The 288,358-nt window shown below is 48.2% G+C and overlaps 1 protein-coding gene and 1 pseudogene across 1 annotated transcript; both read left to right on the forward strand.

Moving 5' to 3' along the window:
- Positions 1 to 19,824: 19,824 nt before the first annotated feature.
- On the forward strand, positions 19,825 to 241,873 carry LOC147667567 (uncharacterized). The gene is given in 10 exon segments (XM_086948814.1): positions 19,825 to 19,943; positions 32,161 to 32,225; positions 60,818 to 62,610; positions 158,963 to 159,243; positions 197,102 to 197,166; positions 214,226 to 215,064; positions 216,429 to 217,548; positions 239,273 to 241,184; positions 241,270 to 241,336; positions 241,339 to 241,873. Coding segments are annotated over 8 exon segments (5,676 nt in total). The 5' UTR covers positions 19,825 to 19,943; positions 32,161 to 32,225; positions 60,818 to 61,487; the 3' UTR covers positions 241,608 to 241,873.
- On the forward strand, positions 63,026 to 157,577 carry LOC147667568 (uncharacterized; annotated as a pseudogene).
- Positions 241,874 to 288,358: the final 46,485 nt, after the last annotated feature.

Consider the following 288,358-nt stretch of genomic DNA (forward strand, 5'->3'; position numbering starts at 1 on the left):
TCCAGGCCCCCGACTACAGTCGGGAATTCATCGTCCAAACGGATGCCTCCGACCATGGCATTGGGGCAGTCCTCTCCCAGTTGAACCCCGATGGACTTGACCAACCAGTGGCCTTCATCAGCAGACGTCTCCTGGCCCGAGAACAACGCTGGAGCACCATCGAGAGGGAGGCCTTCGCAGTGGTGTGGGCCCTCAAAAAGCTCCGGCCTTATCTCTTCGGTACCCACTTCCGGGTACAGACAGATCATCGGCCCCTGCAGTGGCTAATGCAGATGCGGGGGGAAAACCCAAAGCTATTGCGTTGGTCCATCTCCCTGCAGGGGATGGACTTCACTGTGGAACATCGACCTGGGCAAGACCACGCCAACGCAGATGGCCTGTCACGCTTTTTCCGCCTCGACGAGGAGAGTCCCCAAGAGGATGGGTGACTCTCCCCGCCTTCAGCTGGGGGGGACGCATGTTGGACAGGCCACGTGAAGGGCTTGCTTCCTCCCCGCATGACAGGGCCCGAGCCCCGACCCTCCAGGTGTTACCCACAGAAGCGACCCGCACCCCGTCTCATACGGGACTCCTGCCCCCGGACATCTCTGTATCGTGGGGCCGAATCACTACCGGCTCCCTCGGCCGGCCCGGCCGCCATCTTGGACACTGCACCACGAGGCCGCGTGGCCTCAGATCGACCCTAACCCTGGGCCTGGCCAGGCCCCGACATCCCGGCAACACCATCCACCCAGGAGGTGAACGGACCACTTGGCAGGTCAATAGGAGAAAGAAGTGTTGATGGCTCTCCCCCGCCAGGTGCCGATCGCCCCCAGCTCCACCGGGCGCTGGCTCCACCCCCCTGCTGGGTGTCTGGACTCCCTCATCCCGGACCTCCCGACCTCCAAGTGCGAGGGTCCGGACATCAAAGGGCGCCAGACCTATAACTGGGGCAGCTCCAGAGCAGGAAGGCAGTTGTATCCTGGAGTCGAGAGACACCGCGACGAACTCATCCTTGACGGACTACTGGCGCTGCCGTAGTCCTACCTTGCGAACTATTGTCTTGCCTGCTGGCGCTGCCGCAACCTTCTGAAACCTTCATCCTCGTCGTGACCTGCTGGCGCTGCCGCGGACCGTTGTAACTACCACCTTCACCGGGACCTGCTGGCGCCGCCGCGGACCGTCGTCACCTTCGATCATCTCGGGACCTGCTGGCTCCGCCGCGGCCCGACCATCTAGAACGCCGAGCTCGAGGATTGTGAGCTATCCATCTTATCATCGCATCTACCAGATTGGTAAAAAGACTGTCCCGCTACCCCCTTCCCATCCAAGAGACTAGAATCGAGGGGACCCCTGAGTCCAGACCTCCTTGTACCATTCTACCGTACTTAAAGATTGCTTATAAAGAACGTTAAATCTTATCATTGTGTGGTGTACATCTGTGGGGGGGAAGTTACTCGTCTGTACGATCGCTGGAGACGGCTCTCCCCGGAGACCTCTCCCCTTGTCCTCGGCCGACCCTCCCGGTCCGTCTAACAGTGAGTAACATTGTTATGGCATCAGTGATAGGGCAGGAAGCGAGTGTCAGTGCAGGGAGTGAGTGACAGTACAGGGAGTGAGTGTCAGTGCAGGGAGTGAGTGAGTGACAGTGCAGGAAGGGAGTGAGTGACAGGGCAGGGAGTGAGTGTCAGGGAGTGAGTGTCAGTGCAGGGAGTGAGTGACAGTGCAGGGAGTGAGCGACAGTGCAGGGAGTGAGCGACAGTGCAGGGAGTGAGTAACATTGTTAGGGCGTCAGTGATAGGGCAGGGAGTGAGTGTCAGTGCAGGGAGTGAGTGACAGTGCAGGGAGTGAGTGTCAGTGGAGAAAAGGAGTGAGTGACAGGGCAGGGAGTGAGTGTCAGTGCAGGGAGTGAGTGTCAGTGCATGATCATGAGAGGGGATGTGGAATCAGACCAAGCAATATTCCACTAGGGGACCAAACCAGCCTAGCCCACTATTCTATGATCTACCACTCTAATAGATTTGATTCAGTGGAACATGGATTACCCGCATGTATGAGGCTACCATATGGGAACTCCGTCCTTCAAGGGGAATCCATGAGGGGTTTATTTTGTCACTGGCTGATGTCACAGGTGTACCCCAAACAGATAGGGGGAAGAGCTTGTGGCTCAGGTGGAGTGAGAGAGTGAAGTAGAAAATAGAGGATGGAAGGTGGTTGCTAGGGGGGTGACTTGGAAGCCGATGGGACAAGCGGCGTGAGTGACGAGCTCCGCACCCGATCCCCGCTTTTATCCTGATTCCGGCTTCTCTCGGACCCCCAAGTAGAGCCAATGAAGCATGGGGCGATATGGAGTAGCTGGGTGCTGAGAACTGCCCGACTCTAGGCACGAGACGGTTACCGGAGCGATTGGCTTGAGCTGGGGTGCCGACCATCGGACGATTTAAAATGGCGTTGATCCCCGTCACCCACTCAGGATGCAGAAACCAGTGCTGACGGAGGCGCCTGAGAACAGGGATCTGTGGCAGGGAGTTCGCAGACTACAACAGCGCTGGGCCCTGGAGTGTCCTGGCGACACTGCGGTGGGGTTACGGAGTACTGAAGTGCCCTGAAGGGAGGTGGGCAGGTACCCAGAGCGCTGCGGACACGTGAAGGCTGGGACCGGAAGCTATGCCTCTCGAGTTTGCGAAAGGCCCAGAGCGGTGTTAGGGCTGGGCCGGGCCGGCGGAGCACATAGACTGTGGATTGTAAGGCGATTCCGACTGCTGTTGGCGATCTGACTTCACATCGCTGGGCGAGACCCACCCCGGAGCGGAGGCACAGGGGGAGATGCAACGGTGCCATTAATTTGATTTGGGCGATAGCGTGGGCACTGCGACAAAGGCCGGGGGTGTGCTGCCGTCTGCAGCCATGGGTAAGCCACGAGCGCGAAAGGAAGAAGAGCAGCCACCATCTGATGCTGACCCCCGCCTCCAGAGAATAGGGGTGAGCGGGAACTGCCACAAGACCAGGGGATTCAGCTCCAACTGGATAAAATACTGGTGGCTATTGCGGACTCTCGAGAGGCCCTCCAGCAAGATATGGCGCAGGTTGCAACTGGTCTGGGTTTGCTACGAGCGGATCACTCGAAACTTGCTGATCGGGTGAAACAGAACGAAATTACTCTCCAGGAGATTGGCCCAGAGCAGACCGCGCTTTCGGCGACAATGGTGGGAGTCCTGGACTGCCTAACGATGTTGGAACGGAGGGCAGAGGACGCGGAAGGCAGGAATAGACGCAATAACATCCGCGTGGTTGGCCTACCGGAGAAAATTGCGGGTTCAGACATGTGGGCCTACTTGGAGAATTGGCTTCAAACTGCTGTGGCACCCAAGGGGCTGTCGAGATTCTATAGCTTGGAGCGGGCGCACCGAGTACCGGCTAGGCCGCCGCGACTTGCTCCTTCGGAGGGCCCGCAGCGATGGTCCCTATCAGGTGGACAACAGCAATGTTACACTCTTCCCGGACTATTCTTTTGATACCCAGCGGCGCCGTATGTCATTCCAGGCCGTCAAGAAGGAGTTGCAAGCGGAAGGGATTCAGTACTGTCTGTTTTTCCCGGCCAAACTATGTATAATCCTCGACGGGAAGACCCACTTTCATGAGACGCCGGAGGATGCCTGGGAATGGTTTGAAGCTTATAGGGCAGGCAAAGACGGCCAAGATGGCGAAGGGCAGAAACTGACTAAAGACTCTCAGCCTCTGAGGTCGCGGAGGTTGCGACGATGCGGGCACGGCCTACAGAAACCATCCACATTGCAGACGGCCATGGAATGCAGGGCGGCCCTAGACGCGGTGACTGCACTCTCCGGGGACCTACTGGGGGCCACGCCGGAGGCATCGGCCATTGGTAGCTACAAGGGGCAGTCGGAGGCAGAGACATCTGGGACGGACGATCCCCATTTACCGACTGTCACGTCTTGAACTGCGGATGGGCTGCTGGATGAGTAGACTCTGTACTGTTTGCAGGACTGGGTGTTAGCCCTAGAACGATGCACTGCAATGCTTGATTATCGGGGGTGGGTGATGGAGGGTTGGAGAGTGGGAGGCTGGGAACCGGGGACAGGAATGATCATGATCGAAGCTGGAATGGGGATGATGGTTGCGGGGGGTTCCAGGGGGACTGGGAAGTTTTGCACTTTTAGGGGATGCCGGGGCGGACGTTGGATGGGTTTTGGTTTACTGCAGACCATCTCTAGGCTCTATCCTACCCCCACCAGATGGTCTCAGTTAGTTAGTTGGCCTTAGCTTTGTGCGAGGCTTATAGTTGGGATAGTTTGGATGGGATTCACTATGTTGGTGCCTGTTCTGGGGGGGGGAGGGTGATGAACGGGGAGGGGGGGTGTTGGACCCGGCCTCGTGGCGTGGCCCTCGCTAACCCCCATAACCCCAGCACGACGGGCAGAACTGATTCCCGTCCAACCAGGACTAAACACAAGACGCCTACATCGGACCTGAGACGACCTCCAAACCGCGTGCCTGTGCCCGTGCACGTGACCATCAGACTCCATGTTTGGCCACCCCACCAGCCGGCCTCCTTCTTCCCTTTCAGCAGCCTCTGGCCGCTCCCGGCTGCAGCTGGGCGTGCGCGTCCGGCACGCCCGACCTGCCCGGGGGGTGAACGACTCACCAAGTACCCGAAACCAAGGCTTCCATCACACCTCCGGCCCCCTCTAGAGAGACTGGTTGGCCTCACACCTCCGAACCATCCCTGGGGGCTGGTTTTGATCGCACCCTTTGGCTTCCTAGCGAGCTGGCTCCAGGCCTTGATGAGCATCTGGGATTCCCTGGACGCATGGTCCAAAAGCATCAAAGACCCAGCCGCCCAGACAATCGGGCGCCTGGCCCTCGGACCTCCGGCCTCCTGCCTCTGAGGGTCCGGACATCAAAGAGCTCCTGGACTATAAGACAGCCTGCCTTCCATCTAGCCGGCAGTTGTATCTTGGACAAGAAAGCCCTGCTGATCTGATCGCGGCTGACCTTGAGGAGAACAGACTCTGACCCACCAAGCCCTGCTGACGTTGTCGCGGCTCATCCTCGAACCGACGGAACTGAACCACCGGAGCCCTGCTGACGCTGTCGCAGCTCCCTCTCGAAGAATAAGACCTGAACCATCGGAGCCCTGCTGACGCTGTCGCGGCTCCCTCTCGAAGAATAAGACCTGAACCACCGGAGCCCTGCTGACGCTGTCGCGGCTCCCTCTCGAAGAATAAGACCTGAACCCCGGAGCCCTGCTGACGCTGTCGCGGCTCCCTCTCGAGAGTAAGATCTGAACCACCGGAGCCCTGCTGACCTCGTCGCGGCCCACTCTTAAGAATACGAGACACTTGTTACCATCCAGAGCCCTGCGGACGCTGTCGCGGCTCCACCTGCCTACGAGTACGACGAAGTACTCCTGACCAAGCCCTGCTGACCTCGTTGCGGCTTGAAGAACTCTCTGGTCCGGCTGGATCAGCAACGCTACCCACAGACCACCTGAACTTGAAGTGAGTAGGACAGCAAGACCCATCGCCAGTCCCCGTACCCCCCAGTTTGAGGATTGAGAACTGTGCACAGGGTGCGTGGTGTGCCAGCTGGCCCTCTAAGACTGTCCCGCCTCCCCGTTCCCCTTACTACAAGACTTTCGCGATCCCTCGATCGCTGTCTATTGCTCCTTACTTTTATCTTGATAATGTTCATACTGATAAAGAATCACGGTGTGGTGTCCGTTCGTAAGTGTGGTGTGTCATCCGTGTGTACGATCAGTCCTCCCTGGCGGTAACTCCCCCCTCGATAAGACTCGGCAGTAATTGTGGGAGAGGAGGTAAAGGGTGGTTAGGAGAGTCATCTTGACCCCTGGGGTCACCGCCTTCCAACAGGGGGTGTTAGGGGATGGGTATGTTTTGTTTTGGGGATGTTGCCTGCTGCTGAGCTTTACCGGGAAACTGGCGCTGCCGGGCGTTATGTGCGGGTGTTCTGTAGATATCCCCTGGTGGCCGGAGGGAGAGGGCCGCTCTGTGTGGCTTTTGACTTGCAGCTATGGGTTTGTTACCTGATGTGAAATGTGTAACCTTGAATGTTTGAGGATTGCACTCCATACAGCGCAGATACAAGGTCCACTCATACCTAGTCCGCAGGGGTGCACAGGTGGCTTTTCTCCAGGAGACACATTTGAATAGGACTGAGGGGCTTGCATTGCAGCGTAGATGGCGAGGGCAGCTATTTTACATCTCTTATTCAGCCTTTGCATGAGGGGTCCTGATCTGGGTTAGGGCTGGGGTTCCATTCCAAGTATTAGGCCAATTAATAGACCCTGAGGGCCGGTATGTCGCCGTTAGAGGCCGCCTGTATGGGCGAGAGGTGATCCTTTGCAGTATTTATGCTCCTAATGTGGAACAAGCACCCTTTCTAGAGACTCTTTCGACTGCGCTTGCGGACTATTTTACGACGCCGGTGTTGATGGGGGGACTTTCATTCGGTAACTGACGTAGTTATGGATAGATCCCATCCTCTGCTGCCCACGGCCCCGATTAATAAGTTGGCTAGAGCTCGGGCCTGCTGGCAAGACAACTGGGGACTAATTGACCTTTGGCGAGCGCAACATCCGGTGGATCGGGATTACTCATATTATTCGGCCTTGCACGATCTGCACGTACGGCTGGACGCCATTTTGTGTAGTACTGGGCTGGCGCAGCTGGCGGCTAGCAGCGAATATCTAACACGCACCATTTCCGATCACAATCTGCTCTTGATAAACTTCTGTTGGGTGGCGGAGCGCCCCAGAATCCTTACTTGGAGATTGCGCCTGGAGATGCTTGAAGATCAGGTCTTCCGAGCGGAACTGGGAGATGGGGTAGAACACTATTTTGCGGAGAATGAGGGCTCCGCCACGACGGTGGCTCTGGAATGGGATGCCTTTATGGTGGTGGTCCGTGGGATCTGTATTGCCAAATGGGTGGGAGTTAGGAAGCTATTGTTGCAGGCCATTGAGGTGGGCGAGAGGGCCCTGCGCGATGCTGAGAGGGCCCATTCGGGCGGTTCCGGAGCGCGCGTGGAGGTCCTTATTCGGAAGAAGGCGGTAGCGGTGAATGTGGAGTGCCTATGGTGTCTTGATCATAGAGACTATTTGGCTCGCGCGCACACGGAGCGAGACAAGGTGGGCACCTTATTGGCCTGGTTGACTGACCCTACTCCTCCCTGCGTACCCATTTTGGCGCTGGCTTCCCCCTCGGGTAGGTTGGATTATAAACAGCACCTCATAGGCGACCACTTTCGCTCCTTCTACGCGGCTCTCTACACCAGCCAACTGCAGACTGGTGCGGTGGATGCCCAGGAGTTTCTGGAGGGCCTGGAGCTCCGTACCATTGAGGAGGAGGAGGCGGAAGCGCTTGGCCAGGATATCACACTGTCTGAAATTCGCTGCGCCATTAAACAATTGGCACGCAACAAGACGCCGGGCAGTGATGGATTGCCTATTGAATTTTATCTGACCTATATGGATCTCCTAGCTCCAAGATTACTGGCGATGTACCAGGAGGCCCGACAGACGGGATTGCTGCCGGCTTCCACTAGGGAGGCCATAATCGTTCCGCTTCTTAAGCCAGGAAAACCGTCAACTGATCCGGCAGCGTACAGGCCCCTATCTATGCTCACCACTGATTATAAAATCCTGAGCCGGGTGCCAGCCACTAGACTCCTTCCTTTTATGACACGATTGGTGCATCCTTTTATGACACGATTGGTGCATCCAGATCAAGAAGGCTTTATTCATGTAATACGGCTGACAGCATGCGCCGGCTGGGGGGCACCCTGAGGCATTGTTGGAAACGGTTCCACAATAGAATTGGAGTGTAGCGCCCTTAAGCGCCTGAGATACCGCTGGGTATGTGCGCGGCGCTACCTCATGGTGGAGATTGGTCTGGACTTGCGGAATGGGAGGACCTGGGCCTGCAGATGGTGGGTGACCTCTATGCGGACGGTGTGCTGCTGCCCTATGGCACGTTGCAGGAGACTTTTGGGCTCCACCGTGGCCACTTTCTGATGCATGCGGCCTTGATAGGTGCTACACAGAAGTATTGGGGCGCAGGCCTCTTGGAGCCACCGACGAGCAGAGGGTGCCAGTATGTGGTGATGGCGGCGGGCACGTATAAAGCGGTTGCTTGCCTTTATCGCTGGATGCTGGGGGAGGGACTCGGCCCGTTACAGAGGCTACGTGAGCAATGGGTAACAGACCTAGGCAGGGACATTCCGGACGCGGCTTGGTTGCAGATTCTTAAAAGAGCATGGAAGGGTACCAGAAACGCTAGGTTCCAACTTAATCGTTTTTTTATACTGCATAGGGCATACCTCACACCGGCTAAAATTAATCAGTACTTCCGGACAGATACTACGGCCTGTCCCCGCTGCCGGTTGGGGGATGCGGACCTAAGCCATATGCTGTGGGACTGCCCGCAGTTGGGTACGTTCTTGGAGGAGATAACCGGGTTGCTCTGTGAGGTGACTGAGCGGCAGATTGCTATAGATAAAGGTGCCCGCCTCCTACATTGGTTCCCGCACACTAGTAAGAACAAACTGACTAGTAAATTTATAGATCTGGGATCTATCTTGGCCAAGAGGGAAATTTCTTCACATTGGAAGGCAGCGGCTGGCCCTAGTTTTGATAGATGGAAAGCAGCGATGCTAATGTGGAGTGGAGGAGTGTGGCTCACTGATTAGAGCGGCAGACCCTGATGCAGAGGTCTGGCCAGGGACCAGGGTTCAATTCCCGACGCGGCAGGGTCCTGAGCCCAAAAATGTCCACAGACTTGATAATTCTCCCCTCGGTGCCTACTCTAATCATGGGATCCCACGCTGCAACTCTGGGCAATAGCTTGCTTAATCTCCACTACGGCGGCCCACCCGCTACCGGATGCCTGGCTTTCAATTTGGGGATGCCCAGTAGGGGTTATCTCACAGGGAAAAAGCCAGGACGGGTTCCCAAGGCAAGCGCCTTGATGCCTTCGGGTGATACGTGCGCTATATGAGTCGCAATACATTTACATTTACATGTGGGCGGGTAGCGAGAGCTCTGTTAGGTTGCAGCAGGCCCATAGATCCCACAGTGATAGGGCGCTGGAAGCGGCGCGGGCGTGGGAGACCTTGGTGATGGAGCTCCGGACGCCGGACGTAAATGCTGGTTCGGACTCCGACTCATTAGTGGAGGAGGGGCAGTCTAGGGCAGCTTCCACTGAACCTGGGGAGACTAGTGTGGAGGGTGGCCCCTGATCTCCAGGGGGGTTCAACTGATTGATATCTGCCATGAGTGAGAGCACCTGTGCACACACACTATAAGAGAGCGGTGTTACAACGACATTCATTGCATAGGTATTAGCGTCTGCAGCAGGGTTGGGGATTGGGGGATAGACAGATAATGAAGGTGGTTGCATATGGGGTATTGAATAAAGAGCCTGAGTCCTGAGTTCGTTATGTTATCCTGTTGACTGATGGGGATGCATCTTGCAGTGCCGACATGGCACGGGGGTACACGCCTTGCTGTAATGCTGGATTACTGTTGACATTTCGTTCCCTGCGAAGTGACTCTGGTTCTAATGATGATTCCTCCGATGTATCATGTCTTGTTTGTTTGTCTGTAAAATAAAAAATAAAATTTTTTTTAAAAAGGATGGTGGTTGCTAACACTCAAACCGCCCCCGACCACCCACTGGAGACCACACAGCCATCTATAGACCAACAGTGGTGAGTGAAAACACCACAGATAATACCGTTGGCCCCCTCGCCGTAAATAAAAGCACACAGTTAGCTAGGTTGAAGGCGATAAGCTCACTGTCTCAAAGCCTCATAGTGAAGCAAACCCAGAAGCATGTAAGGGTCCTCACAGGTTGAAGTGCCATTCTTGGAACATAGCAGGTCTCGCCTCTAAAAGGGATAATCCAGAATTGGGGTCATTTATTGGTCAACACGAACTCTGCATGTACCAGGAAACCTGGGCTAGGACGGACATTCACAGAGTGGGCTTTGCCACGTTCAGTATAACATCCTCCACCGTGGGCAGGGGAAGGCTATCTGGGGGATTATGTACTTGGGTTGGTGTGCACTTGGGATGTGTCGCTAAACAGATAGAGACATCATCGCATGACATTATCTGCATTTTTCTGACCTTCCCCACGAAGACCAGAATTACGTGATAAATGTCTATTCACGTCCGGTCTGCAATGGCCTAGAGTCACCAAACCTTGACCAACTGACAGCCTTTCTTCCATCAATTCCTGACAACCCTTGGGTTATAATTGGCAGGGATTTTAACTGTCGGTACGAACCACTGAATGGCTGAGTCACTGGTAACCCAAGTGATGAGGACCTCCACTGGTCTATCCCGGAGCAGGACAACCCCCCACCCCCCTACCCCCAGCAGGTGCATGGTCCCCACTAGTGTTGCAGATAAACACCCTCACACTCAACCACTCTTTGAGAGCATGTAATGGACGCTCTAAATCTTATACACCAGGGAATCACACATTAAATAGACTGGGCAAGCATCTATCATAGATTATATCTTGGTAGACACTAAATCATGGCATAGGGTGATAGACTTTAATATCATGCCCCGCCTTGACAGTGCCCACAATGCTCTCACATTCTCCTCCATCTTGGGAGTTGCAGCCTCCCTGTGCCCCAGATTGCAGAGAGAAGAGCCCATGAAGTGGTAAGGAGACAGACTAGTGCTGTCTCTTCCCAAGACAAAACGTTGTTTAAAAAACGATTTTCACTTTCTGGGTTTACGCTCTATGCCTGTGGTAGTTACAGTTACAAATTGTAGTTTTAGCCTGCCTGTAATTGCATATTTTATCACCTGGGTTGTGTTTTAAACTTGTAGTTTTCCCTGCCCATGATAGCCTCCATTTAGCGTATTGAATTGTGGGATTTGCATTCCAACCTCTGTAGTTTGTCCTCTCATTCCTTGGTGACAATTCTGTTTTCCCTCCAAATTTCTCCTTTGCTCGGTGCTAAGACCTGTATGTTAAAACAGTGCACCCCCAGCCACCATTTTGTGTTCACAAGCCAGTGAACCCCCCCCCCCCCCCTTCCCCCAGCAACAGGGATTTTCTACATCAGAGGGTGCTTCTGTGAGCTGTTCAAACTGTGTTTTACTAGGGCCTGTGCACTTCGTTTTTTGGCCAGCAGGGGGAGTAAAGTTTTATTCAAACAGTATTGTTCGATTTTCAAGTTTGTGAGGCCCTTACCTGCTGAAGTCCAAAGTGTGGATTGAGCATCTCTGTCTCCTAGGAGATTTTGAACAGGAGAAGCAGCTTCCAACTCCCTGACCAGCAAACCTTGTCTGAGGCCGCTGGGACCTTATATGGTCTGCTAGTGGTTGGTACATGTCTTGAGGTTAATGTCCTCATTGGTTGGGTATTTGAGGGTTCTGGTTGGTTTCTGGGCCTGTCATTCAATCATTGTAGGGTTGGGACTAGGGCTTGGGTTAGGATTTCTATTGGAAGTAGGGACTAGGGCTTCCTATGTTATTGGTTGTTCGGAGTAGGGTGGGACTAGAGCTAGGGTTAGACCTTTAATTGGAAGTAGCGTTTAGGGTTTCTGGTGTGATTTGTTGCTGGACTAGGTGTGGGACTTTGAGTAGGGTTAGGCTTTCTATTGGAAGTAGGGACTAGGGCTACCTTTGCCATTGGTTGCATGGACTTGTTTTGGGGCTACTGGTAGAGCTAGGGCCTTTATTGGACGTAGAGATCATGGTTTTTGAACTGATTGGGTGCTTGGACTAGGGCTAAGATTGGCTGTAAGGTCCTGGTCTCCTATTGGCTCTAGATTTTAGGGCTAGTGTTGTGATTGGATAGTGTTAGGGCTAGGGTTCCCATTGGCTGAAGGGGTCACCTGATTACTAGGGCTATAAAAAAGGCCAGGCTTAGGGCGTCTCAGCCGGGGCGTCGGGGCTAAGGACAGGAAGGACAAGGGCAGTTTCCTCTTTGAGCCTGTTAAGCGCAGAGAGGACAAGGGCAGTTTCCTGTTTGAGCCTGTTAAGGGCTGAGAGGACAAGGGCAGTTTCCTGTTTGAGACTGTTCGAGACTGGTTGGGACTAGGGCCAGAAATGCTGCCCTTTTTCTCATTTAGCAATACCCAGCCCACACCATCCACAAACAGAGCAGCACACTCACACCAAATGTACACCACGCACAACACTATGCACAAATTAATGTACCAGCCTGCACTACAAACCCAACCAAACCACATCTACACACCCTACTATCCCAACTACCACACATATCCACCATCACCTACAAACAGTACACCACTGTATCCTATACCACTAACCAATACACTCATCATTAACACAACGCCAATCAACACCATACATAGTTACAACCCATTCAGACACACTCTCCCTGCTGTAATTACACCTAACAGACCACCTTTTATCTCCTACTCTACCTCTCCTTGCATCATCTGAGACCTCTTTTACTATACCGATCCCCTAAAACAAACCTTTCTAAACTCTTTTCCTCTGAGTCATCCCCTCCAAAACTCTTTTACTCATCCAAAAGCCTCCTCCTACTGCTAAGATATAAAAAAATAATAATAAAAAATCTTTCACTCTTTTATCCCTCCACTATCCTTTTCAATCGAAATTAACAGACTAACACGCTCACTTCTCAAATTCCATATTAAACTATACTAATGTACTACCCAAATAACTGAATAACATATCCACTACTCAAATTACTTCATATTTTTTTTTACCATACTAATTTTCAACAGTAATCCTTTATGGGTTCCGGAGTGGCGTGCTACTCGCCAGAAAAGCGATTCAACACCCGTTAGGGGTAACAAGTGCTACATGAATGCAAATCTTTCTTCCCCTTTTATCCCTCCGCTATTCTTCTCACTCCAAGTAACTGACTAATATCCACCACTAAAATTACTTTATTTCACCATATTAATTCACCACTAATCCTTTGTAGGCTTCCTGAATAGCGTGCGTCAACAGGCGCTATATAAATACAATCCTTTGTCCTCCTCTATCCTTCTGCTATAATTCCAAATCCAAATAACTGACTAACCTATCCACCACTTAAAATGTACTTGCATGTTTCACTATACTAATTCAACACTAATCCTCTATGGGTCCAGAGTAGCGTGCTACTCGTCGAAAAAGCGATTCGACGCCTCGTCAGGGGTAGTAAGCGCCATATAAATGCAAATACAATACAATACAGTGCAGGGAGTGAGTGACAGTGCAGGAAGGGAGTGAGTGATAGTGCAGGGAGTGAGTGACGGTGCAGGGAGTGAGTGACAGGGCAGAGAGTGAGTGACAGTGCAGGGAGTGAGTGTCAGTGCAGGGGGGAGTGAGTGTCAGTGTAGGGAGTGAGTGACACTGCAGGGAGTGAGTGTCAGTGCAGGGAGTGAGTGTCAGTGCAGTGAGTGACAGTGCAGGGGGTGAGTGACAGTGCAGGGGGTGAGTGTCAGTGCTGTCCAGGGAGTGAGTCGCCATGCAGTAGGCAGGGCTCTGCTTTCCTCTGGGATTGTTCAATCAATCAATCAATCAATCAATCAATCAAAGACATTTGTAGAGCGCACTACTTACCCGGAGGGTCTCAAGGCGCTTGGGGGGGGGGTGCTGCTACAGCTCGAACAGCCAGGTCTTGAGCTTCTTCCTGAAGGAGAGGTGGTCTTGGGTCAGGCGCAGGTCGGGAGGGAGGGAGTTCCAGGTCTTGGCGGCCAGGTAGGAGAAGGGCCTTCCTCCTGTTGTCGTTCTTCGGATGCGGGGGACGGCGGCGAGGGCGTGACTGGCTGATCGAAGATGGCGCTTGGGAGCGTAGAAGTTGATGCGGTTGTTGAGGTAGCTCGGGCCTTGATCGTGTAGGGCTTTGTGTGCGTGGGTGAGGAGACGGAAGGTGATTCTTTTGTTGACGGGGAGCCAATGCAGGTCTCTCAGATGTCCGGAGATGTGGCTGTGTCGTGGGATGTCGAGGATGAGTCTGGCTGAGTCTGGCTGAGGTGTTCTGGATCCGCTGGAGTCTCTTCTGGAGCTTGGCGGTGGTTCCGGCGTAGAGGGCGTTGCCGTAGTCCAGTCGGCTGGTGACGAGGGCCTGGGTGACCGTCTTCCTGGTCTCGGTGGGGATCCACCGGAAGATCTTCCGTAGCATGCGCAGGATGTTGAAGCACGACGAGGAGACGGCGTTGACTTGTCTGGTCATGGAGAGGGAGGAGTCCAGGATGAAGCCCAGGTTGCGTGCGTGGTCTGTCGGTTTGGGTGCGGTGCCCAGGGCGGGGGGCCACAAGGAGTCGTCCCAGGCGGAGGGCGAGGAGCCCAGGATGAGGACTTCCGTCTTGTCTGAGTTCAGTTTCAGGCAGCTGGTCGTCATCCACTCGGCTACATCTTTCATCCCTTCGTGAAGGTCGGCTCTGGCGGCGGCGGGGTCGTTGGTCAGGGAGAGGATCAGCTGGGTGTCGTCAGCGTAGGAGATGATGTTGAGGTTGTGTTGGCGTCCGATGGCCGCGAGGGGGCTCATGTAGACATTGAAGAGGGTGGGGCTCAGCGAGGATCCTTGAGGGACGCCGCAGATGACTTCGGTGGCCTCTGACTTGTACGGTGGTAGACGGACTCTCTGTGTTCTTCCGTCGAGGAAGGAGATGATCCATTCCAGTGCCTTCTCCTGGATTCCGACGTTGCTGAGGCGCTGCACTAGGGTGCGGTGGCAGACAGTGTTGAATGCCGCGGAGAGGTCTAGGAGGATGAGGGCCGCTGTTTCTCCGTTGTCCATCAGGGCTCGGATGTCATCGGTGGCAGCGATGAAGGAGGTCTCGGTGCTGTGGTTGGCTCGGAAGCCAGACTGTGAGCGGTCGAGGGATCCATTCGTCTCGAGGAAGGCGGCCAGCTGTTTGTTGACGGTCTTCTCGATGACTTTGGCTGGAACGGGAGGAGCGAGATGGGGCGGTAATTCTTGAGTTCGGTGGGGTCCGCTGTAGGTTTCTTGAGTAGGGCGCTGAGTTCGGCGTGCTTCTAGCTCTCCGGGAAGTTGGCGGTGTCAAAGGAGGTGTTGATGATGTCCCGCAGGTGGGGTGCGATGACAGCGTCGGCCTTGTTGAAGACGTGGTGAGGGCAGGGGTCGGTTGGAGATCCGGAGTGGATGGAGTTCATCATGCGGACGGTGTCTTCGGTGCTGATCGGAGTCCAGGCGCGGAGGGTGGTGGTGGGGGGCGGTGGTTCGGTCGTGGCGTTCGTCGGTTGAGTGCTGAAGCTGTTGTGTATGTCCGCGATCTTGTTGTGGAAGTAGGAGGCGAGGGAGTTGCAGAGGTCTTGCGATGGGGTGATGTCGTTGTTTCCGGCGTTGTGGTTGGAGAGCTCTTTCACGATGTTGAAGAGTTCCTTGTAGTTGTGTGCGTTGTTGTCCAGCCGGTCCTTGAATGCAGTTTTCTTGGTGGCGCGGATCAGTTGGTGGTGCTTCCGGGTGGCAAGCTTGAGGGTGGTCATGTTGTCCGGTGTTGGTTCCCTTCTCCAGGCTTTCTCGAGGGCTCGGCAGTTCTTCTTGGAGCTCTTGAGTTTGTCGGTGAACCATGGGGCCTTCTTGCTGCCGGGTCTGCTGGGCGGGGTCCTCAGTGGGGCGAGTTCATCCGCACAGTTGCTGATCCACTTCGTGAGGTTGTCGGCGGCCTGGCTGGGGTTTGCTGAGCTGGCGGGAGGGTGCTGGCTCAGGGAAGCGGCGAGCTGGTCGGCTGTGATCTTGTTCCAGCTTCTTCGAGCAACCTGTTGTTGGTGGTAGTGGATCGTCGTTCTTTTGAAGGTGAAGTGGACGCAGCTGTGGTCCGCCCAGTGGAGTCCGGTGGCGTGGCTGAAGGCGATGTCTTTGCTGGATGAGAAGACGGCGTCGAGTGTGTGTCCGGCGAGGTGGGTGGGGGTGGACACCAGCTGCTTGAGACCGAGGTTGGCGAGGTTGTCGAGCAGGGTGATGGTGTTGCGGTCGTTGTTGTTCTCCAGGTGGAAGTTGATGTCCCCCAGGAGGATGTAGTCAGCGGAGGGGAGGGCATGCGGGCTGATGAAGTCGCCGATGTCCTCGCTGAATTGTGTGCGTGGTCCCGGGGGTCGGTAGATCAGGGTGCCTCGGAGGGTGGTTTTGGGGTCCGTGTGGATCTGGAGGTGCAGGTGTTCGGCGGTTGTCAGGGTGTCGTCGGTGTTGGTCTTGATGCGGATGGTGTCCCTGTAGATGATGGCGATGCCTCCTCCAGTCTGGTTGTCGCGGTCTCTTCGGGTGATCTTGTAGCCCTCTGGGAAGGCGATGTCGGGCGCTGAGGAGTCGTTCATCCAGGTTTCTGTGAGGAAGGCGACGTCAGGAGCTGTGGTGTCGAGGAGGTTCCAGAGTTCGATGGCGTGTCTGTGGATGGAGCGGGTGTTGAGGAGGATGCACTTCAGGTGGTTGCTGCTGGTGTTCGGCTTGGCGGGTGTTGGTGCGGGACAGGTCCGGATGCAGGTGAACTTGCAGGCGTGGCAGCTGAAGGGTCCATGGGTTCGTCTCGGGGTGGCTCGGTAGCAACCCGGGATACGGCCGGTGTTGAGTGCGTTGAGGGTGGCGGCGTCGTAGGTCCGGCGGGTGGGCTGGTGTCTGCGGGGCCCAGGGGTCCTGGCACTGGGCGCGGTCCAGGCGCGGACGGGCGCAGACGGGCTTACCTTTGGCGCGCTTTGGGCGCGCCCGCTGCACGTTGGCCACTCTGCCATAAGAGGAGAGTGGAGGGGGCAGAGCGAGGGAGGGGCAGCTGGGAGGCGGGAGCGGGGTGGCGAATGGGAAGGCTCCTGGTGGAGGGGGGCGGGGCCGCAGGGGATCAGAGGCAGGGAGCGGGGAGGTGGCGGGGGCACAGCGGGAAAAAAACGGCGGGAAAACGGCGGACTGGGCAAGAGACTGGCAGGAAGATAAAAAGGCTGGGCAAAGCGGGGGAAAGCAGCCCCAACACAGGGGGGACAGACGAAAGTGCAGAGGCAGAGGCAGGAACAAAAGGTCACGCAGGCAGCAGAAGCGGCGCTGCGCTCCAGAAGCAGAGACCACGCCTCGTGGTCAGGGGCACAGCTGCGAGCAGCGGCGGGAACGGGGCAGCAAGGGTACACCCACGGGGAGTGTGCGCAGTGCGTGGAGGAGGGACCGGCCCAGAGGCACAGAGGTCTCTCTCCCTTGGATTCTGGGCCCTCCTCCTCCTCCAGATTCTCTGTTTATTTGCTGTTATCTAAGGAACTTGTATAAAACCAGGATGAAATGATGAGACCCTTCTCTCTTTCTTTTTGTAATGACTGTCAGGACTATTGTCCCCCTTTTAACTCTGTCAAGAGACTGAAGAGTTGTCCGTATAATGCAACATTTGTTCTTGTGCTTGGTCCTGGTGAAGGTGCTGCTGACTTTGCAGTTCAGCCACTGAAACAACCTCCTTGAATGTGCTCACTACTGTTGGTCAAAGAAGGAGGAAGGAATGAATGGGGTTTCCTTGACGTGTGGGCTGTGGGTCTACAGTGGAGGCCCTGCTTTTAACCAGGGGACGTGATTGTTGGTTTGAGTAACTCTGGGAGGTTTGGGGGCCATACAGTACACTTCTCTTAATTTACACATGACTTTATTCATTCACGGTCTGACTGTGTTAGATCTTTTTCTTTAGGATTTTCATTTTTGGTTGATTAATATATGTTTGATTTTGTGTTCGATTGATGACTACAAATGCTTTTTTAAACATCGAGGTATTGGTGTATCAATTAAATTTGAATTAATAAAGTCATGTGTAAATTAAGATAAGTGCTCCTGATAGATAATGTTCTGTTTGCCCTTAGAAGAGTTGTGGATCCATGCTCTTTGGGTACGAACCCTTGCGCTGCTCCCTTCATTCGCCCCCCCCTGCAGCCCTGATGTTCGGGAAGGGCATTCCCATCCACCCCTGGCTGTATTCATCAATTGCCCTGGTTTACTAGTTATAGAAAAGGGGTATAGCTGTAGGGCCAAAAAACATTGCGATACCCAATGGTTATTGTCCCTGTTCTGGGACAACCAAGTCGAGAGGCATGAGTTATTATCGCCTAAAGGTGATGCCCTAGCGGATCATGTTGAAACTCTTCCATCGTCTATGGTATAGCCAACACTCCTCTTCAGTGGGTGCATCTGCGTATCATGAACCAATTGTTTTCGATTAACATATAACACTGGGTGTTCCTCATCCCCAAACTCATACAGAAGGCTGCTCCAGCCCAGTCCAGATTAATTTGTTTTAAAAACAAAAGTTGTTCTTACAGTAGATCTGCTGCTGATGCTGCCTTTAAGGTGACTGATCCCTGCTCCTGCCCTAGAAAACCTTACAGGGAGGGCTTTTAAAGGAAGCTGTAAGTGGATCCAAGATGGTTGAAAACTGTAGGACAAACCTATAGTATCCCATCAAGCACAGGAAGCTGCAGAACGATTTCATGTTAAACTCGAGGTTGGAGCTTTGCTTCCATCTGTTTGGATCCGAGCTCTGCCTAGAGGGGGGGGGGCTCTGCCTGGGGGGGGGCTCTACCTGGGGGGGGCTCTGCCTGAGGAGGGGGGGAGCTCTGCCTCGGGGGGGGGGGGGCTCTGCCTCGGGGTGGGAGGGGGGTCTCTGCCGCGGGGGGGGCTCTGCCTCCTTTCCTGGGGGGAGGGGGGCTCTGCCTCGGGGGCGGGGGGGCTCTGCCTCGTTTCCTGAGGGGGCTCTGCCTTGGTTGGGGAGGGGCTCTGCCTCGTTTCCTGAGGGGGCTCTGCCTGGCGGGGGGAGCTCTGCCTCGTTTGGGGGGGCGGGCTCCGCCTCGGGGGGGGGGGGGGGGGGCGGGGCGGGGGGGGCTCTGCCTGGGGGGGTGGGCTCTGGTTGTTGGTCGAACTCGAGCACAATATATTGGGGCGCTTTTCATGAGGCCCAGTCACTTCTCACCCGGTCACCTTCACTCGTTCCAGCCCCGGGCGAGGGAGTGATTCGCCCAGAGTCACGACGGCAGCTCGGGCCGCTACGCCACATCGTGCTGGGTTTGTGTCTCTCACGTGAAGTGCAGGGTGTGGATTTCTGGTGAGAAAGTCTTTCTACCTTTTGAGTGTTTTATGCTCATTTAAGTGAAAATACTCGGTTTTATCGTCCGGCGACCAGGACAGTCTGCGCATGTGGGGAGGAGCGGTGTCCCCCCACTTCCGGTCTCTTAGCAGTCTGGACATGTGCGGAGCAGCCGTGTCTACCAACTTCCGGTCTCTTAGCAGTCTGCGCATGTGCAGAAGAGCGGTGTCCAGCCGCTTCCGGTCTCTTAGCAGTCTGCGCATGTGCGGAAGTGCTGTCCCTAGCCACTTCCGGTATCTTTGGCGTCTGCGCATGTGCGGAGGAGCCGAGTCCAACAATGCATTGCGAATTTACTTTGTGAGATTAAGAAGGGCGTCAGGGTCAGCAACGGCAGAGTCAGCATCAGATGTTCCGGACTTCACTTCCAGTCAATTGTTGTGCACGGCCCAGTCAAGGTAAAACTTGTGTTCCGGGTCAGGGGAGACAGAGTCAGTACAAGCAGCAGATGCTGATACCTTCCGGCTTCTTTCTGTGTTCAGCTGACTGCAGAGGCGGAAGGACCCTCCCAGTGTCTGTGCAGCTAGCTTCAGCCCCCGCTCAGACTCCAAACCTGCCCCCCTCAGACCCAGATCTGCCCCTGTCCCCCCCCAAGACTCCGACCTGCCCCCTCAGACCCCTGATTTGCCCCTGCCCCCAGATTTCCCCAGCTTCTGCCCCCCCTCAGACTCGAAACCTGCCCCCCTCAGACCCAGATCTGCCCCTGCCCCCTCTCCTCCTCAGACCCCAGATCTATCCCTGCCCCCCCCCCACCTCCAGGAGGAGAGAGCCTGCTATATAAAAATCTGTGTACACTGTGCTTCTTTTTACTGCTCTCTGGGGAATCCTGCATGTTACTTTGCATTTCACTGCACACGAAGGTATTTAACGCTTAATCTTTAAATTTAAGGGATATTTACAGCTTAAAGAGGCAATCTGTGCACAGGGCACTGCTTTTACCACACTATAAGAAACCTCTGTGCAATGTACTGCTTTCTACCACACTATGAGAAATCTTTGCACACTGTACAACTTTTACTACACTATGAGGACTATGTTCACAATGGACTGCTTTGTACTGCACTACAGGGGGGCATGCACAGTGAAAATGTGTACACTGCACTGTTGTTTACTGCACTAGGAGAGATGCATTATCACTGCACTGCTTTATACTGCACTGTGAAAAATCTTTGCCACCACACTTCTTTACCTGCACATTTGAGGTAAATTTACATTCTCATTGTTGCTGATTTTTTTCTACCATGGGAGGTTAGACTCACACACCCATCGACTCACAGGTCGCGCCAGGGTCTGGCCAGAAAGAGGCACTTCCGCCTTCTACTCTGACAAGGAGAGGGTCCACTTCTCCTGCTTTGCCGCGGTCAGCAGGTCCTTTCTTCCTCTTCTTCCCTCTCTCTGTCTCTGTCTCGCTCTTCCTCACTTGCTGAATGAAAGTGTGACTTCATGACATGGCTCTTACCCTCTCCTCTCTTTTCCTTAATTTGTTCCCCTGTGAAAGGGATCCAAAAGAGAAAGAAACACTTTTGCTGGAATTGTCGTCTAGTTCTCAAATTTTTCTATTCCAAAGTGCAGCCTCGCGATGAAGAGAAAAAAATGTTCAAAATAAGAAAAAAATCAAAGTAAAGCAAAACAGAGGGGTCGCAAAGTGGCAAGATTGGTTTTATTCACACCTAAACACATTAGCGCCACTTCACGGAGTTTGATAGTGAAACAGTACTTTCGTTTTCTCGTCTTTCTGTTGTTGCGTGGAGTGGAAACGTTCAAAGCAATCCTTATCGGCTGTTTTCCTTATTTTTGTTTATGAAATGTGTACCGCAGCTCTGTGTACAGGGATGTGGTCTTTTTAAATCATACTGCTTACGTTTTATAAGGATATATGCAATGACCACTGAACGGGTCTCTTCCGGGCCCTGTAGTCATGTCCTTTGCTTTTCTGGCAACGCACTCTTTGATTTCTAAATAGCGAGTGTAAAAGTGTTGAGGCAACCATGTTTTACTGTTTATATTTCACATACGTTACTTAATCTTGCATTCCCTATAAGTGTTTGCTTTTCTAGGATGTTATTACTTGTTTTTCTTTCAGGTAGCATATTACTCTTGTCTGTTGCATAATTTGAAATGTGTCACATCCAGGTGTTTATAGCGGGGCACAATTGGGTTGTAGCTGAAGGCACTGCAAGTTTTTCTCAGTGGGGCAGTGTGGTGTTCAGTGGGGGTGAGGGTTTGGCTCTATGGCCAGAGATGCTGAATTTGGAACTGGGGAACCAGGTTCAGCTTTCATTCCCAGACAACCAGACCATTCTCCTGAGGGAGCATATTCCCATGCTAGACCTTAGGAGGCCCAGCTGGACCTTTGAAGCCCTGGTGTCTTGGCACCAGGAGGTGGACCTTATCAGTGGCAGGTGTGGGTTAACCATAAAGGTTACCACAATCCATTCTGAAGTTCACCTCCAGTCTTGCAGGCAGGCCTACGAAGTAGCACACCCTATAGCGACAGTAACTTTGGCACTGAGGTCTAAGGACCCTTGACGCCAGTACACCTCACCCATTGGTGCCTCCATGGGCCTTGTTTCAGCAGTAGTAGTGCAACACGTCAAAAATGGACATTGCAGGATTTGCTCCAACACCAAGCTAAGTTCGCAAACTTCACGGTCCATCTGCTGGGTACATCAAATGCTCTCTTTTCTACTTAGTTCAAGGAGACCCCGGAAACCAGGGCCTGTATTCAGCACAGCTGTGTGGCAATAAAGCCTATAACTCTTTCTAGATCATTAATTCATTTATTCTATTGTTTTAACTATTTCAATTCATCATCAAAACATCATAATGTAAAGTGCATTAAAATAAAATTATATCTAATATTTCATAATGTGCAAAACATACGTATTTCATAACAGTGTTAAAACTATATGCAGATATATTCAATAAACAAAAGTAAAAAGAGAAACCCAATGCATTTCGGGTTCACACTGAACCCTTCATCAGGGGTTATAAGAAATTGGAGATGTTTTGCAAGTCTTCAAGGGAGTGTGGTTCTGGCATCTACAACAAAATTCACAATGTATACAAATTAGAAATTTAGAAATTGTAAATCACGTCATCTACATGCAATCACCTTTTAAAAGCGGTCTCAAGGTTTGCATTCTCCGTAATATCAAATCTATAGATATCCAAAAGTTGTAAAAGCCTTATGTGTGATAAGAAAACCACTAGAGAGTATATTCCCAATTAAAAGAACAAGAATGTTTACTGTATACCAAGGAGGGCTCGGCAGACTTGGTAGGGTGTGAGAGAATATAGGAAAGCGAACAGTGGAGGGATTGAGAAAAGAATGGGTTGGTAAGGGAGTGCGAGAGGTAGGCGGAGTTGCCTGAGGAAGGAGGAGGGAAAGTAGTCAGAAAGGAGAGCAGGGAATTAATTTCCCCAATATTTAGTGAGAAAGTGTATTTTAAGGTCTCTTTTGAATCTGGTGAGACCTAATAGCTATGCCAGTACCTGTTAATACATGTAAGTTACCCCTAAGGTAGGCCCTGGATAGCCCCAAGAGCATGGTGCAGTATTAAAAAAGTTGGGCATGTACTTTTATGTTTTACGTGTCTTGGTAGTGAAACGCACTTACATTTGTTTTTTACTACAGCGCAGCCTGTCATCCCATAGGATAACATTGGAGTTGCCGTGTTACATTTTAGAAGTGTAATTTCCTAATGGTAAGAGATGTTTGGTTTAAGTTTGGTGTCCCTGGAATCCTGAATTAAAATCTTAACTCATGTTGATGTCGAATTTTAAATTACAATTCTGAAAATGCCACTTATAGAAAGTTACCTTACAAAATAATGGGGTTGCCCCATGTCCATCAGAACCAGGTTATTTAATTATATTGGCTACAATGTGTTCAGTTGGGTGTTGCAATTGCTTTGTGTGAAAAGTTAGTTCTAGAATATGTCACCAATGTATGCAGATCTATATGTGGCCTGGAAAATTAAGGAAACAAAATGCACAACGCAGATAGAGTGTGACCCTATCTGGGATGTGGAAATATTTTACAAATCTAGTTGTCCAAGGGACAATAAGCTACAGAAATCTACTAGCACTGCACATAAATCAATTTGCTTGGCCTACTTCATAAATCAATTATACGGTCTTCCAAACAAATGTACCCCTTATGTGTAGTGCAGACTATTACAATATTGACTTTACACAGTGAAGCTTTCGCTTGAGGAAAAAAATTCTATAAAATGACATGGTGTCCACTGTACTGGAAAATCAGTATCATATATTTACACAGTGTACATTTTGCATAAGGTATTGCAAAGCAATAAAATACAGTAACAAGCATTTCAAACCCAAGCTGGTATTTACAAAACATCTGTGATCCAGCCGTAAGTCAGAAATGGACATACATGTTTGCGTGTATCTCAAGTACAGCTCTGTTTTCTCCGGCAATGTGAAGGTTAGCTTTTCTAATAGATCAGGCAAGAGCAGGGGTGTGAGGAATCCTTTCTTAGGAGACAGTTCTAAAGATTTCATTTCAACTTACAGCAAAGTATCATCTCACAAGGTGTAAAGGATTCTCATTTGAATGACTGTGACATTGCAACACATAATGGCCATATAGAAAACTCATTGGTGTACCCCAGCTTGACCTTACTGTGAGGCAAGCGGCGGGGTAGACAGGTTTATGACTGAGGTATCGCAGTCTTACCAGCAGTCCCAAACAGAACTTACAGTGATACTTGGTGATGAGTTTATAGGATCGTCAACAAACAAGTCCTAATTTTTATTACAGAGGCACAAAAAGGGCGATAAAACTACCCAAAGGAGAGTGCTACGTGAGAGCCGTGGAAGGCTTGATTAGATCCCAGAGCCATTTCCATTGCCTGTGCTAGCGAGGCACAACTGACCCGAGAACAAGCTGTGTAGCAATGCTCAAATATGAAATGGCAATACTCGTGATTAGCTGGTATCAGGGCTAAGGAAGGGAAACTCTTATCAATCTTGTCTCTTCCAGCGGCTTTTGTTGTTCCTTGGTACAAACTGTAAGGAATTCTGTGTATGGAAATGTGTTTATATGGTTATGACTTCGTCAGAAGCGGTCGCTCCCTACTGCCTCTGCTCACTCTACCTACTCTACCTTGGGTATCGTTAGCGCTGCTCTGCTGACATCAATAGCGCTTTACTGTGCCTGCATTAACTGATTTGATTTCATTACTTCAAAGCGCCTATATTGTTTGCCTGCACTGTTTCTTCGACTTTAATTGCCTGTGCTCGCTCGCATTGCCGATCGCTTTGTTTTCTTATTACCTGCTGCTGTGACCCTTTGCATAGTGTGCTCCGCTCCTCAGGCGCCTCGACCAACTCATTACATTTAAGCAATTCCCCCAACCCGGTCGGCGCTTCAGTTCCAGCCGCCATTATTGTTGTTGTTGTGCCCGGAGCCCGCCCCCTCCACCACGCACCCGCCTCCCAGCTGCTCCTCCCTCCCATTAAGAGGCTAGGCTTCCCCCCTGCCCTCCGAAGCACTGTGACCGTCCTGACTTCGTCAGAAGCGGTCGCTCCCTACTGCCTCTGCTCACTCTACCTACTCTACCTTGGGTATCGTTAGCGCTGCTCTGCTGACATCAATAGCGCTTTACTGTGCCTGCATTAACTGATTTGATTTCATTACTTCAAAGCGCCTATATTGTTTGCCTGCACTGTTTCTACGACTTTAATTGCCTGTGCTCGCTCGCATTGCCGATCGCTTTGTTTTCTTATTACCTGCTGCTGTGACCCTTTGCATAGTGTGCTCCACTCCTCAGGCGCCTCGACCAACTCATTACATTTAGGCAATTCCCCCAACACGGTCGGCGCTTCAGTTCCAGCCGCCATTATTGTTGTTGTTGTGCCCGGAGCCCGCCCCCTCCACCACGCACCCGCCTCCCAGCTGCTCCTCCCTCGCCCCTCCCCACCCACTTATGACAGATGCTTTTGCGCGCAGCGTTCACGTGCAGCGGTCGTGCCCCATTGGTGCCAAAGGTAAGCCCGTCTGCGCCTGGACCGCACCCAGCGCCAGACCCCCTGGCCCCCGTACCACCCACCCCACCCGCTTTACATACGAAGCCTCCACCCTCTTAGCCCTAAACCCCGGTCGACTTCCCAACTGCGCCCAAGCCGCTCCTGGACACACCCATGGACCCTTCACATGCAACTCCTGCAAGTATGACGGCACCAAGACCAACTCCTCATCCACTAACACCAAACAGAGATCTGACACCAACCACCTAAAATGCATCCTGCTCAACGCGGGCTCGGTCCACAGACACGCCATTGACCTTTGGAATCTACTAGACACCATCTCTCCGGACGTCGCCTTCCTAACAGAAACATGGATGAACGCCTCCTCAGCCCCAGACATCACCATTGCCATCCCGGAAGGCTACAAGATCATCCGAAAAGACCGCACCCACCAAACTGGAGGAGGCATCGCTATCGTCCATAAGAATTCCATCCGCATCTCAACCAGCTCAGACGTCAACCTCGTTAGCGCCGAAAACCTTCACTTCCAGATCCACACCGACCCCAAGACCACACTCAGAGGGGAAACATCACTTACAACGCAACTTTTACAACGACATACCTTTACAACGCAACTTTTACAACGCAAAAACTTTTACAACGCATGTATTTACAACAAATGTTTTTACAACGCAGGTACCTTTACAACGCATACCATTACAACGTAAGTATTGGTAAGTATATAATTATATTTTAAATGTTATATGTTTGGGGTAAAGGGGTATTTTTAGGGTTCAGGGTCAGTTTTGGGTTTTTGGGTAAAGGGGTATTTTTGGAGTTCAGGGTCAGTTTTTAGTTTTTGGGTAAAGGGGTATTTTTAGGGTTCAGGGTCAGTTTTTAGTTTTTGGGTAAAGGGGTATTTTTGGGGTTCAGGGTCAGTTTTTAGTTTTTGGGTAAAGGGTTATTTTTAGGGTTCAGGGTCAGTTTTTAGTTTTTGGGTAAAGGTATTTTTGGGGTTCAGGGTCAGTTTTTAGTTTTTGGGTAAAGGGGTATTTTTGGGGTTCAGGGTCAGTTTTTAGTTTTTGGGTAAAGGGGTATTTTTGGGGTTCAGGGTCAGTTTTTAGTTTTTGGGTAAAGGGGTATTTTTGGGGTTCAGGGTCAGTTTTGGGTTTTGGGGGTACAGGGTAAAAATAAATTAAAATTAAATTTAAATTAAATTATATTAAATTATATTTTTTTAAATTAATTTACGATTATAAAATTAATATATATTTACCAATACTTACGTTGTAATGGTATGCGTTGTAAAGGTACCTGCGTTGTAAAAACATTCGTTGTAAATACATGCGTTGTAAAAGTTTTTGCGTTGTAAAAAATGCGTTGTAAAAGCATGCGTTGTAATAACATGCGTTGTATCAACATAGATCCCACTCAGAGGCACCCTCCTCTACAGGCCACCAGGACCCCGTGCACAATTCAGTGAAGACATCACTGACTTTATCACCCCACACGCCCTCCCCTCCGAGGACTACATTCTATTGGGAGACCTCAATTTTCACCTGGAAAAGAACAACGACAACAACACCACCACTCTTCTGGACAATCTCGCCAACCTCGGACTCAAACAACTTGTCAATACCCCCACTCACTACGCAGGTCACACACTCAACCCTATCTTCACCTCCAGCAAACATATCTCCTTCAGTCACACCACAGTTCTCCATTGGACGGACCACAGCTGCATTCACTTTATCTACAAAAAGACCACAACCCACAACCATCCTCAATCTACTCTGCAAAAAAACTGGAACAAAATCACCATCAACCAGATCTCCTCATCGCTTCTTCAAAACCCCCCTGCCCACTCATCGAACCCCAACCAAGCAGCCATTAACCTCACTCAATGGCTAACCAACAGCGCCGACAACCTAGCACCATTGAAAAAACGTCAAATCAAACTAGGCAGCAAAAACGCCCCCTGGTTCAATGATGATCTTAAGAAATCCAAGAAACTCTGTCGCTCCCATGAGAAGGCCTGGAAAAAAGACCCAAATACCAGCACCAGGGACGCCTTCAAAAACGCCACCCGCATACACCACCAACTTATCCGGACCGCCAAGAAAGCCACATTCAAAGACCGACTAGACAACAACGTCCACAACAGCAAGGAATTATTCAACATCGTCAAAGAGTTCACCAACCCCACTGCCAACTCCAACGACATCACTCCCTCTCAAACCCTTTGCGACTCCCTAGCTTCGTTCTTCCACGACAAAATCGCAGACATCCACAAGCTTCGACAACCTACCCGGAGACCAACCCACCCAACCTTCTGCCGTACCTTCACCCCCCTTGAACATCCTTAATAACTGGAACCCAATCTCCACCGAGGATACCATCCGCCTGATGAACTCCATCCACTCAGGATCCCCCACAGACCCATGCACTCACCACATCTTCAACAAAGCAGATTCCATCATAGCACCACACCTCCGAGACGTCATCAACAGCTCCCTCAACTCCGCCACCTTCCCGGAAAGCTGGAAACACGCCAAACTCAACGCCCTTCTGAAAAAACCCACAGCTGACCCCACCGAACTCAAAAACTACCGCCCCATCTCGCTCCTTCCATTCCCGGCCAAAGTCATCGAGAAAGCTGTCAACAACCAGCTTGCCGCCTTCCTCGAAACCAACAAATCCCTCGACTCCTCACAATCCGGCTTCCGAGCCAAACACAGTACTGAGACCGCACTCATCGCAGCAACAGACGACATTCGAACTCTACTGGACAATGGAGACACAGTCGCCCTCATCCTCCTCGACCTCTCCGCAGCCTTCGACAGTCTGTCATAGCACCCTGTTACAACGCCTCAAAAACATCGGAATCCACGCCAACACAACTTCAACATCATCTCCTACGCTGATGACACTCAACTGATCCTCTCATTCACCAAAGACCCTAACTCCACCAAAACCAACCTACATGAAGGAATGAAAGAAGTAGCCGAGTGGATGAAGCACAGCCGTCTGAAACTGAATTCAGACAAAACAGAAGTCCTTATCTTAGGTACCTCCCCCTCCGCCTGGGACGACTCTTGGTGGCCAGAGGCCCTTGGAAAAGCACCCATCCCGACGGACCAAGCACGGAACCTGGGCGTCATCCTGGACTCCTCACTCTCGATGACCAGACAAGTCAACGCCGTCTCATCATCTTGCTTCAATATTCTTCGCATGCTCAAAAAAACATTTCGCTGGATCCCCACCGAAACTAGAAAAACGGTCACCCACGCACTAGTTACAAGCCGCCTGGACTACGGAAACACCCTATACGCCGGTACCACCACAAAACTTCAGAAAAAACTCCAACGCATCCAGAACGCATCAGCCAGACTCATCCTAGACATCCCGCGTAAAGACCACATTTCTGATCACCTGAAAAACCTCCACTGGCTCCCCGTCAATAAGAGGGTAACATTCCGCCTCCTAACCCACGCACACAAAGCACTTTACGAACTTGGACCCGAATGCCTCAACACACGACTTTCCTTCTACACCCCCTCCCGCCAGCTACGCTCTTCCAACCAAGCCCATGCCGCTGTACCTCGCATCAACAAAACCACCATGGGAGGAAGATCCTTCTCCTACCTGGCGCCTAAAACCTGGAACTCACTTCCCATTCACCTTCGCCTCACTGAGAACCACCTAGCATTCAGAAAGCAACTTAAAACCTGGATATGCTACAAGTAATTCCCCACCCTTCTTCAAGCGCCTTGAGACCCTCTGGGTATGTAGCGCGCTATATAAATTATTTGACTTGACTTGACATGATACACCGCTGGATGAATCCTGTGTTATCAGTATGAACAAGGTATGAGAAACGAAGGCAGTGCCATCAAAACGGCTGTGGTTGGAGCCGCGAGGTTTCACCGCTAATACTTACCGCAGAGCTGTGATAGAATTAGACTACGGCCGCAGCTTTACCACAAAGGGCCATATGGATGAACACATGTTCCCATAGACACAGAATGGGCAAAACCCTTTGATGCATCTGGCCTGATTCCATCTTGAGAGGCCAGTATTTGTCATAATAGTCGTCCTTCAGTGAGGGCCGTCTGCTTTGCAAGAAAATACAGATCACTGCCCAGAGTGTGTCCAGAACCATACATGTCAGACAAAAATCAAAGATTCCTCGCCATCAGAACATCAAATGTTTACCTATTACGGTTTAGAGTATGGTTTGGCCCAATTACTGCTCACTTACGGTGCAGAGGAGGAGAGGCCTGTCCAGGGTGCAGAGGCGGTGAGGCCTGTCCAGGGGTGCAGGGGAGGTGAGGCCTGTCCAGGGTGCAGAGGCGGTGAGGCCTGTCCAGGGGTGCAGGGGAGGTGAGGCCTGTCCAGGGGAGGGGCAGAGGAGGACAGGCCTGTACAGGGGTGCAGAGGAGGTGAGGCCTGTCCAGAGGAGGGGCAGAGGAGGAGAGGCCTGTCCTTCTGGCTCTTCCACTCTACTTCTTCCTTTCTGCCGTACTCCATTTTATACCGTTCTTACTCCCTCTCTATCTTCAAGCATGAGTGGAAATCGCTGTACCAGAAAAGCACACCATTACTAATTTGATTTCTGGACTGTGTACCCCCCTGGACTTCTTCTTGCACTTTGATTCATACTAACTGGGTCACTCTCATGGACTTCTTTACTTTTGTCCTGCCCGCCATTTTGCTGCTGTTCTCGGCCGCTTTTCTCTGGACCCTGACCGGCCATCTTGTCCATTCCCTCGTCCTTTAACCCTTTGTCCCTCGTTTCCTCTTTGACGATCCTCTGATTTGCCTTTTCTCCATTTCCTTGTATCCCTCCCACCCTCCCTTGGTGCTGTGACTACGTCCCACCTCCTTAATGGAACTCTGCTCTCCTGGTTTTTTGGGTCTTGACCAGAGAAAATCTACTATTTGTATATTTATGTATATAGAGAACTCTAACTACTAGTATATGTAGTAGGCCTGTACTCTCTACCATTCCTATGTGACTCTTAGAGTATATCCATTCGTATCCCTTCCCTATGTATATAGAGATAACTCTAACCTCTAGTATATGCAGTAGACCTCTGTACTCTCTACCATTCCTATGTGACTCTTAGAGTATATCCATTCGTATCCCTTCCCTATGTATATAGAGATAACTCTAATCACTAGTATATGCTGTCGACCTTTGTACTCTCTACCATTCCTATGTGACTCTTAGAGTATATCCATTCGTATCCCTTCCCTATGTATATAGAGATAACACTAATCACTAGTATATGCGTAGACCTTTGTACTCTCTACCATTCCTATGTGACTCTTAGAGTATATCCATTCGTATCCCATCCCTATGTATATAGAGGTAACTCTAATCACTAGTATATGCAGTAGACCTTTGTACTCTCTACCATTCCTATGTGACTCTTAGAGTATATCCATTCGTATCCCATCCCTATGTATATAGAGGTAACTCTAATCACTAGTATATGCAGTAGACCTTTGTACTCTCTACCATTCCTATGTGACTCTTAGAGTATATCCATTCGTATCCCTTCCCTATGTATATAGAGATAACTCTAATCACTAGTATATGCAGTAGACCTTTGTACTCTCTACCATTCCTATGTGACTCTTAGAGTATATCCATTTGTATCCCTTCCCTATGTATATAGAGATAACTCTAATCACTAGTATATGCAGTAGACCTTTGTACTCTCTACCATTCCTATGTGACTCTTAGAGTATATCCATTCGTATCCCTTCCCTATGTATATAGAGATAACACTAATCACTAGTATATGCGTAGACCTTTGTACTCTCTACCATTCCTATGTGACTCTTAGAGTATATCCATTCGTATCCCATCCCTATGTATATAGAGGTAACTCTAATCACTAGTATATGCAGTAGACCTTTGTACTCTCTACCATTCCTATGTGACTCTTAGAGTATATCCATTCGTATCCCTTCCCTATGTATATAGAGATAACTCTAATCACTAGTATATGCAGTAGACCTTTGTACTCTCTACCATTCCTATGTGACTCTTGGAGTATATCCATTCGTATCCCATCCCTATGTATATAGAGGTAACTCTAACCACTAGTATATGTAGTAGACCTGTACACTCCACCATTCCTGTGTGACTCTTAGAGTTTATCCATTTGTATCCCTTCCCTATGTATATAGAGATAACTCTACTCACTAGTGTGTGCAGTAGACCTTTGTACTCTCTACCATTCCTAGGTGACTCTTAGAGTTTATCCATTTGTATCCCTTCCCTATGTATATAGAGATAACTCTAATCACTAGTATATGCAGTAGACCTTTGTACTCTCTACCATTCCTATGTGACTCTTGGAGTATATCCATTTGTATCTCTTCCTTGAGTGACTTGCAACTTGTACGTTTGCAGCTTTTTCTGTGTTCATCTCTTCCGTGTGTGACTCTACATCTTGCACAGTTGCAATTTTTTTCTATGTGTATCTTTTACGTACCTCATGTAATTGCAAGTCCTTATGTATCGCTACTGGTTCTTATGTAAAGCGCTTTGACACCTTCGGGTATATAAAATCGCATTAAATAAATAAATATATATATATATATATATGTGCTTACCCAGAGTGCCTATGGCATTTGCTCTTCTTCTATTCTTTAACCCCTCCCATGCTCGTGACGGAACAGTTCCGTCACGAGCCTCGGGTGGGCTGTGCTGGTGACGGAGCAGTTCCGTCACGGCCCGCTCGCCGCGCCTGCACTGACGTTCTAAAGAGCGGGCGGGACCGTGATGGAACCGTTCCGTCACAAGCACAGCTCACCCGAGGGCCGTGACGGAGCGGTTCCGTCACGAGTACCGGAGCGCCGCGCGGCCCCGCCTCCCCCATAGCGCTGCGGCGGAATAGCCGCCGCAGCGAAGGGGCTAATATAAGTACTTTATTCTTTGGTAACCTGCATTATAAACAACATTTTAGCACCCTTTAACTCTGTGAGTTAATTTATTCTTTTTCACTCATTCGTTCATTCACTCTCTGCCTTACTTTCTTATCTGAATTCTTCTTACTTCTCCCTTAGGAACCTTCTGGAGCCTCCGCTGTCAACCAAGCAACGAAGAAATCAGGAACTGAAGTATTCAATGGGTAAGTATTAATTCTTCTCTTTATATTTCTTTTTTCCTATTTACTTTAAATTGGTATTTCTCTCTAGTTCTAAATTACCGGACTAACTAACCGACGCACTCGAATCTGTGCCTAAGCCTGGCATAAAACTGCACTATTTCTATCAGACTAGACTACAGAAAGAACATGACTAATCTCTGAAAATCAGTTGGTGAAGTGCCTCGGTTCTAAAATCAACCGACGCACTTCACAGCTAGTCTAGACCTCGCGCCTGTGCCCAGGAGCTCACGACTCGACCGGCAACTTGCACCACGGACCTCCCTGTTGGTAGTACAGGGGAGAATGCCCGTTTCCACGCTATAATCACCCGCGACCTTTAGCGAGTGGGTTATCCTTATAATGCCGGTTTAATGGCAGATACTGCGGAACAAAGAAGAGCTTTGATTCCTTTTTCCTGCACCCTGACACCTGTCCAGGGGGTGCAGAAGAGGTGAGGCCTGTACTGTGCTTAGGAGGTGAGACCTGTTCAGGGGGTGCAGAGGAGTTAAGGCCTGTCCTGGGCTGGAGGTGCAGTGGCGGTGCAGCCTATCCAGGAGGGGTGCAGAGGAGGTGAGGTCTGTCCAGGGGGTGCAGAGGAGGTGAGGCCTGCCCAAGGGGGTGCAGAGGAGGTGAGTCCTGTCTAAGGGGGTGCAGAGGAGGTGAGGTCTTGCAAGAGAGGAAGGACCGGGTGTTTAGTCTGACCTCACAAAGGGAGCGAGAGCTGACTCAGTATCCTGGTCCACTAGGCCCCCAGCTCAGCATCCTGGTCCACCAGCCCCCCGGCTCAGCATCCTGGTCATCAACATACTTCGGCTAATGTCCTGGTCCTCACCAGGCTCCGGGTCACATCCTGGTCCTCACCAGGCTCCGGGTCACATCCTGGTCCACCAGGCGCCGGCTCACGTCCTGGTCCTCACAAGGCTCTGGCTCGCATCCTGGTCTACCAGGCCCTGGCTCACATCCTGGTCCCAACCAGGCCAAGTCAGAGAGGGAGATCAACTGGTTTTTGGCCACAATGCCACCTCAAACAGGAAGCAGACATCTGCAAATCAGCTTTAGACTCCTTCCAATAGGAGCATTCCAGCCTGAAGAGCCAATCCAGATCCTTTCTGAACCGGAACAGAAGCAACCCAAGACTGGTTTCAGCCTATCTGGGCCTCGAGTGTAGGGTGCAACTTTATTCCAGAGGTGTAGCGAGCACGGGACCCATATCTGGGCCCTGACTGCTGGCTGCAGCTTGATTCCAGCGGTGCAGCAAGCACGGGACCACGTCTGAGCCCTGACTGTAGGGTGTGGCTTGATTCCAGCGGTGCAGCGAGCAAGGGACCCGCATCTGGGCCCTGACTCTAGGGTGCAGCTTGGTTTCAGCGCTGCAGCGAGCACGGTACCCGCATCTGGGCCCTGACTCTAGGGTGCAGCTTGGTTTCAGCGCTGCAGCGAGCACGGTACCCACATCTATGCACACCTGCCGTATTTAGGAATAAGGGAAATGATGGGTGGAATGTTTGAGTTCATCGCAGGCTCTGGTAATTACTCTGCGACACATCCTTGCCCAACCTTCTTGTTCTTGCTGTCCGTCGCACCTCAACGTGCAGCCATTCATAGCGTTTCACCCAACATTACTTCCAGACGTCTGCTCCAGTAGTCACAGCAGTTCTAACTCTAAGGATCGGCCTGTCTCTCTTCTCCTGATGTTCACCAAAGTAACTGAGGCCAGGGTGAACAAGCAGCTCACCAAATACCTTGAGTCCCACCCACTTCTGCACAAAGTCCATCCAGGGCTCCCACAGAGCTCTCTGCAGAGACCGTGCTGGCTAAAGCCACGTGGGATATTGGAGACTGTAGCAGGGATCCTGTTCTCCCACAGAGCTCTCTGCAGAGACCGTGCTGGCTGAAGCCACGTGGGATATTGGAGACATTATGTAAGGGGGTGGGGAGGTGGGGCTCTGATCTGATTAGATCTGGCTGCAGCCTTTGACACCATCCCCCACTCCACTTTACTACAGATATTGGGGATGGTTGGTCTTAGGGGAAAGTGCCTGCTTGGTTATTATCCTCTTTGTAAGATCTGACCCAAGGGTGGCATCAGCTAACTTCAGCTCCTGAGACGATCACCACAGGAGCCACCCTGGGACTTGTTTTGAGCCACAATCTTTTCAATCTTTACTTGGCCCGCCTGATCAAGTCATTCGACATCACCTCTACTCGAATATACACAAAGCATTAGATTAGAATTAAATACAGATAAAATGCCCAGTAATTTTAGGAGCTGCCGCCAGGAAGTTGATGATTGGATGAGCTCAAATCCCTGACGCTGAAGAGTGAAAAAAACGGAAATAGTGGTATTTGGGTCCGGAGCCTCACGGCACAAGGGTGGTGGCCAGTGTTGTTGGGATCTCTGTCCACCCATTCCATCTGGTCATTAACCTGGGAGTTTGGGTGGATTCGCATCTGTCCTTAAAAGGATACTTTAAAATCACCTGCTCTATAGGCTTCTGACTGCTGAAAGTTATCAGAAAAATACTTCCGTTCATCCCTGCTTCATCTAGGAAGGACCTGGTTCTGATTCTATCGAGAAGAAATTTCTGCATCTCTTTATACGTATCGCCTTCATAGATTGCTGCTGCTACAAAAACAGCAGCCGGGTTGGTTCTGAGGATAAAAAAATCAACGTTGATCTCCAACAAACTGGTCAAATTGCACCGGCTTCCTGTCCTGAAAAGATGTCAATTTAAAGCACTTTATGTCATAAACACTCTACAATCAGGGGTTCATTCTTATTTGTCCTTTCTTTTTCCCTGGCATCAGCTTGCCGAGTGGTGAGATCCCACCATGCTTTTCTGCGTAAAGTCTCTAAGTTTAGGAAAATCAGAATAGATGGCTGCTCTCTGCCTGTGGTGCTCCGTCCATCACCACCCCTTTTTGTACCATTTCTAACATGGCATCTCTGATACACTGTGCAACCTTGAGCGTGCGTGCGCCTGTTGGGTTAGATTTGTCCACTCACAGATTAAGATGGGTATTCAGATCTCCTCCCCAGAGGATCGCCGAATCAGGCCATACGCGCATCACATTAAACATTTGTAAAAAAAGCGTTGGGTTGTCCACTACAGGATCATACACATTCACCACAGTCACTAGTGCCATCCCCAGCTTGCCCTGCGCCATGGCCCAGAGGCCCTCAGTGTCTGTACAAGTGAGTATAGGCTGAAAAGGCACTCCCTTTTTAATTAGAATAAGAACAAGAATAAGAACGCCTCTAGAATAAGTAGAGTATGATGAGGCCAAACAAAAAGCCGCCCATTGGCCTCAGCTTGTTTGCTCAAGTGAGTCTCCTGCAAGAGAGCGATCTTCACAGTCTGTCTATCCAACTGTGCCAACACCTGCCTAATCTTCATGGGTGTGTTCAGTCCGTGAATATTCTAAGTTATGCATTTGTACCTTTCACCCATTATTTTTAAAGCGTTGAATTGTATGTAACGCACACTCACAGTGACATACATCCTAAATACAGTTGTGTAGTGTAGTTCCTATATTCCCAATAGGCTCTGCGCATTGGAATAATATAAACAGCAGTGTAGACGTAGGACTGAGTTCAATTAGGTCTCTACTGACTATATTAGACTTAATTAGTTTTGCCAGCTAGCTCAGAGGTCACTAGAAACTTTCTCGAATGAATAGGGAGGGGTTAACTTCCCTGGTACAGACAAGAAGGGATTCGCTTCTGACAACCGCATAAAAATTACAACTTTGCTCCCTCAGAATAAGAGTGTATCTCTAGAGTTGTGTGAAACAATAGATAGGTATTTTACTCAGTCAATCGTGAATACTTAGTTTCACCAGAGTGCAGAGAAATAGAGAGATGGGCGTTTTCAATAAAAGGTGTTATTTATTGAGCAGTCTTCTTTCTCATGCAAGAGAAGTGAGTTGCCACAATTGCAATACTTATCATTAAGTAAAGTGCGTACAGTAAAAGTAGTATTATGAAATAATACTGTAAAAGCATTGATATGGTTTCTTAGCCATATGATGCTTTAAAATAGATAAAATATATACATACATAAAAATATTGACTAACGTACTCAACTGGTGCTTCTAAATACACCCATCCCGGTGTACCTGACCTAAGCCTAATACGTGGGAAGGAGTAAGTAAGAAGCAGTTTAAGTTAAGTTGGTTTTTGCCAAGAATCTGAATCAAGAATTCTCTCAAGGGTTTAGTCAGCTCCGTACCTGGGTAATAGAATGTAGGAGGTCTTGTATCTCTCTCTCAGGACTCGATATCCCAGCAACCCGCAAGGGTGACTGGAAACACCGGAGCTGGATTTTTTGGCAGGAGAAAAGACAGCGTCTTTCTCAGTGCGTCAAATGGGAGGATCAGCTTCCTTCGGCTTAGCACCAGCTGGGCTTCCGGGCAAGTAGATAGCCGCTCTGCTCCAAACCACTATGTGTTTGCTTAAGGCAACGTTGGTATATTTATACCTGAAAGGTGCCGGGTTTAACAAGGTTGGACTAGAACTAACAGTTCTTTCTGGACTCCAGGAGTTCTTGTTCAAATCAAAACAAAAGCAGGGGGATTTTCCGGGCTGTTGGAGGCTTGGTTTGTTTAAAGAACGCGTTGTACTTTCTAGGAGTCTAGGGTAGTAGCCTTGCCGTATTTGGACTGCATGGACTATTACTAAATATGGATATGATTCTTATGCCTTTTTAAGGATATTGTTTGTTATAACCACATAAGGGCATAAATCGGGAATATCGAATTAGGGTCCTAGATAGAAACACAACACGCACTCCACGTACTAATGTCCATCATTACTAAAAACGAAGCAATAGTAAACATATAACGATGCATGTGTGTTTTCCAACCCACCCCAAAATACATATTTCGCATTTGAAATGGTATATGGTAAATGCACGAAAAATGAGTATTGTTACTGTACGCTTTTCAAGCAGTGTTATCATTCAGTTAAAATGCATATATATATCAGTTGAATGAATTGCGAGAATTACACATGAAATGACTCTGTATACAGAAAAGAAGGTCAAGACCATTCCCTCACATATTTATACAAAATGCTCTACATGTGCTAGAGGCTGAGGTAAAATATTGTCTCTAGTATCCTAAAAATAGAAGCTCTGTTCTCTAAGAATAGTTCTACTTTAAGCAGAGTACCATGTGCCAGAAAAAGGGTAATATTTTGGAAGTGAAAAAAAATAATTTCGCTTTCAGGGGAAAAAATAGTTCCAAATGTTTTCAGTAGCTTTGTTTATCAAAACTGAAGGCCGAATTCAGAGTTCAGGGAACGCTGTGTGCTCATTGTTTTTAAAAGTTATTCTCGTTGTTCATGGGAGAACATCCTATCAGACAGGCTCGCAAAAAATTGGTCTACAGCATCAGGTGAAAGTTTGACCAAGTTCGAAAATGCTGAAATTGTGCATATGTGAGAATGATTGCTATCATCAATGTTTGGATCAGCAATGCTCACAGAAGGTTGTACCTGTTTGGTGCTGCTTTCCTCTCGTACTTCACCGCCACCTACTCGTAGTGGTGAAGTCTCAACGAATGCCGTCATCAGAATAGGTAGCCGCTGGGGACAACACGTTGCATGAGTCGTTACCGGACCTAGCAAAGTATCGATATCCATTGGTACTGCTGATGGTAGTGTAAGACAGACGTCCAAAACGCATTCTTCTCCGCATAGCAGACATCGAAGCACAGGTAAGATGCAATCTTGCCAGATTGGTCTGAATGAAAGAAACCATGTTGCACTCAGATGTCTTAGCCGGGCTATTCCGAGGACTTTAGTGATTTGGTCTCTGTAGCTTATTGCTAGGATCGTTTCTTCCATCGTTGCTAGAGTCTTGTCTATGGCTTGGCTTGCCATATCAGAGCAGAAGGATCAAAAATAAAATTCCTGCTACGAGTCCCAAAATAAGAGGCAGGCCGCCAAATATCAAATGGACAAAATTCGGGAAAATGCCCAGAACTGTTTCAAAGGGTGCTAACAGTCCTGAAAAAATTGTCTTAAATACATGTGCGATGCCACTGGTATAAGATATGTTTAAGATTTGACTTAACATTTCTACGAAATGCACGGGGCAATTTGTTGATAATAGGGAATGTATCTCTGCCGCTGTCCTTTGAACTTGCAGATCATACGTTTCTTTGGATGATGTTAAAGGCACATTTGTCTGTAAAAGAATAGATTTCATTCTGCTTGAAGTATCAATTTGAATAGAAGAGATATTCAAAGAAGGCCATAACGCAGCCTCCATGTCTGGATTGCTGTGTGGATACAATACTTGCATACAGCAAATGACCCTGGAAGTAACGCTTACGAGATGGGGTTTTCCTGGCACCATTCCACAACACTGTGGTCACTTATTAGAACGTAGCTGCCGTTGGATAGCTGTCTGAAAAATGGCTCTATCTGTTTTGCAGGAGTGCCATGCAGGTGACATGAAAGGTTATTTGAAGACCCTTCGCAGGCTCCATGCAAGTTAATACCTTGACACAGAAGTGTACCGCTTAGTGATTTTCTTACAATTGTTACCACTAAGGAATACCTCCTTTTTCCCTTCACTATAACATTTGTGTGTATAAGGTAAATCCCAGGTTGATTTGATGTATCCTTTACCCAACCTTTCATACAGGCCTGCTGGTATATACTCTTGGCAATATTTAAACTGGAAAGTTGTTATCGGAATTGTAATTATTCTGTGTATTATCCATTCAATAACAGGTCTCTCTGACATTGTCAATGGTAATCTCTCAAGTTTTTCAATGCTCAGAATCGTATAGTCTGCTCCTTTTTGTGCCAAACTGATTTGTTTATCAGTAAGGTTAAAGATACCGAATAATGACGTTATATTGATTAGACGCCATGGTACGTAGCCTGAACGCAGGTTTTGCAACGTCCAGCCAAGCTGTACAATAGAACACATTTGGGACTGACCATGTTGTAACATTAGCAAGTCCTGCTGTATTATATCAATAGCAGATGATACAATGCTGTCTAGTGAACATATTCTGGAGGACAGAGTCGTTAACCCATTGTCCACTACAGAAAGTGATTTTTGCAAATGTATACGATCAATTTCTCGTATTTTGTCTGCTGTTTCAATTTGCATTACTTTCCAAGCTTCGTTGTATGCAGCGTATATACCGGCCGCTATGAAACGTTTTTGACGCTGTTTGCGAGGTCTCTGTATGAAATCTAGCAAGTCAGCACCGTCTTTAAGTAAAGTCAAGTGTTGCTTAATTTCAGCCAGTGTGGATTTCTGTAGCCATTCAAGGCATAGTTTCCCTACAGTGTATGTTGTAACTATCCCTGGATGTTGTCTCTGGGAGTATCTTGGGTCTGGCCTGGTCAGTTTGAACCCCTGTGTTTTGTTCAGGAATCTATCTTGACAGTTATTTGTGTCTGTGGGGCAGATCAACCATTTTTTCCAATCAGGATTTGTTCTGTTTTGGTGTAAAATATGGGATACGTCTATCTCTACATCTGTAGTGCTATTACTATCAGGTATGGGCTTCGGAATAGACGGTTTATTTAAGTCTTTTATCTTAGCTAGGCCAAGACAAGTAGTCTGTTGAATGGTGTCATTCAAAAATAATATTTGCTCTGGGATCATGCAGGCTCTAAATAATGCTTCTAAACCTTGTACCTGCCAGTCTTTTGAACCCCCGATGGTTTTTGTTTTAATGTTATTTTTCCAAAATTCAAAACCAAATGTAGACATTTTGACATAAAATTTTTCTGAGTAAACCAATTTAGTATTTGTCAACATTGTTTTCATTCCTGTCTTATTTAACATTTTAAAATAAAACGTTTCTAGATCACTGTTGTTAAACCCTGAGAAGTATGGAAATTTCTCATAAAATGTTTTCGAGCTGCCTTTTGGCAGAGTTGGACAATGTTCCCATTGGTTATAAGTTAAAACTTTTCTAGGCTGAGCAGTTTTATGCAAATAGTGATCACCAAAATGGTTATAACAATATAACTCTTCATAATTCGATGAACCCTGCAAATAATCATGTTCTGTGAATTTAGCTGACATTACTAAATCTGACATCATAGTATTAATATTTTCAAAGTCCCAATCATCAGAGAAAGTACTTGGTGTCACAAAGTCACTTAATGAAACCTTAAACTGGTGTGGATATTTCAAGAGCTCAATCGGGCCATAGATTTCATAATCCGTTCTGTCCCATGCTACCCCACCGGGTATTGGATTGGCTGTGATGTTCACTGATGACAGTTCTCTTTTCACTGATGACAGTTCTCTTTTCTCGATGTGAGAGGATGTGTGAGGCTTTAGGACCAAGTTGATGTTCTGACTTGCTGTGTCCATTGTACTATATTTTCCATCAATGAATTTTCCCAAACATAGAACCATGATGAGCCAAAGCAGGAGGAAAAGTACACCTAGCACAATCCAAAATTCAATCCATGGTGAAATCAGATATGTTTCTTTTAGTTGGTGAAAAAGTTCAATTACTTTGTCTTTGAAAGTTTTTGTTGCTGGCGTTTCTTCATGCTCGCTTGGATCTTCAGAAAAGTCATTGAAATTGATGAAGTAGCCAGATGCAGTTCTGTCAATTGTTGGAATTGCTTCCGGATTTTCATTTGCTTTTGCATTTTTCTTTGTTTCATTACCATAGTCTGAGGCTACATTGTTATAGACAGGTGTTTCTTGACGAACTGTTGCAATTTGGGTTTCAAGAGGCACAAGTTCCATGGCTTTGTTGCATAGTCCTTTTTTATTCACTGCAGGTTTATCAAATGTGATTAGTCTCTCAGTTTGAACCTCTTGGATTGTAGCAGATTTTGGTATTCTGCTACTTCTTGGGAGTCCACTGGGCCTACTACTTATTATTGGCCACATGATTGTGGTTTTACCAGGTCGATGGGTACAACTCGGTTCTCCTTTTTACCAGCAAGGGGCGGTAGTACTACTGATCTTGTTCCGCTGACAGCTAAGACAGGCACTGCTTTTCTGTAAGAAGGCCCACTATAGTGTTTATCACGGAAACATGGGCCAAGGATTCTTCTGACCCTGATCAAAAACAAACTCACGAGCAGGGAAAACCCAGATAGATCCCACAGATAGGCAGCTACATAACAACAGGTCTGAGGAAACTGACCCCAATAAAACACGTTTGACCAAAGGTGCGCGCTCCCCAAATATCAAAAAGTCAAATATCGCATGTAGCCAGGAGCACTCAGCTAATCAGAACACAGCATGCACACTACACAGTGATCACGTGCTCCCCATGCGGCCATCTGGCCCACATCGAGTCACCAAAGTCGAGAGCCACCTGTGGCCCCATTATTGGACTGGTTCCAGAATGCTTAATCGATTTATTGTACCTCAAGAAATGTATAATGCGGAGCCAAACCCTCTGTACATTGAGACAGTCTTCAAACACGCCTCAGTTGAGGCTCTCCCGGCTGCTGCATTTAATGAAACCAGCTTATTCCTGTTTTGCCAAACGTCTCTTGTCTTTTTATTTTTTCAAGGTAAATTCACATCGGAGCTACACTTTTGACCATCAAAGCTGTGTTGTTGGGGGCATGGCCAAGATGGCGACGGAGTAAGACGTGCCTGCGAACTCCTCCGGCCCCCCGAGCCCTTCATCGCCTTGAGTAGCTGTACTGGGGCGATCCTTGCTCCGGAATCGACTTTCTTGGGGTTACTGAGGTGCCCTGAATGCTTTTGAGCCTTTTCCCGACGAGCTACGACCAAGAACGGCGGACTTAGCCGAGGTGTCAAGGCGGTGACGCACGTGCGCTGGTGCGGCCTACATTGCATCGCCTGGAGTGCATCGGCTCATAGCCTGGGGGACCCTGGGTCACAGCGAGTTGCAGTGAGGAACGATCGCACTGCAGGACCCCCCGCTTGGGGCCGTCACGAACTTAATCTGCACCCCTGTGGTTCATCTTGGCTAACGTCGCCCGGGCGGAGGTGGCGAGGAGGCGCCGACTTGTCTGGCGGCTGCTGGACAGCCCGGAGGAACGAGAGGAGAAGAGGGGAGAAGAGGTGCTGATCCGTCCCTACCCCTTATAACCCGGGGGCGACCTAGCGGACATTGAGTGTGCACGGCGATTGCTATCTTCTGATTGCCCCGGCCGCCCGGTGACGGCGGAGCGAAGATCTCGGGGGTGCGAGGGAGCGCGGCCTGACATCCCGGGACGCTCCTAGTGATCGCGGAGTGCGCGGGGGCTAGCCGGGGCCCCTCATCATGACGACGAGAAACCGCATGAACAGGACTGGGAACGACGGCCCTGGGAAGGGTCCATCCGGATCACCTCCGGCTCTAGCAAGTCCCCTGCAAAGGACGACGGGGATGGCCCAGTCACAAAGGCCTTCCTGATTCAACTTTTTGCGTCCATCAAGGACGACATCACGGAGCTGAAGTCACAGCTGGCCTCCGATCTGCGCGAGGTCCGCGGAGATGTGGATGGCATCGGAGAACGGGTGGCGACCCTGGAGGAGCACGATCTAGGCCTCACTGGTGACGTCCACCAGTTACAGCAGGACATGCTCAGGCTTCGAGAGCAAAATTTAGACCTTCAGACCCACTGCGAAGATTTGGAAAACCGGTCCCACCGCAATAATATTCGAATCCGAGCTGTACCCTGGGAGGTGGAAGGTGAAAACTTGCGGGAATATGTGGAGGCCCTGTTCCTGCAGGTTCTGGCAGAGGCGGACCTCTCGGAGATCCGCATGGACAGAGTGCATCGAGTTGGGCTGCCACGTGGCGCGCGCTCGCCACCGCCGGACATTTTAGTCTGTGTCCACGACTTTCAATTGAAAGAGAGGATCCTACGAAAAGCCAGGGATACCAACACCCTACAATTTCGGGGACACAGCTCCCAGCTCTTTCAAGACTTGGCGGCCTCCACATTGCAGAAGCGGCGGGACTTCCGCCCGGTCACAGCTTTCGGCTCATCTTTAGGTGGCAGAACAGGCTGGTGCAAGTGAGATCTCTGGCGGCTGCCAGGGAACTTCTGGGCATGGAGGAGGAGGCCGCGTCGGCTGGCTCCCCAAGAAGACGACGCCGTTCCCGCTCCCCGGCTTGGCAGAGAGTGGGCCGGGATGGTATGGCGGAGGGCCCGACTCCCTCGGCGAGCCAAAGTGAGAGGGGAGATGTTCTGGCTTCGGTGGCCTTGGTGACTGATTCGGGCCGGATGGACAGCTCTTCGGCAGCCTAGGCTCCCCAAACAGCGGCCCGTGGGGCCGGGGGGGCTCTACCACCTCAGGTACATTGAGGGACTGTGCTCCATTGGAGGGTTACCCCAACCCTGAACTCGAGGGGGGCATTACCCGGGTCTTCTACCCCCGACCCTTATGGTCATGTCCAGCTGTATTTGTTCTCTTTCTGGTTCTGGAACTGTTCTCTCTGTATGTTGTTTTGGGGCTCCTTTGGACTGGGGGAGGGTTGCTTTGGAACGGGCTCAGTGGTGGTAGCAGTGATCCTGGTATGATTGCGGGTGTGGTCGGTTTGTTTATGGCACTACGGGGGGCACTATGTGGAGCGGGGTGGGGGAGGGTAACATCTAAATGATGCCTGTTACAATAGGTTCATGGAATGTTAAAGGCCTTAATTCCCCTCAAAAGCGTCAGAAGGTGTGGAAATACATTATAGATCATCATCTGGATGTGGTGGGACTGCAGGAAACTCATTTGGCCCGTAGGGACGAAACCAGGCTTAAGAATAGGCAATACCCACTGATTTATAAATCCTCTGCCACTACTAAGCACCGGGGTGTGGCACTCCTGCTCCGCCCTACACTTCAATTTCAACCCATGGGGGTGCGAAGCGACAAGGAGGGTAGATGGCTGATGGTGAAGGGGATGCTCCTTGGCAAGCTCTGCACGTGGGTGGATCTCTATGCGCCGAACACGGGCCAAAATGGGTTCCTTGAGGCTTTCATGAGGGAGGTGGGGGATTTTGGGGAGGGTGCATTGATAGTAATGGGGGATTTCAATTTGGTTTGGGAAAAAGGCCTTGATTGCTCGCACCAACAGAGGACAGAGGCAGGCCTCTTCTCCCCTGAGTTGCGTGATGCTATAGACAGTCTGGGTCTCATTGATAGCTGGCGCGCCCTCCACCCCCACGCTAGGGAGTACACGTTCTTTTCCCATGTTCACCACATGTATTCGCGTCTCGATCACATCTTTCTAAATCAGTCGTTACAGGGGGACTTGCGGGAAAGTAGGATATTTCCGCTCTCTGTATCAGATCACAGTCTTTTGGCAGTATGCCTGACTTGGGCCCCGGGGACGTCCCCCCACCGCAAATGGTATTTCCCTATCTCCCTTACACGTGATCAGGAGTCGTGCAAGAAACTCAGGACGGCCATTGGTGAATTCTTAGAGTTTAACAAAGAAGGGGACACCTCGGTTTTCACCCAATGGGACGCCTTTAAGGCGACGACACGGGGCCCGTGCATCGCGTTGAACTCCGCCCTGAACAAACTTAGGCGCGAGGAAAGGGAGGCGTTGGAGGCGGAGCTGGCGACACTTGAAACTGCGCATAAGCAGAATCCTTCTCGAAGGACGCTCCGTCCACTTGCAGCAGTGCGGGGTAAACTCAGGGCCCACTATAATAATCGGGCGGAGTATACCCTCCTGCGCTTACGGCGTCTTTCTTACACGCAAGGCAACAAAGTGGGGAAACATCTGGCTCGACAGCTTCGCGATAAGCATGAGAGGGAATATGTAGGCGGCATCCGGACGCCCTCGGGCGCCTTGGAGCATAAAGACGCGGCCAAGGCGGAGCTTTTCAGCAAATTCTATGCCGCCCTGTACTCTGCGGATAACCTGGAGCCGGAAGATCAGCGGGAATACCTGGGGGCTCATCCACTTCCGCAGGTTTCCAAGGAATGGAACGACCTTCTGGAAGCCCCCTTTACTAGGGAGGAGGTGTTGACCGCAATCAAGTCCCTTAAACCGCTTAAGGCGCCTGGCCCAGACAGCTTCACAGCATCCTTCTATCAGACCTTTGCCTCTGAACTGGGGGACTTTCTGGTGACACTTTTCAATGGCATGAGGGAGGCGGGCCAGACTACGGGCACTATGGCAAAAGCGATGATTTCGATTATCCCCAAAGCCGGGAAGGACCCCTCGAAGTGTGAGTCATACCGGCCCATAGCTCTACTGAATGTAGATGCTAAATTATACTCCTCTATCTTGGCTGCACGGCTCCAGGACCTTATGCCTGCCCTTATCCATCCCGACCAATCGGGATTCATAAAAGGTCGCCAGACCCACGACAACACCAGAAGGCTGATTCATCTGATCGAGAAGGCTAATCGCTTTAAGATCCCGACGGTCTTGGTGGGCCTTGACGCTGAAAAGGCGTTCGATCGGGTGGACTGGAACTTTCTCTTTGGTACATTGGAGGCCTTTGGTTTTCCCCCCAAATTCATAGATATGCTTCGGGCCAACTACCATAGTCCTCGATCGAGGGTCATGGTTAATGGCCATGTTTAACCCTTCTTTGCACACTCCAGGGGTACGCGGCAGGGCTGTCCCCTATCTCCCCTACTCTTTGCGCTCAGCATTGAACCTCTAGCCCTTCGGGTGCGGGAGGACCCGGACATTGTTGGTCTCCCCTTTTTGGGAGAGCAACATAAAATTTCCCTTTTTGCTGATGACGTTCTATTGTCACTAGCGGACCCGGGAAGCTCCCTTCCACGGGTGCAGGAGGTACTCTCTCAGTTTGAAGCAGTGGCGGGTTTCAGGGTTAACCCCGGCAAGTCATACATCCTTAACCTCACGCTACCATCTGCTGAGGTGGATTGCATCCGGCCGCTCACGCCCCTGTCGTGGGCCAGCTCCTCTATACAGTACCTTGGGGTCCGGCTGACCTCATCTGTTACCACCTTATATGCGGCCAACTTCCCACCTCTGCTGGCCCAGATACAGACCGAGCTTAATCGGTGGAAGCCCATGTTCATTTCTTGGCTGGGCCGCGTCCATGCTGTCAAAATGACGATGCTCCCCAAGCTCCTGTACCTGTTTCAAGCACGCCCTATTGCTTTGGAGGGGGGCTTTTTCAGGCGTGTTAAGACCATGATCCTACGCTATATTTGGCAAGGGGGCCGCGCTAGACTCTCCTTTCTCACGCTGCGACGGCCTTTGAAGAAGGGTGGGATCGGCCTCCCAGATATGCACCTCTATTATAAGGCGGCGCAACTCCGAGTGCTGGTCGAGTGGACCCAGATGGAATCGGAGAAGCACTGGTTGCATATGGACAGGAGTGTGGCGGGGAGATCGATATGGGACCTGGTCTGGAAGGCGAAGGGGGATCGCCCTCGTACCGCCTATATTAGCACCCCTATGAGTACCACCCTGAGGGTCTGGGACTCGGTTTCTGGCGATGAGAGGTGGACTTCCTTCCCATCCCCCTTCACCCTTATACATTTTAACCTAGCCTTTCCACCGGCTCTCACGGAGGGCCCATTTGATGGGTGGAGAGCGGGGGGGTGTTACGCGCTCACGCACCTGTTTCATGGTTATGAGCCACTTACCTTCCACAACTGCATGCGTGATTATGCTGTGTTACCATCCAAGCGTTACCGACATGCTCAAATGCTACACTGGGCATTGTCTCCGGAGGTGCGAGATGCAGCGACAAGGCCTCCCATAGACTTCGAATCCTTTATCACCCGCGCAACGTCCATGAGGGGGGTGATCTCATTCCTCTATGGCCTTCTACTTACCACGGCTATCTCGCCTCGCCCTAGATACATGAGTTTGTGGGAGGAGCACCTGGGACGAGATATCTCTGACGAGGAGTGGACTCACCTTTGGCGTGACTTACACAGATTTAACTATTCCATTGATCTCAGGGAGGCCCATATGAAAACGATGCTGGACTGGTATCTTTACCCAGCCCGGTTGAAAAAGATTTTCCCCTCTGCGTCGGATAGATGTTGGCAGGATGTGGTCTCTAGGGGGATTTTCGCCATATTTGGTGGGACTGCCCTGTCATTCGCCCCTACTGGGAGGAGATACTGTCCCAGATCAAGGAAGTGCTGCGCTACCCGATTCCTGACTCGATAGGCTTCGTTCTCTTAGGTCTCCGTGATCCGCTCCTGGAACATCAGACTAAAGCGGATAAACAAATCCTTTGGCTCTGCATGGGTGCGGCCAAGTTGACCTTGGCTGCGGCTTGGAAAAAGGAGGCCCCTGCACTTTCCCTTTGGTATGCTAGGTTGTGGAAGCTGCTGAGTATGGAGCGTATGGCGGATGTTTTCAGAGGAGATTTCAAAAACTTCGTCTTTAGGTGGGGCCCACTAGTCCGCTTCCTTTCTCGAGGCTTACCGTCGGCGGTCTGCCCGCCCACTTTACGTGCACTCCATTTGTTTCAAGTGTGAGAGAATGTTTGGATGTGTACCTGTTACTTGGCTGCCACCACTGGGGGGAGGGGGGTTGGAGGGTTGAAGGAGTTTGGGGGGAGGGAGTTTTGTTCTGTCTATCTCTAGGGTGGTGGGTCTTTATGTTTCACCTCGCTGCATTGCTCTTTCTATGGCCGAGAAACGAGGAGGCGCAAATTAGACTGGTCGAATGAGCCCCTGGCTTGGATGGCTTTTGACTGGTGCCACTGTGAACCGAAGCCTCTCTAAGGACTTCCCGTTGGGGACACCGTTGTTGGCTGGCGAACTTTGAGAATCATCCTTGCTAGGGTGGCCGCATTGTACAATCTTGAGCAATGTTACTGCTTCTTGGCCAAGCAGTGTGAGCTCCTGCGAGGGCTCTTGTCGCACTTATTGTGTTTCTATCTTTCTCTTAATGTAAATATGTAATGATGATACTTGTAAAGCGCACTGTTACCCCATCTCGGGGTGTCCTGGCGCTGAAGACCGCTGGGGAACCCGTCCTGGCTTTCCCTGTGAGATGGTCCCTTCTGGGTATCTCCAAGGTGAAACCAGGCATCCCCGGCGTCTGTGGGGGGCCGTTGTAGAGATGAGGCAAGCTTAATGCCCAGAGTTGCCGAGTGTGATCCCTGGTTAGAGTAGGCACCGAGGCGAGAATTATCAAGTCTGTTGACCCAGGTCGACGACCCTGCCGCGTCGGGAATTGAACCCTGGTCCCAGGCCGTTCTCTGCTTCCGGGTCTGCCGCCTCTAACCAGTGAGCCACATCACTCCACTTTCCTTTCCTTTTCCTTCTTGTACTTTCAATAAAAATATCTTCAACAAAAGCTGTGTTGTTGTGACATTGATTCAGCACTGCACATCAGGGAGCTGCAAACAATGTGCGTTCAATCTTCACAGGTTTTTACCTCGGCAAACTGATTCTCAGGACCAAAGCAGCTTTTCCACCAGTGGTGGTTCCCTCTTTTCATCTGGGTCAGGCCATTGCACTTTATACTTTTTTCCTCCACTGCATCCCACCAAAAGGAGGAGAGTTTATATTGACTGGTCCCTTGTAGGTCTGTCACTTTTTATATCAACTGGACATGGAAGTATCAGAAGATTGGTCATTCTTTGATATGTGGGCAAGGAAAATGGCAAGGAGGTAAATGTAAATGTAAATGTACAGGAATTTATATAGCGCAAATCACCAAGCGGTTTCTAAGCGCTTGCTTAGGGAACCCGTCCTGGTATTCCCCTGTGAGATAACCCCGGCAGAGTATCGGCAAGGTGAAAGCCAGGCATCCCACCACGAGGGGCCATTGTGGAGATTAAGCAAGCTATTGCCCAGAGTCGCAGAGTGTGAACCCGTGAATCGAGTAGGCACCGGAGCGAGAATTGTCGAGTCCATGGACATTTTTTTTTTTGGACTCAAGACCCCGCCGAGCCGGGAATTGAACCCTTGTCCCGGGCTGACCTCTGCTTTCAGGTCAGGTTTTCCTCCCATTCCTTTTTTCTCTTTTCCACTTCTATCCACCATCTGACTATGTTCTCATTCCTGTAGGCACTTCTCATGATATGTTGTATATATGTTCTGAATTTAGATTCTCCTAAGTGTCAGAAAGTCTCAGATGTTATGCATTACTTTCTTGACTCAGGAGCACTTGCTTTATCTATACACTAGTTACCTTTAAAATTAATTACAAAAAGACTACAGTTCCCGGAACCCATTGGAGAGCATTGTAGGAGAGTAGGGTCTGCAATCCTATGATCACCCAGATTTTTGCTTTTGTTTCACTGGTTTACGACTTTCTCTGGCTGTGGGCCTGCCAATCAGACCCACAGCCTGGCTGTTCTCTCTCTAAATTACAACATGTACCCTGGGTGCATTTACCAATTGGTACTGGGCCACCTTATCAGACCCTGTAACTCAGGGCATAGGTGTACCCAGGGCCTACCAGGGGCTGCAGCATGTATTATGCCAGCCCTGGCTGGCCTCCTAAATTTGACACAACTGGCTGCATGACAGCTGGGGCAACGTCGTGTAATCACCCTTTGCTGTAGATATAGTATACCTATATCTAACCCTAAAATGGACACACAGATTCCTATCAGTCACTCCTATGGCAGGCCTTAACAATCCTGAAGGCAGAGTGCTTGGAATCGTGTGAGATGGTGCCCTGGCATGAGCTGGGCCTGTCTACAGCTTGCGGAACCAAGTCCTAATAGCTGTTCCATGATAACGCATACCATATACTCTTAAGTGCATTATAATCCTCGCGGTTAAATGCTATCTTTGGTATTGCTTTATCAAAACATGTCGAGTAAGGGGTCATACGAATTGGAATACTAACCCCTCGCCAATTCTGGCGACGGGGTTAGCATTCCACCCTTCTAGAGGGACACGACATGTATGTAACTGTGAACCCCGGTTAAAGTTAAACGAAGCCTCAGCTCCACAAAATGGATGCTGCCACCACAGACACGAGTCTGACCCCCTGCAGCTGGAAGTCCTTCCAGCGAGGGGAGCCTGGACAAAGGGTTTCCTGTCCGGGGCGGTGCTAGCACCATCCCAGACAGGGTTTTGTCTATCCTGGGTAGGCAGGGCTTTACAGGAAGGTGACTGCTGAGTGGCACCCCGGTGCTCACTACGCATAGGCCGGTCAGAACCAGTTCCAGGGCACACCAGCCCCTGGCCTGGGGGAAGTCCGGCATGGGAGAGGGGTGTAACCACCCCCCTCCTAGTCCCACCCATAGGCAGGACCTAGTCACCGGGTCAGCACCTTTTCTTAGTATAAAGATAGGAGCGGGCCCCCTGTTCAAATTAGATCATCTTTGGAATCAAGACACGACTTTCTGCGAAAGGACATCAAGATTTCTTCTTCAAGATTCTCCCTTGTGGCTAAGGAGTAGTCACCCTGCATCCGCAGGCACCATCTTAAGAACACTGCGGTCTGCTGCAAGTCCTTCCTCAGGAATCTGATGACACAGCTCGACGAGACCCGGCTTCCCTGGTACCTCTGACCTCTACTCACCTCTACAGCCAAGCTGAGACCCGTGAGTGCGACGAGACCTCGAGGGACCGACGATCGCCAAGACTGCACGACTTCTTTACAGCAAGCCCGCCGAGTGTTCCACTGGTGAGTGCTTTGGGGTCCGAGAAGCCCCGACCCTGAGCAGCTCCAGCACCAAAGATCAGCCTCCCAGCATCTCCACGATCTGCGTGGGGCCCTTCTGCTTTTTGCTGCTCACCGCGTTGTTTGGCTACTAGCCGGCTGGCTTGTGGCCTTCTTAACGACGCCCGACGACATCACTGCTGCTGGTCTGGTTGCTCCAGACTGGCCCTTGCTTCCTCCCAGAAGAGAAGCACCCCGGACCCTCCTGGTCCACTCCAGACGCCATTTTAGGTCCACCGCGTGGGCTTGAATTTGCCAAGGCTTTGTTGGCCAATCCTGGGTCCAGCAACGCCGACAGCTTCATCCGTCGTGGGACAGCTCGCTCCTCCATCCTGGTCGCCGACAACGCCTCCTGGTCCGTGAGATCTGCAGAGCACAGCGTCACCCACTCACCTAGTCGAGGTGACTACCATCCGGTGCCCTCCTGGTGCCACCTGACTACTGGCTAGTAGTCACGAACTTGGTCCCCTCTGCTTTCAGGTGTCATCTCTCTTCAAGATCCAGGCTTGGATCACTTCGAACTCTCTTCACTGGTCGCCTGCCAGCATCTTTCTTCCAGGCTCCTGGTCCGTCTACGAGGATTCCCGACGTCTTTTGAGACATATGCAGCTGCAGCCCCTGGGCTAGGTAACTTCGGCATTTCGGTGCCCCAGCATAGCCTCACTATCCAAGGGTCAGAATCCACTTTCGTTTTCCTCCTACCAGGTCGGGTTCGCCCGAGAACACTAACTATGCCTTTACTAGCTACCATAGACTTTGTCCCGCATCACGCGTGAGAGTGTACACTCTGCACCCGAGTCCCCTGGGTCTCCTAGAAGTAATCTGAAGATTCTATAGTCAAGTCCTAGCGATTCCAAAGCCTATTAGTACTGTACTTACCTGCTAGTAATTTCGCATTCCACTTTCAGAGTATATGGTTTTCCGTGCCCCTCAGGCATTTGTATATACTGTGCTAACTTGTTATGTTATGTTATGTTATTTATTCTTTTCTATAGCGCTCGGCTACTCAAAAAGAGTGTCCCGGCGCTTTATTGGAGAAAGAGAAAAAACTGCGACATACTAACATAACACCAGATAAAAGAATAAAAGAAGTGTCAGCCAGAAACTCACAAGAGACAGGCTACTGAGTGAACAGCCAAGTTTTAAAGCCTTTCCTAAAAGCCAGCAAGCTAGTGGCTCCCCGCAGAGCAAGCGGCAAAGAGTTCCACAGCTGTGGTGCCAGCAATCCAAAAGAGCGGCCTCCGAGGCGCGCTTTCTTTACCCGTGGGACAACTGCCAGGTACAGGGATTCCGACCTCAGAGACCTGGTCGGTTGATAAAAGACCAGTCTCTTTTGGACTTAAGTATTTTCGTAAGAGTTTTGTGTTGTGCTTAGTACCCTGTCCTCATAAAGAGTACAGGGCTGTTGTGATCTTAATAAATACACTGTTTATTTTCATAACACTTGTGTGGTGTCCTTTCACTTGGTGTTCAAGGGGTATATGTGTGGTATAACAGCTGGCTTAACACGCCCTCTCGAGTCTTTAGCCTTAGACTGCTCGTATCCATGCTACTAGGATAGCTGGTCTATAAGGTTGACTCACAACCAATCATCAATAAGGGTTGCTGGACTGATACATAGTGTTCACTAGAATAGTGAGCACTGCATATCAGGCCACCTTCTCACATTGGTGAGCAGCGGTTGGGATTTGAGCTTGCTGTTGTTTTACCACACGTATCCTAAGAATATCTTGTGAAAGATCACATAAGTACTCCAGGTACATATAACTTAGCTTAGAATACTCTGAGTTCTACTGAACCAGCTGTTGTAGCTCCTCAAGGCTTAGCACACCTTGGCTACAACTCTTAGCAAGGGATCAGTAGGCAAACACATAGTGTAGGTAGGTGCATCACTTACACCACACTAGAAGCATGTCTAACCTCGGAGAGTCTGCTGAGACCCCTCTGATGGTTGAGGACCCTCCACAGGCCTCTTCTAGATATGCAGCCCTTAGCTTCCAGGAGATGAGACAAGTGTGTACCTCCAGGAAGCTAAAACAGGGGTCTAACCCCACAATCCCATTTCTGATTGGTCTCTTAGAGACTTACGATGCCAGAAAAGCTGAGAAACTTCTTAGCTCTTCTCATCCAGAAGGGGACATGCCAGCCCTAGAAGGAACCAGGGGTGACCCAGATCTCATCCATCTCTCTGGTGAGGAGGATGATGATCAGGAGACATCTGGGGATGAGGCAGACAAAGGTCCAGAAATAGTTAGTCAGCTAACTAGGGACAACTTAAGCAGGCATGAGAATGGTACTAGGAGATCCCTGGGGCCCCTCTCAGGCCAGCTTAACATTGGGAATGGACGAGTTAGGTCTCTATCAAGAGGCTCTAACAGATCCATTCAAACCAATGGCTCTCAGGCCTCTGCTCTGAGGAGGATGACCTCCCCTCAGAGGAGAATCTATGAAGCCAAGGAAAGGGAAGTCAATCTGAGGATTGCAAGGGAAGAACTTGCCCTGGCCAAAGAAAGACTTGCCTTTGCTAGAGAGCAAGAATTGAGTGGGTCAAAACCCACTGGTGGCAGCATTGTACCTAGCAATAGGGAAAGGAGTTTTGATACAAAGCACCTGAATAAGATAGTGCCCCCCTTTAAACAAGGGGATGACATCCACAAATGGATTACTGCTTTGGAGAGGGCCTGCACTGTGCAGGGTGTTCCCCAGAGTCAGTGGGCAGCTATCTTGTGGCTCTCCTTTGAAGGTAAAGGTAGAGATAAGCTCCTCACTACTAGAGTAGAGGATGCTAACAATTACCAAGTCCTGAAGAACACACTGGTTGATGGGTTTGGCCTAACCACTGAGCAGTACAGGGTGCTGTTCAGGGATATCCAGAAAACTCAGTCTCAGGATTGGTCTGATTTTGTAGATTGTGCCACTAAGGCTTTGGAGGGCTGGTTGCTGGGCATTAAGATTACTGATTACACAGGATTGTATCATTTGATCATGAGAGAACACATTTTAAACAATTGTCAGAACCAGTTGTTGCATCAGCATCTTGTTGACTCAGATCTGACCTCTCCCCAAGAATTGGGAAAGAAGGCAGACAGATGGGTCAGAACAAGAGTTAAACAGAACCAGGGCCAGAATCAAGGTGGTCAGAAGAAAGCAGACCAGAAGGGTAAAGATTCTAAGGGGGAACAAAATGACCAGAAGTCTTCGACAGGCCCCCAACAACCCAAAGAGGGTGGGGGTCAGGCTCCCCAGAAAAAGAAGAATCAAGAAGGCCAATCTAAAAGGTGGTGCCAATACTGCAAAAGTAAAACTCACTGGTTTAGTGAGTGCACCAAGAAAGGAGGAGGGCGACTCCTGCCACTGCAGCCCCTAAGGCACCTGTGCCCCCTAGTACAGTCAGCAGTGGTAGTGCACCTCCCAAGGGTTTAGTTGGGTTAACCTTGGGTTCTGAGGGGTATGACAACTTAGTTGGCACACTCACTCAGGCTGTCCTTGTCTGTACAGGGGATGTGGATATATCCCCTGATATAAGTCCCAATACTTTGGGCAAATACAGGCAGACACCTTTGATAAATGGAAAAATGGCTCAGGCCTATAGGGACACTTGTGCCAGAGTCACAATGGTGACACCTAACTTTGTGGACCCTGGACAGATCATGCCAGGTACAGATTTCCTGGTGACCAATGCAAGCAATGTCACTACCAGTCATAGTATGGCAATTGTTGCTTTCTCCTGGGGAGGGGTAAATGGCCAAAAGAAGGTTGTTGTTAGCTCAGACCTCCCAGTAGATTGTTTGTTGGGCAATGATTTGGAGTCATCTCAGTGGTCAGAAGTGGAGCAGAGGACTCACATGGAAATGTTAGGCTTGCCAGCACATGTGTTTGCTGTGACTAGGTCACAGGCCAGAAGATGCCCCACTGAACAGGTGCTGGATCCTGGAACAATGGACCAGCCACCTACCAAGAAGAAGAGCAGTAGGGTTAAGGCATCGCCTTCCCCCTTGCCCCAGGTTGAGGATCAAGTCTCAGAGGAGGTTTACCTACAGGAATTGAGGGAAACTGAGCCTAAAGAATTTGAACTTGATCAAGTTGAATTTCTGGGCTCAGGGGGACCCTCAAGAGAAGACCTGGGGAAGGAACAGTTAGACTGCCCTTCCCTTGAACCCCTCAGACCGCAGGCTGCTGCTGAGGCTGCTGGGAACGCCACAGGTACCCACAAGGTATACTGGGAAGATGGACTCCTGTACACTGAGGCAAGAGACCCCAAGCCTGGCATGGCCAGGAGGCTGGTTATCCCCTTGTCTCAGAGAGGTTTCCTCCTTACCTTGGCCCATGAGATTCCCTTAGCAGGTCACTTAGGCTAGACAAAGACTTGGGACAGGCTTGTCTCACACTTTCACTGGCCTCACATGAATGAGGATACCAAGGAGTTTTGTCGCTCCTGTGTCACTTGCCAAGCCAGTGGTAAGTCAGGTGGCACAACAAAGGCCCCCCTTATACCAATGCCTGTGGTGGGGGTGCCCTTTGAAAGAGTGGGGATTGACATTGTTGGTCCAATGGAACCCCAGACAGCATCAGGGCACAAGTTTATACTGGTGGTAGTGGATCATGCCACCAGGTATCCTGAAGCTATTCCACTTAGGACCACTACAGCACCTGTAGTGGCAAGAGCCCTAGTTGGAGTGTTCTCCAGAGTGGGCTTCCCTAAGGAGGTTGTCTCTGACAGAGGTGCAAACTTCATGTCAAGCTACTTAACTGCTATGTGGAAGGAATGTGGTGTCAACTACAAGTTCACCACACCCTATCACCCACAATACAATGGGCTTGTTGAAAGGTTCAACAGGACCCTAAAAGGGATGATTCATGGACTACCTGAAAAGCTCAGGCGTAGATGGGATGTCCTGATTCCCTGCCTTCTGTTTGCTTACAGAGAGGTCCCACAGAAGGGGGTTGGCTACAGCCCTTTTGAACTTTTGTATGGGCATCCTGTAAGAGGACCCCTGTGCTTGGTGAAGGAAGGATGGGAGAGACCTCTCAAAAAGCCTGCAACCAGCATAGTGGACTATGTACTTGGTCTCCGCTCCAGGATGGCTGAGTATATGGAGAAGGCATCTGAAAACCTTAAGGCCAGTCAAGAACTTCAAAAAGCTTGGCATGACCAAAGGGCTGTCCTGACTGTCTATCAGCCTGGACAGAAGGTGTGGGTGTTGGAGCCAGTGGCCCCAGCAGCACTCAAAGACAAATGGTCTGGGCCCTACACCATTCTTGAGCAAAAGGGAGAGGTCACCTACCTGGTGGACCTTGGAACTCCCAGGAGCCCCCACAGGGTGCTCCATGTCAACAGGCTCAAAGCATATGTCGACAGGAAGGACATGAGCTTGCTCATGGCCATAGATGAGGGACAGGAGGAAGAGAGTGACCCTCTCCCAGACCTGCTCACTCAGAATCCTGATGATGGGTCAGTAGATGGTGTTGTCTTTTGTGGCAGCCTCTCTGAGCATCAACAGAAAGACTGTAAACAGGTTCTTCAGTCTTTCAGACATATGTTCTCTCTGACACCCAGTCAGACCAATTGGTGCACCCATGAGGTTGACACTGGTGACAGCCTGCCAGTCAAGAGTAAAATCTACAGGCAGCCTGATCATGTTAGAGACTGCATCAAAACTGAAGTGCAGAAAATGTTGGAGTTGGGAGTCATTGAACCCTCAGATAGCCCTTGGGCTAGTCCAGTAGTTCTAGTGCCAAAACCTCACACCCAGGGTGGTAAGAAAGAGATGAGGTTCTGCGTAGACTACAGGGGTCTCAATGCAGTCACTAAGACTGATGCCCACCCAATACCAAGGGCAGATGAGCTTATAGATAGATTGGCTTCTGCCAACTACTTAAGCACATTTGACCTGACAGCTGGGTATTGGCAAATCAGGTTAGCTGAGGATGCCAAGCCCAAGACAGCATTTTCAACCCCTGGTGGGCATTATCAATTTGTGGTAATGCCCTTTGGTCTGAAAAATGCACCTGCCACCTTCCAAAGGTTGGTGAATCATGTTCTCACTGGGCTGGATGACTTCTGTGCAGCATATCTTGATGATATTGCTGTCTTTAGCTCCACCTGGGAGGATCACCTGGTCCACCTGAGGAAAGTGTTAGAGGCTCTGCAAGCAGCAGGCCTCACTATCACGGCCACCAAGTGCCAGATAGGGCAGACACAGGTTGTATACCTGGGCCACCTTGTAGGTGGAGGCCAGGTTCAGCCACTGGAGAGCAAAATACAGTCAATCAGGGACTGGGCTCCTCCAACCACCCAGACTCAGGTTCGAGCTTTCATGGGCCTGACTGGTTACTACAGAAAGTTTGTCAGGAACTATGGATCAATTGTGACTCCATTAAATGAACGGACAAGTAAGAAAATGCCAAAAAAGGTTCAGTGGACAGCAGGCTGTCAAAAGGCATTCGATGACCTAAAGCAGGCCATGTGCACAGCACCTATCCTCAAGAGTCCAGACTACTCCAAACCATTCATTGTCCAAAAAGATGCTTCTGAGTTGGGTGTGGGAGCTGTTCTATCTCAACTGAATTTTGATGGTCAAGACCAGCCCATTGCTTTTATAAGCAGAAGGCTGACCCCCAGAGAGAAGAATTGGTCAGCTATTGAGAGGGAGGCCTTTGCTGTGGTTTGGGCCCTGAAGAAGCTGAGGCCATACTTGTTTGGCACTCACTTCAAGATTCAGACCGACCATAAGCCCCTCTTGTGGCTAAATCAGATGAAGGGTGAAAACCCCAAACTGCTTAGGTGGTCCATTTCCCTACAGGGGATGGACTTTACAGTGGAACATAGACCTAGTACTGATCATGGCAATGCCGATGGGCTCTCCAGATATTTCCACTTATAACAAGAAGACTCACCTGGTCAAGGTTAGCTTATTGTCCCAAAGTTTGGGGGGGCGGTCATGTAGGAGAGTAGGGTCTTCAATCCTATGATCACCCAGATTTTTTGCTTTTGTTTCACTGGTTTACGACTTTCTCTGGCTGTGGGCCTGTCAATCAGACCCACAGCCTGGCTGTTCTCTCTCTAAATTACAACATGTACCCTAGGTGCATTTACCAATTGGTACTGGGCCACCTTATCAGACCCTGTAACTCAGGGCATAGGTCTACCCAGGGCCTACCAGGGGCTGAAGCATGTATTATGCCACCCCTTGCTGGCCTCCTAAATTTGACACAACTGGCTGCATGACAGCTGGGGCAAAGTCGTGTAATCACCCTTTTCTGTAGATATAGTATACCTATATCTAACCCTAAAAATGGACACACAGATTCCTATCAGTCACTCCTATGGCAGGCCTTGACAATCCTGAAGGCAGAGTGCTTGGAATCGTGTGAGATGGTGCCCTGGCATGAGCTGGGCCTGTCTGCAGCTTGCGGAACCAAGTCCTAATAGCTGTTCCATGATAACGCATACCATATACTCTTAAGTGCATTATAATCCTCGCGGTTAAATGCTATCTTTGGTATTGCTTCATCAAAACATGTCGAGTAAGGTGTCATACGAATTGGAATACTAACCCCTCGCCAATTCTGGCGACGGGGTTAGCATTCCACCCTTCTAGAGGGACACGACATGTATGTAACTGTGAACCCCGGTTAAAGTTAAACGAAGCCTCAGCTCCACAAAATGGATTCTGCCACCACAGACACGAGTCTGACCCCCTGCAGCTGGAAGTCCTTGCAGCGAGGGGAGCCTGGACAAAGGGTTTCCTGTCTGGGGCGGTGCTAGCACCACCCCAGACAGGGTTTTGTGTATCCTGGGTAGGCAGGGCTTTACAGGAAGGTGACTGCTGAGTGGCACCCCGGTGCTCACTACGCATAGGCCGGTCAGAACCAGTTCCAGGGGCACACCAGCCCCTGGCCTGGGGGAAGTCCGGCATGGGAGAGGGGTGTAACCACCCCCCTCCTAGTCCCACCCATAGGCAGGACCTAGTCACCGGGTCAGCCCCTTTTCTTAGTATAAAGATAGGAGCGGGCCCCCTGTTCAAATTAGATCATCTTTGGAATCAAGACACGACTTTCTGCGAAAGGACATCAAGATTTCTTCTTCAAGATTCTCCCTTGTGGCTAAGGAGTAGTCACCCTGCATCCGCAGGCACCATCTTAAGAACACTGCGCTCTGCTGCAAGTCCTTCCTCAGGAATCCGACGACACAGCTCGACGAGACCCGGCTTCCCTGGCACCTCTGACCTCTACTCACCTCTACAGCCAAGCTGAGACCCGTGAGTGCGACGAGACCTCGAGGGACCGACGATCGCCAAGACTGCACGACTTCTTTACAGCAAGCCCGCCGAGTGTTCCACTGGTGAGTGCTTTGGGGTCCGAGAAGCCCCGACCCTGAGCAGCTCCAGCACCGAAGATCAGCCTCCCAGCATCTCCACGATCTGCGTGGGGCCCTTCTGCTTTTTGCTGCTCACTGCGTTGTTTGGCTACTAGCCGGCTGGCTTGTGGCCTTCTTAACGACGCCCGACGACATCACTGCTGCTGGTCTGGTTGCTCCAGACTGGCCCTTGCTTCCTCCCAGAAGAGAAGCACCCCGGACCCTCCTGGTCCACTCCAGACGCCATTTTAGGTCCACCGCGTGGGCTTGAATTTGCCAAGGCTTTGTTACCCAATCCTGGGTCCAGCGACGCCGACAGCTTCATCCATCGTGGGACAGCTCGCTCCTCCATCCTGGTCGCCGACAACGCCTCCTGGTCCGTGAGATCTGCAGAGCACAGCGTCACCCACTCACCTAGTCGAGGTGACTACCATCCGGTGCCCTCCTGGTGCCACCTGACTACTGGCTAGTAGTCACGAACTTGTTCCCCTGTTTTCAGGTGTCATCTCTCTTCAAGATCCAGGCTTGGATCACTTCGAACTCTCTTCACTGGTCGCCTGCCAGCATCTTTCTTCCAGGCTCCTGGTCCGTCTACGAGGATTCCCGACATCTTTTGAGACATATGCAGCTGCAGCCCCTGGGCTAGGTAACTTCGGCATTTCGGTGCCCCAGCATAGCCTCACTATCCAAGGGTCAGAATCCACTTTCGTTTTCCTCCTACCAGGTCGGGTTCGCCCGAGAACACTAACTTTGCCTTTACTAGCTACCATAGACTTTGTCCCGCATCACGCGTGAGAGTGCACACTCTGCACCGAGTCCCCTGGGTCTTCTAGAAGTAATCTGAAGATTCTATAGTCAAGTCCTAGCGATTCCAAAGCCTATTAGTACTGTACTTACCTGCTAGTAATTTCGCATTCCACTTTCAGAGTATATGGTTTTCCGTGCCCCTCGGGCATTTGTATATACTGTGCTAACTTAAGTATTTTCGTAAGAGTTTTGTGTTGTGCTTAGTACCCTGTCCTCATAAAGAGTACAGGGCTGTTGTGATCTTAATAAATACACTGTTTATTTTCATAACACTTGTGTGGTGTCCTTTCACTTGGTGTTCAAGGGGTATATGTGTGGTATAACAGCTGGCTTAACACGCCCTCTTGAGTCTTTAGCCTTAGACTGCTCGTATCCATGCTACTAGGATAGCTCGTCTATAAGGTTGACTTACAACCAATCATCAATAAGGGTTGCTGGGCTGATACATAGTGTTCACTAGAATAGTGAGCACTGCATATCAGGCCACCTTCTCACAAGCATGACTACAGAAGACTGAACCAGCTGCTGCCTGATGGCACACTAGATCAGTTACTCCTCCCATGCATTTATTCAGTCCTCTTCTCTGATGGTGCACATTGAAAACAAAAATGACGCTATGAGAGTGCTGTTTTTTTTACTAAGTTGTTGTATGAACACTTGTGACTCCTCAAGTTTTCTGGAAAAAATAAGATGTGACGTGTTCAGCTAAACAATTTTATTTCAATATCCGTGTGTGATGAAATATCCCTTGTTAGGTTTCAATGATAGTAAAGGAAAGATGTTTTTACAACCAGTTAAATATTGTGTATTCATATTCCAGTATGTTTGCAGGCAGTAATTTTAAGTTTCTTTGCATCCAACAGAAAACAAGCCTTGAATGCACAAAATGTTTTTGAATAAAGAACACAATACTTTAAATCTTCAAGAAACAGTCCGAAATAATGAGCTCCAGTATTCAAGAAAACTTAAGTGCAGTTGGAGTCCGAGGAACCTGAACATAAACTGAGAGACCCTGGAAGAAGCAGTCAAGGGCAATTCAGTGAGTGTAAGAGCCTGAGCTGTGCGCCTCCACACCAGAAGACGAAGAAATGACTTCTAGAAAATTATGGCAACGACTCTGACAAACTACCTTATGTATAAACACGTGTGCAATACCAGTTTTGATCATGGGATCCGTATGATGTGGTTACAGTAGTGTTTTGCAGACTACAATTACATCAGACCATCATTCAGTGCTCTAAGTGCATTTTAAACTCTTTCTAGCACTATACAGAGCAACCAGAGAAAGGCACCACGGAGTGGAGCCAGACAACGGAAGGGTAAAGGAAAGAGGAGCTCTGCTGCCTAAACTACAGAGTACTATCTTGATTTGCACCACCCGAAGTATGATGAATCTTCACCCGTAAGTTTGCAAAATCATTCTCCAATCTAAAGGCAAGATCACCCTCAAAGAAGAACTACATATGTTATGAGTGTGGCAAGTATTTAGTGACCATTGTACTTAATTGTTAAATCAGAAAACAAACATTCAAAATGCCACACAGATACAGAAAATTTGAAAATAATACAAGTGCTTTATCAGCCATGTTGGCCCATCACAGAACAGTGTCATGGGATGTTGACAAATGTATACCTGACCCAGAGACTCTAACCAAGAGAGAAAAATCAAACACCCGCAGCAAGAGCTTTAGTTTGTCATCGCTATTAAAGCACCATCAGCAAACCCACAGTGGTGAAAAACCATTCAAATGCACTGAATGTGTGAGGAGCTTTAGTCAATTATCAATACTACAAAGACACCTGCGAACACACACAGGGGAAAGACCATACCATTGCAATGTTTGTGGACGTAGTTTTTGTGAATCGTCAACATTAAGGATGCACCATCGAATACACACAGGAGAACAGCTATTTCAATGTAATGAATGTGGGAAGAGCTTTGCACATTTATTAAGCCTAAAAAAGCATTACCGAACACACACGGGGGAAAAACCATTCAAATGCAGTGAATGTGTAAAGAGCTTTGGTCTGTTATCAACCCTACTGATACATCAGCATACACACACTGGGGAAAAGCCATATCATTGCAGTGAATGTGGAAGTAGTTTTAGTCATATGTCAACGTTAAGGAAACATGAGCGAACACACACTGGGGAAAAACCATTCAAGTGTAGTGAATGTACAAAATGTTTTTGTCAGTTATCAACCCTAAAACGGCATAAGCGAACACACACAGGGGAAAAACCATATCATTGCAGTGAATGTGGAAGTAGTTTTAGTCGCATGTCAATGTTAAGGACTCATCAGCATTTACACACTGGGGAAAAACCATATAATTGCAGTGAATGTGGAAGTAGTTTTAGTGACTCTTCAGCATTAAAGAGACATCAGCGAACACACACAGGGGAAAAACCATTCAGGTGCAGTGAATGTGCAAAGTGCTTTTTTCGATTATCACACTTAAGCCGTCATCAGCGAACACACACAGGGGAAAAACCATTCAGGTGCAGTGAATGTGCAAAGTGCTTTTGTCTATTATCACACTTAAGCCGTCATCAGCGAACACACACAGGGGAAAAACCATTCAGGTGCAGTGAATGTGCAAAGTGCTTTAGTCGATTATCACACTTAAGCCGTCATCAGCGAACACACAAGGGAAAAACTATTCAAGTGCAGTGAATGTGGAAGGAGGTTTTAGCGATTATCAACCCTACCCCTGTACACACACTGGAGAAAAACTGTATCATTGCAGTGAATGTGGAAGTAGTTTTAATGACTTCAGCCTAAAAGAATCATCATCGAACAAACACAGGGGAAACACCATACAATTGCAGTGAATGCGGGAGGAGCTTTTGCAATATTTTAACCCTATGGACACATCAATGTACACACATTGGAGGAAAACCATATCATTGCAGTGGATGTGGTAGGAGTTTTAGTAAATGATCAATCCTACAACTACATAAGCAGAAACACACCGTGGTGTAACACACATAAAAATAATCCTAGAAATGCAGCGATTTTGAGAAGATTTTAGGTGCATCAACAATAATACTGACCTCTCTGTTGACATGGACAAGAGCAATAAAGGACAGTTATTGGAGGTAAACCTCTCCAAGATCCCCATACAGGTCTGGATGCCTTGCTCAGCGTGAGTGGTGTGCACATTGTCTTCCACAATGCCCAGAGTTCTCATAGCCCAGCCTTGTATAGAGGAAGGATTTCACCAATAAAATACACGTCAGAAGGCAGAAAAGGAGTCCTCTTCATTAGCCAAAGATGGTAAAAACAAATGCTTTCCACTCAGATAATTTTAACTAAATGCTGAGTGCAGGAAGTTCCTTCAGCCGCCGACCACCATCAGCAACACCCAGCCAGCGAGTAACCGCAACAAGACTGCTCTTCAGCACACCCATCCTTATACGTAACAAACAAATGGGTTCTGTAGCAGGATCAAACTAATCTTACTTTCACATTAACAGGCCCCATTTTTTAAATAAACACTTTATATTAATGAATATATGGTTTGTTTGGTCATTAGTGGCATAGTACATTTGAAATTAGACACTTTATACATCTTTAATAAACATACCACAATGAAACACCTGAACACAGCCCATTCTTGTGCTGATAACATAACAAATAACAAGTTAAGATTGAGCAGGTCATGGGTGCCGTCAATATATGCATAGCACTGAAAGATGCACAATCGGATCAGGAGTGATATGACTGCGATCGGCCATCCAGGAAGAGGCAGGAACAATCCACGACAGCACCGTGGTGCCTCCTGAGGCAAGAAGATAATCAGAACCGCGTGTTCAGTAGTGACGATATAATAGAGCATACTGTGCAGATCTATTTTAACATCATGTTATTTATCTTTTATAAAAGGGTGCCCATTTATGTTAAGTATCTTTACAGTTTAAGGGAAAATAAAGGTAATTATTTCCCCACAGTCATTTGATTGGTTAATTATCGAGGCTATGGTTAGAGGTCTTCATGTTTACAAGTTCAAACTTTAAGGTTCTAGAGGACATATCCATTTTGTAACCTATCATCAAGAACATTATCCTAGTGCTCGACCTGACCACACTATCATATAATGTGCTTTGCTTTCGAAACAAAGTCAGAAACAAAATTTGTGTTTATATGACTTTCACACAGGTAGATCAGTAGCTGCCTATTCTTTTTAAGGTACACACTATAAGGTAGCCAGGCTGAGCACAAGGCTTCTCTTCAGCAGAGGCCAGGATTATTATTGGAAATCACAGAGCTGGATGCTGTGGGTTAGAAGGCCGAGCAAGACAGACGGCTAATTATAAAATGATTGTTCAACATAGGAAATGAGAAAAAGAGATTGGTTCTATTGGTATCATATTTTATTGCAATCAATTATTCTATAAAAGGTGCGCAGTCATGACTAAAATTTACATGTTTATAAATGAATGTTTTTTTTATATGAAATCAAACAAAATAATCTATGAGACTTAACCCCTTGCATGCTGATGACGGAGCCGTTCCGTCATGACTCCGCCCGCGCAAGGCGGAGTCAGCATGGGCGGGGAATTCCCGCCGCACGCAAGGGGTTAATGGAATTCAGCTGGAGATTGTATAGAAAGAGATGTTAAATGAGATTGCTCCCCAAAATTATCAAGATCATTTGTGTTCTCAGCAGGGATCCTGGCATAGGTGGCATTACAAGCATCTGGTCTCGACAGCGTGGCTGCTCTCAGAAGGGAGCCTGGCATAGGTGGCATTACAGGGCTCCAGTCGCGACAGCGTGACCGCTCTCAGAAGGGAGTCTGACATAGGTGTCATTACAGGGTCTGGTCTCGACGGCGTGACTGCTCTCAGAAGGGAGCCTGGCATAGGTGGCATTACAGGGGTCCAGTCTCAACAGCATGACTGCTCTCAGAAGGGAGCCTGGCATAGGTGGCATTACAGGGGTCCAGTCTCGACAGTGACTGCTCTCAGAAGGGAGCCTGGCATAGGTGGCATTACCGGTGTCTGGTCTCGACAGCGTGACTGCTCTCAGAAGGGAGCCTGGCATAGGTGGCATTACCGGTGTCTGGTCTCGACAGCGTGACTGCTCTCAGAAGGGAGCCTGGCATATGTGGCATTACAGGGGTCCAGTCTCGACAGCATGACTGCTCTCAGAAGGGAGCCTGGCATATGTGGCATTACAGGGGTCCAGTCTCGACAGCATGACTGCTTTCAGAAGGGAGCCTGGCATAGGTGGCATTACCGGCGTCTGGTCTCGACAGCGTGACTGCTCTCAGAAGGGAGCCTGGCATAGGTGGCATTACAGGGGTCCAGTCTCGACAGCGTGACTGCTCTCAGAAGGGAGCCTGGCATAGGTGGCATTACCGGCGTGTGGTCTCAACAGCGTGACTGCTCTCAGAAGGGAGCCTGGCATAGGTGGCATTACCGGTGTCTGGTCTCGACAGCGTGACTGCTCTCAGAAGGGAGCCTGGCATAGGTGGCATTACAGGGGTCCAGTCTCAACAGCATCAGACAGAACCATCATTTCCATATAACGTATTACCCAGGTTCTGAGGGTCACTGGGTTACCCCATTATAATTAATGGATGTGGTATCCTATGCAAAGGGCATATGTTGGATTAGAGCCCTACTTCGATGTACTGCTTTAAGTGCTTGGAGGTCTGTTTGGCACCACCTTTCTATGGAAACCAGGGTCTAGCGGGCTGCTCTGAGCTGAGCGTTTGCGGGCGTTCTAACATGCATCTGTCACTAATTTACTCCGATAACTGGGACAAGAAGTAGGCGGGCTGGATAATTTCCTTCTACCTGCATTGGCACATCATGTTCCCTTTTTCTTGTCTGCTCCCTGGTATACTAGCAGAAGTTTTTGCAGGGCATGACCTCACTAGGGGGGTGACTGGCTTTCTGTATTGGACAAATCCAATATGTTTCACATTTACTAACGTGTGAAAGTTTCCAGCTGCTGGTGCATAGTTTAGTCATAGGCACAGTATTATTAATTTAATTAATCGCTCTACGTAATAGTGCAACTACCAGGCGTTTACTCACTAAGGCATAGTGCAGTGGTGTAAGTTGCCATGCCGTAGGATATAAAGTTTTACTACGACTGCCAGGTCCCGCGAGTGGGTCAGCGATTTAGCCACTTTCGTGTTTTAAACAAACCTTCCTTCCTCTGTGAGTGGTAAAAGGTAGATCAGTAGCAGAGTAAGAAAGATACCTGATCGAGCTGCAACACACCTGCGGGAGCACTCGCTCTTCAAAAATACACAAGCTTCATGCCCCAACATGCGCTATACACAGAAAGCTGGGAAAGGAAGTAAGGCGGGCTGGATCATTTTTCTCCTCTCCCAGTGGCACATCTTGACAGGAGTCAAAGGTACTGCACTTCAGCCAGGCAATGTTAACACCCAGCCACCCCAAGCTGAATATTTAAGGCCATCTTGGCCTCATATACGCAGCCCAGTATTAGGCCCCTGGGTTGGTCAGCATCACTAATCACTCAATTCAACTGAACAAGAGGCGTGAACGTGAGCAGTCGGTCACACTGGCAGCAACAAAGCTGACTGGGAGGTCTGGGTGCAGCCACCACAGATTCAACTGACCAGGTAACAGCTTGGTTATAAGGACCAGTGCGGTTTATGGTATCTTTTCAAAAGGGAGGAGATATGTTAGGCACTTTATTGCCCACAACGTAGCACATTTATGCGGACGTTGTTTTATTGCAACAGGTGTTTCCCTTATTATGCCAGCAGATGCTCACGTGGCCAGCAGTACGCAGCCTTGGAAGTCTGGAGGCGAATACCACAGGATAAGCTATAATGGCAAGAGGTGTAGAGCGGGACGTCCTGCACCAGGGTGCAGTCATCGCACGGGCATCACAGCAGATAGGCTGCGGTCAGACGAGGGTGCTTGCGGGCCAGGAGGCCAGGCAATGTAGCAGTACCAATGCTAAGGACACCCCCCTCCACCACTGGACTGCCCGAGTATGCGAGTGTAGTGTGATTTGCAGTGTTACAGGTATTTTCCCGCCCACACATGGGCAGAAGTGTTCATTGCAGGAATCTGGATAATTAGAGTGGGGGGCTAGACCTATAGAGCATCAAGGGTCACAGCTGGTTAGCGGGTATGTTGGTACCTGTGATCGATCTTTAGTTAAGCAAGCCTGGCAGTTGGCGTAAGTTGGCTGGTCAATCCTAACAAAGTAGGTGCACTCTGCTCCCAGGGCAGGTTACGGGTGGCTTCAGTGAGGCATGACATGATTGGTCCGCACAGCCAGAGTATACAGGTCGGTTGTGGAAGCAGTCTTTCCAGCAAGTGTGCTGCTGTTCCATAATTGGGATGCAAGCGTTAGGGAGCTCAAAATGATAGAAGAGCTGCAACTACAGGTTACAGGAGGTGGGAGCCACATCAGCTTGCAGGGCGACATTGCGATGTTTAAGAGAGCTCCCTCCTGGGAATCAATCACAGTCTGGCTGGGCATGTGAGGCACTGGTACATTCCCAGAGACAGATAAACCGCTCCATGCGCGAAATCGCTGAGCATGGGGCTTTGGCCTCAGCAGGAATGGGCCACGTCGTCTTAGCACGGAGCAAAGTCCATGAAGCAGTGGAGCATTCCCGCAAAGGGTGAATAGTGCTATGTGCAAGTTCAGACCAAAGTGGTTTGGGGTTTTATCAGACATGAGCCGATCCAAAGGAAGGTGAGGCTATTTTGATGCTGATGAGGTTCACTTGTCTCAGGTTGGAAGGGACCTGATCCTCTTGGACATGCAAGAGAGACTGGAAGGAGCCGGTTGCAAGTGAGTTAGATGTTGTTTGGTCAGTGGGGTGCTCAGTAGGTGACGGGGGCCGCCTCCAGAGCTGTGGCGGAGTTACAGGGCGATCTAGAAGCAGTCTGGGTACAGAAGGATACCTCTGCAAGAGCACAATAGGGGTGCCAGAGCCAAATCCCAGGAGCCTCAGGGGAGGGTTCTGGAACAATGACGTCGGCGCCCCGTTAGACCTTCGGGCGGTTGTAGGCCTGAACAACCGGGGGCTTGCCTTGCTGCGCTCCGCCCTGAAAGGGGCGCGAGTTATAAGGGACCAATGTGTCGCGTGATCCAGTAAGGGGATCACCCCTTAAGGGTAGCACTGATTGGTTTTCCACAGTGCTTGACTCATCAGGCGGGCAGGGTAGCATAGGTTAGTACGGCTACCTGCCCTTGGATTGCCCGTAAAATAACCCACCATAATTTGCATACTGTTGTATGAAATAAACCTGCAGCCATAATTTTCTCCAAACAAAGAGTTGTGTGGTGTATTTATTTATGCATGCCGTTTCTACTTTGGTGCGGGTGGGGATCATCCTGCGCCGATATTGGAACTAGGCCTTGATTCATGGTGACAGCAGCATTTCGGCTCTTTCATCCACTACATGTATCTCAGGCAGCCTGCAGCTCACTTGCTGCTCAGTTATATATGTATAATCTGGGCACGCATTGGAGAAGCATTATCCAAATCTCTATGCAGTAAGTAGAAATGCAGCAGGCAAGATTGTTTATCCGGCAGCTCTAGTGTTAGTGGAACATGTACAAATGTAATTTTAACCCTCGTGGTTGTGATTAATAGCCATCATATAGCCTTATAGCCCTTTGTAGCTGGGCTATACCAGCTTTTAAAGGCCCTCTCCAGTGTTAACAAGGGAGCCGGACTTTAATAGCCGGTATAATCCAGCTTCGAAGAGCTATAAGGCTATTACAACATTCTGCCACTAGAGGGCAGAATGTTCTAACAAAAAAAACCAAAGCCTTTATGAGTGCGACGGGATTGGGCTCCCTGAAGCCTTTGTTCAGAGCCAGAGCTGTGAACAAAGAAACATTGGAATGTTGGCGCTCCAGGCTTATACCATGCTGCACTGTTGCTTCTGTGAAGGTTAAATATACTGGGAAGCAAAGCCCGGCCTCGTTTTGCCTGGGCTCCAAGTTATTGTTCACTGCTCCTCACTCTGGGTATGTCCCAGCCTTCTTCGAGCAGGGCAGGGGGCTCTGAGCGATTCTACGTTGGTGATTAGGCCACAAGGGGGCACTGCGCGACTGTTCCTCGTATTAGGCAAGCTGCAGCAAGGAGCCCTGTAATAATTTACACCTTAATTTTATCCTGACCGCTTGAAGCTTTACCACACTTAAATAGCTAATTGTGACATAGTCGTGATGAGTATGAGCGTGTCACACTACATCACATTTGTATGCCCTATCAAGTTGGCCAGCAGAAGGCAAGCCCTGTCACAGCTCACGGGATCAAAGCCATTGGCAGCTTTTCATTCCTTCCAACTCACTAGCTTCCCTTTCCTGGGGGCGGGGGTCAACTTTCCGCAACCAACGTCAATGGTGTCGATTACATTCGCTGGTGCAAGGCCGATCACTTGCAGACTCACTCTGCTCAAAAACACATAATATCAAGGTAATGCTGAAGAAAGCTCAATAGTATGTAGCATTATATGATAGACCGCTACGAGGCCAGAGGCAGCTGTTAAAAGGTAATTAACAGGCATGATACTGGCTTCATAAATTGCATTTCGCTCATGCTCTTACTGCCTTTTCTGTCAATTTAAGGTGATTAGCGCGGTCCTTCTGTCCACCCAGTTGAAGTAAAGTGTAGTGTCACCCTATGCTGAGGGCAAGGACGAGCAGCCATGGATGAGGGGTGAGAAGAGACGTGTGTATCCTGCCGTTGATTCTCACTGAGCATTAGTAGGTCTGGGCCGCGACCCCAATAGCGGCCAGATGCCCGATGGATCCGGCGCAGGTACGAGGGGTGCGCGGTCATGATGTGCTTGCCCCCTGCATGCACTGTCATTGTGGGTGTGGACGCATGGGGGCCGGAAGGGGCTCAGATATAGGGCCCTCTTTCCGGTTGTTGCAGGTCCTTCATGGTTTTGGTTTGGGGTTCTGCTTTGCCCTGTGGGTCGCGTCGCCGCTGTGGGTTGTCCCCACGTGCTCCTTCAAGCCTTTGCCTATTGTGCAGTGAGTTTGTCCTCAAAATATTTCACTGTTCCTTTGTGCTGTGGGTAGTGTTGCCTGTGTGGGCTGCCCCATGGGCTCATTTCAGGCCTGAGTCTTATTGTGCAAGGCATATGAAAAGGATGTGCGGCAATGCCCGTGCATTTGCATGTTGTCATTGTTTCAGCTGGGATGGCATTTACCCTGAACGTAGCGGTTGCCTTTGGGGTTTGTTGTTGTGGCTGCCCTTGAACAGTCCTCTCAATGTACCAGGCCCTTCACAGGCGAATGTAAATGTAAATGTCAAGGTATTTGTAGAGCGCACTGCCACCAAGCGGTTTCTTGGCGCTATTACTCATACCGCTGTGGAACCCTTCCTGGCTTTCCCTGTGAAGTGTCCACTCCTAGGCACCCCTAGGGTGAAGCCAGGCATCCTAGCGCTGTTGGGGCCGGTGTGGAGGTTAAGGAAGCTATTGCCCAGAGTTGCAGCGTGGGGCCCATGATTAGAATAGGCACCGAGGCGAGAATTGTCAGGTCCGAGGAAATTGAGCCCAAGACCCTGCCGCGTCGGGAATTGAACCCTGGTCCCGGGCCAGAACTCTGCATCAGGGTCTGCCGCTCTAACCATTGATCCACACTCCTCGAATGCCTAGGTGAGGGCCCGGGGACACAGGGGAGGCTGGAGTCACCCGCTGCTGCAGGACAGGGATGCACGCACATGTTTCACAAAAGCAATCAGCATGGCTCGGGCAAGTTGCACCGCTATGGGGTGTTAGGAATTAGGGCCAGTCTGTCCTCCATGGCCATGCTCCACCATCACATGATCAGCCCTGGGGGGAATATAAGCCCCGCCCTCCTCTCTCTCAGCGCTTGGTATCTTTAATTTTGGGTTCCAGGTGCTGGGTTGTTGTTCCTGAGCTATAGCTTGTCTGGGGTTCACGGGCTCGTGTTCCCTGGGTTATTGGATCCTGTTTTGGTTAGCCTCATTTCCTTACCCTTCCCCTCCCTCCCCTCGTTACGTTAATCAGCCTTACTTCCTTTCCCTTTTGTTGGCACCTTGCTCCTTGGAGCTCGTGATTTGTATACTTTGGTCTGGAATAGCCGAGGTACACCGGGGCTCCGGTTTACTCGGCTACAAGCAGAAGAAGAAGCGTGTGTTCGCGCTAAGAAGTAACTCTTACCGGTGCCTTCGGTTTAAACACGGAAGCAGCGCACTCGGCGTCCGTATCTTGTGTAGGCAATCCGCCTCTTTGTGTGCCGCTTGGGCGTTTTCTGCCGCGCTGAGCGGAGCTGCAGACGCTGCCGATCACGGAAGAGTGTTTACTTGTTGTTGAGAACTTTTATCTGTCGGCGTAAGGAAAGACGCTTTTGGACATTGTTTTGGGGGTTTTTTATGCCTATGGACATGGCTTTTTCCCCCTAGAAGCCCTGATTAGTGCATTTGTTTCCCGAGTGCACTCTCCCTTTCATTAACCCCTTCTGGAATTGGAAACTCCCTTCTACTTCGGAGTTTCACTCTCCTTGCTGCAGAGACCTCCCGAAAGCAGATCCTGTGTTATCCACAAGTAAGGAGATTGTGGGTTGTGTATGGTGGAGTGTGGTTATGAGACAGGGGTGAAAGGGAGGGTACAAAGAGAAATAGGAGAAATACTGATTCTGTGTATCTTGTATTTCTAGACATAGAGGCGTGGAGGTGGAAGTTGGATATCGTAGTCCAGTCCAGCTTGGGGTGAAGCATTTTGACGTCCCTTCCCTTTGAATTCCTTTCCGGCCCCCTATCCTAGACTCGAGTGTCTTCTTATGGTGTTTATTTCATGAGTCGCATTAGAGTCGGGGTAGTGGGTTGGGCATACGTCGTTCCTGCAGTGTCTGGGCCGGTGGAAACCAACATGGGGGAGGGATAGCTTACTCGGGCGTGCTTCTCAAAAACATCACCCCCTCCCCCTTTGTTCCTCCTGGTCACGCTGTCTGGTCATGTCGCGGGTTCCCTTGCGGTCCCTGTTCTTGCTGGATACATTGTTGTCCCCCTGCTTTGTGCTGCGGGGTGCCTTGAGCCCTGTGGCAGCATGGTCGTCGGTGATATATGATGGTGAGTCTGAGGCCCACATCGACATTATACTCTAATAAAGTTTTCGATAGTGTTGAGGAACTCCACAACACATATCATCACTGAATACCCCTTCATAGTGTTCGGTGGGGGTAGCTGGCATGGGTAGGTTGGGTATGCACCGTATCATTGTTTGATTTTGCTCCAAGAAAGTGTCATTCATCGTCTTTTGAATGTCACTCACATTTGTACTGAAATGATGAAGATCTCACACATAGCAATCCGAAACCTGGGGAGCTATGGATGGGGGCGGCCAGCTCTCAGCTGGCTATGCAACTGAGCTACCATTGTGGCTTATTTCACCTTATGCAAATAGAAGCATTGATATGCAATGACATATGCTTAATATGTAATGGAGCTGGCGCTCATGTAGAGCGTTTCAATACCCTTGCATTCACATACACATTACATTAGTGTAATTAATATGTAATTCTCAATGTGCGTTAGAGTAACGCGATGAATGGCGGATCGGTCAGGCTGTTCAGGGAGCGGAATACCTAGTAAATGCGGTGTGTGCCGGTGCCCGGTCTGAATGCCATAGTCATTGCCTGAGCAAGCTGGGTAGTCCTGCAGATTAGTTTTAACTCTTAAACAATCCTTGAAGCTTGCTCAGGGCGCCCTCTGCTGTTGGTGTCGTTTATATTGGCAAGGTCCTTCTGGAACTCTTCACCGCTGTGTCCGGGACCCGGTGGAAGGTGTACACATCGCTTTCAGCACCGATGCTAAGCAAAGATTTAAGCTTAGTGTTTAGGGTGATATAATGTTCCCTGGTCTTTCTGCAGGGCTCCATAGGGTAGGATGACCCAGCGGCAAGGAGCAGCTTGGGTAGTTTACGTGCGCATTGACGACCATGAAGTATGCATCGTGGGTCTCTGCTCACACTAAAGTGTGCCAAGATCGCACAAAACATAGGAGGAGAGTGCGGTGTCAGTCATATATGGCGATTTATGAGAATATGCCAGAGGTGGCGACTATGACATCACAGACTTGATTTCATTTTGCGTTGCGGGCTTGTGACTTAGCAGTTACCGGAGAGAGTGCCCTGGGTGGGGCAAAACAGTAGATCAGTTTTATCCGTAAAAACAAATATTTAAAAAAATCTCTGCGGTGGTCAGTTCCTCCCTAGTTGGATGAGAGTAAAGGGTGATCTAGCCAGCATTTTTGGGGTGCGATCTCGGCCCCCCCATTTGCTTTGTCATGGTTGCAGAATGCAGTTTTGTGCAGTTGTGGGGGATGAGCCAGCCTGAAGGGGTAGAAGCTGCACCCTTGTCCCGGTGTCAAGCCAATTGTACACAGCACTATGGGGATATGTGATGCCTCAGTTGGGCTTGAGGTACTTATGGTATGCGCCCTGCTACAAGTGTTAGTAGGGTACACTGCTGACTGAGTGGATGCATACAGTGTTATGCTAAGTACAGTTCCTACCAGCAGCTACGGGGTTGTGCTAGCTGGAGCTGTAGGACTGTGGCCTGATTAACCTAGTGAGTTATGTAATCAAGGGAAATTAAATTAGCCTGGGATGGAGTCTCTCTAGTGTACCTGGTGTGTCACGGTGGGAATGCAGTTGGCACTTTACAGTTACACTGCCTCTGGGCTAAGCCAAAATCCCAGCCTAGCCACCTAGGGGGTGGACTAGTGTCAGCTTAAGTGTGTACTCCCTTCTCCTGACTAGAGAGGTGGGTCCGGCCAGGCTTAGGTGCATACCCAAGCCAAACAGAAACTCCATTTACAACATTGGTAGAGAATGCCTAGGATTTGTTTGCAGTTCATTTGCAACCACCCCACAGGGCAGAGGTTTTAAGCCCCAAGGTTTTGTGGAGGGAGTCTGTTGAAGAGCTAATTTCAGGTTAGGATGTCTCGCGCTTTCGCCGCACGGTTGAGTGCCAGTCACGAGTGGATTGTATTAGGGTGAGCTGGCGGTGGGTCGGAAGTGCCGAGGCATCAGTAGCACTTAGCAGCTTACATCCAGATGTGGTTTCCAACAATGCATGTGGCATCTGTTAGAATAGAGCCCTACTCTGAGGTAATGCCTTAAGCGCTCGGAGGGCTGTTGGCACCGTCTTTCAATGGACGCCATTGTCTAGCGGGCTGCTCTGAGCAGAGCATTTGCAGGCATGTAAAAATGTCAATGAAAATGTAGTGGATTTGTAAAGCGCACTGCTGCCCGTAAGCGTCCTGGCGCTGAAGACCGCTGGGGAACCCCTCCTGGCTTTCCCTGTGAGATGGTCCCTTCTGGGTATCTCCAGGGTGAAGCCAGGCATCCCCGGGGTCTGTGGGGGGCATTGTTGAGATTTGGCAAGCTTAATGCCCAGAGTTGCCGAGTGTGATCCCTGGTTAGAGTAGGCACCAAGGCGAGAATTATCGAGTCCGTTGACCCTGGTCCACGACGGCAGCTTTCAATAATTTACTCAGATAACTGGGATAAATATAAATGGTGGGCTAGATACTTTCTTATTTCTGCATTGGCACATCTGGTCAGGAGTGATCGTCAAAAGGGATTGCACTTCATCCAGGTACTGTTAGCATTCATCCACACCAAGCCGATTGTTTAAGGTCACCCTGAGTGGCATTTACACAGCCCAATATTAGGCCTTTGTGTATGTCAGTGCCATAAATGATAACATGGAATGTGCCTTAAATGATAACATGGTACTGAACAGGAGGCGTGACCATGGATTACAACAGCAGAATTTTGGGGAGAGCTAGTCTCCACATGCTCTTATTTACATGGTGGTCGATGCTACACGGGGGCATTGCCGCACTTCGGACAGGGCACAGGCATTGTGTTTCCCAGGGGGGCAGTAAGTGGAGGCAATGCTCTTTCCAAATCTAGCACCAGGACACAAATGTAGTCAGGGCCAACTTGCCTGTTGGGTGACTTGTGTAGGCGCCTGGGTAGCTGTCGCTCCACGAAGGGCTGAGTTGTAGCCAATAGAGGGCGCCAGGCATATATTGTTTCAAACCAGATTCTACATCATTAATGCGTTCACCAGGGTCTAGCAATCAAAGAGGTCTGTAAAATTGTCTGGTCAACGGCGCAGATTATGTGCACTCTAGAATCAAGGTTAGGTGACACAAGAGGGTGATTCAAGATACACAGGTGGTGTGACGGCAACGCGAGACTGTCAGCTTATGCTGGGTAGGAGGTTCTGTATCACCAACCAGAAGGGTGTCATGTGGCAAAACCAGTAAATATGTTTAAGAATGACATAGATGCCAGTCAGGAGAGGTTTGTCAAAGGTATTCCACTTCTTGCCAGGCATCGTTAACAACCCTTCCACACCAAGCCTATTATTTAGGTTCCTGGGCCGCATACACACAGCCCGGATAAGGCACCTGCGGCTGTCAGCACCATGAGTACTAAATTACAACTGTACAGTGGGCATACTTGCTGGCCTGGCAGTATTGCTACAGCCTCCAGTCAGACACCAATAGCAGTGAGTGTGGCTGGCCCTCTGTCCAGTTGTTAGGGGAATTTAAATTCCATGTACTTGCTACTAACGGGTATCATGTGTGAGTGTGTTAACTGCTTTAAAAAAGGAATAAAAAGGAGTACGGCTTAACACATAGTCTATTAGGAAGTAAATCAGGGACCCGCTACCTTTACACATGGATTTCGGTGAAGGGCAATTAAGTACCGGGGGTAGTGCATTGCATCTTAGGTCAAAGCGGGTTGGCACACAGGTGGTGTCTAGGATCGTCCAGGCACACACTGCAGTGTAGAATGCAAAAGAACTGCAAGTTGCCACTATCTCGAGTGTGACAGATGCAACAAATTGATCCCTCCCTAGCAAACCAAGGTTCTTATGGTCAGATGCACACATACAACTGCTCACTTCAGCATCACTAAAGGTAGTCTGTTAGCAGAGGTATAGAACGGGACGTCCTGTGCCAGGGTACGGTCATTGCACAGGCAACACAGCAGATCGTGTGCTGTCAGACGAGGGTGCTTGCGGGCTAGGAGGCCAGGCAAGATAGCAGAACCAATTTTAAGGACCTCTCTCCCCCACCGGACTGCCTGAGAATAAGAGTGCAGTGGGTTTCGCAATGTTACTAGTATTTTCCTGCCCATTGTGTTGTGTATTTATTTATGCATGTATACTCTGTTGTGGTGTGGGTGGGGTGTGGTGCCATAATGGGACTATGCGGCTGTCCGCGTCCCCCGCAGGTGGCCATCCTAAACGGGCGGCCCTCCTTAGTGCCATTTGGGCACTTCCCCACCCCACTAAAATGTGGGACTCCAGGAGGAGTCCCCTTATCAGACGAGTCACTTCCGGCATGCAGAGGAGGTGGGGAGGTATTTATGCCTCCCCCGGCCATCTCTGCATCCTCTTTGCGCCGGACATGCCATCTCCCACCCTACCGCTTACCCGGCGTGGGGTTGGCAGGCGAAGTAAATAGAATGTTATAATGTTTTCTTTGTCATTGCAGGCGGAGTTACAGGGTTATCTGGAAGCATTTGGGTACAGAAGGGTACCTCTGCAAGAGCACAATTGGAGTGCCAGAGCCAAATCCCAGGAGCCTCAGGGGAGAGTCCTGGAGTAATTAGGTTGGCGCCCGGTTAGTCCTTCGGGCGGTTGTGGGCCTAAACAACCTGGGGCTTGCCTTGCTACGCTCTCCCCTGAAGGGGCGTGAGTAATAAGGGACCAATGTGTCACGTGATCCCAGTAAGGGGATCACCCCCATAAGGGGTAGCGTTGATTGGTTTCTCCACAGTGCTTGGCTCATCAGGCGGGCAGGGCAGCATAGGTTGGTACAGCTGCCTGCCCTTGGATCGCCCATAAGATAACCCACCATATTTCATACTTTTGAATGGAATAAACTTGTAGCAATATTTTCCCAAACAAAAGTTGAGTTGTGTATTTATTTATGCATGTATACTCTGTTGTGGTGTGGGTGGGGTGTGGTGCCATAATGGGACTATGAGCACAGCCACACACACGCGTGCACTATACACAAGCACACACTGAGCACAGCCACACAATTTGTGCACTACACACAAGCACACACTGAGCACAGCCACACACACACTCGTGCACTACACACAACCACACTGAGCACAGCCACACATACTTGTGCACTAAACACAAGCACACACTGAGCACAGCCACGCACACTTGTGCACTACACACAAGCACACACTGAGCACAGCCACACACACTTGTGCACTACACACTGTGGTGGTGGGCCTCAGCAAGGCCTACCAGTGCTAGGGGTTCGCCCTTCTCTGCACAGAGTCTTCAGACCATAGAACAGAAGTTGGCACAGAATCTGGAATAGAAAATAAAAGATTTATTAAACCTCGTGAGGTAGAACTACATTCACACAACACCCTTCAGTAATGTATGAAGTAGCACACAGAACTGAAGGAGCATGGTCTTTTTATACCCACACAGGGGCTCAGAAGAAGGCAGCACAAGTACAAAATACAAGTTTTAGGTACATATATGGTCGTATAGAAAACCTACAGTCAACAAGTGTGAGGAGCTAACAGTGGCTAATTCTAATAAACACATCCTGACAGTTATGAACTGGGAACAGCTGCAAAAACAGCTGCAAGCTCAACTGAGCATGTGCGAGACAGGAAAGGCTAAATATACCTTGTCACTAGGCAGAATACAAGAGCAGGGGACAGAAAGGTAGGACATAGCACATGGCAAGCACGTGGTAGCACATGGCATACAAAATGGCGGACAGAAATAAAAAATGGATTCCACAAAATGGACAAGATATCTTCTAAATACAAGATGGCTTCTGCTAATGCTAACCCAATTGCTGCCAAATTACAACAGACGACCCTTTTAGCATTAGCTGAAGACATTTGTTTATCTGGGGTAATCTAGATATGCATCCTGTACATTGATGCTCATAATCTCAGTGATCTCTTTATTTAGCATCTGTTGTGCTTTCATTTCTGCAATGTTTCTCTTGGCAGGTGTACAACCAGTGATGCCCATGGAGCAAAGCATAGAACCACATTGTAAGCAAGTACAGCATGTAAATAATATCGCCAACAGTATACAAAAAATAGTCAGTAGTTTCCACCCCCAAGTAGCAGCAAATAGTGTCCAGAACCAGGTCGAAAAAGTCCATGTACCAGTCTCTGGGTGAATCTCTGCAGCAATCTTATGCAGTTTTGATATTACGTCGTATACTGAAGGTGAGTGGTCTGGTATAAATACGCAGCAACTGCTGCCGATGATGCGACATGCACCACCTCGATCAGCCAAAATCACATCAAGCACCATTCTGTTCTGGAGTGCTACAATCCTTACAATGTGCAGTTCTTCTGTAATGTGCCCAAGTGCCATTGCCGTCTGATTGGTAACAGCTTCCACAACACAAGTGAGTCTCCTTATTTTCCTACTGTTTAATGCAGCACCCACAAAGAAGAACAAACCCAAATTGAAATCGACATATTGTTACAAAGTGGTATCAGTCTGATCAACCTCATCAGTACTTATTGTTCATTTATATCTGTTCTTAGGGATATTGTTATAAAGTGTATAGTCTCTGTGATAAGAGGCAGGTGCCAGAAACACAGGGGGCAATAGAAAGGATACATAGCACACGCCAGACCACCCAACAGGTAGTTGATAATATCCCTTATTTCCGCACACAAAATAAGTATTATGTGAGGCTGTAAAACTGCTGTTATTAACACCTTCAATGATCAGAACTACTGTACACTCACTCCTTCCTACTTGAATTCTTCCAGCACTGCTTATACACAAATCTGCTTTAGCTCTGGTCACAGAAATTACAATTTGGCAGAAATAACTTGGGTTGTTGAGAAAGTGGCTCCTGCTCAACAATTGCTGATTGCCACTACTCCAGTACCGGTTGAGCATCACTACTTTACGCTTCCCTACCATGAGCAGAAGCATCGCCAATCCTACCTAAATAATACATTCATCCAGATATTGCATCATACACACAATGCCTCGAATACTATCAGCTGTTGGGTGTGTGGGATGATACCTGCACACCAAAAGAAAGGAGGAACACCTTTTACTCCTCTGCCGTTTTCCCATAATGGTTCAGGTCAAGCTTGGTATGCACTTTTGTTTGCTTCTGGAAAGCCTTCAGTAGGTGGGATTAACTTTCGTCTGAATAAAGTATGCTATCAAGATAAAGAAGGGTATCCACAAGCTAAAGGGACTAAGTGGGAATGGGAAGAGTATCAACCTGACAATATTTGGACACCATATGTCTTCACGAATATGAGGACTATGAGGCTGACATCTTGTTTCTGGATTCAGGTGTTTTGGACGGCGGGCATCGTGCTAAGTCAGGGACCTCTAGTGGCTGTCTGTGATTGGTGGTTGCTTCACTGGGCACAGGTGCCAAGGGTCTTTATAGCTTACCTTAGTCTGACACACCAGCACTACTCTCAGCCGGGGAAGATCACAGCCTTACAGCCTATGTACTTAGCGAAGTCAAGGGCAAGCCTTCCCTCGGGGGCGCAAGTTGTATCGGTCGGAAGTAGGGACAGTAAGGTCGGGAAAACAATTGTTCTTGGTGTTGAGCAGAGTTAAGGGAGGGTCTCACCCTTCCTTTCAGTATGCTGTCACTCTCTGCTTCGTGGATGTAGAATGCAGTCTGGCATCGCTGAATGGGACAAACGTCGGGACTGCTCCTGTTTCTGAGTCTCCTAGTCCTTCCCTCACCCACTGATAACAGGGGAGGGGCAGAGGCACACGCCTGCAGTGCGATGAATGCACCCAATTCTTCCGACCTTCTACTTTCACGGCGGTGCGGGTGGCTAGTAACACCTGACGGGGTTGTGTCCAGCGGGGCTCGAGGCTCTAAGTCTGTTGAAAATTCCGGATCAGGACCCAGTCACCAGGTTGGATAACGTGCCCTGGGCCCTCGCTTTTGTCAGATATGGCCTCAATGACCTGGTGATAAAGAGTACGAAAGGTATTAGTTAGACTGTACAGATAATTTGTTAATATAGGGTATTCAACGTCAGACAGTTTCTTAGGCCGCGGGACACCCCATACATTGGCAGGCCTCTGGAACACAATTTCATGTGGGGACAGCCCTATTCTGGTGTGGGCCTTTTTTCTTCTGGACAGTAGAGCTAAGGGCAGAGCATCACCATTGTCTTTCCATTGCCGTACGGACCCAACAACCATCAATTCTCTCTTTTGCTAATTGCTCCTTCCACACCCTTAGTTCCTCAGGAGTAGTATGGGACTGAATATCAATCACACTCTTTACTGTGTTTTCAACCAAGCCCTCGTCTGCCACCCACCTAGCCTGACCTCCTACATACATTCCTTCCCTTTTCCGAAGAGCTGTTTGTCTGGCCGTCTGGTCAGCCAGGGCATTGCCTTTCCCAACATCATCTGTCACTTTCTTATGGGCTTTACATTTTATAATAGCCACCTTTCTGGGGAGTGTCAGGGAGTCTAACAGGCGGTAAATTAGGGGGCCATGTTGAATTTTGGTCCCATGGGAAGTAAGGAAATTCCTTTCTTTCCACAACCTCCCGAAGTTGTGGGCCACCATGAAGGAATATTCGCTGTCAGTATAAATATTTACCGTCAAATAAAATTCACAAGCTCTAGTAAGGGCCACTAATTCTGCTGCTTGAGCAGAGCACTGCGGAATCTGAGCTGTTTCTACTACTCGCCCTAATGTTGTGAGGGCGTATGCAGCTGTGGTGCTACCATCAGGCCCTCTGAGACATGATCCGTCTACATACAGTGTACCTTCTGGTTCTGCTATCGAGGTATCCTGTAAGTCAGGGGTACTCATAGTACGGCCCGCGGGCCAGTGGCGGCCCGGCAAGCCTTCCCTGGCGGCCCGCGGACCTTGTACACATCATACCAGTGTTTTGTTTTTTTAAATAGTGTCTGCAAACTAAGTTACAGCAGCGCGACTCCGAGACTCTGCTGCTCTGTGGGGGCCGGCCGGGCGATTTCTGCCATAGTTAGAGTGGAGCTGCAGGGGCACTAAGAGGTGAACACAGCCTCATTGACATTCTAATGGTCTTTTAAAGACATGTTAATGCGCTCGGTGCAGCTATGTGTGTGTGTGTGCTCCGAGCCCGGGCTGACACAGAGGCAGGGTGAGATGACAGAGGGAGAGGGAAAGAAAGGAAGACAAAGTGAGCATAGTTTTTAACATTTAATTGAAACTTGAGCACGTTCAGGTCAGTGATTTAGTTCCTGTTTACATTGTATGTGTTAATATTGCATAGTTGCATTCCCTAAAGGTGTTAGCTATTTTAAGGATTCTGTTCATGCATTATTTTTCATGTCTCACATTACTCTTGTACTCTTGTACCTTGAACTGAGTGGCACCACTTGAGAGCGCTGGAGCTTAGGCTGAGGGCACTGCGAGTTTCTCACAGTGCCTGTCAAATAGTGAAAAAGATGCTCAGAAATCTTGATGGACATCAAATCCTGGCCTCTCAGCAGGGCGCACAGGGCAGTGGTCATGTGTTCCAGTTGCAATGTGATTCTGTGCATATGGGTTTGATGGAGGTATACTTTTTTCAAAATAATGATGTAAAAGAACATTTAGTAAATGCTTGCTACTCGTAACAAGTCATCCTTAACTTTTACGCCCTACCACTTTCAAATGTCACCAGCCACCACTGTGAGGGAGGGAAAGGGAGATCGGGTGAAGGAGTGAGAGAGAAAAAGGGTAGGAGGGAAAGAGATGGAGGAAGGGAAAGGTAGGGGGGAGGGAGGGAAAGGGAGTGACAGTGAGGGAGTGAGGGAGGGAAATGGAGACCGGGTGAGGGAGTGAGAAAGGGAAAGGGAGAGAGAGTGAGGGAGTGAGAGAAGGAAAGGGAGGGAGAGAAAGGAAGGGAGGAAAAGGAAGTGAGGGAGTGAGAGAGGGAGGGAGGGAAAGGAAGGGAGGGAAAGGGAGTGACAGAGTGAGGGAGTAAGGGAGGGAAAGGGAGACAGAGCGAGGGAGAGAAAGGGAGACAGAGTGAGGGAGTGAGAGGGAAATGGATTCAGGGAAAGGGAGGGGGAGGGTAAGGGATGGAGGGAAAGGGAGGGAGAGAAAGGAAGTGACAGAGTGAAGGAGATAAAGGGAGACAGAGTGAGGGAGTGAGAGAGGGAAAGGGAGACAGAGTGAGGGAGTGAGAGAGGGAAAGGGAGACAGAGTGAGGGAGAGAGAGAGGGAAAAGGAGACAGAGGGAGGGAGACAGAGGAAGGGGGGCAGAGTAAGGGAGAGTGAGAGAGAGAGGGAGGGAGAGGGAGGGAGGGAGACAGAGAGAGAAAGAGAGCGAGAGAGAGAGATGTGTGTATGCCGGGTCTGGTGGCTCAATGGACGAAGGTGTCCGCTGCAGAGACCAGTGATCAACCTCATGGTCAGTTTTTTTTTTGTTGCTCTGGCCCTGCCCCCTCCCCCACTGACCCCACCCCCACTGGTGCGGCCCTCGGACACAAACCACAGTGTAAATTTGGCCCCGAGAGAAAGTTTGTGAGTACCTATGCTGTAAGTCAACCCGTCCCTTCGACTCCTCCTCTGTCCTTAATATGCAGTCATGTGGGTCTAAGCGTGCATTCTGAGTTTCCAGTGGGAGTAATGTGGCGGTGTTTAGTACAGTGCATCTTTTGATGTTAATGTGGCTGGCAAAGAGTGTCAGTTCATATAGTGTGAGTCGTGCGCTAGTGAGGTACTGTGTCTTGGCGTTATTAAGGAGGGTATCTACAGAATGGGGGACCATCAGAGTCAGGGGGAGTTCATGACGATCCCCACACTCTGACGGACCATGAGGGTGGCCGCAGTGGTCGTCCGTAGGCATCCTGGTAGTGCCCTTGCAACAGGATCTAAGGTGGCTGAAAAATAGGCACATGGCCGATGGTGACCTCCGAACATCTGGGTCAAGACAGCACATGCACAGCCGTCTGTTTCATGTACAAAAAGAAAAAATTGGTTGTAATAATCAGGAGTACCGAGGACTGGAGCAGTACACAGAGCCTTTTTTAAGTCTTGGAAGGCCTGTGCATGCTCTCTAGTCTATGGAAAGGAGCGGTTTGATATGTCTTTAGTGGTGAGGGCAAGAAGAGGTTTGACCATGGCTGAAAAATTGGAAATCCACTGTCTACAGTATGAGGTTAGGCCTATGAAGGCTCGCACCTGCTTTTGTGTTCGTGGGGCCGTCATAGCATTGATAATGGCTATACAATCAGCAGTGAGCTGCCTTCCCTCCTTCGAGTGGAGATGACCTAAATAGGTCACCTTCTCTTGACAAAACGGAAGCTTTTTTGAAGAGACTATGTGATTATGGAGGGCATGGTGGCATTACAAACAGAGAGTAGCTTCTTTACATGTTGGGGCAGAATTTGCAGCAAAGAAGAGGTCATCTACATATTCTAATAGTGTGGAATTATCAGGGAGTTCCAAGAAATCTAGTTGACTTTTTAGGGCTTGACTATAGATACTGGGGCTCTCGGTGAAACCTTGAGGGGCGCAGCAGAATCTAAAGCTCCGCCCACCAAGGGAGAAACCAAAAAAATGTCTGCTGTAAGGATGTATAGGAATGCTGAAAAAGGCATTCTTCAGGTCTATGACAGAAAATGCGTTGCATCAGAAGGGACCATCGTTAAGAGGGCTGTAATGTCGGGGACACAGGATATTGGGAGATTGTTATTTTGTTAAGGGCTCTAAGGTCAATCACAAATCTGTATATTTTAGGGGAGAGAGCATCTCCATTGGTCTTTTTAAGAACAGGAATAATGGGACTGTTACAGATATTGCCACGTGTTTCCTCCACTACGCCCTTGTCCATTAATTCAGATATTATTGTTAGAAGGTCCATTTCTCCTTCCACGGGCAGTCGATACTGCCGGAGGTGGGGGAGAAGTGCACCTGGCTCGATGCGTACCACATGAGGGGATATGTTGAGACACCCTATATCAGTGTCTGATGATGCCCAGAGGGAGGAAGGTAAAGACTGCAACTCTGGTGGGAGGGGACCTGATAGATACATATAGGAAGCTGCGGGGGGAATTCGATAGGGAAACACCTTGGGGATTACATGATATGGTCGCATACAGAGCTTTCAGTAAATCCATGCCTAACAAGTTTTCACTGCAACCTGTAGTAAGGACCAAAGGAGCGTCAACATGTGCAGGTCCAATATAGAGAGGGAGGGGTTCAGAGATGGCTGGTCACGGGTGTTCCTGCAAAACCCACGGAGACATTCATATTGCCAGAAAGGGGTGCCTCCGGGACTGACAGACTTGCAATAGAAGACCTGGTAGCCCCAGTATCCAAAAGAAAATTCTGATTGTTCCCCACAACTGACATTTGAACATACGGGCCCCTTTGACCCCATGGAATTTGCACTCTGGTAATACCCCTTCCCTTGCTGTCCTATGCTTGGTAGGACCCTTTCTCATCAACTTCATCATAATCATCATTGTAATAAGTGCGTGTTGCTTCATACCCATCAAACCTATTGGCCGGGCGCTGCCGGATGGGAGTGTCATCCCTGGGCCTACGTTCCTTATCCTGTGGATGGGGCAGGCCATGGTCCCTAGTCGGCCTCCCCTCCCTGGGAGCGTGAGGCCGAGTCTTCCCTGATTGGATGTTTTCAGCTAACACAGGACACTCATCTATTCAAGGGCCGTACCCCTTACAATAAGCACACTTATCTGTTTGGAGGGCTTCCGTACGTTGAGGGCTGGAGGGGGTAAACTGGCGAGGCCTCGGAGGGGGTTAGGGTGGAGGTCTGAAATTCCCGCGGGCATCAGGACCTCGAGGAGGGTAAGCCTGCTGCAGAAGTGCCTTAGTCTTAAGATCCCTAACCTTCTTACTTTCCTTGTCTCTATCTTCATTTTCCCTATTTTCGTGATATTGTGCCATAGCCAAGATACCAGTCATAGTTTGGGCAGACCACGTACTTTCCACTTTCTTAAGCCTGGCGGAAATCTCAGGAAGCAAGTTGCTGACAAACTTATCGACAAACACTGGGCCAGAACCTGGGGTGCGGGGATTCAAACCACTATGTCCCTTGTATTCTGTCTCAAAACAGGTGAAGAAGTCAGCCACATTCTCATCTTTTCGCTGCTTACAGTCGTTTATTTTATCCCAGTTAATGACAGTTTCCGGTAAAAGTGTTTTCATAAACTTCATTATTTTACCGGGCAAAGTCAGGATGGCAGCTTCTGGTTTAGTCCCCCCTACCCTTGCTTCTTCCATAGCCTCTAGGTCAGCCCATTTACCTCCCACTGCCACTTCATGGTCAGTATGTCGAATTGTGTCCCAAATTTCAGTGGGGACAACTGTACCAAAAAGTAAATCTATATCCTCAAGAACGAATGTACCTGCAGATATAATCTGACCTAATTCTCTGTAAAAGGCAGCCGGATTCTTCCGGGGATCTGGTACTTGCCCTTTTAACTGCATTACTTCTGACCTTTTCCAAGGAACATGAACCCAAAGTCTGCGCCAGTGTGCCTCAACAGCCCCTCGACCGTTATTTTGGGCATCGGTAAGTGCGCAAACAAAGACTGGGGCCGCCTCTCTCATTGGCATAGCTGTTTCTAGGGGGGGGTGTTGGGAAATATGGTCCTATCACGATAAGCCATTAAAACAGACATAGTGCCAAACATCTCCTCTCCCTGAACATCGCCTCTTTTTTATTTGCGATCTAAGGTCCATTAATCCGGTTGGTATCTGCATAAGTGCATTCTCAAATCTTTGCATGACCAGGGTACACATGTATTCAGCCCAGGTGGTCTGTTCCATAAACGTCCACTGGGAAAAGGTGTACCATATTTCTTTAAAGGCATAAATATTCCCGTTATTTATCCAACATTCACACTGTTGCTTCTGTAGGTCATTTTTTCCAAGGGACGAAAAGCTGACTGCAGAGTGCAAGGAGGCCAGCCGGGGGGAATTCGACAATTTATATAAATCCTGCTTAACGGTACACCACGGTGTTAAATTCAGTAAAATAAAGATGATGGGTCCTTGTTGTAATGTTCAAGTAGTATATTTATTCTTGCGATTAGATAGAAGGTACAGCATTCAAGTAGGAATGTAATATGGTAAGAAACCCCACCGGGAGCAGATAACTTCCTGCTCAGCCTCCAGGTAACTGATAAATCCCTTGAATAGCAACAGGTAGAATCATGGATGACATCACAGAGACATGACATAGACAAGAAGACACTAACACTAAGGAGGGACAAAGAGAGAGGAAGAGCAGGATATCACACACGGGGAATCAGGAAAAGGGCGTGTAGGGGTAAAGCCGCAGGGGTTGGGCGGATGGAGACTTGTTGTCCTTCCCGCAGCAAGGACAGGGTTAGCGGGCGTGGTTGGTGTAATAGGAAAAATCAGGAGGGGTGGTGTGACAGGGAGAACAGTAAGAGGGGCAATGGGGGCAGGAGTGGTCGGTGGCGGCGGGACATGCGGGGTGTGAGGCATCAGGGCAGGGTACATTGGGGCATATGCAGGAGGGCTTTCTAGCATGGTCTCAAGCAAAGAATCTCCTTCTTCTCCCCCTTTCATATGGCCCTTTCCTTTCTCCTCACAAGCTGGATAACATTGTTGTACCTGGGCCCCATGCTCCCTATCGGCTATTTCTACTGACTTTGTCATTTGATTTTGTAAATTTTCCCTGGCATGGTCGGCCATTGACATACGTTACTGTTTCTTTTCTTGAGCCTTCTGCTTTCTAGCTCTCTACTCTCTTTCCTCCAAAATCGGACAGATTCAAACATAGACGGGTGCGTTTTTCTTTTCAGTAATTGTTCCTCTAAGTTGGTGAGAACTTGGGAATTAAAGGAGCCATAATGTGGCCACTGTAATTCCGCGTTACTTTGTTTACTATATTTTACCCAGAATGAGGAAAACATTATGGCAGAAGGGCCATGTTTAACATACATCGTATGGCCTGAGGTTCCGTGACGATTCGAACCCGTGTTTTCGACATCGTCGTAAACCCAAAATTTCGGTACCAGTGAACCGTAAATGAGCCATATAGTATATCCTGGTGTTTTCGCTATGCTACGAGCAAGAGCACTCTTGTTATGAGCACATTTCCGGTACACCAATGGCATCCATTTTAGAATATGGCATCCATCTTGTATTCTTGCCCTCACATAGTCAATGAACAAACAGTGACCTCTGATCAATTCATTTCGCTTAAAGGACACGTAGGCTTTATCCGGCGATTCACCCTGTTAATGACACGTGCACCTTAAGTCAGAAACGCTGTGGCCGCATGACTCGGCAAAAGCTGCCTCCTCTGCCTGAGGCCAGTCCTGCTATACTGGTTCTCGTGCTCGTTGGCCTGATCATGATTAGGCGGCCAAAGTCGGTAGCCTTGCCCATTTACGACCCACAAACATCTCTTATCCTGTTTTTCTATCTTCTACACCTGGCTCTGCTCCTTTCCTTCTGGGCCTTTATTAGGGGGAGGTAGCGAAATTTACGATGAGGCGGTCCGGCTCCTGAATGGGAAGATGACATGGGATTATGATCGAACAGTGGGAACCCCTCATTCGTAATGTTTGACATCAGAAATTCGTTGACGGTTCCTGTTTGATGCCAAATATTTATTGTTTAGGATACAAAGTTTAAGAAATGTACTAGTATGAGAAGAATGTTGCCTACAGCTAAAAAACTTGTATTTAAGGAGCAACTCACTTAGTGCAAATCGAACAGGCATCTAGAATCTGCCCGTGTGTAGTTTCTGTGACTTCTGTATCCCTGCAGTAATAAACCTTTGGTCTTTGACGCCACCATCGAGAAGCCCGTGTTTCTGTTTATTTGTGCACCGAGACAGGTAGAACTCAGGGGTCTTCGGGTGTTGTCCCTGACACCTCTGGACCTTAATTAAGTCCAGAACTCCAATTGGCGCCCAACGTAGGGCTACGTCATTCAGTACCGGTCCAAAAGCCTGAAGATTTCGAGAAGCTTCGTGTGAAGATTCCAGAGGGAGGCGCCCCACTTCATCGATCCCGGTATATCGCAAAAGTGGCCCGACGTTCTCTTCCACGAGGGTTCCCGTTCGGACGGCTGCAGTGGTCCGCTGCCTTGACTGTCGCCCTGTCTTGGACCCGAGGTGCAGACCTTAGTACGGCGAGACGTGACAGGTTTCTCCTTGGTGACGTCTTCAGTGCCTCAGTTAAGTATTAAGAGGTTGCTAGTTGTTTTTGGTTACTTTGTAAGGATTTATCAATTGGTTGCTCCTGTTCGGATAATCCTTTCAGTTCTCTGATTTGACTTGGTTTTGTAGATTATCACTGGTTGTTCCCGTTACGATAATCTTTGGTTTGGGTATCGATACATTTGTTCATTTGGTAGGCCTAAGTTCTAAGTTCAATTGCGCATCTTTGTGTTTGTTCTGTGTTTCAGTTTGTAAAATGGTAAGTCGGAAAAACTGTATGTTGTCATGTTTTGGTTGCAACAGGGATTCCCGGTTGGAGGACTCATGTCCGGTTCCTCCGATTGGAACTCCTCTTTATGAACTCTACTGCAAACATGGTGTGGGTCCTATATCTTATAATGAGGTGTCGATCCGTTACACGGAAAAGGATGGTGTCCTTAGTTGGCCACTACATGGTAGTTTTGAACCTGAAATCCTCGATAATTTGGAAATAAAACTGTTTAAGAAGAAAGCCTGGCCGGCAATGTTTGATTCTTTCCGTTGTTGGCGAAAAGAATCCAAACAAAGAGAGACTAAAAAATTGAAGAAAGAGCAAAAAGAGCAAGAGTTGACCTTAATACAGTCTGCTAAGCAGCTGCAACTCAATGAAACTGAGAAAGCGATAGAGATAGCTGGTAGAGAGCATAATTTGGCGATTGATAAGTGCTACCCTGCTTTGCCATCGAGTGCTGATAAGCCAGTAGAGGACCCTGAAAAGGATCCCCTGTTGTCTTACTTGTTGAGGTCACCTCCACCGTATGCACAGGGTGCTACGGCTCCACCTTTGCCAAATGTTTTGTTGCCAGCTGCTGGACAGCCCGGGATGCCTGCTCCTGTTCCCTTGAATCTAGCTCCTGCACTCCCTGTGGTTAACAATATTCCTCCGGCTCCCCCTCTTCCAGGGTTGCCCGCTCTTCTGCCTATGCCTGCTCCGCTTATACCTGTTGTTCCGCAAGTTACTTTACCTGCTACCCCTACTCTTGCTGTTTCATCTGTTCCAACTACTACTCTACTTAAAACTTCTGCAAGCTATATGACTCCGCTTTCTGTTCGTCGGAGAATCACTGAATCTGTCACTAATATTCTATCTCCTTTTTACAAAACTCTAATTAAGACTCCTACTTCTGACTCTACTCAGAGACGTAGTCAGCTTCCTAGTGTTGAAGAACGAGGAATATTAGATTCTACGGCCCTTAGGTGGATTTCGAAAGTAGGAAGGTATAATGTACGAGATGTATTGGAAACATTTATGCAATGGAATGAACCGACACAGCGCTATGTGTTCGATGTAATGTGTTCCCTTTTGCGTGAGGAGTGGGAGGAGGACGACTCTGAATCAGTTCCGGATGAATTAATTCATGTTCAGCAAAAATTTGCTGCAGGTATGATAGTAGGCCAAGATGTAAAAGAAGCGATGGAACTGATCTTAGGCTATAGGTTTGATCCTTCTCTCCGCTCACCAAGGGACCTAGAGAAATGTAGCACAAACCAAGGTCGTCAATATCCGATGAGGGAGGTTCCGCCAATATGGCGCGAAGCCATTCAAGCTGATGCGGCCAATGGTATTGTAGCCGCTCCAGCACAATTCCAGAGAGTGTGGATACACATTCCGTGGAAACGAGCTGAAGTATTAGCAGTAAAACAGGCTTTGCCAGATCCGCGTAAGAATCCAGCCGGGTATTATAAAGAGCTGACTCAGACGGTTCAAGCTTGTGTTATGAATTTAGCAGACATCGACATGCTATTTGGCCGCAACCTATTTGGGCTAAAATTCGTACCGAAAATCATCCAGTTGCCCTAGGTGGTGATTGGCCAGCTATAGTAGCGGCAGATGGTCAACAAATTGGTGGTTCTAAGCCCGAACCTCTGATTGCTAATTTACCTGGTAGGATAATTGATTTAATGAAAACTTTGATGCCAGCATTGCGTGTTAATTGGGACAAATTGTCCGCATGCAAGCAGAAGAAAGGCGAAAGCGTCTCCGACTTCTTCACTAGATTTGAAGAAACTTTTGTAGATCACAGTGGTCAGGATATGAGCACGGAGGGAGGCCAGAGATTATTTGTTGATAAATTTGTGCACAATTTGTTACCAGAGCTTAGTAATAAATTAAAAGATTCTGAAAGTGCGTGGGCTGTCTCTACGACTGCGCAAATACTTGCAACTGCTCAGTACTATGAAAATAGGGATAAAGAAGAGAAAGAAAAGTCAGAAAAGAAAACAAAAGATTTAAAAATTAAAGTCCTTTTGCAGCAGGCATATCCGCCTCGCACAAATCAGACAAACTCACAGCAAGGGCCATATCAGAGGGCCGATTACGGTTCTCAAAGACCGCAGTACCAATGGAATCAGTGTGCTTACTGCAAAAAGGAAGGTCATTATAAGAATGAGTGTCCAGTCCTAGCACAAAATAATGGTGTTCCAGCTCAGAGAGGTCGTGGTGGTTTTACGCAAACTCCTAGAGGCCGAGGACGAGGTACTATGCCTCCGCAGACTAATGATCGTCCTTCTAATTATTTCGATCAGCAAAACGGACAATCTGTACAGCCTGGTAGATCTCAACAATACCATGTTGAAGACTACTGTGAGGTTAGCGAGGAAATTCAACAAAATGAGTACTAGGACAGCCATGGACAAAGAGAGGGAGTAGTATCAGTTCCAGTAGATCAGAGTGGGCCTTATGTCGCAGTAGCTACATCAGGTGTGGTCGAACCGTTTCTGTTGGATACTGGTGCAGCAAAAAGTTCTATCATGCATGCGAAACTCCCTGGCGCACCTTTGTCCGGCTTAACAAACGTTTCAATAGGTTTTTCAGGCGCCCCTGTTCACAACCCTGTTTCTGGTCCTTTGTCTATTTCTGTTGGGCCTCGTCAATTAAAAGCACCCCTGATTTTGACGACCGGTTGCAATGAAAATCTGCTTGGTTTAGACCTGTTAAAACGACTGTATGCGACACTGTACTGTTCTCCGTCAGGAGTACAGCTTACGTTGGGTAAGAGAGTCATCTCCCCGATGTATTTGTCAATGGATGCGCTCCCACTGGAGCTGCGTTCTCTCACTGATACTCTTTGGGCGACTGGTCCTAATGATGTAGGTCTTTTCGAAATTCCTCCTTATGTAGTAAGTTTGAAAGCAAATGTCAAATTCCCACGAATCCCACAATATAGGATCTCTAGCGAAGGCGAACGTGCGCTTTTATTGATAGTGCAAGATTTGATCCAGAAAGACGTAATAGAAGAAACTAGAGGAAATGTCTGTAACAGTCCTGTCCTGCCGATTCTAAAACGCACAGATCCTTCAAAACCTCCAGTCTACAGATTTGTAATTGACCTTAGAGAGGTTAACAAAATTGTGATTCCGCAGTTTCCTGTGGTTCCAGACATTACTGCATTGTTGACGTTGATTTCTGCTACAGCCACATGGTTTTCAGTGATTGATTTGAAAAATGCCTTTTTCAGCATTCCGATAGCCGAGGAAAGCAGAGATATTTTCGGCTTCTCTCTAGGAGGTCGAAGTTTCAGGTTTAAACGCGCTCCACAAGGCTATTGTGAAAGACCATCCATTTACAGTCAGGCATTAAAAAGTCAGTTAGATTCTTTTGTGCTCCCTCCTGGTTCTGCTTTGGTGCAATATGTGGATGACCTTCTAGTGGCTGCTGATGACAAGGAAACTTGCAAAACAGCTACAATTTCCCTACTGCATCATTTGTCTGATTTACATCACAAGGTGTCACCTTCCAAACTGCAATATTGTTGCCAAGAAGTGACCTACTTAGGTCATCTCTTGTCAAAGGAGGGAAGAAGGTTGACCCCAGAGAGAATAAAAGCAATTACGCAAATGAATGTTCCTAGCACACAGAGAGAAGTGCGCGCGTTTTTAGGTATTACTTCATACTGCAGGCAATGGATCCCAAATTTTTCTCTCTTGGCAAAACCATTGGTGGCCCTGACTGGAAAAGGTGTCCCGAGTCCGGTGCCATGGTCTGCCGAATGTCAGCAGAGTTTCTCTGAGTTACGAAATGCACTGTGTTCAGCTCCGGTGTTGGGTACACCTGACTACAGTAAGCCATTTACACTCTATGTTCACGAGAGAGAAGGTTGTGCGTTGAGTGTTTTGAGGCAACGATTTGGTGATAAACAACGTCCTTGTGCGTATTTTTCATCAACATTAGACCCGGTAGCCAGAGCATTGCCAAGTTGCTTAAGAGCTACAGCAGCAGCTGCAGTGTCCATTCGACAATCTGCTGGTTTGGTCATGAACAATATGCTGGTGGTCATGGTTCCACATGCCGTGGATACACTCATGAACTGAACGAAGACTCAGCACCTCACCAGTGCTAGATTATCAGGCTATGAGCTGACACTGATAGCGAGTCATATTCAGATTAAAAGATGCAATGTACTGAATCCAGCAACACTGTTGCCGACTAGCCAGGAGTCGAGTGATTCTGAACCCCATGATTGTTGTTTTAGAACCGAGGAGGAGACAAAAGGACGGATTGATCTTAAGGACACTCCGTTACCAGATCCAGATGGCACGTTATATGTTGACGGGTCTTGTTTTGAATTGGAGAATGGTGATGTGACAGCTGCCTACGCAGTAACGACTTTGAGTACGATTGTGGAGACTGCAAGAGTGAGTCAGAATTCTGCCCAAGCTGCAGAATTAATTGCATTGACTAGGGCGTGTGTCTTAGCAAAGGGAAAGAGAGTGAATGTGTTCACAGATAGTCAGTATGCGTTCGACGTAGCGCATAGTTTTGGTCGACTGTGGAAGGAAAGAGGTTTTATTACGTCCCATGGGACTAAGATCCAGCATGGTCAGCTAGTCAATGACTTGTTGGAATCTCTAACCTTACCAACTGAAGTTGCGATTGTGAAGTGCAGTGCTCATCGAGCGGTTACGGATGATGTTGGTCGTGGAAATGCTTTCGCTGATGAGATAGCTAAGCAGACAGCTAGGAATACGATGAGTGGGATGTATGTTGCAACGTCTGCGAGATGGGTTGCTGAATCGGGAATGTGTGAGGACACAGTGGAAAGTGTGAAAGCAATTCAGGAAGAAGCGACTGAAGAGGAAAAGATTGCATGGAAAGAGAAAACGGGTAAATTGGACTCGAGTGGATGTTGGATTGACTTGTCGGAGCATCAGCGTTGGATGTTGCCTGATGCGTATGTGCTTGCGGTGGTAACGATGGCGCATGGAGCAGCGCACATCAGTTCTAAAGGGATTTGTAAGATGTTGGCCCCAGTCTGGAAGAATGATGGAATCAGTAAATGTGCAGAAAGAGTGGTTAGAAACTGCATGATATGCCTGATGCATAATCCTGGTAAGGGAACCCCCACACCCGCTGGACACTTCGCTCCTCTTTCTTGCCCCTTCGAAGTGATTCAGTTGGATTTCATCCACATGGACCGATGTAATAACCTTAAATATGTCCTAGTGGTAGTCTGTGCTTTTTCAAGGTGGATTGAAGCATATCCACTAAAAGATAACACTGCCTTGTCCACTGCTAAAATCCTCCTAAAAGAATACTTCCCCAGGTATGGCATGCCACGGATTGTATGGTCAGACAATGGAAGTGAATTCATAGGGAAAGTTATGCAGAGTGTGTGTGCAGGCTTAGGGATCAAGCAGAAGTTTCATAGTGCGAACCACCCCCAGTCAGCAGGTTTAGTTGAAGGGTACAATGGTACTCTTAAACTGAAACTTGCTAAGATCCAAGCCTCCACGGGTTTGTCCTGGCCAGATGCACTACCGCTGGCCTTGTTATCCACTAGAGCGACTGTGCACTCTCGAGTAGGGCTTAGCCCATATGAGATTGTGTTCGGTCGCCCTGCCAATGTCAGGGGGGTTCCGAGACCACGAGAATTTAAGCAGTTAGAGTATCCAATGTTAATTGATTATCTTTTTGACTTGACTGCTAAATTGAGTCTCATTCACCAACAGGTTTTCGATGCATTGCCAAAACCTCCGGAAAGTCCAGGTCACCAGCTGAAACCCGGCGATTTCATTGTCATCCGAAACTTCGGACGGACCAGGAATCTCCAACCGAAGTTTGTGAGCCCCTTTCAAGTGTTCTTGGCGACAAGGACTGCTGTACGTGTGGCTGGCCGGAAAAATTGGGTTCACGCTACTCACACTAAGCGTGTACCCCTTCCACTCCCTTATGACAATTGGGTTAGACAAGGAATTGGTGCCTCTGATACAGAACCTGTTCCTAGATATGTTCCTTTCAGTGATGCAGAACTGACAACTGATTCACCGAACTCTGACTTTCCCCCTGAAGCTGCCTCTTTGATCACTGACCAGAACACTGCATCGAACGAACATTTGTCATCTGCGAATTCGAACATTGTTGCCCCTGCTAGAAACAGACTATTCCCGGATCAAACAACGCCAGGAAAACTGAGATACAACCTTCGTTCTCATTCTAAGGACAAATAAAGCAGGGAACTGCCTATTTTTCATATTTGATCTATTACATTGCCTCCAGCCAGGAAGCTTGCTGAATATTTTGTATTTCCCTGTGTATTTCTGTTGTTTCTATTACCTTGCCGTCTGGGTCGCCGTAGGGTCGTGGCTGTGTGCCTAGTTGAATCTGCGGGGGCCAGACACAAGGTCGGCCTTTCTGTTAGTTCTGGGAACTCCCAGGGCTGATAGAGGCATTTTCAACTACGTACATATCATCAGTGGTCACGAGCGGTTGTAGAAGATGGAGCTTCCTGGGCTGCACCGAGAGAATGTAATTTATGTTCGCAGAAATAGATTATACAAAATTCTACATAACAAATGTTTTCTGATGCAATGTGCAATTACGTTTTTGATTATTTTAATAACGTTGGTGGGTGGAATTGCCTTTGGTATCCATTTAATCTTTGCACCGATCACGACTACAGTACCTCCCCATGTTCTTGTTTCTCCTACTGTTGCTTCTTTTCATTCCTTTCATCCATTTCCTGAACATGAGCAAGCTCGACGCTCAGAATTCATAAATAACACTTTTGTACAGCTCTTGCACCAACACCAGCTGGTAGTTAACACAACAGATTGCTGGGTGTGCGGTTTGATACCACACACTATGGATAAAGGCATTCCCTACCTGGTCTTGCCTTTTAGCTATAATGGATCATGTCGGGCCTTTCAGACTGTATTTGTCTATGCCCTCGAGACCTATCCCCCGCGTCCTCCACGTTCTACCAAGTATAACTCTGCTAATAAAGCCTTGCTAAAGGGAATAACTGACATGATTAAAGACGTCAATAACACCCCATTTATCCCTAAAGATGAGCTACGAGTTTATTTGAGTTGGAATGCTACGGAGTATAGCATTAGTTTGGGTGAAAACAAGCGTAAGAGCTCCACTCCAGTTTGGGTCATACCTCACCAAGGTCAATTCTGCTTGCAAGGTAATGGGAGAAATCCAAGAGCTCGGCTAGGGAAGAGTGACTGTGTTGAAACTTACGTGTATCCATCAAACTCTTCCCCTGCCTTCCTAACTGCTAAGGGTACCTATTTCATCTGTCGAGACAGGGCATATACATGGTTGCCTGCTGACTTTTCAGGTTCATGCTATATTGCTCGACTGTTGCCTCCGACATACACAGCTGCCCCAAATTATCACAAAACCAGAGTAGTAAGAGGTGTCTTTAGCAAGGAAGACACCGCTGGTCAGGAAGCCGGAGACTTCTTCAAAGGTTTCCTTCCGTTCTGGGGGCCTATGGCCAATAGTAGAAATCTACGTCAGCTAACACGGGTAGTTGAGTCTACTATTATAGAAACTGCTGGTGCCCTTATTAACTTAACAGCTGAGCTCCAGGCGGATCGTCCCATGACATTACAGAACCGTATGGTTCTTGATGTAATACTTGCAGATCGAGGTGGGGTATGCAGAATGATCCAATCGAGCTGCTGTGTTTATATCCCCAATAATGCTCCGACAGTGTACGAAGCGATCTCTAAGCTACACAAGATTTCCGACTCTATTCATGTAGACAAGGGAAATTGGTCGTTAATGGAATGGCTTGGGACTCTATTATCAGCGTGGGGATGGAAGGTTCTGATGGTCGTTGGTATTGTCTTAGTGTTCCTATTCTCGTGCTGTCTTATTATCCAGTGTGGCCCTGCCTTGTGTAGCCTCTGTGCTGTAACCTGTTTAAGGAAACCGCCTGTGTTGGGAGACAAGGTGCGAGAAAGAATAATGCTACAACAACATATCACTGACCTGATGAACATCGAGATAGACTCTGACATAGAGTGAGTAATTGCCTATGTAAGGGCAAAAGGAGGGTCTGAGGTTCCGTGACGATTCGAACCCGTGTTTTCGACATCGTCGTAAACCCAAAATTTCGGTACCAGTGAACCGTAAATGATCCATATAGTATATCCTGGTGTTTTCGCTATGCTACGAGCAAGAGCACTCTTGTTATGAGCACATTTCCGGTACACCGATGGCATCCATTTTAGAATATGGCATCCATCTTGTATTCTTGCCCTCACATAGTCAATGAACAAACAGTGACCTCTGATCAATTCATTTCGCTTAAAGGACACGTAGGCTTTAGCCGGCGATTCACCCTGTTAATGACACGTGCACCTTAAGTCAGAAACGCTGTGGCCGCATGACTCGGCAAAAGCTGCCTCCTCTGCCTGAGGCCAGTCCTGCTATACTGGTTCTCGTTGGCCTGATCATGATTAGGCGGCCGAAGTCGGTAGCCTTGCCCATTTACGACCCACAAACATCTCTTATCCTGTTTTTCTATCTTCTACACCTGGCTCTGCTCCTTTCCTTCTGGGCCTTTATTAGGGGGAGGTAACGAAATTTACGATGAGGCGGTCCGGCTCCTGAATGGGAAGATGACATGGGATTATGATCGAACAGTGGGAACCCCTCATTCATAATGTTTGACATCAGAAATTCATTGACGGTTCCTGTTTGATGCCAAATATTTATTGTTTAGGATACAAAGTTTAAGAAATGTACTAGTATGAGAAGAATGTTGCCTACAGCTAAGAAACTTGTATTTAAGGAGCAACTCACTTACTGCAAATCGTACAGGCTCCTAGAATCTGCCTGTGTGTAGTTTCTGTGACTTCTGTATCCCTGCAGTAATAAACCTTTGGTCTTTGACGCCACCATCGAGAAGCCTGTGTTTCTGTTTATTTGTGCACCGAGACAGGTAGAACTCAGGGGTCTTCGGGTGTTGTCCCTGACACCTCTGGACCTTAATTAAGTCCAGAACTCCAGGCCAGGGGTCCCTTCTGGAGGAAACGAACAAGCCACCTCCAGCAGGGAGTCCTGTGTACACATACAATAACATAACCTCTTGAACTTACTACTGACTGGCATGCTTAAAAACAGACAACAGACACCAGCAGGTTTTAAAACTCACCTCGCTTGCTTGACTGTTGCAAAAGTCAATAACAGCAGAATCATACAGAACAGACACCTGCGGGTTTTTAATATTCACCTCCCTTGCTTGGCTTTGGCAAAAGTCATACAGTCTTGGTGGGTGATCAGTCCACCCTTACCTTACAGGGGTAGTTCTCTTCTGCAGACGTAGGGCTGTGTCCTGCTCTAGAAATTATTTGTTAGGCGACTCCAGCGAGAACGCGGTCAAGTGGCCCAGACCGGGTGGGGAGGAACAGCAGGCGAGTCGTTCGGCTTACTGGATTGCAAGAATTCCTCGGGTAGGGTACCTGCGTCGGAGTCTCTCTGTGCACCCCCTCACATCCACCGGGTCTGACCTTCGTGCTCGTGGAGTCCCTGTTCGGGTGCCATTTGAAGACCGGTTAAACCCACTTACTGGGTCTCGGCGGCGGGGGAACCGCCCAAGTCTTCCATACCTTCCATACTTAGTAAAAGGAGACACAGGAGCCTTTGTCTGCAGGAGGAATCCATATTTATTAAATAGCCCGGGCTATGGAACAGAGTCCCAAGCTAGTCAGAGACAAGACAGAGGAGGTTGCTGCTTCACTCTGCAGCTTACAAGCCTTTTATACTTTTTCATCCCAGTCTTTTGGCTGTTAGTCCATTGTTTAATCAGGACAGTGTTTGCAGTTGATAACCAGATCCAGACGATGTTTGTAGATGGTGACCTGGTCAAGGCTTGGTACACAAATAATTTTTCACTCGGCTTTGATCAAGGCTTAGTCTTTCAGGTCATTGTTCAATTGTCCTGATCAAAGCCTGGTCTTTCAAGTCATTGTTTATTCACCCTGATGAAGGACCAGCAGTAAGACCATTGTCCAGATAACCTGATCACGGTGTCAAGGATGTTTACCAGGCTGGGAGCAGGAGATGGAAAATAAATAATTTACTCAGGGTGTGAGTGTCTCATGGCTTCAATTGAACTGCAAAGAGCAGGGGAGGTTGAGTGTGCAACAGTTCCTGGGCAGAAATGCAGGCTGCAAGATGGTTTTTATCATGTCAGTTAGAATTTCCTCAAGCATCAGCAGAAATGACCAGGTGGGTCATGTGGAAGTGTTTGACACGAGATGGCAACGAAAAAGCAATGGAGTCCCGGTACAAATGATGCCGATCAGAAAAACACTTTTCCTCACATTGCCTACAAAACGAAGTCAGACCAATGAATGCACGGACATCTTTCTGAGTGGAAGGTACTGGTGTGTCTAAAATTGCTCGAATGCGATAGTGCATGACCCTCCTTAGACAGAAGGTGACCAAAGTAGGTAACCTTCGGTCTACAATATTGTAATTTCTTCTGTGATACTTTATGGTTGTGTGCAGCAAGAAAAGAAAGTAGAGACAAAGCACATTTTTCACACTGCTCAGGAGTATCGGCTGCCAACAAGATGTTGTCGACATATTGTATGAGAGCCACTCCTTTAGACAAAACGAAAGAATCAAGCTGTCTCTTCAATGCTTGACTATAAATACTCGGACTCTCAGTGTACCCTTGAGGAACTCTACAAAATCTGTATGATTGATTATTCAAAGTGAAACCAAACAATTATCGGCTATCAGGATGAATAGGAATCGAGACAAAAGCATTCTTCAAATCAATCACAGAAAATGTAGTCGCTGTTGGAAGAACTAAGGCAAGCAATGTTGTTATGTAAGAAGCCACAGGGTACTGCGGAACTACAATCTTGTTAACTTCTCTCAAATCAATGATGAATCTGTAAATCCTAGTGTCAGTATCTTCTTTCAAAATGGGAAGAATCGTACTATTGCAAACATTGTAAGGAACTTCCACAACCCCCACTTTAATCAAATCATGAACAATGTGTGTAAGTGCTTCTTCTCAAGAAATTTTATATTGAGGCAAGCACGGCAATGAAGCGCCCTCCTTGACACTAATATGCACTGGTGGAATAACCATGTGCCCTACATCGGTGCCTAAAGTAGCCCACAAAGTACTAGGAAGTGAAGCTAATGTAATGTCCTCTTTAACCATATAGGATCTCTTAATCACAGGGTAGTTGTCATTCAAATTAACCCTTACTCCTTCCGGAGTATGGGAGCATATCAAGACCCACAATATTATCTGGTGTGTTTGGAGAAAGCAAAAACGGACATGGAGCAGTAAACTTATCAACACGGAATGCAAGTGGTTGTGATAGTGGGCTAAGGGAAGGTGTTCCATCGAAACCTATCGATGTAATCGTTAAGCCAGACAGGGGAGCCCTTGGAACCAATTGTTTATATAAGGCGCTACGAGTAGCTCCTGTATTTTAGGGGCGAAAAATTCGGCCAAAGAACTCTTCGGTATCTATAAGTCTCTGACCACTATAAATTCATCTGCAGATCCGGAGAGTTGCTCAACGGAGTCTTGTGACCGTATTGCCGAATATTTCTCTACTAAAGTCGAGAAGATCTATTCGACCTTTCCTAACCCCCCGATAGGGGCTGAATTTGAGGTAGCATTGGAGGGCACGGAGATGGCAGGGCATCTCACAAACTTCCGCACCCCCTCTTCTGAGGATCTAGTTGGGGTGTGCCGCTCTGTTAAATCGGGATCCCCGTGGGACCCGGTGTCCCCCAAACACTTGGCGGACAGCCTGGAAGTACTGGAGCCCTACATAAGGCACGTCCTGGACACCTCCTTCGGATCGGGAAAGTTGCCTGAGGGGTGGAAACAGGCGGTGGTGCTCCCGCTCCGGAAGAAACCCCACATAGGCTTCGAGGTATTAGAAAATCTGAGGCCCATCTCACTCCTGCCTTTTCTGTCCAAAGTGGCGGAGAAGGTGGTTAATACCCAAATTATGAAGCATGTGGAAGAGACGGGATTGCTCCACGCGACGCAGTTTGGCTTTAGGCCACGCCATTCTACCGAGTCCGCCCTTCCTATGGCAACAGAACATCTGAGAGAGGGCGTAGATGCAGGCCAAACTATGGCCCTAATCCTGCTTGACCTCAGCGCGGCGTTCGACACTGTAGCACACAACATCTTGCTACAGTGTCTGAACAGAGGCGGCATTGCCGGCACCGCGCTGAGATGGATCCAGGATTTCCTCACGGGGAGAAGCTTTTGAGTAAGGCAAGGAGACTGCTATTCCAAGGGGGTTCCTCTGGGCCAAGGCGTGCCTCAGGGCTCGTCCTTGAGCCCGACCCTTTTTAATATGTATGTCGCGCCTGTTGCCTCGATTGTGGAGAGCCATGGTCTCCAACTGGTTTCGTATGCCGATGATACGCAGCTGGTGATCTCCCTATTACACGCGCCCTGTCTTGCTGCCGATGGCTTCCGGTCGTGCATGAAAGAACTTGCCGAGTGGATGACTATCAATTGTTTGAAGCTTAATGGTGGCAAGACAGAGGTGCTGGTGGTAGGGAGAGCCCAGTCTGCTTGGTCGTCGGCATGGTGGCCACCCTGACTAGGACCAACTCCAACCCCCTGCCAAGAGGCAAGAAATCTGGGGGTTTGGTTTGATGCGGGTCTTACTTTTGGCCCCCAGAATAACCGGGTGGTCGGAGTATGTTTTTGGATTTTGAAGAAACTGAGAAAAGTCCTGGACTTACTCCTGATCGATGCCCGTCAAACCCTGGTTTATGCTCTGGTGACAGCTAGGTCGGATTACGGGAACCTGCTGTACCTGGGGGCACCAGAAAAAAGCATGGCACGCCTGCAAGTGCTGCAAAATGCGGCAGCTCGTTTGATCCTCAGGCTGCCCAAAAGGGCGCCTTCAAAGGCGGCCCTCCAGAAGCTACACTGGCTCCCTGTGAGGAGAAGAGTGGAATATAAAGCCCTCTGCACCTGTCACCGAATCCCGAATGGCAGGGCACCTGACCCTTTGAATAAACTGATTGAAGTTTATGAACCTGCTCGAGCGCTCAGATCCGCAGGGGGCGGTCTACTGAGGATCCCCAGAGTTAAGAAAGCCCGCATGGGAGGAAGGTCCTTTAGATGCTTAGCGGCAAACAATTGGAATAAACTCCCAGCGGACCTGCTCCTGGAACCTGAGGAAACTAGGTTCCGAGCGAAATTAAAAACATTCCTTTATACCAAATAATTGTCTGCTCAGTATCTGTGCTTCCTGTACGCTGCCTCTCCCACTTTTAGCGCGTGGACACGCCGGTGAGCGTAACTCAGTGCTTTATAAATGTCCCTAATAATAATAAATAATATCAACCAGAATCTGATCAGTAGAACCCAAAACACGTGCTATAACATAGGGACCCTTCTGATCTTCTGGAACTTCGACTGATTCCTTACCCCATCCTAGGCAATCCTATGCATAAGCAGAATCGTTTAAATCAGACGGCATATAATCAGACATTTGATACTGATTCTGTCTATCAAAAGCGTTAAACCCATCCTGCCCACGTGTATTAGCATGAAGCCTAGCACGATCATTTGTGCTTCCTCTACGCCCTGGATATGCTGAACAGATTCGAACGAGTATAGGAAGGAAAGTACGAACCATAACATCCACGTCCACCTCTATCATTACCTCTAGAAGGCGGACCATAAGCCTGAGCCAACATAACCTTTGTTTTCAACTCTTTAGTCTTTTTATCCTCATTACTCATTGCTTCTAATTCCTGGCGTTCATAATACTGAGCCATAGTCAAAAGAGAAACCGGAGAAGAGGTAGTCCATGAACTCTCACTGGCCTTCAGGTGACTAGCTATTCCTGGCAAAAGGTTTGCAACATATTTATTGACAAACAGATGCCTACCCGTGTCACCTGTCAATGATTGGCCACTAAGATCGTGGAATGCCTCTTCAAAGTGTGTGAAGAAGTCAGAAACTGATTCACTGAAACACTAAGACTGTCCAATCTATCTTTTTCGGGGGAATAATTGTCTTTAACTTAAATATAATAGCTGCCGGAATATCTAATATTAACTGACACGGTTTCTGTGTAGGTTCTCTTTCTTCATCTAATTGCTCTAAATCTTTCCATCAGCTTTATGCACAGTTCTCCACATATCAGGGGGTAATATCAATTCAAAAAACAAGTCTATATCGGGCAAAGTCATAGTACAAGAGCTAATGGCTCCCTCAACTTCCTTATAAAAAGCTGCTGGATTTTTCCGCAGATCAGGCAATGCAGTTTTAAGAGCCATGACATCTGCTCTATTCCAAGGAGTGTAAACCCAATGATAAATAAAATAACCCTTTGCATCTCTAGAAGTCTTATCATCACTTGTAACTGCTCCTTTAGGAGGAACATATAAAGGCGCGGCTTCCCGCATGGGTTTCACATTATTACAACATTCTTATCTGTTTCGGGAGTCAAAGCTCGTGCCATGTTAATCCGGGGTGTCTGTGCAGCTGCGTCTGCTGCCTTTTTCTCCTGTCGCAAATGGACTGGATCTACACGCAGTTTAACCAAACGTCTGATCGTGTCAGCCACCTGGGAGAAGACAAAAAGACCATCACGTAGTTGCTTACGATCATTTGCTACATCATCGGGCTCCATTTCTACCAAATGTTTCCTGAACCGTTCAATAAACTCTGCAGCAAATGTGTCGGTAAAATATATTTACTCCCGTTCCTGCCAACCTTTTATACTATCTAGAGGTTCAGAGGCAGTGATAGTACTACGAACGGCTTTAGGAGCAGCGTATCTAATGTCAGACGCATGCTCAGCAGATAACATCGAGCGAGTTTCTTGAGCTTTGTCCTGGTCTGTAGGAGAGTCTTCATCCGACTCATCAGGAGCAGAAGGAAGAGTATACGGAGGTGGACAACGATCTAATAAGAGGGAATCATCTTGGGGTTTATTAAGAATAGGATAAAGAGGTCAACGAACAGCGTATTGGCCATTTACCTGTAAATGACGCTCCCTATCTTCTCTCTATTTAATTTCTTTCAGTTCCTTTTTTTTAATTTCCAACGCTTTCGAATGAATGTTCTTTCGCTGTTCTTTTTCAATCAAAGCTTGCTCACGCTTCATTCGCTCACGCGCTTCTTTCTCCCACATTCGCACACAGTCAAACATATCTTGCCTAGCCTTTCGCTTAAACATTTGTTGTTCCACATACTGAATCTTTCGCAAATCAAATGACCCATGCATAGGCAAACGCAACTCAGAATCCTTACGAGTATATTTATTCCATAACGTGCTGTACATTATAAAAGAAATACCATATTTAATATACATACTCCTATTAGGCGTCCCTTCCGGGGGAGCCGGTTGTGCTTCATCAAGTCTCAAACTGGTACCACTACAAAAGCAACACATCCTACGAAGTGTGCTAGAAACAGGCATGCCAAATATAGTGCAGAATATGCAGTATTATAACCAAAGTAGCACTTAAGGTACCTTTAGTACGATGTGCCGTTCAAATCAATTCAAATACAGAAATCCTCTTTACCTGCCTATATAAATTGAAATTTATATATTACATACATACAAATACAAATATTGGCCAATCATACAAATCAAAAGCCACAGTAAGTGTTACTAAACTACCATACCAATCCAAGGCATCAAAAACCAACAGCAAGTGCCACAGAACAATTCTTACCAATCAAATGGTGTCCAGTTTCCAACTGCCAAGTTCTCAAATTGACCAAATGGTCACTGCACGGTGAATCAACAGAAGAGATCTCAGTCGAGGACCGGCACCACCTGGATGGTCAGATCAGAAAGAAATGAAAAACGCAGTGGTTGCCAAGACACGGGTCTCCTCAGGCAGCAATCGCATCCAAAGCGAGATTTCAATCCTTCGTTTCGACCACTCCTTTGGGCATCCGAGTCACCAATGAGCCCCTCATTGGGCGCCCATTTGTGGTGGTGGGCCTCAGCAAGGCCTACCAGTGCTAGGGGTTCGCCCTTCTCTTCACAGAGTCCTCAGACCATAGAATAGAAGTTGGCACAGAAACTGGAATAGAAAATAGAAGATTTATTAAACCTCATGAGGTGGAACTACATTCACACAACACCCTTCTGTAATGTATGACGTACCACACCAATCTGAAGGAGCATGGTCCCTTTATACTCACACAGTGGCTCAGAAGAAGGCGGTACAAGTACAAAATACAAGTTTTAGGTACATATATGGTCATATAGAAAACCTACAGTCAACAAGTGGGTGGAGCTAACAGTGGCTAATTCTAGTAAACACTTCCTGACAGTTCCAAACTAGGAACAGCTGCATAGACAGCTGCAAGCTCAACTGGGCATGTGTGAGACAGGAAAGGCTAAATAAACCTTAACACGAAAAAAGCGATACCACCATCCCCTTTTGTATCGCTTTGTTCGCCCTAAGTTGGCAGGGAATGCTCAGACGTGAGTCCCTTGCTCACTTTGCCACTGGATTCAAGCTAGCCTGGTTGATGGCGGCTAAAATGCCAGAAACCGGTCCTTGGATGCTTGTTTCCTGTCCAGGGAAGACATGGCTTTGGCAGTTCGGGCTGGACTGTTCCCATGAGGCACAGGGTCAGACTGATTTGCATATGGCCATGTCTGAACTGGGGTGGCGGAGTGAGCTAAAGAATGGTGATGGATTAAACCCAGATCAGTTGACTAGGGGTAAGTGTTTGATTTGCTCAAACGCTCCCTCCACCATCCCCTTTTGTATCGCTTTGTTCACCCTAAGTTGGCGGGGTATGCTCAGACGTGAGTCCCTTGCTCACTTTGCCACTGGATTCAAGCTAGCCTGGCTGATGACGGCTGAAATGCCAGAAACCTGTCCCAGGATGCTTGTTTGCGGTCCAGGGAAGACATGGCTTTGGCAGTTCGGGCTGGACTGTTCCCATGAGGCCCAGGGTCAGACTGATTTGCATATGGCCAAGTCTAAACTGGAGTGGCGGAGTGCGCTAAAGAATGGTGATGGATTAAAACCAGATCAGTTGACTGGGGGTGAGTGTTTGATTTGCTCAAACCCTCCGTCCACCCTCCCCTTTTGTATCGCCGTGGCCAGGAAGAAGTCAGATGATTGGAAGTGTCTTTGGGGTGCGTGGAAGGAGAGGTGACGTCCCTGATAGTCCGACCAATAAGGTATTCTTCTGGGACAATGTGGGCATGTGCTGCTATTTGGAGGGAGGGACCTTTGGTGGATTGGCTGCTTTAAATGCCTCAGCAGATTATGGATTTCACACCTTTCCTTTAACGGATCCTTTCGAAAGGTGAGACCATGCTGCCCATTCTAGGTATGGTTCTCCTTTATGTCAGCCATCTCAGGGCCAGTCCTAAAACCCCTGCCTTTGACACTGAAGACAGAAGGGAACATTCAGGGATTTCAGGAATATTTTATCTGTGCTCTTTAGATTTGCCTGGACAAAACTCTGACACATAATCCTGGAACATCGATGATCTACAAGGCGCTAGATAACTGAAGAATCTCCCTTGGAGTAAAGTAGTTATTCCCCTGCTTGGCAGGCACCTAAGACGCATCTGACCGGGTGGCATCTCTGAAGCTCCTGACGGACTCCAAAGACTTTGCAACACAGGAGGTGGGTTCCCAGACTTCTCAGAGGCTGACCCAAGCTCCCAGAAAAGCTGAGACCATTAGCCCTCGTGGGACCGTGGAATCAGAACCACTGGACACTGTGCACATTTGCAAGTGCATATTCTTCTTGGCGATCCTTGAGGCTGTGCTTTGGGCTACTTGTAGTCCAAGCCCCTAGCAGCGTTTCCACCACAAAGGACTGGCCTACACTCACTGAGTGTCCCGTGGGCTGGTATTGTGTAATTCCTCTTGAGGTCCATTCGTGATCCTTGGTCCGTCGACTGATGGGTCCCTGTGAAGGCAACTCTAACTTTCAAAGGGCTTCCCTGGTTGCTCCAGACATGCCCTGACTCTCCACCACTTGGGGAGTCGCCCGGACCTTGCTGGTCTGCATCAAAGCATCTTTTCTCTTCCTGCATGAGTTGCTGTTGCCAAGTTTTGTTGTGTTCAATCCGAGCTCCGAAGCAGCAGCACTTGACATCCTTTGGGGGACAGCTCAAATCCAGCTCCTGGTCATCGTCGATGCCTCCTAGTCCTCGTGGCTGCAGAGTCAAGCTTCACCTCATCGCACCTGAAGCACCTGACATCAGTGGGCATTCATCTACCATGCCCCTGGTCACTGGCAAGTGGCCCAGACTCTGTCCCATCTGCTTTCAGGTTCTTCTGATTTTTGATCCAGGCTTGGATCCCTCCGGACACTTCTCTTCTTCCCGGCAGCAGCACTTTGCAGCAGTTCGCTATTGAAAATGACGACGCGACTCGACACCATTTGACACGCATGCACCTGGCTTCGCTGGGTGAGGTAACTGGAGTACTCCGGTGATCCCGTGGGTGTTGGCCCTAAACCCTCCACAGTCTAAAGGGATTTGCTCAAAGTCCTCTCCTAAGTGTCCTTAAACTGTAAATTTCAACTGTGACTTTCCCCATAAAAGCTAACGGAGCTCACGGCTGTGTTCTCACACTGCACATGTCCCCGTGGGTCCCCTGTGTCACTACCTTGGGTGGTTCCTTGGGGTCCCACCGATTCTACGGGCTCTAGGCACTGTGTCTAGTCAAGTTGTGGTTCTTATACCACTTTCTTAATATACGGTTTGGTCCCCCCCGCCCATGTATTTTGTGCTATTTACTGTTGTTTTAGAACTGTATTATTGTGTATCTTGGACTCTAATCTAATAAAGATATTAGTAGAGAGTGTTTAGAAATAAATACATATATTTTATATATACCTTGTGTGGTTTTCCTCTCATTTGGTCATTCAGGAGGTTACAATGTGGTAAAACAAGCTGCTTTACATTCCTCCAAGACTTAGCCTGAAGGCTGCTCTCCACAGCTACCACTAGGATAGCTTTCAATAAAGGTTGTCTTTAATCTACCATCAATAAGGGTTGTTTGGACTGGTGCAAGGTGCCCACTAGACAGACCCTCCAGGATTATGGATGCGTGAAATAATCGCAAAATCAACAATCTAGCGCGATGATGGTGAAATGTACCTTTTTGGCCGCTAAAAACGACCTCCAGCAGACAGACAAAAAAATGGTATAACTTTATTGGCCATAGGTGCACACATCACTATGTGTAGGTGGCACTGCAGGGCCGTAATAGCTGCCTGCTTCCTTAATGCAGTTGAAAGAAAGTCGAGATAAAATTAAAGTAGTGCTTCACCGGCAAACTCTGTGAAGGCTACTGTTGTATAGCGTTTTAGGATCTGAGCGCAATTTTTCCGATTCATGCTCTTATATAGGTCCAATTCACATTGCCCTAATATAGGCATAGAAATCATACCCATATTTAGACATAGCCCATGCAGTCCAAATACAGGCATGGCTACTATCACCAGTTCCGAAAAGCCAAACGATTTCTTGGAAAATCGGCTTAGAGCAGTCAGGGACTTCCCCTTGCTTGAATATTGATTTGTCCAAGAACTCATGGAGTTTTCAAAGAACTACCATTCCCTTGGGGTTCTTTTATAACGTTATTATGCCCAACTTTACGTCAAACTAGGCACCTTCAAGGTATAATTATGCCTTCACTTGCTCTAGCAAACACACAGTGGTTTGGAGCAGTTCGACTATCTACTTGCCCGACGCAGCTCGCTACAGCAAGTGCCGAAGGAAGCCGACCCTCCAGCTGATGCACTGATCGAGAAGCTGTCTTTTCCCTCGCTGAGAAATCCAGCTCCAGTGTTTCCAAGCTCCCCTTGCGGGGTGTTGGGAAATCGAGTCTGAGACAGAGATACCAGACCTCCTTCATTCTAACGAAGGTATGGAGCTGGTTAGACCCGTAGAGAAATCTTGGATAGATTCTTGGCAAAGAATACTAAACCTATACTGCACCACACTTACTTCTGCCCTCATACTAGACTTAAGTTAGGTACACCGGGGTAGGTGTATTTTAGAAGCACCAGTTGAGTACTTTTAGTCATTGTTATTTATGTTATATAAGTGGAGAAGTGTGGCTCACTGGTTAGAGGAGGCAGACCTGGAAGCAGAGGTCAGCCCGGGACCAGAGTTCAATTCCCGGCTCGGCAGGGTCTTGAGTCCTAATATGTCCATGGACTTGACAATTCTCGCTCCGGTGCCTACTCGATTAATGGGTTCACACTCTGCGACTCTGGGCAATAGCTTGCTTAATCTCCACAACGGCCCCTCGCGGCGGGATGCCTGGCTTTCACCTTGTGGATATCCTGCCGGGGTTATCTCACAGGGGAATACCAGGACGGGTTCCCTAAGCAAGCGCTTAGAAACCAGTGGTGATTTGCGCTATATAAATTCATGTACATTTACATTTACATTTACATGTATGTTATTTTATATGGCTTAGAAACCATACAATGCTCATACAGTATTATTTCATATTACTGTTTATGCTGTACACATTATACTTTGCAACCTGTACTATGCTTGTAGCAGTTCATTTCTTCTGTGTGAGAAAGAAGAATGTTCAATAAATCCTTTTATTGAAAACGCCTGTCTTTCTATTTCTCTACACCTCTGGTGAAATGAAGCATGCATGATTGACTGAGTGAAATACCTATCTATTGTTTCCACGACTCTAGAGATACATTTCTTACTCTTGGGAAACAAAGTTGTCATGTTTATGAGGTTGTCAGAAACTAATCCCTTCTTGTGAATTAGAGGAAGTTTCTAGTGACCTCTGAGCTAGCTGGCACTCACTATTAAGTTTAATATATTCGATAGAGACCTAGTCGACCTCAGTCCTACGTCAAATCTACAGGATATATTATTCCAATGCGCAGAGCCTATTGGGAATATAGGAACTATACTACATGGCGCCCAACGTTTGGTTGTTTTTGCATTTGTGCCCCCAAGTGGGATGGGTATGCTCAGATGCGAGTCCCATGCTCTCCACACCACTGGAGTCAAGCTATCCTGGCTGAAGACGGCTGATAGCCAGAAACAGGTCCTAGGATGCTTGATTCCGGTCCAGGAAAGGCATGGCTTGGCAGTTCGGGCTGGCCTGTTCCCATGAGGCACAGGTTCAAGGCTGATTTGCATATGGCCATGTCTGAACTGGGGTGGTGTGGAGTGCAAAAAAACGATGGATTTAGGCCCAGATCTCTGTACTGGGGTGAATGTATGACATTGTTCTGCATTCTGTCCATCAATTGTTATTTTTGCAATTGTCACCCCGAGTGGGATGGGTATGCTCAGACGTGAGTCCCATGCTCTCCACACCACTGAAGTCAAGCTATTCTGGCTGAAGACGTCTGATAGCCAGAAACCGGTCCTAGGATGCTTGATTCCGGTCCAGGAAAGACATGGCTTGGCAGTTCGGGCTGGACTGTTCCCATGAGGCACAGGGTCAAGGCTGACTTGCATATGGCCATGTCTGAACTGGGGTGGTGTGGAGTGCAAAAAAACCATGGATTTAGGGCCAGATCTCTGTACTGGGGTGAATGTATGACATTGTTCTGCATTCTGTCCATCAATTGTTGTTTTTGTAACGTTTGGTAAGGCACTAATTTAACGCTAGATACTAGAGTAACTCTGTCGTGCTTTTTTCAGAGACCCCTTTTTTCACGTAAAATACTCCAATAGACGTCTGCAGTGGGTAAAAGGATAAAATATCCGCCATAACTGAGTAGGAGGAAAATCCTATGTATTCGTTTTTAGTTTGTTCAACGTTGAATGATACATTGTTCCAAAATATCTTGCACCTTATCTTTGTTTCCTTGAAACTTGCTTTGCAAGCTCTTAGTCAACAAAATGAGTGACGAGGAGACTGGTGTAACTGCAGTAACTGTAGCCCAACCGGGTTTAGACGTTACAGGTTTCCAAGAAACCGACCCAGATGCTGTAATCATCCCAGAAAATTTAAGGAAAGCCATCACTATAAAGGTTATAACAAATGGGCTATCATCAAGAGGTGGTAGGGTAATTTTTGTCATAGAGGCACATGAATATTGACAGACAGGGGTATTCTATTCATGGATTGTCTTCCCTGAAGCAAATCCAGTAACACATGTGTTTCACTTCTACAAAGAAGAGGAACCTCCAACGGAATACACTCCTTTCGAGTATGTTGAAATTACAATAACATACCAAGAGCATGCGCTCTGGTTTAAAGGTGCCATACAACATCAAAATCACATTACCAGGCTCGGTCCACTAGGTAGACCAGGAGCAACATGGCCGGTACTAGCCAGCTATATACCACATCCTGCCATTGAAGAAATGTCAGGTGTGGAACTATTGGTTCAACTAAAACAACTAATCAAAATCCATAGACAATTGGATCAATATGTCATGCGGACTCTAACAGTCCAACCTCCTATAAGGATTCCACAACACACCCCTCACCAGGGGAACACAAATAAAATTACACCACAGACTATACAATCAGTCATTGGTAAATTACCCACAAAAAGGGAACAAATTCCATTCTGGATAGCTCAAAAGATTACTCAAATAGAGGCGGTATTTCCTGGTAGTACACCTCATGAGAAACACAGAATTCTAACAATCTGTTTACCAATGGGGATCACACCACACCTGGAGGACTGTGACACTTGGGGTACAGTATTTCCTGCAATCTACAGCCTGGTGTTCCGTCTATGGCGGTAATATCAGACGTCCTGAAAGAGATTCAAAATGAATTCGGGGCAGAACCTGCTTTAAATCTGGGTATGAAATTACTGAAGGATTTCAAACAGGTCTCAGCTATAATATCAGCTAATATTAAAGGTGAGGCAGCATCCGTGGCAATCCGCCAAAAATTAAGAGAATTTGATGTAACTGAGCAACCACATGAACTGGCCAGAATAATTGAAAAATCCTATGAAGAACTAGGTAGAGACAGTTTGGGTGGTAAACCAGTGAAACCCCAACTGACTGAAAGTCCTGAAAAGGTCTTTATAAAAAATACTCTCACTACTCCTAAAAAAAAGTGGGAGAACACTAAATAAACCCTTCCTAAAGAGAAGCGTTCTCAATCCAGAGGTAGGTCTCCTCAAAAGGAGTCCTCTGAAAAGAGGTATAACCTCAGGAATAGGGATAATTTGAGAAAACCTTGTAGATATCAAGATACTGATATACGTTCCTCTCGTACCTTTCAGACTTCCTCACAGAAATTGGAAAGAAGGGGACGGTCAGAACATAAAGAAGAACGCGTGAAGTCCAAAGACGATCAACACGTTCCAAAAAATAAGAAAGCCCAATTCACCAAGAAGAAGGTAGCAGGTCTAAAAATCAGACATGCCGAGGATCTTGAGGACACAACTCAAGAACGTGTAGTGGGCCCAGACAATGCTAGACAGCCCAGCAGAAGTCACCATAGCTCGCAAGATCCTGAAGGATCATCTGGAGACAGTGGACTTGAATGAGTGCATCCAAGTTGAAACTGCCGATACCAGGGTTAGTGTACTCCATAAGTTATATCAAGTAACGGTCTGGATGGAGGGGGACATAACTAGGAAGATTAGAGCACCCTTTTGGGAGAAGCTCTCTAAGGGTTATGACATTCTTCTAGCTGAACAAGACTGCCCACCAAAATTTGTAAGGGAGTGCCCACACGGCGAATACATCATTATGCCAGCCTTATCAAATCATATTGCACTTCATAATAAATATACATGTGCCAGAAAATGGGCTGTAGCCCAGGCTCCAGCATTATATAAAAATCATGTAGGATAGGATGAGGATTCTCCTCTCCATAAAATCCAGTTAAAAACTCAACCAACTGCACAAAGGCAGCATCCAGTGAAGAAACAAATATTTACAATACTCCTTCTCAGGGGTCTTACCAATAAGTAGTCCATTCAAAAGTGGCAAAGAAATCAACACAGAATCTGAAATATGAAAAGACATCTTTATTATGATTAATTGTGAGGCTCCGTCGCCCAGTCACTCTTAAAGCAACTGAATGAGGGAGTCTGCCTGCATGGCCTTCGCACAGGCCTTTTATACAGAATATTGCGCCTTAAGCACACATTCCTGCTTTGAAGTGCATTATGTTGGAGATTCCCAGGACGTGCACACAAAGCATCACTTTCAAGATAAGTCCAGGCTAAAAAAGGATCGCACACATGCTTGGTTTCCTGTTCAATCAGGCCGGACAAACCCATCATAAAACCTTCAACCCAGATCGATGAACATGTCGTAAAGGAAAGGCAGAAACAGATGGGAAGGAAGATAGAAGTGGTGGGAACAGTGCCATAAAGTCGGACATGTCCTGCTCTTTGATCTTTATTAGGCCAGCTGCTGAACAAGGAACTGGCTTGGGAGGTTAGCCTCAAGCAACAGGGTCAGCTGTCGTCAGGTCATGCAGAAGTCAGCACAAACCCATGCTAAGGTTATGTCCTTTAAATGCTTGCTCTGCCATGGGGAGAGCCTACTGTAAGGGCAACGAATAACATGGCTGCTATTCACAAGATGAAACCCAAGTGTTCAATACCAAACCTTCAAATGTACAGTGAATCCATTGGTGTAACATGATGAAAATACTCATGCATACCGCATTCGTCATTTGCGGTTCACTGATACCAAATTCATAACAGAATTATGATTTTTAAAACACAGGTTCAGAATTTTCAGAACCACACCAGTAAAGCAAGAAGCTAAAAACAGGTCAAGGAGATATTAGATCAACTTGAATACCAAGGGGGGATTGATAGATGCACCTCGTCCATGAACAATCCTTTGTTTCCTGTCTCCAAACCAGACAATACATATTGTCTAGTCTTGGACTACAGACATTTAAACACTTGTTGCAAAACCTTTTCAGTATAAAATGCACACAGTGCAGCACTGATGAATAACATCGTGCGCAAAACAATATAAAACCACATTAATATTTCTAACGGTTTCTTCTGTCAAAATATTGCACCAGAAAGCAGGTACTTGATAGCTTTCTCAATTATGGGGACACAGCGTAATTTTTGTCGTCTCCCTCATGGATTCAAGAATAGTCCAGGGTTATTTTCAGCCAGAGTAACAGATTTACTACAAACATATGGTGATGAGGCATTATCTTATGTCAACGACATCTATCTTACAGACGATGAATTGGATAGGCGTTTGAAAAGAGTGAACACCATAATACTTGGCTTCGCATCTGAAGGGTATGAATTCAATTTCAAGAAATCACGAATTGCCCATCTCAACGTCCTATTCTTAGGATACGAACTTTCAAGTGAAGGCAAAAGCCTAGCAGCAAACTTTTTAGAGAAGTGTGCGCTGCTTCAACCTCGATTCTAGGTTTCCTGAATTTCGGAAGAACTTACATTCTAAATTACGCAGAAAGTGTTAAACCTCTCTACGAATTAATCAAACCTGATTTCAAAACAACTAATTGGACTCAAAAACACACTGACATTTTACGTTCAGTCCAAACGGACATGTTGGCAACAACACACTTACAAACACGCGTAAACGTACGCAACCTTGTAATCCGAATCATTCCAGGAAGATGGGGATTCACGTACTTAACCTTTAATGAAGGTAAAAAAGTACCAATAGTTTATAAATCACACTTGTACACACAAGCTGAAATGAAAGTCACTTCTACAGAAAAAATACTAACAGCGGTTCAAACTGCAGTAGCAAAAGAGAGAGCCCTCGCATAGGGATAACACATAATGTTTGTTACACCTTTACCCGCCTTAGAGGCAGTGACAAAAGCAAGAATTCCAAATGCTAAGGCTTTACATCCGAGATGGATACAATGGGTTAATTCTCTTGCTGCAACAGACGTTGAATACGTTTTTTGACCCCTATTTTTAAACTCAAGAATTTCTACAATACGAACAAGAATGTCCTCGGTCCACTGAGATTCTGCCTCTAAAACATTACGGATGTATAATTTATACAGACGGATCAGCACAACCCGCAATTGGGGGTAAACAAACTTATAGTGCTGCGTTGGTGATTGTTAAAGGTCACTGGCCCGATGGTAAATTCCGACCTATGGTGACAAAAACGCAATCTCTAGGAGATTGTACAGCTCAGCGAGCTGAACTAGAGGCATTCAAGATGGCGCTTGAAAATACTGATCGCGAATTCCCCACACTCATAGTGTGCGATTCCTATTATTGCGTCCAATCTTACAATGAATACTTGCAGAATTGGATTCGAAACGGTTTCAAAGATGTAAAAGTTGGCACAATCAAGCATAAATTGCTTTGGGAACAAGTAGTTCAATTACAGAAAGAACTATAAAAGACTCATGTGATCCATACACCGAGTCATCAGCGTGATGGCGTTCACTTTGAAGGGAATTCATTGGCTGATGAAGCCACGAAGGCAGCTGTGCAAACGGCTTCTGTAGCTGCAATCACTCGTTCAAAAACGAAAATAGACAGCAAAATAATACAGGCTGTCACCGCTTCCAACAAAAACAGCGGTAAAATGTTACCGAAAGGTTTTCCACTCAAGTACTCATATATAACTTATGCAAATAATGTTCCGTTTGCTTGAATCCCTGGAGTGGGGGATAGAGTAATTCCAAACATGGAACATAGATTATGACTAATCTTAGCAGCACATGAAGGGCTTGCCTCTGCACATGCAGGTGTTTCCGCCACAGTGTCTTTATTAAAACAGAGATATTGGTGGCCGTGCATGAGGAAACAGACCCAAAACTATGCTTTGGAATGTGAAGTCTGCCAGACGATGAAAGTCTCTACAGTGAAACGTCCTGCACAGACGCCCCTTTTAATCTCAGATAAACCATTAGCATTTGTTTACCTGGACCACTGTGGTCCCCTACAGAGGGATGGCAACTATAAATATATCATGGTCGCAGTGGATTCATGCTCAAGATTCATTTGGATGTGGCCTCAGCGCTCGGCTGATGCCCAAACTGTTATAAAAGATTTGCGAGTCTTTATCGGCACATACGCAATCGGCACGCTACATTCTGACGAGGGTCCTGCGTTCAGCTCCAAAGCTTACAAAGAGGACATGGTCAATCTGGCCATTGCATTGCGGTATTCTAGTCCATTCCATCCTGAGGGAAATTCCATAGTGGAAAGAAAAAACCAGGACATAAAGTAATCTATAACAGCTAGGGTATTAGGCTCGGGTGACTGGTGGGTCAAACATCTAATAAGTGTCTAACGTAGTCTAAACAATCTGCCAAGAAGTTCTCTGGGTGGAATCACTCCATATGAAATCCTTTTTGGTACTAGAATGCTTGTCCAGGACCTTGATCGTCACACTTCAGTGGTAGAATAAAAACTCTTTGATATCAATGACCGTTTGGCTGTTTTGCAAGACTTAAATGAAACAGGAAGAAGTCTAAGCAACACATTACAAAAACCAACGACCACTGAAGAAAAAACACCTGTCCCTGCAAGGTCTGCCTGGATTTCAAAGATTGGGGATCTAGTCAGAGAAAAGATCGCGGACAAGAAAGAATTTGGGCCTTCTTACAGACAACCAGTACCTCTCCTAGCAGTCCACGGATCAAGAACAGTGTTACTGCCGCCCCTTGCTGGAAGAAAGGAGAACAGGTTCGTGTCTATCGACCTGGTAAAACCACATCATGTGGCAGATCATAAGTAGTAGGCCATGTGGACTCCAAAGATGTAGCAGACAACCAAATCTGGCTACTATCCAAGAGGTTCAAACTGAGAGACTCATCACCTTTGAAGAATCTGCAGAGTGAAAAGAAGGACTATGCAACAAAGCAATGGCACTTGTACCTCTTGAAACCCAAATAACAGTTAGTCAAGATTCACCTGTCTACAATGATATAGCATCTGACTATACTAACATGACAAAGGATCCAGCAGTTCCAGTGATTTCAAGTAATCCTGATGCAATACCAACAATTGACTGAACTGCCTCTCTTCTATTTCATTAACTTTGATACGTTTTCTGAGGATCCCAGCGAGCCTGAAACAACGCCAGCTAAAAGAACTTTTAAAGAACAAGCAACAGAACTTTTTCAGCAACTTGAAAAAACCTATCTGGTTTTACCATGGGTTGAACTTTGGATTGTGCTAGTCGTACTTTTCCTCCTACTTTGGGTATTTCTTGTATTAACTCTAGGAATGCTGATAAATTGGAGATATAGTAAAAGGAACACAGCAAGTAAGAACATCAACTTGCTCCTGAAGCCACACAAATCATCTCATCGTGAACAAAGAGACTTGACATCAGTGAACATCACAGCCGTTCCTATACCTGGTGGTATAGCATAGGACAGACTGATTATGACATCTTTGGCCCTGCGGAGCTGTTGAAGATTCCACATCAATTCAAGGTTTCCTTGAGTGACTTTGTTTCACCCAGCACGTTTTCTGATGATTGGGACTTTGAGACTGTTAGTAATATCATGTCAGACTTAGAGATGTCTGCAAAATTTACAAAACATGAATACTTAGAAGGTTCAACAGATTATGAACAAATGTATTGTTTTAATCACTATGGTCATCATTATTTGCACAAATCTGCAAACCCTAGAAATGTTTATACTTGCAACCAATGGGAACATTGTCCAATGCCACCAAAAGGTAGCTTAAAACATTCTATGAAATATTTCCATACTTCTCAGGTTTTAATGTCTCAAATCCAGAAACATTTTACTTTAAAAATGTTAATAAGATAGGAATGAAAAGTATGTTGACTAATACTAGTAAATGTATTCTGCGGCCTTTTATGCTCAGTTGTCCACATTAGGTTTAGACTTTTGGAAAGACAACATTGAGACAAAAACTGTCTAGGGCACAAAAGACTGGCAGGTGCAGGGATTAGAAGCCTTATTTAGAGCCTGCATCATCCCTGAACAAATAATGTTTTAGAACGACACTGTGCACATCCTGTCTTAGCCTAGCCAAGATAAAAGATTTAAACAAACCGTCCATACCTACACCTACACCTGATAGTAAAAACACTTCAGAGGCGGTGGTCGACGTAAAAACAATTTTACTAAAAAACAGAACTGATCCTGATTGGAAAAATGGTTAATCTGGCCCACAGACACACACAACTGTCAAGATAGATTCCTGAACAAGACACAAGGGTTTACATTCACTAGGCCAGATCCAAGAAAGGTCCAGAGACAACATCCAGGGATAGTAACAACATACAGTGTAGGAAAACTGTGCCTTGATGGGCTACAACAATTCACACTAACAGAGGTAAAATAACACTTATATTTACTTAAAGATGGAGTTGATCTGAGGAACTTCTTACAAGGGCCTCTTAAACCGCGTCATAAACATTTTATATACGCTGGTATATATGCCATTTATAATGAAGCTTGGAAAGCGACACAAGCAGACTGCAGAACGAATACGAGAAATTGATCTTATTAATTTAGAGAAATCTCTCTCTGTAGTTGACAATGGGTTAAGTACTCTCTCATCCAGAATTTATTCCTTGGACAACATAGTATCCTCTGCCATAGACATAATGGACAAGACTTACTCATGCTACAGCATGTACAGACACAATTACGTTCTATAATGCTATTAGGCTGGAAGTTACAAAACCTTTGTTCTGGCTATGTGCCATGGCGTCTAATCAACACCACATCATTGTTTTCTGAATTTAACCTTACAGATAAACAAACCACTTTGGCACAAAGAGGAGCAGACTATACGGTGCTGAGCATTGAAAAACTGGAAAGATTACCATTAACTGTTTCTGAAAAACCAGCGACAGAATGGATAATACATTCGACAATCACTCTGCCTATGACGATTTTCCATTTTCAGTATTGTTTGAAACATATACCAGCAGGAATATATGAAAGGTTGGGTAAAGATTACATCAAGTCAACCTGCCATTTACCATACCCGCACAAATGTTGGAGTGGGGGAAAAGAAGTATTTCTTAGTGGTACAAACTGCAAAAGCGCACTAAGCAGTACACTTTTATGTCAGGGTATTCATTTTCATGGAGCCTGTGACGGTTCTTCGACCAACTTATCCTGCCACCTGCAAGGTTCTCCAGCTGCAGTGATAGATCCAATTTTTAGGCAACTTTCGAATGGAAGCTACATTATGTTGAATGATCACAGCTGCTGTGGCATGTTGCCAGGAATAGCCTATCTCGTAACTGTGTCAGCCAAGGTCACTTGTTGTATGCAAGTATTGTTTCCTAAAGCAAAGACAGACGGGGAGTCGCCTTTATGGCCTTCACTGAACATCTCTTCTATACGAATTGATACATTAAGCAGAATGAAAGCCATTCTTTTACAAAAAACTGTGCCACTGACCTCGTTCAAAGAGACGTATGATCTGCAAATTGCAAGGACTTCTGCAGAGATACAGGCCCTTTTATCGACAAACTGCCCTATACATTTCGTAGAAATGTTAGGTTGTATCTTAAACATGTCTGATACGAGTGGTATTGTACATGTATTTAAGACAGTTTTTACGGGACTGTTAGCACCTTTTGAAGCAGTCCTCGGCATATTTCCAAACATCATGCACTCGGTGTGTGGCAGACTGCCTCTCATTTTGGGACTCGTAGCAGGGATACTACTTTTTCTCCTTCTGCTCTGATATGGCAAGCCAACTCACCAATGACGCCCAGATCACCGTGGAGAACACTCTTCTGGTAATGAGGTGTTGTGAGCGCATAATCCAAATTTTGGGCTTGGCTTGTTTAAGAGATCTGAATACCACATGGTTTCCATCATTCAGAACAATCTGGCGAGATTGCATCTTACCTGATTTACGATGCCTGCTATGTGGAGAATAATGCGTGCTAGACATCTGTCTGACACTCCCATCAGTCATGCCAACGGAAGCTGATACTTTGCTTGGACCAGTAACGGCTCATGCACTGTGTTGTCCCCAGCGGCTACCAATCTTGATGACGGCATTCATTGAGGTCTCACAGATGCAAACTGCTGACGGTGAGATACGTGGATCTACAGGCACACAGGTACCATCTACAATGAACATTGCTGATGCGACTGATGCTGACGGTGATGCTTCTCATCGATGTACGATTGATCTGCTTAATGAGGTAGTCCAACTTTCACGTACAGTAGTAGACAAATTCTTTTCGAGCTTAGGAGATTTGATGTTTTCTCCAAACAGTGACACTGACTTTTGAAAGTATTCGACCTTCATTTTTCAAAACAAACTTCTAACTTCGGAACTCTATTTTTTTCTATGATCAGACTTTTTTCCAAATTTGTATATCCTTTCTGGCACAAAGTAATCTGCTTAAAGTAGAATTATTCATAGAGAACAAGAATTATTTGAATACTTCCAAGAGACAATATTTGACCTTGTCCACAACTGAAATAATTTATATATTCTGCCATGGAATGGTCTCGACTTTTTCTTCTGTATTAAGAGCCATTTCATAAATGTAATTTCATGATTCATTCGGATAGCATTTCCAATGTCGTACTATATGCTTTGAATGAAACCATTGCTTTTAAAATGCGTACAGCACAAATGCTTATTTTTTTGTGTACAACCATTTTGAATGCATTTTATGTATTTTAGGTGAGATTTTTACACATCATGAATTAGATATGTTTTAAAAATGCTTAGAAATTAGTAATGTCGAACATAATAAAGTGGAGTGGGTGCTGTGTGGCGTTTTAGGATCCAAGTGCAATTTTCCCGATTCATGCCCATATATAGGCGAGTGGAGAAGTGTGGCTCACTGGTTAGAGGAGGCAGACCTGGAAACAGAGGTCAGCCCGGGAGCAGAGTTCAATTCCCGGCTTGGCGGGGTCTTGAGTCCTAAAATGTCCATGGACTCCGCAATTCTCGCTCCTGTGCCTACTCGATTCAAGGGTTCACACTCTGCGACTCTGGGCAATAGCTTGCTTAATCTCCACAACGGCCCCTCGCGGCGGGATGCCTGGCTTTCACCTTGCGGATACCCTGCCGGGGCTATCTCACAGGGGAATACCAGGACGGGTTCCCTAAGCAAGCGCTTAGAAACCGGTTGGTGATTTGCGCTATATAAATTCCTGTACATTTACATTTACATTCACATTTACATATAGGTACATTTCACATTGCCCTAATATAGGCATAGAAATCATACCCATATTTAGACATAGCCCATGCAGTCCAAATACATACACGGCTCAACCACACTTACTTATGCACTCGTACTAGACTTAGATTAGGTACACCGGGGTAGGCGTATTTTAGAAGCACCAGTTGAGTACTTTTAGTCATTGTTATTTATGTATGTTATTTTATATGGCTTAGGAACCATACAATGCTCATACAGTATTATTTCATATTACTGTTTACACTGTACGCATTATACTTTGCAACCTGTATTACGATTGTAGCAGTTCATTTCTTCTGTGTGAGAAAGAAGACTCAATAAATCCTTTTATTGAAAACGCCCGTCTTTCTATTTCTCTACACCTCTGGTGAAACGAAGCATGCATGATTGACTGAGTGAAATACCTATCTATTGTTTCCACGACTCTATAGATACATTTCTTACTCTTGGGAAACAAAGTTGTCATGTTTAAGCGGTTGTCAGAAACGAATCCCTTCTTGTGAATTCGAGAAAGTTTCTAGTGACCTCTGAGCTAGCTGGCACTCACTATTAAGTTTAATATATTCGATAGAGACCTAGTCGACCTCAGTCCTACGTCAAATCTATAGGATATATTATTCCAATGCGCAGAGCCTATTGGGAATATAGGAACTACACTACACTACGAGTGCTCCGAGCGTTCGTATTATTGGAAGAGTGTTAGAAATGAAGATTCCAGCTCGTGAGCACAGGGAAAGGTCATAGCCAAGACGATCAGGTCTCACCCGTACAGTCAGCATGTTTCTTTAGAGTGGTGCTGGAAAACGATGACTGGGCATTGCTCCAAGGGAATCTCACACCTTGCGGCTGATAAAGTTTCTGCCTGTGGAAGAGATATGTTACCAGAGGCAGAGGTTCGGTGCGCTAGAAAAGGGGCATGAAAAGAACTAAAATCGTTCCTTCATGTCCATTGATTCTAGACCTCTGTCCTTTTTTATTTTTTATTTTACAGAGTTTTATATAGCGCGAACTTGACCAGAATCATGTATCCAAGTGCTTTACATAGCACCAGTTGCTTTACATGAGGACATATTCATTTTTGTTAGGCGCGGGGAGATTAAGTGATTTGCCCAGAAGCACCGGATGTTCAGCATCATTGCCGAGACGTGAAGCTGGTTCTCAAGGTCCGAGGTCGAACGACCTAGCCGTTAGGCCAACCCCTCTCTCCTACTGGGAATAAACCATTTATGCCAGAAAATGTGCAGAAGCCAAATAGCGATAAGTATACCAAAAAATGAAACACACGGTAAAAAAGAAAGCTGCATTTTAGAACCAGATTGGTAGAATATTTCGAGGCAACGTTACTGAATTTCCGAGCCATCATCTGAACTGTGCTGAAGATATTGGGCTTCAGGAGGAGGGTGATGGTTTCACTGTCTCTTTGCCTGAACTATTGATTCTGTATGCCATTTATCAGCGCACATTCTGGGGATTTACCTGGATTCCGCATGGTTTTTATGTCCTCTACCAAGTCAGTCCTGTCTCCCTGGATTAATTAACTTCTCCTCGGGATGCTCATTTTTCAACATCTGTCCCTGCATGGTCTGCTTAAGGGGAACTCTTTGACTAATTCCCCACCTCCAACTTTGCTTTAATTTATGACTGCCGCTGTTCCATTTTTCTTTTCTGCTTTGTCATTTCACTGTATTATGCACACTAAATTCACTTGGGCATGTCACTGCCACATTATGCACTACTGTGCACCTTTCTGTTGCTGAATAATAATTATAAAATATACCATGAGAATGATTTGAATATGGAGCTTTGGTCTGTCCCTTTGGTATGTCTGTTGTGCTTTGTTATATTTCCCGCTACTTGAAATCCGTCCCTTTGGTATGTCTTTTGTGCTTTGTTATATTTACCACTACTTGAAATCTGTCCCTTTGGTATGTCCTTTGTGCTTTGTTATATTTACCACTACTTGAAATCTGTCCCTTTGGTATGTCCTTTGTGCTTTGTTATATTTACCACTACTTGAAATCTGTCCCTTTGGTATGTCCTTTGTGCTTTGTTATATTTACCACTACTTGAAATCTGTCCCTTTGGTGTGTCCTTTGTGCTTTGTTATATTTACCACTACTTGAAATCTGTCCCTTTGGTATGTCCTTTGTGCTTTGTTATATTTACCACTACTTGAAATCCGTCCCTTTGGTATGTCCTTTGGGCTTTGTTATATTTACCACTACTTGAAATCCGTCCCTTTGGTATGTCCTTTGTGCTTTGTTATATTTACCAGTACTTGAAATCTGTCCCTTTGGTGTGTCCTTTGTGCTTTGTTATATTTACCACTACTTGAAATCTGTCCCTTTGGTGTGTCCTTTGTGCTTTGTTATATTTCACGCTACTTGAAATCCGTCCCTTTGGTATGTCCTTTGTGCTTTGTTATATTTACCACTACTTGAAATCTGTCCCTTTGGTGTGTCCTTTGTGCTTTGTTATATTTACCACTACTTGAAATCTGTCCCTTTGGTATGTCCTTTGTGCTTTGTTATATTTCACGCTACTTGAAATCCGTCCCTTTGGTATGTCCTTTGTGCTTTGTTATATTTCACGCTATTTGAAATCTGTCCCTTTGGTATGTCCTTTGTGCTTTGTTATATTTACCACTACTTGAAATCTGTCCCTTTGGTGTGTCCTTTGTGCTTTGTTATATTTCCCACTACTTGAAATCTGTCCCTTTGGTATGTCCTTTGTGCTTTGTTATATTTCCCGCTACTTGAAATCTGTCCCTTTGGTATGTCCTTTGTGCTTTGTTATATTTCCCACTACTTGAAATCTGTCCCTTTGGTATGTCCTTTGTGCTTTGTTATATTTACCACTACTTGAAATCTGTCCCTTTGGTGTGTCCTTTGTGCTTTGTTATATTTCCCGCTACTTGAAATCTGTCCCTTTGGTATGTCCTTTGTGCTTTGTTATATTTCCCGCTACTTGAAATCTGTCCCTTTGGTGTGTCCTTTGTGCTTTGTTATATTTACCACTACTTGAAATCTGTCCCTTTGGTATGTCTGTTGTGCTTGTTATATTTACCACTACTTGAGATCTGTCCCTTTGGTATGTCCTTTGTGCTTTGTTATATGTCCCGCCACTTGAAATCTGTCCCTTTGGTATGTCCTTTGTGCTTTGTTATACTTTCCACTACTTGAAACCTGTCCCTTTGGTATGTCCTTTGTGCTTTGTTATACTTTCCACTACTTGAAACCTGTCCCTTTGGTGTGTCCTTTGTGCTTGTTATATTTACCACTACTTGAAATCTGTCCCTTTGGTATGTCCTTTGTGCTTTGTTATATTTCCCGCTACTTGAAATCTGTCCCTTTGGTGTGTCCTTTGTGCTTTGTTATATTTCCCGCTACTTGAAATCTGTCCCTTTGGTATGTCCTTTGTGCTTTGTTATATTTCCCGCTACTTGAAATCTGTCTCTTTGGTATGTCCTTTGTGCTTTGTTATATTTACCACTACTTGAAATCTGTCCCTTTGGTATGTCCTTTGTGCTTTGTTATATTTACCACTACTTGAAATCTATGCATTTTAACAGGAACATTCGGCACAGTTGGTTTATTCCTAAATAGCGACCCCCCCCCAAAAAAAAATGTGTGTGTCTTCTTGTATCAATAGGACCCAGGTGGGTTGCCCCGGTTTTGTCTCTGTGGACACATTTGCACAAAAAGCTTCATGGATGGATCTATTTTCTACTCCTTCTGGGATAAAGACCAAGAAAGGGCTGATGGCTCATTCAGTGTCTTTAATGGGACCCTATTGTATCTTCAGAGAGACCCCATAAAGCTTTCACGGACATGAAAAGAGCCCAGACCAAGCGTGGGCGGGGGAAGGGGGCAGGGAGCCAGTGCACGCAACACAAGAGCGGGTTGTATGAGTGCAGCAAGGGAGCGAAAGGGGTCTGTATGACCGAAACCAGGGAGCGAAGGGGGCTGTGTGACTGAAACCAGGGAGCGAAGGGGGCTGTGTGACTGAAACCAGGGAGCGAAGGGGGCTGTGTGACTGAAACCAGGGAGCGAAGGGGGCTGTGTGACTGAAACTAGGGAGCGAAGGGGGCTGTGTGACTGAAACCAGGGAGCGAAGGGGGCTGTGTGACTGAAACCAGGGAGCAAAGGGGGCTGTGTGACTGAAACCAGGGAGCGAAGGGGGCTGTGTGACTGAAACTAGGGAGCGAAGGGGGCTGTGTGACTGAAACCAGGGAGCGAAGGGGGCTGTGTGACTGAAACCAGGGAGCGAAGGGGGCTGTGTGACTGAAACCAGGGAGTGAAGGGGGCTGTGTGACTGAAACCAGGGAGCGAAGGCGGCTGTGTGACTGAAACTAGGGAGCGAAAGGGGTCTGCATGACTGAAACCAGGGAGCGAAGGGGGCTGTGTGACTGAAAGCAGGGAGCGAAGGGGGCTGTGTGACTGAAACCAGGGAGCGAAGGGGGCTGTGTGACTGAAACCAGGGAGCGAAGGGGGCTGTGTGACTGAAACCAGGGAGCGAAGGGGGCTGTGTGACTGAAACTAGGGAGCGAAGGGGGCTGTGTGACTGAAACCAGGGAGCGAAGGGGGCTGTGTGACTGAAACCAGGGAGCGAAGGGGGCTGTGTGACTGAAACCAGGGAGCGAAGGGGGCTGTGTGACTGAAACTAGGGAGCGAAGGGGGCTGTGTGACTAAACTCAGGGAGTGAAGGGGGCTGTGTGACTGTAACCAGGGAGCGAAGGGGGCTGTGTGACTGAAATCAGGGAGCGAAGGAGGTTGTGTGACTGAAACCAGGGAGCGAAGGGGGCTGTGTGACTGAAACCAGGGAGCGAAGGGGGCTGTGTGACTGAAACCAGGGAGCGAAGGGGGCTGTGTGACTGAAACCAGGGAGCGAAGGGGGCTGTGTGACTGAAACCAGGGAGCGAAGGGGGTGTGTGTGACTGAAACCAGGTAGCAAAGGGGGCTGTGTGACTGAAACTAGGGAGCGAAGGGGGCTGTGTGATTAAACCCAGGGAGTGAAGGGGGCTGTGTGACTGTAACCAGGGAGCGAAGGGGGCTGTGTGACTGAAACTAGGGAGCGAAGGGGGCTGTGTGACTGAAACCAGGGAGCGAAGGGGGCTGTGTGACTGAAACCAGGGAGCGAAGGGGGCTGTGTGACTGAAACCAGGGAGTGAAGGGGGCTGTGTGACTGAAACCAGGGAGCGAAGGCGGCTGTGTGACTGAAACTAGGGAGCGAAAGGGGTCTGCATGACTGAAACCAGGGAGCGAAGGGGGCTGTGTGACTGAAAGCAGGGAGCGAAGGGGGCTGTGTGACTGAAACCAGGGAGCGAAGGGGGCTGTGTGACTGAAACCAGGGAGCGAAGGGGGCTGTGTGACTGAAACCAGGGAGCGAAGGGGGCTGTGTGACTGAAACTAGGGAGCGAAGGGGGCTGTGTGACTGAAACCAGGGAGCGAAGGGGGCTGTGTGACTGAAACCAGGGAGCGAAGGGGGCTGTGTGACTGAAACCAGGGAGCGAAGGGGGCTGTGTGACTGAAACTAGGGAGCGAAGGGGGCTGTGTGACTAAACTCAGGGAGTGAAGGGGGCTGTGTGACTGTAACCAGGGAGCGAAGGGGGCTGTGTGACTGAAATCAGGGAGCGAAGGAGGTTGTGTGACTGAAACCAGGGAGCGAAGGGGGCTGTGTGACTGAAACCAGGGAGCGAAGGGGGCTGTGTGACTGAAACCAGGGAGCGAAGGGGGCTGTGTGACTGAAACCAGGGAGCGAAGGGGGCTGTGTGACTGAAACCAGGGAGCGAAGGGGGTGTGTGTGACTGAAACCAGGTAGCAAAGGGGGCTGTGTGACTGAAACTAGGGAGCGAAGGGGGCTGTGTGATTAAACCCAGGGAGTGAAGGGGGCTGTGTGACTGTAACCAGGGAGCGAAGGGGGCTGTGTGACTGAAATCAGGGAGCGAAGGAGGTTGTGTGACTGAAACCAGGGAGCGAAGGGGGCTGTGTGACTGAAACCAGGTAGCGAAGGGGGCTGTGTGACTGAAACCAGGGAGCGAAGGGGGCTGTGACTGAAACCAGGGAGCGAAGGGGGCTGTGTGACTGAAACCAGGGAGCGAAGGGGGCTGTGTGACTGAAACCAGGGAGCGAAGGGGGCTTTGTGACTGAAACCAGGGAGCGAAGGGGGCTGTGTGACTGAAACCAGGGAGCGAAGGGGGCTGTGTGACTGAAACCAGGGAGCGAAGGGGGCTGTGACTGAAACCAGGGAGCGAAGGGGGCTGTGTGACTGAAAGCAGGGAGTGGTGGGAGGTTTCGACCGAAGAACCACCATGCCGGGAGGACTCTAGGATCGAGGGCATTAGCCTAAACCAGAAATATTTTAATATTGAAGAATTAGATTTTTAAAATTTCGGACACTGTACATATCTGGAAATAAGAATTGCCAACGTGATTTAATCCATTTAGCCTTGAGAAAGCCCCGGCGCAATTCGCCAAGAGGGGGCGAAACACGTGTCGGCTGTCTTTGTCATATGAATTAAAATAAAGAAATTTTGCTACAAACAGAAATGTCTCTGTCCTCCATACTATGAGCTGGATAAAACGGATATTAATCCTGGAAAACTGAATAAATTCTATGTGGAGATCACACTTACAACTTTTCAAAAGTCGTGAAAGTGGTGTCCCTGCAGGAGTGCATGCATGGGCTCTAGAACATCTCAGAGAGAAATACGGCCCTCTCCCATGAGGTTGAGATTGGAGCTACGCTTCCGTAGAGTTGGAGAAACGTTAAACATGCCTGTTTCAAAGTGGAATGCTCTGCTAAAACAGGTTCAATTGATTTAATGCTGAAAAAGGATGATTACGCGTCAAATAAAGTGCTGCAATAATGCCGCACAATTTTCATTTTTGTGCCTCTAAATTTCAATTTTAATGCCGCAAAATTTGCAAATCTAGGCCACAATATCCTGGGGGGGTCTGACAAGAACTAGTGGACATCATATGCCAGGCCAACTTCTCACAGGACTACAACAAGGTTTAATTTGCCTTTTTACAGAACACAGTGTACAGCATAATGGGCTCTTGCCTGTGGATTTTAAACTCCAGTGGTTGAATTCTAAAGTTCTGCATGACCTGAGGCAACTACCCTAGGCCCAGGGCAAGAGCTGGTTTTGGCTGCAGCAGGGTACCTCCTGGCAGGCACCCAGAAGTGGAAGAGTTGTCCTTGAATTCCCATCCTGCAGGATCAGACGAGACCTGCGGATGCCTGGGCACTTCCTGTTCCTTCCTCAGGGGTGATGCAAAGAGCTGGAAGACAGAGTCACCCAGAAGGACAGCACTGTCATCTTTACCAGACAGCAAGAGGATGGATCTTGGACAGTTGGAGGTGACGATCAGTGGTATCCAGATACGTAAGTCTTCCTGGTAATGGGCGCCAAACCAGCATTAGAAACCATTGTTCGAGTGCAGACTATGGATGCTGAGGCTGGCTCCTCCCATTATTACTGCCTTCCTGTCACAGCGCCTGCGCTTGTGGATGAGGTCGGTAATAGGTGAACTATCTTTACACACTGGACTAGCAGAGCCTTTCCTGCCTTTACAGAAGTGGCTCCCGCAGAACTGGTCCTTCTTCCCAGCTCATTGAAACATCGCCCATCCCTATCAGGAGGTGCAGGGATATGAGTGACGTGGTTCTGTTGATCTTATATGGGCTGCTGATGCAATGACGCACAGTGGTTCCGGGTCGCTGGTGACAGCATGGAGCAAAATCCAGGGTCCTTTTTTTCCAGCTAGCAACCACCGCCTGGACTTTAGCTTTAGTTCTTGCCGCACACGATTCAAGAAGAGCACTATTGGAGAAGCTTTCTTTCAAGTTGCATGTTTCAAGGGAGATTCTTAAGCTGAATTCACAGAGTCAGGTTAAGGAGTTTCTTGGGAAGAGTGGACTGAGGAGTTGCATGTAATTTTGATATTGAACGGGATATATGAAACTCCGTACAATCTCTTGATGACCGCATGTCGATTGTCCATTGGAGTTTAGACAGCTCCTTGCAGATTCTATTACCCTGAAACCGGCCCTAGGATGCTTGTTTCCGGTCCAGGGAGGACCTGGCTTTGCAGTTCGGGCTGGACTGTTCCCATGAGGCACATGGTCAAGACTGATTTGCATATGGCTGGGTCCAAACTGGGGTGGTGAAGTGAGCAAATCAACAATGGATTTAACCCAGATCTCTTGACTGGGGGGGAATGTTTGATTCATTCAGCATTCCATCCATGATTTGTTGCTGCAGCACTTTTCACCCTAAGTGGGATGGGTATGCCCAGACGTGGGTCTCTTGCTCGCTGTGCCACTGGACTCAAGCTAGCCTGGCTGATAAGGGGTGTTACTCCGAAACGGATCCCAGGATGATTGTTCTAAGTCCAGGGAGGGACCTGGATTGTTTAGTTTAATAGTTTATAGAGCGCTCACATCACCCTGGGGCATAGCGGCGCTGTCCAGAAAAACATTGTAGCTTGCAGTTTTCCGTAGTTCCAGCGGGAGTTGATTCCAGTACTTTGGTGTCAAGAACGAAAAGGCTCTGCCTCCCGTCCGGACCCGCCGGATACGAGGAATCTGAAGCAGATCGTGAGCCCTTGATCTAAGGTTCCTACTTGGAATGTATTTGCGTAATTTATTCCATGAATACAAAGGGCCCGTTTCGTTACCTGCCTTGTACGTTAGGCAGCAGATCTTAAAAATGATCTTTTTTTTACTGTCAACCAATGCAACTCCTTCGAAAGCGGAGCTGAAGATGAGCCTGCCGGTTGGTTAAGGATCATTCTTGCTGCAGTATTCTGCGCCACCTGAAGTTTGGCCAGAAGTGTCTCTCCGACTTCCGCCAGTAGAGCATTACCGTAATCCAAACGACTGGTGACCATTGCTTGTACTAGAGTTCTGCGATAGGGGACGGGAATGTAGGGTAATATTTTCCTCACAAGTCGGAGGGCATAGTAGCACGAGCTTGTCGTTGTGGAGACTTGGTCTTTCATGTTCAGGGCTCGATCAAGCTTTAACCCCAAACTTTTTACTGATCCTTTGGGCGATGGCGCGGATCCTAGCTCCTGTGGCCACCAATCCTCTGACCAGACATCTGTTGCTTTTCCCAGCAACATCAGCTCAGTTTTATCCGGGTTTAACTGGAGACAGTTTGCTGTCATCCAGTCTGCGATGGTAAGCATACCTACGGCAAAAGGAGCTTTATCAAGAGTGGGGTTCGATCCAATGTTAAAGATAAGCTGTGTATCGTCTGCATAAGAAACGATTGCAAAACCCAGTTGCTCCACAATCCTGGCCAATGGGGCCATGTACATGTTAAAAAGGGTAGGGCTCAGACAGGAGCCCTGCGGACGCCTCTGCCCAGATAACTTCTTTTGGATGTGTAAGGACCCAACATCACTGTTTCGAATCTCCCTGACAGGAAGTCATTTAGCCATTTAAGTGCCACCCCATTTTTACCTGAGGCAACGAATCTCTCCGCCAGCCTAGAATGCGAGATGGTATCGAAGGCCACGGAGAGATCGAGTAGGATTAGGATTGCTGAACCCCCTGCATCGACAGTTAGTCTAAGCGAGTCTGTCACTGCCAGAATCGCGATCTCGGTACTAAACTCTGGCCGGAATCCTGATTGCGAAGGATCCAGGAGCTGGTTTTCCTCAAGGTAAGTACTGAGTTGTCGATTAATAATCCCTTCCAGGATTTTACTCAAGAGTGGTAAAAGGGAAATCCAAGTATAGAGGGGCCCGCCGCAGGCTTTTCAAAATAGGGCGCACAAAAGCCTCCTTCCATATTGGTGGAATAGAACCAGTAAGTATTGACCAATTAAAGATGTCTGTGATCGATTGAACACAACTGGTTGCTAGAAGTGTCATTATCCTTGGAGGACAGGGATCCAAAGGTGACCCAGACTTGGCCGTAGCCAAGCCTTTCATGACCTCCTCTGTCGTAATTACTGCAAAACTGCTCAAAGAGCTTGCCACAGTTCCATCCAGCTTCTCTAACATATTAGGTACTCTTACGTTGTGTAGGGCTGATGGTGGAAAGTTCTCATACATTTTTGAGATTTTATTATGAAAGAAGTGTGCTAGTGAGTCACATAATTCGTGTGACACCACCGGGGCTCGACGGCACACTTTAGGGGAAACAAACTCCTGTACTATCCCAAACAATGCTTTGAGTTACTGGCACTTTCAATCCGAGTAGTTATAAACTGCCGCCTAGCCCCTTTTAAGTTCAGGTGGTATTTGGCTAGAGCCTGTCTATAAGGTACTTTGTTTTCATTTGTCTTATTGAAGCGCCACCTTCTTTCCAGGCCTCTACAGCTAGCTCTTTCTTTTTTTAATTCCATCGTATACCAAGGGGCAGATGCCCGCCTAGTCATACCACTCTGTTTCTGTGTAGGAATAATCGCATCCAGTGCTGTTTCCAAGGCGGAATTATAAACCTCCAATTTAGCGCCCACCTCTTCGATGTGTGTGATGGGACCCGAGGAGAGGACCTCAGCAAAGGATTCTACTGTGAGCTTTTGCCATTTCCTACCCTGCTTAAAGATTGATAAGACAGAGCGGTTGACGGAATATGGATCTAGCTGCTGCAAACTAATCTCAATCAAAAAATGATCCGTCCGAGGGAAGGGTTCCGGTACCTTACACTTAAGCTGGTCAATATTAGAAAAGACCAGATCCAGTTGGTGACCGGCTATCTGTGCAGCGCCTTCTACTCTTTGAGTTAGTCCCATAAGCTCAAGGGAGGATAAGAGTTTATTCACCTCCGGATCTATCCGCATTTCGGGCTGCACTGTTCCCATGAGGCACAGGGTCAAGGCTGATTTGCATATGGCTGGGCTCAAAATGGGGTGGCATGGTGAGCAAAAGAATGATGGATTTAACCCTGATCTCTTGACTGGGGGTGAATGTTTGATTCATTTAGCATTCCATCCATCATTTGTGCTGCAGCTGTTTTCCCTTCATGCCTGCACATAAAGAGGTTAAATCTGTGATCACTGAAGACTCATGCCTTATCGGGGTGTTCAAAAGATTGTAGGAGTCTCAGTCCAGTGTTAACAGCACACAAAGGCAGTGAGAGACGGTGCAGGAAGGGGGAGTGAAAGTGCAGAGAGGGAGAGAGCGACAGGGTAGGAAGGGAGAGGTCGACTGTGTAGGAAGACAGTGACAGTGCAGGAGAGGGGAGTGAAAGTGCAGGAAGAGAGTGTGTGAAGTGCCAAAAGTGAGTGACTGGCAGTAAAGGAGAGGAGTGAGAGAGTGGCATTGTGTCTTAACCCTGTTTTCCTCCAGTCTCTACAACCTCTGATCATGAAAACTCCAACCCTGCTGTCTATGACCTTACTGCGCGTGACACTGCCATGTCTGCCCATGCACCTCGCCTCTTGCTGTGATGTCCCTGTCCCACAATTCTTACCCCAGTCAAACCTTGTGTTTCCCTTGCTCCTCCCGATCTCAGTGCTATAGTTGTTGGAGGCTTACTCCTAAACTTTCTTCACCTCTCCTGTGCAATTTTGCTTTGCTGGAGAGACTCTGCTCAATCACTGGTGGCTCAGATGTCAGTGAACCGTATGCTCTGAATCTACCACATTGCAGGAAGTGAGTGTCAGTGCAGGGAGTGAGTTATTTATTATTTATTTATTATTTTAAGCATTTATTAGGCGCAGCTATCACCATTGCAGGCATCCTGGCGCTAAGAGATAAAAGAAACCAGAGGAGGCGGACTAGCAGGGGAATAGCCAGGTTTTTATCCTCCTTCTAAACAGGAGGAGTTCACCAATATGCCTAATCTCGATGGGCAGAGTGTTCCATAGTCTGGCGGCAGTCACTTCAAAGGATCTTCCACCAGCTCTCACCTTCCTGAATCTGGGAACAACTACCAGTTTGGCGTCGGAGGATCGAAGCTGTCTAATAGGGGAATACCAGGCAAATTTAGATTGCAGAGAAGCTGGGCCAACTCCATGGAGAGCCCTGAACACTATACAGAGGGCCTTAAATTGGATCCTCTGCCTTATAGGAAGCCGATGCAACTTTGCCAGTGCGGTTGCTCCATGAGGGCTTCTCGGAAGCCCCAGGGCCAATTTAGCAGCCACTGATTGGACCCTCTGGAGCCGATCCAACAGGAACTCAGGGGACCCAAGCAGGAGGGAGTTACAATAGTCCAGCCTGCTAAGGATGGTGCATCTAACCACTTGCGCACGGGCGCAAGTAGGTAGGAGGGGCAGGACTTTCCTTAGAGAACGGAGGATGGCAAAGCAACAGGCAGATGTTTTTTGCACATGTGCCTCCATGCTAAGTCTCTGGTCCAACATGACCCCTAGATTCCGAACAGATTCCACTGGCCGTACCGAAGTCCTGGTTTCCGGGGGCCAGAAATTAGATGGAAAAGGCAGAGGAATCCTGGTGCCGGCAGTAAAGAGCACCTCCGTCTTTCTAGCATTAAGCTGAAGGGAATTGTCGTTCAGCCACCTAGACGTTTCACTCAGACAATTATGTAAAATCTCTAAAGAAGATGAATCCTCACCTTCCAGGGAGAGGATTATCTGCGTGTCGTCGGCGTAGTTCACAGTTTTGATGCCAAAGCTTTTGATAAGAGAGATCAGAGTTCTAAGATAAATATTAAAAAGAATGGGGCTGATAGCAGAGCCCTGAGGGACTCCATGTGATACCAGGGAGAAGGCTGACTGAAACGGTGGCATAGAGACTGCCTGCTGCCTATCCTTCAAAAAAGAATGGAACCAGAGCAGCGCAGTGTCTCTCGCTCCTGCCTCCCATAGCCGCTGCATTAGGATCTTATGGTTCACCGTATCAAAGGTGGCAGACATGTCGAGCAGGATCAGGAATGCTGCCTGTCTTCTGTCTGCACGCATTTGAAGCTCGTCCATAGCGGTGATGAGGGCTGTTTCGATCCCGTGAGCAGGCCGAAAACCAAATTGGTCTCCATCCAGTAATAGATAGCGTTCGAGATGGTTGGAGAGGGAGTTACTCACTAAACGCTCAACTATCTTAGCGGGGAAAGGCAGCAAGGAGATCGGCCGATAGTTCTTAGAGCAGTCAGGGTCCAAAGAGGGCTTCTTTAACAGAGGAGAGACTAGCGTCCGTTTCCAATAGGTTGGGACAGTGCCAGTAGCCAAGGATTGGTTGCAGATTTGTTGTAGGGGACCGAATAATTCGTCCTCAAATTCCTTCCAGATCTTGGGGGGCACCGGATCCAGAGGAGAGCCGGAAACGATCCCTCTAGCTACCTCAGTGAAGGCTTCATAAGTAAATGGAGGGAACGCCTGTAGCAGTCCACTAGGCTCCGAGACGAGATCGGTCGGTCGTTCGGCCGGAGAGACAGAGCTCAGGACAGGTGGAGGGATACACTCCGGAGACATGTCCAGGTCTTTAAGGATAAGCTCGATTTTTTCCCTAAAGAATGTAGCGAGATTGTCACAAATATCTTGGGACGGGACAATGGCATTCATGGCGCACTCCGGATTAGTGACGCTGTTTGGAATGTTAAAGATACTCCTGGAATTGTTGGTAGTGTTGCATATTAGCGGGGAGTAGTATTCAGCCTTGGATTTTTTTTATCATATTCTTATAGGTAGAGACCTTGGTCTTCCAAAGCTCTTTCGAAGTGTTACTATAATCACGTCTCCACCTTCTCTCAGCCTGTTTACATCCTAGCTTTAAGTTTTCTAGTTTGTCATTATACCAGGGGGCAGAGGCTTTGTCCCTACAGCTACGTGTTTTTAATGGGACAAAGTCATCAAGGACCGTGGTGATTCTAGCGCAGAGAGTGGAGTAATTTTCATCACTGCTCAGATTCTCACTGAAGAGCTTCACCGATTGGAACACCTCACCGGTAAGGTGCCTGCGAGTGAGAGCCCTCCAATCTCGGCACTTGATTTGTCTAGACGACACAGGGGTTTGAGGTCCACTGCTCGTATGTATAAAAAATATAACGAGTGAGTGGTCAGTCCAATCCATAGCTAGGGTTTCCCCCATCGCCACCAAGTCCGGGGCAGCAAAGATCAAATCTAAGAGATGACCAGCAGTATGGGTGGCTTCAGTGACAGTTGCGAGAGGCCAAAACTGTCACAGGCTTGAACTAAATTCTTAAGACCCGAGTCAAGGGGCCCGTTATACCAGAGATTGAAATCGCCGAGGATGAGGAGCTTATGATGGGAGAAAGCGATGTTAGTGAGGGTAGTTAGAAGTGCCTGTTGCTGCTGAGAGCAAAAAGACCCAGGTGGGCGATAGCACACTACCATGGTGATGTTACTACCAGAATGAGTCTGTAATGATAATCCTAACAGCTCAGTACCCAAAGTATGGTCTAAAGAGAGGGCCTTAATGCAGCAGGAAGCTCTGAGTGTCAGTGCAGGTGGTGAGTGTCAGTGTAGGGAGTGAGTGTCAGTGCATGGTGGGAGTGAGTGACAGTGCAGGGAGTGAGTGTGAGTGCAGGAAGGGAGTGAGTGACAGTGCAGGGAGTGAGTGAGTGACAGTGCAGGGAGTGAGTGTCAGTGTAGGGAGTGAGTGTCAGTGCAGGGCGGGAGTGAGTGACAGTGCAGGGAGTGAGTGACAGTGCAGGGAGTGACAGTGCAGGGAGTGTCAGTGCAGGGAGTGAGTGTCAGTGCAGGGAGTGAGTGACAGTGCAGGGAGTGAGTGACAGTGAAGGGAGTGAGTGACAGTGCAGGGAGTGAGTGTGAGTGCAGGAAGGGAGTGACAGTGCAGGGAGTGTCAGTGCAGGGAGTGAGTGTCAGTGCTGGGAGTGAGTGTCAGGGAGTGAGTGAGTCGCGGTGCAGTAGGCAGGGCCCTGCTTTCCTCTGGGATTCTTCTCTCTCCCTTGGGTTCTGGGCCCTCCTCCTCCTCCTCTGTTTTGTATGAATCATAGATGTGTTAAACTCGAGGTTGGAGCTTTGTTTCTTTCTGTTTGGATCCGAGCTCTGCCTGGGGGGGGGGGGGGGGAGCTCTGCCTCGTTTCCTGGGGGGGGCAAGGGGGGGGGGCTTTACATGAGGCCCGGTCACTTCACACCCGGTCACCTTCACTCGTTCCAGACCCGGGCGAGGGAGTGATTCGCCCAGGGTCACAGGTCTGAGCCGACGCCGGGACTCGACCCACAGACGGCAGCTCGGGCCGCTACGCCACATCGTCTTTGGTTTGTGTCTCTCACGTGAAGTGCAGGGTGTGGATTTCTAGTGAGAAAGTCTATTTACCTTTTGAGTGTTTTATGCTCATTTGAGTGAAAATACTCGGTTTTATCGTCCGGCAACCAGGACAGTCTGCGCATGTGCGGGGGAGCCGTCTCCAACCTCTTCCGGTGTTTTGGCCGTCTGCGCGTGTGCGGAGGAGCGGTGTCCAGCCACTTCCGGTGTCTAGGCAGTCTGCGCATGTGCCGTGTTTGACCGCACTGGGCGACGTTCATTGTGAGAAGGAGGACTCAGGGTCAGCAACGGCAGAGTCAGCAGCAGCGGATCCCGACTTCACTTCCGGTCAATTCTCGTGCACGGCCCAATCAAGGTGAATCTTTTTTTCCGGGTCAAGGGCTACAGAGTCAGCACAAGCAGCACGTGCTGATACCTTCCGACTTCTTTCCGGGTCGGCTGACTGCAGAGGCGGAAGGACCCCCCCAGTGTCTGTGCAGCTAGCTTCAGCCCCCCCTCAGACTCCAAACCTGCCCCCCCTCAGACCCCAAATCTGCCCCTGCGCCCCCCCCTCCAGGAGGAGAGAGCCTGCTATATAAAAATCTGTGCATACTGTCCTTCTTTTTACTGCTCTCTGGGGAATCCTGCATGTTACTTTGCATTTCACTGCACACAAAGGTATTTAACGCTTAATCTTTAAATCTGTGCACATTACATGACTTTTAATACTGTATGAGAAATCTATGTGAACTGTACTACTTATTACTACACTCTGAGACATCTCTGCACACTGGACTGCTTTTTACTGCACTACAAGCAGCATCCACAAAGCAAATATGCATGAATTCTGCACTGCTGTTTTAATACGCTGAGAAATCTGTTCACCCGGCTCTAATTGTTCCTGCACTTTGAGAAAACTTATTCTTTTACAGTATTAGAAATGTGTGCCCACTGTATTGCTTTTTACAATACTACGTGTAATCTGTGCACATTGTACGTGTTTATTACTTAACTATAAGAAATATGTGCACATTGCATTGCTTTTCATGGCACCGTGAGGGATATTTACAGCTTAAATAGGTAATCTGTGCACAGTGCACTGCTTTTACCACACTATAAGGAATCTCTGTGCAATGTACTGCTTTTTACCACACAATGAGAAATCTTTCCACACTGTACTACTTTTACTACACTATGAGGACTATGTTCACAATGGACTGCTTTGTACTGCACTACAGGGGGGCATGCACAGTGAAAATGTGTGCACTGCACTGTTGTTTACTGCACAAGGAGAGATGCATTATCACTGCACTGCTTTTATACTGCACTGTGAGAAATCTTTGCCACCACACTTCTTTACCTGCACATTTGAGGGAAATTTACATTCTCATTGTTGCTGATTTTTTTATACCATGGGAGGTTGGACTCACACACCCATTGACGCACAGGCCGCGCCTGGGTGTGTCTGGCCAGAAAGAGGCACTTCCGCCTTCTACTCTGACCAGGAGAGTGTCCACTTCTCCTGCTTTGCCGTGGTCAGCAGCCCCCTCCTTTCTTCCTCTTCTTCCCTCTCTTTGTCTCTATCTCGCTCTTCCTCACTTGCTGAATGAAAGCGTGACTTCATGACATGGCTCTTACCCTCTATCCTTATCCTTATCCTTCATTTGTTCCCCTGTGAAAGGGATCCAAAAGAGAAAGAAACACTTTTGATGGAATTGTAGTCTTGTTCTCAAATTTTTCTATTCCAAAGTGCAGCCTTGGGATGAAGAGAAAACACGCATTTACAATGCAATGGTCTCGGCATTATTAAAGGTAGTGCTATTGGCATTGTTCATGACATTTTTTTTCATTTTTTTAAAAAAAACATAAATAAATGGTATTGTCATTTACAATGGCAGTAGGTGAGCATTAGAGAGTAGTAGAGAGTATTCGCGGACACAGCGCCACACACACAGAAAGCCACTTACACACAGAGCCTCCCCCCCCCACACACACACAGAGCCCCCCACACACACACAGAGCCCCCGAACCACACACACACAGAAACCCCCTCCCACACACACACACAGAGCCAGACACACACACACACACACAGCCCTCCCCACACACACACAGAGCCCCCCCACACACACACACAGAGCCAGACACACACAGAGAGCCCCCCCACACACACACAGTCCCCTACACACACACACACAGAGCCCCCCCCACACACACACACAGAGCCCCCCCACACACACAGAGCCAGACACACAGAGCCCCCCACACACACACAGAGCCACACACACAGAGCCCCCCACACACACACAGAGCCCCCCAACACACACACAGACCCCCCCCCACCCACACACACACACAGAGCCCCCCACACAGCCCCACACACACAGCGCCCCACACACACAAATGAAGGATTAGAAGTAAAAAAATATTTTAAAAAACAGTGCAGTGGCACACATGGAGGGTGAGTTTAAAAAAACCAAAATCATGAAGCACACATTAACGGGTCGCATGCAAGACTGTTTCTATGAGGTACAAATAGAGCACTGTGTCGGAAGTCAAGATTCTACTCTTCTGAGCTAGAAGGTGTCTCTAACTACAGCATGTGCTCAGACAGACTGAGCCAAAAAGACATCTCTATATGGGTGGTCTTCAAGTTTTTTATGCTTTGTCAATAGAGGGCAGGACCGGATTAGCATATTGTGCATTTGTTATCTCATATCAAAGGCAGCTGCTCAACAGTGTGACTGTGTAAAGAAAATGGCATGTTTTATCTGGGCTACGAATACAAACCAACCAAAGGTGTCAGTTTAGAAGAAAAAATATTTGTTTAAACTAAAATGCTTGTGTTTAGCTTTTCCACTTCTTTCTTAATAAAATAAATGACCCCTGCTCAACTGGAAGTTAATTTGTGTTTAAGGCATCTGACTCTGGCTTCAAAATCTGCTATTACTTTGATTCAAAGCAGGCTTGCGAGTCTTAGAAAAATGAGAACTCTTTAATATATGGAAGTATATGAACTAAACACAGAGCTCAGCACATTCATGAAACTGAGGACACCAACAACCAAAAGTGGCATGTAAGGGGGCCACAAACAACAGCTCAGTCAACTTTAAAGATTGCTAGTTTTTTTTTTTTTATAAATAGGGATCTGATTCTTTTTTATTATGAGACGATGGCTGTGGCACCATCGTCTCATAATAAAAAAGAATCAGATCCCTATTTATAAAAAAGAATAAGAAATCTTTACGTTTTTGCCTCGTGGGGTGAAGATGTCGACAACGAAAGTACAGTTAGATAATTTGAATACCCCATTATAAAAATAAGCAGAACTGAGTGGGGGTGTTGTAACGTAAGGTCTAAATAACATCCCTACAGGCATATATGCCCAGTGAAATATTATTTCACTACACCGAATTAACTTTATTTCCTAAAGTTTTCCTATTCGGTGATCATTTAGCAGCACTGTCAACCTACAGCGAGATCTTTCTTGAGTAGGCCAGGGGAAAGGGATGATGGATTAATGAACGGACCAGCCCTGCTAGAACATCATAGACACCATGTTACCGAAATCGCGACATTTCCTTACAGAAACGCCAGCCTGTGTGTTCCGCATTAAGATACTATCAGCGGTTATAAACTGCTTCAGTCAGCAAGCCAGACTACAGTCACCATTTCTGCTGAAAGGGGGGGGGGGAAGTCACCTTTGCCCTGAGTCGCCGGCTCCTACTCTGCGGCAGACGCCTATCTCCGAAGCAGTTACCCATTAAGCCTAGCGGCGGTGCCACAGCCAGGCCTCGCTCCCCCGCCTGGTCACCCTGCCCGGGCCGGCCCATAATGGCCGCCCTGGGCCTGGAGGCTGCGTGGCTGTCGCGGCGTTTCCATGGCAACCGGGCCCTAATTCAAAAAATGTGTGCTGCGCAGTCTGTATTCGATCCATCAATCTCGGCGTCACTGGAGAGCGCGAGATATCTGGGAAATAAACTGCGCGCGCATGACACAGCCCCTTCTCATCCTGACAGGAGGAGCGGTTCAACACCCCCTCAGTACGCTGCGCGAGCCTCTGCAGGAGGCTGATGTGGTGTAAAACAATGCATCATTGCAGCTCTAATGACCCATAATAACCTCCTGGCCTGCAGGCTAGCGAGGCAGCTCAGTGGGTCAATGCACCCACTTAAAAGAGGTCTGCGCAACCGGCATGTGAAAAATTAGAGGCCCAAGGGCCGACTCGCTCTTTCATTATTTTTAATGAAAGAAATGAGTCACATCCAGGTGTTTATAGCGGGGCACAATTGGGTTGTAGCTGAAGGCACTGCGAGTTTTTCTCAGTGGGGCAGTGTGGTGTTCAGTGGGGGTGAGAGTTTGGCTCTATGGCCAGAGGTGCCGAATTTGGAACTGGGGAACCAGGTTCAGCTTTCATTACCAGACCACCAGACCATTCTCCTGAGGGAGCATATTCCCATGCTAGACCTTAGGAGGCCCAGCTGTACCTTCAAAGCCCTGGTGTCTTGGCACCAGCAGGTGGACCCTATCAGTGGCAGGTGTGGGTTAACCATAAAGGTTACCACAATCCATACTGAAGTTCACCTCCAGTCTTTCAGGCAGGCCAACGAAGTAGCACACCCTATAGCGACAGTAACTTTGGCACTGAGGTCAAAGGACCCTTGACGCCAGTACACCTCACCCATTGGTGTTTCCATGGGCCTTGTTTCAGCAGTAGTAGTGCAACATGTCAAAAATGGACATTGCAGGATTTGCTCCAACACCAAACTAAGTTCTCAAACTTCACGGTCCATCTGCTGGGTACATCAAACACTCTCTTTTCTACTTAGGCATATCTGTCTACTTGGGTAACATAGCTTAAAACATTGCCAAAGTCAATAGCTCTGGCTAATCACTTATAAAGTCCCAAAGGTTTATTTTCACTGTTTTATATAGCGCTAGCTCCACCCGAGGGTATCAGAGCGCTTTACATTTGCAAGGTTATAAACAAGAAAGCAACAATTGTTATGAGTGAAACAAATTATACAAGGTGGTCTGACATAGCAAAAAGAAAAATTTAGAGTTCGTAGTGAGATGAGTGAGTAGAAGGTAAACAAAAACCAATTAAAAGAACAACAGCCTTGGTAGGGTGTGAGAGAATATAGGAAAGCGAAGAGTGGAGGGATTGAGAAAATAATGGGTTGGTAAGGGAGGAGAGAGGGGTGTGGAGGGTGTCAGGAGGGGGGGTGTGAGTGCGAGAGGTAGGCGGAGTTGCCTGAGGAAGGAGGAGGGAAAGTAGTCAGAAAGGAGAGCAGGGAATTAATTTCCCCAATATTTAGTGAGAAAGTGTATTTTAAGGTATCTTTTGAAGCTGGTGAGACCTATTGGCTATGCCAGTACTTGTTAATACATGTAAGTTACCCCTAAGGTAGGCCCTGGATAGCCCCAAGAGCACGGTGCAGTATTAAAAAAGTTGGGCATGTACTTTTATGTTTTACGTGTCCTGGTAGTGAAAAGCTCTTACATTTGTTTTTTACTACAGCGCAGCCTGTCATCCCACAGGATAACATTGGAGTAGCCGTGTTAGATTTTAGAAGTGTAATTTCCTAATGGTAAGAGATGTTTGGTTCAAGTTTGGTGTCTCTGGAATCCTGAATTAAAATCCTAACTCATTTTGATGTCGAATTTTAAATTACAATTCTGAAAATGCCACTTTTAGAAAGTTACCTTACAAAATAATGGGGTTGCCCCATGTCCATCAGAACCTGGTTATTTAATTATATTGGCTGCAATGTGTTCAGTTGGGTGTTGCAATTGCTTTGTGTGAAAAGTTAGTTCTAGAATATGTCACCAATGTATGCAGATCAATATGTGACCCTATCTGGGATGTGGAAATATTTTACAAATGTAGTTGTCCAAGGGACAATAAGCTACAGAAATCTACTAGCACTGCACATAAATCAATTTGCCTGGCCTACTTCATAAATCAATAAAACGGTCTTCCAAAAAAATGTACCTCTTATGTGTAGTGCAGACTGTGACAATATTGACTTTACACAGTGAAGCTTTCGCTTGAGGAAAAAAAGTTCTATAAAATGACATGGTGTCCACTGTACTGGAAAATCAGTATCATATATTTACACAGTATACATTTTGTATAAGATATTGCAAAGCAATAAAATACAGTAACAAGCATTTCAAACCCAAGCTGGTATTTACAAAACTTTTGTGATCCAGCCGTAAGTCAGAAATGGACATAAATGTTTGAGTGTATCTCAGGTACAACTCTGTTTTCTCCGGCAATGTGAAGGTTAGCTTTTCTAATAGATCAGGCAAGAGCAGGAGTGTGAGGAATCCTTTCTTAGGAGACAGTTCTGAATATTTCATTTCAACTTACAGCAAAGTATCATCTCACAAGGTGTAAAGGATTCTCATTTGAATGACTGTGACATTGCAACACATAATGGCCATATAGAAAACTCATTGCTGTACACAAGACGGACCTCACCGTGAGGCAAGCGGCGGGGTAGACAGGTTTATGACTGAGGTATTGCAGTCTTACCAGCAGTCGCAAACAGAACTTACAGTGATACTTGGTGATGAGTTTATAGCATCGTCAACGAACAAGAACTCATTTTTTTACAGAGGCACAAAAAAAGCATTAACACTTCCCAAAGGAGAGTTCTACGTGAGAGTCGTGGAGGGCTTGATTAGATCCCAGAGCCATTTCCATTGCCTGTGCTAGCGAGGCACAACTGATATGAGAACAAGCCGTGTAGCAATGCTCAAATATGAAATGGCAATACTCGTGATTAGCCGGTATCAGGGCTAAGGAGGGAAACTCTTATCAATCTTGTCTGTTCCCAGCAGGCTTTTGTTGTTCCTTGGTACAAACTGTAAGGAATTCTGTGCAGAGGAGGTGAGGCCTGTCCAGGGGTGCAGAGGAAGAGAGGCCTGTCCAGGGGTGCAGAGGAGGAGAGGCCTGTCCAGAAGAGAGGCAGAGGATGTGAGGCCTGTCCAGGGGTGCAGAGGAGGAGAAGCCTGTCCAGAGGTGCAGAGGAGGAGAGGCCTGTCCAGGGGTGCAGAGGAGGAGAGGCCTGTCCAGAGGAGGGGCAGAGGAGGTGAGGCCTGTCCAGGGGCGCAGAGGAGGAGAGGCCTGTCCAGGGGTGCGGAGGAGTAGAGGCCTTTCCAGGGGCGCAGAAGAGGTGAGGCCTGTCCAGGGGCGCAGAAGAGGTGAGGCCTGTCCAGGGGCGCAGAGGAGGAGAGGCCTGTCCAGGGGCGCAGAGAAGGTGAGGCATGTCCAGGGTTGCAGATGAGGTGAGACCTGTCTGGGATGCAGAGGAGGTGAGGGGTGCAGAGGAGGAGAGGCCTGTCCAGGGGTGCAGAGGAGGAGAGGCCTGTCCAGGGGTGAAAAGGTGAGGCCTGTCCAGAGGAGGGGCAGAGTAGGAGAGGCCTGTCCATGGGAGCAGAGGAGGTGAGGCCTGTCCAGGGATGCAGAGGAGGTGAGGCCTGTCCAGGGATGCAGATGAAGTGAGGCCTGTCCAGGGATGCAGAGGAAGTGAGACCTGTCCAGGGGTGTAGAGGAGGTGAGGCCTGCCCAGGATGTGCAGAGGAGGTGAGGCCTGTCCAGGATGTGCGGAGGAGGTGAGGCCTGTCCCGGGGTGCAGAGAAGATGAGGCCTGTCCCGGGGTGCAGAGGAGGTGAGGCCTGTCCCGGGGTGCAGAGGAGGTGAGGCCTGTCCAGGGGAGCAGTGTCTCTCTTCGGGGCCTTTGCAAAGCGCCCCGAGGCTCAGGGCGGAGTCAGAGGCGCTGGATGGGGTAGAATGAACTCCGGGCTCCTCTGTCCTTAATGAGAATCCTTCACTGAGAGGCCTGTCCGGAGGAGGGGCAGAGGAGGCGAGGCCTGTCCAGGGGTGCAGAGGAGGAGAGGCCTGTCCAGAGGTGCAGAGGAGTAGAGGCCTGTCCAGGGGTGCAGAGGAGTAGAGGCCTGTCCAGGGGTGCAGAGGAGGAGAGGCGTGTCGGGGGGTACAGAGGAGGAGAGGCCTGTCCAGGGGTGAGGAGGTGAGGCCTGTCCAGAGGAGGGGCAGAGTAGGAGAGGCCTGTCCAAGGGTGCAGAGGAGGAGAGGCCTGTCCAGAGGAGGGGCAGAGGAGGTGAGGCCTGTCCAGGGGCGCAGAGGAGGAGAGGCCTGTCCAGGGTTGCGGAGGAGGAGAGGCCTGTCCAGGTGGTGCAGAAGAGGTGAGGCCTGTCCAGGGGCGCAGAAGAGGTGAGGCCTGTCCAGAGGAGGAGAGGCCTGTCCAGGGGTGCAGAGGAGGTGAGGCATGTCCAGGGTTGCAGATGAGGTGAGACCTGTCTGGGATGCAGGGGAGGTGAGGGGTGCAGAGGAGGAGAGGCCTGTCATGGAGTGCAGAGGAATTGAGGCCTGTCCAGGGATGCAGAGGAGGTGAGACCTGTCCAGGGGTGTAGAGGAAGTGAGACCTGTCCAGGGGTGTAGAGGAGGTGAGACCTGTCCAGGGGTGTAGAGGAGGTGAGGCCTGTCCCGGGGTGCAAAGAAGGTGAGGCCTGTCCAGGGTTGCAGAGGAGGTGACGCCTGTCCAGTGGTGCAGAGGAGCTGAGGCCTGTCCAGGATGTGCGGAGGAGGTCAGGCCTGTCCAGGATGTGCGGAGGAGGTGAGGCCTGTCCCGGGGTGCAGAGGAGGTGAGGCCTGTCCCGGGGTGCAGAGGAGGTGAGGCCTGTCCAGGGTTGCAGAATGAGGAGAGCCCTGTCTATGGGGTGCAGAGAAGGCGAGGCCTTTCCTGTCCAGAGGTGTGCAGAGAAGGTGAGGCCTGTCTGGTGTGGGGGGGGGGAGGAGGTGAGGCTGTCCAGGGAGTGTAGAGGAGGTGAGGCGTGTCCATGGGGTGAAGAAGAGATGAGGCCATTCCAGGGGGTGTAGAGGAGGTGAGGCCTGTCTTGTGGTGGAGGTGCTCAGAGGAGGTGAGGCCTGTCCAGGGAGTGGAGAGGAGGTGACGCCTGTACAGGTGGTGAAGAGTTGGTGAGTCATGTCCAGGGGGTGATGAGGAGGTGCGACGTGTCCAGAGGGGTGCAGAGGAGGAGAGGCCTGACTAGGGGGTGCAGAGGTCACGCCTTTTCAGGGGTGCAGAGGAGGTGAGACTTGTCGAAAGGGTGCAAAGGAGGTGAAGCATTTCCTTTAGGGGGACGGGTTGCCAAGGAGGTTAGGTCTGTCCAAGAGGTGCAGAGGAGGTGAGGCCTGTCCAAGAGGTGCAGAGGAGGTGAGGCCTGTCCAGGGGGAGGAGAGAAGGTGAGGTCTGTCCTGGGGGAGCAGATGAGGTGAGGCCTGTCCAGGGCAAGCAGTGTAGGTGAAGCCTGTTCAGGGGGAGCAGAGGAGGTGAGGCCTGTCCTTGGGTAGAAGAGGAGGTGAGGCCTGTCCTGAGGGCAGAGGAGGTGACCCTGTCTAGGGGGTGCAGAGGAGGTGAGGCCTGTTCTGGGGTGCAGAGGAGGAGAGGCCTGTCCAGGGGTGCAGAGGATGTGAGGTCTGTCCTGAGGGGTGCAGAGGAGATGCCTCTCCAGCAGGAGCAGAGGAGGTGAGGCCTGTCCTGGGGTGCAGAGGAGGTGAGGCATATCCATAGGGTGCAGAGGAGGTGAGGCATATCCATGGGGTGCAGAGAAGGTTAGGCCTGTCCAGGGGGTCCAGAGTTGGTGAGGCCTGTCCAGGGGTGCAGAGGAGGTGAGGCCTGTCCTGGGGAGAAGAGGAGGTGAGCATGTTCAGGGGGAGAAGAGGAGGTGAGTCCTGTCCAAGGGGGTGCAGATGAGGTGAGGCCTGTCCAGTGGGTGCAGGGGAGGCCTTTTGTCAAGGGTTGTGTTTACTCACAGTGCCGACACTCCCTGGAGCAGAACGATGAGATTTTTCAAATTCCACCACTGGTTTTCTCACAGCCACCAACTGAAGAGTTAACTAGTGGCCGTGCGAACCCAGCTGGGAGAAAGGGGTATGGGACAGAGAAGAGACTGCTTGACCTTCTGGCTCTTCTGCCGTACCCATTTTATGCCTTTCTTACTCCCTCGCTATCTTCAAGCATGAGTGGAAATCGCTGTAACAGAAAAGCACACCATTACTAATTTGATTTTTGGACTGTGTACCCCCCCTCCGACTTCTTCTGGCACTTTGATTCATACTAACTGGGTCACTCTCATGGACTTCTTTACTTTTGTCCTGCCCGCCATTTTTCTGCTGTTCTCGGCCGCTTTTCTCTGGACCCTGACCGGCCATCTTGTCCATTCCCTCGTCCTTTGTCCCTTGTTTCCCCTTTGACGATCCTCTGATTTGCCTTTTCTCCATTTCCTTGTATCCCTCCCACCCTCCCTTGGTGCTGTGACTATGCCCCCCCTCCTTAATGGAACTCTGCTCTCCTGGTTTTTTGGGTCTTGACCTGAGAAAATCTACTATTTGTATATTTATGTATATTCACTGAAAAAACCATAGGTTTCAGGCCTTATATAGTCAGGAATTAGCATTAAAAAAACCATTGAAATTCACTGAAAAACCATAGGTTTCAGGCCTTATATAGTTAGGAATTAGCATTTCAAAAACCTTGCTAATTCACTGAAAAAACCTTAGGTTTCAGGCCTTATATAGTTAGGAATTAGCATACCCCGCAGGCCTAGAGGGTCAGGGTTCTTCTACCCTGCCCCCTTTTTGAGTTCTACACGTTTGTTTTTCTGCTTTCCTGTGCCTCAGTCTACCGAGGCACAAGATGGCTGCCAACAATTTCTGTTTTGGCGTGTTGACAGACAGTGGCAGCCAATCAGCATGCAGCTCGTACTCGGGAAGGTACAGAGTACAGTCAGCATACAGTGCACGCACGGTGCAATGCCTATAGATATGTATATTTTTAAAATCCGATTTTCCAAACAACTACTGGAGGGATTTACACCATTTTACCAAAAGGGCGTACTGCGTACCAGGCCCTACCATTTTGCCAAGTTTGGTGTAATTCCGTTCAGCGGTCCAGGCTGTAGTCGTGTCTAAATGTCCTATGGAAAATTGCATGAGGAAAACACGTTTTGGGACCCCCCTTTTTTCTCGGCCCCCGCTTGACAAATTCCCCCGAGACTTTCAGGGAAGGAGCGTAGCGTAACGGGCCAACATTTTGGAAAATTACTCGCAAATTCCCCAATCGACACGAAAGTTGTTCCCAATAGAATGTTGCGGATTTCCTATGGAAACTAGGTCCTAACTATATATACCTACTGGCGACCGCCAGTAGGTAATAGAGATAACTCTGACCACTAGTATATGTAGTAGACCTGTACTCTCTACCATTCCTATGTGACTCTTAGGGTGCCGCTCGCTGAGGAGATTTGGACCTTGTGCTTTGCCTGCCTGGAACCCCGCTGGGTAACTGTTGTCGGTGAGGAGAAGCCGCGTTAGGGGAGAAAGTGCTGCCATAGGAGGACGGGACTGCGAGGCCCACCAGGCTGTGCGTGAATCACCTGGCACACCTGCCGCCTCTTCCCGTGTCTCCGCCCCTTAAATAACGTCCCATATATGACCTGGTGTTACAACGCGTTAGCGGGACGCGTGTGCGGGACACATCCCGGGACAAAGCCCGAACTAAAGGCGGACCCTCTGAGACCCTCCGAGAACTGAGGAGACTGGACTGGGCACATCTCTTTGTCCTACAGGTACTGATTGCTTCTGTCATTGGCCATTACTTGCTCTGACTTGTTTGCTTCATCAAACTAGCCTTATAAATGTCTTCTTTAACTATAGACCAGCCCATGCATGACAAACAGGGAGTGCTGCTAAATGGAACCTTGGACAATTATTTTTCTAAATCATCCCCTGATATCGCAAGGGAGATCGTCTTGGCGGAGCGGCGGGCGGATCGACGCCGTTCCGTGGAAAGCATAAAAAATGGGTCAGTTTTATTGTCATCACTTCCCGTCACTGGTTTTACCGACACTGACACTGAATTAATAGTTAATGAGTCGATTAACTTATTGGATAGCCAGCCCTTGGAAGCGAATGTGATTGTGCTCACACCAAATATCTTACCCAAGTCAGATGCGAATGGGTTATCCTCAACTGCACATGCAAATAGTCCAAGTACATTGAAGGGAGATGTTCTGCCTTCAGTGAAAATACCCCGTAATAGGGCCAAAAAATTGGCACCCTTCCAAAAAATCTATGGACCACCACCGAATAAAAAACCGCGGAAAAGGGGGGATCCGTTACAACCCAAGTTGAGCTGTTGTGATTTTGGCAAAAAGGCGAACAATATTGTTAAGGAACCCTGTACTCCACAAATAGATACCGAGGGGATCCATACATTATCTTCATCTTCAGCCTTGTCAAATTTGCCGACAGACAAGGAGGACAGTATGGTCACTAGTGTGGTTGTTAATGTACCAATTGAGAACAAGGGTCCTGTGACATTACTTGATATAGAGAACTTGATTAAATCTTACTCTGCAAATATTTTGGAGAGGTTGATGGAAGTGGAATGTAGGCTGTGTAAAATTGAGCATGCATTGGGAAGCAAGGACGTTGTAATTAACACTGGTTCAAACAATGTATCTAACATGATTCCAAATAATGCATCAAAAAATACACCAACTCCGGTTCAACCACCCAAAACTATTCCTATTCCTATCTCTATCCCTCCCTCAACTGCATCTACCTCCAAATCTATGGGGAACACGGTGATAGCGACTGTCCAACACCACCCACCCCCTAAACCTCCCCAACAAAAAACTTCTGACCAACCATCGTCAAATGTTACAAATAAAACCATTGGTAACATATCCAATTAATTTTTGGGGAAACCAATAAGGGAGGTGGGGAAACCAGACATACCTGGGGGAAACCTAGAAGGACTCCTCTGCCTGAACTTCCACCAGAGGCAGTACCCTATGTGGTAGTCCTAACAGGGGTGCCTGTGCTTGGACAAAATAAGAGGGAGGGTTTCGCTCAATTAAAAAATAAGATTATGCATTGGCTGAGTATATATAGGCCAATTGCAAATCATATTAATGGTGAAATTGCCCATGTTCGTCGTCTTCAATGGTTGGGGGGTAGACCCAAAAACATCGATGGTGACGTGGTGGTGGTGAATTTTAGGGACCCTAATGCTGTTCAATTCATATTGGACAGGCAGCTCTAATAATATAATAATCCCTAAACCACTAACATATTTTTATCCAAGGTCAGTGGTGTTTCCATCCCAGCACCATCCGCCCCAGTATCAACCATTACAGCATATACCCCAAACCCAGCCAAATAACTATCTCATTGCACAGAATGCTGGGAGCAATCATTATGCTCTGTATCCCTCTTTACTACAGAATGCAAATAATATGCATCATGTTCCCTGCCCTGTGGTAGCCCCAGACTCTATGGGATGGAATTATGTATCGGCTGCAACATACAACTCCCAGAAAGGAAGGATGGATCACCTAAAACCCTTCACACCTCTAGAAACCTTTAATAGGTTTGACATTTTTAGCGGTCTAGATGATTGCGATTGATGTTTTTTAACTCGGGGGCGTGAGGGGCCTGAAACAACGAGTCTTGGTGATGTGGGTATTGTCAATATGCCTGACGTACTGGTTAATCCTGTGTCTTCTTGTTTGGATAAAACTGTACCTCATGATGTAAATGTATCCCATGATGTAAATATTCTAGAAGAGCAGGTATTACCCACAACCATTTTGAGTAATAACTCATCCCTAGAGGTAACGCCCTTGGTAATACAACCTGTGCTTCCCATTAACTATGAAGAGATGCCTAGGGCTTTTTCTGACAGGCCACTTGCTCTTGAAATGCCGATTAAAATGGTCTGTTGGAATATAGCTGGAGTTGTAAAAAAACTTGAGGGACCCGGAGTGGGCAAACTATATAGAGTCCTTTGACTTCTGTTTCTTTCAGGAAACCTGGGCAGTGGAGACGCCCCATAGGGTGGGCTACAAGACCTACGGAATTGGTGCGATACCTTCTAGAAGTGGAAGGCCGTCAGGGGGCCTTTTGATGTGGGTGAAAATAAACTTAAGGGTAAAAATTGAGGAGATACCTACAAATTCTGTAGATATACTAGCTTTAAAAGCCACAGTTTGTAACGGGAAGAATTTATTTCTTGTAAATGTCTATAATAGGCCCCTACCCTCTTCAGGAGAATCACCAACCATTGCAAAATTAGATTGTTTCTTGAGTAGATTAGACCCCAGGGAGGACTTTGTTATCTTGGCTGGCGATTTAAATTTTAACTTCGAGCCAGTTTTGGGTCTTAGCGAAATCTTTGATGAGGAAGATCAGGCAAACAAAATCCCTACTCTAGAGAATGTTAAATCGGTTAAATGTTCAACACTGGGTCTTCAACTGATTAATTTATGTACGGAACACTCTCTTAGGGCTTGCAACGGACGGTTACCATCCGATAGGTCTAAGAAACCAACATTTACCAGGAACAATTATAAAAATAACCTAAATTTTGTGCTTGCTTCTATTCCCCTCTGGCCACATCTCTTGGACCTTGAAGTAATGGAACGGTTTGAAAGCGATCATTTCCCCCTAAACTTGACGTTAGATGTTTCACTGTTTAACGATATGGTTCAACAACTTACATCTGAGGAAAGTGGTGTTGATAATACTGAGATCCATATTAGCAACAACAGAAGATCTCTGAAATGGCCATTTATACTGGACCACAGTGACATCCTTAGTGAAATATATTCACTTCTTGCTGGGACTTTTGGACCCCACTTAGCTGTAATGTTAGAGGATGAAACCAAAATGTCATTCTTGCCAATACACCAGAAATTTTTTGCTGACCTAAGATTACTAGTCACCAAAATGCCCAAAAAAACCCAGCAGAAGACCCAGAATCTGTCCCACAGTAAGCCATGGTATGACCGAGCCTGCAGAGAGTCAAAGAGGGAATTACTAATTGCAATAAAGACCAATTCCCCAATAGATGTAAAAAGAGCAAGGAATAATTATAAATCTGTCCAAAGGGCCTCAAAGATAGCATGGGAGGGAGACAAATGGGCCGATTTGTTGCTAGCCGCCAGATCGCGTGATAATGTGGCTTTCTGGAGGCTGGTCGCAAATGGGAACCATGTAGGTAGGGTGGTCAAAGACGTTTTCTTGGATGAGCAAACTTGGGTCACCCATTTTACGAATTTATACAAAAAATATGATGACCAACATATGGACACGAGTGTGGCAAACCACGAACCCCCAGCAGACCACCTGGTTTTTACTTTAGGGGAAACAGAGCTGGCAATAACCCAAATCAAATCTGGGAAAGTCCCAGGTTTGGACAAGATCCCGGGGGACCTATACAAGCATGACCTAGTTGTATGGGCACCATACATTAATTATTTGTGCAATACATTATCTTGCACTTTAGAATTCCCTGAAAGTTGGAAGGGAGCGGAAATTGTTTTAATTTTTAAAAAAGGAGATAGGATGGACCCATGTAATTATCGGCCAATAAGTTTAATGGACATCCTACAGAAAATCTACTCACGACACATTTTACTACGCGTGAGTGACTGGCTAGATGAAAATACAATTCTAACTAAATTCCAAGCCGGATTCAGATCAAAAGTCAGCACAATAGATCAGATCTTTAGATTCTGCTGCCTCTATTGGAAGTACGTAGTGATTAAAAGGTGCCATTTATATGTTGCCTTTGTTGATTTAAGGGCAGCATTTGATCTGGTGCCTCGCAATCTCTTATGGAAAACCTTGAGTGCAGCAGGCATGCCAAATAATCTTGTCGTTCAGATTAAAGAGTTACACGAAGGGAATTTTGCGAGAATTAGATGGGGCCCAAATGGTGAAGTAACTCAAAAAATACCCATCGAACGTGGAGTCCGTCAGGGCTGTGTCCTGGCTCCTACGCTCTTCTCCCTTTTTGTAAACGACATCCCCTCATATTTAGAGAGAAGTAAAAATGATTCTCCTAAACTGAACGGCGAAAAGGTGACATCCTTACTATTTGCTGATGATACCATTTTGATTTCCCAAACGAAAAATGGCTTACAGACACTATTAGACACCTTCAGTGGATATTGTAGCCAAAAGGGGTTGGAGATCAATGAGAAGAAGACCAAATGTATGGCCCTAAATCCGATTAAACCGGACAAGGGCTGTCTAACATTAAAAGGAGTAAAGTTGGAATCAGTGCCTCATTTTTCATATTTAGGGGTGACCCTGGATTCAAACTTTACTTGGAAAGCCCAAATGGATAAAAGTAAATTAATCTTTGCTCAGAATGTTAAACCAATTCTTAGGGAGCAAAGCCTGAGCACCAGCAAAGCGGTGTCCCCAGTGATGGAATTATTTAAATTCAAGGTCCAATCATCAGTCCTCTACGGTGCAGAAATATGGGGTCCTGGGTCCAGGGAGACTTTTAGTGTCCTAGACAATAACTTTATGCGAAGTTTGGTAAGGGTCCCGAGAGGCACCCCACTAGTACCCTTGGAACTGGACCTAAACTTTAAAAGAACTGACCACCAAGTCCTGATTCGACCTCTAATGCTGTGGGTCAGATTATGGCATGTCCCTGAACTCCAAGATTATAGAGACGGGCTAAAAGAAATCATGATACTTGACAGCCAGACTGCCACCCCATGGCTGTCTGTCTGTTGGCATTCCAGGTAGGACTTTTCTTCCCCTGGCGGGGGGCTGTGATTAAAGGGCCCGCACACTTGTCATAGTCTTGCTAATCCCGGGAATTCTTCTCTTATGGTCTCCCCCAGTTTTGAACATAGGCGCTGCAACATGTGAGCTGTTTCCAACTTTGATCGTGCACCGCTTGGCGGGCACTACATTTCCAGCTTACCTCTGGGTGAAGTCCAGGTAGGACTCATAATTTTCTGTGGCCTCATACCATTTCCCTTATTACCCCATTTCCTCCCGGTGTGCCACCGCGCTAAGCCCATTTTTTGTAATTGTTGTTTCAGAAATCAGTTTCCGTTGAGTTTGACTGACACCACGGCAATCCCCATGCCCTTGTGCAGGTAATAATGTCTTTTGCGTTTCCCTGGAGTCAGAGCAACTTGTGACAGTACTACGATAGACAATTTTGACACCCACTCTGTATATCTCTCACAGATTCACGGTCCCCAGTCCCTGTCCTGAAGAGAACCTTTATTAACGTTGGTTCGAAACGCGTCGACACTTCCACCCTGTGGCAAACGCTAAGGGTGCCCCTAGGATAGAATTCTACTGATTACTTTGGATCCTAGTTGTGCAACCCGCTATAAACAATTAACCACAGGCTTGGTTGACAGGCAGGCATTTTTCCATCTCCTCCGCCTGTCCCTTGGTCCCTTAGTCTGATGGACTGGCCACACATTTGCTTTATGCACTAATGTTTTGCACTGTATATAATTGCAATTTATGTTGATCACTGAATTTTGAATTGTTTTGGTGTGTCTTGCTTACTCGTTTTGCTCTATTCATTGTTGTAAGTATTGTACATTTGTAAAATTTGTAGATTTGTAGAAATTGTTACCATGAACTCACTGTCGTAACAGTTGTTTTGTTTGCGTTTGTGTCCTTGAATCCTTGATAACTTGTGTCAAAAAAGAAAATAAATTTGCTTTGGGATTCAAACCCTGCGGTTACGTGGTACATATTGACTACGTGGCAGAAATATGTTTTGCTAATTTTCCTGTCCAGCCACCTTGTTCTGTTTTCCTTGTTGTTGAGATCCGGGCTGGGCAAACGTTGGATCCAAAACCTTCACTGTTCTACACCCCATGGCTGAGGCACATTAAGACTTGGCTGAGTAATATAGGATTGAAACATTTTGGGAGAACCCCGAGCAATTACCCGTCAATCCCAAACTAATTTTAAAAAGGGCCTTTTGGAGTTTCATATCAAATAGGACTGTAAGTAATACAACTAGTGGGACCTTAGTTTCAAAGTTCCTAAATTTTAAGGACGAACCCTTTTATGAGATTTTTATGGATGAAATAGAGCCCCCACTTGCCAAAACTTTATTCTTAAAATTTAGATATGGAAATCTATTAATTAAAACTACCTTGGCTCGTTGGGCTAGGAACCGTGATTTATCGTCCCCAGTAATGGACGAAATTTGTCCTATGTGTGAACACAACCAGATTGAAAACGAGCAACACATCCTCCTTTTCTGCCCTTTTTATGCTCAGGCAAGAAAGAGATGGATTAAACCAATATGCCTACTCTTAGGCTTGAGGTCATGCTCGCAGGCTCTGAGAATCCTAACAACAAACACATCTCAACAGATAACATTTTGTGTCAGTAGATTTTTACTCTCTATCTTTTATCAAAGGAAAAAAATGGGGCATCAATTGTAGCTGAACTGATTTGCTTGGAATTGACGTGATGGTCCATTCTATGATTTATGAATGTATTGTTTCCGCTCCAATTATCTTCCAACTTGAATTGTACTTTTTTAATTAACGATTTTTTATGCAGTGATATGTTTTTATTTGTTAATGAAATGTAATGTAAAGTATGCATTGTTCTTTTATGGCATTTAAGCCGAAATAAAGAATTTTTGAATTGAATTGACTCTTAGAGTATATCCATTCGTATCCCTTCCCTATGTATATAGAGAACTCTAATCACTAGTATATGTAGTAGACCTTTGTACTCTCTACCATTCCTATGTGACTCTTAGAGTATATCCATTTGTATCCCTTCCTTATGTATATAGAGATAACTCTAATCACTGGTATATGCAGTAGACCTTTGTACTCTCTACCATTCCTATGTGACTCTTAGAGTATATCCATTCGTATCCCTTCCCTATGTATACAGAGATAACTCTAATCACTAGTATATGCAGTAGACCTTTGTACTCTCTACCATTCCTATGTGACTCTTAGAGTATATCCATTTGTATCCCTTCCCTATGTATATGGAGATAACTCTAATCACTAGTATATGCAGTAGACCTTTGTACTCTCTACCATTCCTATGTGACTCTTAGAGTATATCCATTTGTATCCCTTCCCTATGTATATAGAGAACTCTAATCACTAGTATATGCAGTAGACCTTTGTACTCTCTACCATTCCTATGTGACTCTTAGAGTATATCCATTTGTATCCCTTCCTTATGTATATAGAGATAACTCTAATCACTGGTATATGCAGTAGACCTTTGTACTCTCTACCATTCCTATGTGACTCTTAGAGTATATCCATTTGTATCCCTTCCCTATGTATATAGAGAACTCTAATCACTAGTATATGCAGTAGACCTTTGTACTCTCTACCATTCCTATGTGACTCTTAGAGTATATCCATTTGTATCCCTTCCCTATGTATATAGAGAACTCTAATCACTAGTATATGCAGTAGACCTTTGTACTCTCTACCATTCCTATGTGACTCTTAGAGTATATCCATTTGTATCCCTTCCCTATGTATATAGAGAACTCTAATCACTAGTATATGCAGTAGACCTTTGTACTCTCTACCATTCCTATGTGACTCTTAGAGTATATCCATTTGTATCCCTTCCCTATGTATATAGAGAACTCTAATCACTAGTATATGCAGTAGACCTTTGTACTCTCTACCATTCCTATGTGACTCTTAGAGTATATCCATTTGTATCCCTTCCCTATGTATATAGAGAACTCTAATCACTAGTATATGCAGTAGACCTTTGTACTCTCTACCATTCCTATGTGACTCTTAGAGTGTATCCATTTGTATCCCTTCCCTATGTATATAGAGAACTCTAATCACTAGTATATGCAGTAGACCTTTGTACTCTCTACCATTCCTATGTGACTCTTAGAGTATATCCATTTGTATCCCTTCCCTATGTATATAGAGAACTCTAATCACTAGTATATGCAGTAGACCTTTGTACTCTCTACCATTCCTATGTGACTCTTAGAGTATATCCATTTGTATCCCTTCCCTATGTATATAGAGAACTCTAATCACTAGTATATGCAGTAGACCTTTGTACTCTCTACCATTCCTATGTGACTCTTAGAGTATATCCATTTGTATCCCTTCCCTATGTATATAGAGAACTCTAATCACTAGTATATGCAGTAGACCTTTGTACTCTCTACCATTCCTATGTGACTCTTAGAGTATATCCATTTGTATCCCTTCCCTATGTATATAGAGAACTCTAATCACTAGTATATGCAGTAGACCTTTGTACTCTCTACCATTCCTATGCGACTCTTAGAGTATATCCATTCTTATCCCTTCCCTATGTATATAGAGAACTCTAATCACTAGTATATGCTGTCGACCTTTCTACTCTCTACCATTCCTATGTGACTCTTAGAGTATATCCATTTGTATCCCTTCCCTATGTATATAGAGAACTCTAATCACTAGTATATGCAGTAGACCTTTGTACTCTCTACCATTCCTATGCGACTCTTAGAGTATATCCATTCTTATCCCTTCCCTATGTATATAGAGAACTCTAATCACTAGTATATGCAGTAGACCTTTGTACTCTCTACCATTCCTATGTGACTCTTAGAGTATATCCATTTGTATCCCTTCCCTATGTATATAGAGAACTCTAATCACTAGTATATGCAGTAGACCTTTGTACTCTCTACCATTCCTATGCGACTCTTAGAGTATATCCATTCTTATCCCTTCCCTATGTATATAGAGAACTCTAATCACTAGTATATGCTGTCGACCTTTCTACTCTCTACCATTCCTATGTGACTCTTAGAGTATATCCATTTGTATCCCTTCCCTATGTATATAGAGAACTCTAATCACTAGTATATGCAGTAGACCTTTGTACTCTCTACCATTCCTATGCGACTCTTAGAGTATATCCATTCTTATCCCTTCCCTATGTATATAGAGAACTCTAATCACTAGTATATGCAGTAGACCTTTGTACTCTCTACCATTCCTATGTGACTCTTAGAGTATATCCATTTGTATCCCTTCCCTATGTATATGGAGATAACTCTAATCACTAGTATATGCAGTAGACCTTTGTACTCTCTACCATTCCTATGTGACTCTTAGAGTATATCCATTTGTATCCCTTCCCTATGTATATAGAGAACTCTAATCACTAGTATATGCAGTAGACCTTTGTACTCTCTACCATTCCTATGTGACTCTTGGAGTATATCCATTCGTATCCCTTCCCTATGTATATAGAGATAACTCTAGTCACTAGTATGTGCAGTAGACCTTTGTAGTCTCTACCATTCCTATGTGACTCTTAGAGTATATCCATTTGTATCCCTTCCCTATGTATATAGAGAACTCTAATCACTAGTATATGCAGTAGACCTTTGTACTCTCTACCATTCCTATGTGACTCTTAGAGTATATCCATTTGTATCCCTTCCCTATGTATATAGAGAACTCTAATCACTAGTATATGCAGTAGACCTTTGTACTCTCTACCATTCCTATGCGACTCTTAGAGTATATCCATTTGTATCTCTTCCTTGAGTGACTTGCAACTTGTACGTTTGCAGCTTTTTCTGTGTTTATCTCTTCTGTGTGTGACTCTACATCTTGTACATTTGCAATTTTTTTCTGTGTGTATCTTTTATGTAACTGATGTAATTCCAAGTCCTAGTGGTTCTTATGTAAAGCGCTCTGACACCTTCGGGTAATGTTTGCGCTATATAAAATCGCATTAAATAAATATATATATATATTTCCTTACCCAGAGTGCCTATGGCATTTGCTCCTCTTCTATTCTTTAATATAAGTACTTTATTCCTTGGTAACCTGCATTATAAACAACATTTTAGCACCCTTTAACTCTGTGAGTTAATTTATTCTTTTTCACTCATTCGTTCATTCACTCTCTGCCTTACTTTCTTATCTGAATTCTTCTTACTTCTCCCTTAGGAACGTTCTGGAGCCTCCGGCGTCAACCAAGCAACGAAGAAATCAGGAACTGAAGTATTCAAAGGGTAAGTATTAATTCTTCTCTTTATATTTCTTTTTTCCTATTTACTTTAAATTGGTATTTCACTCTAGTTCTGAGTTACCAAACTAACTTACAGACGCACCGAAGAGCTCTAACCTGCGCCTAAGCCCGGCACAAAACTGCACTATTTCTATCAAACTAGACTACAGAAAGAACGTGACTAATCTCTGAAAAACAGTTGGTAAAGTACCTCGGTTCTAAAATCAACCGGCGCACTTCACAGCTGGTCTAGACCTCGCGCCCGTGTCCAGAAGCACAGGACTAGACCGGAACTTGCACCGCGGTCCTCCCCGTTGGTAGTACAGGGGAGAATGCCCGTTCTGCGCAATAATCACTTGCGACATTTTGCGAGCGGATGTTCTTTGCAATGCCGGTTCAATGGCAGATACTGCGGAACAAAGAAGAGCTTTGATTCCTTTTTCCTGAACCCTGACACCTGTCCAGGGGGTGCAGAAGAGGTTAGACCTGTACTGTGCCGAGGTGAGACCTGTTCAGGGGGTGCAGAGGAGTTGAGGCCTGTCCAGGGCCGGGGGTGCAGTGGCGGTACAGCCTATCCAGGAGGGGTGCAGACGAGGTGAGGCCTGTCTAGGGGGTGCAGAGGAGGTGAGGCCTGCCCAAAGGGGTGTAGAGGAGGTGAGTCCTGTCCAAGGGGGTACAGAGGAGGTGAGGCCTGTCCTGGGCTGGGGGTGCAGTGGAGGTGAGGCCTCTCCAAGGGTGCGGAGGCAGTGAGGCCTGTCCAAGCGGGTGCAGAGGAGGTGAGGCCTGTCCAAGGGGTGCAGAGGAATTGAGGCCTGTCCATGGGGGTGCAGAAGAGATGAGGTGTGTGCAGGGGGAGTAGAGGAGGGGAAGCCTGTCCAAGGGGTGCAGGGGAGGTCAGGCCTGTCTATGGTGTGCAGAGGAGTTGAGGCCTGTCCAGGGGGGTGCAGAGGAGGTGAGGTGTGACAATTGCAAAAACAACAGTTGATGGACAGAATGCAGAACAATGTCATACATTCACCCCAGTACAGAGATCTGGGCCTAAATCCTTAGTTTTTTTGCACTCCACACCACCCTAGTTCAGACATGGCCATATACAAATCAGCCTCGACCCTGTGCCTCATGGGAACAGTCCAGCCCAATCTGCCAAGCCATGTCTTTCCTGGACCGGAATCAAGCATCCTAGGACTGGTTTCTGGCTATCAGCCGTCTTCAGCCAGGATAGCTTGACTCCAGTGGTGTGGAGAGCATGGGACTCACGTCTGAGAATACCCATCCCGCTCGGGGTGACAATTGCAAAAACAACAGCGAATACACACAAGGGAAAAACCATTCAAGTACAGTGAATGTGCAAAGGGCTTTAGTCTGTTATCAAACCTCCCAAAAAATCAGCGAATACACACGGGAAAAACCATTCAAGTGCAATGATTGTGGGAAGAGCTTCAGTCGGTTATCAGACCTAAAACGTCATCAGCGAACTCACACCGGGGAAAAACCTTATCATTGTAGTGAATGTGACAGTAGTTTTCGCTTCTCTACAGCATTAAGGTATCACCAGCGAACACACACAGGGAAAAAACCATTCAAGTGCAGTGAATGTGCAAAGTGCTTTAGTCAGTATTCAAGCCTTCAAAGTCATCAGCGAACACACACGGGGGAAAAACAATTCAAGTGCAATCAATGTGGGAAGAGCTTTAGTCAATTATCAGAACTACAAACACATCAGCGAATACACACAGGGGAAAACTATATTACTGCTGTGAATGTTTAAAGTGCTTTAGTCTGTTATCAACCCTACGAAAACATCAACAAACACACACAGGGGGAAAGCCACTCAAGTGCAATGAATGTGGGAAGAGCTTTAGTCGACAATTAGAGCAACAAATTTATCAGGGAACACACAGGGGGAAAACATAGAAGGGCACTGAAAGTGAAAAGGGCTTTTGTCAATTTGTGATCCCACACAGGAAAACAAATCTATTGTACTAAAAAGTGCAGACAAAGGGGGAGCAGAAGTGATCCAGAATACGGAGGATTTCATAATTGAGATCACACGCCAATTGGAATGTCAAGATAGCTGCACTCCCACACCACGAGACCCAACAAAAGAGATTTTGCAATTGATTAAAGAACTCTCCAGACAAGGCTTGGAGAAGGGATACCTTTCAGAACCTGAATCAACATTTTTGAATAATGAGAATCCGAGGATCCCGATGATTTACACAATCCCCAAAGTGCACAAAAATCTTGAAAAGCCTCCGGGAAGACCAATTGTCTTGGGGTGTGGTTCAGTATTAGAACCAGTCAATCAGTACCTGCACAGTTTCCTCCAGCCCTTTGTATGGGAAACCAGATCATATTTGCGGGATACTATGCATACCATTCGGATTCTAGAAGATCAGCCATTCAACAAACAGACACAATTCTTTGTCACACTTGACGTATGCTCGTTGTATACGAGCATTCCCCAGGAAGAACCACCGATATCATCAGAAGGGTTCTAGAAACTCGCCCATCGCCCCAGTGGGTCCCCACTGAGTTCCTTATACAATTAGTTACCATAGCCATGACAAAAAATTACTTCATCTTTCAGAGCAAATTCTATTACCAATCTAAAGGAGTCGCCATGGGGGCTGGATTTGCCCCTAGTCTAGCGAACCTGTTCATGGACAAGTTTGAAGACAAACACATATATCCAGATCACAACCCACACAAAGGCAACATAACCTCCTGGAATCGTTATATTAACGATATTGTCATGATTTGGACCGGAACAGCAGAAAGACTCCAGTTATTCTTTACCTGGTTAAATGCACAGTCTCCTGATCTCCAGTTTACGATGGCATACAACAATGAGCCGCTCCCATTCTTAGACCTACTCTTGGAAGCGGAGGAAGGAAAAATTGTGATGAATCTATTTAAAAAATCGACGGACAGAAACACGCTCCTACAATATAACTCACACCATCCTAGAAATCTGAAAGACAACCTGCCGTATGGCTAATTCTTGAGAGTGTGCAGGAATTGCACCAGAAGAAAAGATTATTTTAAGGAAAGTGATATCCTCATTTCTAAGCTAAAAGAAAGAGGATACCCTAAAGGTCTACTTGTTGGAAAGGGGATCTTAAGGCTAGCCGAGCGAAGTCGAGAGGCCTCCTGGCGAGGTTCCTCTCCTAGGATCGTACAGACGAGCAATCACCCCCCTACAGATGGACACAACACAAAGATAGGTTCTCAACATTTTTATCAATACTTTAGGGCAGGTTATCGTAACGATACAGGTGTAACTGGATCCAGGGATCCTTTCAGGTTTATTCTCTGAGGGAAGGGGGTAGCGGGACAGTCTTGGTACCAGCCTGGTACAGGGATACCCTGCGCTCAGCTCTCAATCCTCGAGCTGGGGGGTCCTTCGGTATGGGCCGCGGCAGCGCCAGCAGGGCTCCAGAGATGGTTTCACGAAGATGGGCCGCGGCAGCGCCAGCAGGGCTCCAAAGATGGTTTCACGAAGAGGGGCCGCGGCAGCGCCAGCAGGGCTCCAGAGATGTTGTCACGAAGATGGGCCGCGGCAGCGCCAGCAGGGCTCCAGAGATGGTTTCACGAAGATGGGCCGCGGCAGCGCCAGCAGGGCTCCAGAGATGGTTTCACGAAGATGGGCCGCGGCAGCGCCAGCAGGGCACCAGAGATGGTTTCATGAAGATGGGCCGCGGCAGCGCCAGCAGGACTCCAAAGTGGTTACGGGTTCCACGCGGATGAGTTCGTCTCGGTGTCTCTCGACTCCAGGATACAACTGCCGACCTGCTCCGGAGCTGCCCCAGTTATAGGTCTGGCGTCCTTTGATGTCCGGACCCTCTCACCTGGAGGTCGGAGGGGGCGGGATGTGTGTGTCCAGACACCCAGCAAAAGGGGGTGGAGCCAGCGCCCAGGGAGGCTGGGGGGCGATCGAAACCAGGCGTCAGGGGACGGTTGGAGGACCATCGAAACTCTTTCCCCCATTGATCCGTCAAGTGGCTTCTTTACCCCCTGGTCGGATCGTGGTGCCTCGATGTCGGGGCTTTGCTGGGTCTGCGGCTGGGGTCGGGCCGAGGCCACGAGGCCTGGTCGTGGAGGGCCCCAGATGGAGTCTGGGTTTGAGATGGTGGTCCAGGATAGGGTTCGGACCAGCCGAGGGTGTTGAGGAGGGTGGGCCGAGTTCCATCGGGGGAGAGCTGGTGGCTGCCCGGAGGGGCGGTTCTCGTGTCGGGTGGAAGGTGCTGCTCTCGGCCAGGGAACAGGGTTCGAGGTAGTCCGGGGCCCGCCATGCGGGAGGAGTGGGACTACGCCACGAGGCCGGGTCCAACACTACTGAACCTATCCAGGAAGAGAGCCTGGTATAGACCTGAGGGATCTTACTAGAAGTTACACAGAGAAATCAGGAAGTGGACCAGTTAATCTGTGTTACCACCTTTAACACAAGGAGCCACAAGATAAACAAAATAATCAAAAAGTATTGGAATTTGGTGGGACCTGAAATTGAAATACCGGAAGTGCCCATGTTCTCTTTCAAACGGGCAAAAAATGTGAAAGACTATGTGGTGTCATCTTTTCTGGAACCAGTTCTCGAACCTGACAAAAGATCTCTACTAAATCCTCCGCCATGGGGGCTGGATTTGCCCCTAGTCTAGCGAACCTGTTCATGGACAAGTTTGAAGACAAACACATATATCCAGATCACAACCCACACAAAGGCAACATAACCTCCTGGAATCGTTATATTGACGATATTGTCATGATTTGGACCGGAACAGCAGAAAGACTCCAGTTATTCTTTACGTGGTTAAATTCACAGTCTCCTGATCTCCAGTTTACGATGGCATACAACAATGAGTCGCTCCCATTCTTAGACCTACTCTTGGAAGCGGAGGAAGGAAAAATTGTGATGAATCTATTTAAAAAATCGACGGACAGAAACACGCTCCTACAATATAACTCACACCATCCTAGGAATCTGAAAGACAACCTGCCGTATGGCTAATTCTTGAGAGTGTGCAGGAATTGCACCAGAAGAAAAGATTATTTTAAGGAAAGTGATATCCTCATTTTCAAGCTAAAAGAAAGAGGATACCCTAAAGGTCTACTGAACCTATCCAGGAAGAGAGCCTGGTATAGACCCGAGAGATCTTACTAGAAGTTACACAGAGAAATCAGGAAGTGGACCAGTTAATCTGTGTTACCACCTTTAACACAAGGAGCCACAAGATAAACAAAATAATCAAATAGTATTGGAATTTGGGGGGACCTGAAATTGAAATACCGGAAGTGCCCATGTTTTCTTTCAAACGGGCACAAAATGTGAAAGACTATGTGGACACCTTTATTTGAAAGGGATTGGTCGAAGTGCCGCGCCTGAGTTCCATTACCCGCGGTTCAAAGACTGACACGCTTTGGTACCGTCCAACCGACGGTAAGCCCTTAAGAAGAATATTGAAACAATATGCAATTACGATTAGCTGGCCTGTTTGTATATCATTTTTTGTTTCCCAATAGTAATATCCCCCATTAATTAGTTCGCCCGTTTATTTTCAGGCGCGGCACTTCGACCAATCCCTTTATATTCAACTACCATTTTTGAAAATACACCTAATAGGTAAGCCTATTTCAGGAATTGGTGATATGACCAACACATTACATTCGACTCGTGTATTCCTTAATTTGTGTGTTTCATTGTAGACACGCCCTACATGAAAGAACCTTTCTAGATGACACCGTCAGCCCATTTGCAACTTTAATAATTCACGTACCCTTGAATGATTTTCCATTAACTGTCTTGGTTAGGAGGATGAACCCCCCACCCCTCTTGCCAGTGTTCTGACCCTAGCGCTCAGGTCGATATCATTAGTACGCCATTAGGGTGTACATTCTTTCTTGTAATGTGCTGCACTAACAATGTTGTATCGTGGCACATATGTCCAGGCGAGTGGAGCAATTAATAAATAGAGTAAGCGATAATTTTTCACTTGACCATTGTGTATCTATATTGATCTTAATTAGGGACATACCCCTTAATTTATATTACTTTCCTTTACACATTCTAATTAGGTTGCCTGCCCCCACCTCCTCGGTCCTTAAGAAGACCCCACAGCAAGGGCACCACTAATCCCTGCGTTGATTAGAGGGTCGAAACGTCGACAACCAGCTTCCTTGCGTCAACTTCACGCCACCATTATAACATTGATTGTATTTTGTGAAGTATGCCGCCTTGATTTAATTGCCGAATATTTGGCCATTTTGGTTTTGTATAACATTGTCAATATAGTTCTGCCAATTGACTGATTTTACTGTCACCAATACCTCTCATCGCCATGTGATTTGTGTATATCGTTCTATGCTCACACTGGGACCCCTTCCTCCTAGCAGTAGTGAGTCAGCAAGTCAGGATAGATGGCACATACGCACCCAGGCGCGCATGACAAATAGGAGTCTCTCGCGGGCCCGAGCTGTCATTCAGACGAGCATCGGAGCACGAATAAGACGTCCCGCGCTTGAACACAAAGTATGTTTTTTCCGCGTTTTAGCCCGATTCCTTTAGATAAATCCACCGTAGAAGCCGGAGAATAGTTCAATACTAGTAGGATACGCCATGCGTTTTTTAAAAACCGTGCTCGACTTTAGCTGGGGCTTTACTTCAAGAATTCCTCACGAAGAATAAACCACCGGGACACACACTATTAGATGTTGGGCGGCTTTCTGTTATCTGTGTTTATATCTATTGAGTTCTGCACGTAATGTAAACATTACCTGAGGCTCGCAATTCTGTAGTCGGATAATTTGGGACATTAGTTCCTGAGGAGGCACACACCGGCAGCCTTGCATCCTGTATTAATTCCTTACCGATGGTGGCGTTCTTAAATTAATTTTATATAGATGAAAGTTTGGCACATGCAGGTACCATGAGATTGTATGATTACACCCGGCCACCTTTCTGAGCTGGTATCTTTAACGTCTTGCAAAACGCATGCCTTTCAATAACGATCTGCTTTTAAGTTGCAGTCAGTGATGTATACACCGTTAAGCTGTCTTAATAATTACAACACACGTTCTTTTTAATCCACCGATAATCTGCTGTGATTATTTTTATTTTGCGGTTTTTATAGAGTGCATCAATCATCCCGAGGGATATCACGGCGCTAAGAGCCAGAGAAGCTACTGAGGTGAAAGCTCATTACAGTTACAGTCCTTTGTGCATGCCTGAACTCGTTCATCCATTTTGAAGGCGCGCTCCTTGGTTACATTGCATGTAATAGATATGCACGTCCTTAAGCACTACATGGCACTAGGTTTCATCAGATGTAGATAACTTTCAGGACAGACCGTGACACCGTTAGTAAGCATCCGCCTTGTTCAAATTCATCTTTTAAGATCATTTAGTCACACTTAAAATGCTCAATATTTCATTAGTGCAAAAGACTGAGAATTACACTCTATGCTTTCAGATGATCGCCATAGCGGCACAGAAATACTAGGATCTTCACACCGGCTGGTGTTAAAGACCAATTAAATCCAAAGAAGGTATGCATAGCCCTTACCTCATTACCCACACTTTATGACTTACCGCGTAGGTGAGAAGCCCTAATAGCTTCTCGTGCTTAATCCTTTTCGTAGGACATTGACCAACCCAAAAGGCGGAGCTTGTCAGCTGACATCGTCCGTGCTACAGTTAAAGCCACCTCTCAAATACATCCTACTTTCTAAGGTAAGCTGTTTTGGCACTGCAAGTGAACGTATTTTCAATTTTTTAATAACCTGACACACATCAGACCCTGACCATGCCTATTTTACACTTATAGGCTGTCCAGCTTTTGCAGTCCTGAGGAAGACCCGTTTTTTAGATACAGACAAATCAGCGCACCACATTTTACGGTCGAAACGTCGACGTTCTGTCTATGTATCTGTCCACACAAAGTTTCAACGAACGAAAGAAATAATTGATCCGTTTTGAAACAAGTGTAATTAATAGTGGCCACACGTGATGTAAATATTGTGTGTGTGTGTGTGTGTGTGTATATATATATATATATATATATATATATATATATATATATATATATATATTGTTTAAGCAAACGCCCTTGAGCTTACAGAGGGCACACCATGCTGTTCTTGCCCTTCCGGTTTTGTGTGCCTCGCGCTGCAGCATGGTGTGCCCTCTGTAAGCTCAAGGGCGTTTGCTTAAACAATTAATTCGCGGCAGTCCTGGCCGTGGCAGAGGAGCTCCATTTCCTGAAAGCTGCTGAAGCTGTTTGTGGAAAGCCTTGGGGGGGAAACCATTTCTCTCTGGTAAAGGCATGCTGTTCTCATTTAATTGCCGCTTGCACATCAGAAAATCCGTCCTACTTAAGGAATATAATTTTGCTTGAAATGGACATGTTAACACTGAACCTACTCAAGGGAATCACTGACTCGCTGCTTCATGGACCACAAGAACCAGCATGCCGTCCAGGCATCACCTGTGAGTCACGCCCATTGGGGGCGGTGTTTTTTCCACAATGAATAAAAACAAGGGAAAAAGAAACGGCGAGGTCTCAGTGTTGTACATGCAGCAGCCCATGATTAAGAGGCGGAGTTGGCCTCGAAACGCGTCGGGATAATGGCAGAAACATTGGAGATCTGAGAAGCAAGCAGCGCGAGGCACACAAAACCGGAAGGGCAAGAACAGCATGGTGTGCCCTCTGTAAGCTGAAGGGCGTTTGCTTAAACAATATATATATATATATATATATATATATATATATATATATATATATATATATATATTTCACTGAAAAAAACATAGGTTTCACACCAGTTATAGTTAGCTGCAAATTTTACTGACATAAAACCATTGAAATTCCACGTTATAGTTAGTTGGACTCACTATAACTTGCGCGTGTAATGCACTGCTGATGACGTCACATATTACATCACTCATGACATCACTGATGACACCATCCAGTGAATGTGTATCTTTTGAAAAAGAAATATTTTTTATATATGTATATGTAAAGGTGGATGGAAGAATAAATGTTTAAATAAATGTTTTAATTAATGTTTTTTTTTAAATTGATTGGTTAACTGGCTTATTAAGTGTATGTTAGTGAATACATATATTAGCGAGTAATGTTTAAATATTTAAAAATATGTATCAGTGTTTCACTTTGTGTATAATTGGCCACATGGGTTGGTGAGTAGCTACATGTGTGTGTATATGAGTTATTAAATGTTTTTTAGTATCAGTATGAGTGTCTGTATGGTTTGGTGGGGGTATTACTTAGCACATAGATGCATCAATGACTGACTCACTGTTTGTATGTGTTTTGAAGACAGCATATGTGCAGGACTATATGGGTGGATGAGTGTGTATATGTGTGTGTTAGTGAGTGAATGACTGTCTCACTAGTGTCTTTATCAGTAACGACATATGTTTTAATCTAGTATATGTGAGTATTGATGTTTATAAGTGAGTATATGTGAGATTGTAAGAGTTCCTGTTTAAATAAGTATGTGTTTCTATAAGTGATTGTTTAAGAGAGTAAGTATGTGTAAGTTTCCTTAGAAGTAAGGTGGTAGTGTGTGTATAGTTGTATATGCAAATAAATGGATGTTCAATAGTTTATTTGCATGTGTGAGTATGTGTGTGAGTAACTTTTGGATGACTGTCGGTGTGTTAACGGATGTATAGGTGTATCACTACATATGATGAGTGAGTATATGTATGAGTGACTATATAGAACTGTTGGTGAATGAGTGGATGTGTATATAGATGGTGCTATTACTGAATTGGTTGTTGTAACTGGTATGGATATCTCCATTTTTTTGAAAATGTTAATTTCTATTTTTGAATATGTGTTTCAAGGGTTACATTACACTGAAAGGATGTCTGTCACTCTGTCACAAAGATGGTGTCATCAGTGATGTCATGAGTGATGTCACTGACCATGTCATGAGTGATGTAATATGTGACGTCATCAGCAGTGCATTACACGCGCAAGTTATAGTGAGTCCAACTAACTATAACGTGGAATTTCAATGGTTTTATGTCAGTAAAATTTGCAGCTAACTATAACTGGTGTGAAACCTATGGTTTTTTCAGTGAATTTAATAGGTTTTTTATATGCTAATTCCTAACTATAACTTGTGTGAAACCTATGGTTTTTTCAGTGAATTTCATAGGGTTTTTAAATGCTAATTCCTAACTATATATAAGGCTCAAAACCTATGTTTTTTTCTTTGAAGTTCAAAATGTGGTTAATAGCAAATGTCTATAGCTATGGAATGTAATATTTTGGAAAATCAATGAATCCTATATTTTATTTGTATTTTAAACATTTTTTAATTTTTTGACCCTGGAGCGCTCCCGGGGCGCGCCCCGGAGAGCGTAGTCGTTTGAAGCGCCCCAGGGCGCGCTCCGGGAAGCGTCCCGTTAGCGCCAATGTCGCGAACGAAAACATGATCGTGGCGTATCGCGTAGCCGCGTCCGCGTGATACGCACGGCGTAAGCGCACCCGGAAGCACTCGAGCGAATACGATCGCGCAACGTAAACTTCCGACGCGCTTACGCGATGCGACCCGGGGCGCGCCCGCGGGCGCGCCTGTGGGCGCGTCGCGTGAGTGCGTCGGTCATGTGACCTGAAAATAACACTTTTAATTGGTGCAGAACACTTTTACTTTCATAATGATGAAATCCCTGCTCTTGTGACCTGAAAATAACACTTCTCATTCGTTCAGGCCTTTTTTTTTTCCAAATGATGAAAGACCCCACCTTTTTTCCTTATTCTGACTTTGTCCTTTGACTGAGGAAGACCTGTTTCAGTAATAGAGAGAGAACTATTTTGTACTTTCTAATGGCAACTGATGATGCAACAGCTGGAGCATCTGCACCACCACAAACACCAAGAGGACCACCACAACAGTACATTGGTGGTAAAGAAGAAGAAGAGGAGGAGGAAGAGGAAGAGGAGGATGGGAGAAGATGGCTGCCTGAACAAAATACCCCATACAAGCCCAAGTCACACATTGTATGGGAGTTTTTTTCACTCCCAGAGGGAAAAAGAAAGTGAATGCGGCAAAGGTGACTTGCCTTATCTGTAAGGAACAACTCTCAAGGGGCAACCCAAACAAAAAGTATTCCTTTGGTAACAATACCATGATTCGCCATATGATCCGGAAGCACCCTAAAAACTATTCTCGTGCAGAGCTCAGGGAACTGGCCAGTAACCTCCCCAAGTCTTCAAGGACCACCTCCCAAAGAAACGAACCCACTTCATCGGGACCAGAAACATCAGAGATGATGCCTTGTATTCAACAACGATTTGCTGATTTTAAAATCACTTGTACTGAATGTGGCAAGCTTATCGCCGATGGTGAAAAGAGCGTAAAGCTCATCGTCCTTGCAGGTGACAATCATAAGTGCCCCAAAAAGAAGTAATTTTTTGCGTTTTTTGTTTTTTGCTCCAGTTGAGCCAGTTTCAATTCCCTTTTTTTGTTTCTCCCCCCAAAAAAATACAAAAAAATATAAAACTGTTTTGAAAAGCTAAAAAAAGTACAAAATGTTCAAAAAACATTAAAAAAATATAAAACAACAAAAACAAGAAAAAAACAGTTCTTTTTAGAACTACCTCCAATTTATAAAAAAGGCTTCATTTTAAAAAAAACTCTGTCATTCTTTTTTCCTCATGGTACGCTCCCCGGGCCGCCACCCCGGTGCGCGTACCAGGCGCTCCCCCCGCGCAAAACTATTTTTTTTTTTGACCCACGGGCCCTTTTAGAGCCCCCACATCAAACCTAGGGGGTCATGGTCATTTCCCCTTTTGTTTTGGCCACCTCTTGTGTCTCGATCCTACCGAGACACAAGATGGCGGCCGCTCCGGACTGTTTCGAATGTTTACAGACACCCGAGAGCTAATCAGCTTTCCGTGCGCAAGTCGCGGGTCGCGCCCGGGGCGCACCCCGATGCGCGTACCGGGGCGCTGCCATAGATATATATATTTTTTAGAACTTAAATTACTCAAAATCCACTGGAGCACATATCTTGAGAAATAGCAAAGGCACATCGGGCTACCAGTCCCTACAATTTTGCCAAGTTTGGTGGAAATCCATTCAGCCGTTCGGGCTAAAAGTGAAGTCGACCGCCCTATGGAAATTAACATGGGGAAAACACGTTTTGGGACCCCGCTTTTATCTCAGCCCCCTCTTGACGAATCCCCCCCAAACTTTCAGGGACGGAGCAGAGCGGGCCATTTTCTTGGAGAAATTCGCGAAGATTCGTCCACCGGCGCCAAAGTTATTCCCAATAGAATGTTGCAAATTTCCTATGGAAAGTAGATCCCAACTATAACTACCTACTGGCGACCGCCAGTAGGTAGTATATATATGTATATATATATATATGTGTGTGTGTGTCCATGGTTATGTTTTCTGTCTAATCTTCTGTTGAGCACCCAGTCACGACTCACTTCTTAAGTGTACAGTTTGTTTATTTATTTTATGTTCTGGACAGCTTTAATTGATTCAAACAGTGAAGAAGGTCAAAATACAATAATTTGCCTACACCTTCTTTTGTGGTCAGGTGTTTGTTTTTCACGATTTCTTCTTAGTTTCTTAAATTGTATATACAGTATATTTTCAATGTAATTTTGTTTTCCGACAGAACCATTATTTTTCTTTAGCTTAACTACCCAGGTTCTGAGGGTTACTGAGTTACCCCATTATGTTTAATGGCCCAGGCTGGAAGGCCATGTGCAAAACTTGTGAGAGAAAAGGTCACGTCTCAAAGAGCTGCAGAACGGGCAACGAGTATAAAAAAGTCTTTATGAAGTAGATTTTGAAGGAATCAATATTCTCCCAGTCATAGGGAATGCTAGTGAAGGGCCTCAGGAGCGAGTTTTGATCAATGATGCTCCAATGAGCATGCTCTTCGACTCTGGGGCCAAGATAACTCTAGTCCCAGAAACATTTTGTGAGCGTAATTTGCTGGGCGAAGTCACCCTGTTGAAGCCAGACATTAGACCAATAGGTGACTATTGAGTTGCTGGGTTATTTCAGGGGCACGATTGACTTCAAAGGGAGAGTCATCCCTGGTAATTGAAGAAGTTGCGCGATGCTGACCTCTCCCTTAGGGCTGACAAGTGCAAATTTGATGTCAAAGAAATACCTGAGGGCATTTTGTGTCCGCTTCAGGCATCAAATCCAAAGCATCATTGGTAAACACCCTTTGTAATTTGTGCACCCCTTTGAACAAAGAAGAGTTTGTAAAGTTTCTGGGCATGGCTGAATTTTATCACAAGCTCGTTCTGAACTTTGCAGGGAAAACCTCTTGTTTGAGGTCTCTCCTCCAGAAGGAAAGCACCTTTGTTTGGTCCAAGGGCTGTGAGGAACAGATGATGAGTGGTTTGGAGGTGAAGAACTGGATGAAGGAATTAATGTGTGTCTGATTTAGTGAAGGGTTGATTTCTGAGAGTGAGTGGAAGAAGAGTTATTTGAACGTGAGGGTTTCCCCGTTAAAACTCTTGTCAGACAATTTTGTTCAGTTCACGTCCTCAGTCATGGAAGAGTTTCTGAGTTCCAGGGGGATCTAGCATAAGAACACATCCCTGTACCATCCACAAAGCAATGGTGTGGTGGAAAGGGTTGTCAAGGTTCTTAAAGAGTCTCTGCAACAAGCTGTTACCTGTGGTGAAAGTTGGGAGTTGGCCATGAGGAAGAAGGTCAGCGAGTATAGGTTCACTTCTTATTCGTCCACTGGTGAAACTCCCTTTTGTTTATTTAAAGGGAAGGTGCCCAACATGGAGGTCTCTCCGTTGTGGGTAACAACCAAAAGAACCTTAGTGGATGAAAAGGTAGGCAGTATGAAGGGCTGGGAAGAGAGAGAGAGAGAGAGAGAGTTGATGAAAAAAAGAAAGATCTTGTATGATAAAAGGAGGGCTGTGAAGAGAACAGTGGTCGCTGTGGGTTACTGGGTCAACATTAAGTCTCTCAGGAAAGGCGAAGGCAGATCCAAATTCAGTCTTCCGTTTAAGGTTCACAAGGTTTTCAAAAATGCAATAAAGTCCAGTGACCATACAATTTGGAATTTAAGTCGAGTGGCGAAGTGCCAGGCAAGTGCTAGTTTTGAAACTAGCAACTGGTTGGCCTGATTCAGGCTCTGAGGTGGAAGAGTCTGTTGCACGAGAAAGGGGCTCTGGGCCACTTTGCGTGAAAGTATTCCCCAACGTTTGCACGATTGTGGGGCATATTCCCAAGAACGTGTGATAACCATCTTAAACGTAACTTAACGCAAGTGTGCATATCGCAGTCTATCACGAGAAAATAACACTGTCTTTACGTCCAATTCCCAACCCAGCGGCACCATGTGATAGTAGCATGATAACGCAACAAATGACTGCGCACAATCCAACACGACTATCGAAAAATGCAAAACACAAACGCCAAAAATGTTGCGATGCCCAAAAGTGCAATACCAAAATTAACTCCATATAAAGTCTTGTCCTTCCTTGATGACGTTCCGGAGACAATTAAAAACATGGCTTTTTAATCAGTAAGAACTTGATCCCTTTCTGCACATGATCTGAACAGCGCCGAGACACCTTAGGGTATTTGTGCGCTATATAAATTGCATAAATAAATAACGATAACCAGTGACAGCCCTGCAATACCCATGTGTCATGTGGGAAAATGCACTATAAAATCCAAAACAAAACCAATTCAAACCGCGTAGTACCATGAATGCACCCGGACCGAGTTCAGAGGAGAAACCTAACCCCACAAGCCTTACGGAGGACCAACATGAAACCCCGTGTTCCGCGAAGGGCAAGGAGAAGAGGAAGAGGAAGACGGTGTTTAGTCCACAGGAATACCGGATCATCGTCACAGAGGTGATAGGACACTACCAATACCTGTTCGTCACCTCCACAGCTGTGCTGGTAACCCAAACCTAAATATGGCAGACCATTGTTTGCTTGATTGTTTGATGGCTTTATCTCTAGCGCTGGGAGGCCTTTGGTAGCCATGTGCTTTACAAATGTTTATTCATTCATTCATTCATTCATTCATCGTCACCAACGTCAATGCAGTCGGAGTGGCAAGGATGTTCATGGAGGAGGTCAAACGGCGCTGGCAAGATGTGCAAAGGCAGACCAAACAAACTCGCCGCCAACAGGAAGGCAGCAACCGCGACTGGAGCTGGGAGGCCTGCGCCACAGGACGAGCTGGATGAGCTGGAAGAAATGGTGGGCACAGTCACCAGTGTGGAGACGGTGGCAGGAGTTGGGGGCCTGGACAGAGCACAAAATGACCTGACCGAAGCACAACAGGGTGAGTGACCACCAGGGACCGGGGGGGCGGGGGAGATGAGCACAATGGCACACATGCACAATCATGTGAAGCACACCGCACACGCGCACAATGAAAGTGGAACATGTCCCTGATACACTTGGCGCAGTGCAGCACACTTACACACCACGTAGGCCCCTGTCCACCATGTGCACATATGGGCCCCCTCCAAATAACCAATGACACTACCAATCAATGCACATGTGATCAAACCAGAAAAGCAGCGGCTGTGTGAGCCATATGACCGATAGCATGGCAGCAGCCCAAATAAATGAACTCGTGCACAAATCGAAATGGAGGTGGCTCAGTGTGGATCACATCCCTAAAGGAGCAGGTCACACTCTGACACATCCACGTGTACCTACAACCCATGCCGTCCAATACACGGAGCAGACATACAATGCACACGAACAACACATGGAATTCCAACACCATGTGTTGGGTTGCCAGGTGGAGTTGGCTGATCAGCTGCGGTGGGTTTCGAGCTTGTGGCAGCCAAACTCGATGCCATATGTAGGTGTCTGATTCCCATCAGGGACCACATACAGTCCCTAACAGACACCTACTGTCCACACCATGCTCCACGACAATCCTTGGCTGACATTGCTGGGGCCATTACCCGAATACAAGAACTGTCTAGCCAGACAGGCTCCAGCGATGACAGCACAGTGTTGGCACAGATGCGCAGTACAATTGAGACCATGGAGCCGATGCAGGCTGGAAGTATGGCTGCCTCGGCTCTACACCAGAGAGATGTAGCTGGGATCTTCCATGCCTTGCAGTTCATTGGCCTGCCATTGCTGCCACTGAGCCGGGCACAGATGACTCCAGCTGTAACTGTGACACATACCTCTCCGACCCCTGATATGTCAGTGGCACACAGTGATGCAGCCCTATCACCATCGCACCCTGATGTGTCAGTGGCACACAGTGATGCAGCCATTACCCTGCCACACACACCAGGCACTGAGGAAGTATCAGAGGGCTAAGATGTGGCTGGTAATTAGTATGTGAGGAAGGAGGTGGTAGCCTCCATCACCGCCATATGACCTGTCCCTGCCTGGTTCTGCCCTAGGCATCAAGCCCCGGGGCAACACCTTCCACTGACCCCCAGAACACTTAGCGACATACACCTGGAGCCCGAAATGGCCTGGCATATCTTCACTGGTGGACAATAACACAGCACTCCTGCAGCGGTCTGCACTCTCCCTCTCCCAAATCACTTACCAATCCCCAGCGGACTCTAGTTGGCCCACACTTGGCTCCCATGTAATGTGGGCCTGGCATGACCATGTACAGTTCCAGCTCCGGAATGCACTAGAATGTGAATAAAACATTTGAAATCACACAGATGTTCACTCAAGTGTGAAAGTATGTATGTATGTATGGACAATGATTGCACAAGAAGGTACACCCGTGTAAATGACATTAATGCGCATGTTGAACCCTGAGCCACATGGCCAATTGGATGTCTGTGAAGGTGAGTACTAACTGTGGCCTTGTTGCACATTAACGTAAATCTCGCTACCCCCCCAAAGTAGGCACATGTCCATGTATCGAATTAGGCTGTGTGTAGGAATGACCAAATTGGTAGCAGGACAGAAGTGGTGTCCTACATCACATGTGTCCCCAGAACATCACGTGGCATTCCTACTCACACACATCTGTGTGGACACAATCTGTTTTGATTCATATCATTGCTCTACATGGTCAGAGGTTGGATGCCATAATCATATTGCTGAAGACACATAAGTGCACAGGCCTGCCAGCAAAAATCCCAAACACAGGGTTTGGCTCAAGCAAAAGAGACCAACCCCCATTGTACAGGCGTCACTCAGTCCCTCCCTGTGTAGGGACGATGCTCTTTGTGGCACACGATTCGTACATCTAATCAACTCTCATCACATTTGGGCAGTAATGAAGTTGCGGAGACGTTATTGGCATGTGTGTGTACATACGGACAAGGCAAGGGCCACCACATGCAGGGATATGCTTGAGACACTTACACGTAGCATGGTAACATGTCGAGGTGCAAGTCATGGCATCGCAAAAATGTACACAAATTGTTACGGATGGCAACGGTCTCAGCCCACCTTGCCTTACTGGACGAGTCAATTGATGTTTGGTGTCCGCCCATTGCCCCGTGTCAGGGGACACGACTCACAGCCCATGGGGTCTGTATAGTGCTCTGCCACCGGACTGTGCCGACTATCTGCTCTGCTGACAGTGATCAGGTGGGAGGGTCCGACAAGGTCACATCTTGTGCTACATTGCCACGTGTGTACTCCCCCACCAGCAGTATGTTCGATTTGTGAACGTTACCATCAACGCTATGCTTCTCCGCCCATGTGACTGCCTCAGCTTGCACAGTGGTGTGTACACATACGTAGTTCCTCACACATGTAATCTGAGGCGAACACCCATCGCAATGCATGTGTTGCATCGCATGCGTATACGTCGCGTGCAATCTCTACGCACGCGACGTTACAACATTAAAATAGAACTGTCTTGTAAGGGAAATTTGAGATAAATAGCTGCAAACTGTATAATTGACTAAAACTGCATCCACCGCTGCATCCACTTCACCTTCGAGAAACCCACCATGCACCACCACACACAATGGACTCCCCGCTGCAGCTAGAGCAAAGTGACCAGATAATCGTCACCCTTGCCTGAAACCCACCAACTGACACCCCGGACACCGACACTGTGGACCTAAACCTCAGGCAATGATTCAACGACTGTGCCAACACTCTCGCCCCGATCAAGAAGCCCTCAAACAGACGCATTAACAGAAAATCCATCTGGTTCACCGCCGACCTCCAGGCATCTGATCAGACCTGTTGAAGGCTCAAGATGAAGTGGCACCATGAACAGACACCACCGGACAGCAATGCAGCCCGAAAGAGCGCCATCCGCAGACACCAACTCATCCGAACTCTCAAAAAGACTTCCTTCAAGGAACGCTTTACAACAACGCAGATAAAAGCAAAGAGCTCTTCAACATCATAAAGGAACTTACCAACCCCAGCTCCAACTCCAATGACATCCTGCCATCGCAAGACCTCTGCGACTCCCTAGCCACCTTCTTCCACTGTAAGATCGCAGACATCCACGACAGCTTCAACAACCATACCCCCCCCCGACAGCCACCGAAACCTCAGACTCACCGCCCCAAGCCACACCAACCCCTTGCTCTCCTGTACCCTTGTCAACGATGACAACACCATCAAAATCAAGAACACCATTGACTCCGGCATACCATCAGACCCCTGCCTGGCACCACATCTTCAATAAAGCAAGCTCCACCATCGCACCCCATCTCTGCTAGATCATAAACAAATTCTTCGAGACCGCGACTTTCCTGGAGAGCTGGAAGCATGCCGAGATCAACGCCACACTCAAGAAACCCAAGGCGAACCCTAAGGACGTCAAATACTTCCGGCCCATCCCCTACTCCCGGCGAAAGTCATCGTGAAGATTGTCAACAGGCAACTGACCCTCTTCCTCGAGGAGAACAACATCCTGGACCCATCCCAATCTGGATTCCGCAGCAACCACATCATCGAAACTGCCTTCATCGCCACCACCGATGACATCAGGAACATGCTGGACAACGGAGAAACCGCGGCCCTCATCCTCCTGGACCTTTTGGCCTCCTTTGACACCGTCTGCCACCACCCTACGCACACGCCTCCACAATGCAGGGATCCGCGACTAAGCCATGGACTGGACCACCTCCTTCCTCACTGGCAGAACACAGAGTGTCTGCCTCCCTCCGTTACGATCTAAAGCCACCAAGATCATCTGCGGCGTTCCCCAAGAATCATCCCTCAGCCCGACACTCTTCAACGTCTACATGGCAACGGTCACCCACATAGCCCGATCGCATGACCTCAACATCATCTCATATGCCGACAACACCCAGCTGATCCTCTCCCACACCAAGGCCTCCACCACCGCCAAAACCAACCTTCACGAAGGAAGGAAGGCCGTCACCCAATGGATGAAGAACAGCCGCCTGAAAGTGTACTCGGACAAGACGACGGCACCCCGTCCACCTGGGACGACTCCTGAATGCCGGCCACACTGGGAGCTGCACCGACTCCCACGCACAGAATCTGGGGTCCATTCTTTTACTCATTGCTGGTAATGACCACGCAAGTCAACGCCGTATCCTCCTCCTGCTTTAACACCCTCCGCATGCTCCGCAAGATCTACAGATGGATTCCCACCGGAACCAGAAGGACAGTCACCCAGGCCCTCGTCACCAGCAGGCAGAACTACGCCAACGCCCTCTAGGCAGGAACCTCGGCCAAACTCCAGAAACGACTACAATGCATACAGAATGCCTCTGCACGCCTCAGCCTCGACATCCCCCGCCACAGCCACATCACATCCCACCTGAGAGACCTGCACTGGCTCCCCGTCAAGAGGATACCCTTCAAGCTCCTAACCCACGCATTCAAGGCACTCCACAACACCGGACCAGCGTACCTCAACAGACGACTCAGCTTCTACACCCTGAACCGCCAGATTCGCCCCGCTGACCTCGCCCTCGCCGTCGTCCCTGTGTGGGTGAAATACCCCCTCCATCCTCAGACCCCATCCACTGAGTGAGAGACCCCTGTGTGGGTTAAATACCCCCTCCTTCCTCAGACCCCATCCACTGAGAAAGAGACCCCTGTGTGGGTGAAATACCCCCTTCACTGAGTGAGAGACCCCTGTGTGGGTGAAATACCTCCTCCATCCTCAGACCCCGTTCACTGAGACAGAGACCCCTGTGTGGGTGAAATACCCCCTTCACTGAGTGAGAGACCCCTGTGTGGGTGAAATACCTCCTCCGTCCTCAGACTCCATGCACTGAGTGAGAGACCCCTGTGTGGGTGAAATACCCCCTTGGTCCTCAGACCCCCCCTACTGAGTGACAGACCCCTGTGTGAGTGAAATACCCCTCTATCCTCAGACCCCATCCACTGAGTGAGAGGCCCCTGTGTGGGTGAAATACCCCTCCATCCTCAGACCCCCTCCACTGAGTGAGAGACCCCTGTGTGGGTGAAATACCCCCTTGGTCCTCAGACCCCCCCTACTGAGTGACAGACCCCTGTGTGAGTGAAATACCCCTCTATCCTCAGACCCCATCCATTGAGTGAGAGACCCCTGTGTGGGTGAAATATCCCCTCCATCCTCAGACCCCGTCCACTGAGTGAGAGATCCCTGTGTAGGTGATATACCTTCTCCGTCTTCAGACCCCATCCACTGAGTGAGACACCTCTGTGTGGGTGAAATACCCCCTCTATCAGACCCCATCCACTGAGTGAGAGACCCCTGTGTGGGTGAAATACCCCCTCCGTTCTCAGACCCCATCCACTGAGTGAGAGACCCCTGTGTGGGTGAAATACCCCCTACATCAGACCGGCCCCCTACTGAGTGAGAGACCCCTGTGTGGGTGAAATACTCCCTCCATCAGACCCCATCCACTGAGTGAGAGACCCCTGTGTGGGTGAAATACCCCCTCCGTTCTCAGACCCCATCCACTGAGTGAGAGACCCCTGTGTGGGTGAAATACCCCCTACATCAGACCGGCCCCCTACTGAGTGAGAGACCCCTGTGTGGGTGAAATACCCTCTCCTTCAGACCCCATCCACTGAGTGAGAGACCCTTGTGTGGGACCCCTGTGTGGGTCACACCTGATGGTTCTGTCTCATGACTTTATTGTGACTATAACCTGCTTCTTTCCTTGTTCTATGAGTGAGCCCCTGAAGGGGGAGGTGAACAAGAAAGCAGCAGAGAAATGCAGACCCTGATGTGGTGCAAAGCAGCGGGAGAGAGTTGATTGTCGGAGGTAGTCATTGCGGCGAGGTCCTGCCCGTACAATTGCTGGTCCTCGAGAGGTATCAGTTTTCTTCAAAGTGTACTTTATATTTTATTAATGGCGCTAGCGCGCTGCCAGTGCTGCCGTTCCTAATAAGTTCAGTGCCAGTTTGTGACCTGAGTTGTTTGTACTAAATAGTAAAAGGTTGTGCTGCTTATTCACAGCGAAACCCTCTTCTATGCAGTCCCGGCTATGTTTTTGCTTACTGGAGAGGCATCGTTCAATAATAATGTAAAATATCTTCAATTTGTAGCGTTCCTTAAAAAGTCAAAATGTCTTTAATTGCAAATTGTCCTTGATTTATGTGTGGTACGACGTTCCCGTTGGGCGCTCTCTTTCATCATGTAACTAGCGTGTGTGGCAGAGCTTTATTTTTTTACAAGACATGCAAATACATTGTAGGTGTCTTATTCCATTGTTGTAAAGACAGAGGCCTCATTTGTCACAATTGTCTAAGCTATTCAGCTAAGTTGTGCCAATGTATCGTTGTTTTTAGACTGAATTAATCTATTTAGTAAACAGGTTCTCTTGGTTTCTTCTAGCGAACTTAATTCAGCACAGCTCACGTGCTCAGTATCATTGTTGTAGCTCTCCGTGACAGCAACTTCTGAAAACAAATGTGTGCAGGGCCCTTCTGTTCACCTGGGCAGTGTGCGGGCTCTGCATTCACATCACAATGTTATGCTATTATTTCATAACCTGTTGCAGAGGCCTGCTTTGGAATTGTTTAGCAGTGATACGAGTGTATTTAATACCGAACCTCTCTTGTTTTGCACGTACTCCGGTTCTTAGCTACATGACTGCGTTTTTGTCAAAACGATTGCATTTTATTTTCCGTGGGCTGTTTCTTTAGTACATTGTGGCGTCTCGAGGTCACCTAAAAGCGATCATGGGAGTTCTGTACTTCGTTTTCATGTTACACCTGACCTAGTGCTGTCATCCGTACTGGATTGTGAACGTGCCTTGCTCTCCACATGCGGCCTAAGCAAAATATTGCTTGTAAGACCTGAAATCTTCTATTTTTATAAATGACAAAACAAAAACCTTGTTTGAAAAGCAGTATGAAGACGGAAAAGGGAGAAATGGTCCCTTAAAAAAACATGCTTGAACGAGTTACAGTTCACATTTAATGGTTCTAAAAATAATTTCTTAATTACCATGATTGATCATCTGTGTGCAATTTATATCCCATGAAGTTTTAAAACACATGCCTTTTGCTGGCAGGCCCCTCCCAGTAAGATTCATCTTAGAAAGGGGCTGTAGGTTAGTGAGTTTGCAATTCAGGGGCTGTGCAGAAGCTTCAAAGTCTTTCCAAAGCTTATTACTGTTTCAAAGGGCGTATTTCTGATATTTAGCTTTTTCCATGGACTTACGTGTTTGGTTTTATTTCAGGGGGAAAATGTCTCTGTCACTGAGAGCTTCAGTCATGCAGTCTGTCTCTGAGAGCTGCAGCCATGCAGTCTGTCTCTGAGAGCTGCAGTCATGCAGTCTGTCTCTGAGAGCTGCAGTCATGCAGTCTGTCTCTGAGAGCTGCAGTCATGCAGTCTGTCACTGAGAGCTTCAGTCATGCTACTGTCTCTGAGAGCTGCAGTCATGCAGTCTGTCTCTGAGAGCTGCAGTCATGCAGTCTGTCTCTGAGAGCTGCAGTCATGCAGTCTGTCTCTGAGAGCTGCAGTCATGCAGTCTGTCTCTGAGAGCTGCAGTCATGCAGTCTGTCTCTGAGAGCTGCAGTCATGCAGTCTGTCTCTGAGAGCTGCAGTCATGCAGTCTGTCTCTGAAAGCTGCAGTCATGCAGTCTGTCTCTGAGAGCTGCAGTCATGCAGTCTGTCTCTGAGAGCTGTAGTCATGCAGTGTGTCTCTGAGAGCTGCAGTCATGCAGTCTGTCTCTGAGAGCTGCAGTCATGCGGTCTGTTTCTGAGAGCTGCAGTCATGCGGTCTGTCTCAGAGCTGCAGTCATGCGGTCTGTCTCTGAGAGCTGCAGTCATGCAGTCTGTCTCTGAGAGCTGTAGTCATGCAGTCTGTCTCTGAGAGCTGCAGTCATGCAGTCTGTCACTGAGAGCTGCAGTCATGATACTGTCTCTGAGAGCTGCAGTCATGATACTGTCTCTGAGAGCTGCAGTCATGCAGTCTGTCTCTGAGAGCTGCAGTCGTGCAGTCTGTCTCGGAGAGCTGCAGTCATGCTGCTGTCTCTGAGAACTGCAGTCATGCTACTGTCTCTGAGAGCTGCAGTCATGCAGTCTGTCTCTGAGAGCTGTAGTCATGCAGTCTGTCTCTGAGAGCTGCAGTCATGCAGTCTGTCACTGAGAGCTGCAGTCATGCAGTCTGTCACTGAGAGCTGCAGTCATGCTACTGTCTCTGAGAGCTGCAGTCATGCAGTCTGTCTCTGAGAGCTGCAGTCGTGCAGTCTGTCTCCGAGAGCTGCAGTCATTCGTACAGTCTGTCTCTGAGAGCTGCAGTCATGCACTCAGTCACTGAGAGCTTCAGTCATGCAGTCTGTCACTGAGAGCTGCAGTCGTGCAGTCTGTCCCTGAGAGCTGCAGTCATGCAGTCTGTCCCTGAGAGCTGCAGTTATGCAGTCTGTCTCTGAGAGCTGTAGTCATGCAGTCTGTCTCTGAGAGCTGCAGTCATGCAGTCTGTCACTGAGAGCTTCAGTCATGCTGCTGTCTCTGAGAGCTGCAGTCATGCAGTCTGTCACTGAGAGCTTCAGTCATGCTGCTGTCTCTGAGAGCTGCAGTCATGCAGTCTGTCTCTGAGAGCGGCAGTCATGCAGTCTGCCTCTGAGAGCTGCAGTCATGCAGTCTGTCTCTGAGAGCTGCAGTCATGCTACTGTCTCTGAGAGCTGCAGTCATGCAGTCTGTCTCTGAGAGCTGTAGTCATGCAGTCTGTCTCTGAGAGCTGAAGTCATGCTACTGTCTCTGAGAGCTGCAGTCATGCAGTCTGTCTCTGAGAGCTGCAGTCATGTAGTCTGTCTCTGAGAGCTGCAGTCATGCAGTCTGTCTCTGAGAGCTGCAGTCATGCGGTCTGTTTCTGAGAGCTGCAGTCATGCTGTCTGTCTCTGAGAGCTGCAGTCATGCAGTCAGTCTCTGAGAGCTGCAGTCATGCAGTCAGTCTCTGAGAGCTGCAGTCATACAGTCTGTCTCTGAGAGCTGCAGTCATGCAGTCTGTCTCTGAGAGCTGCAGTCATGCTGTCTCTGTCTCTGAGAGCTGCAGTCATGCTGTCTCTGTCTCTGAGAGCTGCAGTCATGCAGTCTGTCTCTGAGAGCTGCAGTCATGCAGTCTGTCTCTGAGAGCTGCAGTCATGCTGTCTCTGTCTCTGAGAGCTGCAGTCATGCAGCCTGTCTCTGAGAGCTGCAGTCCTGCTGTTTGTCTCTGAGAGCTGCAGTCATGCAGTCTGTCTCTGAGAGCTGCAGTCATGCAGTGTGTCTCGGAGAGCTGCAGTCATGCAGTCCGTCTCTGAGAGCTGCAGTCATGCTGCTGTCTCTGAGAGCTGCAGTCATGCAGTCTGTCTCTGATAGCTACAGTCATGCAGTCTGTCTCTGAGAGCTTCCGTCATGCTACTGTCTCTGAGAGCTGCAGTCATGCAGTCTGTCTCTGAGAGCTGTAGTCATGCAGTCTGTCTCTGAGAGCTGCAGTCATGCAGTCTGTCTCTGAGAGCTGCAGTCATGCTACTGTCTCTGAGAGCTGTAGTCATGCAGTCTGTCTCTGAGAGCTGCAGTCATGCAGTCTGTCTCTGAGAGCTGCAGTCTGTCTCTGAGAGCTGCTGTCATGCAGTCTGTCTCTGAGAGCTGCTGTCATGCAGTCTGTCTCTGAGAGCTGCAGTCATGCAGTCTGTCTCTGAGAGCTGCAGTCATGCAGTCTGTCTCTGAGAGCTGCAGTCATGCAGTCTGTCTCTGAGAGCTGCAGTCATGCAGTCTGTCTCTGAGAGCTGCAGTCATGCAGTCTGTCCCTGAGAGCTGCAGTCATGCAGTCTGTCTCTGAGAGCTGTAGTCATGCAGTCTGTCTCTGAGAGCTGTAGTCATGCAGTCTGTCTCTGAGAGCTGCAGTCATGCAGTCTGTCACTGAGAGCTTCAGTCATGCTGCTGTCTCTGAGAGCTGCAGTCATGCAGTCTGTCACTGAGAGCTTCAGTCATGCTGCTGTCTCTGAGAGCTGCAGTCATGCAGTCTGTCTCTGAGAGCTGTAGTCATGCAGTCTGTCTCTGAGAGCTGCAGTCATGCAGTCTGTCTCTGAGAGCTGCAGTCATGCAGTCTGTCTCTGAGAGCTGCAGTCATGCAGTGTGTCTCGGAGAGCTGCAGTCATGCAGTCTGTCTCTGAGAGCTTCCGTCATGCTACTGTCTCTGAGAGCTTCCGTCATGCAGTCTGTCCCTGAGAGCTGCAGTCATGCAGTCTGTCTCTGAGAGCTGTAGTCATGCAGTCTGTCTCTGAGAGCTGCAGTCATGCAGTCTGTCACTGAGAGCTTCAGTCATGCTGCTGTCTCTGAGAGCTGCAGTCATGCAGTCTGTCACTGAGAGCTTCAGTCATGCTGCTGTCTCTGAGAGCTGCAGTCATGCAGTCTGTCTCTGAGAGCTGTAGTCATGCAGTCTGTCTCTGAGAGCTGTAGTCATGCAGTCTGTCTCTGAGAGCTGCAGTCGTGCAGTCTGTCTCTGAGAGCTGCAGTCATGCAGTCTGTCTCTGAGAGCTGTAGTCATGCAGTCTGTCTCTGAGAGCCTCAGTCATGCTGCTGTCTCTGAGAACTGTAGTCATGCAGTCTGTCTCTGAGAGCTTGCAGTCTGTCTCTGAGAGCTGCAGTCATGCAGTCTGTCTCTGAGAGCTGCAGTCATGCAGTCTGTCTCTGAGAGCTTGCAGTCTGTCTCTGAGAGCTGCAGTCATGCAGTCTGTCTCTGAGAGCTGCAGTCATGCAGTGTGTCTCTGAGAGCTGCAGTCATGCAGTCTGTCTCTGAGAGCTGTAGTCATGCAGTCTGTCTCTGAGAGCTGCAGTCATGCTACTGTCTCTGAGAGCTGCAGTCATGCAGTCTGTCTCTGAGAGCTGCAGTCATGCAGTCTGTCTCTCAGATCTGCAGTCATGCAGTCTGTCTCTGAGAGCTGTAGTCATGCAGTCTGTCTCTGTGAGCTGCAGTCGTGCAGTCAGTCTCTGAGAGCTGTAGTCATGCAGTCTGTCTCTGAGAGCTTGCAGTCTGTCTCTGAGAGCTGCAGTCATGCAGTCTGTCTCCGAGAGCTGCAGTCATGCAGTCTGTCTCTGAGAGCTGTAGTCATGCAGTCTGTCTCTGAGAGCTGCAGTCGTGCAGTCTGTCTCTGAGAGCTGTAGTCATGCTGTTGTCTCCGGTTAGTGCTCTTCCTTCCATTTCTGCTACTTTGCTGCAGTTTTAAGACCTTGTTAGAGTTTCTTGTTGCTCAAATGGGGGTCATTTCTGATATTTATCTGTTTCCCTAATCTTCATTACTTGATTTTGCCCGCCGCAAGACAGTGTCACTCATAGTCATTGAAATGTCACTCATACTTTCACTGAATTATGAAAATGTCACTCATGCAATCTGAAACCTTGGCAGCTATGGCTTGGGGATTCACGGCCCTGTCAAATATAAAGAATCACCCCCAGGACCAGGAACATTAGAAACGCTGCTCAGCCTCATTGCAGCAGCTGTGTCTACATTGCACACATTGAATGAAATACAAGTCCTCATTTCAGTTCACTCCTGAACATCATGTCTGTTCCTTTGCAGAAGTTTAAAAAATGAACATATTGCTGGTATTTCACTGAGGGAAGGAGCAGAGCTGGCATGAGGGGCTGAATCTGAGGCTCCTCAAGAGCACACCATGCAAGGGTGAGGCCTGTCCTTGGACTGTGAGTGTCTTTTCTTTGCAGGTGCCAATGCTTGTTTCCCATAACACCCATGTCTGTGTCTTTACTGGCGCCAATGCTTGTTTCCCATAACACCCATGTCTGTGTCTTTGTAGGTGCCAATGCTTGTTTCCCATAACACCCATGTCTGTGTCTTTACTGGCGCCAATGCTTGTTTCCCTGCTGGAGCCTGGAGGAGGCGGTTCCGTCTGCGGCCACCAGAGGGCGCTCCTCTCCTGCAGATGAAACCACTGAGCTGCACATGGGAGAAAGGTTTCGTCTTCCGGGTCAGCAGTGGCAGAGACAGCACCAGCAGAGGTGATGACATCACTTACTGCCTCTCCTTGTGTGTGCAGCCTGCAGCAGAAGAGGAAGGAGCCCTGTCTGGTGAGCAGTTACCTTCATCTGCAGACCCTCACAGACCCCAGCTCTGCCCCCACAGACCCCAGATCTACCCCTGCTCCCTCTCAGACCCCAGATCTGCCCCTGCCCCCCCTCCAGACCCCAGATCTGCCCCTGCCCCCCCTCCAGACCCCAGATCTGCCCCTGCCCCTCTCTGACCCCAGATCTGCCCCCTCAACCCCAGATCTGCCCCTGCCCTCCCTCCAGACCCCAGATCTGCCCCTGCCCCCTCCAGACCCCAGATCTGCCCCTGCCCCCCCTCCAGACCCCAGATCTGCCCCTGCCCCTCTCTGACCCCAGATCTGCCCCCTCAACCCCAGATCTGCCCCTGCCCCCCTCCAGACCCCAGATCTGCCCCTGCCCCCCCCCTCCAGACCCCAGATCTGCCCCTGCCCCTCTCTGACCCCAGATCTGCCCCCTCAACCCCAGATCTGCCCCTGCCCTCCCTCAGACCCCAGATCTGCCCCCACAGACCCCAGATCTACCCCTCCCCCCCTCCAGACCCCAGATCTGCCCCTGCCCCCCCTCCAACCCCAGATCTGCCCCTGCCCCCTCTCCAGACCCCAGATCTGCCCCTGCCCCCCCTCCAGACCCCAGATCTGCCCCTGCCCCTCTGTGACCCCAGATCTGCCCCCTCAACCCCAGATCTGCCCCTGCCCTCCCTCAGACCCCAGATCTGCCCCCCCATCAGCACTCCAGGAGGAGTTGTGAGTCTGGACACGCCTGCACAGGTCTCTGCTCAGGTACTGATGGCACATTTGGCACCCTCTTATTTCTAACATCCACATTGATAGGGATGGCAACAAAGCGGCAGAGCACCTGATGGCTGCAATGAGTGCTGTAAACTTGATGCTCCATAATAAAGGTCCCACACACAGATCTGGACACACGCTTGATTTAATTTTCTCCATTAGAAAGCACAGTAGTGGATGATGCACTTCCAGTAGCATGGTCAGATCATTGGCTTATACCATTCACACTAGCATTAAATGGTGTAGAGCCTAGAAAAAGCAAACACTCTTATATGAAGAGGCAATGGAAAAATCTCACTCCGGCCATTATAAGCCCGTTTTTGTCCCATGATCCACCTAAGCGTACTATGAATGCCAGCGTGGATGCCCAGGCACTAAGTAACTGGATTAGCAACATGGTAGAGGCTGTAGCGCCAGCAAAAAGAGTGACAGCGCAGAGAACCTCTCCCACTGCCCCATGGTTCTCCGCTGATCTACGACTGGAAAAAAGAGCCTGTAGGAAACTCAAAAGACAATGGAGATTAAACTACTGCCCCCTAGCAAAAAAACAATTTAAAGAGGCCACCAAGCTGTTTCATAAGCAGATTAGGAAAGAAAAAAAGAGCTACTATGCCTCCGTTGTTCAACAGGCAGAGAACCCCAGCAAAGAAGTGTTTAAACTGGTTCAATCCTTTTTGAAGCCCCACTGTATTGAAAGGGATATTCCTTCATCCGTAGCACTCTGCGACAAGATCTCTATCTATTTTGACAATAAAATACAGATGGTCTATGACTCCTTTGGCCCGCATAAACCTACGGCCAAGGAGGATAGAGAGAGTGGGGGCCGGTCCCCAGTCTCCTTGAGGAAATTTCAACCAATCCCGCTAGATGAGGCAAGGCAAGAGATAACCCGGTGTAAGTCGGGCTCCCCAGAGGACCCATGCCCACCTAAACTATGGGCACCTTTAGTGGACGCTATTGCACCTATGCTTCAACACATCTGGAACACATCCATAGACACTGGGGAATTTCCGGAGAGTTGGAAGCATGCGACGCTCCTTCCACTGAAGAAGAAGCCAAACGGGGATGCGGAGGATTTAACTAACCTCCGTCCTATCTCTCTGCTGGCAGCTCCCGGGAAAATGCTGGACAAACTAATTCAGCGCCAGTTGAATGCTCTTGTCGAATCTAATAACATCCTTCATGAGACTCAGTCCGGGTTCAGACCCGGCTTCAGCACGGAGACGGCGCTGATTGAGGTGGCTGATTCTTTGAGGTGGTCGTTAGATTCAGGAGACTCGGCTATGCTGATGCTCCTGGATCTCTCGGCCGCGTTTGATACGGTGGATCATGCTAGGATGGTCCAACGATTGGCAGAAATTGGTCTACAAGATCAGGCACTTGGTTGGATGCAGTCCTACTTGTCAAACCGAACGCAGAGGGTCACTCTAGGCACATGTGCCTCAAAGCGTAAGCCGCTGAGATGCGGGGTCCCGCAAGGATCTGCCCTTAGCCCCCTTTTGTTTAATGTTTATCTTGCCCCTCTTTTCTCCCTCATTGCCAACTGGGGAGTCACCGCAATATCTTATGCCGATGACACCCAGTTGGTTTTTCCCTACTCAGAGGTTTCAGAAGCGGCATTTGCAAACTTTAAGGGGTGCCTTCAGGATGTGGCGTTCTGGATGAATACTAATAAGCTGAAACTGAATCCGGGAAAAACGGAAGTGATCTTCTTTGGCAAAGGCAGTCACCCTCCAGCTGAGCTCTGGTGGCCGATTGAGATGGGTACCCCACCTCCCCCCTCCCAGTGGGCAAAAAATATGGGGGTCAAGTGGGACGAAAATCTCTCTTTTGTGCCCCAGATCCATCAGGTCACAGGGTGCTGCCTGAGCAAAATGAGGAATCTCCGCCCAGTCCTGAAACTTTTGCCTGAGTCATGCCGGAAAACCGAGATCCATGCCACCATCACATCGAGACTGGATTATGCTAACGGCCTGTATAGCGGTCTCCCGAAATACTTGGTCCAAAGGCTGCAGACGGTGCAAAATGCGGCAGCCAGGCTGCTTAAGCATATCCCCTTCAAAGAGCACATTTCCCCCCATCTTCGGGCCTTGCATTGGCTCCCGATTGCCAGTAGAATAAAATTTAAAACTCTTATTCTGGCCTACAGGTCCCTCTACGGTACTTGCCCTAATTATCTGAGAGCCCGTCTGCCCAGATACACACAGACCCGCTCCCTTCGCTCAAACGATCAGGTGCTACTGAGTGTGCCGCGAGTCAAAAGGGCTAGATTGGGCGGCCGGACCTTTTCAGCCAACGTGGCCCGTCTCTGGAGCTCTCTACCTCCTGAGCTGCGAAAGGCCCAATCAGAAACAAGCTTTAGGAGACCGCTTAAGTCGTGGCTGTTCTCGGAGCCACTCTAAGCCGCAGACTCCCAGCTAGCTTTCTTGCCATGCCCTCACAGCGCCGGGATGCCTCCTAGTTGAGGCAGCTGTTCGCGCTTTATAAATACCAGTATTATTTTTATTATTATTATTATTGTAAAGGTACCCAGGGTTTTTGGATTTCCCTGGAGGGGACCCACAAAATATGCAAAATATAGCAAAATGTTTACATTTTTTGAAAAAATAGGGAAAAAGTGCTCCAGAGAAAACAGTTTTTTTCCTATAAATGACATCATCATACATTTGCTGTGCTAAGGTCACCATCTTCCCAGCTTGTAGGGACAAAAACTGTTTTTTTACAACAGTTTTAGCCCATTTTGCCTATTTTTTGTGCTCTCAACTTTCTTCCAGTTTTTGGTGGAATCCACTGTAAAACCCAGGGGGACCCAAGAAAGCTGCAGATTTCTGAAAGTAGACAAAACTCGGAATTCACAAAGGGGTCATATGTGTAGATCCCTCAAGATTTTCCCAAAGATGCTGACTGTTGAAATAACGAAATATTGAAAATGACCAGGACAAAAATGCCGTTTGTGACAACATTTTCATCTGTGAATATCTGTCACACTGGCCAATTTGCAAAACTGTTATTTGTACATCTCTAAATTTGAGGGTGCCCATACTGGAATATGATTCAGAGGACGAGTCTGGCTGAGGTGTTCTGGTTGGTCTGGAGTTTGTGTAGCAGGGTTTTGCTGAGTCCGGCATCGAGGGCGTTGCCGTAGTCCAGTCTGCTCGTTATGAGTGCACGGGTGACGGTCTTTCTGCATTCTGTGAGGATCCACTTTAAGGTCTTGCAGAGGATGTGGAGGGAGTTAAAGCAGGTGGATGCGACGGCGTTGATCTGGCAGGTCAAGGTTTGCTGTCTATGACGATCCTGAGATTCTTGGCATGGGTGGTGAGGGTAGATGTTCGTCCTATCTTTAGTAGCCATCAGGTGGAGTCCCACGCTGACGTGCTTTTCCCGAAGATCACAGTTTAAGTCCGTCAGTGTTTTAGACAGTTGATCTTCATCCAGTGGGCAATTACAGTCACACAGGAATAAAACTTCATCCGGGTAATGGGCGTCTTGGCCATGAGAGACAGTTGTGTGTCAGTGTACCAGAGGAAGTTAATGTTATGAGAGTGGATGATTCTAGCTAAAGAGCATTGAAGAGGGTCGGGCTCCAGGAAGATCTGCATGGAACTCAGCATGGAACTCAGCAGACGAGGTCACCGGCATGCAACGTGTACGGTGACAGGATGACTGACTTGGTTCTTCCAGTCAGGAAGAAGCAGATCCATTGGAGTGCGTCTCATTGGATTCTGATCTGGAGGCGTTGGTTAAGGATGGGGTGGGAGACTGTCTCAAACTCTACAGAGAGCACCAGGAGAATGAGATCACCATGTCTCTTGTGTCCAGAGTCATGCGGATGTCATCCATGGCCGGGATGTGGACAGTTTCCAAGCTGTGGTTGGGGCTCAAAGCAGACTGAGTGGTTTTGAGGAGCTGGTGGTCAACAAAGTGTCTGTTGACCATTTTCTCCAAGACGTAAACTCGGACTGGTAGCATGGGGATCGGCCTGTGGTTGGCGAGCGTTGGAAAGCATTCCCACCCAGGGCCTGATTCTGATGCGGGTTGGAAAGCATTCCCACCCTGGGCCTGATTCTGATGCGGGTTGGAAAGCATTCCCACCCTGGGCCTGATTCTGATGCGGTTTGGAAAGCATTCCCACCCAGGGCCTGATTCTGATGCGGGTTGGAAAGCATTCCCACCCAGGGCCTGATTCTGATGCGGATTGGAAAGAATTCCCACCCAGGGCCTGATTCTGATGCGGGTTGGAAAGCATTCCCACCCAGGGCCTCATTCTGATGCGGGTCGGAAAGCATTCCCACCCAGGGCCTGATTCTGATGCGGGTCGGAAAGCATTCCCACCCTGGGCCTGATTCTGATGCGGGTCGGAAAGCATTCCCACCCAGGGCCTGATTCTGATGCGGATTGGAAAGAATTCCCACCCAGGGCCTGATTCTGATGCGGGTTGGAAAGCATTCCCACCCAGGGCCTGATTCTGATGCGGGTCGGAAAGCATTCCCACCCGGGGCCTGATTCTGATGCGGGTTGGAAAGCATTCCCACCCAGGGCCTGATTCTGATGCGGGTCGGAAAGCATTCCCACCCTGGGTCTGATTGTGATGCGGGTTGGAAAGCATTCCCTCCCTGGGCCTGATTCTGACGCGGGTTGTAAAGCATTCCCACCCAGGGCCTGATTCTGATGCGGGTTGGAAAGCATTCCCACCCAGGGCCTGATTCTGATGCAGGTTGGAAAGCATTCCCACCCAGGGCCTGATTCTGATGCGGGTTGGAAAGCATTCCCACCCAGGGCCTGATTCTGATGCGGGTTGGAAAGCATTCCCACCCAGGGCCTGATTCTGATGCGGGTTGGAAAGCATTCCCACCCAGGGCCTGATTCTGATGCGGGTCGGAAAGCATTCCCACCCAGGGCCTGATTCTGATGCTGGTTGGAAAGCATTCCCACCCTGGGCCTGATTCTGATGCGGGTTGGAAAGCATTCCCACCCAGGGCCTGATTCTGATGCGGGTTGGAAAGCATTCCCACCCAGGGCCTGATTCTGATGCGGATTGGAAAGAATTCCCACCCAGGGCCTGATTCTGATGCGGGTTGGAAAGCATTCCCACCCAGGGCCTGATTCTGATGCGGGTCGGAAAGCATTCCCACCCAGGGCCTGATTCTGATGCGGGTTGGAAAGCATTCCACCCAGGGCCTGATTCTGATGCGGGTTGGAAAGCATTCCCACCCTGGGCCTGATTCTGATGCGGGTTGGAAAGCATTCCCACCCCGGGCCTGATTCTGATGCGGGTTGGAAAGCATTCCCACCCAGGGCCTGATTCTGATGCGGATTGGAAAGAATTCCCACCCAGGGCCTGATTCTGATGCGGGTTGGAAAGCATTCCCACCCAGGGCCTGATTCTGATGCGGGTTGGAAAGCATTCCCACCCAGGGCCTGATTCTGATGCGGGTTGGAAAGCATTCCACCCAGGGCCTGATTCTGATGAGGGTTGGAAAGCATTCCCACCCAGGGCCTGATTCTGATGCGGGTTGGAAAGCATTCCCACCCAGGGCCTGATTCTGATGCGGATTGGAAAGAATTCCCACCCAGGGCCTGATTCTGATGCAGGTTGGAAAGCATTCCCACCCAGGGCCTGATTCTGATGCGGGTTGGAAACCATTCCCACCCAGGGCCTGATTCTGATGAGGGTTGGAAAGCATTCCCACCCAGGGCCTGATTCTGATGCGTGTTGGAAAGCATTCCCACCCAGGGCCTGATTCTGATGCGGGTTGGAAAGCATTCCCACCCAGGGCCTGATTCTGATGCGGGTTGGAAGGCCTCCTAATGGTATTTGCTCCTTCCAAAAAGTATCGGGAGCGTCCCAGTGCCCAATTATGATGCGGTTAGGAACATGTGCTCCCATTGAAGTCAATGGGAGTCCAACCAAATCGTATCTGGAGGCATCCGGATGCATCGTACTTGGTCGGTCGGACTCTCCCGATCCGTGTGCGTCGCAAACCATTTCTAACCTGCATCAGAATCAGCCCCTGAGTGTGTCTGCTTGGGACTTTTGAGACTAATCGGCGTAGGGCAGGGCAGGAACTGATTTTTATACCTATGGCGGTTTTACGAATGTGTATTGCGGCTGCCTGGGTGGATGCTAATGCACCGACTTTTTAACAATGGCTTGGTAGGTGGTTAGCAATGTCTAGAAACAGCCATATATAGGCGAAAAGGGAGGAATCCGCGTAATAAAGGTATGAAAATCTGGGACCCTCCACGTGTCTGATAGAGTAAGAATTTGCACTTTATTGAATCTGCACAAATCACATTAGGATAAATCTGTTTCCGGGATTATTTTAGTCTTTTGTAGTAAATTTTATTGTAATTCGAAATTTGAGATGGAAGCAGTTTATTGCCTACATGAAAAAATGTAAAGAACTTTGGGAAGTAGGTGATGTATTAACTCTTACTCCTGTCTGCGTGGGGGAGGGGCGGGGTGAAAAATGCAAAATGATTATAGATTATAGATTCACCTGGTCAAGTGACACTATTCCATACATTAAAGGGGCTGAAAGATGGAAATGGATCAGGACATTCCCCTCCTTCCCTCATTCTGAGGATGAGCACTTGCCTCGTGTGTAGCGCCTCGATTCTGGGGAGTGTGATTAAAGCGCCTCGGTCCGAGCCACAGTCCTGCCCCCGGGGGGCGCCTCTGGGCAGGTCCAGGGGAGCAGTGTCTCTCTTTGGGGCCTGTGCATAGCGCCCCGAGGCTCAGGGCGGAGTCAGAGGCGCTGGATGGGGTGGAATGAACTCTGGGCTCCTCTGTCCATAATGAAAATCTTTCACAGAGAGGCCTGTCCAGAGGAGGGGCAGAGGAGGTGAGGCCTGTCCAGAGGAGGGGCAGAGGAAGTGAGGTCTGTCCAAAGGAGGGGCTTAGGAGGTGAGGCCTGTCCAGGGGTGCAGAGGAGGAGAGGCCTGCCCAGAGGAGGGGCAGAGGAGGGGAGGCCTGTCCAGAGGAGGAGAGGAGGAAAGGGCTGTCCAGGGGTGCAGAGGAGGTGAGGCCTGCCCAGAGGAGGTGCAGAGGAGGTGAGGCCTGCCCAGAGGAGGTGCAGAGGAGGTGAGGCCTGTCCAGGGGTGCAGAGGAGGCGAGGCCTGTCCAGAGGAGGAGAGGAGGAAAGGGCTGTCCAGGGGTGCAGAGGAGGTGAGGCCTGCCCAGAGGAGGTGCAGAGGAGGTGAGGCCTGCCCAGAGGAGGTGCAGAGGAGGTGAGGCCTGTCCAGGGGTGCAGAGGAGGTGAGGCCTGTCCAGGGGTGCAGAGGAGGAGAGGCCTGTCCAGGGATGCAGAGGAGGAGAGGCCTGTCCAGGAGTGCAGAGGAGGAGAGGCCTGTCCAGGGGAGCAGTGTCTCTCTTCGGGGTCTGTGCATAGCGCCCCGAGGCTCAGGGCGGAGTCAGAGGCGCTGGATGGGGTGGAATAAACTCTCGGCTCCTCTGTCCTTAATGAGAATCTTTCACCAAGAGGCCTGTCCAGGAGGGGCAGAGGAGGAGAGGCTTGTCCAGGGGTGCAGAGGAAGAGAGGCCTGTCCAGGGTTGCAGAGGAGGAGATGCCTGTCCAGGGGTGTAGAGGAGGTGAGGCCTGTGCAGGGGTGCAGAGGAGGAGAGGTCTGTCCAAAGGAGGGGCAGTGGAGGAGAGGCCTGTCCAGGGGGAGAGGAGGTGAGGCCTGTCCAGAGGAGGGGCAGAGGAGGAAAGGCCTGTCCAGGGGTGCAGAGGAGGTGAGGCCTGCCCAGAGGAGGTGAGGCCTGTCTAGGGGTGCAGAGGAGGTGAGGCCTGTCCAGGGGTGCAGAGGAGGAGAGGCCTGTCCAGGGATGCAGAGGAGGAGAGGCCTGTCCAGGAGTGCAGAGGAGTTGAGGCCTGTCCAGGGGAGCAGTGTCTCTCTTCGGGGCCTGTGCATAGCGCCCCGAGGCTCAGGGCGGAGTCGGAGGCGCTGGATGGGGTAGAATGAACTCTGGGCTCCTCTGCCCTTAATGAGAATTTTTCACCGAGATGCCTGTCCAGTGTAGTGGCAGAGTAGGTGAGGCCTGTCCAGGGGTGCAGAGGAGGAAAGGCCTGTCCAGAGGAGGGGCAGAGGAGGACAGGCCTGTCCAGGGGTGCATAGGAGGTGAGGCCTGTCCAGAGGAGGTGAGGCCTGTCCATGGGTGCAGAGGAGGAGAGGCCTGTCCAGAGGTACAGAGGAGGAGAAGCCTATCCAGGGGTGCAGAGGAGGCGAGGCCTGTCCAGGGGTGCAGAGGAGGAGAGGTCTGTCCAAGGGAGGGGCAGTGGAGGAGAGGCCTGTCCAGGGTGAGAGGAGGTGAGGCCTGTCCAGAGATGGGGCAGAGGAGGAAAGGCCTGTCCAGATGAGGGGCAGAGGAGGAGAGGTCTGTCCAGGGGTGCAGAGGAGGTGAGGCCTGTCCAGGGGTGCAGAGGAGGAGAAGCCTATCCAGGGGTGCAGAGGAGGCGAGGCCTGTCCAGGGGGTCAGAGGAGGTGAGGCCTGTCCAGGGGAGCAGTGTCTCCCTTCGGAGCCTGTGCATAGCGCCCGAGGCCCAGTGCAGAGTCAGAGGCGCTGTATGGGATGGAAAGAACTCTGAGCTCCTCTGTCCTTCATGAGAATCCTTCACCGAGAGGCCTGTCCAGAGGAGGGGGAGAGGAGGAGAGGCCTGTCCAGAGGAGTAGAGGAGGAAAGGCCTGTCCAGGGGTGCAGAGGAGGTGAGGCCTGCCCAGAGGAGGTGCAGAGGAGGTGAGGCCTGTCCAGGGGTGCAGAGAAGGAGAGGCCTGTCCAGGGGTGCAGAGAAGGAGAGACCTGTCCAGGGGTGCAGAGGAGGTGAGGCCTGTCCAGAGGATGAGAGGAGAGGCCTGTCCAGGGGTGCAGAGGAGGTGAGGTCTGCCCAGAGGAGGGGAAGAGGAGGAGAGGCCTGTCCAGAGGAGGAAAGGCCTGTCCAGGGGTGCAGAGGAGGTGAGGCCTGCCCAGAGGAGGTGCAGAGGAGGAGAGGCCTGTCCAGGGGTGCAGAGGAGGTGAGGCCTGTCCAGAGAGGAGGAGAGGCCTGTCCAGGGGTGCAGAAGAGTAAAGGCCTGTCCAGAGGAGGAGAGGCCTGCCCAGGGGTGCAGCGTAGTTGAGGCCTGTCCAGGGGTGCAGAGGAGGTGAGGTTTGTCCAGGGGTGCAGAGGAGGTGAGGCCTGTCCAGGGGTGCATAGGAGGTGAGGCCTGTCCAGGGGTGCAGAGGAGGCGAGGCTTGTCCAGGAGTGCAGAGGAGGTTAGGCCTGTCCAGGGGTGCAGAGGAGGTGAGGCCTGTCCGGTGGTCAGTGGAGGAGAGGCCTGTCCAGGGGTCAGAGGAGGTGAGGCGTGTCCAGGGGTGCAGAGGAGGTGAGGCGTGTCCAGGGGTGCTGAGGAGGCGAGGCCTGTCCAGGGGTGCAGAGGAGGTGAGGCCTGTCCAGAGGAGGAGAGGAGAGGCCTGTCCAGGGGTGCAGAGGAGGTGAGGTCTGCCCAGAGGAGGGGAAGAGGAGGAGAGGCCTGTCCAGAGGAGGAAAGGCCTGTCCAGGGGTGCAGAGGAGGTGAGGCCTGCCCAGAGGAGGTGCAGAGGAGAAGAGGCCTGTCCAGGGGTGCAGAGGAGGTGAGGCCTGTCCAGAGAGGAGAGGAGGAGAGGCCTGTCCAGGGGTGCAGAAGAGTAAAGGCCTGTCCAGAGGAGGAGAGGCCTGCCCAGGGGTGCAGCGTAGTTGAGGCCTGTCCAGGGGTGCAGAGGAGGTGAGGTTTGTCCAGGGGTGCAGAGGAGGTGAGGCCTGTCCAGGGGTGCATAGGAGGTGAGGCCTGTCCAGGGGTGCAGAGGAGGCGAGGCTTGTCCAGGAGTGCAGAGGAGGTTAGGCCTGTCCAGGGGTGCAGAGGAGGCGAGGCCTGTCCGGTGGTCAGTGGAGGAGGGGCGTGTCCAGGGGTGCATAGCAGGTGAGGCGTGTCCAGGGGTGCTGAGGAGGCGAGGCCTGTCCAGGGGTGCAGAGGAGGTGAGGCCTGTCCAGGGGTGCAGAGAAGGTGAGGCCTGTCCGGTGGTCAGTGGAGGAGGGGCGTGTCCAGGGGTGCATAGCAGGTGAGGCGTGTCCAGGGGTGCTGAGGAGGCGAGGCCTGTCCAGGGGTGCTGAGGAGGAGAGGCCTGTCCAGGGGAGGAGAGGAGAATAGGCCTGTCCAGGGGGCGGAGGAGGAGAGGCCAGTTCAGGGGGGCAGAGGAGGAGAGGCCTGTTCAGGGGGGCAGAGGAGGAGAGGCCTGTCCAGGGGTGCAGAGGAAGCGAGGCCTGTCCAGGGGTCAGAGGAGGTGAGGCCTGTCCAGGGGTCAGAGGAGGTGAGGCCTGTCCAGAGGAGGTGAGGCCTGTCCAGAGGAGGTGAGGCCTGTCCAGGGGTGCAGAGGAGGTGAGACCTGTCCAGGGGTGCAGAGGAGGTGAGGCCTGTCCAGAGGAGCAGTGTCTCTCTTTAAGGCCTGTGCATAGCGCCCCTAGGCTCGGGGCAGAGTCAGAGGCGCTGTATGGGGTGGAATGAACTCTGGGCTCCTCTGTCCTCAAAGAGAATCCTTCATTGAGAGGCCTGTCAAGAGGAGGGGCAGAGGAGGTAAGGCCTGTCCAGGGGTGCAGAGGAAGCGAGGCCTGTCCAGAGGTACAGAGCAGGTGAGGCCTGTCCAGAGGTACAGAGCAGGTGAGGCCTGTCTAGGGGTGCACAGGAGGTGATTCCTGTCCAAGGGGGTGCAGAGGAGATGAGTCCTGTCCAAAGGGGTGCAAAGGAGGTGAGGCCTGTCCAGGGGGTGCAGAGGAGGTGAGGCCTGTTGTCAAGGGTTGTGTTTACTGACAATGCCGACACTCCCAGGAGCAGAATGATGAGATTTTTCAAATTCCACCACTGGTTTTCTCACAGCCACCAACTGAAGAGTTAACGAGTGGCCGTGCGAACCCAGCCGGGGGAAAGGGGAATGGGACAGAGAAGAGACTGCCTGACCTTCTGGCTCTTCCACTCTAATCTTCCTTTCTGCCGTACTTAGTTTTATTCCTTTCTTACTCCCTCTCTATCTTCAAGCATGAGTGGAAATTGCTGTAAAAGAAAAGCACACCATTACTAATTTCCTTCAATTCCTTCTCTACTTTCTTACTCTCTTTCTCTCTATTTCCTTACCCAGAGTGCCTATGGCTTTTGCTCCTCATCTATTCTTCAATATAAGTATTTTATTTTTTGGTAACCTGCATTATAAACAACATTTTAGCACCCTTTAACTCTGTGAGTTCATTTATTCTTTTTCACTCATTCGTTCATTCACTCTCTGCCTTACTTTCTTATCTTCTGAATTCTTTTTACTTCTCCCTTAGAAACCTTCTGGAGCCTCCGGCGTCAACCAAGCAACGAAGAAATCAGGAACTGAAGTATTCAATGGGTAAGTATTAATTCTTCTCTTTATATTTATTTTTTCCTATGTACTTTAAATTGGTATTTCTCTCTAGTTCTAAATTACCGAACTAACTTACCGACGCACCGAAGTGCTCTAACCTGCGCCTAAGCCTGGCACAAAATTGCACTATTTCTATCTAACTAGACTACAGAAAGAACGTGACTAATCTCTGAAAATCCGTTGGTGAAGTGCATTTGGTTCTAAAATCAACCGGCGCACTCCACAGCAGGTCTAGACCTCACGCCCGTGTCCAGGAACTCAGGACTAGACCGGCAACTTCCACTGTGGTCCTCCCTGTTGGTAGTACAGTGGAGAAGGCCCGGTTCCGCGCTATAATGACCCGCGACCTTTTGTGAGCGGGTGATCTTTGCAATGCCGGTTCAAAGGCAGATACTGCGAGACAAAGAAGAGCTTTGATTCCTTTTTCCTGCACCCTGACACCTGTCCAGGGGGTACCGAAGAGGTGAGGCGTGTACTGTGCTGAGGAGGTGAGACCTGTTCAGGGGGTGCAGAGAAGTTGAGGCCTGTCCTGGGCCGGGGGTGCAGTGGAGGTGCGGCCTATCCAGGAGGTCTATGCCGAGGGATTGAAGGGCAGTGTGTCGCTGGCGTCTGTAAGTGATGCAGTCATATCAGTGCCCCCTAAGCCTGGAAGAAACCCTGTAAGTGTACATCTTATCGCCCTCTGCCACTGCGTAACAGTGATAATAAAGTCCTGCCTGAGGTGATGCGACTCGGCTATCCTTCCTACTAGAGAAAATAGTCTCCCCTGTACAGTTAGGATTTGTCCCACATAAATCCACAGCGGTTCATCTACGTATGGTATTCGCAGTATTCGCAGTGCTGCATCAGGTAAACCCAAACATGAAGTCAGCTGATGCCGATAAGGCGTTTGACTTCCTGGAGTAGCCTTTTATGATCGAGACGTTTAGGCGGCTTGGTATGTCAGGGAGTTTGAGATCTCGTATGAAGCTGCTGGACACACAGCCTGTGGCCTGCATTTACGTAAATGGGCTCAACTCCGATGCCGTTCAGATCGCCTGGGAGTTTGAGATCATGTATGAAGCTGCTGGACACACAGCCTGTGGCCTGCGTCCTCAATAGGATTTCAAGTCACATAGCGCGGGGATGCCCTTGGGTCACCAGGCGCTTTAGAAATCGCTAAAATAAAATAAAATAAATTATGTAAATGGGCTCAACTCCGATGCCGTTCAGATCGCCTGGGAGTTTGAGATCTCGTATGAAGCTGCAGGACACACAGGCTGTGGCCTGCATTTACGTAAATGGTCTCAACTCCGATGCCGTTCAGATCGCCTGGGAGTTTGAGATCTCGTATGAAGCTGCTGGACACACAGCCTATGGCCTGCATTTACGTAAATGGTCTCAACTCCGATGCCGTTCAGATTGCCTGGGAGTTTGAGATCACGTATGAAGCTGCTGGACACACAGCCTGTGGCCTGCGTTTACGTAAAAGGGCTCAACTTCGATGCCGTTCAGATCGCCTGGGAGTTTGAGATCTCGTATGAAGCTGCTGGACACACAGCCTGTGGCCTGCGTTTACGTAAATGGGCTCAACTCCGATGCCGTTCAGATCGCCTGGGAGTTTGAGATCTCGTATGAAGCTGCTGGACACACAGCCTATGGCCTGCATTTACGTAAATGGTCTCAACTCCGATGCCGTTCAGATCGCCTGGGAGTTTGAGATCTATGAAGCTGCTGGACACACAGCCTGTGGCCTGCGTTTACGTAAATGGGCTCAACTCGGATGCCGTTCAGATCGCCTGGGAGTTTGAGATCTCGTATGAAGCTGCTGGACACACAGCCTGTGGCCTGCATTTACGTAAATGGGCTCAACTCCGATGCCGTTCAGATCGCCTGGGAGTTTGAGATCTCGTATGAAGCTGCTGGACACACAGCCTGTGGCCTGCGTTTATGTAAATGGGCTCAACTCCGATGCCGTTCAGATCGCCTGGGAGTTTGAGATCTCGTATGAAGCTGCTGGACACACAGCCTGTGGCCTGCGTTTACGTAAATGGGCTCAACTCGGATGCCGTTCAGATCGCCTGGGAGTTTGAGATCTCGTATGAAGCTGCTGGACACACAGCCTGTGGCCTGCATTTATGTAAATGGGCTCAACTCCGATGCCGTTCAGATCGCCTGGGAGTTTGAGATCTCGTATGAAGCTGCTGGACACACAGCCTGTGGCCTGCGTTTACGTAAATGGGCTCAACTCCGATGCCGTTCAGATCGCCTGGGAGTTTGAGATCTCATATGAAGCTGCTGGACACACAGCCTGTGGCCTGCATTACGTAAATGGGCTCTACTCCGATGCCGTTCAGATCGCCTGGGAGTTTGAGATCTCCTATGAAGCTGCTGGACACACAGCCTGTGGCCTGCATTTACGTAAATGGGCTCAACTCCGATGCCGTTCAGATCGCCTGGGAGTTTGAGATCACGTATGAAGCTGCTGGACACACAGCCTGTGGCCTGCATTTACGTAAATGGGCTCAACTCCGATGCCGTTCAGATCGCCTGGGAGTTTGAGATCTCGTATGAAGCTGCTGGACACACAGCCTATGGCCTGCGTTTACGTAAATGGGCTCAACTCCGATGCCGTTCAGATCGCCTGGGAGTTTGAGATCTCGTATGAAGCTGCTGGACACACAGCCTGTGGCCTTCATTTACGTAAATGGGCTCAACTCCGATGCCGTTGAGATCGCCTCGGAGTTTGAGATCTCGTTTGAAGCTGCTGGACACACAGCCTGTGGCCTGCGTTTACGTAAATGGGCTCAACTCGGATGCCGTTCAGATCGCCTGGGAGTTTGAGATCTCGTATGAAGCTGCTGGACACACAGCCTGTGGCCTGCATTTATGTAAATGGGCTCAACTCCGATGCCGTTCAGATCGCCTGGGAGTTTGAGATCTCGTATGAAGCTGCTGGACACACAGCCTGTGGCCTGCGTTTACGTAAATGGGCTCAACTCCGATGCCGTTCAGATCGCCTCGGAGTTTGAGATCTCATATGAAGCTGCTGGACACACAGCCTGTGGCCTGCATTACGTAAATGGGCTCAACTCCGATGCCGTTCAGATCGCCTGGGAGTTTGAGATCTCCTATGAAGCTGCTGGACACACAGCCTGTGGCCTGCATTTACGTAAATGGGCTCAACTCCGATGCCGTTCAGATCGCCTGGGAGTTTGAGATCTCGTATGAAGCTGCTGGACACAGCCTGTGGCCTGCGTTTAAGTAAATGGGCTCAACTCCGATGCCGTTCAGATCGCCTGGGAGTTTGAGATCACGTATGAAGCTGCTGGACACACAGCCTGTGGCCTGCGTTTACGTAAATGGGCTCAACTCCGATGCCGTTCAGATCGCCTGGGAGTTTGAGATCACGTATGAAGCTGCTGGACACACAGCCTATGGCCTGCGTTTACGTAAATGGGCTCAACTCCGATGCCGTTCAGATCGCCTGGGAGTTTGAGATCTCGTATGAAGCTGCTGGACACACAGCCTGTGGCCTTCATTTACGTAAATGGGCTCAACTCCGATGCCGTTGAGATCGCCTGGGAGTTTGAGATCTATGAAGCTGCTGGACACACAGCCTGTGGCCTGCATTTACGTAAATGGGCTCAACTCCGACGCCGTTCAGATCGCCTGGGAGTTTGAGATCACGTATGAAGCTGCTGGACACACAGCCTGTGGCCTTCATTTACGTAAATGGGCTCAACTCCGATGCCGTTGAGATCGCCTGGGAGTTTGAGATCTATGAAGCTGCTGGACACACAGCCTGTGGCCTGCGTTTACGTAAATGGGCTCAACTCGGATGCCGTTCAGATCGCCTGGGAGTTTGAGATCTCGTATGAAGCTGCTGGACACACAGCCTATGGCCTGCGTTTACGTAAATGGGCTCAACTCCGATGCCGTTCAGATCGCCTGGGAGTTTGAGATCACGTATGAAGCTGCTGGACACACAGCCTGTGGCCTGCATTTACGTAAATGGGCTCAACTCCGATGCCGTTCAGATCGCCTGGGAGTTTGAGATCTCGTATGAAGCTGCTGGACACACAGCCTATGGCCTGCGTTTACGTAAATGGGCTCAACTCCGATGCCGTTCAGATCGCCTGGGAGTTTGAGATCTCGTATGAAGCTGCTGGACACACAGCCTGTGGCCTTCATTTACGTAAATGGGCTCAACTCCGATGCCGTTGAGATCGCCTCGGAGTTTGAGATCTCGTTTGAAGCTGCTGGACACACAACCTGTGGCCTGCGTTTACGTAAATGGGCTCAACTCGGATGCCGTTCAGATCGCCTGGGAGTTTGAGATCTCGTATGAAGCTGCTGGACACACAGCCTGTGGCCTGCGTTTATGTAAATGGGCTCAACTCCGATGCCGTTCAGATCGCCTGGGAGTTTGAGATCTCGTATGAAGCTGCTGGACACACAGCCTGTGGCCTGCGTTTACGTAAATGGGCTCAACTCGGATGCCGTTCAGATCGCCTGGGAGTTTGAGATCTCGTATGAAGCTGCTGGACACACAGCCTGTGGCCTGCATTTATGTAAATGGGCTCAACTCGGATGCCGTTCAGATCGCCTGGGAGTTTGAGATCTCGTATGAAGCTGCTGGACACACAGCCTGTGGCCTGCATTTATGTAAATGGGCTCAACTCCGATGCCGTTCAGATCGCCTGGGAGTTTGAGATCTCGTATGAAGCTGCTGGACACACAGCCTGTGGCCTGCGTTTACGTAAATGGGCTCAACTCCGATGCCGTTCAGATCGCCTGGGAGTTTGAGATCTCATATGAAGCTGCTGGACACACAGCCTGTGGCCTGCATTACGTAAATGGGCTCTACTCCGATGCCGTTCAGATCGCCTGGGAGTTTGAGATCTCCTATGAAGCTGCTGGACACACAGCCTGTGGCCTGCATTTACGTAAATGGGCTCAACTCCGATGCCGTTCAGATCGCCTGGGAGTTTGAGATCTCGTATGAAGCTGCTGGACACACAGCCTATGGCCTGCGTTTACGTAAATGGGCTCAACTCCGATGCCGTTCAGATCGCCTGGGAGTTTGAGATCTCGTATGAAGCTGCTGGACACACAGCCTGTGGCCTTCATTTACGTAAATGGGCTCAACTCCGATGCCGTTGAGATCGCCTCGGAGTTTGAGATCTCGTTTGAAGCTGCTGGACACACAGCCTGTGGCCTGCGTTTACGTAAATGGGCTCAACTCGGATGCCGTTCAGATCGCCTGGGAGTTTGAGATCTCGTATGAAGCTGCTGGACACACAGCCTGTGGCCTGCATTTATGTAAATGGGCTCAACTCCGATGCCGTTCAGATCGCCTGGGAGTTTGAGATCTCGTATGAAGCTGCTGGACACACAGCCTGTGGCCTGCGTTTACGTAAATGGGCTCAACTCCGATGCCGTTCAGATCGCCTCGGAGTTTGAGATCTCATATGAAGCTGCTGGACACACAGCCTGTGGCCTGCATTACGTAAATGGGCTCAACTCCGATGCCGTTCAGATCGCCTGGGAGTTTGAGATCTCCTATGAAGCTGCTGGACACACAGCCTGTGGCCTGCATTTACGTAAATGGGCTCAACTCCGATGCCGTTCAGATCGCCTGGGAGTTTGAGATCTCGTATGAAGCTGCTGGACACAGCCTGTGGCCTGCGTTTACGTAAATGGGCTCAACTCCGATGCCGTTCAGATCGCCTGGGAGTTTGAGATCACGTATGAAGCTGCTGGACACACAGCCTGTGGCCTGCGTTTACGTAAATGGGCTCAACTCCGATGCCGTTCAGATCGCCTGGGAGTTTGAGATCACGTATGAAGCTGCTGGACACACAGCCTATGGCCTGCGTTTACGTAAATGGGCTCAACTCCGATGCCGTTCAGATCGCCTGGGAGTTTGAGATCTCGTATGAAGCTGCTGGACACACAGCCTGTGGCCTTCATTTACGTAAATGGGCTCAACTCCGATGCCGTTGAGATCGCCTGGGAGTTTGAGATCTATGAAGCTGCTGGACACACAGCCTGTGGCCTGCATTTACGTAAATGGGCTCAACTCCGACGCCGTTCAGATCGCCTGGGAGTTTGAGATCACGTATGAAGCTGCTGGACACACAGCCTGTGGCCTTCATTTACGTAAATGGGCTCAACTCCGATGCCGTTGAGATCGCCTGGGAGTTTGAGATCTATGAAGCTGCTGGACACACAGCCTGTGGCCTGCATTTACGTAAATGGGCTCAACTCCGACGCCGTTCAGATCGCCTGGGAGTTTGAGATCTCGTATGAAGCTGCTGGACACACAGCCTGTGGCCTGCGTTTACGTAAATGGGCTCAACTCCGATGCCGTTCAGATCGCCTGGGAGTTTGAGATCTCGTATGAAGCTGCTGGACGCACAGCCAGTGGCCTGCATTACGTAAATGGGCTCAACTCTGATGTCGTTCAGATCGCCTGGGAGTTTGAGATCTCGAATGAAGCTGCTGGACACACAGCTTGTGGCCTGCATTTACGTAAATGGGCTCAACTCTGATGTCGTTCAGATCGCCTGGGAGTTTGAGATCACGTATGAAGCTGCTGGACGCACAGCCAGTGGCCTGCATTACGTAAATGGGCTCAACTCCGATGCCGTTCAGATCGCCTGGGAGTTTGAGATCTCGTATGAAGCTGCTGGACACACAGCCTGTGGCCTGCGTTTACGTATATGGGCTCAACTCCGATGCCGTTCAGATCGCCTGGGAGTTTGAGATCTCGTATGAAGCTGCTGGACACACAGCCTGTGGCCTGCGTTTATGTAAATGGGCTCAACTCCGATGCCGTTCAGATCGCCTGGGAGTTTGAGATCTCGTATGAAGCTGCTGGACACACAGCCTGTGGCCTGCGTTTACGTAAATGGGCTCAACTCCGATGCCGTTCAGATCGCCTGGGAGTTTGAGATCACGTATGAAGCTGCTGGACGCACAGCCAGTGGCCTGCATTACGTAAATGGGCTCAACTCCGATGCCGTTCAGATCGCCTGGGAGTTTGAGATCTCGTATGAAGCTGCTGGACACACAGCCTGTGGCCTGCATTTACGTAAATGGGCTCAACTCCGATGCCGGTTCAGATCGCCTGGGAGTTTGAGATCTATGAAGCTGCTGGACACACAGCCTATGGCCTGCATTTACGTAAATGGGCTCAACTCTGATGTCGTTCAGATCTCCTGGGAGTTTGAGATCTCGTATGAAGCTGCTGGACACACAGCCTATGGCCTGTGTTTACGTAAATGGGCTCAACTCCGATGCCGTTCAGATCGCCTGGGAGTTTGAGATCTCGTATGAAGCTGCTGGACACACAGCCTGTGGCTTGCGTTTACGTAAATGGGCTCAACTCCGATGCCGTTTAGATCGCCTCGGAGTTTGAGATCACGTATGAAGCTGCTGGACACACAGCCTATGGCCTGCGTTTACGTAAATGGGCTCAACACAGACGCCATTCACATCGCCTGGGGCACTGGGCTTAGTGTTATAATGTCTGATGTCTGCGTCTCAAACTGGATGGTCGCTAATTTTTATCCTGGTTGGTGCACTAGGAAATAGTGACTTGTATATATATATATTTTTTTATCTTTTTTTTTTTCAACTTTATTTTTTGTTATGGAATAAAACAATAACAGCCCCCCCCCCCCCCCCAAGTGCGGCACCATACAAAAACTGTTGCATACAGAACGATAACCTCATTAAGGCACTGTAGGGGCACAGGTATCACTGGGCAAGAAATGGTCATAAGGGATATAATAAAAATCCATATATTGCAAACGAGATAGCGATAGTGGACATGAGGTACCAGCCGAGTGCCACCGACAACGCAGATCTAAAAGTCCCCATTACCCCCCCTCCCCTTCAGCTCCCGACCCCTCGGACGTGAACTGTTCTTCACTAGTCCCCTCAGAATCACTCAAGGTCAGACCGGCAGCACACATGATTCTCCATGCCAGTAAGTCTTCCTGCAGTCTCTCATCCCTGCGCGCGTATTGCATATGAGTCTACTCCGCCAGAGACCACTCCCGAACATCCTTCAGCCACGTGGCAATCTCCGGGGCCCTCCGCCCTATCCATGTAATGGCCACCCTACGCCGCGCCAGGACTAACATAAGCTGCAATAATTTGTAGGGAAGGTTCTTTTTCTTAGGCCTAGGAAGACTTGTATATTTTTACAGTGCTGTGATGTCTGCCCATGAGAGACAGCACTTTGAATAGGAAAGCCAATAGTTTAAAGAAAGAATTCACCACAATATAAAATAGGCTACACAAATTATAGGACGGGCTGTACATCAGTCGAGCATAATTTGCAAAAAGAGAAAACGTGTAAATTCTTACTGTGCTATCAGATGTTAAATCTTTAGTAACCGCAAACAAACTGTAGCTAGTTATAACCTTTTTTTAAGGTTTCCATGAAAATACTGCATTAAAGAAGTACTGATAACACCCTCACACTAATCTTAAAAATAATTATATCAGCATACTACGATTCTTTGCCGCCACAAAACAAGCAAACTGACCCATAAGTTACAAGTTAGCCATGACGTCTCCGGGCCATTGCTTACATTAATGGCCCCACCCAGGTCTCTAGCCCTCTGGACAGCTATCTAAACAGAGGACATTTCCCTTTTTGAGAAGCTGGTAACCCCAGTGCTTCTTCGAACAGTTCATTTATTGTGGCGCTCCATTTTAAGCGACCAACTCTCACCCCAATGGCCTCCTCAACATGGTGCGATGTTTGGGGGACATTCGTTCCGCAAATTCCTGAAGCATGCATAAAGCACAAGCCTGAAATCCATCAGCCTACATCTTCCAGGATCAAGACCTAACGAGAAGAACAAACGCAGAATTCAAATGTTTTGATAGACCAATGTCATAGTCACAGTTTGAGGCGCTGTAGCCGGTCTTTGTATTAGCAGGTCTTTTATAATTAGGCGATCCTACCTGGAGACGGTTGTTATGTGGTCACTATTAATAAGGGTTTATTGTCCGCCATTGCGGATACTCTGTCTACCTTGATACTTCTGCTTTTCCTTAACCTTTGTGTTGTTTTAAAAGTATCAGTAACCTTTATAAGACAAGTCGGTAAGCTTTATAATGTTGTCTATCAGTTGTCGCTTGATCCCCTTCTTGTAAAATATGCAAACCAAACTTGAAATAAGAACATTTTGTTGTGAGAATAGCTATTTTTGCCGCTGATTTCCTTTATTACAGCACAGCAAAGCCTCTATTATAAATCGAACATTGATTATTCGAATAGTATTGATTTGATTCCAGAGTGACTTTTGCACCATTAAGGCGATAAATAATACGTTGACCTCATATTTGAGTTGGATCAGTTTATCCTGTTAGAGTCCTGTCCTGTCCTTCGTCGTCGTTTTCTTTTTTTTTTTCTTTTTTCTTCTTATTTATTTCTTTTTAATTTTTTTATTTTCATTAAGCAATTTTTGCAACATTTTTACCCCCCCCCCCCCACCTCCCTGCACCTGACAATACAAACACAGGAAAAAGATTAGCAACACCTAAGTATACCTTACATGACTTTTACATATGATACCACTAAATAAAAGTTTCAATAATATACTAGCAATCCACACCAAATAAGAACAAAAAAGTAAGAAGAAATAAGAAATACATGTACATTTTTATCCAATTTCTACAATTCCTATACATTCACCATCCTGTTTTTCCAGTCTACAATTGGCTTCCAAATCTGTGAGCCTAGTGCTCTACCATTCTTCCCCCTCCTAGCATAAATAGCCTTTTCAAGATTATGCATATGTAATAGCCTAGCCAGCCATTGCTGCATCGAGGGTGGTAACTTATCTCGCCACGCTGAGGCTATGCATAAGCGAAGAACAGCCATGGCCACAAATATGAAACAGCCAAATTGTTGTTGTGATATGCCTTCCTCAACCCCTAATAGAATTACTTCAGGAGACAACTTCAATTTATAGTTCAAAGATTTATCAAAAAAAATTCAATACTACTTGTTAGAGGGAGAAGATTTGGGCACTCCGCAAACATATGTTTCATGTCAGCCTCTAAGCTATCACATCTTGGGCACCTAATCCCCTGTGTCCCTCCCCACTGAGCTATTCTAACTGGGGTATAGTAGAGCTTAAAAAGAGTTTTATAGTTTTGAGCTTGTAGAGCCGATGAGCAAAGAATATCCTGCCCTAACTGTAGTGATTTTTCAAAGACACCCTCCGATATTCCTAATGCTTCCATCCATTTAGCTTCAAATTTTCCTAAGTCATCCCCTCTGTGCTCTATAAGTTCTGCATAAAACCTTTTTATTGTGCACGAATGTCCCCCTTCTATTATCTGTAGTATTGGATTGTCCGTGAATCCCATTGGACCCCGTCTTTTACTACCCAGAAAACTTCTTGTCTGTAGTTATTTAAAAAAACTCCTTGTACTAACTCCGAATGTCTGCTGAATTTTCTATAAATTGCCGTACCCCTGACTCCCCTATTAAGTCACCCATCCTTTTAATTCCAAGTCGGCCCCACTCCTTAAATATACTGTTAGCAAAAATCTCTGGAGGCAGCATAGGATCCTCTGTAAGCCTAGTATGTGCATGATACCTTTCCAGTCCAAAACTCTTTTTAAACGCCTTCCAAACTTTATATGCAGCTTCTAGCATCTTGAATCTGGTTCGTTTAAAGTAACTTGGTTCAGAATATCTAAGGAATGCATTATTTGTCTCATCACCTAGAATTAATCCGTACACCTCTGTAGTTCCTGTAAAGTTTTCCCCTTCCCTCTCAGCACCTCCCAACAGGCCTGTCATCTGCTGTAATGCCGCTGCCCAATAATACATTCGTAAGTCTGGAAGTGACCATCCTCCCCTGTCCCGTGGCAAGGACATGTATTTCAGAGCTCTTCTCGTCTTACCCTGTGACCAGATAAATCGATTCACCATGCTCTCTATCTTAGTGAGCCAAATCATATTAAAAAAAAGTGGTATCGTTCTAAACAAATACAAAAATTTCGGCAATAAATTCATTTTTACATAATTTACCCTCCCTACTATAGACATGTGCAAATTATGTACCCTATCTAAATCCTTCCTTGCTTTATTAATAATTGGATCAATATTGATTTCCACCAGCTTCTCCAATTCTGCTGTAATAGTGATATCCAGGTACACCCCCTCACGAGTCACCCGTACATCTGTGCAAACTGTGTGGGAATTCTTTATAATTTGAGACTTGTTTTTGTTCAGGGCATACCCTGCCACCCGCCCGAATAATTCTGCCTCTAATTCAATTTCTCCTCTTGCCTTTGCTGGCCTAGGTGTAATAACCGCGATGTCGTCCGCGTAAGCAAGGACTTTAATATCCCCCATACGGGTAGTTAACGGACTGATTCTAACATTTTGCTCTAATCTCAAAATCAGCGGGTCGATGTACATAGCAAATAGGATGGGTGAACACGGGCACCCCTGCCTCGTGCCCCTGGTGATTGCAAAGGGGGTGGTGCGGCCTGAGTTTACCCTAACACAGGCCGTGGGATTCGTATATAATGCTTGAATCACTCTAATGAACCCTTCACCAAATCCCCCTCTCCTTAACACAGCCCACAAGAACTCCCATGCCAGCCTGTCAAAGGCCTTTTCGGCATCTAATAGCATAGCAGCCATAAGATTCCCCTCCGTACCCTGAACATCAAATAACGTAACCATCTTCCTGATATGCAACGTGGTACCTCTTTGTGGTATAAAGCCATGCTGATTTATACTAACGATCTGCCCTATTAGCTCGGCAAATCTAGCTGCCAATACTTTGGAGAATATTTTTAGGTCTGCGTTAATCAGGGTTATAGGTCGATATGAGCCTGGTTCTGTTGGCGCCTTCGCTTTTTTGAGTAATATTACGATATCTGCCCCGGCCCAACTAGCTGGAGTCGATAACCCCGACTGTACTCCCCTAAACGTTCTCACTAAATCCTGAAAAATTGAGGATATGAATACCTTATAGAACTCTCCTGGTATCAGATCAGGTCCAGCTGCTTTACCAGAGGGTAAACCCAAAATTGCTTCACTAATTTCCTCGTCTCTTAAGCAAGCGTCCAGGGATGCTCTATCTACATTATCTAGCACTTTGGCAGGTATATTCCGTAAGTAGCCCAATATTTCCTCACTATCTCTGTCTTGCTCCTCCTCATAGAGTTTACAATAAAACTCCCTAAACACCTCAACAATCCCCTTATCATCAGTGATTATATTACCACTGCTATCTTTTATTTCTTTTATTTCTCCTTTCGCTAACCTTTGTCTAGCACGCGCTGCTAGGGTACGGCCAACCCTTTCACTACACTCATAACAGTTCTCCCTCTGTGTATCATATATTTTAGCCGCCTTAATTGCCATTCCTTCTACAGCCTCTGTCTTAGCTATTGTTACCTCCAATAACCGTTGAGCAAACTCCTGATGATCTAGCGTGGCCTGAACCAATCTTGCTTCCGCTTCTAACAGGGCAGTATTTAGCAGGTCATTCCTTATCTTTTCTTTTCTCTGCTTAGCTATACTATAACTGAGTGTCTCCCCTCTAACCCCTGCCTTGAACGTGTCCCAGTCATTCCCGGTGCTAGTACTCCCCCTGTTAATATCCCAAAAATCTTTAATCCATGAATGCATGTGTGTGATATAATCTTCATCTTTCAATAACTCTTTTTCAAACGTCCATAATTTTGCCCGCCTCCTAAACCCACTACCTTCCACGATAAGCTTTAGGGGATTATGATCCGACAGGATACGTGGCAGTCTTTCTATTTTCATATTAGCTAGTAATGACCTTGATGTAAAAAAATAGTCCAGCCGGACACATTTACGATGTGGTGCCGAAAAAAATGTAAAACCGGGATCCAAAAATTTCTGTGCCCCCATACGTCTACCAATGCATTATTCCTAGCCATACTCAAGATTGCTCTACATACCCTCCTCTTCCTGCCTTGATATTGTCCCATAGCATCCAAACCCAGACCTGTGGCCCCATTAATGTTAAAGTCCCCAGCTAAGATAACTCTTGATGCCCATGAAGATAATTCGATATCTAAAAACTCAAATAGCTCTGGGTCATCCTCTGTAGACCCGTAAATAGAGCCGATAGTGACCCATTCCTCTCCTATAAAGCATTCAATCAGAGCACATCTCCCCCATTGATCTTCCAATTTGTTCCTTGTTCTTATGTCTAAGTGTTTCGTTAGAATAGCGACCCCCCCTAATTTTAGCCCCCTGTTTCGAGTGGGCCAGCAAGCGAAACCCCAGTTGTTCCAGCATAAATGGTTTGTTCCCCTCTATATGGGTTTCTGGAGGCAAATAAAATCAGCTTGAGTGTTCTTCAGCAATAAAGCTACCCTCTGTCTCTTTATTCTGTCGTTCAGTCCACATACATTCATAGTAACTATTCTAATACTTTCACTCATAGATAGTCTTCAATGATTCCCTCATTTATTAACCCTAAATGACCCCTTACAGGTCTGAATCTCTTGCACCTATGCTGATTTCCATATTTCCTATTACTGTTTACCTTCAGTTCTTTCTGTTTCTCCCTCCCTTGCCATTTCCAGCTGCCGTAATTCCCTTCCTTTTCCTGTGAAATCAAAACTGCTCCCTTCTGTCCAGTGCTTCCCCCACCCCAAGAACCCCACCCCCCCCATCACAGGCAACTAGGTCAATCCTGACCTGCGTATGACTGTTTCCCAGCCCCTTGAGTGCCGCCACCCTCCCTCTCCCCTCTCCTCTCTCCTTGTTTGCAGAGCGCCGATAACAAAGGACAACTACCCAATAATAAAACCAGTGAAACCAACTCTATAGTCCACCTCACCTACTTCAAATAGTTAAAGCTTTAGCTTTACCCTTGAGCCACGGTAATTACCCCCGCAATAATCCCCTCCTTAATCCCTCCACCACATAACCAGCCAAACCAAACAACGTGTTTTAAATAGATAACCGTCATTGCTGAATTATTTAGTCCATGTTCATTCAAGTTCATTCGAGGCCTGGTCTACCGACCCCATGCCTTCTATTCTCCTTTAATTCAGTCAAAAAACTCTGCGCTTTAACTTCTGAGAAGAACATTCTTGTGTGCCCGTCTGAAATTACTTTTAGTCTTGCAGGGAACAGGAGATAGGCCTCACATCCTATTTTCTGAAAGGGGTCTATCATTTGCCTCAGTCTCCATCTCCTTTCCACCGTGACGTGGCAAAAGTCGGGTCGAGCAAAGAAAGATGTCCCTTTGAAGGAACGGCGATCCTTTGGCCTAGCATTATCCATTATCTCCTGTCTAGCCAGGAAGTTCCCTACATTTATAAGCATTGCTCTTGGTTTTACATTCTGTGGGGCCCCATAAGATTTCTTAATTGTCAAGGGGTACCTATGTGCCCGCTGTACCTCAACGTCCCAATTCCATGTAGTAATCTCTGGAAATGCCTCTTTCGACAAGGTGACCACAAAAGTTCTCGGATTTTGCTCCTCGATCCCCTCCGGTATACCCAATAATCTAATATTATTACGCCTTTGCCTGTTCTCTGCATCCTCAGCCTTTCACTGCAGGTCCTCGTTAAACTTCTCCTGTGCAGCCTTAAACTCTTTCCATTGAGATACTTCATCCTCTAAATGTCCTGTTCTTTCTTCGACTTCAGTCACACGACCAGCCATTTCTGCCTATAATTTATTCATTTTACTCAAAGAGCCCTCAATTTTCTTGCTCACTCGTTTAGACCTTTTAGTCTCTGCTCTAGCTTCCCCGTGCATCTGTCTAAGGGTTGCATAGAGTGTCCCCATTGTGGGACCCTGACCTTGATTTTGTGAGCCGGTCGAACCAGGATGTTGGACCCTCCTTCCCCCTTCCTCTTGGTATAGTTTAGAGGTTGCCGAATAATCCCAAACCAGCTTTCTGGGCTTCTCCATCTGCATAGGGCTAATCCTACTTTGCTGTTTTCTGGTATAATGCAGTTTCTTCCGAATTACAGTAGGTCGTTGCGATGTGTCATCTGGAGAGGACTGAGTTTGGCCAGGCTCTAAGTCTTGGTCTGAGATAGATGATCCCCTGAGCACTGAACTCCCATCAAATTGGTCTGATTCAGTCTCTGATTCTGACTCCCCACTTTTAGACATTACAGAAGCCCTATCTGTTTCATCCGTTTCATCATTTACCTAATAAAAAAACTCTTCGCTTGGTGTGCCTGGTATTGTGTCTGGTATCGTGCCTGAGACAGAAACTCCATCGGTGCCAGAAGCAATAGAATTAGCAGTAGAGGTGCCGGTACCCCCTGTCTTGGCTATGTTTAGTATCGACATTGCCCCTGCCGACCCATTTCCTAGCATGTTCTTATTTAAATTTAAGTTCCTTGTGGTGTCACCTGTACCTGTGGCTGTGCCTGTGGCTGGAGTGCCCAGAAGAGTATTGAGCTGAGTGCCTGGCAGCGCCTGTATCCCCTCCAGCCGCTGTTGCCCCAGCTCTTTATCTCCCTGCCCGCTACCTTTCATATCCAAGGAGCTGACTTCTCCGCTCAGGCTCAGGCCCTTTGATAGTTCGGCCCCCACAGTCCCCTCCGATGAACTGGTTGGGCCGGTGATCGCTACCGTTGCCTCGGTTGGTAGTAGGACACTGCCGTCAGACCCGCCAGACCCAAGAGTCACGTTAACTGACCATACCTTGATAGGGGCGGGAGACAGCTCGCCTAGGTGCTCCTCGCCGAACGCTAGTCCCAACTCAGCCTCCCGACCTCCATCCGCACCCAGCGGCTCCTTGGACAAAACTATGGTCTCGCGTAGGCACTGCTCCTGCTCCAGACCCTCCGGCTGCTGCTCTGCTGTTCCTCCTAGCTTCGGATCCGTCGAGCAGCTCTCCGCGTAAGTCCTACTCAGTGCTCTAACTCCTGTTGCTTGTTCTGTCCCTACCACCTTGGCTGACTCTCCCTCCGCCGGTAACGCCATGTCTGCAGGGGCTGTTTCTCGTAATGCCGGTACCATGAGCGACGCTGAGTCAGCCTCTAAATTCACCAGGTCCTGACCCCGCTCCAGTGGCGACTCGCTATTGATATTCATTGATGTGCCCGCAAAGGACTCCGCTAAGGTAGGTTGCCGTAGGGGGGGCGTGGCTAGCCGGGCAGCGAAATGGCCGCTCTGTGAGTGAGCTCCGCCGGCTGCATCATCTAATCCTGCATCAATCCTGCTCCGAGACACTGGAGACCCCTGATCTGACCGGGAGTCGATGACACAAGCCCGTTAGATCCTGCCACCGAAGTTTGAGACGCAAACCTTGCGAAGTTCCGGAGATATCGCTGAGAGACGACAGCCCGGGTTGCGCGCCTGCTGGGCCCCGCGGCTGCGGAGCCGGAGGCTGGGCGCAGCGACCTACTACAGGCCGCGGCTTGTGGGGCCGCTGGGAGCCGGGCGGGACGAGATGCGGCTGCCTGCCTTCGAGGGAGTTGCCGCCGTGAAGCACATTGGTGAGTCCCCGCTGCCTTGAGGACTCGGCCTGCGGCGTGGTGAGGCCGGCGGGCGAAGCAGACCTGCAGATCCCCCCTTGGGCGGCAACTCTGCTGAAACTCCGGACCAGGTCGGCCATCTTGGAGATACTGGCACTCTGCAGCCGGGCCGCGGCCTGCCTGTTCTGTGGCCGTGCGGCTGCTCTAGCTTCCACTACTGGCCCAAGCTGGCATTTCCACTCCTTTTGCCTGCGCGGCTGCTCGGGCCGGTCTGATTCAGTGAGACCCGATCGCTGCTGTGAACACGAGTTGCGGAATTGGTGACCCCGCCATTTTGTGCACCGCGAGCTCGTCGGACTCCTCTCTGCAGTCGGCAGACGCCCCGACACATCGTTGAGGGTCCGAGGCGGCCTGCCAGTGTATTCGTCGGAGCTCAATCGCTGCAGGCACTGCTCCCCACCGGACGTTGCACACAGAACGATCTGTAAGGTGAGATTTGGCGGGCTGCGGAGGATCTTACCTCTACCGCCATAATGGGGAAGAATGAAGCTAAACAGCCCAAGATAAGCTTCGAGAACAGACGCCCGCCTAAACAGTTGGCGACTGAGGCGGATGGAGGAGAGCCGTCGTCGCAGTCTGCTCGGGCGGACATTGACTTTGGGGCGCTCATAATGGAGGTGCGATCTAGCCTAAAGAGCATCGACTCCAAATTGGATGCAATGTCCTCCCAGCTAGAGTCGGTGAAAACCAAGGTTGATGCTCATGAAACCAGGCTGGATTGCTTAGAGAATAGACAGACTGAATGCTGTGAATTTCAGCAACAAACCAAACAACATATCACAACTCTGGAGAGAGAACTGGACAACCTACGAGCTAAGGCGGATGATTTGGAAGCGCGTTCCCGCAGGTCCAACATCCGAATTACTGGCATTCCAGAGACGACGAATATAGGCAAAATGGAGGTGTATGTAATGGACCTGCTACATGAACTTTTCGACCCGGACCTCTCGTCGGTCTTCACAGTCGAGAGAGCACATAGGTCGCTTGGCAAGAAACCTCCGTTGGGGGCACCGTCTCGCCCAATCCTTGCAAAATTGCTCAATTTCCAGGATAGGGATCTCATCCTCTGTCTGGCTAGAGAAAAGGGCAAGATTACGCACAAAAGGAACACCATCTTTTTTCCAGACTTTACCCCCCTGGTGCAGGCGGCCCGCAAGGAATTCATTCCGGCTAAGAGACTGTTGGTGCAAGCCGGGGTACAATATGCCCTGCTCTACCCGGCGAAACTAAAAGTACTTCATGACAACACTACGCACTCCTTCACAGATGCGAAATCCGCCCTCAAATTTGCTAAACACATCAATGGACCGGGGGCGCAACGGAAATCGCCGAGATTGGAAGACGACTCCGCTCGACTCAGTGATAATGTCTGATTGTGCTATGCCTGTAAGTACTGTGCTGTGACTGCGGTTTGCTCATGCTCTACTTCGGGGCTCTGATGTCCCCAGCACCCTCTGCTGTGTGGCGCACACTGCCTATGGCGGGAGAGGGGACTTGGGGTGTCCTCCCCCCGATCTCCTGCTGCTTCGGAGACTTTGCTGCCTGAATTTGACAATGCTGGGGAACTGCTAATTGGCCCTGGGGATTGGGTAACCTCCGGGTACTGGAGCTGTACACCTGAATGCAGCCACCCTGTTCACACAGGGGTGCAAGCCGGGAGCGCCACGCCCTCATGGGGTGTCTCCCACTGTTTTTGTCGTTAGTTTTCTATTCTATTTTTCATGTCTTTCTATGGGATATGTCACAACCTGATTGGGGGGTTGGTGAGGGTGGGGGAGGGTGTGGGGGGTGTTTGAAGGGTTGTTCTTAATGGTTCCAACATGGTGCACGGTGAACTGTCCTATAATTCCAGTTTTGTGCGGGGGGTTGGTGTGTGGAACGTGTGTGGTGCTCAAAAGACCGGGATGGCATAGCCTAGGGGTGACCTTGCAGATTTCGAGTCACTTCAGGCATGGGGGGGGGGGTTAAATTGTGGACCTGGAACATTCGCGGCCTTGGGGATTATAAAAAAGCTCAACTGCTGCATAGTACGCTGACTAGACATAAGGTTGACATCTGTTTTTTGCAAGAGACTCATCTGAATACAACCCCTTCGCCCCGGCTGAAACATTCGAGGTGGTCAAATGTTTATTCTGCCATTTACTCAAACTATGCAAGGGGGGTGGCCATACTTGTACGTAGGGGGTTGGATTGGCGTGAACTTACTTGTGTGCTGGACAAGGAGGGGCGTTATGTTATACTACATGGATTGCTGCAGGGGAGACCTATTATTTTGTCTGCTATTTATGGTCCGAATGTGGTTGACCCAGACTTCTTTCGAAGCGTCTGGGCGCAAATTGCAATGCTCGACTGTCACTCGATTGTTGTGGGAGGTGATTTTAATGTTGTATTGGATGATGACATGGACAGGAGAGGGGCGAGCAGGCCCACGCATGCTAGAGCGCGTCAGGCTGTCCTAGATGTTATGGAAGAAGGATTGTTGTCAGATGTGTGGAGGGTTCGGCACTCGGGGGAAAAGGTGGGGACTTGCTATACATGCCATCAATCTGCCTGGTCCCGCCTAGATTTTTGGCTGGTGTCACCTGAGGTGGCGACGTGGGTGGTAGAGGTAGATATCCAGGCTAGATCGCTATCGGATCACGCCCCCTGCATGTTGGAGTTACACATCCCAGACACTATACACAGAGCTTTCACATGGCGCCTGCCCCCTCACGCACTCACAGATCTGGTATTCACTGAGGAGATCCGAGGGGATATTGTTAAATACTTTGCTGAAAACGACGGCTCTGCTTCCTCGGAGGCCATTGTGTGGGACGCCTTCACGGCGGTTATCAGAGGCCAGTGTATAGCGAGGCAAACTGGGGTACTGCACACTATCCGACGGACGCTGGCCCAGTTGGAGAGGGAGTTGGTGGATTTAGATCTGGCCTTCTGCCGGGAGCCGACATTGGAGCTTTCGGGCAGCTTGAAATCCAAAATACTGGCCTTCAATGAGGAGGCGCAACGTGTGGTTAAATTCCTGGGTAGACAGGCTGAGGCCCGCAGATACGGGGAAGGGGATAGGCCTAGTAGGTCCTTGGCACGCTTGATAGCTCCTCGCGCACAGACACATTGCATACACACAATCCATAATAGCGAGGGCTCCCTGGTCATGGGGCAGGAGGCCGTGTTACGCGCCTTCACTGAATTCTACACGTCCCTATACACCTCCAGACAGCCCAATGTTCCTGCATCCTTGGAACGCTTCCTGGACTCCATTGCCCTGGTCTGGTTTAATGATCACCACAGGCAATACATGGACCTCCCAGTGACCGTACAGGACATTGTCCAGGTAATCAAAAGTATGCCGGCCAACAAGGCCCCAGGCCCTGATGGCCTGACAACAACATTTTACAAAACTTATGCGGAGGAACTGGCGCCGAAACTGCATTCGGTGTTTGTGGAAGCCCTTGAGCTGAATTCCCTCCCAGACTCCATGCGCGAAGCACTAATTATCACGCTGCTGAAGCCTGACAAAGATGAACTGTTCCTTGACTCCTATCGGCCCCTCTCCCTAATAAACGTGGACGCCAAAATCTATGCCAAGGTTATTGCTGACAAACTGCAGCCAATGTTACCTATCATAGCGCTCCCTGACCAGTCTGGGTTTATCCCTGGCCGAGCCACCTCCCACAATCTCAGGACCATTTTCTCTATACTACATTATTTACATCCCTCGGTTCAGGCTGCTGTGGTGTTCCTCGACGCCACTAAGGCGTTTGACTCCTTGGAGTGGCCCTACTTGTTCAGGATCCTGAGTAGAATGGGGTTTAGCCGCAACTTCATCACCCTCATCAAACTGCTGTACGACACACCCAGAGCCAGAGTGAGTGTGAATGGCCTTGTATCGGCACCCTTTGCCATCACTAGAGGGACCAGACAGGGGTGTCCACTGTCTCCTCTTCTTTTTGCCATAGCAATGGAGCCGTTGGCGGCCAGGATTCGTCAGCACCATACAGCGAGGGGAATTGGATTTAGTTCCCGTAGCTTGCTGATCTCGCTATACGCAGACGATGTCACCCTCTACGTCACCAACCCCACAGAAAACATGAACCCCCTCCTTCGCGAATTCGTGCGCTTTGAGGGCTTGGCGGGAGTTTCCATAAACTGGTCGAAATCTGTGGCGTTCCCTCTGACTGACGTGACTGGTCGGCCACCACCTGACTATCCCCTGCGTTGGGAAACTGACGCTGTTAAATATCTGGGAATCTGGGTCAGTAGAGATGTACAAGAATTATGGTCTCTTAACTTTGGCAGAGCAGTGGACTGGCTGGAGAGGAAAATAGAGGTCTGGAATAAGCTCCCCCTCTCCCTGGTTGCGAGAATAGCGCTGGCCAAAATGGTGGTTCTCCCGAAATTTCTGTACCTATTTGTCAACATTCCACTGCCAATGACGGCGCACTTTCACGCGCGCGTCCGATCTTAGCTCCTGAATTTGGTGTGGTCTGGGGGACAGGAGAGGACCTCCTGGGACTTGCTCACGCTCCCACTACGGCAGGGTGGTCTTGGTGCGCCAGATTTGAAATTGTACTCCCTATGCGCACAGGCACAGTTTTTACACTTCTGGGTCTTTCCCACTCCCTACCAGCCGCATGTGGCGGTGGAGCTGGCAGCTGTAGCCCCTTCGCCACTACGCGTGGCGCTCTATGGGAATGTCTCGCGCCCCTCGAAAGACGTAGACACAGTGGAAATGATTCGCTGGTCATGGCGTGAATTGAGAAACAGAGCTGGACTCGCCTTACTCTACGCACCAGCTATCCCCTTATGGGGCAACCCGATGTTACCTTGCTTGTGTGCCAGGGGTGACTCCCTCACGCTTCGTGGGAAGCGTTGGCATACTTTTGCGGATGTCTATCCTGACGGCACATTCGAGGAGCTGGGCGCTGGTGAGGCTGACCACCCTGACTCCTTTGCTGATGCGCTCCTATACCACTCTCTTAGGGAATCCTGCGAGAAAATGTGGCTCCACTTCCCGGAGGCACCTCCGACACTTGATGCCCTCCAGAATTTGCTTTCGAGACCCTCGCCTAAAAAACTGGTGTTGAGACTTTATAATTGCATGCAGGAGCAGGCCCCGGTAACGGTGCCCACAGCTAAGCAGGCTTGGTCTGCAGAGCTGATAGACCCTCTGACAGATGAGGTGTGGGAGTACTGTTGTAAGCAATTGACGGCGTTGTCTCCAAATTACCGTTTACGGCTAATTCATTTTAAATTTCTACATCGCTATTATCGCACGCCGATATTGCTACACCGCATGGGCATCCGTGCTGATGCCTCTTGCTGGAAATGCGGCGGAGAGGATGCGTCCTTCCTTCATGTGGCGTGGAGCTGCCCCAGATTAGGAGAGTTCTGGTCGGAAGTATTCGCTGCCATTAACCAAATGCTACACAGGGCTGATACACCTTCCCCATTGCTGGGCTTGCTAGGCTATGTCAAAGATACGGAACCCTGTGATAGGAAATTACACGCGCTGCTGCTCCTTTACGCCAAGCGACAGGTGGCATTACACTGGGGCCGGAAGGCTCTGCCAACATTCGCAGCGTGGGTTAGGGATGTGACGTATGGTCATGCACAGCTCACACACTATTGGGAGACGATGCCTACTGCTTCTAGACCTAATGACATCTGGGAGCCCTTCCTGCAATGGACTAGAGAACGCGCTGGCTCGGAGGCTGCGGGAATGTCACCTGATGTGGGCATTTCTGATGACATGGGATAGGAGCCTGTGAATGTATGGAAGCTGTTGTTGGTCTGGTAAATTCGGGCTGCGTGAGTTTGTACCGGAGCGATGCTGCGATTCCCTATTCCTGCCCCCTGGACGCTCTGAGACTGTCCTGTATGACCCTCCCTGTCCCCTCTGGAACAGCGCGCGTCGCTGTTTTGCTCTGTGCCTCCTTCCCCCTCTCCCCCCCTTCACCCCCCCAGGCGTTTGACTCCTGACTCTGCCACTGATTGATGCTGTATTATGGTAGCCCGACATGGGCGCACACGACCCTCTGTATGCGTGCAATGATGTGTGCTTGAAGTTACAGACGTGCACCAATGTTTGTTGCTTTTCCTTTTGTTGTTGGTTGGGGTGGGACGGGTGAAAACAGTGACCGTGGACGGATTTGTTTTTTCATACTGCCGGAGCAGCAGGTTGTGGCCTGTTGCTATCTACAGGGTTGCGAGGCAGCAATATATCTTGCAGATCTGTCTGGTTGTCTACGGCGCTGAACAAAATGTAAGACCATTTGCTGTGCTAATGTCATACTGCTGCTATGTGTTTTATTCCTATACCGCGTGCCTCTCCTATAGTCATGCCACCCGACTGTTTATGTGCCACCTGATGGTTCAACACTCTTTGTGTGTTGTTTGCTTTGATAGCGGCCTGCCTCCGGGTTGTTGGCGTGACGCAGTGTGACTTTTATCTCTTTTGTGTCAATAAATGTCTTACACCAAAAAAAAAAAAAAAAAAAAAAAAGGTAGGTTGCCGTAGCACCCCTCTCCCAGTTTTAGGGGTTGTCTCTTTCCTTAATGCAGCTTCTGCTTTCAATGCTTTTTTCCCCGCTGTCTCCGCGGCCGCTGCTGCCATTATCGCCTTACGTTCAGCTCTTTGCTCAGCTCTAGTATCGGCATCCCTCTCCTTTTCATTTCTCCTTAACTCCTTTTTCCTGGATGCCGGGTCCATATCAGCATCTAACTCTGGTTTCTTGCTTTTTACCACTTGGTTCCTGGCGGTGGTCTGTGTTACTGGTGTTTTTTTGTTTCAACCCCCTGCTTCGCGCCGCGTAGAGACATCCTGCTTCGAATCAATGGCACATCTGACCAGACCGACAGCGTGAACTCCTCTAGAAGCTGTATAATTTGAAGGACTCTGCGAAATGCCCTTTGCTCCAGCCGCAGCGATACCAATACTCTCGCTCCTCGGTTTCTTATTTCCAACCGCATAGGCCTCTGCATTACTTTCACTCAAAATTCATTCTCAGGGAGAGGGATGACTCGGCGTCTCACTCAGGAGACCGGTCCGCGGCCATCTTGCCCCGCCGCTGATTTCTTTTATTGCAGCACAGCAATGCCTCTATTATAATTCGAACATTGATTATTCGAATAGTATTGATTTAATTCCAGAGTGACTTTTGCACCATTAAGGCGATAAATATTACATCGACCTCATATTTGAGTTTGATCAGTGTATCCTGTTAGAGTGCTGTCCTTCGTCGTCGTTTTCTAGTGAGCGGCCTAGGCTCTAGAGGATCACAGGGCTCTCCCCCTTCTTTTGCTTCGACAGTGTTCGCCTTTAGAGATGCTGATATGCAGTGCTGAGACCTGCAGTTAAGCAGCTCTGAACGAGTGAATGAAATCCATGCTGGTGGTTTGAGCTGGGAACGTGCCTTTCATGTTTATTTCTTCCATCCAGCCTCCTTCGAGGTACATACATTGTCAGATAAGGGGACAGAGGCACAGAAAGAGTAGGATTTGCCTAGTACTAAACAGTTTAAGTCTGACGAACACAGGACTACTTTTTACAAAGGTTATTACTTGGCCACGTTACATTCTGGTGAATAGTCCATGAGAGTGGGCGCTGTGTACCCCTCCCCCCCAGAGGCAATGTCTATGTGGTAATCAAACTCTTGTGTCATCGGTAGGCTAAGGGTAAGATTTATTCACCACTCACCCAACTGCACCAGGAACGTAACTGCTGGGAACACTCCTGGCAACGCATCAACATCACTCCTGGCAACGCATCAACAACACTCCTGGCAACGCATCAGCAACACTCCTGGCAACGCATCAACAACACTCCTGGCAACGCATCAACAACACTCCTGGCAACGCATCAGCAACACTCCTGGCAACGCGTCAACAACACTCCTGGCAACGCATCAGCAACACTCCTGGCAACGCATCAGCAACACTCCTGGCAACGCGTCAACAACACTCCTGGCAACGCATTAACAACAACATTCCAGGAGCCGCTGGAAGGAATCTTTAGTTAAAGACGCATCACCACAGTCTGGGCCCATTTTTAAAAGCACAGTTTTACTCACAGCTTTAGGATGGTTGTAAATACCCCCGATCTTGGACATAAATGGGGGGGGGGAGGCATATATTTACTTAGTGATTCCTGAAGCTCACTATTTCACAAATTGTAGGTCAGGGTTAAACACAGAGTCTCCTGGTTGCACAGTTTCCTAGTGCAGTAAACCACACATGAGGTGGTGGAGATCGTGAGGGAGAGGCCGAGGGACTACAATCCCAGGATAAGGACCTGTATAGTGGCCCTGTCGAGAAGTAACATTTGGTGTTTTTTTCCAGCATCTTTAGGTAAAGTGGTAAAGCCGGGATTAGATGTTATGTCTCCCCTCGGCCCCTCCTAGGATGATTGGTCTGTGTGTAAAGGCGCTTTCGTGTACTACGTACGTGTGAGGTGCAGAGCCCATTTCAGGTGTCTCCCTTGTATCTAAGTAACCTCTAAAGTTGTGTGCTGTTCCATAACGTTAGTGAATCTCTGCATCCTCTCCTCTAACTGCATGTCCTGTCGCTGCTTTTTAGAGTCACTCCTTGTATTGAAATTCTTTGTAAAGCAGATGACCCTTGTAGGAAAGATTATAATATCTCTGACACCCCTTGGTACGTAATATCCTGTACCTGGCCCCCCAAAAAAAAAACTTACTCTGCATGATTTACTATATGGTAAATACTTCCTTAAAATATTGCTCAATTTGCCCATGCTTCAGTCCATATGAAACTAGTCTTTGCCCTCCCACCCTCTTGTCCACACAGTACACTAGATCCCGCCAGGTATTACATGCTCACCTGCATCAGATTCTCCTTAGGCCTGGCCTGTGTTATTGCATTGTTTGCATAAAATTCTCCTGGTGCCTGGCCTGTGTTATTGCATTGTTTACATCAGATTTTCCTCGTGCATGTGACAGAGGGGAAACTGGAGGCCCTTCTGAGCCCCCTTTGAGGGTGTGGTCACGTTTACTGTGATCTGGAGTACCGTCTCAATAATGCACTGATAAAAGAGGAACAATGAAGTGAGATGACGATACTTCACGTTGGAGTGGCACTTTATTACACAAAAACATATGTATTTCAATAAAATGTATTTGGAGAAGTGTGGCTCAGGGGTTAGAGGCGGCAGACCCGGAAGCTGAGATCGGCCCTGGACCAGGGTTCAATTCCCCGCCTCGGCGGGTCTTGGGCTAAAAATTCCACGGTCTCGATAATTCTCGCTCCGGTGCCTTCTCGACTCACGGGTTCACGCTCTGCGACTCTGGGCAATAGCTTGCTTAATCTCCACAACGGCCCCTCGCGGCGGGATGCCTGGCTTTCACCTTGTGGATACCCTGCCGGGGCCTCTCACAGGGGAATACCAGGACGGGTTCCCTAGCCAAGCGCCAGGATGCCCTTTGTGGTGACAGGTCGCGCTATATAAGTATACCTACATTTACATTTACATTTAAAGAACACGCTTAAGAAAACCTGGCTTCACTCTGTCATGGGTACATGCTAGATGAAGATTGCTTGTAAAATGCTACGAGGCAAACAGAAGTGATTAATTATTAAAATGCGAGATTTGATTAACTTGAAACTTTAAGAAGACATTGAAAACCAGTTCAAGACAATATTTCGTTGTCACACAAGTCTCTTGGAGAGAATCATTTTTGCAAGTTAAAGCATTTCAGAAAGAACAAATACCAGAGGCTAAGATCCTTAAGAGGCATAATTGAATTTAGCTGAGTTATACAGAATACATTTTTATCAGGCCTAGTGCCTTAAAGCACCTAACTAGGAAGAGTAACCCTACAAGATATAATGCTGCTAAGATACCTTAAGAATATAAGGGATTGGGTGTGGATGGAAAAATCCTAGGTAAAGTCAAGAATTCTAAGAGAGATAGAGGTATTATCTTATCTGGGAAGGCATCACCTGATAGAATAGGCTTGGCAGTCCCAAATCAGATAAACGGTCGACCGAAGAATCTCGCCAAAGTCAGCTGGAGAGTTCTGTCTTCTGATTGTGATGCTGAATTTTTTATACCTGAAATTGCAGAACTGACACTGTCCTGACGTATTTTCTGACGCAGGTGGCTTGACCGCATTGTCCTAGGACAGTGGGGGGCGGTCAGGTGTCCTAACGGTTGGTTGGCCATGCTTGACCGCAGAACATAAACAAAGAACATCTTGTCCTGTACATATTTCTAAAAATGTATGTGGGAGCGGAACTTACGCCAGGTGCTCGTATTGCAAGATGTTGCGGCTTATATTTCGGCAAGCTAAGTTTCAAAACAATATTTCAGTAAAAAGTCCAAGATGTGCCAACTTGTACCAGCTGGGTTTGTGTACGTGTGTGGGCGTTGGTTTTGATGCTGTGGAAAATTACTGTACTTCGTGTTAGGCCAATTTACCACGTTGTTTTCAGTGAACCAGAAATGCATGTTTAACATTATTGTGGGCCTAGTGCATTTTGTAAGCCTACGGCATGTCTTTTTGGCCTTTGCCTTGGGTCTATAACCCCAGAATTCAGGGGATTTGTGGAATTTAATTTGCTGATCATACATAGCAAAAGGTGAGGGTTTTAAAGCATTTTTCAGATTCTCCTGGGTGGGGCCATATAGCACTTTTATACTACCAAGGTAGATAAGAGATGCTCTTTTTGGTGATCGGATGGTAGAGCGTGATTTTAACCCTTCATCACATGGCCTGTGTTATTGCATTGTTTACATCAGATTTTCCTTGTGCCTGGCCTGTGTTATTGCATTGTTTACATCAGATTTTACTTGTACCTGGCCTGTGTTATTGCAGTGTTTGCGTCAGATTCACCTAGTGCCTGGCCAGTGTTATTGCATTGTTTCGATCAGATTCACCTAGTGCCTGACCTGTGTTATTACATTGTTTGCATCAAATTCTCCTGGTGCCTGGCCGAGGTTATTGCGTTGTTTGCTTCAGATTCTCCTCGTGTCTGGCCTGTGTTATTACATTGTTTGCATCAGATTCTTCCAGTGCATGGCCTGTGTTATTGCATTGTTTGCTTCAGATTCTCCTCGTGCCTGGCCTTTGTTATTACATTGTTTGCATCAGATTCTTCCAGTGCATGGCCTGTGTTATTGCATTGTTTACATCAGATTTTTCCCCTTGCACGGCCTGTGTTATTGCATTGTTTACATCAGATGTTCCTTGTGCCTGGCCTGTGTTATTGCATTGTTTACATCAGATTTTACTTGTGCCTGGTCTGTGTTATTGCAGTGTTTGCGTCAGATTCACCTAGTGCCTGGCCAGTGTTATTGCATTGTTTCCATCAGATTCACCTAGTGCTGGCCCATGTTAATGCATTGTTTGCATCAGATTCTCCTAGTGCCTCGCCTGTGTTATTGCACATATGCTGTGCCGTAACAACAAAAAATTCAGAGAGAAGTGGTACCAAATATTAAATAAGTGCTCTTTGGATCTTATTTTATTAATTGTGGAGGAACTATCTCATATTTTGAAAAACCTGGAAGAAGAATTGACAGTCATCAACAAAGATTTAACTAAACATGAGAATTTACAAGAAATGTTGGATGATATCAATAAAAACTAAAGAAATATGAAAGGGAGATACATGAAAGGAAGATCAAAAAGTATTGCAGAGATACAATTGATTATAAACTTGCAGAAGTTTATACTTGGGCGGAAGTATATAGCCAAAGAAAATGGCAACAGAAGACACAAAGAAGCTCATCACAAGAAAGCGTAGTCTCAGATTCTGATGTAGCCCAAAACAGACCACCACTGCATGAAGAAGCAAGTACATCTGCAAAAGGGAGCAGCACACAAGGTACAAAAGGAGGAAAGGTGACTTTTTTATCCACAAGCCCGGCAGCGAACAATGCAACAAACATAGAAAAACCCGTCGGGGCAAATCAACAGAATCCGAAAAAGCAAAGAGATCATTCAGGAGCACAGTCAAGATGACTTAATTATCAACATATCAAGTCAAGAACTTACACATGACCAAATTCAAGTTCTCAACAAAGGAATATCATTTTGTCCTACATACAGCAGCAATATTGCTGAAACTGAAATTGCCATTTTCAAATTTCTACGTACATTAAGACTCAAATACTTTTTCAGCATCTTACCCATCTCAGAAGAAAACAGTATGAGCTTAGAGTATGTTGAATTCAAAAGAAAGAGTACTTTCTGCGCACCTTCCTCCCACAAAACCATCGATATTTTTGAACGCTTGGTTAAAACAGATTGCAATAAAATCAATTTTGGAAAACCGAAGAAATCCAATTTCACAAAAAGGAATGGACTATCCTTAAGAATTTGGCGAGGAACTCTAATATCACCTTTCAAAAGGCAGATAAGGGCGGCGCCCTAGTTGTAATGGACTTTGATTTCTATCACAACAGTGTCTTGCAACACGTACAAGATCAAGGAATATATATGAAACTAGAAAAAGACCCCACTGAAGATTTTCAAAAGATTCTGAGCGAAATTCTAAAAAGAGTCTTAGACATGGGATGGATCAGCCAAAAGACATATCAATTTTTGGATAACCAATATCCTAGACGTCCACAATTTTACATGCTGTCAAAGGTACATAAATGTTTAACATGACCGCCGTTTAGACCCATAGTGTCAGCATGTGGGTCTATTTCTGAATCATTGGGTCAATATGTAGATCATTTTTTACAGCCGATGGTACAGGATTGGAAGACCTACATTAAAGATACTACATCTTTTTTGAACCATTTGGAAACTCTTCCAAAAGAAGACATGATGAACTGGTTACTATGCACAATAGATGTAACTTCGTTATGTACTTCAATCCCTCATAACGAGGGTATAGAAGCTATAGAGTGTTTTTTGCTGAACAACGAGTGTGCTGGAGCCAATAAAGTTTTCTTGTTAGAATTGATGCATTTTGCTCTGTACCATAGTTATTTTGAGTGGGAAAACACTTTTTACGCTCAATGCAATGGAACTTCTATGGGCTTTGCTGGAGCCCCCACATATGCGACGATGTTTATGTCAAAATTCGAGCAAGAGCATATTTTCCAAGAATCAACCTGGACCGAACATCTAGTATCATTTAAACCATATATAGATGATATTTTCTTAATTTGGAACGGAGAAGAAACTCAGCTCATTGAAAACATCCAGAAGTTGAAGGATTGTCACCCTCACATCAAATTCACAAACACCATCAACAAAAATTGTATTAATTTCCTGGATGTGCTGGTACAAATCAAGGATTACACCATCAAAACCAACGTGTACACAAAACCTACAGATCAAAATAGTGGTTTACATTTTAACAGCTTTCATCAACTAGCGTTGAAAAGACAATTACCTTTTTCACAAGTTTTACGTTTGAAACGCATCACTAACACAGAGGAGGTAGCCAATCAAACCATTGATCAGTTTACTGAAAAGTTCATAAAAAGAGGATATCCTGAAACTTTAATTAACAAATCAAAACAAAAAGTACAAATGATGGAAAGATCAACTCTGTTAGGACAACAAGAAAAAGTGTAGAAGCATTTCAACATATGTGTGTTTTGAAATATTCGACTGAAGCAAACAAAATAAAAAACATAATCAAAAAACACTGGCATCTGATTGAAAACGAAACTGATCTAGAATGCATCAACAAAAATAAAGTTATTTTTGCTTTTCAATGATCCCGCAATCTAAAGGAGTTGTTATCTAAGAAAACCACTGAAAATACTACCACGAAATTCAAAGGGATGCAAATGTGTGGTAATTGCACGCATTGCAACAATGTCATCAGAGGGAAACAACTAACTCACCCCTCAAAAAGTTTTACAATTGAGTTGAAACACACTAGCACTCGTGACTCGAAGAATGTGGTGTATGCCATTAAGTGCCCTTGTGGCAAGATATATGTAGGTATCACCGAAAGGAAGATAAAGGTTCGAATCACGGAACATAAAAGTAATATAAGACTGAAGAATGTCAAATCAACGGTGGCTATACATTGGCATGTAGTTGGACACAATGTTTCACAATTAAGATACACTGTACTAGAAGCAGTGAGAAAAGATCTGGGTACAGACCCACATAAACAATTACTAAAGGCTGAATTCCTTTGGATCAAAAAGTTGAATACTTTACAGCCGTTTGGGTTGAATGACCGTATTGAATTATCTTGTTTTTTATAATGTCACACAGAACGTTTTTTCAGATCATACTGTTATTTAGGATTTTGACTTGATAACTTACTGCAGAGTTGTCCCTAATTCATAATACCGTTACTATCTAGCATTGTTCTATTTTCACTTTAACACATGATTTAACTACTGATTCAATCTACCTATCGATTTCAATTATTATAATCATGTCAATTTGAGAATTTTCTATCAACTTCAACAAAACGGGTTACATCTCGATAGTGCAGGTTACTTTAAATCACTAAGCACATGACTATTTCACGAGGCTCCAGAACACTACACATGATCGCGCCAGGACGCTATTCACACAGCGCAAGAAAGTAGTGCGTTTGTTACCGCTTGCACAGAACGACGTGCAGCGTGTGCGAAAGAGTTTAATTTCGTGAAACTCAAGTAAGTCTTGTAATTTCTAGCGTAAACCTGATTTGTTTTAGAGCATGACTTGTCAGCAGGGTAAAATTAGACCCTGTGAGTAATGGGTATAGTCATGTATATAATTTTTTCACATATAATTTTCTTAGAGATACCATGAAAGACCATTCTGGTGTATTGATCTGTTCTTTGATTTAACTCGATGAACGATACTGAAACAATACATGTACGTGGATTTGATCTGAAAAGAGAGATTATTGCTTGAAATAGACAGGATGTGTTTAAAATTTAATGTAGATTTTGCTGTTTGGGACTAATTCGTTTTTCGTTTTCATTTTTGTAGACCCCTGAGGAAGGGTCCTATGAGTGACCTGAAATGCATTGGGTATAATTCATGAAACTGATTTAATCTATTGAAAGAACAAAGAAATCATGAAATAAATGATATAAATAAAGGAAATTGATAAAATCATCAAAAAGACAACTACGTTTTTATTTTTCAAAGACATGGATAAGGAACCAACAGTTCCCTGAAAATAGTGCGCACTTTCATCAGGACGGGAATTTTCCCAACCAGATCTGTTACTATATTTTCAAGGCACTCTGACCAAGTGTAACGAATGGAGCAGCACTCAAACGATTGTTTGATTATTGACTGAAAGTATAGTGTGCACAGAGCACCTTCAATATAATTGCATTGTTTCTCCTCGTGCCTGACCTGTGTTATTAGCATTGTTTGCGTCAGATTCTCCCAACGCCTGGCCTGTGTTATTGCATTGTTTGCATCAGATTCTCCTCGAGCCTGGCCTGTGTTATTGCATTGTTTGCATCACATTCACCTAGTGCCTGACCCGTGTTAATGCATTGTTTGCATCAGATTCTTCCCGTGCCTGGCCTATGTTATTGCATTGTTTGTGTGAGATTCTCCTAGTGCCTGGCCTGTGTTATTGCATTGTTTGCGACAGATTCTCCTCGTGCCTGACCTGTGTTATTAGCATTGTTTGCGTCAGATTCTCCCAACGCCTGGCCTGTGTTATTGCATTGTTTACATCAAATTCTCCTCGTGCCCAGCCTGTGTTAATTGCATTGTTTGCGTCAGATTCTCCTTGTGCCTGGCCTGTGTGATTGGATTGTTTGCATCAGATCCTCCTAGTGCCTGGCCTTTGTTATTGCATTGTTTGCGTCAGATTCTCCTAGTGCCTGGCCTGTGTTATTGCACTGTTTACATCAGATTTTCCTTGTGCCTGGCCTGTATTACTGCATTGTTACATCGGATTTTCCTTGTGCCTGGAATGTGTTATTGCATTGTTTGCATCAGATTCACCTAGTGCCTGGCAAGTGTTATTGCATTGTGTGCATCAGATTCACCTAGTGCCTGGCCAGTGTTATTGCATTGTTTGCATCAGATTCACCTAGTGCCTGACCTGTGTTATTACATTGTTTGCTTCAGATTCTCCCAACGCCTGGCCTATGTTATTGCATTGTTTACATCAGATTTTCCTTGTTCCTGGCCTGGGTTATTGCATTGTTTGTGTCACGTTTTTCTAGTACCTGGTCTGTTATTGCATTATGTGCGCTGCTTTGGTATGACCACCCCCACCCACTACGCCGGACACACACTCGACGCCGTCTTCTCATCCAGCAAGGACATCGTCTTCAGCCAGGCCACCGGACTCCACTGGACGGACCACAGCTGCGTCCACTTCAGCTTCAGAAGAACCACGATCCACCACCATCAGCAACAGGTGGCACGCAGAAGCTGGAACAAGATCACAGCCGACCAGCTCGCCGCATCCCTGAGCCAGCACCCACCCACCAGCTCACCGAACCCCAGCCAGGCCGCCAACAACCTCACGAAGTGGATCAGAAACTGCGCAGACGAGCTCGCCCCACTGAGGACCCCGCCTAGCAGACCCGGCAGCAAGAAAGCATCCTGGTTCACTGACGAACTCAAGAGTTTCAAGAAGATTTGCCGAGCCCTCGAGAAAGCATGGCGCAGAGACCCAACACCAGACAACATGACCACCCTCAAGCTCGCCACCCGAAAACACCACCAACTGATCCACGCCACCAAGAAAACTGCATTCAAGGCACGGCTGGACAACAACGCACACAACAGCATGGAACTCTTCAACATCGTCAAAGAGCTCTCCAACCCCAACGCCGGAAACAACGACATCACCCCATCTCAAGACCTCTGCAACTCCCTCGCCTCCTACTTCCACAACAAGATCGCAGACATACACAACAGCTTCAGCACACTACCGACGCACCCCACGACTGCAGCAACGCCCCCCACCACCACCGTCCGCGCCTGGAACCCGATCACCACCGTACGATGAACTCCATCCACTCCGGATCTCCAACCGACCCCGGCCCTCACCACATCTTCAACAAGGCCGACGCTGTCATCGCACCTCATCTGCGGGACATCATCAACACCTCCTTTGACACCGCCACCTTCACGGAGAGCTGGAAGCACGCCGAACTCAGCGCTCTACTGAAGAAACCATCAGCGGACCCCACCGAACTTAAAAACTACCGCCCCATCTCGCTCCTCCCGTTCCCGGACAAAGTCATCGAGACGACCGTCAACAAGCATCTGGCCGCCTTTCTCGAGACTAACAGATCCCCCGACCTCTCGCAGTCTGGCTTCCGGGCCAACCACAGCACCGAGACCGCCCTCATCGCAGCCACTGATGACATCCGAGCCCTGCTCGACAACGGAGAAACAGCAGCCCGCATCCTCCTGGACCTCTCCGCGGCGTTCGACACTGTCTGCCACCGCACCCTAGTGCAGCGCCTCAGCAACGTCGGAATCCAGGAGAAGGCACTAGAATGGATCATCTCCTTCCTCGCCGGTAGGACACAGAGAGTCCGCCTACCCCCGTTCAGATCAGAAGCCTCCAAAGTCATCTGCGGCGTCCCTCAAGGCTCCTCGCTCAGCCCCACCCTCTTCAATGTCTACATGAGCACCCTTGCGGCCATCGCACGCCAACACAACCTCAACATCATCTCCTACGCCGACGACACCCAGCTGATCCTCTCCCTCACCAACGACCCGCCACTGCCAGAGCCAACCTACACGAAGGGATGAGAGACGTAGCCATGTGAATGATGACCAGCCGCCTGAAACTGAACTCAGACAAGACGGAAGTTCTCATCCTGGGCTCCTCTCCCGCCGCCTGGGATGACTCCTGGTGGCCCCCCCGCCCTGGGCAGCGCACCTAAACCAACAGACCACGCACGCAACTTGGGCTTCATCTTGGACTCCTCCCTCTCCATGACCAGACAAGTCAACGCTGTCTCCTCGTCGTGCTTCAACATCCTGCGCATGCTACGTAAGATCTTCACCGAGACCAGGAAGATGTTCACCCAGGCCCTCGTCACCAGCCGACTGGACTACGGCAACGCCCTCTACGCCGGAACCACCGCCAAGCTCCAGAAGAGACTCCAGCGGATCCAGAACGCCTCGGCAAGACTCATCCTCGACATCCCCCGACACAGCCACATCTCCGGACACCTGAGAGACCTGCACTGGCTCCCGGTCAACAAGAGAATCACCTTCCGTCTCCTCACCCACGCACACAAAGCCCAACACAACTAAGGCCCAAGATACCTCAACAGCCGCCTCAACTTCTACGCTCCCAAACACCACCTCCGATCGACCAGCCACGCCCTCGCCGCCGTCCCCCGCATCCGAAGAGCCACCACAGGAAGAAGGTCCTTCTCCTACCTGGCCGCCAAGACTTGGAACTCCCTCCCGACCCACCTCCGCCTGACCCAAGACCCCCTTACTTTCAGGAAGCAGCTCAAGACCTGGCTGTTCGAGCAGTAGCGGACCCCCCCTCCCCAAGCGCCTTGAGACCCTCCGGGTGAGTAGTGCGCTATATAAATGTTTTTTTGATTTGATTTTGATATGTTATTATTCTAATAGTTGCAGCTTTTCTAACAAACATGGTACCTTTTATCCCAATTAAGTGCATCTGACTGTAAGGACACTGCACTCTCCCTGCAGTAGCAATCTACTTCCTATTTATGTAGCAACTGTCAGCCCAGCATGCCTGCCAGAGATGTCGTAGGGTCAGAAACAGTACATAGGTAAATGGTTATGATGCAAAAGTGTTGAGTAAGATTTTAATCGAAGAAGCTGCTGTGATAGATGGCAAAACATCCATGTCGAAACATCAACAGTAGGACAATGGTTCATGGAATGATAATGGTAGAGTTATTTACACTTCTGTGCGGTGCTTGTCACTTAATGTTCTTTTCTCCCACTCTCATGAGATGGTTTTACAAGGCAACTCTGCGCTCACTGAGTGTGGAGCTTCCACGAATCCCAGAGACAGGCCGTTCCAAAGACGGTAACAGAGAAGGGTGAAAGATCTGAGTCTTGATCCTGGCAGATGGACGGGTGATCCCTGAGGGGGTGTAGTTGGTCTGTGTGTTGCCACAGCTGTCGAGGGGGTGTAAGAAAATGTCAGCAATTTGTGGAGGGCCTTCTTCTGGGGGAGAACCACCCAGCTTCATGCAATATGGACTAGAGGGTTTGTGTCTGCGCAGGATGAGTTACATTCTGATAGCAAAATGGAGGACCTTGTCCAAAGGGGATTGATGTTACCAAGGAATAACATCTTCAGTTATGACAGATAGTGAAAGTCCATTTACCTCGAGTTGCTTGAAAAGCTTTCTGCCCTCTGCTGGTGCAGGCTGGATGTTTAGTCTCTAGTTGGCATTTGCCAGGGGATGTTCAGATACAGTGGTAGAATTAAAACTTGGAGCAGCACTTGTAGTATTGACTCTTGGAGTCTTGTAGTATGTGCTGGATGTGGTGGAACTGTCTTAATGTTCCATGGAGCTCAGAAAACCCAGACTCTCTGTCCTCTCAGAGCACGAGCTCTGTGGCTTGACCAGTTGAACGGCAATAAAGAAGATGACCTAGACCAGTTCTACCTCTCCCGACCTTTGAACTGATCCTTGAGGAAATAAGCCCTTGTCTGCAAAGCAGATCCACAGAAGGTGCAGCTGACAGAAGACCCTGCCTGGGAGAAAGATCTGCACGAGGCACAGCTGACAGAAGTCCACCCTGGAAGGAAGATCTGCACAAAACTCAGCTGACAAAAGTCCTGCCTGGAAGGAAGATCTGCACAGGGCGCAGCTGACAGAAGTCCTGCCTGGAAGGAAGATCTGCACGAGGCACAGCTGACAGAATTCCTGACTGGAAGGAAGATCTGCACAAGGCACAGCTGACAGAAGCCCCTGCCTGGAAGGAAGATCTGCACAGGCCACAGCTGACAGAAGTCCTGCCTGGAAGGAAGATCTGCACAGGACACAGCTGACGGAAGATTTGCCTGGTGGTGACCTCAACGGAGTGTGAGACCCACAAACCACAAGATCCGTCAAGCCCAGCTAGCCAGACTGGAAGCAATGTACACCAAATGCCTGATTTATATTTCAGAGGATGGTTTATTCCATCACAAATGTGACAGGTATCCTGCCCGCCCCATTAAAAATGCATTACATCCTGTGGCAATTATAATAAGGCAGACAGGATATCTGTCATGTTTTGTTAATGCCTTGATGTAGTTTGCAGAGTTTACCCCGCAGAACTCCATGAAGTGTCAGGGAAACTCCGTCGCACTCTACTGACTTCCGCTAGTGGCAGAGTTTAAGTTGCACTGCTCTTACTGATTTTTAGTGCCAGCAGTTTAACCCCCACTGTAAAATCAGCACGAACAGCACTACGCGTCGTGTCAGAGGGCGATGCTGCTTTCTGCCGCTCTAATTGATATCCTAATCGAATGGCAGCTTCATCAACGAGAATGGCAGATTTTAACACTCTAGTGGTCGCGACCTGCCTTGACCTCCCGCAATGAGAAATCTCACCAGGAGGAGGTCTAGCGTGCTATATTTTCTCACAAGCGCTCGTCACCTTACCGTTGGCGAACCGCTTGAGAAAAGAACTGTTCTACATGGAGTTTTTTGGACCAGGAGTGGGTAAAACTTTGCGAGCTCCGCCGGCAGAGCAGAATTCTTCACCCACCCCTAGTTTTGAGGCAATAATCTGTTGGACAAACTCCTAACTAGGCCCTTTGTCTGCAATAATTGTTGTAGAAGAAGTGAGATCCATGGCCTTGTGAGTATGAGGCAGTTATCTGACTTCTGATGAATGCCACTGAGTGAGTGCGTAGCCAGAGGGCAGTAGGGGGGCCGAAGGACATTAAATTAGGTAAACTTGAATATGAGAAATATGGAAAGGTAGAAATGCTGCATCACCTGTGGATAACTGACACCTCCTCCCGCTCTTCCAAATGCCCATCCGGTCACAAATGGCTTCCTGGGCCCCAAAAGGACAACGTCATGCCAGATGCCATGTAATGTTGGAAAAGGGGGGAAAAGAGTAATATGCACACATCTGCTGCGGGGATATGTCAGGTAAATTATTGGTTGTGATGGATTCTCTATAAGTACTAAATGACTGATCTCATTGAATATTAAATTATATGAATCAATGTTTGTTTGCCTGATCAGTGCTTATAATGTAAAGGATGGGGCTTACAGTGAACCCCTCGTTATGTTTTACACAAAAGCCCCGGAAGGAGCTGCATCTTACAGAACTTTATCTACTTTAGGAAGAACTAAAGACTTGCTTTTTAAAGTTGTCTTTCAGGGCCAGAACCAGGCTCTGTAAGCAGCACTAGTTTCAGGGAGATTGACAGATGTTATGCTGATAGGAAACCCCCCTCAACTCACAATAATGTTCCAATCTTCCAGGTTAGAAGAAACCAGAAATGCTTGAACCAAGGAGCTGTTGAACGTGTCAAAGGTGACTTATGAACAGCGAGTAAAGACAGGAGTTGGTATTTGAGATGATCTTAAGTGAATCGGAAAGAATGAGAAAAAGTGAGTAATTGGAGTTATTTTTGTTGTATACTTTGTAAAGAGTTACTGGAAATTTTACAGCCCAGCCTGATCCATCTCTTTCTCTAAACTCTATTGTTGTTTAAATTAAATCTTGACCATATGCGTCTATCTTAACCCCTTCCGTGCGGGGCGTATTTTCCGCCTGTGCTGACTCCGCCTTGCGCGGGCGGAGTCATGACGGAACGGTTCCGTCATCAGCACAGCTCACCCGTAGCTACTGACGGAACCGTTCTGTCATCAGCATGGAAGGGGTTAAGCTATACCTTAAGCAGTTGGGTGCACCATGAGCGCCTTTACTTTGCTAAGTTACTCTGTAAACACTGGTAAATCAACTCCTTTCCAGACATTAATAAGATGTCACCTGATCAACAGAACTTTTAGTTAAATATCTGTGTATGATGAAATATTCCTTGCTAAGTTTCAAAAGCGATAAAGAAGAAGGGGGAGATTTACTAAGATTTTGCACGGTTTACATCACAAAAGAGGCACAAAATGGAGCAAAATCTTTTTTCCTAATTTACTTTCCAGCGCTAAACTTGTTTAACACTGGAAATAACGTTAAAGTAATGTGACACTGCGCATAGCATTGTTTTGCATTACTTTGTGCCTTGGAGCCTGCCAAGGGTGGTGCATGGGCGTTCCCGTGCAACCAGAAAACTAGGTGCAAGGAAGGAGAAATGCTTTCCTTTCTCCTTCCTTTTCTGACTTTGCATGTGTGCTGCACTGTGCAACACGTATGCAAAATGGTAAAAGCTTTCCCTCGTGTCGAGTCATAATAATTTGTACAGGAAGGGTGTCCTTCCTGTACAAAACGCATGCTGGACTCACAGACACACACACCCTAGTGCTCTGGTGCTAAGGTGTGTGCATAATTATCACAATTAATGAGTGAAAAGACAAAACCACACTGTTAGTTGTCTAAGACACTTGATTTATGTCTATTATTTTTGAAAAATCCAAAAATTGTACATTATTTAAGACAGAAAAGGATACATAGTCAACTTCACATAAAACCCACTACAAACATTTTTTGTAAGGGAAAAAGCGCAAAAAACAAGTGTATAAACAATTGTGTGAATGATAATCAACAAATCAAAATAATGTGCATATAAATTGTACACAGTGATAAACAATTATCTCGAAAAAAGTAAAGGACAGACTTTCATGCAGTCAAATCAGATAATGAACGTTTGGGGGGTACGTTTTATTCAATACCAGCCCTCTTTCCTGTAGTACTATTTGTTATATTGTCGTGATTGTGTGAATACAGGAAATAACCAAGCCACTAGTTTAGGGCGAAAACATAGATGCTAAATGCCAACGCGTTTCGAATGCCAATGTGTGATTCATCGGATTCTCATCAGGGCGTGGAATTTATCCAAGGGTACTGTTTTGGGAGAAAGAATAGGGAATTGGATTTAGTTTGGAGCACAAACACAAACGGAGCTTTTTCCAATTGAGTGCATCGTCCGATGCAGCATACCTTATGTGACCAATAGGTTGTGGTCACTTGAGTCTTTTAAAGAGTAGTCATCATATGTCATCAAATGCCGTGGGCGTCAACCTGCAATGTGGTGACATTGGCAAGATAAGTTTATGTAATAAAATGTGGACTGGCACTGCAGCAATATGTTTATATGGCCAGAAAGGTTACCTCTATGGGGAGCAGCCGCTCCGGGGTCGAGGCCTGGAGGAAACGGATCTCAGTTCAACAGTGCCCCCTTTGTGAAAATTCTACGAATACAAAAATGAATTTTTGTGGTCATGGCGAGGAAGGGTGGAATTGTTAGGACCCAACAACATGTCATGTTTCCATGTGACCCCGTCATGGTCAAACGTATTACCTTCTAAGGTAGAGGAACACGATATACAGTTGCCACAAGTGTGTAGGATTCATTCCTTTCCAAGACCCCCGCCCTCAAGCACGCGGGAGACCCGAAACCCTGAGGGTCACAAGTCACGGTAAGACGCCGCCCGGCGTGCAACCGAATTCTTTTTTCGATTGTTTCAATATACACTGACAGGGCTTTTTGAACTTCCCGCCTGTCTTTTTTCTTAATAGGACACGTTAAAGAAACAAACAACCCTGGAAAAAAGTAAGCAATTCAACTCTTCTCTTGTTGGGTCCTAACAATTCCACCCTTCCTCGCCATGACCACAAAAATTCATTTTTGTATTCGTAGAATTTTCACAAAGGGGGCACTGTTGAACTGAGATCCGTTTCCTCCAGGCCTCGACCCCGGAGCGGCTGCTCCCCATAGAGGTAACCTTTCTGGCCATATAAACATATTGCTGCAGTGCCAGTCCACATTTTATTACATAAACTTATCTTGCCAATGTCACCACATTGCAGGTTGACGCCCACGGCATTTGATGACATATGATGACTACTCTTTAAAAGACTCAAGTGACCACAACCTATTGGTCACATAAGGTATGCTGCATCGGACGATGCACTCAATTGGAAAAAGCTCCGTTTGTGTTTGTGCTCCAAACTAAATCCAATTCCCTATTCTTTCTCCCAAAACAGTACCCTTGGATAAACTCCACGCCCTGATGAGAATCCGATGAATCACACATTGGCATTCGAAACGCGTTGGCATTTAGCATCTATGTTTTCGCCCTAAACTAGTGGCTTGGTTATTTCCTGTATTCACACAATCACGACAATATAACAAATAGTACTACAGGAAGGAGGGCTGGTATTGAATAAAACGTACCCCCCAAACGTTCATTATCTGATTTGACTGCATGAAAGTCTGTCCTTTACTTTTTTCGAGATAATTGTTTATCACTGTGTACAATTTATATGCACATTATTTTGATTTGTTGATTATCATTCACACAATTGTTTATACACTTGTTTTTTGCGCTTTTTCCCTTACAAAAAATGTTTGTAGTGGGTTTTATGTGAAGTTGATTATGTATCCTTTTCTGTCTTAAATAATGTACAATTTTTGGATTTTTCAAAAATAATAGACATAAATCAAGTGTCTTAGACAACTAACAGTGTGGTTTTGTCTTTTCACTCATTAATTGTGATAATTATGCATACAGAGGCATAGGTAAATGTTTCCCTTTTGGCAGTAATAGGCCCTACCTACCCTCTTCCCTACAGGGCCAAACCCCCCCTTGTTCTTTCATAAGGTGTGTGCATGGCGCAGGCCCTCTGTAATCAGTACCGGCGCAAGGGAAAGGAAAGGAGAGACCCATATCTTCGAAAATATGGTGCTCTCCTGTTCCCTTCCTGTCGCGCCACGCAGCGCAGCCTCGCGGGGGAGGACTGAGCTGCATTGTGTGGAGATTTGGTAAATCTCTCCTGAAATGTCTGTTACAATCAGTTAAACATTGTGAATTCTCATTCCATTATGTTTTAATTTAGTAATTTAAAATATCTTGCGATCCAACAGAAAACAAGCCTTGCATGTGTGAAATGACCATCAATAATGAAGCGAAGGCTGTAAATCTTCAATAATAGCGGAAATAATGAGCTCCAGTATTCAGGAAAACATCAGCGCAGTCGGCGACAGAGGAACCTGCACACAAACTGACAGATCACGGATGAAGCTTCAAGGGCAGTTCAGTGATTGTAAGAGTCTGAGCTGTGCACCTCCACGCTACAAGACGAAGAAATGACCTTAGTAAAATTAAGGCAACAACAATAACAAACCCCCTCCTGTATAAACAAGTGTCCAACACCAGCTTTGATCATGGGATCGGTATGATGTGATTACCGCAGTGCTCTGTTTTCTAAGATGATTACAAGCCATCATTCCGTGCTCTAGGTGCATTGTAAACTCTATCTGGCCAAACCACAGTAAGCAGAGAAGAGCACAACAGAGCGGAGCCAGACAACTGACGGGTAAAGGAAAGAGGAGTTTGTCTATCTACAATACAACAGACTGTCCCGATTTGCACCGGCCAGAAGGAAGATACATCTTTACCCGCAGGGGTGCATTGCCATAATCCAATCTAAAGGCACTATCGCCTACAAAGACACCTTTCTACATATTAGGAGTGTGGCAAATATTTGGTGGCTATCGCATTTTATTGTTAAAACAGAAATCAAACGCGCAAATTACTGCACACATATAAAGTTTGTGAGAAAAACACAAGTGCTTTATCAGCCATGTCAGCCCATCAGGAAATGCAGTCATGGGATGTAGAAAAATATATACCCGACCCACAGACACTAACCAAGAAAGAAGAATCATACACATGCAGCAAGAGCTTTAGTTTGTCATCACTAAGCAAGCTTCATCAGCACACGTACACAGGACAAAAACCATTCAAGTGCAGTGAATGTGTAAAGAGCTTTAGTTACTTTTCAAACATCCAACAACATCAGCGAATACACACGGGACAAAAACCTTTCAAGTGCAGTGAATGTGTAAAGAGCTTTGGTCAGTTATCAACCCTACAGATACATCAGCGTACACACATGGGGGAAAATCCATATCATTGCAGTGAATGTGCCAAGTGCTTTAGTCAATTATCAAAACTCCAAAAACATCAGCGAATACACACAGGGGAAAAGCCATTCAAGTGCAGTGAATGTGCAAAGTGCTTTAGTCAATTATCAAACCTTCAAAAACATCAGCGAATACACACAGGGGAAAAACCATTCAAGTGCAGTGAATGTGACAATAGTTTTTGCAGCTCTTCAGCATTTAGGGATCATCTGCGAACACACACAGTAGAAAAACCATTCAAGTGCAGTGAATGTGCAAAGAGCTTTAGTCGCTTATCAAACCTCCAACAACATCAGCGAGTACACACAGGGGAAAAACCATTCAAGTGCAGTGAATGTGCAAAGTGCTTTAGTAACCTATCAAACCTCCAAAAACATCAGCGAATACACACAGGGGAAAAACCATTCAAGTGCAGTGAATGTGCAAAGTGCTTTAGTCAATTATCAAACCTTAAAAGCCATCAGCGAACACACACAGGGGAAAAACCATTCAAGTGCAGTGAATGTGACAATAGTTTTCGCAGCTCTTCAGCATTAAGGTATCATCTGCGAACACACATAGTAGAAAAATCATTCAAATGCAAAGAATGTGGGAAGAGATTTAGTCAGTTATTAGTCCTAAGACGTCATCAGCGTACACACAAGGGGGAAAAGACATATCATTGCAGTGAATGTGGAAAGTGCTTTAGTCACTTATCAAACCTCCAAAATCATCAGCGAACACACACGGGGGAAAAACCTTATTATTGTAGTGAATGTAACAGTAGTTTTCGCAACTCTTCAACATTAAGGTACCATCAGGTAACACACACAGGGAAAAAACCATTCAAGTGCAGTGAATGTGCAAAGTGCTTTAGTCACTTATCAAACCTCCAAAAACATCAGCGAATACACACAGGGGAAAAACCATTCAAGTGCAGTGAATGTGGGAAGAGCTTTAGTCAGATATCAGACCGAAAACGTCATCAGCGAACACACACGGGGGAAAAACCTTATTATTGTAGTGAATGTGACAGTAGTTTTCGCGACTCTTCAACATTGAGGTACCATCAGGTAACACACACAGGGAAAAAACCATTCAAGTGCAGTGAATGTGCAAAGTGCTTTAGTCAATTAACAAACCTCCAACAACATCAGCGAATACACACAGGGGAAAAACCATTCAAGTGCAGTGAATGTGCAAAGTGCTTTAGTCAATTATCACACCTCCGAAAACATCAGCGAATACACACAGGGGAAAAACCATTCAAGTGCAGTGAATGTGCAAAGTGCTTTAGTCAATTAACAAACCTCCAACAACATCAGCGAATACACACAGGGGAAAAACCATTCAAGTGCAGTGAATGTGCAAAGTGCTTTAGTCACCTATCAAACCTCCAACAACATCAGCGAATACACACAGGGGAAAAACCATTCAAGTGCAGTCAATGTGCAAAATGCTTTAGTCGCTTATCAAACCTTCAAAGCCATCAGCGAACACACACAGGGGAAAAACCTATTCAAGTGCAGTGAATGTGACGATAGTTTTTGCAGCTCTTCAGCATTAAGGTCAAATCTGCGAACACACATAGTAGAAAAATCATTCAAGTGCAATGAATGTGGGAAGAGATTTAGTCACTTATTAGTCCTCAAACGTCATCAGCAAACACACACGGGGGAAAACCCTATAATTGTAGTGAATGTGACAGTAGTTTTCGCGACTCTTCAGCATTAAGGTATCATCAGCGAACACACACAGGGGAAAAACCATTCAAGTGCAGTGAATGTGCAAAGTGCTTTAGTCACTTATCAAACCTCCAAAAACATCAGCGAATACACACAGGGGAAAAACCATTCAAGTGCAATGAATGTGGGAAGAGCTTTAGTCCGATATCAGACCGAAAACGTCATCAGCGAACACACACGAACACACACTGTAAGCAGTAGACTTTGTTTGAAGAATGTGGTAAAATAGCGAAATCCCACAACAAAAGCATATATGTGCCAGGACAATCAGTTGCACTCCCAGCAACTCATCTTCCACACTTGATTGTCCCTTGTCCTCAAATGTTCGGAAGGATTTGTCGTATGAATGCCAGAAGTGGCAGTGACATTCATGAAGCTAAAGCTAACAGGAGTGTGTGGGAGATAGAGAGGGGAGAGATAAAGAGAGTGAGAGAGACAAAGAAAGGGGGAGAAAAAGAACGAATTGGAAGGAGGGGGAACGTATGTTATTTGTACTCATCTAAAAATAGAAGAAGCAGCTGAATACATTCCAATGTCTGACATCACCAGAGAAATGGGCTGAACACCTATGAGTTTAATGTTTATTTTTAATACCTATAGACCCATGTCATGCCAATAAACAGGGCACGAGTAAGGAAAATAGTGAAGGAGCCCATTATCATATGCAAATCACAGTGACGTCACATGTAGTGACATCACAAGAAGTGATGTCAGGCCCTTATAATTTTCGCGTGAAAGGTTGACGGCCTGTTTTAAAAACAATAAACAAGAAACATAAAATAATGTAAAAAGAAGTTTTTGGTTTCAGTTTTTATACATCATGTGTTTTTCCCACTATTAGTTTGTAACTAAACTCGAAAAATGACTGAAAGTGTAAATATTTTTAAACAGATATGTGGAACTTGGAAATTACATTTTTAAACAGTTTTTAGCGAATAAATAAAATATGCTTTTAATTTGCGCTTGTTTCCTGACGTTATTCTTTATCCAGCCCCTAAACCCCAAAGTGTTTCACATTTACAATGTATTAAGCAATAGAAGGACAAATTTGTCAAGTTCTCTGTTCCTCTCTTGCGCCACTCACACAAACAAACACTCAGAGGCCTGTGTCTGCAGTACTGGGCACAAATTATAATTACCAGTTACAGGCAAAGGAGCTATGTAGAACTGAGTCCCGTTTCTAGATAATAGTGGGGGGACCGCTTCAAACTGTGGCTACCCCCCGACTTGTGCCGTGCTGATAAAGCAATAGTGAATTTGAGTAATTTATGATGAATTGAAATGAGAGAAAGAGAAGAACAGAGCAAGGTGCAGGATATATTAAAGAAAATGAAAAAAGAGACACAAGACTTTACCCTGTTCTGTGTACTAGTACTTTACGTAAGCAAGTTGTGCTGTGCGTTGTGAACAGCCTGTCACCCCCTTTGTATGTAAATGAGCTTCTGTGACCAGACACCCCAGGCTCCCATCTCTTCTACCGTGGATGATAATGTGAGCACTGTAAGGTAATCACAAACTAGGACTATATTGAGAAACAATTGGCTTCCAGGTCACACAGCTGTTGTTATGTAGTTCTTTATTAATTTTTTTTCATTTACTTTAATTTGCAGCAATCCTCCAGGTTACTTTTTCTCAGTATTACACTTCAGGTCGCTCATTTGTCGGCATGGGTTTTGTCCTCACACTGGTCTAGGACGGGCTTTCTCAAGGTAGAAGGCACTGTCATAGGAATAATAAATCAGACATATATGAAATTGTATGTAAACAAATGTGTGCCTTTCAGTTATCAAGCACCACCAGACTCACATCTACACATGGAATTGAGCACCAAACTAAAGTGACTCCTCCCTGAATAAATATGTGCCATCAGTAATCGGGCTGATCATTCTACTAATGCTCACAGCAAATACAGTTTCTGGCATTGTGCGCATTGGCCTAAATTTTAATTGCTGAAGTTTCACGCAGTTCCGCTGATGCACACAGCTTATAAGGTTTGTGGATATTGTGCACTGTATGCAGATCACTGAAGATCCCCCTTAAGTAGTAATTAGGTGAAAACATAGCTCGTACAGCATGCAAAATGTCACTGCCCCTCCCTTCTTATTGACATCTCCAGAAGTTCCTCCTCTCTCGTGGAAGAAGGTTTCCACACATTATGCTCGTGTCTGTGGCACTTCCTTAATCGCAGAGAGGAAAGCCTCATTGTTAATGCATTGTGGGCTCTGAGGGACAAGAATTCTTTGAACACCTTCCTGAACTCTCTGATAGTGACTCCGACACTCTTAATGAATACGAGATCTGCTTCAAAAAGTTGGACTTGCACCACCTCCCCAAAGTGAGTACTGTCCTTGTAAGATATAACTTCGGGAGAAGGATGCAAAGGCAGGATGAGTCAGTCAAACAGTACGTGACTACCTTGCGCAAATTGGCTTCCACGTGCACTTTTGGTGCCGCTTTAGAGGATCGCTTAAGAGATCAGTTCATGTTAGGATGCACCCTCGACAAAACAAGACATGCCCTGTGGCAAAAAGACACACCATCGCTTCAAGAAGTGCTGACCATAGCCAAAAGTCAAGGGCATTCAAAAGTGTGTGTTGATATTATACGCAAAGACAGTACAGGTGATAAAAAGGAGAACATTAATGTCAAGGTGGTGGTGGATAGATTTTTTAAACCCAAATTGAGCACCACTTTAAAGCCCTATAACACAAAGAATTTTCAGAGGAAGTGCTTCAGGTGTGGCAACTCTGGCCATATGGCCAACTTTAACCCGTTGCGTGCGTCGGACGGCCCCCCTAACGTCACAGTGGGCATGTGCGAAGGACGACTAGGGGCTGTCCGAACTGCACCCACTCATTATTATACCCGCACAGCGGTGAAATTCGCGCCACAGTCAACGGGTTAAAGACTGCCCAGGTTGGAAGGCTATGTGCAAAAAGAGAGAAAAGGTCACGTATCAAAGAGCTGCAGATCGGGCCACGGGCATAAAAAAGTCAGGGAAGTTTATCTTTATGAAGAAGGTTTGGAAGTAATCAATGCTCTCCCTGTCACAGGGAATGCTAGAGATGGCCCTCAGAAGCTAGTTTTGATCAATGATGCTCCAGTGAGCATGCTCTTCGACTTTGGGGCCAAGATACCGCTAGTCCCCAAAGCAATTTATGAGTGTAATCTGCTGGGCAAACTCAACCTGTTGAAGCCAGACATTAGACCAAAAGGTTAAGGTATGGTGACTATTGAGTTGCTGGGTTATTTCTGGGGCACAATTGACTTCAAAGGGAGAGTCATCCCTGGTAAAATCTATGTCTCGATGAAGCGGGACTCGCTCATAAGTTGCTTCCATTAACGTGATCTACATATCTGCCTTTATCCCAATGAGATCTGTCTGCCTAAAATAATTACTACCAGTTAGGGTTGTTAGTAATGCTAATCGAGACTGGATCAAGGAATTCCTTGAGGTCTTTGCTGGTGGACTGTGTTTGTTTCAAAAACTCTGTACATTGGATAAAGGTCAAATCTAACTCTGTTCCAAAAACAGCTAAGGTCAGAAATGCACCTCTGTAAGTAAGGGAGAGCATGAAAGTTGAATTAGGCAATCTCTTAGCCAAGTTTATCATTCAAGAAGTTGAAGCAACGGAGTGGGTCTCTCTTGTTGTTGTGGCCCGCAAAGCCAATGGGGAGGCTAGGCTCTGTGTCAGCTTGAGGGAGCTCAACAAAGCAGTTATTGTTGATCATTATGCTTTCACCCACATAACTAAAATGCTGTGTTCTCTTGAGTGGGCAAGGCATTTTTCTTCCTTTGACTTGACCTCTGCCTATCACCAGGCCGGCCTTCACTCCTCTTCAGAACATTCAGAGCATTCACACCTCTTCCCAGGACCTTACCTCCTGGGTAACACCCTTTGGTACCTTTAGATTTCTAAGAATGCCTTTCGACTGATTTCTGCAGCCTCAGTTTTTAGGTCTCGTGACCTACAATGCGCACAAGCGCATTGAGGGAGCGAGAATTCAAGTAGCCAAAATCCTCGTCAAACCAAGGGCTTTCTGCTGCGGTTTTCTTGAAGTTCACGTGAATCACGTGAGCAAACAAGCACGTGCATTCACGGCCTACTTTCAGTTTCCCGGCAAGGGCTTCTCCTCCCCTAACTATTCATGGCCGGCCGCAGGCCGGCCGTGCTTTCAGTTTCCCAGACGCTTAAAGCTTGTTTTTCTCCTTCCTTCAACCCGTCGCAGTTTGTTTTCCTTCAGCCCGTCACAGTTTGTTTTCCTTGCACCGCCCCTTCTTACAGTCCTTACAGAATCTAACGTATCTTTCAGTTTCCCGGACGCTTAACACCTCTTGTTCTCTTTGTAGCAACACGCTGCCTGGATCATACCGTTCTTCTGTTACCAGATCTTCGACTTCGCTCTGAATACTGCTCTGAGCTTGTCGTTTCAGATATGACAAGTTACTTTTACTATTATCCGGAGGACAGCTGTTATCTAGATTCCGAGGTTGTAAACCTGCTATTATGGCATAAACATAGAAATTCAGTTTTGTGGCAATGTTTGATATTCTTATTACTGAAAGGGTTTTACTCGGCACCTTGGCAAACACCATATCCTTTTCGTAATCCGACTCATGGTTACTCCTGTGAACCCACGAGCGCCCTGCATCCTGTAACGTGTTCTCACAGCATCCTCCCATCCTTACACATTCAGACAGCACCGCCAGGCTGCTCTAGACCATTGTGAAGGGCCTAAGTCGCATATATGGTCTCATTACGAGTCGGCCATGTCATCATCCCATTTCATACAAAAGGCTGCACTGAGGTGTTCGGAAATTAACGCACGCCTTCATTTTCACATATTCCAAGTTTGTGGCAAATAATATGGCTTGTGTCGAGGTAAATTGTAGGTCTTTCCCCTTGTTACATTTCAGCCGGTTGGCCCTACCTAAGTTTAATTAAGGGTGCAAAGGCAGTCAACCCTGCACCACCTGGTATTGCGAGCCCTGTGCAAGCAGGAGTGTGCGTGGGGAGTCCAGTTTAAAGCGCCGCTTGTACAAGGCTCCTGGAGTTCGAAGCGCCTAGAAATCAGCATCGATGTCCTCTGCGTAAGTACCTGGGCTGACGTCATAGACCTTGTTCATGCTCGTCCAATATGTCAGATATGTCAAAGATTACCCCGCTTTGACCCTTGTTCTAGTAGTGATTAAAAGTCCCCGCGCACAGCCTTACTTGGATTTCTCCTCCCCCTCCCCAGCCAGCTTCCCCCAGGCCGTAGCAGCACTCCTCCCACACCTTTGAAGTGAAGCTTAGCTTCACTTCATAGGCCCCTGCTGCTTCACACCCTCATCCCGCTCTCCCCGCTCGGCCCCCTCCCCTGCCCGCCGTGTCGCATTTCTCCTCCCCCCTCCCCTTCTCTGCCTTCCCTCCGTCTTGTTATTGTTGTAAATGTCATGAACTAAACGGAAATGTATCAGAGACCCCCATACCTGTGAACTGTGCGAGTTATTGGACATACGTGAATTGATTATTCTACGCGATGTTCCCAATAAATAAATATAAAACACTGTGGTGTTTCAATTATTTTCAGTTTCATTGTCTTTTATTTCCACTGCACATGTGGGTTGTTTTTTTTTATCAAACCTTAAACACTTTTTTGGGGAATCTGGACTTAAAAAAAACGTCGACAGTTATCTGCTATATGTGTGTTCTCTACTGCCCGATTGCACAGAAATACAGGGAGATGTTACCGGCCTTCTGTAAACACGGAGGTATCATTCATGGAACGATATATTAACGACTCTTGCCAAGGCAGGCCACCTCACACAACTGGAATCATGTTTCTAGATACTTGAATAACAGGTGTTGCTATTAGTCACTTAAATGCTATTTATTGTATAGATTTTAGAATGATGAGAGGCGGAGTCGGCTCTGCTAAGATATAACAAGCCTGCGATCTGTTGGTTTCTGGACAGGCTCTGAGCTCTCATACTCATTTTTTAATTTATTTATACTAGCTACATTGCAAGTTTACCTGCTCAGCGTGTGTTCACGAGGTGCGTCATCACAATAAGCCCAATTTGTGCTGCTGACTCAATTTAGACGGGGGTTCAAGCCGTCTGCGTGGCACAAAAGATAATTAAAATGTTATCATATTTGGTAAAAACGTAGGAACCGGCTGATTGAGTATAGATAGGGTAGTCCACGCTCAGTAGGTATTCCCAAGCTTTTGCCACATTCAATATCTTCTGGTATTCCTTATCTTCATGTCTCCCTGTATTGTGGTTCTGCTTAACTTAATGACGCGCCCTCCTAAAGACCACCCCACCGATCCCGGGGGCTAGTCCATGGCCACTTGAATCCCGGTGGGGCTGCTCCGCCGTTTACTCTCCCAAGGTCAATCAAATGAGTATCATTGCATTGGATAACGATAAAAAAAAACTGTTACCAGCGCCTTGAGCGGACATAAATAGTAAAACTATTATTATTTATATGAGTATTTTTATGCCACGTCAGTGTTTTTTAAAAATATTCTTGTTCTTGGGTTTCACCACCTGACTTGCACTTCTTTCAGACTCGCACTTAGTTCTCAGCCCTAGGACCTCTTTCACTGTCCTGAACACTCGTTTTGCCATTAATGTGATTTCTCTTTACCTCCTAAACACGCTGCTGCTCTGAGCTTGTCGTTTCAGATATGACAAGTTACTTTTACTATTATCCGGAGGACAGCTGTTATCTAGATTCCGAGGTTGTAAACCTGCTATTATGGCATAAACATAGAAATTCAGTTTTGTGGCAATGTTTGATGTTCTTATTACTGAAAGGGTTTTACTCGGCACCTTGGCAAACACCATATCCTTTTCGTAATCCGACTCGTGGTTACTACTGTGAACCCACGAGCGCCCTGCATCCTGTAACGTGTTCTCACAGCATCCTCCCATCCTTACACATTCAGACAGCACCGCCAAGCTGCTCTAGACCATTGTGAAGGGCCTAAGTCGCATATATGGTCTCATTACGAGTCGGCCATGTCATCATCCCATTTCATAACAAGCACTGGCGTTGCCAATAGGTCTCGCAGTAGGAAAGTTGGAGCTATTGGTTTTGTAAATGACAAAGCCCTTTATGTTTTTAAAATGAAAATAAAAATAAAAGGCATTGTTATTTGCAATTGTAATAGCTCCAACTTTCCTACTGCGAGACCTATTGGCAACGCCAGTGCTTGTTTAGAGGGCGATGGAGGGCATTCCTGGAAGCCTTCAGGGTTTCAAGGTGTACCCAGATGATGTGCTCATCTTTGGTGTGGATCTTGAGAAACATAATGGGAGGCTGAGGTCAGTATTGAAGAAGTTATGTGATGCTGACCTCACCCTTATTATTGACCATTGCAAATTTGATGTCAACTAATTAGAGTACCTAGGGCATTTTGTGTCCGATGCAGGCATCAAACCTAAACACTCATTGGTAAGCACCATTTTAATTTGCACAACCCTTTAAGCAAAAAAGAGTTTGTAAAGTTTCTAAGCATGGCTGAATTTATTACAAGTTTGTTCCGAACTTTGCAGGGAAAACCTCTTGTTTGAGGTCTCTCCTCAAGAAGGGAGGCACATTTGTTTGGTCCAAGGGCTGTGAGGAAGAGTTTGAGTGCATTAAGAAACATCTGAATGAAGCACCTTGTCTAGGAAGTTTTGACCCCATAAAGGAATCTTATCTCATCACTGATGCCAGCTCAATGGGGTTAGGAGCAGTTCTTTTGCAAAAGGTTGATGGGGAGGTTAAACTGATTATTTTCCTCTCTAGGCCCTTGAGGGGTGCTGAATGCAACTGTTCTGTTGTGGAGAAAGAAGCTCTGGGTTTTTCCTGGGCAGTGTGCAAGCTGAGAAAGGATTTGTGGGGGAAAAGGTTCAGAATTCGGACTGACCACAAACCTCTTAGGGAGGTCTTCTCCAAGAAAGGCATTGACTCTGTCTCCCATGGGATACGGAAGTGGGTTGTGGCTCTACAGTTCTGGCACACTGTCTGTCAAGACTCGTGGTGTGGAGTATGAAATGACAGATGATGTTGAGAGGTTTGGAGGTGAATAATTGGAGGAAGGAATTAATTTGTGTGTGATTAGCGAAGGGTTGATTTCAGAGAGAGAGTGGAGGGAACATCACACGATCGATTTAGACTTGCAGAAAGTCCTCACCATGGTCAAAGGTGGTTGGTGTGAGAAGGACTGTGAGGAGGTCTTCGAAGGCTTTTGGCAAGTTAGGGAAGATCTGGCGGGGAGGATGGTCTCCTCGTGTGTGGTAGTAAGTTGGTTGCACCCCTTGCACTAAGGGATAAGCTAGTAAAGAGTGCTAACACATCGCACATAGGCATTGCCAAGACAAAGCAAAGTATCAGGTAAGAATATTGGTGGTCTGCCATGGATGTACATGTAGAGATGTTGGTGCGTGAATGTGCTGAATGTGCGTGTTATGACAGGATATTGAAGTGCAGGACTCAACCCATGGTTATTAGGGAACAGGCTACTGGTCCGTGGTGGACACTTCTATAGATATTTTGGGACCTGTGAAGTTGAAAACTCAGGATCTCTATTTGATCGTGTGTATTGATATGTTTTCCCATTGGCCTGATATCAAAGGTGGTTAATTCCGTTGAGTCTGGGGAAGTGATTGAGTTTCTAGAAGAGTTATTTGAACGTGAGGGTTTCCAGTTAACACTCTTGTCAGACAATGGTGTTCAGTTCACAACCTTAGTCATGGAAGAGTTTCTGAGTTCCAGGGGGATCAAGCATAAGAAGGCGTCCCAGTACCATCCACAAAGCAATGGTGTGGTGGAAAGGTTTGTCAAGGTTGTTAAAGAGACTCGGCAACAAGCTGTTGTCTGTGGTGAAAGTTGGGAGTTGGCCATGAGGAAGTAGGTTAGCGAGTATAGGCTCACTTCTTGTTCGTCCACTGGTGAAACTCCCTTTTTGTTTATTTAAAGGAAGGGTCCCCAACAAGGAGGTCACTCTGTTGTGGGTAATGATCAAAAGAACCTTAGTGGATGAAAAGGTGGGTTTTAGAACTGGGGGTCTCTAGTCGGCAATGGTTTGCACCTTTGTCCAAATAGGGACCCTTGATTCTAGTCAGAATAAGGGGGCGACACTCCTAAAATAACCCCTGCTCAACCCTGTGGTAGCTTGGCACGAGCAGTAAGGTTTATCTCAGAGGCAGTGTGTGAAGCATTTGTGAACACTTACAGTAATACAGGGAAAACACTACAGATGTACACCACACAGGTTTTATAAAAATAAGTATTCTTAATATAGACTTAACACAAGACTCAAACGACAAAAATCCACAATACTGTAAGCAGAAATAAGATGGTAGAAGTAGCTCAAAAATAGGTTATTTTCTTAAACGCAGTTTTTAGCAACAGATAACCCCAACTGAAGTTATCACGTCGAGGTCAAAGAAATCCTAAAGTACGGCACCGACCGTGAGGTGCGCTGCTTCGAGCGCGTAGTCAAAACAGACCCACAAAGAATAGTACCTTGGAAAAGTGAAAACAAAGACAGCTCGCAGCGTAGTTGGCGCTGTGCTGCGTCGGTTCCTTGCTTCAGGGGAGGTGACGCGTCAGGTCCTCGATGCTTGCACAAAGCAGGGGAGGCGTTGGTTCCTTACGATAGCGCAGAAACCACGGTTCCGTACAATGTCACGATGTCGATGGATTCTTGACCACCCATGTCGAGGATCGGCTCCACAATGAAGTCGGCTTTGGAGGCGATGCAGCATAGCAGCTGGCATCGGGCCTACGTCACAAAGTCGGAGCAGCGCTCAGGGCTTGTGGCAGGTTACCATGTCGCTTGTTGGCGTCCTTGCGCTATGTAGCTCGCTGCAAACCTACGGCACCCTGGTTTTCCGATCAGCTGAGGCTTCTGAGACAAGGTTGTAGGAGCAACGAGAGAAAATGGAGAAAATCTTGGGACCTAAATGACAGAGGTTTATAAATCTTCTCTGCGGGCCTATAAACAGCAAGTGATAATTGAGAAACAGGAATATTTTTCCAATCTGACCAGCTCTCTCTCCTCTTCTAGGGAGCTTTTTAAAATTGCCGACTCTTTATGCTCCCTGCAACTCCCTGACCCCGTAGTTAGCTCTCAACAACTCTGCAATGACATTTCTGATTTATTTCACAGCAAAATCCATGGCATACATGTCTCTCTTGAAGCCCACTGTCGTGCTCTTGATCAAAAAATTCCACTTGACATATCCAGTCTTGATTCATTAGGCAAAGATCCTTCTTGCCTACTCACGACTTTTCCATCATTATCCCTTGAATCATTGAACATACTATTGGATAGGACCAAATCTGCTTCTCCCCTTGATCCGATACCGCTTAAAAAACTTAAAGAATGCAGAAAGTGCCTCCTTCCTCCCATGCTTCAGGTTCTTAACAAGGCCATTTCTCAAGGATCTTTCCCCCCTATATGGAAGAAAGCAATTGTTAAACCTCTTCTCAAGAAACCGACCCTAGATCCAGCCCTGCTGAAAAATTTCAGGCCAATCTCCCTCCTTCCAGCAATTCTTATAGTTGCGCGAACTTAGCCCAGTGGGCGTCAAGGCGCTCTCTTGATCGATCACACTCGGCAACTCTGGGCATTAGCTTGCCTCATCTTCACTAACGGCCCCACCAGACCGCCGGGGATGCCTGGTCTCACCCTGGAGATACCCATTAAGGGACCATCTCTCAGGGAAGCCAGGAAGGGTTTCGCAGCGGTCGAAGTGCCTTGGGACCCTATGGGTAAGTAGTGCGCTATATAAATGCCAATACATTACATACATTACACCCTGTTTAACATCTATATGGCCCCCCTTGCAAGACTGGTTAAATCTCAGGGGATGGAGGTGGTATTCTACGCAGATGATACCCAGATCATGGTATCACTAGCTCACACCTCTGTTAGCACATCTGCCGCTAGTTTCAGGGTATGCATGCAGTTTGTGGCAGCCTGGATGACTATAAACTCCCTCAAACTAAACGGCGAAAAAACGGAGGTGTTGATTTTTGGTAAGGACCAAAATCTGTGGTCGAGTGAGTGGTGGCCTTCTTCTCTTGGCATCTGCCCCACCCCCCCCCCATCCGCCAGAAATCTTGGAGTACTATTTGACACCTCGCTCTCTATGTCCCTGCAAGTTAACAGGACCGTGGCCACCTGCTGGGGTGTGATCAGGACACTCAATAAAATCTGTGGGTACCTATCCCCCCAGGCGCGCAAACAGGTTGCAGTCGCCCTGGTTGGCTCAAGGCTGGATTACTGCAACTCCCTGTACATGGAAGCTAACAAAGGCCTGATACATCGTCTGCAGATTCTTCAGAATGCTGCAACATGCTTTGTTCTGGATCTCCCGAAAGCATCTTCTGCCACCTCAGCCAGGAAGGAGCTTCACTGGCTCCCGGTGCAGCACAGAATTGCCTTTAAGATTCTCTGCCTGACCCATAGAGCATTGAAGGATGGTCCTGCTAGTGCTATCGGATCTCTTCTTATTCGTTACGTCCCCACAAGAAACCTCCGCTCTGCGGGACTCTGTCAACTGGTTGTTCCACGTTTCAAACTTGCCAGATGGGGCGCCAGAGCTTTTTCCGTAGTTGCTCCGCAGCTGTGGAACTCCATTCCCACTGACATAAAAACTCTCCCGTCCATCGAGTCTTTTAAAAAGGCTCTCAAAACCTACTTCTTTAAGAGGGCTTACCTATGAGAAAATAGGACTTTGTAGGGTGCTAGCTTCTGCATTTGACTTAGGCGCCTTGACGCCCACTGGGCTAAGTTCGCGCAACTATAAGAATTGCTTAATTCATTCATTCATTCAATATGGCACAGCGGCCGCCGTGGGGTCTACGTTGTAAGTCAGAGCAGCGCTCACGGCTTCGATGCAGATTATGGCTTTGCTCGCAGGCATCGGTTTTGCAACTTCCTTCTGTAGCAGCCAGAAAAGCAAGTTCCAGATGCAGGCAAGCAGATGGGGTGAAGTCTTTGTATCCCTGAGACTTCAGACCGGAGGCAAGCTCAAATTCTAGCCCTTGGAGATTTTCTGTAAAATGATGAAAGTTTCAATAAAAGTCTTTTCTCCTTTCCTTGGAAATAAAGAAACCACTGAAGGTCATCCCCAGCAAACAACGCACTGGTATAGGGGTAGTCAAAAACTCCTGCTGATTCTCTTGTTCTTCTCCTTGATTCCCAGAAATGATCTAAAGTTCTGGGGTCTGGGTCCCCCTTTTTATACACACAAATCCGTTGTCTCTGAAGGCAGAGATTGTCTGTACCGAGTCTAAACCAGTTCTGGGTGCATCCTGCCAGTGCACAACTTCTTCCTTTGTCAGGGTGGGCCAGGGTCAACAGACACACCACAGGAGGTGGAGCCAGCATTGTGGAAGGCAGATTCAGCCCTATTCAGGCCCAGGTGCTACTCCCCCCACCACTCTACATGCAGATAGGTCTATTCAGCCCAGTGCTGACTCACCCTGTCCCCTGAAGCCCCGTCAGCCCCTGTCACTCACAAACCAGACATGGAATACACAGCCTTGCAGAAGCAGGTTTGGATTGTTAGGCAAGAAAATACCTATTTCTAAAAGTGGTAGTTTCAAACACAGAATGTTTAAAACCAACTTCACTAAAAGATGTATTTTATCATTCTGAGTTCAGGCATATTAAATTTGGTTTTCTACCATGTTCCCTGGGATAGTTAAGATTATAAGGTGTTATAACCAAACTGCCATTCTGGCCTATGGGGACAGGTAGCCTTGCAGTAGTAAAAAACAAAATTGGCTGTAATTCACTACCAGGACATGCTACACACATCAGTGCATGTCCTACCTTTCACATACAATGCACCCTGCCCTAGGGCCTTCCTTAGGGGTGGCTAACATGTAGAAAAGGGACAGTTTAGAGACTGGTCAGTGGGTACACTTTATAAACAACATAAGGCCTCACCTAAAAGACACTTAGTCCTAACGTAAATAACAAATCCAGGTTTTTCAATACTCTTCTCAATTCCCTCGAGTGTGTACAGTTCAACTACTCTTGTTTGTCACAGTGTCTCACTAAAAACACCAACTGCTACCATCCAGACTCCCCACCTTCCAGCAGTGAAAACATGTGAGAGAAGGAAGAGAGTACCTCATGGTAGAACCGCCAACGGGGTTGCTGACTAACAATCGCCAACTTACCCACTTCTCATCATCGGTAACTCTCTCTCTGAGTGTGTAAGAAGTAAAGAAAAGACAGGAAAAAACAGTGTTTGTTCTCCTTTTTCGAGAACCACAAAAAAAGTGGTGACACAAGTGATAGTGAGACGAAATAACCGTGTTTACTATTGTGTATATGTGCCCAATGAACACCTGTGAGAAATAATGAACGTAATTCTGTGAGTGGGTGCACTTACCAAATTCACATGGCAGTACTAGACTGCACACAGGTTCTTCAATTGCAGGCCTGAGACACACTTTAAAAGCTGTTTCTGTGGGTGGCCCACCAGCGGTACAAAAGGGGGTGGTGATGGACGGAGCATCTGAATCAATCAAACACTCACACCCAGTCAAAAGATCTGGGTTTAATCCATCACCGTTCCTTAGCCCACTCTGCCACCCCAGGCCAGACATGGCTATATGCAAATCAATCTGACCCTGTGCCTCATGGGAACAGTCCAGCCCGAACTGCCAAGCCATGTCTACCCTGGACCGGAAACAAGCTTCCGAGGACCAGATTCTGGCATTCCAGCCGTCTTCATCCCGGATTGCTTGAATCCAGTGGCAAAGTGAGCAAGGGACTCACGTCTGAGCATACCCTGCCAAACTTATGGTGGCCAAAAGCAGTACAAAAGGGGGTGGTGATGGACAGAGCATCTGCATCAATCAAACACTCAAACCCAATCAAAAGATCTGGGTTTAATCCATCACCGTTCTTTAGCCCACTCTGCCCCCCCAGTTCAGACATGGCTATATGCAAATCAGTCTGACCCTGTGCCTCAGGGGAACAGTCCAGCCCGAACTGCCAAGCCATGTCTACCCTGGACCGGAAACAAGCTTCCGAGGACCGGTTTCTGGCATTCCAGCCGTCTTCAGCCCGGCTTTCTTGAATCCAGCGGCAAAGTGAGCAAGGGACTCACGTCTGAGCATACCGTGCCACACTTAAGGTGGCCAAAAGCGGTACAAAAGGGGGTGGTGATGGACGGAGCATGTGAATCAATCAAACACTCACACCCAGTCAAAAGATCTGGGTTTGATCCATCACCGTTCTTTAGCCCACTCTGCCACCCCAGTTCAGACATGGCTATATGCAAATCAGTCTGACCCTGTGCCTCATGGGAACAGTCCATTGCAAGAGGACAGTGGTCCAAAGCAGTTTAGAGATATAACATATTGATATTAAGACAAGCCATTATGAGCCGCTTATGTATTTATCCAAGCCCAGCCGGACATGGAATTTATTTTGACAATGATAAAGTTGTTTAGTGCATAAATAACATTACAAAAAATAATAAGGAGGACAATCCTGTGCCTTACCGCAGAGCAGAAAGGGTAGAGGGATAGGAAGTGATTGTGAAAAAGGAAAGGTTTTCAGGCAAATGAAAAAGAAGAGCAAACTGGACACTTTTAGATCAGCATTGCAAGTGTTTTGCCAGAGTAGTACATACAGCAATTGGTACACAATGGTTGTACTGTATAACTACTATAAAAGGTCGACGTTTCGATCCCGCGCTCTAAGGTACAGTGGGATCATCATCAGGACTTTATACAATTACTATGCCTGGTGGAAACAATGATGCGCCTGTGGAAGGAATAACAGGGGGAGAAAAAGAGGGTTTTCAGATTTGGTTGGGACCGTATTTACAAGAGAAAAGGAGAGTCAGTAGCGCGCCACATTTACAGGAACACATTTCCTCGAAATCGCAGTGAGGTTCTTGTAAAAATTACATTTCATCGGATTCACAGTGAGGTTGCATTCATGGAAAAATGGGTGAAAATTCACGGTTAAAACTTGAGAAGTTTCTCAACGACGCAGTGCAGTGTGGACAGTGCCTACGGGGAGTTCAGGAGGGATTCAGGTTTGCCGTGATGGGGTGACCGGTGTAGAAGCAAACAGTTGGTGAGGGTCCATGCGAATATAGACGGTGATTGTGGGCATCAGTTTTGTTTGATGCGTGCCTAAGATGTGAATTATTCGGACCAAGTTGTGAGCGTGATCATATTAAACTTTTAAGAGAGAGACGGCTAGTTTAGCAGGGCTTTGTTTAGCCAAGGATATTGGCATCGCGACATCATAGTGGAGAAGTGTGGCTCACTGGTTAGAGCAGGCAGACCCTGAAGCAGAGGTCAGACCCGGGACCAGGGTTCAATTCCTGACGCGGCAGGGTCTTGAGCTCAAATGTCCATGGACTCGATAATTCTCGCATCGGTGCCTGACCTAATCATGGGTTCACACTCTGCAACTCTGGGCATTAAGCTTGCTTAATCTTCACAACGGCCCCCCGCGGCGGGATGCCTGGCTTTCACCTTGGGGATGCCCTGTAGGGGCTATCTCACAGGGAAAAGCCAGGACGGGTTCCCAAGGCAAGCGCGGAGATACCCCTTCGGGGGTCGATTCAGGCGCTATATAAGAAACATAATAATAATAATAATAATATTACCTCTTTTTAAAGATACGGCGTGTTTTAGCAGAGCTTGATTACGCCAGAGATATGGACATCGCGATTTTGCTCTGTGATTTCTGTGAAAGTTAACAGAGTCTGAGCGGGTTTAATGATACTGGAAGCTGGGTGGAGGGGCGGGATTTAGGGAATACCTTGTAGGGCGGAGTGCCGTCCGTTGCCAAGACTGAGGTGTTCCACCTTATGATTCAGCAAAAGTAATGGTTGTCGTCCACGATGGGAGACAGACGAGCTGGGGGAACAGGGAGCCGAATGGTCAGCATTGCTGTGTTGGGAATTGACTAGTAAGAACCAAGTATTGCGTGCTATATACATACCAATTAAGTTGCCCGAACGGCAGGTAGTAAAGATTAACAGGCGGTCCCAAATTATTCTTGGATCCGCTGCAACGAAAGTAAAGATGGTTTGAGGGACTGGGCACGCATGGAGCCCGGGAAGGGTGGGGAAGCCGGTAGCGGCGAATTGAGGCTTACCGGCAGGCAGGAACGGTGTCCTCGTGGATACGGCTGGCTCAGTGCAGTTGGTCCAGTGGAGTGTAATTGTTACGGCTCCAGGAATTTGATGCCCGCGAGGGTGAAGTTACGGCGCCGGGTGGGCGGGGCCAGTGAGGTAAATTGTGGCGATGTGGGGGTGTGATTTTAACGGTGGCCATCTTGGAGAGGTGTGGGTGGCTGGGGGCTAGGGAGTGCCAGTGACGTGATTGTGAGGTCGAATTAGGATACAGTTAATGGCACAGTACAACATTATTGAATACCCGTATAAAATATTTAGAAACAGAATTTATGCTTTAAAACTTAGCGATGTAGGGAAGTCATAGCAAGGTTGTCCAGTCTTCACTTCGGTTCAGGCCAGTGTGGATAGTGTCAAATTGAATTATGCTTTTCAATTCCTCTTTGTTCAACAGCTGCGCCAAATTTCCTCCTCGTTGTGGTAATTTGACCACTTTTAGAATTGTCCATCTGATGTCATCCTCTGTGTGATGTGCTTCCGAAAAATGTTCCACCAAAGGTGCATTGGGGTCTTGCATCTGATTCGACTCCTGTGCTGGGAAATTCTGGTTTTGGCCTTCTGGGTGGTCTGGCCGACGTACAATTTGGGACATGGACAAAGAATCGCATAAATTACGTTACTGCTATTACAGTTACTGAGGCATCTCATTGAAACAGTCGTGCCATTGTGTGTAAAATCACGTGCTTCAATTGTATAATCACAAACATTACAAGCCCCACATTTGACATGCCCGATCACAGGTGGAAGGCCCCAAGCGGATTCAATAGTTGATTTGGATGAGGAATCTGGAAGGGCAGCCCTGACTAAGTGGTCCCTGAGGTTCTTGCTCTTCCTGAAAGCAAACAGTGGTCTTTCTAGTTTGATCGTGCCAGCATTTATGGTGGGCCAGTGTTTTAAAATGGATTTTCTAATTCTGTTAGATATTGGGGAGAAAGTGGTGACACAGGCTAGCCTTTCGTTTTGCTCACGGGTCTTCGATGATAGTAGGACCTCACGTGGGCAATACCATGCTCTTTTGGTTGCTGTTTTTGCCAGTCTGCGCGGGTATCCGTGGTTTTTAAGTTTGTTCGCCAGGATGGTTGCTTCTTTGAAGTAATCTGTTTTTGAGGAGCAATTCCTTCTAATCCATAAAAATTGGGAGTATGGTAGGGAGTCTTTGAGTGCCCTAGGGTGGTTACTCTGATAGCGGAGTAGTGTGTTGCGTTCTGTAGAGCCTAGTGAGGAGTTCTCCCTCGTGGTGATAGATGGTGAGATCTAAAAAGGCGATTTGTTCTTTATCATGAGTCAGGGTGAATTTAAGGTCAGCACAGTTATTGTTGAGCCAATGTAAGAATTCGTTAAGAGTAGCTATATCGAGGGTCCAGATGATAAAAATGTCATCGATATAACGACGCCATAGTTTAATACCAGGGCAGAAGGCGTTCTCATCAGTAAGGATTGAGCCCATTTCTAGGGCATCCATGAAAAGAATAGCAAGGTTGGGGGCAAAAATCGCCCCCATGGAAGTGCATTTGATTTGCTGGTAGTATGTGTTGTCAAAAACAAAGAAATTCCTTGAAAGGCATACCTCTAGTAACTGTAAAATGTACAGTGTGGGTACCCTATGTGGACGGGGACGGGAGTCAAGAGTTTTCTGTATCACTAGGAGGGCCGCTGTTTGAGGGATGTTAGTGTAGAGCGACTCTACATCCATAGTGCAAAGAGTGTCTTGTGATGGGTCAAACGGAAAATGCTCTACAAGATTTATCATAGCCATGCTATCCCTCACATAGCAGGCGGTGAAAGGCACAAATTCTTTAATGAAAAAGTCACTGTATGCTCCTAGGGGTTCGAGAATAGAACCGCAAGCGGAGACAATAGGCCTGCCAGGGGGATTTGTAGGATTTTTGTGGACTTTGGGGAGGGTGTAGATAACAGGTAGGCGGGGGGTTTTTACATTTAGATAAATGAATTCTTTTTTACTCAGGAACCCTTCATTGAGTGCATCAATTGTCAGTCTGAGTATGGTTTCCTGAATTTCTTTAGTGGGATACCTTGGTAGTCTCTGGTAATGATCTGTGTTGTTGAGCTGTCGCAGGATTTCAGCCTTATAGAATTCAATGTTTTGAAGAACAATTCCACCCCCTTTGTCTGCGCTCTTAATTATAAGAGAGGGGTTGCTTTTCAGGGAACATATGGCATCTTTCTCCTGTCGGGTGATGTTGTAAGGAATAAACAACTTTTTGTTTTCTAAATCGTGTAGATCTTTTAATACCAGTTTTTCGAATGTGATGATCTCAGGGGATCATTCCTGCAGATGGCAGGAAAGTAGAAGGTGGCCGGAAAGGTGTGATGGATGTAGGGATGGGGGCAGGATGGATTTGAAAGAATGCTTTCAGTCATATGAGCCTAAAGAATCTCAGTAGTTCTGTTTGTAACTCCATAAAGTTGGGGCGGATGGTAGGAACAAATGAAAGGCCCTTTTTCAGGCGTTCTAGTTCGGAGTGTTCCAAGTTATGTTGTGAGAGGTTAAAAATGGGGATTATTTCCTGTGGGTGTTCTGTAATCAGACACATGGTGGCAATAGGTGAGGCACTGTTCTCTACCACTGGTAGAAGTTGTTCCTCGTTTTGCGTTCTCCCGGGGGGTTGACCCAACGTTGGGGTTTTTTGACCCTTCCTCTCTGGGGGGTGTTTGTCTGTCCTCTGCCTAAAAAATTAGATTGTGCTAGGCCGCCTCTCCTTGATGTGCTAGGTTCCTCACCTTGATCTGAGCTTTCTGTGGAATCTGCGGAGGTATCAGAAAAACCTACTAAGTTTTGGCGTTTGTTATAGCGTCCCCAAGGTCTTCTGTTTTGGGGGTTAGCGTAGGCTCTGTTAGTGTAAAAAATCCTTTTGTAAATAGGGATAAGTGTTTTCGACGTTGTAGACTTTTATGTCTTTCTTGACTTTGTTGGATTTTTTATTTTGCTAGATACAGTGGAATTCTGCTACGGTTTTGTCAACCTGTTCGAGCAATTTTTTGCACTCGGTGGTGAGTTCTGAGTCTTTGATATGTTTAAGTAGATCTGATATTTCTACTTCTAGGGCCTTGAGGGTTTCAGTTGCTATATCGATGCCAAGCACTAGCCAGTGCCTGGAGCATGTGGTGCCTATATAGCTGAAGTTGGAACTGTATTTAGGGTTATCTGTGAAGATCCCCGGTATATTGTGTACCTGTAGGTCAACTGGAATGATCTCTGCCTTCAAATAGTCTGTGAGCATAAGTATCATTAATTCAAGGCGTACCTGTTTCTTTTTTAATTTTTCTAATTGATCTGGTAGGGAAGTGTTAGTTAATGTGGGGGCGTCTACTGTATCCGATAGGAGGGAAGGACGTGAACAAAGTTGTTTTATATAGTCCTCTGTATAGAGGGAGGGCATGTGCTGACATCTCTCAGAAAATAGGTAGATAGGTGTAGTAAAGCAGTAGGAGGGCTCTTCCTTGTATGACGAGGTGTGGAGTTATGTTTTAACCCCTGCAATCCAGCGATTGCGCTCAAGTTTTTAGGAAAAACAAGGGGGACCCTATAATTGGCTATGGACCAAGGGTTTTAATCAATTGCAAGAGGACAGTGGTCCAAAGTAGTTTAGAGATATAACATATTGATATTAAGACAAGCCATGATGAGCCGCTTATGTATTTATCCAAGCCCAGACGGACATGGAATTTATTTTGACAATGATAAAGTTGTTTAGTGCATAAATAACATTACAAAAAATAAGGGGCACAATCCTGTGCCTTACCGCAGAGCAGAAAGGGTAGAGGGATAGGAAGTGATTGTGAAAAACAAAAGGTTTTCAGGCAAAAGAAAAAGAAGAGCCAACTGGACACTTTTAGATCAGCATTGCAAGTGTTTTGCCAGAGTAGTACATACAGCAATTGGTACACAATGGTTGTACTGTATAACTACTATAAAAGGTCGACGTTTCGATCCCGCGCTCTAAGGTACAGTGGGATCATCATCAGGACTTTATACAATTACTATGTCTGGTGGAAACAATGATGCGCCTGTGGAAGGAATAACAGTGGGAGAAAAAGAGGGTTTTCAGATTTGGTTGGGACCGTATTTACAAGAGAAAAGGAGAGTCAGCAGCACGCCACATTTACAGGAACACATTTCCTCGGAATCGCAGTGAGGTTCTTGTAAAAATTACATTTCATCGGATTTGCAGTGAGGTTGCATTCATGCAAAAACGGGTGACAATTCACGGTTAAAACTTGAGAAGTTTCTCGACGACGCAGTGCAGTACATAAGCGGCTCATCATGGCGGGCGTGGCTTGGCGCGCAATGGCGACGGACGTGGAGGGCGAGAGCTCCGTTCTGAGCTCCCCTTCCCGAGGCCGTTTCTCCGTTAATAATATCCTGAATGAGACACAGCGGTGGGCAGAACCGGAGAAAGCCCCCACCGACACCTAGACCGAATTTGAAGCGTCTCGCCGGCCGAGAGCCGCACCGGCAGAGGCTGCGTCCCTGCGGCCGCACTGGGCGGACCCTTCTCCGGGATGAATAACTAATAAAACCCCCAGATGGCAATCGGCCAAACCTCTACTCCACAGTCTGCACTGGCTCCCAATAGGCCAAAGAGCAGCTTTCAAGGTGGCTTGCCTCCCATTCAAAGCCCTCCACTGCTCCGGACCCGCGTTTCTCAAATCTCTTATCTCTCCTCACCGTCCAACGCGCAACCTCCGATCAGCCCACCGTCATCTGCTAGTCACTCCTAAAACGAAAACCAAGAAATTCGACAGTCGCCGCTTTTCTCACCTGGCTCCCGGGCTTTGGAATCTCCTTTCTCTCTCCATCAAATCCACCCCTTCCCTCCTGAACTTCAGAAAATCACTTAAAACCCACCTCTTACCTCCCCTTGGTTAAAAATCTGCCACTTACGCTTCCTTCCTGTCTTAAAGCGCCAGGAAGCCTACGGGGTCAGCGCGCTCTATAAACTGCACTTAAGATAAGATAAGATAAGCGATGCCGAGGCTTTGGCTGGCGCGAAAGGCCTGATGACACATCCATTCCGGCACCAGCGGGTCGGACATAGCTAAGTGGCCACTTCGCACTTGTTGTCTCGCCCCTACTGCACTGCCTCCGCATAGCCTTGGAAATTACTGCGGGACGGCTGGTGCAGAGGGGCGCCCTCACGCGCCGTAGGATCCGTGGGGAAACGCCGCGCTCGGAGGATTGAGCATTGACCAGCCGGTGAGAAGCGGAGGACTACCTTGGGCCCCGACCTCGGTGGGGCTGAGGGAACACAATCCAGCTTCCTTGACACGATCATTGAAGCGGCGCCAGTGGGGGAGAGACTCCGGCCGCCCCTCGAACTGGGCGGTGGGGAACTGAAGTGAGACGCAGCCGGTGCCTCGGCCTTACCGGCCGCCATCTCCATGGACATCCTCCGAGAGTAAGGAGTCTGGACACGTGGGTGGTGGGCGCTGGGGCGAAGATTGCAGACAACCGACCCCTGCCACAGTGGCGCTGCCGCCTGGGGGTCTCCCCCGCGCTCCCCCTCCCTGCTAACGGTGGGCACTCGCTGGAAACACGGTGAGCCCACCTGGTTGCCTCCTCCGATGGCTGGGTGAGGCGGGCTCGCATCTGAGGAAACACACCTGTGGAGAACCACACAGGCCTCTCTGAATGCTGGGTGCAAGCCTCCCTCGTTTGAACCGCCGATCTCCACCCACCCACTAGGACAAGATCACTGGTGAGGCTGCCTGTGGGGCGAGAACTGAGTAATTGGGGTGTAAGAGGTGGGTTTTGGATAATACCACCACCGAGCTCTACCTCTGGACACGGCTTGGTGCCCCTCATGAGGGTTGGTGATCTGGCGCCCTAGCCACTCAGTGGCATCCATTGCGGCACTAGGCCCTCTGCCTAACCACATCGCCATAGACGACGCCTTCTTGCCACGTCTTGCTCATGTTTGGGGGAGTGAGGACACGCACGGGCACGGGTGGCGCATCGCTTAAAGGGAAACAAACCAAATCACCACCTAAGATGGCCTCAGACACCGTAACGTCGAAATTGGACAACGTCCTTGCCATAATGGAACGCCTAGAAACGTCTCTTCAGCAGACTCGTACCTCCTTGAAGGCTAAGATAGACAATGTGGCGATTGACCCGACGCATCTGAGAGCTGATCATAAGAAATTACAGGACCGTATTACGACACTGGAGAGCTCGATGACTGCACTTGAACCCCGAGTGAATCAGACCGAGAAGCATGTCCGCGATCTTCTGAATAGGGTGGAATTCCTGGAAGAGCGGGTGGAGGACGCGGAAGGGCGGGCGAGACGAAACAACATAAGACTCGTAGGCATACCGGAAAAGTGGGAGGGGACGGACCCCACCGGGCACATGGAAGATTGGCTCAAAGGCCTCCTGCCGGAGGGTGTGTTATCACCTCATTTCGTGGTGGAGAGAGCGCAACGTGTCCCTACCAGACCCCTCCCCCCGGGCTCCAACCCCAGACCGCTGATCCTCCGTGTCCTCTACTACAGGGACCGGGGCGCTATCCTGCGTGAGTCCAGGAAACTTGGAGAAATTCGGATTGACAATGCCACGGTGATGTTCTTCCCTGACTACACCATTCAGCTAGAAAGACAAAGGCATTCCTTCATGGCGGCGAAGCGCAGGCTGAGGCAATTGGGCCTTAAATACCCTCTCCTCTTCCCGGCTAGACTACGCGTGGTGGCACAGGACAAAATGCACTTCTTCACGGATCCCGAAGAGGTGGAAGCCTGGCTGGACGGTGGAGTGGAGGGGACGCCCAGGAAGACCAAAGGCACTGCCACGATGCCGCACGCCAGAGAACAAAGACAACGTCGTCGACACAAATCGCCCACGCCGCAACACTCACAGGAAGCAACTGCATGCTCCCCCCCGGCGGACCAGATACTACAGGAACAACGGGACGCACTGCGCAAAGTATCAGAGATCAGCAGCTCCCCAGCACCCTCCTCCGCACCGCATACCAGCCCACGAGCTTTCCCCAGTGACGATGAAGCCATTTATGGTTTGCCGGACTCTCAACGATATGCCGATCTCCCAGACATCACGCCACAAACGGCAGAGCTGTTGGCTCGAAGGGTGACCACGAGACATCTGCACTCGAAGCCTTGCGGCGACTGGCCTCAGTATCATGATCCAGACGCACCTCTGTCTACTAGAGGTTTGTTTGGAGGGGGTATGGGCGAGATCCCTTTGCTCAACAGCTGCCGACATCGACAAGACGCAGTGAGTAATCCCTTGCACCCATCCTACACATTTGACCAGAGGTACTGGAACTCCCTTTCCTACTATTAGGACCACCCACCTGGTGGGACTGTGTGAACGCTGTTTGCTGGTGACTTGTGCCTTCTGCACCTCTTCTCTTACAGCATGTGACTGTGAGCGGATATCTCGACGAATTCACCTCTGACCCCAGGACACTCCCGACCCAGGTCCCCACACAGGAATCCTGTAATGCACTTAGCACTTTCTTTATTCAAAAAATTGTTTTGATTAAGGATACCATTCCGGTCACCCTTCCTGGCGCTGATTCTGTCACTCCCCCTCACAACGCTCTTTCCTTCACTCAATTTCCTCTTTTAGACCCCACATCCCTAAGCACTCTGGCCGTCCGCATTAAGTCTGGTTCTCCTGACGATCGCTGTCCGCCTTCCATACTCCGGGACATCTGCCACTCTTTACCTGACTGTATTCTTCCTTTGCTGAACTCTTCTCTCTCTTCCGGGACGGTACCCAGCTCCTTCAAGGAGGCCGTCCTGGTGCCTCTGTTGAAGAAGCCGGGAGCAGATCCTGCCGTCCCGGCGAACTACCGTCCTATTTCTCTCTTGCCTTTTTTCTCTAAAATTTTGGAAGCCCATGTCACCGCCTGTCTCTCAAGGTTCATCGAGAGCTCCAACTTTCTCGAGGCTAACCAGGCCGGCTTCCGTCCCGGCAACTCTACGAAGACTGTGATCCTGGCCGTCCTGGATGCCTTGAGAGACGGAGCTGACAAGGGTACCCCCCAGGCCTTGGTATTATTAGATCTGTCGGCCGCCTTCGACACGGTGGATCACAACATCCTTCTCCGCCGTGTCGAGCAGGCCGGCATCCAGGGCCTGGCACTGGCATAGGTCAAATCCTTTCTCACCGGGAGATCCCAGACCCTCAGCCTAGGCACTTTCAGGGCTCCTAGGGAACACCTGCCATGTGGGGTCCCCCAGGGCTCCTCTCTATCCCCTCTTCTTTTCAATCTCTATCTTCGCCCCCTTCTTCTTTCTCTGAGGCAGTGGGACGTCACCGTTTTTAACTACGCGGACGACCTGCAACTCATCTTTCCTCTAAACTCCCCCTCTGCTATTTCTAACTTCCAGGCAGTTATGTCCCATATCCTTCAGTGGATGTGCCAGAACCAACTAAAACTGAACCCAGGAAAGACGGAGCTCCTCCTTCCTGGTAGGAGCTCTGCCCACTGGGGTTCGCATTTCTGGCCGGCAGAACTTGGCCCCCCTCCTATCCCGGTGGCCGCGGTGAAAAGTCTTGTGGTCACCATTGACTCCGGTCTATCCCTTGGGCCTCAGGTGGGGACGGTGGTCTCCTCCTGTATGTTCCAGCTGCGCAGGATCAGGAAGGTGGCTTACCTTCTCACCCCAGATGCCCTGCTGCAAGTCATGGCCCTCGTCCTCTCCCGCCTGGATTTCTCAAATTCCATCTACTACGGTTTGCCTAAATCTTCCATCCATAGGCTGCAAATCATTCAAAACCAGGCGGCGAGACTGGCCCTCGGGATACCGAAATGGCAGTCTGCCAAACCCCTCCTTATCAAACTGCACTGGCTCCCTGTCAGGCTGAGGGCAGCCTTTAAGCTTGGCTGTCTTATTTTCAAATCTCTTTCCGGTTCTTGTCCTGCTTTCTTGAAATCTCTCATCCGGCCCTACTGTCCCCTCGCAATCTCAGATCATCACACCTACACCTCCTGGCTGTCACTCCCATCAAACTTTGTAGATCTGGTGGTCGGAGATTTGCATACCTTGGCCCTAAACTCTGGAACTCTTTCCCTTCCCCAGTCAAGACTTCCAATACTCTCATCCAATTCCGTAAATCATTAAAAACCTGGCTTTTCCCTCAATCTAGCTAAAATCCCTCTGCGCCCTCAGCATCCAATCAGCGCCAGGAAACCCACGGTGACAGTGCGCTTTACAAGCACCCCCTTAACATAACATAACATAACATAACATAACATAACATTGTTTGGGCACACAGGGACACATGCGACGGAAGTTAGAAGACGACCTGATGCGACTGGAGACTGAATTGCTTGACCATGAACGGGAAGCAGTGGGAGGTGCGGACGATCGCCTGACGGCGACCAGAGCGGAACACGACCGCCTCTTGGAACGCTTGCGAAACATTAATTTTGTGGCCGACTCCGCTCGCACGCATCGACAGGGGGACAGACCTGGCAAGTTGCTAACCTGGTTAATTGCACGTGAGGACCGCACAACACCCATTTCGGCGATACAGACAGAGGGGGGCAACTTACTCTATACACAGCGCCACATACATGAGGCATTCAATAACCATTACTCGGAACTATATCAATCCCGGCTGAGTCTCCCGCTGCCTGCCATCGCCGAATATCTCGCGCCCATACCCCTGTCCGTATTAACGGCTGCGCAGCAAGATGACCTCGGAGAACCATTAGATCTCGAGGAACTTCGAGATGCGATTTTCAACCTCTCGAATGGTAAATCACCGGGCCCTGATGGCTTGGCAGCCGAATTCTATAAGGCCAGCTCGGTATCCTCATTCCCCAACTGTTAAAAATGTACAATGCAGCCACGGACGATTTCTCTCTTCCCCCTACGCTTAATGAAGCCACCCTCGTATCCTTACTCAAGCCGGATAGAGATGGCTAACGACTGGGATCCTACCGCCCCCTGGCCCTTCTCAATACTTATTATAAAATACTTGCTTCCACGCTGGCCCGAAGACTGGCCCCCCTGGTGCCTACTTTAGTGCAAAACGGTTTTGTACCAACACGTCACACCTCCTATAATATCCATCGCCTCTTCCGCATACAAGAATACGCTACACTCCAATGGCCATGCGCTGGCTGCCTAGTGCTGGATCTGGAGAAAGCATTTGATTCGGTGGAATGGCCATACTTGCGGGCAGTCCTGGACAAATTCGAATTGGGGGACGACTACGAGACCATGGTTGGACTACTCTATCGTAGACCCACAGTTCGCGTCCGTACGGGAGCACTGCTCTCTGACCCCATCTGGGTACAGAGGGGCACCAGACAGGGATGCCCCCCTGTCGCCCCTGCTATTCTCCCTGGCTGTGGAACCCCTGGCCGCAATACTTAGGTTCAGATGCGCAGAGTGGGGCATACCAATGGCGGATGGCCTTCATGCGGTATCGCTGTATGCGGACGATCTCCTCCTCTATATAAATGATCTAACTGATGTCCCAGCATCCCTTACGGACGTTTTTCGCACCTTTGAAGAGATGTCGGGATTAAGGGTTAACTGGGCTAAATCGGGGGCCTATTCCTTTGATCCGGATGCGCCCGAGTGCGAGATATGCCTGGGTGGTGAAAGATTACAGTGGTATCCCACGACATTTAGATACCTGGGTATCCACTTTTACTGGAACCCTCCGGATATCTTAGAGGGGAACCTGATGCGGGCGATTACATCCATCCAGTCGCAAATAGGGTTCTGGAAAACTCTACCACTGACTGTCCCCAGCCGGATAGCCTTGGTAAAAATTATAGTCCTACCCAGACTATTGTATTATTTTGCAAATATCCCGACTTACGTCCCCAACCGGGTGTTCCGGGACCTCGAAGCTTTGCTTCGAGACCTGATCTGGAATAAAGGCCGACCGCGCATTGCGCTGACGAAGCTATATCTGCCCCCGGACGCAGGCAGGAGGACTGGCAGTCCCCAATATGGAGCTATATTACCTAGCGGCGCAGATGCAGTGGGAGTCGTGGTGGTTGGGTGGTAAAAACCTGGGGTACACGGCCAACGACACTACTGTCTGGACTCTGCTGCAGATCCATGTGCTGTTTCACCCATTGACCCGAAGTCCCCGTCCCTCGCAGTTATATCTGGCAGTGGCACGCAGATGTTTCCAGCGCTGCCTGCGCCTTACTCGGGCGACGGTTCCATATGCTCCAACCCTCCCTTTGCTGGGCACCCCGACAGCAACTGGGACACTGACGACGACAGCCCTGGATAGCTGGACCACTGCAGGGGTGGACACGCTGGGAGACCTGTTCTCAGATGGTGCTCTCCTCCCCTTTGCGAATCTCGCAGAAGATACGTCTCTCCCGATTGGGCAGTTTCTGTTGCATGCGTCTCTCGTCCGTACACTGACTGTCGCCTGGGGTAACTTGACCGAAGAGCCGCCTATGCACCACTTTATACAATACATGCACGTTATGAGCAATGGCTCCCACATCATACACTGGCTGGCACAGGCTCTTCTCCACACCCAACCCACTACGGTGCAGCTGAGAAACAAATGGGCGGCGGACCGAGAGAGGAATTGGACGGAAAAGGAGTGGGCAATGATACTGGTGGGGCTGGTTAATGTCCCGCGCAACCCTCGCTTCAAAATTATACAACTATACATACTGCACCGCGCATATCTCACCCCGAACAAAATCAACAGATACTTCTCGGTAACGGACACTGCCTGTGGACGCTGTTCCCTGGTTGGGGCAGACCTCCCCCATATGCTCTGGCTATGCCCTGAACTCCAGCAGTATTGGGATAGGGTGACTGAGATGCTCACGCAATGTACTATTGTACCACGGACTTGGGAGGTCTGTCTACTGGGCCTATATCGACGCACAAAGTTGAACAGAGTGCAGGCCTGATACTGGGATCTTGGGCTGATCACAGCCAAGCGGCTGCTTACCAAGCGGTGGAAAGCCGACACACCCCCACATTTGCGACATTGGAGCCTTTCTCTCATGAACTGGGCGCGAGCGGAGAGCACGGTCTTGCGCTGAGAGGAGACGGCAGGGCTCAGGAAATTCCCTATTACACAACAATGGGATGATATCCTTGAATCCTTCCGACAAACATGCCTGGAACAGGGGATCACATAAATGAGGTGGTGCCCCCACCCCAGTACCCCCCACTGCGAGAGACAATACGGAGCACACATGTACCCGCCGACCCCCCCTGTTCCCATGGCTTGTTGCCGGCCCCCCTGCACGTATACAACATCATCACATGCCACATACCGCACTAACCACCACTTGTGCTGAACCCACGTTTTGACAGATGTATGTCGCTCGATTGATCATTTAGTGGTGACACCTTTGACACCCCTTGCCCGCCCGCACCCACGAGTACATAACTCCTAGTGTGTGCTCTGACCAAGGCCCACCACATGGCCCGGGCCCGGAAGTTATAGTCTGTAAGCCCTCACTGCGGGGAACACAACCCTTCTCAAGTGGATGCATGTACGAACCGAACACTACACCCTCAAGCCCGCCCATTAGAGCACTACTGACGCAATGACACCACGCGTCTTTCAATACACGCAAAGACACGTCCACCCAGGCTCCCCCTCCCTCCCATTCACGCATACTCCCCACGTTATTGTTCTGTTGTTTTATTGTTACATTGGTCCTATTTTCTTTCTGACCGAGATATTTGAGGTCTGTTCCTAGACGCATAGCACTATGGGACTTCCGAATGTAACAGCCAAAAGTCGGAGGGATCCATACTGGACACCATTACCAGCACTTGTTACTCCTACTAGGATTAACATGCCACATAGACACTCACACATTGATTCACTTAAGATGTTGCAATGCTATATCCTCTGATATTGACACGTCATGCCCTATTGCCAGGCGGACTCAGCCGACCAATTTACCTATTGCACCAATTAGTGGATAAGGGCCATTGTTCATATGACGACACCATGAAGTACCACCGCAGTTTGGTGACCAAGGTACTACGTTAAAAACAACAAAAACAAAAAATGGAAAACCTACGGACTTATATGTTTATTATACTAAGTACTGTGCACAATGTGAAATGCTGCCATGAAACGAAATGCGCCGCCGAACCTCAGGGCTGTCGGCCTTGAGGCTGTGTTCAACAAATGGAACTTCTCTGGTTATTGACTAACACGGCTGGCCCAGAGGAGTTGTAAGCTCAGCGCTGTGTAATATGCATTTCGAATAATAAAGGTTTTCCCAAAAAATAAATAAACGGCTCATCATGGCTTGTCTTAATATCAATATGTTATATCTCTAAACTGCTTTGGACCACTGTCCTCTTGCAATTGATTAAAACCCTTGGTCCATAGCCAATACTAGGGTCCCCCTTGTTTTTTCTAAAATCATGGAAACAGTCCAACCGGAACTGCCAAGCCATGTCTTCCCTGGACCGGAAACAAGCTTCTGAGGACCGGTTTCTGGCATTCCAGCCGTCTTCAGCCCGGCTTGCTTGAATCCAGTGGCAAAGTGAGCAAGGAACTCACGTCTGAGCATACCCTGCCACACTTATGGCGGCCAAAAGCGGTACAAACGGGGGTGGTGATGGACGGAGCATCTGAATCAATCAAACAATCACACCCAGTCAAAAGATCTGGGTTTAATCCATCACCGTTCTTTAGCCCACTCTGCCACCCCAGTTCAGACATGGCTATATGCAAATCAGTCTGACCCTGTGCCTCATGGGAACAGTCCAGCCCGAACTGCCAAGCCATGTCTTCCCTGGACCGGAAACAAGTTTCCGAGGACCGGTTTCTGGCATTCCAGCCGTCTTCAGCCCGGCTTGTTTGAATCCAGTGGCAAAGTGAGCAAGGGACTCACGTCTGAGCATACCCTGCCACACTTATGGCGGCCAAAAGCGGTACAAAGGGGGGTGGTGATGGACGGAGCATCTGAACCAATCAAACACTCACACCCAGTCAAAAGATCTGGGTTTAATCCATCACTGTTCTTTAGCCCACTCTGCCACCCAGTTCAGACATGGCTATATGCAAATCAGTCTGACCCTGTGCCTCATGGGAACAGTCCAGCCCGAACTGCCAAGCCATGTCTTCCCTGGACCGGAAACAAGCTTCCGAAGACCGGTTTCTGGCATTCCAGCCAACTTCAGTCCGGCTTGCTTGAATCCAGTGGCAAAGTGAGCAAGGGACTCACGTCTGAGCATACCCTGCCACACTTATGACGGCCAAAAGCGGTACAAAAGGGGGTGGTGATGGACGGAGCATCTGAATCAATCAAACACTCACACCCAGTCAAAAGATCTGGGTTTAATCCATCACCGTTCTTTAGCCCACTCTGCCACCCCAGTTCAGACATGGCTATATGCAAATCAGTCTCACCCTGTGCCTCATGGGAACAGTTCAGCCCGAACTGCCAAGCCATGTCTTCCCTGGACCGGAAACAAGCTTCCGAGGACCGGTTTCTGGCATTCCAACCGTCTTCAGCCCGGCTTGTTTGAATCCAGTGGCAAAGTGAGCAAGGGACTCACGTCTGAGCATACCCTGCCACACTTATGGCGGCCAAAAGCGGTACAAAAGGGGGTGGTGATGGACGGAGCATCTGAACCAATCAAACACTCACACCCAGTCAAAAGATCTGGGTTTAATCCATCACTGTTCTTTAGCCCACTCTGCCACCCCAGTTCAGACATGGCTATATGCAAATCAGTCTGACCCTGTGCCTCATGGGAACAGTCCAGCCCGAACTGCCAAGCCATGTCTTCCCTGGACCGGAAACAAGCTTCCGAGGACCGGTTTCTGGCATTCCAGCCGTCTTCAGCCCGGCTTGCTTGAATCCAGTGGCAAAGTGAGAAAGGGACTCACGTCTGAGCAAACCCTGCCACACTGATGGCAGCAAAAAAGCAATACAAAAGGGGGTGGTGATGGACGGAGCATCTGAATCAATCAAACACTCACACCCAGTCAAAAGATCTGGGTTTAATCCATCACCGTTCTTTAGCCCACTCTGCCACCCCAGTTCAGACATGGCTATATGCAAATCAGTCTCACCCTGTGCCTCATGGGAACAGTTCAGCCCGAACTGCCAAGCCATGTCTTCCCTGGACCGGAAACAAGCTTCCGAGGACCGGTTTCTGGCATTCCAACCGTCTTCAGCCCGGCTTGTTTGAATCCAGTGGCAAAGTGAGCAAGGGACTCACGTCTGAGCATACCCTGCCACACTTATGGCGGCCAAAAGCGGTACAAAAGGGGGTGGTGATGGACGGAGCATCTGAACCAATCAAACACTCACACCCAGTCAAAAGATCTGGGTTTAATCCATCACTGTTCTTTAGCCCACTCTGCCACCCCAGTTCAGACATGGCTATATGCAAATCAGTCTGACCCTGTGCCTCATGGGAACAGTCCAGCCCGAACTGCCAAGCCATGTCTTCCTTGGACCGGAAACAAGCTTCCGAAGACCGGTTTCTGGCATTCCAGCCAACTTCTGTCCGGCTTGCTTGAATCCAGTGGCAAAGTGAGCAAGGGACTTACGTCTGAGCATACCCTGCCACACTTATGATGGCCAAAAGCGGTACAAAAGGGGGTGGTGATGGACCGAGCATCTGAATCATTCAAACACTCACACCCAGTCAAAAGATCTGGGTTTAATCCATCACCGTTCTTTAGCCCACTCTGCCACCCCAGTTCAGACATGGCTATATGCAAATCAGTCTGACCCTGTGCCTCATGGGAACAGTCCAGCCCGAACTGCCAAGCCATGTCTTCCCTGGACCGGAAACAAGCTTCCGAGGACCGGTTTCTGGCATTCCAGCCGTCTTCAGCCCGGCTTGCTTGAATCCAGTGGCAAAGTGAGAAAGGGACTCACGTCTGAGCAAACCCTGCCACACTGATGGCAGCAAAAAAGCGATACAAAAGGGGGTGGTGATGGACGGAGCATCTGAATCAATCAAACACTCACACCCAGTCAAAAGATCTGGGTTTAATCCATCACCGTTCTTTAGCCCACTCTGCCACCCCAGTTCAGACATGGCTATATGCAAATCAGTCTCACCCTGTGCCTCATGGGAACAGTTCAGCCCGAACTGCCAAGCCATGTCTTCCCCGGACCGGAAACAAGCTTCCGAGGACCGGTTTCTGGCATTCCAGCCGTCTTCAGCCTGGCTTGCTTGAATCCAGTGGCAAAGGGAGCAAGGGACTCACGTCTGAGCATACCCTGCCAAACCTATGGCGCCAAAGCGGTACAAAAGGGGGTGGTGATGGACTGAGCATCTGAACCAATCAAACACTCACACCCAGTCAAAAGATCTGGGTTTAATCCATCACCGTTCTTTAGCCCACACTGCCACCCCAGTTGAGACATGGCTATATGCAAATCAGTCTGACCCTGTGCCTCATGGTAACAGTCCAGCCCGAACTGCCAAGTCATGTCTTCCCTGGACCGGAAACAAGCTTCCAAGAACCGGTTTCTGGCATTCCAGCCGTCTTCAGCCCAGCTTGCTTGAATCCAGTGGCAAAGTGAGCAAGGGACTCACGTCTGAGCATACCCTGCCACACTTATGGCGGCCAAAAGCGGTACAAAAGGGGGTGGTGATGGACGGAGCATCTGAATCAATCAAACACTTAAACTCAGTCAAAAGATCTGGGTTTAATCCATCACCGTTCTCTAGCCCACTCTGCCACCCCAGTTCAGACATGGCTATATGCAAATCAGTCTGACCCTGTGCCTCTTAGGAACAATCCAGCCCGAACTGCCAAGCCATGTCTTCCCTGGACCGGAAACAAGCTTCCGAGGACCGGGTCTGGCATTCCAGCCGTCTTCACCCCGGCTTGCTTGAATCTAGTGGCAAAGTGAGCAAGGGACTCACGTCTGAGCATACCCTGCCACACTTATGGCGGCCAAAAGCGGTACAAAAGGGGGTGGTGATGGACGGAGCATCTGAATCAATCAAACACTCACACCCAGTCAAAAGATCTGGGTTTAATCCATCACCGTTCTTTAGCCCACTCTGCCACCCCAGTTCAGACATGGCTATATGCAAATCAGTCTGACCCTGTGCCTCTTAGGAACAGTCCAGCCCGAACTGCAAAGCCATGTCTTCCTTGGACCGGAAACAAGCTTCCGAGGACAGGTTTCTGGCATTCCAGCCGTCTTCAGCCCGGCTTGTTTGAATCCAGTGGCAAAGTGAGCAAGGGACTCACGTCTGAGCATACCCTGCCACACTTATGGTGGCCAAAAGCGGTACAAAAGGGGGTGGTGATGGACGGAGCATCTGAATCATTCAAACACTCACACCCAGTCAAAAGATCTGGGTTTAATCCATCACCGTTCTTTAGCCCACACTGCCACCCCAGTTGAGACATGGCTATATGCAAATCAGTCTCACCCTGTGCCTCATGGGAACAGTTCAGCCCGAACTGCCAAGCCATGTCTTCCCTGGACCGGAAACAAGCTTCCGAGGACCGGTTTCTGGCATTCCAGCCGTCTTCAGCCCGGCTTGCTTGAATCCAGTGGCAAAGTGAGCAAGGGACTCACGTCTGAGTATACCCTGCCACACTTATGGCGCCAAAAGCGGTACAAAAGGGGGTGGTGATGGACTGAGCACCTGAACCAATCAAACACTCACACCCAGTCAAAAGATCTGGGTTTAATCCATCACCGTTCTTTAGCCCACTCTGCCACCCCAGTTCAGACATGGCTATATGCAAATCAGTCTGACCCTGTGCCTCTTAGGAACAGTCCAGCCCGAACTGCCAAGCCATGTCTTCCCTGGACCGGAAACAAGCTTCCGAGGACCGGGTCTGGCATTCCAGCCGTCTTCACCCCGGCTTGCTTGAATCTAGTGGCAAAGTGAGCAAGGGACTCACGTCTGAGCATACCCTGCCACACTTATGGCGGCCAAAAGCGGTACAAAAGGGGGTGGTGATGGACGGAGCATCTGAATCAATCAAAGATTCACACCCAGTCAAAAGATATGGGTTTAATCCATCACCGTTCTTTAGCCCACTCTGCCACGCCAGTTCAGACATGGCTATATGCAAATCAGTCTGACCCTGTGCCTCTTTGGAACAGTCCAGCCCGTACTGCCAAGCCATGTCTTCCCTGGACCGGAAACAAGCTTCCGAGGACCGGTTTCTGGCATTCCAGCCGTCTTCAGCCCGGCTTGCTTGAATCCAGTGGCAAAGTGAGCAAGGGACTCACGTCTGAGTATACCCTGCCACACTTATGGCGCCAAAAGCGGTACAAAAGGGGGTGGTGATGGACTGAGCACCTGAACCAATCAAACACTCACACCCAGTCAAAAGATCTGGGTTTAATCCATCACCGTTCTTTAGCCCACTCTGCCACCCCAGTTCAGACATGGCTATATGCAAATCAGTCTGACCCTGTGCCTCTTAGGAACAGTCCAGCCCGAACTGCCAAGCCATGTCTTCCCTGGACCGGAAACAAGCTTCCGAGGACCGGGTCTGGCATTCCAGCCGTCTTCACCCCGGCTTGCTTGAATCTAGTGGCAAAGTGAGCAAGGGACTCACGTCTGAGCATACCCTGCCACACTTATGGCGGCCAAAAGCGGTACAAAAGGGGGTGGTGATGGACGGAGCATCTGAATCAATCAAAGATTCACACCCAGTCAAAAGATATGGGTTTAATCCATCACCGTTCTTTAGCCCACTCTGCCACGCCAGTTCAGACATGGCTATATGCAAATCAGTCTGACCCTGTGCCTCTTTGGAACAGTCCAGCCCGTACTGCCAAGCCATGTCTTCCCTGGACCGGAAACAAGCTTCCGAGGACCGGTTTCTGGCATTCCAGCCGTCTTCAGCCCGGCTTGTTTGAATCCAGTGGCAAAGTGAGCAAGGGACTCACGTCTGAGCATACCCTGCCACACTTATGGCGCCAAAAGTGGTACAAAAGGGGGTGGTGATGGACTGAGCATCTGAACCAATCAAACACTCACACCCAGTCAAAAGATCTGGGTTTAATCCCCACCGTTCTTTAGCCCACACTTCCACCCCAGTTGAGACATGGCTATATGCAAATCAGTCTGACCCTGTGCCTCATGGTAACAGTCCAGCCCGAACTGCCAAGCCATGTCTTCCCTGGACCGGAAACAAGCTTCCGAGGACCGGTTTCTGGCATTCCAGCCGTCTTCAGCCCGGCTTGCTTGAATCCAGTGGCAAAGTGAGCAAGGGACTCACGTCTGAGCATACCCTGCCACACTTATGGCGGCCAAAAGCGGTACAAAAGGGGGTAGTGATGGACGGAGCATCTGAATCAATCAAACACTCACACCCAGTCAAAAGATCTGGGTTTAATCCATCACCGTTCTTTAGCCCACTCTGCCACCCCAGTTCAAACATGGCTATATGCAAATCAGTCTGACCCTGTGCCTCTTAGGAACAGTCCAGCCCGAACTGCCAAGCCATGTCTTCCCTGGACCGGAAACAAGCTTCCGAGGATCGGGTCTGGCATTCCAGCCGTCTTCACCCCGGCTTGCTTGAATCCAGTGGCAAAGTGAGCAAGGGACTCACGTCTGAGCATACCCTGCCACACTTATGGCGGCCAAAAGCGGTACAAACGGGGGTGGTGATGGACGGAGCATCTAAATCAATCAAACACTCACACCCAGTCAAAAGATCTGGGTTTAATCCATCACCGTTCTTTAGCCCACTCTGCCACCCCAGTTCAGACATGGCTATATGCAAATCAGTCTGACCCTGTGCCTCTTAGGAACAGTCCAGCCCGAACTGCCAAGCCATGTCTTCCCTGGACCGGAAACAAGCTTCCGAGGATCGGGTCTGGCATTCCAGCCGTCTTCACCCCAGCTTGCTTGAATCCAGTGGCAAAGTGAGCAAGGGACTCATGTCTGAGCATACCCTGCCACACTTATGGCGGCCTAAAGCGGTACAAAAGGGGGTGGTGATGGACGGAGCATCTGAATCATTCAAACACTCAAACCCAGTCAAAAGATCTGAGTTTAATCCATCACCGTTCTTTAGCCCACTCTGCCACCCCAGTTCAGACATGGCTATATGCAAATCAGTCTGACCCTGTGCCTCATGGGAACAGTCCAGCCCGAACTGCCAAGCCATGTCTTCCCTGGACCGGAAACAAGCTTCCAAGGACCGGTTTCTGGCATTCCAGCCGTCTTCAGCCCGGCTTGCTTGAATCCAGTGGCAAAGGGAGCAAGGGACTCACGTCTGAGCATACCCTGCCAAACTTATGGCGCCAAAAGCGGTACAAAAGGGGGTGGTGATGGACTGAGCATCTGAACCAATCAAACACTCACACCCAGTCAAAAAATCTGGGTTTAATCCATCACCGTTCTTTAGCCCACTCTGCCACCCCAGTTCAGACATGGCTATATGCAAATCAGTCTGACCCTGTGCCTCTTAGGAACAGTCCAGCCCGAACTGCCAAGCCATGTCTTCCCTGCACCGGAAACAAGCTTCCGAGGACCGTTTTCTGGCATTCCAGCCGTCTTCAGCCCAGCTTGTTTGAATCCAGTGGCAAAGTGAGCAAGGGACTCACGTCTGAGCATACCCTGCCACACTTATGGCGCCAAAAGCGGTACAAAAGGGGGTGGTGATGGACTGAGCATCTGAACCAATCAAACACTCACACCCAGTCAAAAGATCTGGGTTTAATCCATCACCGTTCTTTAGCCCACACTGCCACCCCAGTTGAGACATGGCTATATGCAAATCAGTCTGACCCTTTGCCTCATGGTAACAGTCCAGCCCGAACTGCCAAGCCATGTCTTCCCTGGACCGGAAACAAGCTTCCGAGGACCGGTTTCTGGCATTCCAGCCGTCTTCAGCCCGGCTTGCTTGAATCCAGTGGCAAAGTGAGCATACCCTGCCACACTTATGGCGGCCAAAAGTGGTACAAACGGGGGTGGTGATGGACGGAGCATCTGAATCAATCAAACACTCACACCCAGTCAAAAGATCTGGGTTTAATCCATCACCGTTCTTTAGCCCACTCTGCCACCCCAGTTCAGACATGGCTATATGCAAATCAGTCTGACCCTGTGCCTCATGGGAACAGTCCAGCCCGAACTGCCAAGCCATGTCTTCCCTGGACCGGAAACAAGCTTCCGAGGACCGGTTTCTGGCATTCCAGCCGTCTTCAGCCCGGCTTGTTTGAATCCAGTGGCAAAGTGAGCAAGGGACTCACGTCTGAGCATACCCTGCCACACTTATGGCGGCCAAAAGCGGTACAAAAGGGGGTGGTGATGGACGGAGCATCTGAACCAATCAAACACTCACACCCAGTCAAAAGATCTGGGTTTAATCCATCACTGTTCTTTAGCCCACTCTGCCACCCCAGTTCAGACATGGCTATATGCAAATCAGTCTGACCCTGTGCCTCATGGGAACAGTCCAGCCCGAACTGCCAAGCCATGTCTTCCCTGGACCGGAAACAAGCTTCCGAGGACCGGTTTCTGGCATTCCAGCCGTCTTCAGCCCGGCTTGTTTGAATCCAGTGGCAAAGTGAGCAAGGGACTCACGTCTGAGCATACCCTGCCACACTTATGGCGGCCAAAAGCGGTACAAAAGGGGGTGGTGATGGACGGAGCATCTGAATCATTCAAACACTCACACCCAGTCAAAAGATCTGGGTTTAATCCATCACCGTTCTTTAGCCCACTCTGCCACCCCAGTTCAGACATGGCTATATGCAAATCAGTCTCACCTTGTGCCTCATGGGAACAGTTCAGCCCGAACTGCCAAGCCATGTCTTCCCTGGACCGGAAACAAGCTTCCGAGGACCGGTTTCTGGCATTCCAGCCGTCTTCAGCCCGGCTTGCTTGAATCCAGTGGCAAAGTGAGAAAGGGACTCACGTCTGAGCAAACCCTGCCACACTGATGGCAGCAAAAAAGCGATACAAAAGGGGGTGGTGATGGACGGAGCATCTGAATCAATCAAACACTCACACCCAGTCAAAAGATCTGGGTTTAATCCATCACCGTTCTTTAGCCCACTCTGCCACCCCAGTTCAGACATGGCTATATGCAAATCAGTCTCACCTTGTGCCTCATGGGAACAGTTCAGCCCGAACTGCCAAGCCATGTCTTCCCTGGACCGGAAACAAGCTTCCGAGGACCGGTTTCTGGCATTCCAGCCGTCTTCAGCCCGGCTTGCTTGAATCCAGTGGCAAAGGGAGCAAGGGACTCACGTCTGAGCATACCCTGCCAAACCTATGGCGCCAAAAGCGGTACAAAAGGGGGTGGTGATGGACTGAGCATCTGAACCAATCAAACACTCACACCCAGTCAAAAGATCTGGCTTTAATCCATCACCGTTCTTTAGCCCACACTGCCACCCCAGTTGAGACATGGCTATATGCAAATCAGTCTGACCCTGTGCCTCATGGTAACAGTCCAGCCCGAACTGCCAAGCCATGTCTTCCCTGGACCGGAAACAAGCTTCCGAGGACCGGTTTCTGGCATTCCAGCCGTCTTCAGCCCGGCTTGCTTGAATCCAGTGGCAAAGTGAGCATACCCTGCCACACTTATGGCGCCAAAAGCGGTACAAAAGGGGGTGGTGATGGACTGAGCATCTGAACCAATCAAACACTCACACCCAGTCAAAAGATCTGGGTTTAATCCATCACCGTTCTTTAGCCCACTCTGCCACCCCAGTTCAGACATGGCTATATGCAAATCAGTCTCACCCTGTGCCTCATGGGAACAGTTCAGCCCGAACTGCCAAGCCATGTCTTCCCTGGACCGGAAACAAGCTTCTGAGGACCGGTTTCTGGCATTCCAGCCGTCTTCAGCCCGGCTTGCTTGAATCCAGTGGCAAAGGGAGCAAGGGACTCACGTCTGAGCATACCCTGCCAAACCTATGGCGCCAAAAGCGGTACAAAAGGGGGTGGTGATTTACTGAGCATCTGAACCAATCAAACACTCACACCCAGTCAAAAGATCTGGGTTTAATCCATCACCGTTCTTTAGCCCACACTGCCACCCCAGTTGAGACATGGCTATATGCAAATCAGTCTGACCCTGTGCCTCATGGTAACAGTCCAGCCCGAACTGCCAAGTCATGTCTTCCCTGGACCGGAAACAAGCTTCCAAGAACCGGTTTCTGGCATTCCAGCCGTCTTCAGCCCAGCTTGCTTGAATCCAGTGGCAAAGTGAGCAAGGGACTCACGTCTGAGCATACCCTGCCACACTTATGGCGGCCAAAAGCGGTACAAAAGGGGGTGGTGATGGACGGAGCATCTGAATCAATCAAACACTTAAACTCAGTCAAAAGATCTGGGTTTAATCCATCACCGTTCTTTAGCCCACTCTGCCACCCCAGTTCAGACATGGCTATATGCAAATCAGTCTGACCCTGTGCCTCTTAGGAACAATCCAGCCCGAACTGCCAAGCCATGTCTTCCCTGGACCGGAAACAAGCTTCCGAGGACCGGGTCTGGCATTCCAGCCGTCTTCACCCCGGCTTGCTTGAATCTAGTGGCAAAGTGAGCAAGGGACTCACGTCTGAGCATACCCTGCCACACTTATGGCGGCCAAAAGCGGTACAAAAGGGGGTGGTGATGGACGGAGCATCTGAATCAATCAAACACTCACACCCAGTCAAAAGATCTGGGTTTAATCCATCACCGTTCTTTAGACCACTCTGCCACCCCAGTTCAGACATGGCTATATGCAAATCAGTCTGACCCTGTGCCTCTTAGGAACAGTCCAGCCCGAACTGCCAAGCCATGTCTTCCCTGCACCGGAAACAAGCTTCCGAGGACCGTTTTCTGGCATTCCAGCCGTCTTCAGCCCAGCTTGTTTGAATCCAGTGGCAAAGTGAGCAAGGGACTCACGTCTGAGCATACCCTGCCACACTTATGGCGCCAAAAGCAGTACAAAAGGGGGTGGTGATGGACTGAGCATCTGAACCAATCAAACACTCACACCCAGTCAAAAGATCTGGGTTTAATCCATCACCGTTCTTTAGCCCACACTGCCACCCCAGTTGAGACATGGCTATATGCAAATCAGTCTGACCCTGTGCCTCATGGTAACAGTCCAGCCCGAACTGCCAAGCCATGTCTTCCCTGGACCGGAAACAAGCTTCCGAGGACCGATTTCTGGCATTCCAGCCGTCTTCAGCCCGGCTTGCTTGAATCCAGTGGCAAAGTGAGCATACCCTGCCACACTTATGGCGGCCAAAAGCGGTACAAACGGGGGTGGTGATGGACGGAGCATCTGAATCAATCAAACACTCACACCCAGTCAAAAGATCTGGGTTTAATCCATCACCGTTCTTTAGCCCACTCTGCCACCCCAGTTCAGACATGGCTATATGCAAATCAGTCTGACCCTGTGCCTCATGGGAACAGTCCAGCCCGAACTGCCAAGCCATGTCTTCCCTGGACCGGAAACAAGCTTCCGAGGACCGGTTTCTGGCATTCCAGCCGTCTTCAGCCCGGCTTGTTTGAATCCAGTGGCAAAGTGAGCAAGGGACTCACGTCTGAGCATACCCTGCCACACTTATGGCGGCCAAAAGCGGTACAAAAGGGGGTGGTGATGGACGGAGCATCTGAACCAATCAAACACTCACACCCAGTCAAAAGATCTGGGTTTAATCCATCACTGTTCTTTAGCCCACTCTGCCACCCCAGTTCAGACATGGCTATATGCAAATCAGTCTGACCCTGTGCCTCATGGGAACAGTCCAGCCCGAACTGCCAAGCCATGTCTTCCCTGGACCGGAAACAAGCTTCCGAAGACCGGTTTCTGGCATTCCAGCCGTCTTCAGCCCGGCTTGCTTGAATCCAGTGGCAAAGTGAGCAAGGGACTCACGTCTGAGCATACCCTGCCACACTTATGGCGGCCAAAAGCGGTACAAAAGGGGGTGGTGATGGACGGAGCATCTGAATCAATCAAACACTCACACCCAGTCAAAAGATCTGGGTTTAATCCATCACCGTTCTTTAGCCCACTCTGCCACCCCAGTTCAGACATGGCTATATGCAAATCAGTCTGACCCTGTGCCTCTTAGGAACAGTCCAGCCCGAACTGCCAAGCCATGTCTTTCCTGGACCGGAAACAAGCTTCCGAGGATCGGGTCTGGCATTCCAGCCGTCTTCACCCCGGCTTGCTTGAATCCAGTGGCAAAGTGAGCAAGGGACTCACGTCTGAGCATACCCTGCCACACTTATGGCGGCCAAAAGCGGTACAAACGGGGGTGGTGATGGACGGAGCATCTGAACCAATCAAACACTCACACCCAGTCAAAAGATCTGGGTTTAATCCATCACTGTTCTTTAGCCCACTCTGCCACCCCAGTTCAGACATGGCTATATGCAAATCAGTCTGACCCTGTGCCTCATGGGAACAGTCCAGCCCGAACTGCCAAGCCATGTCTTCCCTGGACCGGAAACAAGCTTCCGAAGACCGGTTTCTGGCATTCCAGCCAACTTCTGTCCGGCTTGCTTGAATCCAGTGGCAAAGTGAGCAAGGGACTTACGTCTGAGCATACCCTGCCACACTTATGACGGCCAAAAGCGGTACAAAAGGGGGTGGTGATGGACGGAGCATCTGAATCATTCAAACACTCACACCCAGTCAAAAGATCTGGGTTTAATCCATCACCGTTCTTTAGCCCACTCTGCCACCCCAGTTCAGACATGGCTATATGCAAATCAGTCTGACCCTGTGCCTCATGGGAACAGTCCAGCCCGAACTGCCAAGCCATGTCTTCCCTGGACCGGAAACAAGCTTCCGAGGACCGGTTTCTGGCATTCCAGCCGTCTTCAGCCCGGCTTGGTTGAATCCAGTGGCAAAGTGAGAAAGGGACTCACGTCTGAGCAAACCCTGCCACACTGATGGCAGCAAAAAAGCGATACAAAAGGGGGTGGTGATGGACGGAGCATCTGAATCATTCAAACACTCACACCCAGTCAAAAGATCTGGGTTTAATCCATCACCGTTCTTTAGCCCACTCTGCCACCCCAGTTCAGACATGGCTATATGCAAATCAGTCTCACCCTGTGCCTCATGGGAACAGTTCAGCCCGAACTGCCAAGCCATGTCTTCCCCGGACCGGAAACAAGCTTCCGAGGACCGGTTTCTGGCATTCCAGCCGTCTTCAGCCCGGCTTGCTTGAATCCAGTGGCAAAGGGAGCAAGGGACTCACGTCTGAGCATACCCTGCCAAACCTATGGCGCCAAAGCGGTACAAAAGGGGGTGGTGATGGACTGAGCATCTGAACCAATCAAACACTCACACCCAGTCAAAAGATCTGGGTTTAATCCATCACCGTTCTTTAGCCCACACTGCCACCCCAGATGAGACATGGCTATATGCAAATCAGTCTGACCCTGTGCCTCATGGTAACAGTCCAGCCCGAACTGCCAAGTCATGTCTTCCCTGGACCGGAAACAAGCTTCCAAGAACCGGTTTCTGGCATTCCAGCCGTCTTCAGCCCAGCTTGCTTGAATCCAGTGGCAAAGTGAGCAAGGGACTCACGTCTGAGCATACCCTGCCACACTTATGGCGGCCAAAAGCGGTACAAAAGGGGGTGGTGATGGACGGAGCATCTGAATCAATCAAACACTTAAACTCAGTCAAAAGATCTGGGTTTAATCCATCACCGTTCTCTAGCCCACTCTGCCACCCCAGTTCAGACATGGCTATATGCAAATCAGTCTGACCCTGTGCCTCTTAGGAACAATCCAGCCCGAACTGCCAAGCCATGTCTTCCCTGGACCGGAAACAAGCTTCCGAGGACCGGGTCTGGCATTCCAGCCGTCTTCACCCCGGCTTGCTTGAATCTAGTGGCAAAGTGAGCAAGGGACTCACGTCTGAGCATACCCTGCCACACTTATGGCGGCCAAAAGCGGTACAAAAGGGGGTGGTGATGGACGGAGCATCTGAATCAATCAAACACTCACACCCAGTCAAAAGATCTGGGTTTAATCCATCACCGTTCTTTAGCCCACTCTGCCACCCCAGTTCAGACATGGCTATATGCAAATCAGTCTGACCCTGTGCCTCTTAGGAACAGTCCAGCCCGAACTGCAAAGCCATGTCTTCCCTGGACCGGAAACAAGCTTCCGAGGACAGGTTTCTGGCATTCCAGCCGTCTTCAGCCCGGCTTGTTTGAATCCAGTGGCAAAGTGAGCAAGGGACTCACGTCTGAGCATACCCTGCCACACTTATGGCGGCCAAAAGCGGTACAAAAGGGGGTGGTGATGGACGGAGCATCTGAATCATTCAAACACTCACACCCAGTCAAAAGATCTGGGTTTAATCCATCACCGTTCTTTAGCCCACACTGCCACCCCAGTTGAGACATGGCTATATGCAAATCAGTCTCACCCTGTGCCTCATGGGAACAGTTCAGCCCGAACTGCCAAGCCATGTCTTCCCTGGACCGGAAACAAGCTTCCGAGGACCGGTTTCTGGCATTCCAGCCGTCTTCAGCCCGGCTTGCTTGAATCCAGTGGCAAAGTGAGCAAGGGACTCACGTCTGAGTATACCCTGCCACACTTATGGCGCCAAAAGCGGTACAAAAGGGGGTGGTGATGGACTGAGCACCTGAACCAATCAAACACTCACACCCAGTCAAAAGATCTGGGTTTAATCCATCACCGTTCTTTAGCCCACTCTGCCACCCCAGTTCAGACATGGCTATATGCAAATCAGTCTGACCCTGTGCCTCTTAGGAACAGTCCAGCCCGAACTGCCAAGCCATGTCTTCCCTGGACCGGAAACAAGCTTCCGAGGACCGGGTCTGGCATTCCAGCCGTCTTCAACCCGGCTTGCTTGAATCTAGTGGCAAAGTGAGCAAGGGACTCACGTCTGAGCATACCCTGCCACACTTATGGCGGCCAAAAGCGGTACAAAAGGGGGTGGTGATGGACGGAGCATCTGAATCAATCAAAGATTCACACCCAGTCAAAAGATATGGGTTTAATCCATCACCGTTCTTTAGCCCACTCTGCCACGCCAGTTCAGACATGGCTATATGCAAATCAGTCTGACCCTGTGCCTCTTTGGAACAGTCCAGCCCGTACTGCCAAGCCATGTCTTCCCTGGACCGGAAACAAGCTTCCGAGGACCGGTTTCTGGTATTCCAGCCGTCTTCAGCCCGGCTTGTTTGAATCCAGTGGCAAAGTGAGCAAGGGACTCACGTCTGAGCATACCCTGCCACACTTATGGCGCCAAAAGTGGTACAAAAGGGGGTGGTGATGGACTGAGCCTCTGAACCAATCAAACACTCACACCCAGTCAAAAGATCTGGGTTTAATCCACACCGTTCTTTAGCCCACACTTCCACCCCAGTTGAGACATGGCTATATGCAAATCAGTCTGACCCTGTGCCTCATGGTAACAGTCCAGCCCGAACTGCCAAGCCATGTCTTCCCTGGACCGGAAACAAGCTTCCGAGGACCGGTTTCTGGCATTCCAGCCGTCTTCAGCCCGGCTTGCTTGAATCCAGTGGCAAAGTGAGCAAGGGACTCACGTCTGAGCATACCCTGCCACACTTATGGCGGCCAAAAGCGGTACAAAAGGGGGTGGTGATGGACGGAGCATCTGAATCAATCAAACACTCACACCCAGTCAAAAGATCTGGGTTTAATCCATCACCGTTCTTTAGCCCACTCGGCCACCCCAGTTCAGACATGGCTATATGCAAATCAGTCTGACCCTGTGCCTCTTAGGAACAGTCCAGCCCGAACTGCCAAGCCATGTCTTCCCTGGACCGGAAACAAGCTTCCGAGGATCGGGTCTGGCATTCCAGCCGTCTTCACCCCGGCTTGCTTGAATCCAGTGGCAAAGTGAGCAAGGGACTCACGTCTGAGCATACCCTGCCACACTTATGGCGGCCAAAAGCGGTACAAACGGGGGTGGTGATGGACGGAGCATCTAAATCAATCAAACACTCACACCCAGTCAAAAGATCTGGGTTTAATCCATCACCGTTCTTTAGCCCACTCTGCCACCCCAGTTCAGACATGGCTATATGCAAATCAGTCTGACCCTGTGCCTCTTAGGAACAGTCCAGCCCGAACTGCCAAGCCATGTCTTCCCTGGACCGGAAACAAGCTTCCGAGGATCGGGTCTGGCATTCCAGCCGTCTTCACCCCAGCTTGCTTGAATCCAGTGGCAAAGTGAGCAAGGGACTCATGTCTGAGCATACCCTGCCACACTTATGGCGGCCTAAAGCGGTACAAAAGGGGGTGGTGATGGACGGAGCATCTGAATCATTCAAACACTCACACCCAGTCAAAAGATCTGAGTTTAATCCATCACCGTTCTTTAGCCCACTCTGCCACCCCAGTTCAGACATGGCTATATGCAAATCAGTCTGACCCTGTGCCTCATGGGAACAGTCCAGCCCGAACTGCCAAGCCATGTCTTCCCTGGACCGGAAACAAGCTTCCAAGGACCGGTTTCTGGCATTCCAGCCATCTTCAGCCCGGCTTGCTTGAATCCAGTGGCAAAGGGAGCAAGGGACTCACGTCTGAGCATACCCTGCCAAACTTATGGCGCCAAAAGCGGTACAAAAGGGGGTGGTGATGGACTGAGCATCTGAACCAATCAAACACTCACACCCAGTCAAAAAATCTGGGTTTAATCCATCACCGTTCTTTAGCCCACTCTGCCACCCCAGTTCAGACATGGCTATATGCAAATTAGTCTGACCCTGTGCCTCTTAGGAACAGTCCAGCCCGAACTGCCAAGCCATGTCTTCCCTGCACCGGAAACAAGCTTCCGAGGACCGTTTTCTGGCATTCCAGCCGTCTTCAGCCCAGCTTGTTTGAATCCAGTGGCAAAGTGAGCAAGGGACTCCCGTCTGAGCATACCCTGCCACACTTATGGCGCCAAAAGCGGTACAAAAGGGGGTGGTGATGGACTGAGCATCTGAACCAATCAAACACTCACACCCAGTCAAAAGATCTGGGTTTAATCCATCACCGTTCTTTAGCCCACACTGCCACCCCAGTTGAGACATGGCTATATGCAAATCAGTCTGACCCTGTGCCTCATGGTAACAGTCCAGCCCGAACTGCCAAGCCATGTCTTTCCTGGACCGGAAACAAGCTTCCGAGGACCGGTTTCTGGCATTCCAGCCGTCTTCAGCCCGGCTTGCTTGAATCCAGTGGCAAAGTGAGCATACCCTGCCACACTTATGGCGGCCAAAAGGGGTACAAACGGGGGTGGTGATGGACGGAGCATTTGAATCAATCAAACACTCACACCCAGTCAAAAGATCTGGGTTTAATCCATCACCGTTTTTTAGCCCACTCTGCCACCCCAGTTCAGACATGGCTATATGCAAATCAGTCTGACCCTATGCCTCATGGGAACAGTCCAGCCCGAACTGCCAAGCCATGTCTTCCCCGGACCGGAAACAAGCTTCCGAGGACCGGTTTCTGGCATTCCAGCCGTCTTCAGCCCGGCTTGTTTGAATCCAGTGGCAAAGTGAGCAAGGGACTCACGTCTGAGCATACCCTGCCACACTTATGGCGGCCAAAAGCGGTACAAAAGGGGGTGGTGATGGACGGAGCATCTGAACCAATCAAACACTCACACCCAGTCAAAAGATCTGGGTTTAATCCATCACTGTTCTTTAGCCCACTCTGCCACCCCAGTTCAGACATGGCTATATGCAAATCAGTCTGACCCTGTGCCTCATGGGAACAGTCCAGCCCGAACTGCCAAGCCATGTCTTCCCTGGACCGGAAACAAGCTTCCGAAGACCGGTTTCTGGCATTCCAGCCAACTTCAGTCCGGCTTGCTTGAATCCAGTGGCAAAGTGAGCAAGGG

The sequence above is a fragment of the Lissotriton vulgaris genome, unplaced genomic scaffold (assembly GCF_964263255.1).
Source record: "Lissotriton vulgaris unplaced genomic scaffold, aLisVul1.2 SCAFFOLD_1707, whole genome shotgun sequence".
NCBI classification, from domain to species: domain Eukaryota; kingdom Metazoa; phylum Chordata; class Amphibia; order Caudata; family Salamandridae; genus Lissotriton; species Lissotriton vulgaris.